The following is a 288,358-nucleotide window of genomic DNA, read 5'->3' as shown; positions in this document are numbered from 1 at the left end:
GCTGGAGTCCAAGCCCAGGTAATCTTGACATTTTGGCAGGTGTTATCAGAGTACAAAGGAAAGGACACACAAACTGTGCCTTAGGAAAAACTGCTGTATAACATGAGTTAGCTAACATGAGTTAGATTCAGCTCCTTTGATTCAGCTCCTTCTTGGTTCATTTATGTATGTTTGGGCATTATTCTGGTTGCTAAAATGAAGCAAGGAATTGTTTGGGTGATTCTAATCATGATGATCTATGATGATCTCATAGCTTTAAGGGTGATTACATTCTAGACTCAAGTATTCTGGAAAGGGCACAAGTTGTAAAACCAAAAGAATTTTCATGGCACTGATTTGAATAAAGAATGAACGGACAAGCTCTTGCGTTGAGAAATCTGGAGTTTAAAAAAACTAACAAAAATATCTCCCACGGAGTGCTGGAAACACTAACTTTGTGAACTTTGAAAGGAAAACATGCAGGGAAATAATATAGATGATGAAATACATTTGGTTTTTTTTGTTTGTTTGTTTTTTCTTCAGTGAAATAAACCTGATCTTGGGTGCTCAGTAACTAAACGGTTGTTTCTTTGCCCAAGAACAGAGTCCAGTTGTGGCAAGGTACCAACTGAGTACTTGAAGATGTGGTTGGGGGTATTTTGAGGATGGACACTGCTAGAACTGGAAGGAATTCCTATCTTTTCATCACAGAATTCATCACAGATACTGCCACACTCAGGGTTATCAATGAATGTTCTTACTGATTCGCTAGAACTGTTTGGGAAGATGATCCCACACCAGCACAGAATGGTTTGCTCTTCAGATTCCAGTTATTTAGAATGGCTGCTTGAATTCATCTGCTTTCTCAGGTAAATAATCACATATACTACTTAAATTATAGCAATGTCCAGGTTTACATTAAATAGGTACTTTCCTCTGTGTATACTAATGAGGCAACCTCAGATCCAAACGTCCAAGTTAAGCTAGACCTACAAGGAAAGTAGAGGGTAGGAAACAGTGCATGGAGTGTCTTCCTTTTCTGGCACCAATATGAAGAATCAAATATAGGAAAGTGATGTATGTTCAGCATGAAGATGTGTCTGACTGAAATTACTCCAAGAGCAGAGCACCAAAATGTGTCATCGTGCATCTTCTGCACTGCTTCAATTCAGTTGCTCTTTGAAGATAAAAGCATTTGGCAACCTGAGCTTCCTAGCTGCAGGAGAACGCAAGTCCAACAGAAGGTGGTCAGCAGTATTTAGCATAAAAGTTCTGCAGGAGCTTACTGCTGTGTTCTGATAATCGTGGCTGAAAAACACTTTGAAAGATTCCGCTACTATTCAAACCAAATGAAGACAGAACTATAAATCATAGCCATCACAACTGAACGTTTGGTTCTAAAAGAAAATGAAACTCTTAAAATGTCTATACCACAGCACAGCTGAAGAGACAAAGCAAAAACCTTTTTCTAGGATGAAAGCTGCATTTGTACCAAGGCTTTCTAATCTCATTTCAGAATGGCCAAACAACTTGGAAAACATGATCAAAGCTAAGTGGGTGGGGTTGATAAAATGCCAATTACACTTTAGAAGAGCCACATTCCTTCCCCAGAGGAAGAACAGGAATATATTATTGTAACTGAATCAGCTAGGAGATAGCAGAGGAAATTTAAGGCTTGTAGAACCAAGTACAGCTACTGCTACAGCTTCCACTAGAGTATGAAGCCTAATAATACTCCAAGAACTATGCGGAAACACTTGTGTAGTCAAATTCTGAGTAGTGAGCTCATTCCCTAATAAGTCTCTAGAAAATGGGAGAGGTAACATTTAATTAAGTTAGCCAAGCACGTTTTTTGAAACATTACAGCTCCTACTATTACACAGGACAAAGAAAACAGTTTGCAACAGACATTTTCTAACATGTAACTTTGCCTCTTGATTCCAGTAAAATGCTATCTTTCAGAGAAAGGAAATGAAACACAACCAGCTATGTTCTGCCATCACTTTGACCTTACCTGTCATCAATAGAGTCCACTTTCTCCTGGATTTTATCAGAGTTAATGTTTCCATCGCTAACTAGCCTTCTGCCCGTCTCTACAACTGCATTGATCTTTTCTTCATTTGCATCCATGGTGGTCATGAAATCCTCCTGTTTTTTAATAGCAGCTTCTGCTCCTTCCAGGGTAGTGGGCATTTCTGTGTGTGCCAAAACATACTCCTGTGTTTAAAACACAAAACAGAGAGATAAAAGTATTGCACTCAGACTATATTGTATGCTGTGTCAACAGATTCACCACATATGAAAAGGAAGGCCTCCAAAGAACAGTTAGAAGTAAATACAAAGAGCAAATTGCTGTTAGGGAAAAAAAAAAAAAAAGAAAAAAAAAGAGAAAAAAAAAAAAAGAAAAAAGAAAAAAAAGAAAGATAATGTTATCTGTTCTTAGCTCCCCTGATGGACAATCCTGTTAGCTCCTTGCAATATATGATGCTAACTTGTGGAAATGAGTTTGATGAGAATTCTATGATAAATTAAACAAAGTGCATTTCAGTCACTTACCTGGTTGTTAAGAAATGCTTCTGCTTGCTTGGTATCTCTGAGAAAGAGCTGGTAGGCATGAGACTGAGAAAGGAGATTTTGCCTGTTCTCCCACATTTTGTGAAGCTCATTCCATCCAGTGTCCAAAGCCTGTAGGCGCTGGCGTAAGAACATGTACTGAGCATCAGTCTGCCCTTGTGTCACCATCTCACCCATGTCCCTCATTTTCTGATAGTCTTCCTCATAATTGTTGATTTCGTTCTTAATGTTCTCATGTTGAGTGAGCAGCTTCTCAGCCTCTGTCAGTGTGTTTGGCATGTCTTCAGAGGCGATCGCAGTCTGCGTTCTGGATAGCCAAGATTGGAAGTCATCCAGATCTCTCAGGAATTGCTGCAGTTTGCTTGCCTCTCCAAGAGACTCCTCCCGGTTTTTCAGGGTGGTCTTCATTTCTTCCCATACATCATTGATTTCTGCAAGCCGTGAAAGGATAGCTTGTGCCTGGTCAGGATGCTCTGATTCCAACTTTTCTGCCTCCTTTTGCAGGTCACTAAGCTTAGCTTCAATGGCTACCAGGTCACGTTCCATGCCTGTCAGCTTCCGCTGCAGAGCCATCACTCCAGCCAGATCGTTACCCAAATCCTGTGTGGATTCAATCACTTTGGTTTTCTCCCTGATCCAGGACTTGGTTTCATTACATTCAAGGTGGTAATTCTGGATACTTAAGGCAGAGATCAGGGCATCCTTCTTCCTGTCTACCAGTTCTCTGAACTGGCTCCATCTAAAATTTACGAGGAGAAAAAGGCAGATAAATTGAGGCTTGTGTACACTAAGGGAAAAGTGTACTGGCAACACTACTGAGTGAGCAGTTACTCAAATCAGCTTGTGAAGCCATGAAATAACCTAACTTATTCATGCTATTTTAAGTCCTTTCCATATTATTAATAGTTGTATCAAAACAGCTATTACCAAAGCTATGGCATTTATTAGAATATGCCAAGTATCAGCAACACTGAGTCCTTCCAAGTATAATTTTTCTTTAAGTGAAAAATTGCTAGCTACCTCTAATTTTCACACTAAACACACTCTCTCAGTGGACTGTGAAGCCAGAAAATGATTTAGTTTAGATGAGATATTACATTGCTTTCTTTTTTATCATAATGGCCACTGTGCTAAGCTTCCACCTCTCAAGTTGGGGTACTGATACACTCAGGACCTGGTTAAAGTCAATTGCAGAACTCCACCTGTTAATCAAACATCGCAAAGACACAGCTCTCTTTGCTTTTGAAGCTTTATAGTTAAGGGCTTACCTTGAAGATACTTGAGGTAAGAATACCAGAATAAATTAAAAAAGACATATAAGAAATACAAGTGACCCCATTGTATTTTCTTCATTTGGTGTCTCATCTTTCCTGAGTGTTAGGCCTGCACTTACCTTGTGTTGAGTTTATCTTGCTGTGCTTTTATCTCCTTCTCACTTGGATGGCCGCTATGCATTAGCTGTCTTGCAATTTGGTTCACTACTGCAACACGGGAAGCCTGATTGTTCATTTCTGGTTCTAAGCTTTCAAATCTGAAAAAAAAAACAAATAAAAATCACAAAGGCATTAGTGAACTGAAGTCACGGGCAAGGTGACAAAGGTAGCTGGTACAAACATAATTTCCATCCAGTATTCCCCACCTGTGCTGGATCACTTCCAGGTCCTCCAGCTTCTCTGGAATCTGCATGTTATTCAGCCACTTCTCCTTCTCATCAATCCAAAGCTCACAAGCATCTGCCTCACTGAACATCTTATAAAGAGCAAGGGTATCCTGCAAAGCCTGTTTACGCAGCCGAGTCAGCTCAGCAACCTCTTTGTATCTTTCTTCTATTCCAGACAACCTGCCTTGCACATCTAGAGATCTGGCATGCTCCTGTGGTAGAGCCTTTGCCTGCTCATGAAGCGAGTCAATGGTCGGCCGGTAGCTTGCAATCTCTTCGGCAACATCTTTGTGTTTCTTGACCAAGGACTGAGTGGAATATTCATCATGGCCAACATCACTGCTGGAGACAATTTTGAGGATGTCCAACATCCATGCATCAATGTCATCAGCATCAGCCTGGAACTGGTGAAGGAGAGAGGCTTCCTCCAGACGTTTCTTCCTAATAGCAGATAACTGTTCCAAGTTAGCCCACTGCTCCCGAATATCCTTAATTCTTTCTCTGATTTTCTCAGACCCAAAATGCTCTTCCACAATCATGTCTTCACCTTCTTTTATTGCCTGCTGAAAGTGGCCACTGCGACCACTCATTTCATCTTCAAATGCCTTATGTTTACTCAAGAGACGGACGACGCTGGTAAGGTCCTTCCCATAGTCATCAGATGAAAGGATCTGCTCCTTCTCCCTGATCCAACCCTCTTCTTCAGCCATTTCCCAGAAGAATTTCCAGAGGCGCCGGGACTCCTCCAAGCGAGCCCGGCGCTCAGCTGAGAGCTGGCACAGCTCTTGGTAACAGAACTCCATGTGAGCGACACGGTCCCTAATAACCTGTGGGTCACATGGCTTGTAACCTGTTCGGATAGAGAATGTAGGTTACAACAAGGTCCCACCCATTTTCACCTCTAAACCTTGGACATACATGTGAGTTCTTAACTCCCGATATTTCCATCTGCAAAGTTTACAGTAAAGAATCCATAGTTTCCTGAAACAATGGGAACTACCCAGAATTCACTTAGAACTTTAAACATTTTAAGTTTCCAGGCAAAAGCTTAAAAAATGAAAAGGGTAAGATATTCATAAACTTATCAGTTAAAGAAAATTCACTACTCCAGATTTATATCACAAAAATAAACATTATCTACTCTAGCTAGATGTCACTAATTTAGTGGGATTGCTTTGAATTCGCATAAATTGGGGAAAATATCACACTCAGTTTAGTAATTTCTTAATGTTTGTATTAGAAACACAAAATGGCATTGATGCTTCAAAGTTACAGCAGCTGCTGGTTAGGAATGTGACACCCCCAGCAAACTGAAATCTTGAGTGAGTTACCTTGATGACTTAATCATTGACACAGGGAGAAAAGGAACAAATAATGGTGGATTCTCTTATTGCAACACTGAACTCAACTTAATGTGCCTTGCAGAACTAATGAGGCTCAAGGACAACCTCATATACAATTAAGTCTAAGAAGGGCATGTTGGCTGATAGTTACCCTCTCCATCGGTGGCAAACTTCTGAGCAGATGCATTGACCCCTCTCACTCTCTCAGCCTGAATAGCAATGTCAGCTTCCACTAGAGCATGTTTTTGCAACAGATCTTCAACTCCTAACAAGTGTTTGCCATAGTCTTGTGACAGCAGAAGCACCTGATCAAAATGAAAAGGTAAGTAAAATGAACTGAAGCCATTATAATAGTCAAATAATATAATAGCCAAATAAGCTATTTGTTTCTCAATGACTCCTTTGTGCATTATAATGCTATTTTTACAGTGACTTAAATCCAAAAATTTGACCATGCTCTTTAACACATTTCTAAGTCTGAGATGAATAACGGCTGGGTTAGCTCAGCAGGACCAATGCAATGCAATCTGTCCAGGTACTGTGAGCTGCCACTGAGCTACATACATCTTTCCTCTGACAACTTACAGGTTCTGTTGGCTGAAGGACAAGAACAAAGTTAGAATTCTTGCCTTTCTGAGGTCCCAGCAGAACACATAGGAAGATATTTCATGCTTCTTAAAGCACAGTGGTGAAGAGGTGACTAAATCCCCATGTAAGCAGTGCTGAAGATATTTCATGTAACTCCCTTTCACCAAAATCTGCATCCTCACCCAAACCTGACCTCTGGTCCTTAGGACAGAGGCATGAACATGAGAAGTGGCTTTTTATGTCTGTTCCTTTTCCTTGTTGTTTTTAATCTTTATTTTTTAAAACTCATCATCATTTATAGGCATAAGGAATTTATTCACTGCTTATGCCTAGTTTATGCCCACTAAACCAGGAAGGCAAAATGAGCCTTAGAAGTTTACTAAAGAAAAGACATGTACCCCTCTCTGGAATATTTATTCCATGTTCTCAAATAGATAACATCTACCTTCATCTCATCCATCCAGTCCATAATGTATAGCATTTCCTGGAAAATCTTTTGTAGGCCAAGATTCATTTCCAGCCGTTGTCTTCGTGCCCTGAGTAGTTCCAGGAGGTACTCCCACAGGCGTATAACATTGTCCTTTCTTGCAGTGATGCGTTTGATATCATGATAATTTTCAGTCTCAAGCTCCTTTGCAACCGCAACCACAGCCTGGACTCGCTCTTCATATGCTGCAATGTCTGTTTCAATGGCCTCATGCTTTTTCGTTGCAGCCTCTACTGCTGGAAGGTCAAAGCCAAAGTTATCCTGTAACGACAGAAACAGTTCTTCAGTAATGGCTGCTTAGGAGAAAAGCCTAATGCTCAAACTTAAAAGCAATCACTGATTGTGCAGAACACCCTTGTTAGCAACTGAAGACCTCAAAATGCTCTGAAAACTTCTGATAAAATCAGAGACATCACCTGTGGGGAGAGAATCACAGTGGACATCAGGATTAGCCTAGCGTTTTCTTGTTTTTTTTCTTGTTGTTGTTTTGAATTCATCTCTAGTAACTACTAATAATAACTGGGCAAATTCCATTGATCTGACCTGAACATTCAGGTAAAGAAAATCTCAGCTGTAGGTGTTTATTTCCATGAGTTTCTCCTGACTACAGACTGATAGATTCCAAGAATGGGTATGCCAAATGCATTAAAGATAGGACAGTAACGTTTACTCTAAAAATGCATTCACATACGCATACAATACATATAAATATACAAAGATTCAATAAAATAAGTGGCATAGGAGAAAAAAGATTCTCCTTGCAAGAACTGTGTCCTTTAAGTATTTTAGTCACACAGACAACTTCTGAAAGAGGCACCTGAGAAACGAGACGTTGATTTTCACTCAGCCAAGTTTCTCTCATAGCTGCCTTGCGATCAAATCTGCGCGCAAGTTGTTCCAGTTTCTCTTGTCTGATGAGCTCATTTCGCAGTGCCAGTTCTCTTTCATGTTCAGCTTTTTCCAGTCTTTCCCAGGCCTGAAGATGTGGAGAAAAAAAAGTAAAAACCAAACAAAAACAAAAAACATGCACCTTCTAAATACACGTTTGTACAATAAATCATCAATGTTTCACATGAAGTCACTTCATCCAAGTTTCACAGAATTGGCTGATTTACTTTTGTGCCAGTATATCTAGTTTATATTGGCTGGCCTTACACCTTGTCTGCTAACAAGGACTTAAACTTTGGTCTCCATTCATTCATTCCTCTTATGAGCAAGGGGTATAAGTCTTATTTATCTGAGATGCATTTTCTTGAGTTTGTTCATTACTTGCCTCCCACTGAACCTTAGGTAAACCACGTGGCTTGAGCATGTAAGAGAGCAATTCTTCCAAAATCTTCTGAGTGCTATTCTCAAAGAAGGAATTCAGTCTTTCTCCTTTAGGAAATGACAATTAGATATTTGTGGCCTCTCCTCTCTAAAATCAGTTTACAGCTGTTCTTATCACATCCCCATTAGAAAGGAAAACAAATACCAAGTTTCTTTTGCTGCATGGAAGTCCTTTTTTTCCCCTAAAGCAAGAAGTGTCACTCACAGACATGGCATTAGTACTATAAAAGTCTTAGAAACACATTGAAAACCAGCTAATCACCTTACAGATCTTCTTACAAACAACAAAACTACCCACAATTAAACACAAACTACTCCAAATTCTTCTAAATCCTAACAGATGTGAAATTGCCTGAAACTCAAAAGTATTTTAGGCATTTACAGGCACAGGAGCTTAGTGCCAACAGGAGAGCCATGCAGTTTACTGATCTGTAGGATGCAGATTGAGGCCACAGACACCCAGAACAGCCACTCTGGGAATGCCAAGCATGATCAAACACCAATGAGGAAAGCTCACTGTTTTAAGCTGTTTGTTATCCTTGGGAAAGTTTGTCAGCTCTGCTGCAGTTCTGTCAGCTGCACCAGCATAAAAAATAGCTACTTAAATCCCAAAAGGGATCCCACAAGATGAGTCACAGTACTTCCTTTACTCTCCCATGCTGTGGACAGAAGGGCTGAGAGGCAGATAAAGGCCAGTTCTGCTCCCTGCTTGGAGCCATGGAAGGCAGAGGCATTGCAAAACTCTGAATGACACAGCTTGCCTGCTGCTGTGCTTGGCTCTGCTGGGTCTCAACCAACCTTCTTCTTTTTGGGAGCTCTGTTTAGCTTTCAAAACTAAATGGGGAGGGATGCAATACAAATTTTGTTGCTACTTCCTGCTGACTAATAATAGCTAGGACCCCGGAGGAACACGAGCTGCTAGATCCGTAACTGACTGCTCAGAATTACTGCACATCTTTCTCCATGCAGAATAGCTAAGAAATATTGAAGCCATGCAGGGACTCAGCTCATATCAGTGAGTCTGAGATAAGGGAAAAGATCCCCCCCCCCCCACCTGCCCCATCCCTTACATTCCTTATATGAGGCCTAGACATAGCAGATATTATCTTTACACCGTCCCAGTATGCAGAGACTGCAGAGAGAGACACTGAAAAGAAAAACCAAACTCCTGAGTCGCAAAGGATGGGCTGCCTCAGTTTACCTTGTTTATGTCAGAGATGAGCTTGCCCTCCCTTGGCATGTATACTTTCTGATTGTTGGCTCTCATTTTGCTTTGGATGGTAAAAAGCAGCACTTCCAAGTTTCCTTTTTCTGTAAACCTAAACAAAATTTTCCAAAGGAACAGTGTCACAATGAAACTTTCATGGCTACCACGGTACTATAGAGCACTTCCTTAAAATATTGACATGAACAGAGTACACAGATAAACACCTGCATCTCGTGTGAAATCTGGAAGCACTAGAAATAGCCCCCCACCTCTGCAATCAGCTGGGTCAAGCAGAAACAAACTACTTCACAGAAGTCAGTGTTTGCCTGTTTAGATTTAAACCTCTTTGAGGGATAGAAGGCTGCATGTTTTCTTACTCTATTACGTGCATTGTCCTACCTTGTCAAACCAAGAAACTGACGTTTTGTTTAAAGCGCTCAATAAACTCTTCCCACTCTTTTCCCTGAGCTGTATGCCTGGGAAACAAACAAACTGCATAGGCACTGGGGAATAGGCTGCAACTTAGAGGATGTCTGGATATTCTGTAATATTTTTGATTGTAATAATTATCCATTAAAACTTATATTAGACAAAAATAACAAACAGATCTGATAACGTAATGCTAAAATAAGCTTTCCAGAAATAAACCGCATGGCTTTGATTATATCATTTTCAGCAAGCATAGCTATGTTTTACAAAGCCAGACACACTTCCTCTTGATTTTGGAAAAAAAGTAAGAGCCTTTTAAAAGCCGTGACTTGGTATTATAAGCTGCTAGCGAGCATGACAAGCGATATTACCATACCAATATGGTATACTATTACTGCTTGTATTACAAGACAGGCACCTCTGTGAAGTGATAGCTTCCAGTATCACACTTGTTTTCAATTATTATTCTTGCTGTTGTTGTTACTACATGCATAATAAATAGCAAATAGAATCCAATAGTGGTCAGAGCCCATTAGAAATGTGATATCTAGCAATGCTCAGAAAAATAAACTCTTAGGCCAAGATTAAAGCTACTCATATGCGTTTGTATTTTTCTACGATCAACAACTGACTGAACAGATCAAAAGCACTGTTTTTTTTAAGCTAAGATTAAAATTACTTGGGTGGTTTCTCTACTGTGCGGTAGGTGTTGAACGCCTGCAGCTGCTGCTGCACACCAACTAGTGAGTTGGCAAATTTGCGGTTGTTGAGGATAATAATGGTTTGCTCGATCCACTCCAGAAGGTCAGAAGCCAGTGATTCATATTTTTCAATCATTTTCTCTGTTTCAATGGCATTGTCAAGCACCTGCAACAAGCAGCACAAAATAAGATGTGTAACAACGGCAGAACACTTTGGAGTCATCTAAATGCAGCAAGCTACATAAAAGAATCTGCGCAGGTTTATGAATCAGACTGCTTGCCCCTGAGCACTACAGGGCCTGTGTTCCCTGAGGTACAAGGGCTTTGCATTTTTTAGTGCTGAATTCCCATGATCCCAAGGCAACAGAGGGGCAGAGCAGAGGCTTACAACAGGATTCACATCCAGTCCGCCAGCTGTAAGGACAGCAACAGCTTTGCCAAAGGGCAGAGAACAACAGCATGTTTTTTAAATGAGAGACTTTTCTGGGCTTCAGAAGAGACAGAAGACCCAGAGGGTGAGGAGCAGCTAATGGGAAAGGAAAAGCAGCAGTGATGCAAAATTAACAAGCAAAAATAAAACAGCAGCCAAATGTTTTCTAGTAAGAGGCAGCTGGAAATTAACTACTCCTCCTGGTCGTATGGGAATATTTAACATTCAAAATGCATTTCAAAAGTAAAACTAAAAACTACCATAACATTGGACTCTCTAAGATTTAACACTAGAAGGAAAAAAAATGAAATATCAAGAAGATTTAAATTGTTTTTCAATAACTTATAAGTTGAACTTGCAAACCTTTCCAATGCGCTTTCCTTCAACAGCTAAAGCTTTCATTTTGGAGAAGTAGTGGTAGTATGTCACCACATAGGTGATGATTGACTTTTCATCGGGGTGATCAACACTGATATCTGCAAAACAAGCAAGTGTTGTGTTAGCACAGCGGGAGTGCATGGATTAAAACAACAAAGCTAATAATTCAACAAGAATGGGTTCAAGAGTCAGAGAGATGGGTTCAGTGACAGTTCAGCTCCTATGGTTTACGTTATATTTAGCAGCTTTAGGCTGGTTCTAGATTACCCAGTATTGTACACACTGTCACTAAGAAGTATTCCTTTATCCACCTCAGTGCAGACCACGGCTAAAGCTGGGGCTGGAGATCTTTGGGCCTTAGCATCTGGCTCACAATTCTGGCACAGACTGCAGGGCTGAACAACTTCCCTAGTGTCCATGTGAGTCAACAGACCTACTGCTAATTGAAATCTTCAATGCTCTATCAGTATGTGGAGAAATGCAAAACAAATGGCATGTCTGTCCAGGCAAATCTTTTGAGATAAACAAATGGAAAACAAATTGTTTTTTTTCTATAGTAATTACGAGGCACTGGAAAACAAGCAAGAAGAAACTTGCCCAGACACATGGCCTCTATTTATTTGCCCTGTGACGGAAAAATTTTGTGCTGGAGTTGTGAGCATTCCTTCCAACACACGTGAGTGCACAACCTCATAAGTGCTCGGAATAGATCACTCCAAGAGTCTGAAAGAAATGGCTAACTACTGCGTGAAATCCACGTTAGCCATCTTCTGGTTCAGGAAGAGAAACAAAAAGTGTTTTTTTCAGGGCACACCAGAAGGATGCCTCTAATTGGAATGATTTTGTGTATACATGACCAGTCCAGCGATCTTGTCAGATGGGGGAATATAAATTCTGAATTCAGGGCTGTTTTGGTTCCACTGCTCAGTCCTCTGGAGGAGACATCTTGCACTCTCTCCTTCCCTCTCTGGCTGTATCACTGAGTGAGTCAGCAGCATCCTGCTAGCTGCTCTTCAAGGCAAAAAGCTATCACAAAACAGCATCCTCTGACCCGGTGGGATAAGAGAGCCCAAAAAGAGCTGTAAAGTGTTAAAACTGCAGGAATTCTTACCCTCAGGGTCCAGGAGCTTAGTAAGACCAAGGTGTTGCTCAGCAAGGTTAAAAGCATTCTGCAGATTGTAGTGTGCATTTGATTTCTTCAGCTTGTCAAAATCAATCAGATCAGGCCTAGACAGGATGAAAAATTCTTTAGATTTGCCAAAGCACAGCAAAGCCACCCTCAAATGAACAAATGACTTACAACATGCAATCCTCAGAAAACCTGGCCTCTCATGCTGCCAAGGTTTCACTTGCCCACTACCCCTATGCATTTCTGTGTGAGAATTAAAAGAATGAAGTAACACCTAGCCGTTAGCAGTGCAGCAGAACCTAACCCATGACAAAAAATGACAGTTTACCAGGGACAAAGGCAAGTGAACAGCTGTGGTAAGTCTATCTTTCAGGACAAGGTGAGCATGCAAGCCACTGACTTCAAACGAGCTCACCATTGAGTGGCACTGAAGCTGTGTCCAACTTTAGCACAAGACAGTATAATCCCTGCCCAGTGATTCTTTTCCCTTCAGGCTGCCCCTGCATTCCACTCTCCTGGCCCATGAATTCAGAACTCATGACAGGCCACACAGTTAGGTATAAAGACTTCTCCTCCAGTGTGGTCAGTCACAGAACCAAACTGCGTATAATGTATTCTCTTGAAACCAAACACAACTTGCCATGTGAGAAGATGGTGCCCAGATGAGCTCACAGGAAACACAAGATTGAAAAAGTGAAAGGCAGCTTGCTGTAAAACTCTCAAGTAATTCTTCAACTTCCTTCTCTCCACAGATTTTAAAATCAAGCTACACCGTAACTTCAAAATGCTGGGCACTCTTCAACAGTCCAAGCTTTCAAAATCCATCAGGACATCTCCCCACACATACCTGTGCTTGTGTATTAGTGCATTGAAAGCCATTCCGTCCCTCCAGCTTGTTGTAAAGTTGTGAATGTTGACATTGGGGTAACTGCCAGAACAAAAAGCAAAGAGAGCACAATGAATACAGCACCTCTGCTGCAGCTCTGTACAGTCTGTTGCTAAGGGCTGGTTGCAGCAGTGACAAATCTGTTGTAAAGCTAATGGTGTGACATACCTTCCCTCATTGGACAATCTACCATCACAACCTAATCAATGAGTATACACAGATACAGACTAAACACAGCAAATTATCAGCTTGCCTGCAGCCTGCTCATGCTGTAATCAAAAGGGTAGGTTTGACTAATTCCATGGATTCCTTCCATAATTCCTTCTAGATTTTTCACAGACTACATGTGAAAAGCAGGAAACCCAGGACACATCAAATTCTCTTTCACTCTGATAGTAAAAATCCAGATACAAGCAAATGGCGTATTCTTCACATGAGACTCAACTACTGAATCATCATCTAAGGGCACAGCTGATACCTCTATGTCAGCATACGCGCAAAGAAGAAATGATGGGAGCAAAACCCTTAATACCATCATTTCTTCAAAGTAGGAGTGAAAGAGGGTCAGCATTTACTGTATGCTTATTTGTGTTTATCACACAGAATTAACGTAATAAATCAGAATTTTCTGACTTGTAAACATCAATGCACTTTTCTAGTTCAAATCCACTTAAGGAGATATATGTTTTTGCCCATTTAAAATGATTTCAATGAAAACTCAAAACATTGTAGGAGCTTTAGAGATAATCACTTAATCCACACTCACCCAGCTGTCTTCATCTGGCACCACAAAAGCAGTGCATCCTTAGCAGATTTCTTCTCCTTGTTGTCTTCAGTTTCAACACTGATATCTTGGATCTGAAATTAAGAAAGAAGTTTTAAAGCTTTTCTTTAAGAAAATATATTTTTCTCTTTCTTAAAAATTATGAAGGATGTTGTATCATAACTTAAGTAGCAAAGGAAATCTATGATGACCCAAAGAGCAGGTTAGAAGACTTTGCAGGCTTTTACTTGTTTAAAAATATTCGTGCCAAGAGAAAGCTTCATATACCCTTATTTTACTGGAACACTACAGGTTTTTTTACTCTATAGTTTGAACTTCATCAAAAAATATTTCCAATTGCCAAGGCAAACCCTGTTCTATACGGCACCGTAGTTTTACCCTGCAAGGTGAAACTGGAACACTGTGATCGAGGGCTGCAAGCTGTTTAGAAGGGATAAGTAGCAGGAGGAGTATAGGAGTTGTCTTCTATGTTAAGAAGCAGATACAATGCAAAAAGTTGTCTCCAAAAAACAGCCAGGATCAGATTGAGAGCTTGTCGGTATAAATTAGAGACCAGACCAGTAAGGGGCACCTGGTGGCTCATGTCTAATACAGGCAATCTGATCAAGGGGAGCCTGTTGGCAAGCCCTTCTTGCTTCAGCTATAAGAAGCATCATGCTCACAGGCTCCCATCCTGATGAGGGATTTCAACCACCCAGATGTCTGCTGGGAAAGCAACACTGTGAACTGCAAGCTATCAAGGAGACTCCTGGAGTCTGCTGAGGATAAATTCCTGGTGCAGGTGGTAGAGAAGGTGTTCTGGACCTTGTTCTTATGAACAAGAACAGACAGGTTGGGGATACAAAAGCTGGGGCAGCCTTGGCTGCAGAAATCATGAGATAGCGAAGTTCAGTATCTTGTGTGGAAGAAACAGGACAATAAGGACCGCAAGCCTGGACCTCAGGTGAAGTCTACTTTGACCTCTCCAAGGACCTGTCTGGATGTAGCCCACAGGTTAAAGTATTGGTATTCAACTACCGCCTCCGCCAAGCTCAAGATCACTGCATCCCTAAGAGAAAGAAATCAGGCAAAGGTACCAGAAGATCAAATCATTGTCTCTAGCTGAGAGACTAAACGATATCTGCAGGCACCCTTCATATGCTTCAGTGCAAAGTCAGAGGAGTTAATGACGATCACCAAAAGAGGTGAACAACACATGAGAGCAGCATTTCCTCTGAATAATATATATGTGTGTATATCCTGGGTTGCATCAAGAGAAGTGTGACCAGCAGGGCAAGTTGGGCGATTAGAGATGCCCCTCTGCTCTTCTGAGACCCGATCTGGAGTACTGCGTCCAGTTCTGGTGTCCCCACACAAGAAGAACATGGAGTTGTTGGAGCAGAACCAGAGGAGGGTCACAAAAATTATCAGAGGACTGGAGCATCTTCCTGGGATTCTTCTATGATTCTATATATCTGTGACTGGAGCTTCATATTTGTTAGTAATTAAAAAATAAAAATGTATGACCCTCTGCACAGGAAACCTACGCTCTAGCTCCCACTAATTAACACTGAAGATCTTGAAGTTACACTCTCTTCCCTCAGCTCCAGAGCATGTCCCATCAGATGCCATGCACTTTTCTCTCCTATCACGTTGAAGGGTTTAGGAATGCTCCAATCTTAAAAAGCAAGATAATACAGATTACAAGTAAGTATGGAAAACACAAACATGTGTAGATATGCATGTAATGTGTACATCCTCACCTGGAATCTCAGGATAATAGTCCAAATAAGGCCAAGCGTCAGCCTGTGATTCCCATCTACAATATCATGAGATCCCATGTTTTCCAGGTGCACTCGCTGCTCTTTCAGGAACTGCAGGGCTTTATCAACATTCTCCAAGCAATGGATGCGCATCCTTCCCTTAGTTGGTTTGGGCTAGAAGGTACAAAGGAGGGAAAAAGCATGTATTACTGTAAATGGGGTTAAAAAAAAGGTGTGGTAACTCTTCAGTCCAATAAGCTGAGTCATCCATGAAGCCCACTACCAGCCACCAACACTGCATGTATTTGTCTTGCATATTCAACCACCTATTTGAATATTCAACTCCAGTTCAGACTGTTGCTAGTCAATAAAGCACCTTGAGAAAGAAAAATGTGGGTTTTATTGGTCAGTTCAAGTGGATAAGCAGCATGAAACTAACACACAGAGTTTATTCCAAATGACTCCTTTTTTGGGGACTGCCACAGCAAAGTAACACCATTTTATGAAGGCCTGGTGCAAATGAAAAATGCCACGAGTATGTCAGCAGCGTGTAAAAATGAGCTGTAAAACTGAAGAAAATTAAGGCAACTTTGTTCTGCAGATAGGGGTTACGGATGAATAGCTTGTTCCATGTTCATTGAGAAGTTACCAGAGATAACAAGGCAAACTACTAATTGACACAATTTCTTTGTTTTCTGCAGTGAATGTAGTTAACTGGCTGTGGAAACAGCTCAAGCAAAATCCTCCTCTCAGACTGCATTCAAGGGGAAGAGTTTCAGCCAAAGCCAAATTATGTCCCCTAGAAGCAGCAGCCTCAGTAGCAGTGCATCACAAGTGCTAGCAAGGTGCTGCTCTGGACAAGTAAACTCCAGAGCAACCATCAGCTTTCAGCTGGCACCCATCTCTTCCAGAGGCTGGAGAACAGAGCAGAGGAAGTCAGATCCCAGCTTAAGGAAGGGAGCAGTTCTATGAACACAGTACTACTTTTGGGTGCAACAGTCCCTCCCTCAGAGGAGGCTGGTATCACCAAATCAGGTTTAACTGACCTTGCAGGGGGCACTTGGAAGAGGGAGCTGAAGGAGCAGCAGGAGCTCCAGCCACAGGGAAGTGTGGTTGCCCTCAGCAGCAGCACGGCCCACACTGTACTTGCTGCCACACTGGAGTGCCCCACATCAGCCACTGTAACTCATGCTCACTTTCAACTGCATGAAGTTGAACAGAAGCAAGTGGCAGATCATATACCTGAGACAAGGCAAACCTGGCTATACACACAGACTGGGAGGACAAGGGGCTGGGGAGCAGCCCCATGGAAAGGGATCTGGGGGTTCTGGCTGGTGGTAAGTTGAACCTGAGCCAGCAGAGATTGCCCTGGAGCCAGAAGGGCCAACTGTACTCTGCGGGCACCAGGCCCTGTGCTGCACAGCCTCACTGACAGCACTTCCTCCAGTCTGGGACTGCAGTACAAAACCAACATACAGCCATCAGAGAGCATCTGGAGGAGGGCTACAGAGCAGGGGATGGGTCCAGAGAGGAAGTCGGATGAGGAGCACTGAGGGCCCTATGTTTGCTCAGCGCAGAGCAGAGGAGCTGAGGGAAGGCCTGATAGTGGCTGCAGCTCTCACAGGGAGCGGAGAGCAGAGCAGAGCTCTGCTGTCTGTGACAGCCACAGGGCCCGAGGGAACAGCATGGAGCTGTGTCAGGGGAGGGCAGGTGGGGGTGAGGGAAAGGCTGTGCCCCAGAGGGCATGGCACAGCAACTCTGCTCCACAGTCTCCAGCTCCAAAATGCTGGATTCAAATACGTGCATGAAATTCCTGTTCTAGTGCACCAGTAGACACATCATATTAAAATAATGACCTACACTAGTTACTGGGTTTGTTTACTGCTTTCTTAAAATTTGATATTTCTTGTCTTGATGTTAAGTTTTCTGCATAATATACTGCTTTTGCATTTCTGCGTGGATGGCATGGCAATGTCAGAACTTAACCAGTGACAGCCACAACGAATTCCAAGAGGCTGGAGAACAACAGCAAGTGGATGCTATGTACCAATCTGACTGGAATTTTTGTGCTGTGTGTAATGGTCTCAAAGTTTAGTGCATTGCGTTATCTGTATTCTTGTTTGCAGAGGAAGGTGTGGTGGAATGTACTGTTCAAACAGAGACTGCTGTTCCTCATCCTAAGATAACAAAGCTACAATAATTTGCAGTAGTGCAGATAGCTGTCAATGCAATACGCTGATGATGAAGTGGGTTCAGATCCAGCAGTCTCATCAGGAGACTCCTGCACCCTCCCCACCCAAACAGCTTGCGTAAGCTCTGTTTGCATTTTTGAAACCTGAAGTAAAAAATGTAAATGAATCATGCAGCATGAGTCACATGGCTGGTCTGAGATTCACTGCTGCTAACTGACACTGAAAGTCAAATCTTGGCAGGTAGATAAGAGATCTAAACAGAGGTGCCAGAATGCTGCCTGAATCCTCAAATAATGGGAGTATGTTGTACAAATAAAAGCAGTAAGCAGGACAAACCTAACACCTCACCAATGTAAATTGTTTATCACAGAGAAATTTATTTCAAGTAAAAAATAGCTGATGAGCACTGAGATTGGTCACCACAACCCACACAATGCTGGGACAGGGTACTGTCCTGCATGCCAGAGATTCCTTCTAAGCTCACAGATGCACTTGGAAATCTCCCTTTTTTGCTTCACTATATAGACAGTACATTGTAGGCCATATGTTCAATTCATTACCCAGGGTTTTAGCCCGTGGAGCTTTCATTAATAGGACTGCTTCATGACAAGCGATTACACAGCTGCAACCTCATGTAGCCTCAGGTCTTAGCTAAAGACCCGTATTTCTTTGAAAAGATTGTGTTAAATTAGATACTTAAGAGCATAGCCATCATTTTAAGGAACTGAATGAAAAAGTGATGCTCCTCAGCCTTTTCCTCACACCCGGTTTTCCTGTCATGCAGCAGCATTTTTCAATAGAGAGCTTTACTTACCACCATGAGCTGACATCAAAGGGATATTCTTTCTTTTCCAAGGAACTTATTTATTAAATATATTTTAGGTATTTCTCTAACAACAACAACAACAAAAATCCAAGCCTTATCAGTTGCAATAAACTCCAGTATATCCAGGAGCATTACTGAGTAGTGGGGATGTGATGGATGATGGCACAGTGAAAGCACTGCAATGCTCCCCATGCATGTAGCTGGTCCTCCCCAACCTGCTGTCCTTCACTCCCCTGAAGCACACTGTAGAGAGGGGAGAAGGGATATCCCAGGCTATGGACTGGAATATCATGAGGATCATTTATTGCTCTGCTTCTGTCAGACCCAGGAGCAGGCAGCATCCTGCTCAAGTGCTCAGTCTCTCACCTGTGAGAAGCACTGAAATAACTTCCTTTGGCTTTTACCTAAACCAGCTGGAAGATATTTTAATGACGTCTGGATCCAGCTGTTCCTAAAATAATAAACCTTTTTCACTCCATTGAACACACATGACACTTGCAGGGTTGAACCTTCAATATTCAGTTGGGTCAGGCATTCACCAAAACAATAAAACCACAATGAATATTAATAAGCAAACACTTACAAGTCTCTCTCCTGAAAGAACTTCCAGGAGTTTGATGAGCATCCTTCCATCGCGAAGGTCGGTGTACAGATCTGTAATTCTGCATGACACACGTGCCAAGTGGGAATTAACCCACTTGGTGAAAGTCTTCTTCTGAACTGCCTCACGTTCATCTGTTAAGAAAACAACACAGTGTTACTCAAAATAAATCACAGTTCATGTACCTAAATGAGAACACAATGCTCAGACATGTCCGGTCTATTAAGTGAAAAAACCTGGCTTCTTTTCTTTGCCAAGTCATTGCAGAAGATGTGACTCCTCATCAGAAATCCACCTTTCTCCCCGTTTTATGGCATTCCCTATCGTCATTGGGAATTTTACCGAGTTACTATCTACGGAATAAATATGGAGTATAGATTGCAGACTTGCATGCTGCTCATGTAAGCAGCTTTCTCAAGGTGTGAAGAGGTCAGCCGTAGAGCTGCAATGTAAAAGCCACTTTGGACTGATCTAATTGCCCAGTAGTTAGCTCAAGAGTTATCATCCACCTCTGGAAGAACAGGGCAACTTCCGCTCTCAAACACACCAACAAATGCAAAACAGATCCCTTGAAACAACAAAGTCTCAGGTATAAAGCACAGGTATAAAAGAGCAGAGAACAAACTTCTCATTTACTTCCCCTTTCCCCCATTACAGTATTTGGTTGCAGATTCAGCATTTGTAACTGTAATTACACAACATCATGATGAACTTTCCCATAATTGCATGTTTGAGGTAGACTTGCATTTATTTTAATCATGGAAAAATGGCCTCTTTACACTTTCTCTTCCCAGAGTCTTTCACAACTGCTCATATATGAAAACACTGCGTATGAGAGCTGTCTTAATGCACAGCCTCACTACAGTGCACATCAATTCAGAAACTCTTGAACAGCTAGCTGCCAAGCTGAGAACTCTCAGACAGAAAATTTTAGACATCTCAGTGGTTAAATTCTTTTGCCAAGGGCTTTGGATGAAGCCTCTCCTTGTATAGCAGAAAGTCATTTCACTGAGTTGGGAACTACTACAGACCAAATTTATCAAAACACAGGTGCTCAAACTTGGAATCCCAAGTCCATAATTAGACCTACAAATGAAAGCAGTTGGCATTTCCAAGTAGCTGACCATCTAAAACTCCTACAGATCTCTTTAATGGTGCTGATGCATTCAGAAACAGGACATACAGAATGGTAAATCTAGAACCAAAACGAAATGCATCCAGATCTGACAAGTCTGAGTGTGCTGCTCCAAACACAGAAAACATCAATGACAGCGTAAAGGAATGCAAAGTCTATGTCTGACTGCACAGAGTTCCAGTGCATGCCCTCTTTCATAAGGCAGCACATACCCATTTGCTGCAATGCACTTAAAAAGAGTGAGGGGCATGATAATAGAATCATAAAGGTTGGAAAAGATCAAGTCCAACCACCAACCTGCCCCTACCACATCTACCAACCATGTCCCTCAGTGCCACATCCCCACAGCACTGGGACACCTCCATGAATGGTGACCCCACCATTCCTGTGCAGCTGTGCCACTGCCTCACCGCTCTTAGGCAGAAGGAATTGTTCCTGACAGCCAACCTGAACCTCCCCTGGCACAACACGAGGCCATCCCCTCTCATCCCATGGCTGTTCCCTGGGAGCACAGGCCGACCCCACCTCACACAGCCTCCTTTCAGATCATTGCAGAGAGCCATCAGGTCTCCCCTGAGCCTCCTCTCCTGCACACTGCACAGCCCCGCTTCCCTCAGCCGCTCCCCATCACACTTGTGCTCCAGACCCCTCACAGCTCCGCTGCCCTTCTCTGGACACGCTCCAGGCCCTCAGTGCTTTTCTTGCAGTGAGGGCCCAGCACTGAGCGCAGCACTCGAGGTGCAGCCTCGCCAGTGCCAGTGCGGAGGGACGGTCACCTCCTGCACCTGCTGGCCACACTCCCGCTGACACAAGCCGGGCTGCCGTCGGCCTTCTTGGCCACTGCCGGCTCACGCCCAGCCGGCTGTCAGCTAACAGCCCCGCAGCCTTTACCTCCGCACAGCTTGCCGGCCACTGCCCCAAGGCTGCAAGCGCTGCGTGGGGCTGCTGTGGCCAAAGCGCAGGGCTTGATCCCAGCTCGTGCCTTACCAGCTACAGCATCCCACTCATGGGACTCCAGGGAAGCAACAAAAGCCTAATGACCAAGAAGCTGAGGCTGAAGAAGATAGAAAGCTTGGAAATGAACCAAAGGAAAAAGAACAGGAAGGAAAGAAGTAATATGGTAGAACAGTGGCAAGTAGGAGGGATCTGAGATCAGATCAGCGCTTCACCTGTGGTTTCTGAGTTTACTCTTGCTACTTGACCATGTGGTAGGAAGTGACCCAAAGCTAACGCGCTGAAACTGTCCCACACGTAACAGCTTTTACCCAGCTGTACATTAGGAAACTAAACTAAAAGCTGCAGCATCTTCTGACCACCTTGCAGTTCACACCAGCAGTGTAACAGCACAGCTCCTTCAATCTTGGACCAAAGAAAAAAACCAACACTTCTATCCAGGCAGTGACTTAAACACATTTGCTAACCCTAAATATATTCTTTCTGAACTGTTAATAGCACATTCCTAATAAAGTTGTATTCATGTAACTGTTTGTCCACCAATGCTTTTAGTTGCAATATTTTTTTAAATGAATGAGTCACAGAACTAAAAACTTTGTAATAGTTGGGGCTTCTGAAAGGCAATCCCAATAGAAATTACCACGTGCCTTTACCAGCTCCAGCAGATTAAGCATGCCCCAGAACAGCTCAGCAAGTTTATTTAATCTCTGCACAACCATAACATATTCAGAGTTCCCTGTGGTTACGTTCATCTTGAAGAGAAAAATGGATGGATGGGGTCCTAAAGATGAAGTTGGACACAGAAAATATTAGATAAACAAGAAAGCTATCAGATATCACAATGCAGATATCCATTAAAAAAAAAATATTTGGTCAAACTCCATGGCTACCAACAATCCCCCCACTTTAGATCACAAGAAAAGCAATGAGTGGGAAAAGAAGAACATCCATGTGTTTTTAATAAAAAGATGAAGGATCAAAGACTAGTTTCAAACAGAAAGGACACAACGTAGGAAACAGAGTGACATGCTGTGTCAGGTTGTGAAAACCTTGGTGCTGTTCCATTAATTGGCACCAACACAGGATATTCTGTTGTCAAGAGAGAGTTGAAACAAGGTACCAGAGAAACCAAGTGTGGGCAGTGCTTGCAGTGGAGAAGGACAGTCCCTCCATGAATGGCACCAGTGTGACCCAGGGGCCCCATGGCTCTCCCCAAAACCTCCCCACCCCAGCATGGCATCGGGACCCTATGAGGGGACCTGGCTATGCGATCTCCAGGCAGTGGGGACTCAGGGGTAGAAGCCTGAGAAAGTTCAGGAGAGTGACTCCTCTCCATGTGTGCTGCCTGAGCATCCTTAAGCACACCAACATCTTAGTGAGGGAGAGGGTGGGAATGCTCTTTGTCCAGCTGGGGGCCCTGAATTCCTCAGTAGCTCAGTGCTATTATGTGTGTTTCCTTTAGTGTAGTTCACATACAGCTGCTGCCTCTCCCCTTTTACCTTCCCGTTTCCTCTGCATTGCTTTCTGTGGGCCTCTAGTTCCTGTTTACAGCAGAAGTTCAAGGGTTCGGTTGGTTTTTCTGGCCCCTTCGCTCCCCACCCTCATTCTGGTCTCCTCACACCTCATCCCCACCCACTCTCTGCAAAGCAGCCTGCTCCCCACTTGCGCTGCAGACAAAAATAACCTCCAAGCTCCCTCAGAGACAGTGGCTTCAGACATTCCAGCATTGTCTCCACATGCTGAGCCTGCTGCTGCCTCCCCACGTGTGCCTGAGCAGCTCAGTTGCTGGTCACCCCAGCAGGGTCAGGTGCTAGGTCCAGGCCCTCCCCACCAATGCTTCCACAGTGTGGGAACAGGCAGCATGTTTCGAAAGCTGGCTGACTGCGGCTGGTCGTGTTTGAACCTCTCCTGATTATTTCTACACGGTGTTTCTTCTACACGGTGTTTCACAACGACTGCAAGTTTTTGCAATGCTTTCACCAGCCCTTTCAGACCCATCAGCTGTATTTTCCTGCTGTGCAATTTCAGGTCATATAACACGGAGAAGTAAAACTGGTGCAGCTTTGACACAGAACACAGCTACAGCTATTTCAATACACAGTGCTACACAAAAACCTGTACATACCCCAAGAGCCAGGTGCACCCATAAGTAACAATACCAGAGATGGGCTCTGAAGCACTATTTGTGCATCTCCTGTGACCGTTTTGACAGATGTCCTTCATTCCTTCCAAACCACATGTTTTGAAGATTAATTGAAACTAGATGATACGGGTGGGGCTCCAAGTGGCCTACAGCTTGTGAAAACATTTGTTTCCCAAGGGTAAAGAGAAACATATGACATGCAAAACATGCACAGCAGGAAAACGGAAGGGGCTCTAACATTAGTATTGATAATAGAGAATCCAACTTATCTTGAAGCAACACTAGGAAGGAAATTTCCTTTATGTGGAAACCCTCCTGACAATACCACCAGCACACGGCAGCTTGCAAGCTCAAGCTCTGTGACTGAGATAAATCAAGGACCGACTTTGTTTAGAACTTCAGTAAATAATCTGGAGTTTGTTCCCCGAAGTCCACATAAACCAGGCCAGAATGAGAAGTCAAGCAGCCATCCAAGACCCCCTTTCCACCATTTCTCCTTCCGCTAATTCAGTGAGGAAAAGACCTGACCCAAACATAGTCAGCTTTGACTGACCCATCCCAGTCACTGCAGCAAGAGCAGGCAATGGGCTCCATCTCCTCTGCGTTCCACACACTGACTGAACAAAACTTTGTGCCAGAATAATGGAGAACTTGCCCTAAGAAATGCCTCACAAAATGCTTGGCTCCAACGTGCAAGGTTTTGCACTTGGGCCAGAAGAACCCCAGGCACCTGTACAGGCTGGGAGGAGTGCTCCTAGAGAGCAGCTCGGCAGAGAAGGACCTGGGGGTCCTGATGGACAAGAGACTCAACATGAGCCAGCAGTGCGCTCTGGCAGCTCGGAAGGCAAATGGGATCCTGGGCTCCATCAGGAGAGGGGTGGTCAGCAGGGATAGGGAGGTGATTGTCCCTCTCTACTCGGCTCTTGTGAGGCCCCATCTGGAGTACTGTGTCCAGGTGTGGAGCCCTCAGTACAAGAAGGACATAGAGATTTTGGAAAGGGTCCAGAGGAGGGCCACGAAGATGATCAGGGGGCTGGAGCACCTCCCCTATGAGGACAGGCTGAAGGAGTTAGGCTTGTTCAGCCTGGAGAAGAGAAGGCTGCGGGGTGACCTCATTGCAGCCTTTCAATACCTGAAGGGAACCTACACCCAGGAGGGGAGTAAACTCTTTGAAAGGGCTGATAATAGCAGGACTAGGGGAAATGAATCCAAGTTGAAAGAGGGAAGATTTAGGTTGGATGTTAGGGGGAAGTTCTTTACTATGAGAGTGGTTAGGCTCTGGAACAGGCTGCCCAGGGAGGCTGTGGATGCCCCGTCCTTGGAGGTGTTCAAGGCCAGGTTGGATGGGGCCCTGGGCAACCTGATCTAGTAAATGTGTATGTTTGGTGGCCCTGCTAGGCAGGGGGGTTGGAACTACATGATCCTTGAGGTCCCCTCCAACCCGGGTCATTCTGTGATTCTGTGTGAACAGCTGGCTGAGAGAAGGACAAGCTGCTCCTACATGCCAGAAAACACTATCAGCCTTTCTTGACACCACCACTAACTGCTCTCTCTCGTGTCAAGGGTTACCTGTGCAGCCGCTTGTTTGCTATAAACAGCACTCTGCTCCCTTCCATACCGGTCAAACCACATTTTAAACGCTCTGACCTTGAATCCATTTTGAATTGAATAGCAAGTATGTTTGGTGCTCACTGCTGCCAGCCCAGCACAGGTAAAACAGCTTTCCAAGCGCAAAAGCTCCTGCCAGCACCTGTGCTGAAAACGCCTCTGCACCCGATCAGATAAGCAGTGGAGTGCTCTGAAGGGAGCTGAATAAACAGAGAAATAAGTGCATAAAATGGAAGCTGAAAGCAACAGTGAGTGCCTAGGACAGCTGCTGGGTGCTTATTGCCCTGGACAAGGCCAGGGTTTGGAGGCACCACAAATCCTCCCCACAGAGCCCCACATGACCTGTGTAAGACTGGCACATGTGGGTTCCTGTCACACCTCGAGCAAAGCAAAGTAAGGGATGGCTTTAATTCTTAATTGCAAATGCTCAGCCTCCTGCAGATTTAAATCTTTTTTCTATGCTGGAAGTGATTTTTCTGGCTTATTATTTTTTCACTACAGCAACAAACGCAGGCAGTGTGTACCCTACGCGAAGCACTGCTAAACATATACTGACTCAGAGATCAGATGAGAGTTGCTCCAGGCACTCCACTTCTGCTGATATTCAATATCCACAGCTTCCCTGAATTCCTCAGATCGTAACCTTGGTTAACTGTTCAGAGGGAAAAACAGAGCTTTCTTTCACAGGACAATGTTGCCATTACTGTAGGCTTTCAGGGTGCAGGATATCACTGTGTGTTTTCTCAAAGATGTGAGGATATGGAGTTCAGCAGCCACCAGTATTCCCATCTCACAAAACCCAGCCTGGAGGTTTCCACCCATGGGCAGTGCTGTGGGAACAGAACAACACTGGCAGGTCCACTCCCTCACATATCTGTGCAAGACAGAGGAAGGCTGGGGACACTCAGGCTGCCCTTTGTACGCACCCCACAGCTCAGCAAGGTGTCAGGGCCTGGCTGTGGGGCTCTGCAGGTTGCTGCAGTGCTAAATATGACACCGCGGGGGGAAAAAACACCTCTGTGTGCCTGTACTGGTGAAGCTAACGAGAGAAACATCTGCCTGGAGAAACACTCCCAGCATGATGGCCTTTCCACACAGTCACCTACATGCTGTGCCAGTGGATGTGGTGAGAAGCTTACAGAGAATACCACCTAAGAACTGCAGTCAGGTACCTGTTAGACATACAGAGTCTGCAATAAAAATAATGTGAATAGATCTGCAAGAAAAAAAATGATGGAAGGAAAAAAGATCACCTGGCCAGGAGAAGGGCTACTAATTTCTTAGAGGAATGGGAATGAAATGAGCTTTTCGCAACATCTGAGTGCCCAAGAGCTATTTCCCCTTCAGCAGTAAGGCAATAGAACTGAACAGTGGATGATTCTTCCCTCCAGCTGCAGATCATGGGTTAGGACCGAGGGCAGAGTAGGATGAAAATGGAAAGAAGGAAGATGAATATAGGATAATAGAGGTTCGTAACAACGCAAGCATGCAGAGGCAAGCAACAGTGCAGAGCGAGACTTGCAGGAAATAAGCCTGCGTCCTGTGCAGGCAGCATGGCTGTACTACATGTGGGGCCTGCGCTCAGAAACAGCTAGGTGAACATTAGAACATCTCCTTTGGTTTTCTTCAGACTGCTTAACACGAAGGAATGACTGCTGCTGATGAAAGTAGCTTGTGTTTGCTATGGTTATTTATGGTGCAATGTAGTCTTCAGTGTGACTCCCCAGTTAAAAATTGTGAGACTATGCCAGATTCTACATGCTCGAACGTGACTTAGACGAGAACTTGAATGGAAAGATGACAAAGCAAAGAGGTGATTCTGTTCGTACTGTGTTTAGCTGGCAATTTTTGTTGGGAGCATAATCCTTGCTGCCTTCCCAGCCCTTCCACATGGAGATCATTGGTCACAGGGCTGGGCTGTGCACAACACGTCATTCTTTTTCACTAGGAAGCACCAGACAGCTTTTAAATCCTATTAAATATCTACCCTTCCCTATTAAACATTAGAGCCAGCATGTTACTACTTTCACTGCTGAAAATGCTCTGAAAAAGAAAAAAGGGAAAGCAACGCAATGCAGCATGTGGGAAAAAAAAATTCTGCTGTTTTCTCTTTGATGTCACTAACCCTGCCCGGAACAATGAAGCGATGCACAGAACAATGTCTGGGAGCCAGCCAGGCGTTACAGGGCTGGAAGGGCAGCTTCCCCCATTGTCTTTATTTTTACACAGGGTTTATGGCGTTTTGATGTACAAAAATAACCCTTCCAAAAGCCAGCTTCTGATTCACAGAGAAGAGCAAACGTGCCCATCTGCAAAAAGGTGCTGTGAAGGCTCCCGGAGCCAAGTAAGCAAAATGCAGAAGTTCACTTTTTAATTATTTTTAATTCTGACAACCAAACTGATGTATTTAAGAAGATTTGGAAGGAATACGTGCTCAGCTCTCCCTACAATGGCATAAATCAGCTAATCAACTGCCCCTTTAATATTAAATAGCCCAGAGGACCAGTACCTCATCTTCACACTGCATTCAGATAAGCACATTAAAAATGCTTTTTACAGCAAAATAACAAAAGTGATGTGGGATGAAGACATTCACTTTGTGGCCTAAGGAGTGCCAAACATGTAGCTCAAATGGAGATCCTTTAGAAAACAGCATGAAAAAATATTTCAGTGTTATTTGTATGGAAAATAAAAGGACACAAATACCTTATGGCTTACTTGATGTGTTTCTCTGCCATTTTCTCCCTTTGCATAGCAGACAGGTCTCTTCCTCAGGAGTATGGAAAAAGCACTAGCCTGCTCCAAGCCACTGGAATTCCCACAGAACAACAACCAGCCTGAGGTCACGGAACTATTTCAAGCACATACAGTCTTGTGGGTTCTTCGCAGTTTCCTTTAGAAAACATTATGAGCATAATGCAGGGAAGTGCCAGCATTTTTCTGGATGGGGGCACTGCTTTTATTTTTAATTCATGCCCTGCTCACTGGCTGAATAGCACTGGGAGCAATGATGAGGGCAAGGCCTGGCACACACAGGGAAGACAATGGGCACTCAACTACATAAAGTCCGTCTCATTTCCTCCTGTGTCTACCAAGCCCGGCAAAATGAAAGTGTTTTTCCAGTGGATGCTACTTGTTCAGAGGAGGAAGAATGAAGATAGGGTGGAGGAGTGTTTTTTTTTTTTAAGATAGTTTCCTTTCTGCTGTACTTTTTTTCCTTCAGTCCTCCTCCTTACTGGGGTTAATGCAACAATTCTCAGACAAGAGTAAGAGTAACCTGCTGTTTCTGCAAAACAACTATGTGGGCAGGCTGGGATCCTCCTTATCTAGGTATTTGGAAATTTGAAATTGTAACTGTTAAGCAGAGGTGAGTCAGTAAGGGCAGGGCTCTCACCATGAAGATGAGGAACTGGATCCTGATGCCCATCCATTACCGAGCAAAGCCAGGTGCAGCAGGGACAGCGGCTCGCAGGGTGCATGACAAGCAGCAGCTGACCTGCTGCTGGTGCAAGGCTGAGTGCATGCAGGTAAGGCGAGCGCCGAGGCTTCAGCCAGGATGGTGTCCAGATAGCAGCACAGGGCCCACCAAGATTGGGGCCTCATCAGCCTTGGGATATTCACACCTTTGCTGTGCAAGGCCCTAAGCAACACTCAAATTGCCGCTGCTTTCAAGAGGTTTGTTGAACCTAATAAAACTCCTCATGTCCTTTCCAAGCCAAGGAATTCTGCGATTCTGTGAATTTTAGCAAGTTTAAACAAACACAAGCCAGAAAATGAACAGCTAGCATTCCCATGCAGTCCCACTGAGGGAATCCACAGAACTGCAGGGTCTTTTCCTTCATCTGAGGCACAGGCTGGGACATTACATAGAGTGAAATGTCAAAGCTGTGCTGTGTTTTCACTGTGCACCCCTAAAACCTCATTGCAATCAGAATCGATGAAAGAAACACCAGACCTTTGTTGGTTTCATGTTTAAATCTAATTTCACCTTAATGACAGAAAAGCATGAATAGAAAATAATTCTATGATGAATGCATTTAGTCCTTTCGAAATATTAAATCTGAGTGCTAAGAGATGTTATCATTATAATTAGTTGCTGTTAAATTATAATTTTCATTATCACAGAAATATTTTAAATGGAAGAACATGTATTTAAACAACCACTGTGTTGATCAGGGATTAATAACAGTTCCAGTTTAACAGGCTGGTTTTATAGCCCTGCTGAATGTTGTGCTTGGTTCAACCAGTTGCCATGGTCACAGAACGATTTATTATTGGTAATTGCAGTCTGTAGCACAGAGGCAGCTGCACTGCACTGCACTGCACTGACGGGCTCTGAAGGAAAGCAGCAGCACCACAGCTAAACCAGTCCATGGCTCAGCATGCTTCATGGAGAGCCATGCTAAATCTCCAGAGGCACCCCCACAAGGAAAGCAGGAGGCCTAACACCCATTACAAGGTAGATTACAACAACAATTCCTGCGTAACTGAAGGAACCCACAGTATTTATAACATGCAGTCATTCCTAAGAAGGGAGTTTTAAAAATGAATGAAATTTAATGAGATTTAGAACAAACTGCTAATAAGAAGCATTAGAGGAAAACCCCCTAATCTTCTCTTGCTCTAATCTGCAAACCCATCATGCAGAACTCCTGCTGAGTGCTGGGGTTGTTGTTTGAGAACAGCAGAACTTGTGCCTTCACCTGTAAAGCTCCAGAAGATGGAACCTCAGCTTTAACACAAACACTCATTCCAGTCAATCATTCTATATATTAAAGTTTTTCTTTGGCAAATCCACACGTTAATTAAGAAAATAAGAATCTTTCTTTTCGTGCCATACTTGCTTTCTTGTGACTTCTGAGGTACAAAGCTGCACATAAATTTGAATTCCTCACCTCAAAATTTTCCTGCCAGCTTGTTTGATTCTGATCCAAAGGTCCTTTTACTGATTTGCAACAACGGGGCATGTTTAAGCAAAATCATGTTAGTCTTTGGAGTCATGCGAGAGCAGGGGGAAGAAAAGATACATAAAGTACAGTAGAATATAAGTACAGTATAATTTGCCCATAGAATAACTTTCAAAGCAATTGCAGGAAAATGCAAAAAACACCCTGTGTTTGAAACTCTAGATGATCCCTGAGATCTAAAAGATGATGCAGATTTGAAGGAATTTGTTGAGTAAAATTATACTTTGAACATCTTCAACATGCATCTTCATTCAGAAACATCACTTGTTTTTCTAGTCTTAAAGTGGGCTCGTGAGTTGTTCTAGATTGTGCAGTGTACTGACTAGGCAAACTGAAATGCTCTGCATGGGTACAAAGGTGCAGCTTCTGTGTAAGTTACCTGTGGTAAGTTACCTGTTTATAAGTTATCTGTGAGAACACCCAACAATTTCCCTTCACTTCCTTAAGTTTTAGCACAATGCTAAGATTTAACTGCCAAACATTATCACCTCGGTGCTGTCAATGGAAGAAGCAGCCAAACACCCCAAATGACCAGAGGCCTTCAACGCACTGCATGGGCTCTGCATTCTGGCCTCTCTCTCCCCCAAAAATATACCATTGTGAATTTTACCCAAAAATAATCCTCTGCACTTTCATAGGCAAACTGCACAGAGACGCATGTACACACAGGCTGTTGTGAAATAATGTAACTAATGTAAACGCTGGAAACTCATTGAAATCCAGCAGAACAAAAGGACTACAGAACATGAAAACCCATCGACAGCATCTTATGCAGATTGCACGCACCTTATTTGTGTGTTCCCAAACCAATGCAGTGTTTTCCAGATCTCCAAATGTACAAGCACATTTCAACTTAACTCAAATGCACAAGAAAAAGTTCCATGAACACATCCAAATCTAAGGTGATCTGTAGCTGGTGCCATGGAAGTGTATTTAAACTTGACAATAGGTGCTAAACTGGAGAACTGATCTGCATGACACAAAACGCAGAAGGTGCTGTGGCATTAGGTAGCTCACACACGTACAGTTGAAAACTCTCCTAGGAAACAACTGCAATGGGCCATGCTCATGGAGAATGGAGAAGAGGTGGAGGACAGCCCGTGCCCAGCCACTGACAGGTGCTGCAGAGGTCATACAGTGACATTTCAGTCGCTCAGGCAAAACAAAGAAATATCCCTTCTTGGCTGCTGCTTTGTGCTCCTTCAAGAGGCAGGTGCTGGTCCTTGCCCCACTACAGCCAGCACAGAACACAGTATAGTTCTGTACCCTGCAGAAGCCACCCATCACATGCCCATGAGGACTTCACAGTATATCCTATCAGGCATCTTTATTTATTATATTCACTTTACTTGGAGGAGGGAAAGGAGGCGTGAAGGGAGAAGAGGATTCAATAATACATGAGTAGCAATGGATCTGTGGAACAAAATGTTCCACAGCCTCCAGGTCTCTGGCTGTGAACTGCTTGCATGAGAACTGCAGCAATGGCCACAACCAACCACTTCTTGTACAAGCATCTGTTAGAGGCTGCTGGATCACCAAGTGCACATGTGGAAGGGCCATTGGCCAGGATGTCACCTGGGGCAGTGTTGGGGAACAGCCTGGTGGTATTGCCAATTTTCTGCCATTGCTTTTGGGTGCTGGGAGCAAAATACCACTTGTCACCAGGTCAGGCCATGAGGACAAAGTACAGCTACATCTGTGACTGAAATTGCTGGGGGACACAGAGAAGGAAGGGATGCAGCTCACCTCTAAGGAAGCAAATGTGATCCCCACCATAATGGCTAGAATATTCACTGATAGCCTTCCCTCAGACTTTGGGTTCAAGACTAGAGCCTCAATCAGTTGTCTCTCATCGATGTAACTGAAGACATGCTGAGCACTCGTGATCTCCTCTGCAGCTCCAGCCCCAGCACTGGGTCTGGCCTTCTTTAATCTGCCTGTGATGCTGAGCACTCAAGGGTAGGGTTAACTCAAACCATTTTGCTCCCCAGCACACAAGAACAGAGCAGAGGTCAGAAGTTCAGGACCAAACCAACGTTTCTAGACACCTCCCCTGTGTATTCAGAGCAGTACAGAACTGTCACTCCATAACGACTATTACTCATGCAATCCAAGTACAGTCACATCCGCAATTTCAGGGCAGTCATTTTCATTATATTGCCAGGCAAAGTAGAAAAGCTAAAAGGAAGAACACACCCTGAAAAAAAAAAAAAAAAAAAAAAAAAAAAAAAGGGCAGTTGCACTACCAGAGTAAGTCAGTTTCCCTGGAGATAACCATGGAAAGATATTAAATGAGATGCAGAATTAATAATTACCCAAAGCAAACTATAGTTATCTGACTGCAGATGAGACAGCCCTATCATCACCGTCCTGTTTTTCCTGGAAACAAATCATATTCAAAAACCTGGAAACACTGCTCAGGCACAACACCGAGAACTGGACTCACGGTGTTTTTTTGGTGAGGGGAAGAGGAAGTCTGAACCCAACAGACAATGTCAACTTGGAGAAGCTGAACTCACAGAGGAGTTATCTGAGAACAAGGGAGCAACTTCATTACCCTCAGTGGGGCTCAGATCAGCAGAGAAGTGGGCTCTGCAGATTTCTGGACTGCCCGCCAAGCCCTCGAGATACAATTAGATATCTTTCTTAACATAGAGGTCTTTTACTGAGAAAAATCAGGGCAGCCAGCATTTCTTTTGTTCAGACTCTTAATCTCTTTGCAATATGGCACTGATTCTCTGCTTTGCTGAATCTTCACAGACATGAGGGCACCCCTTGTTTGTGAACAGAGAACAGAGGTAACACAGCTAATTGCTGTACCTTGGCACCACACTGCTCAGCGTCTCTTTTGCACGTAATTCTCTAGGGATTCTACCTAAAAACACAATTCTGATAGAACCAAAACAAACGTGAAAATCCCAAACAAAAAAGCCAGCCACCCAAACCCAAAGCAACCCAGAATGTTTGCCATTGTGACAATCACAGAAGCAGTGGGACTTTCTGCAAGCAACAACAAATGTGATTTCTGTGCAGTGCCATCTGGGACCATACTACTTCTGTTTGCTCACACAGGAAATACACAAAACTTCCAAATGAGAAATCATATTTATGACCTTCCTCCCCAACCTCAATACAGATTTGCTGTGTAGGACTGACTATTCTACCAGTGCACACATCAAATAGAGGACTGACCCTCTCATGAGCCAACTCGCCATGTACACATAACTTGAGCCATGCTCCCAAGACTTCCACTTTCTAATGTTTATGAACAAATCCAGCTTGACTGAACATGGCATTATGTAGATATAATCTACATTCCCAGCTATCTCATGAAAAGGCCACTTGCTAAAGTCAGACCTTTCACAAGACCTTTGAGAAGCCAGGAACATGGCCTCAGACATGCCACAATTTGTGCATGCATGTCTGTTCAGCTGCACTGCTCTCACCGAAAACTGAAGAGCCTTTTTCTTTCAGCTTCTTTCTAAGTGAAACAGTGGGGCATTCAGCCCGGTCTGGGAGAGCGGTTAATATTAGTTTGGCTACAGTCGTTCTCCTCCAACAAAGGAGGCTCTCAGCCCAGGACATCCATGTTCCAGCAGCAAGTGCACAAGGGCTTTGTGTTAATGTGAGCTCTCCCGGCCACTGTGACCTTAGATTCCACATCAAAGTCACAAGCATGAGTGGTCACCATCCAGCTTGTGTTTTCTCCTCTGAAAGAAATTCAAGGATTCTGCTCTTTGCATTTTTAAGAGCAACCAGCTCTTAACTGTCCTTACATGCCCTCCTTTACTGTACCTCAGGGTACTGCAAAGGACTGTAAGGCCAGAACTCCTTTGGGTGCTAACCCAGCTCCATTCGGTATGTGAATGGGATTCCATGTTGAAAACCACATCAGGAGAAAAGCCCTCCTGCTCCACACAGGGAAGCATAGGCACCCTGCGTGCCAGGCCAACCCTTCTGCAGCATGCCCACCAGTCACCCTTCCCACAGCAGGAGGCTGCTTCCCTTCCAACCCAAGCCATTCCAGGATTCTACAACCCTCTGCTCAGCAACAGCCAACAGATTCCACACTGGGAAGGGAGCTGCTTGCAGCTAGTAACCTAGTAGCTAACTTTCATCTCTGGAGTCTTTATGTCCCTTCATCTGGGAAGCAGACTGCTGCCTGCCCACCTCCAGTATTAACTTCCAAATGAAATCTTGTATTTGTTTTCCTCTGGGAAGAGAAAAGTAGGTTCTAAACCTTTATTTATTTTATCCTCTCTCTTTCACCACAGCTTTTAAAGTTAAGAGAGACTAGTCTCTAGTATTTGGCCTTGCAGTTTTCCCAGACCTCTCTATCTAATAAAGAAAATTCATTTTCAAATAATGAAAAACCAACATTACCATACCCCACTATTAGTAGTTAATAATTCTCCATTCCACTGAAACAGGAACAGAAGGACCTCCAAAGTTGCTGGCAATCAAATACTCTTTCAATGAATTGGCTCAGATCATCCTCATAACATTACAGCAACTCCTCCCACAAAAGTCTGAATCTGAGCCTGAGGAGTACATATACCTTCCTGAACCCCATGTCCTGCACTATGATATCACAGAAGAGTAGCTTAGTACAGTAAACAGGAAACTTGGATTTTGTCAGCCACGCTCCAAAGCTGCAATTTTATTTTCTTCGGCATTTCTCCTTGGCTTAGCTAGCATTTCATCCATTTTCCAAACCAAAGCATGCACCCAACAGAAAATGAAGATGAAAGGAGAAGGAAAAAGGAACAAATGCCAACACAGATCTGAGAAAGAGCTGAGGAATTAAAGCCTATCGGTCCGGGCTATTTATGAACACTTTCACCTCCATCCGCATTCTTCCTTACCACTTCTCTTTCCACAGAAGTTAATGGCAAGAACCGTAATCAATTTGAATGGGGCTCCTGGACAAAAGAAATATTTGGACTACGGACACTCATGCGTGGTTACTACATGCCTAAGGGATTCTCTGTGGCATTTAGCATACTGGAGGCAGTCAGTGCAGCAACATAAAAGCCAGTTCCCACATGAGAACAAGTCGCTGTATTTCCAGATTTGCAGAGCCTCGGGGCATTACATCCCACAGATCATCTTACCATTCCAGAAGGCAACCAATGGCCCCCAGGATATTCAAAGATCACCTGACTGTCACGTGTGGCAATATCTGCTTACAAGCTTTGTTTACTTCACAATTTCAGAGCCACAAAGGTACAGGGCAATTGTCTTAGAAAAAAATAATACAAAAATCCCTGCAATGTTCCAGAGATGGAGTTTTACATTTGGCTGAAAACAGTTTCTCATCCAAACAGATAAAAACGAACATTGTAAACAATCTAAACAGAAACTGAAGAAACTACCACACAAACCTGAGGCAACAACTCCGAGCTGTGAGTTTTCACAGTTATTTCAGTCAGGAGCCAAATCCAATTTAAACATTTACTTTTTCGACTCTATCATTACTGACCACATTAACAGAAATGCTCTACCACATGCTGTTTAAATTTGCTCTCTACAACTTCACAAGTATCAAAACCTACAACAAGAAGGAGAAACTTCTCCAAATTTTGAAGATGCAATAAGGAATTCAGAACTTTTAGAATGAGGACACAACTGTTCTTGTCAGAACCTAGGAGATCTATGACTTGAGAAAGAACAGGTTGAACTTATTTCCTTTGTTTCCTCTTTTTATGCTCTTTTCCTTTCCTACCAACTCCGCATGTGCTGTAATAGAAGGATGTGGAAGTATCTTGTATCTCCTACTAATTTCAGTCCTTTGGTCATCCAAAGGAATCATATATAAGACTTTTTTAAGATTGTTGATTGCATCTTTAAAAATAAATAAATCTATTTAAATATATAAATATATATATATTTAGGATTCCCCTGTTATGATCCAGTAACAACTGGATGTTGTGTTGAGGGACATGGTTTAGTGAGAACTATTGGTAATAGATGAATGGTTGGACTGGATGATCTTTTAGGTCTTTCCCAACCTTGGTGATTCTATGATCAAATCTAGGTATGTACAGTAACATTTTAGCCCTCATTTAGCTACCCCTGAGCCACAGCGGCATTTTATCTAGCAGTAAAGATGGAGTTGCCATGCTGCACTGTACACCCGGTAAAATAGAAAACAAGCAGCACAAACATCTTAGACTCTATTTCTCCACATTCATCCCGAAAGAAAACTTCAATCAACTTTCTGTAAAGTTTTCCTAAAAATCCCACATTCATTTTGGCTTTAATATCACGACTGAAAAACAAGGGAAGTGTTTAAATGTTTTTATTTTCTGGGTGTTTTTCAGTTCAGCCTTCACAGCCCCTATTTCATGTAACTTCCATGTGAGCTTGCTTTCTGTCATTGAAGCAAAAATTATAGAAGTTTGGGGTAAAATCAGATGGCTTATGTGTTACAAAATTAACCAGCAACAAACATGGCCACTAAAACATGGCTCTCACTTCTGACCACACTGATATCAGCGATCTCCTATCCAATCGAAGGGCATGAAAGTGACAAGAACAAAATACAACTCTAACAAGTGATTTGCTACAAATGCGCCTATCAGCGGAGAATGTGGAGATGCTACTTACAACACTCACCCTAAGTTACATCCCAAAATTATACACTCGATCGGATGGCAAAAACACTTTTTATATCCTTTTTCCAAACAAGCGTCCGCTTGAAACATTTCTAGACAAAGAAGACTTTCACCACTATTCAGCTACCTTCTAAGTTACTGAGATGCCCCAAACTGAGTCCAGCATTCAAATACATTTGTAGAAGGGCCCAGATAACACAGAAATGCACGCTGCATTTGAGGTCATGTAAGCCTTTGTATTTCTGACAGCCCTTAGCTTGTGCCTCTATGTTTCCTGAAAATAGAAAACTGAAGTATGATGTGACATGAAGATTGTGGAAGGGTTGCAGACAGCAGAGAATCAAGCAAAATGTGCCAAAGGAACAAGAACATACTTGCAATTCAAATGGGTCTGAGAGGGGAGAAAAAAGCATGTAAACCAGACACATTTCATCTGAAATGAAATTAAGCCTTTCCTCCTTTTCCCCTTTAGGGAAAATTACCATGACAAGAAATGCCAGTGACCAATTTGGTAGACAAAGTAGGACATCCCTCAGCTATTGCTGCCTGTAGCTATGCAGGTCACTGCTAGCAAGCTGTGAAATCCTCTAACAGTAAATCTTGCAGCAAAGAATGCAACTGTTGAAATTGTCTTTTCAAAGGGCACCCACTTAACTCCAGAGGACTCTGAGCAGAGCAGATTTCACCACCCTACCCGAGGCCTGGTCCTTCAGCTCACTGGTCAGATTTCAGCAGTAGCTCCCAATTCTCCTTGGGCATAGGCAGGGAAATGGAACAAGACTGTCTTGCAGACAAGAAATTGTATTTCCTATTTGAAATGCAACACTAAAATAACCTAACACATCAGAACACGCTGCAAAGAGCTCCACTGGAAGCCGGCCTTCCTCTGGAGGCTTATCAGGAGCACAAATGTAGCTCACTCGCCCTCCCCAGGATTTCAATCTGTAATTACCACAGAAAATCTTACACCTCTGGTGCAGTCTTAGAGCTGAGACCCAACTTCCAGTTACACCATGATGTCCCATTAGCCAAGCAGAAGTGTGAGCAGTGATGAGAGTCACTTGTCTCCGCTAGCACCAGCACTCACTGCCCTTGCTGGGGAAGGTGATGCAGCTGCGGGGATCTACTTCCAAATTCCTGACTTGCATTAACCTCTTTCTGCCAACTCTACATCCCTGCCAAGCCACAGGATCCTGCAGTATTAATGCACCACAGGTGATGTCTTGATTTACAGTTATAACTTATCTGTTATGCCTGTCCCGTAATTGCTCAGCTGAGCAGGATGAATTTCTCCACCTCCATGCCCTGCATAAGCTACATGGCAACACGTTTTCCAGTTTCAGGGTTCTGTCTTTACTTGCAGAGCTATGGCAGCCCTACTCCAGATCTCTTTTTACTGAACAACTGGCCATGAGAACGAAAACTCCACACCTAGGTTTAAATGATAGGCAACTGCTGATACCATCTCTTGCCTATCATCCCAGGACAGGGCAAAGTAACCATAATAAGAACTGACAAAGTTTACTGAAGACAACAGGACTTGTTAAAGCATTTTTCTTTCCACACCTGCACTGACATTCTCACAAGGACTTAATACTCCAAGAAGTCCTGGAGATGATCTAGTTCTCCTCCTCCAGTCGTGGCCACTTTAATAGGCACCTCCACTGTTTGCATAATCTCCACACAAGACTTCAGAGTTTTTTGATACAAAGCAGCTTTGATCCTCAGATCTATTCTTATCAGCATCTACTGCTGCATCCTTCCTCTTTCCTCCTCCCGCCCCCCCCCCCCGCCCCCCCCTTCAGAGCATATGGGAGCAGAGATCTCTGCAAGGAGACTCCAGGTGCAGGCTGGAAAATCTGCTCAGAAGGCTCTGTCACCATAGCCAAGATTCTTAAGTTTCCATAAAAATCACCACTTCAAGGCACTTAACAGAGGTGGAATGTAAGAGTGCCTAAGTGGTCATTTGAATTTGCATCTGCATTTCCTTTGTCCTGCCAGACTAACATGTTTACCGGGATCATTTGTTTAGCATTTGGGGGCAGAACTCGGTTGTCTCCTGGCCTCCCTCTCCTTCTCAGCGAAACACTCTGTGCCAAACCCACCCAACCTTCTACCTTAGGGAAGGTGTGATCAGAGATTGATTTGATCTTATTTGCTTGTATGCCTTCCAATCAATGATAAAACTGTAGTTTAAAGAGTTCTGTACGTTATTCAGCTCACCCTTGCAGGGTCTGTGTCTGGCTGCACCGAGCAGCCTGCAGTGCCACAAGCACCCTTCAGTTTCACTGGAGCTTCCAGCATAGAGATATAAGTTACCTGAAAGTACTGCAACTCCCAAATAATGGCTTTCAGCTATTTCTCAAACAAAGAACTATTAATCCAAGGGAAGGTACCTTCTTTGTCAGCAATCGGGCCACTCCCTTTGCAGCACGCAATATTCTGTATTGTTATTTAGCATTTCATGGAGTATCTAGTGCATAATTTATAACATTTCCTGTACTTAAGCTCCACCCTGTAGGAGATTATAGTCAGCACTCGTTTTCGAGCTTGTCTACCATCCGCAACATGAATAAACAGCTAGGGATGGTCTACTGCAAAGTCCCTCCTTACGCTTTCAGAACACACGCTGTGTTATCTTGTTTATTACAGGAAACTGCAGTAAATTTAAGAGGAGTACTGCAATCTTTCCCTCCTGCCCTCCCCCCAAAGTCAACACTGCATTCAACTGCAGAGTAAACTCTGTGCTTTCAACACTGCAGTTTGCTTTCTTCTTTCAACGTCATGTAAACATGCAGATAATGGATTCCTGAAGCAGTGACCCTGAAAACGATAAAATCTGCCTTCCTTCGGCTGCTACCTTCACTAGCACAGAAAGAGGCATGAGCCACTAGTTCTCCCACTGTGCTGCAAGCTTACTTCACTCATTTTCAAGCAAGTACTGCAGCCTAAGATCTGACAGATGTCCAAGATGAAGCCTCTAATGTATGTATTCCCTCGTGTGTAAGTTTGGAGCTTGGACTTTCCATGCCTTGCCTGAGGAATGTCTCAGTTATCAGTGCTTAAAACGCTGTCATTTTATCTTATTGCATCCAGAATGCAGCCATTACTGTGAGCTGGTTTACAAGATAAACAAAGTACTATGAATGAAAGATTTTCTTACTTTCCTCTTTAAGCCAACAACTGGGAACATTCTTCATGCTAACCAAGGCTCTTCCTCATTCTCTAACAGAAACCACAGGACCACACTTGTGTTACGGATTGGCATAAAATAAGAAACATGCTCAGAAGGGATGAAATTCACTGCACTTGGGCTGCTCCGGGGTTATTTACAGTCACATGGCTACAGAGGAGGAGGAGGTTTGGTTTTGGTTAAGAATTCTGATTGATTTTGAACTGCACTGCCAGAGCTCATTCATCCCCGAGACTTGCCTTGCACAGAAACAGTGACACTGATATTCCTGTGCCACAGGCAGGGAGACACTGGGCACAAACCTGCTCCACTGTAGTGCGAGCCATCTGGGTTTCCAGCCCAGCTCAGAGGCCTACCCTCTATCAAACACATCCCACTACCCAAAAGAAATGGCTGATTTCTTATCTCACACAAATAGAGAATTTAATGGGAAGGCATTGCAGAACGTTGCCTCTGTCTAAAAGTAAAGCAGTAAAAAAATGAAGGAAACTGGGAGCATTAAAGCATGCAAAAGCTTTCAGAGTAAACTATCAACATGAACAAGGCATTTTGTTTGAAAATGATGCAACTGCCCTTGGTTTGAAGAAGTCAAGCTACCTTTTCATCTTTACAGGAGGTACACAGGCAGCTAGAGCTGCCGCACTGCACACTGCATCCAAACAAAGCCAAGACTTCACAACTAATATCCACAGTTATGACTGTATCTCATTGAAGGCTAAAACAAACAGAAAGACCACTTCCTCACTCTCTCTCACTCTCTTATTGTTCCAACTGACTTGGTCTGGGCTACTTTTCTTCTGTAGTGCTGAGTGCTCACAGTTGGACCTGCACTGCACCACCGTGTAAGACTGAGGACACCTTCGAAGGGATACAAGTCACACAGGAGCTCTTAAAAGCACACAGAACTTTGTGCTGTAGCACTGTTTTCAGACTCTGTATCGTTCTTGCCTCCCTGCAAGGAGAACGAGCCCAGGCTAACATATTACTGGGATCCTATCACAGCAACACTTACAAAAGAAAACAACAACAACAACAACCACACAAAACAGCATGGACTTACCTTGCAACTGCTTGAATCTTCCTTCTAACTGATTATAGTTATAGGGCACCTGAGCTGCGTATCCTGGGGACAACGGCCCAGGCATACTGGTTGATTTTTGTAATTCCATTTACAGGTAACACAGGGATACGATGAACTGCAGCATAAAGAAACCACAGGTTTCTCTACCCCACATCCAGGTAAATCCCAGATTCCTCCGAAGTTTGGCTTCAGTCCCTGAGAAAACGCTCTCACTGAGCCCCGAGCAAATAGCAGCTCTGGTTCAAAATCCAGCAGTGCGGGTTGGCAGCACGTTTTCTGTAACAGATTCAAACTTCAAGCACCAGGAAGAGGTGGGTTTTTTTGGTGGTTTGTTGCTTTTTCTTTTTCTCTGCTCCACTACAGCGCTTCAGTCTGGTTTCTAATGCCCAGCCCTGGTGAAACTAGCCTAAAGAAAAGTAAGCTTGCGTTTCAGCCCAGAGCCAAGTGCAGCCGTCCCAGCAGCACTCCCAGGAGCTGCACACACCTCAGACCTTGTGGCTGGTTTGTAATATAATCAGCAGCCGCCCGGGCAGAGGCTGATGTCACTCGATTACCATACGGCACGGTAGAGGAAACACAGGCTGTACCAAAGGCGAAGGGGCGGTGGAGCTGGGGAAGAGCAGGGCTGGCGGTGGGACACCGGGGAGGCTCCTTCCGCTGGAAGCACCCAGCACAGTGGCAGCACCCAAACCAAGGGCCACGTGCAGGCTGCCTGTCCGCGCCCCGCTGCACCACACGAGCCGGTGGTATCTTCCTAAACAAAGCTGGTGGAATTACACGCTTCTGTGGAGAGCCTCATGTAACGGAAAAGTCTCAGATTACTATCGCTTGAAAAGGAGGGCACTTCATTTATTTTCAATACCATTCGCTTGAAAAAGCAACAAGCACACAGAAGCACTCATTCAGTATTTAGCAGCAGGCGAGGAGAGGACTCAGAAAAATGTGCTCCAGCATGCTGGGTACAAACAAAACCTTTGTGAGGGGATTCTGTAAGCAGCCAGTTCCTTTTGCTCAATTTCATGTCACTGCCGACGTGGAGGATCTTGACATGTCCTGTGCATGTGAGCACAGGTGCCCACTCTGCCAGGTAGAGTGCAGCTCCTGGAGTTGCCTTTAGGATGGGTCAGCTTTCCCTTGGGGCTGTGAGGCTCCTTCCATCACTTACACACAAGTGAAACGAAAAGGTCAGTTCTGCATTTATACTCTAAATCTGCATGGTTTGCCCCTCTGTTTTTAAAACCGCTAAAACATACACACGAATGTTTTCTTTCATTTCTGGCATTTCCAAATTCCTTCCCAACTGAATCAATGTTCTCTTCTCCTCCCACTCCATCTCCTCCTTAAATGTTTCAAAATGTTGCCTTTGTTTTGATGCTGCCCTTTCACAAGTTTTTAGGCAGATAGTAATTTCTGAGGACAATTTCTGTGGGCGAAGCACCCACGGGCAGATTGCAGCCCTGGCTCCAGAGAGGTGCAAGCTAGAAAGGTGACTGGTTGGCACTGATGGACAGGGAACAAGCAACGAGAGTTCCTTATTATATTGATGCAGAAGGGCTTCTGCCAGCATCTTCTAGCAAACGCCTCCATAACAACAGAGCCGTGTTTAGATGAGACTTTTGGTGCTACAGGAGGCCTCAAGTAGAGCCTAATGAATTTTGGTCTTTTTAAAAGCTGGCCTCCAACCTTTTCAGTACTACCCAAAGCCCAGTCAGCTGCCCAAAGAAAGCGACTGCCTATAGCTGGAACGCTGCTGTACCATGAAATGAAGTGTTGCAGGCTTTTGCCCCCCAAAAAAGCACTTGGAATGCTTGAAGGGATTTGAGGAAGCACCTGTACTTGCTGCTGCTGTAGGCAGGATGCTGCTCTGGGGACAACAATGTGCTGGTGTGGTTCTTGCTAAACCTTCCCCTGCTAATCCCTGTGCAGCCAGCTGTCCCCCAGCACGGAAAGCTGTGTGGAGAGACTTCCAGGATGGGGGAGGGGGAGAAGGGGAAACAGAGTTGGTCATATACAACTGTAGACACCTCCAAAGATGCAAGGGCACGAGGACAGGCTCATTTCGCTTGCAGACATTTTCCTGCAGCTTTCTACCAATGGCAGCTTTTGCCTGCAATGTCTGACCTATGTCATAATTAAAGGAAACCCTTCCCTTCGAGAGCAGGCAGGCAGCCAGGTCCTACCTGCAGGTGTACCGGCTCACTGCCGTCCCACCTTGAGCAAACAGGTGTTGCTATGTGAGGCAGCCCTAAGGCCCAGGAGAGTGACAGGAGAGATGGAGTATTTTTAACATCATTAAGTCCATAAATTAGGAGCCAGGAGTTCTTCCCCAGCTGAAAGCCTTCCCAGCACCTTTGGCAGGGGACACAACAAAGCACGTGGCCATTATCAGAAATATTGAAAAGTAAAATATTTCAAAAAATGAAACATTATAAACTAAAAACAATCATCTGGCTTTGACCCATATAAAACACAGACTCACAGACTGGCATTCCCCACCCTGCCGTACAACATTAACAACACATACAAGAATTCACTCCTCAGACCATCCCCTGTGGGACAACTCGATGTGGTGAGCTTATAGTTCTGAAGAAATCCTGACCAAATGTTGGATTTTGAGCATTTTCGTCCCTCCCTCCAGCTCTGACCCTGCAAAGCAGCACTCGGTGCTACATGAAAAAGTGACAGAACTGAAGTAAGGAAGAGCAGGGTACACTGCAAAGGGAAGAATCTGTGCTGGAACCGAGTTTAATTGCTTCAAGATCTGACACAGAGATGCTAGAATGCTACGGAGAACTCAGCATCAGTCACTGTGAAATTCTGACCTCATTTTATCTACCACCCAGGTTGGCATGTGAGCTGAACAACAGGTCCCCAAGCAACAGATGTGACAGACTTTGTTAATGTTGATATCAGCTCCTTGGGATGGCCCCCATCACCGGGTGCTGCCGACTCATCTGCCAGAGCATTACTTATGCTCTGCTGGGCCTCCTGTGGACATTTTGAAGGCTCCACTTAACAGGTTTGGTGGCATATCAGCAGAAGAGCAAAGCAAAATGGGGACCTGCCTGTATTTGTGAAAGTCTACACCGTATGTAGCAGCTTCTTAAAAATGGGTACCCTGCCAGTTCCCATTTTTATTTGAGTAACATCAGACCTAATACAGCCATTTGCTGTTGATTCCAAATTGGTGACCCTGCGACCAATTTACTGCTGTTTGTAGCAAAGCACTGAATCAATTACAAGGTTCTCACATGCACAAAGCCCTTTTTTATACCTAGTTTTTACTCATTTTCTTTCTTCTCTTTGACTAAGCCCTAGACAATGCTAATTAGATTATTTGTTTTGGAGTAGAATTACTACTTTAAAGGCCATATATAGAATAACTTAAGTCACACTCAGGCCAGTGCTTATCAAATCAACCCAGACTGAAATTGTCTGTGATACAATTCATTACTGATTACAGAGAAAACTAAGAGGCAAATCGTGTGTTAACTTCTAGTAATCAGGCAGGGCTTTTTTCTTTCTTAAATTCTGCTCCCACTTTCCTTTTACAGCTCTGAAATACAAGTTTCTGCTTGTATTCTTTGAATTGTACCTCTCCCATAGTGCATGACTGGTAATGATGGCCTGCATTACTTGTGTACTTGTTAGGAGTTATTAAATAAAAGCACAAGTGATTATCCACTTAGCCATAAATACATGCAGTAATGCAAAGTGTGACTTAGTTGATGTGATTAGAGCTTTGCAAAGCCTCAAGGAGAACAAGAGGTTGATTACAGTAATAACATGAATGTAAAAGCAACATCTGGAGGCAGGTGCTTTCCCCAGTACAAAAAGGATCTGACCCAGGATCCATTTTTATACAGCTTCTGAGAACTGCTGCTGAACTGCTGCTCTTATCACAAAGCAGCTCTATGGAAAATAACTGACATTAAATCCAGCAAAATTGTCACCCAAATCCATAACTACCAATGTTCCTAAGATTTAACCAAACCATCACTTTTCTCAACCAAAAGAAAACCCACAACCAAACCCTTAACATATTCTCAAAAGAAGCACAGACAAAAAATTCTAAGGATCTAAGGATCCAGTTCATAACATAAGCAGAAAATAACTGCTAGGTTGGCAGCATGTAGCCAGAAATTGCCTGATAACCTCATCCAACCATCACTCTACACTGCTTTCCACCAATAAAGTCAGCCAGTGCTGGCTGGCTTTACTGGGTTGACAGCGAAGATAATGTTTGCAGTAGACACAATACCCAAACAGGCCCACCCACAAAATACATTCATTTATTGCAGATGTGAAAAATAAAGAAGGTAATTCACAAAACGTTCCCTGGGTACAATAAAACAAATGCAGGCTTTACACTGCTGTGTTCTGAAACAAAGATGTGATTTTACAACTTCATGAAAGACAATTATCTTTCTAATGGAAAGCAGAGTGCACACCAGAGCTTACAATAATGACAAATCTGGTTAATCATCACCCTTGTCTTTCCTTCATAACCCTATTTGCTCTTCTAAATTCTCTACATGGTGACTAACTTGAAAAAATATTGCAAGATAAAAAGGATGATTTATTAATCCAAAATGCCACAAAAACTGTATAAGATTTGATTCTCTCTTGAGAGAGATGAAAGTTCTTACACAGCCTGTCTAGGGCCACAGTTAAGAGCTGAAAACTCCCATCACATTTTCCTTTCTTGGATCCTCTTGTCAGTATCTCAGTCTACACCATAAAAGGAGAATCTCTTCTTACATATGGAATAGTTTCAGTAAGGAAGGATTTTTATTTTATTTTTCTGTGGATTGTTCTGGAAATCCTTATTTTTATCACATTTGACAATTTGCATAAGATGAATCCTGAGGAGTTAGCTGCCTTCCCTGCAGTTCACACACAAGATGCTGGAACGCAGAGGAGCAGCCCACACACCGAGCACGAGTCACTGTGCCAACTTCACTGTGCCTTCCCACTGCAGGTAGAGGCAGAGCAGGTCTGCTCCTCTTACCAACTTGTTCCCTGGGACACTTGGCAACTGCCTCAGAAGGTCAACTGAACACAAACTCAGCAGAGCTTATCATCAGTAATGCTTCCATATCAGAACTGTAGTTTAATTCTTCTGTTTAAAGAGAGTTTTAAGTCAGTGGCAAATAGAAACTTCCTCAAAGTCCCTTCCTGATACATTCTCCATGACTCACGCAGGCTTGGGACAGCCAAGGGCATCACAATAGAAGGGGCAGACTGAAAAGCAGGAGACCACAAAGATCTCTGTCACTAAAGGACCTGCACACACTTCCCTCCTGCCAGGCCCAGGCAGGCCTCCAGCAGCTCAGCACTTGGTCCCTGGTACAGACCCAGGCACAGGATGAACCTGCACGTGGTGACAAAGGCAACTCAAAACCTTTGGGAAAACTTCTGACAAATCAACCCATAAGGTCAACTTACTACTGAAACTGGGTCAGTTCCACCTGGTTTCAGGTTTCAGTGTGAAGAGTTTTCACAACTCCCAGATGAACAGGAAAGTTGACATGACTTTTGCAAGAGCATGTCCTTGCTAAGCGCAGCAGTGGAACACTTGCCAGAAAAGCCTGCAGAGAAATGCTATTCGAGCATTTTGTGTCTGGAAAAGATTGTGGCTTCTCTTGGTGTGTATTCTAGTCTGAATGGCTTTTTCTGAGCTGCACTGCTTTCCCTATCAAAGCAGGGAAGAACCCCCAAAGAACCCAAAAACGACACTTGTAGGTTTTCCCTGTGGCCCACAAAATGCACTCCGTTTGCTACCTGACCTAGATGAGTAACTCTTTTAACAAGTCTATTAAAACCAAGCATGGCACACAACCACACAGTTAAGATACTCATTTTCTCTGAAATTTTAGTGTGAAAACCCTTCTTGATTTTCTTCCAGAGAAGTTTTAGCATGCTATTTTAAAAGGTGATGTGTTTATTGCCTCTCCTCAACCCCTCTCCTCCTCTGACTGAAATGCACCCACATTTATATGTAGAGAGAAAGAAGTGTTTCACCACTCCTTGACCTTTTCTTCCACTTGTCCTGTTTTCTTTCCTCCCCTCCCCCCTGAATTTGACCGCAAGCACAGGAGGAGATGTACTGTTGCTGCATCATAATCACTCAGGCATGCAAATTCAATCTTCTGTAGCTATGAGACAAATGAGAATAGGGTGAAAACAATAAGCAGCACACACTGATCTTTATAAATCTCTGTAAGCCAGATTACTTATTTCTACCATTTCCCCTGCTTCCCCTATATAATAGGGAAAGCAGGGAGGCTATATTAATGTTTACAAATACATCCTAATGGTGACCATCCGCTTCACAGGTGACAAGTTCAGGGGAAAGAATAAAGAAGACACCTTTCTGCTCTGCCTGTTCCGTAACCGGAGAAACTCAAGCCTCTAAACTAGAAACCTCTGAACTTAACAGGGCTCCATAAAGAACCTGAGCTCCTCTTATACCTAAGCAACAAAGTTCCAAAACAGCATAGTTACAGGCATGCTCCTATAGTTCACTCTAAACAAACTGGGGAGAAAACAAAAATGTGTTAGAAAAAAGGAGTGTTAGAAGTTATGTTCCTGTTGGTGTTGTTTGCTTTAATCCTAAATGCAGAACTATGAGCTGAAAGTTTTGTTTTTAGAGTCACCGTAAACGAAACGCTTCCTTCAAGGGAAAATCTCACCCACAACATTTCATCATCTGGCAACTGCCTGTCATTGCAAAAAAAAAATTTAATGATTAACTGACTAAATACTGCTTGTCTGAAACAAAGCCATTCCACAACAAGCCACATTTCATTCTTACATATGTACAAGAGCTGCCTGTGTATGACATACATCCACCAGAAAGGCTTAATAACATTGAAAGAAAGTAAAACAATATTAAAAAAAACCCAACACATTGTGCAATATGTAGATACAAAGTGATTAGGGGAAAAAAATATGTTGGCACTTCTCACTAGAACAGATCAAAGCTAATAGGAAGAACACTGCAAACTAAACAGTGGCATTCAAGCAAATTTTCATCATCCTCTGTACTAGTCCAGTCTCTGCCCCTGTTCCTATTCATTTTGCCTCTTCCCATTAAGGCAATCTGGGTTTATATCTCTCCAGGATATTACTTCAAGGTACGAATCAAAGCACTGATCCGAGGGGATGATTTCATCACTAATCTTTCTCCATTAGAAGAACTGCAAGGTTAACATAAATTAGTAAACATCTTTTAATCCTGTACTGCATTTTGCTTTGCTGTATGCTCTGCTAGACATTATTTGTACTTCGGGGAGTACTTTCATACAGTATCCAAGCAACGAATAGAAGGAAAAAATCCAAGGCACACTGCAGATTTGGATGGATAGATAAAATAAATACAGAGACATTGCTAGTTAGATGCTGAAGATGTAAGACAAGAACACTCTTTTCCACATACACATCTTGTGTGGAAATACATCTATTGCATTGTAGAATAATGACTCATTTCTGAAGTGCATCCACAACCAAGCTCATCCCTGACAAAATCACAAATTAAAAAAGGGACACTGCCATTATTGGCACACAGCTTCTTTAAGTGAGAAAGCCTTTCAAGTAAGACGATACAGCAAAATACATAGAACAATTGCATTATTTCAGTGAAGGACCATTAACAGTTATCCCATGGTTTCTCTGTATTAGAAAGCTCTAAAACATTGATTCCAACAGCAAAGGTTAAGATTAAAAGATTATAATGATCAGGTTTCCCATGGTGGCCATTATGGGTTAGATTCACAGCTAGAGGATGTCAGCATGGTCTCACAGAAGCCAGCAGGAAAATGCCAATCTCTACCAACTGAGAATCTGGTTGGTTGGTCTCCCAAACCACCAACCTCTACCCAGCTCTGCTATTGTTCCTGGCTCAGCTCTCACAATGGGGAATGCATCTCACAGTGAGGATCCTTCCTCTTTAAGCAGCTGGAGCAGGCAGCATTTGACTCCACAGAGCCTACCCTGCCTTTTCTTGCTCATTGGATGTTGATGCAGAATGCTGCACGTCCCTCATCCCATCACTGCAAGCAGCCAAAAGCAAATCCCCTGGTACTTTTACTCTTTCTCAATGCCATGGTGATGAATGGATGATGAAAACTAAAATAGACAGCAGAGAGCTGCACCATGACAGTGTGGGAGTTAAGCAACACACCTAAAAATCAGTGCATGTAAGGAAGCACACCATGAAGGCTAGCACAGGGACCACGAATGCAATACCAAGGCATGACAGAGCAGATTTATGTGCACTTTCGGGATTACCCTCACAAGTATTTCACTGGTAAGATCCTAAAAGTAGATATGCATATGAATACACACACACACATAAAGTCAGCATACATACATTAGGTTTCTACTTACTCTAAGTCCAGGTGGCTTTTTATTATTTAATCATTTCTCAACTACAGTACTTTTTCAGATGTCCTACATTTATTACAGAAACGTTCTTCTACCTTATTTTGCCAAATTACTGCATTGCTGACCATAGCATAGAGTCAGCCTTCTGTGAACTGAGGTCTGGCATATATCTGGAGATGTCCACAAGAAACTGTACTACTCATGCTCTAGTCCATAGACTTACTGGGATTCAGTCAGCACAGCCCCATTCACTGGCAAGATGCTAGGTTCTCCCAAGTGCATCTCTGACTGGATATTGTCTAGTCTTGAAAGAATGCAATCAGAGATGTAAAATGACTGCAGCTGTCAGACTTTCCACACTGCGAGGCTGTCAGCAAGTGCTCCTTTTCCACCCCCAGCCCAAAGCAGCTCAACACCCATTTTCCAGTTCCACTTGTTTTGCCTGAGCAATGTCTGCTGGATCAGTTATTCACAAGGGTGCAATCACTTTCATGCATCACTCTGTTACCATGCAATCACAAATACTATTCATCAAGTAGACAAGCATGTAAGATTTCAGATAATTCACAAATTACACTCAGCACGATTTTCTTCAGAAGCCTAGCTCCACGCTCAGGGAGCTCCACTGGCCCAGGGATCTGGTATCTGGTCAATACACAAAGATCTGGCTAACATCTCCACATTGTTTGTATACTGCTCATCTACTCAAAGAGAGAAGAAAATGTCAAACAATGCAGAACTGGTACCAAAATCATATTACCGTAGCAGTAAGATACAAATGGTCTTTGTACTTGATTACATTTTTGAAGGGATATCACTGAATCAAGTTGCTCACTTGAAAGTAGCTTTCTGTTGCGTGGACACAGTGATGTCTTTGCAGACTGAAATCGGTTTACTCATCATCTTTAAAACTAAAGTGCTAAGAACAAAATATTACTGATTATCTGTTGGGTGTTTTTTGATTTTTTTTGTAATTTGTTTCAGAAAAATCCCCCACGAGCAACTTCATGCCCCATCCCTGGAGGTGTTCAGTGCCAGGTTGGATGGGACCCTGGGCAACCTGATCTAATAAATGTGGAAGTTTGGTGGCCCTGCCAGGCAGGGGGGTTGGGGCTTCATGATCCTTGAGGTCCCTTCCAACCCGGGTTATTCTGGGATTCTGGGATTCAAGAGCAAATGCATTAATCACCGGCAACAGATGGGCTATACTTTCCTTGCTTTATGAAAAAAGCAGTGTTCACAAGCAGCACTGCAGGTGACATGCTAACTCTAGCAGTTTCAGCAGCACCACACTTTCTCCCTTGATGTCTACGTGACACATAATATGAACAACATTACTCCTGTTTTCAACATGAGCCTCCCACAGATTCTGGTAAAGTACAGCAGCTTAGGAACTCCAGCTGAGGACCTGCTCCAGACAAAATCCAGAAGGAAAGCACTGGGTGAGGTCCGCACTTGCAAAAGCTTTTGTTGAAATAATTTCATCAATTTCTGAGCAAAATCAGATTTTTAAGAGTACGCACTTTCATATCTACTTGAAAGCAAGTTTGTACTGGGCCTTTGGCTGCTAAACCTAGATTTAAAACCATGCCTAAACCAGCACTATCCAGGCCCATGCTGAGAAGATGCATCTGCGGTTTCATTGCTGTTATTCCTGTTCAGTGTCAGGTGAACCCTACACATGCCCTTCAGACTTGACTTTGCCTCCCAAGTTTCCATACTACTGACAGGAATCAGCATGATGCAGGTTTCCCTTTCCTGAAACACTCATTAGTGAAACCAGAAAACTGATTTTCAAATGCTAGATACCTCAGATACTCATGAAACATTGCAAGAGATGATTCCCAGCATGCTCCTTCCTTCAAAGGCAAAAAATTAAAAAACCCATTATCTCAAAAGCTAAAACATTGCTTTTCATCTTAAAAATAGAAAATAAAAAAACTGAGACCTAAAAATTCTGACTGCACGGAATTCCTCTCAGTTGACAAGGACAGCAGGGACAGCAGGGAGCAGCAGGCGCACAGTACCTCAGGAATGCTGCAAGCATGATCTTCCTTTTCTGGGGATTTGTTCAGCTGACTTTCTGCCCTTGTGCTGCTGGGCGATTAGCTTGAGGATAGGGCTAACGGGCCACACATGTGAGACCTAAGTGCAAGTTTTCTTCACCTTTCTTTAATTGTCAAGAAACAGGTATTCCTCCATACTAAAAAGGAAACATTTCAACAGTATAACTTCAGTAGCAATTTCAGAGGCTTTCCCTTTTTGCTTCTTGGGAATCCAAGTTGCTAGCATGAATTCCAATCCTATTTTCTCTGTGTAAAAGGGTTAACTAAGGGAAGCTCTACTCCTAGAGCAGCCTCTTTACCTGTGTTCCCCTATGAGGCTCATGAACACCATGAAGTGCAAAATTATCGTGTCCTGACCCATGCACAGTAAGCTAGGTGGAGCTGTAAAATGAGCACACAGTTTCCCCTGCTCTGCCCTAAGGAGATACACCTCTGCTATTTCATAAACTTTGAAACTATTTTTATATTCATATACCAGATAGCTGAGTCACAGACTCAGGTGAACGCAGACGACAAAAGGACAAAATACAAATGAAAAGCAGAAAAGTGACCTCCTTTAGCCAAGCCTCTTTTAATATTGAATTAGCTAACTGAGGAAAGGGAAAGTTTTGGAGGTGACAATTCTCAAACTGCCTGGAAGGGGCATGTGAGACAGTGAGCACAGCACACCTGAATGTCACAGTCACAGAAGGAGTGTGAAAAATTCTGCTGAACAACTGAACAGTTTTTATAGGCTTTCATAAGAGCTCTGTAAGCCAAGGTGCTGCACAGCACATCTTGTTAGCTAATGGTCCTCCACGGACGAAACCCAACCCCTGAGGATTTGTGAATGAAGAATTCTGCATAAACATGATATCTTTTTGGCTTCTACAGAGCAGGTAGAATTACCTGGTCTTCCAGCAAGACCTTCTGAAGAACCACGGAGAACAAGGACAGGTGAAAGATGATTTCCTACAGCTGGGTTTCTTAATTTACAAAGTAGGGATCAGTTACCCTCTTCCCATATTGGTTGCAGAGTGAGTGAGTTCAGTGTGAATGGCAATCAATCTGGTTGTATATCTTCAAATCTGAATTCTGATTGAAAGCTGAGTTCCAAGGCAGTTTTCTTGCTTAAAGCAGAACCCATCATTAGCATTATGGTATTCACAGTGTACAGACCTCTTTGATAATATCAGTTAGCTGCTGTGCTGATATTAGGTCTCTATTACTATTTACCCTGCCTGCTTTAACTAAGCTTTTCTCTAACATGTTGTTATTCATTCTGACCACCATCTCCTGCACTGCTCTTTAAATATTTCACCATGCTAGAAGATGGGGCCAAACAGAATATCAGGTTGTGGCTCAGAACACACTTCTTGCTTACCTGTTCTCCATCCTTTCCCTTTAAGGCAAAGGAAGTAAGCTTCATCTGAATTACAGTGAACTAGAATTAATACAAGATGGAAGCTTCACAGAAAAGGCATTTCACAGCTTGATGAAGAACGTGGACAGAAGATGCTTGCACCAACAGAAAAGTTTCACATTGAATACATAGCCATTAGTCAGGCAGCCTAAATGCTTGTGGCAATTACACTCTGGCATCTTATCAATGGGGGAATAAAGAGCTTTTTATTTTGAAACCTTTTATACAAGGATAAGGAGATAATGCTACATGTGTGTTTCAGAACATGCATGACAGGCATGGTTTTTTTATTTACCTCATCAGTTCAAGAAAAAGAAGACATTAAAAGAAAGAGCTGGACACCCCCAGGGAGTCACTGAATATGACTAATTAATAACCCCTGGAAAGAAAGTGCTGTTGTCAGAAAAGAGCCAGTCTAAAATGGCTGCCTTGGGACTCAGGGTGTTGGATGATGCTGGTGATATAAAAACAACCACCATCCTTCTAAGTCAGACTGGACTTGGTTGTTCTTCAGAGACTTTGGCCCCTGCAGATGGTGCATGACCACTTCTGTCTCAGAGTGGTGAAATTTGCCCGTAAAAAAAACGATGGTAGAGACAAGCCCAGGCTTTCACGCCATGATTACTATGTCTGATCCTGTGATAGGCAGCTGAATTACAAGACACCTCAAAAGAAGTCAATCTCAATTCAAAGACTACAGTGAGAAAAATAATTGGTATCCCCGCGCCAGGCTGAGAGCCAGTTCCCTAGTGCTTACAATATGGAAGTACCTGCCCTTCGGGGGAGACATAAAGGAAAGATTATCCACCAGAAAACATACGTTGAATGGTGCCAGAAGTAACACCGCTTAGACTTTAACTGTAACCTCAGATTTGCAGCACAAGCCCTTCCTCATTCCTCCCTCCCTGCGTCATCATTAGGATTTCAAGCAGTGCTTCAGCAATGCAGTGTGCTGCATGTTTTGGCAGTACACAGTATTATCAACACTAGCAGTACAGAACTGCAGGCAGGAAGCATATTAATCTGAAACAGTTGTGCATAAAGCTTATAAAAAAGCAAATGCATCACAATGTGGCCACAACAACCCCAGGCAGCACTATAGGCTTGGGACGGAGTGGCTGGAGGACTGTGTGGAGGAAATGGACCTGGGGGTACTGATTGATGCACGGCTGAACATGAGCCGACAGTGTGCCCGGGTGGCCAAGAAGGCCAACGGCATCCTGATGTGTATCAAGAATGGTGTGGTGAGCAGGACTAAGGAAGTCATCCTGCCCCTGTACTCGGCATTGGTGAGGCCTCACCTCGAGTACTGTGTCCAGTTTTGGGCACCTCAGCACAAGAAAGATATGGAAGTACTGGAGCAGGTCCAGAGAAGGGCAATGAGGCTCGTGAGGGGCTTGGAGAATCAGCCCTACGAGGAGAGGCTAAGGAAGCTGGGGCTGTTTAGTATGGGGAAAAGGAGGCTGAGGAGAGACCGTATCACGCTCTTCCAGTACCTGAAAGGTTCTTACAGTGAGAGTGGGGCAGGTCTCTTCCCACTAGTGACAAGTGACAGGACGAGGGGAAATGGCCTCAAGTTGCGCCATGGCAAGTTCAGGTTGGATATTAGGAAGAACTTCTTTACAGAAAGGGTGGTTAGGTACTGGAATAGGCTCCCCAGGGAGGTGGTTGAATCGCCATCCCTGGATGTGTTCAAGAGCCGTTTGGATGTGGTACTCAGGGATATGATTTAGCAGAGGTTTTTTTTTAGAGATGGGGTACTGGTTAGGCTGCGGTTGGACCTGATGATCTTCAAGGTCTTTTCCAACCTGGGTAATTCTATGATTCTATGATCATACTCTGGGACAGTGGTTATATATAGCTCTGAATCAAATCTTCAGCAAAATTATTTGCTTTGAAATTGGTATTTGTTCCAGGCTGACTAAATAATTCAAGTACTTTCCTTGCATTACTTCTTGGAGTAAGAGTTGCATGTTTATTATTCATTACTCAGGGGGGAAGCTTTGTTTGCTGTAAAATTAAGTGCAGCAACAAACTGCAGTAAAAGCTAGATGTGGGGACTGAATCCTGCGAGCGAGTGAGATTTCTACTAAAGCACTTGTGCACATCAAGAATGTAATACAGCTTACATCTGCTAACACTGCAGGAGTGAAACAATTTATTCTTAAACAAGGTCAAACTAAAAAACTCAGGTCAAGATTCTTCTTGTTTTAGGACAGTTTAAACCAGTCTCCCCTCATAAATATCTATCGGGATACTTCTGACCCCACTTGGCACAGCCTCATCCCAAGTCTTGCATTTTACCTGTAACTGCAAATTCACGCTGTGATGAGCTGCTGTATATTTAACAAGTCTTCTTAAGACAGTAGAACCTAATTAAGACACACCCTTTCTGCAAGCAGTCCCATTAAGCTGATACAGATACTTCCCTCAACAAGGGTTACACGATCTGCTCTTTGCCCACCTGCATGAACTATTTCATGTCCCTGCTACTCAGCTCCAAATTTGATCCTGCCCTAAGCCTGGTACACAGAGGTATTCTGCATCTAATGCATTCCTGCAGCTGGCAAGAAGACGAGAAAGCGTACACTATGCTTCAGACAGTCTCATTGGAATCACAGATTAAACACATGAGACCTTTGTCTCAGTACAGCAAACTTAATAAACCTGCTTCAACTTGTTATAAAACGCTGGGTTTCAAACATTCCCTGTAACTGAAATTTCAATAGTGGAAAGCTCAGCAGATTTTGAGTTGTTTTCCATGCTTACAAGCCTGTCCCACACCACCAAGGCATTTTGTTCAGAGGTCAGGAACGTGGGCACACTACCATAAGAGTCAGGAAATTATTTACAGAATGCATAAAAATCGCTTTGCATGGCAATGCCTCAGAGCTGAGAGGACACAACATAATCTCCTTGCTGCATAAGCAAATTTGGTTAACGTACAACTTTTAATATGCAATAGTGATACGTTTTAAGGAAAAGCAGACTCACTCCAATTTAATTTCTCTGCTCATGAGAGTAACTCAATAGATGATATTGGTTAGAACTGACATTTCAAGCAATTTATTTGGAAAGTTAATAGGAAGATGAAATAGTTACTGGTATCTTCTCCATCAGGAATTTTGATACTCAGAAACTCATATTAGGGTATGCAAGAAGAGCACTGTTGTCATTTGTTGCCACAGAAGATCAGTGTTAATTATGTCGTATCACTGCAGTAACCTGGTGTGACTTAAAGTCACCTCTGAAGAGCCCATTCAGGATAAAAACAGATGGCTGCCTATGTGAACCTCCAGAGAATACCGGAAATGTATATACAATTATATACACTGCACTTACCAGCCAGCAAAATCTAGCAGAGTTGTTTCAGGAACAGATTAAACAGTATTCTAGAATAGCTTTTGTTTGTTTGTTTTTTTAAATGAGACACCATATATGAGCACATCCTGAAAAGCAATATAAGAACATCAGGTCCCGCTGATGTCAATGGAAGGAATAAATATCAAAAATCCTTCAGTCAAACTGCACTTGTCCTCAGGAAAATTTCAGCTCTAGTTTACCAACAAAACACAGGCACTGATGTCAGACTACGCCATACTACCACTTGCATACAGTATATCAGAGTTTTGACTATGTGATGAGTACTTACCAGCTAGGGCCTTGATGCGAGATCGCTCAAACAGTCGAGCAGAACTATTTTCATTGTCCCAGTCATCCACATCCCAGCGGTTGTTGACATCACTGTACTGCTGCTGGATTTCAATGTTGTCGTAATCTGTCGCTACTGTTGTCGTCATCCTGAGTCTTCTTAATCTATTCTCAGCATCGGATTCTTCTTAAAATCCTCTGTAAAACAAAAGTACATAACAGTGTGATGGGTTTAGACAACATATGCTGGAAGTAAGTAATAATGCTCAAGCTTATCGATGAAAGCAAAACTACAAGAGACTGAAGAGAAGCTGTGCAGGCCCCATCCTTGGAGTCACACAAAATCAGGCTTGACAGGGCTCTGAGCACCTGATGGAGCAGGGGAGTTGGACCAGATGGCCTTTAAGGGTCCCTTCCAACAATTCTGTTTCTGTGCATAAACACTTGCAGTACTGTCATGTTGGATGGCACACAGTGCAAGTGGAACACGCACGAAACAGTGCAGTAAGACACCTTCATAATGGCTATTTTCAAGAGCAGCCTGTCTCTTTTATAGATCCACGACTATTGACTAAAGCATATGGTCACATGGGCAAGACTGCTAAGAAAACCCTGAAGTGCAAAGAAGACCTCAAAACTTTTACAAAGCAGTGAAAATTCTGATAAAAATAAATAAATAGATAAATAAATGTTTAAGAATCACGGGATTATAAAGGTGGAAAAAATCCACTGGGATCCCCCAGCACACCCACTGCCCATGCTCCTCAGTGCCACATCCCCACGGCTCTGGGACACCTCCATTGATGGTGACCCCACCACTCCCTGTGCAGCTGTGCCACTGCCTCACCGCTCTTTGGGAGAGGGAGTTGTTCCTAACAGCCAACCTGAACCTCCCCTAGCACAACATGAGGCCATCCCCTCTCGTCCCATGGCTGTTCCCTGGGAGCAGAGGCTGACCCCACCTCACACGGCCTCCTTTCAGGTCACTGTAGGTAAAAGCTGCACAAGCATTAAATCAGCAGAAGCTTTTTAACACAGACCTGAAGCAGCATTTCTTGCACACATGCTGCCTGTGTGTGTGCTCCTGGGAATGCCCACCACACACAAAGCATGGCTCTGACCCCCCTGACCAGCATGACTCCCGAAACTAGGCCCCTCCATGCGACAGGCTGTGCCAATACACTCACACTGCTTTCTGACTGGAATCTGCACCTACTCATCCGCAGTGCAGGTATAAGAGAGCCTAACACCTCCTCTAGGGGAAGAGGAAGAATGCTATAAATGGCTGCTAAGCCGTTTATTTCCTTCTGCTCTCACACTCGCCCTTGCGATGTTTAAAATAGCCGAGCAGATAGCGGGTCACAGCACGGAGCTCCACCAACGCCGCACCTTCCACCTCAGAGCAGGTGTCCAACCCCGCGCTTCCCGCCCAGCCCCATCTCCATGGCGGACCGCCGCGGCTCCCCGCGCCCCGCCCTCCCCGGCGCGCCCGGCGGCAGCAGGTGGCGGCGGACCGAGCTCGCTGCGGAGGCCCCGCAGAGGCGGGCGCGGAGCCAGGGGCGGCGGCCCGAGGAGGAGGCGACGTGCTGCCCCCTGCCGGCCCGAAGCCTTCCATCAGGAGCCGTGACCGCGGGCCCTTTGTGGGTTGAGCGGCCTCTATCTCGGACAAAGCCTCCCACTGATTCCCGCACGCAGGCAGAAATCAGGGTTAATTCCAATTAAACCCTCTATAAACAACGAGCAGAGTCAGGCTGTTACGTAGCGCCCAACCTTTCCAACTGCCTGCATCTATAATCACTCGACAACGTAGGCAACATGCCCTGAAAAAAGCAGCAGCTCAAACCATAATAATAAAAGCAGTGGCCCTAATATCTGGGTGCAGCTGCATGCTAGTTCAGTAGAGATGCCACAAGCCATTGGAAGGCTGAGAGAGCTGGGCTGTGCAGCCTGGAGAAGGGAAGGCTGTGGGAGACCTGAGAGCAGCCTTCAGTGTCTGAAGGGGCTGTAAGAAGGAAGGGGACGGACTTTGGAGGGATTTGTGTGACAGGACAAGGGGAAATGGTGCACCGGTGGCGCACGGTGGAAGAACTGCCACTTGCAACACCGGAGGATCCGGTTCGAATTCCCCCTGTGGCGCAAGTGGTAGAAGTGCTGCACTGCTACACAGAGGGCTCGAATCCTGGGGGTTGGACTCGATGATCTCTAAGGTCCCTTCCAACTCGCACAATACTATGATACTATGATATGATAACTAAAAGAGGAGGTTTATACCGGATATAAGGAAGAAGTTTTTGACAATAAGGCACTGGCACAAGTAAAGGCAGTAGCACAGGTTCCCCAGAGAGGTGGTGGTGCCCCATCCCTGCAGACAGCCAAGGTCAGGCTGGATGGGGCTCTGCGCACTGATGGAGCTGCGGGTATCCCTGTTCAGTGCAGGGGAGTTGGACCAGATGGCCTTTAGGGGACTCTTCCAACTGAACAAAGGTAAACTGAGCACTGAACAAGCCTGTTACCCACACCTGTAGGGTTAGAAAAGTTGCATTTTTGCACTGGTCCTGTAAAGCTGATATATTAAAAGTAATATCTGTTTCTACTAGCTGACCCAAGCTCTCTTCTCTCGGATGCCAACTGAACAAACAGCCACAGCTAGGAGGTGCAGAAGATATACCGGTGTAGAAGACATGTATTACTCATATGCATCCATGCATTTTTTAAGCCTGACATGTTACTTGCACCGAACTGCTGCAGTTTATTTGGTTGCACTTCCACTGCAGAGATCAGTCGGCACAAAGCAAGAGGGACTGCACTGTTTACCAATAGCTTCCTGCAGCACTCTCCACTCGTGTGCAAAGTGCCTACTAACTCCCTTGTAGGAAATCACTATGGAATACATAGTGCAGAGAGGAAGCACATGGACAGAAGAAAGCCTGCGTTCCAGCAGGAAAACAGCTTTTGTAATTTAAACATCCCAGCCTGGCTTTAAATTGGAATACCAACCTAATAGCAGAACAGTGTTTTCTATGGAGATCAAATGTAACAGGACTTTCATCTGTCAACATCCTGAATGGTCTCAATAGGGAAGACTCCAAACCAACCCACTCTCAGAATACAAAGACAGCAGGCATACTGGTAACAAGACATGCCAGAAATGGTTGGTCCCAACTTCATTACAATGCAGGCAGACACTCTAAGCAGCCTCTAAATAGGGCTTAAAAGCAGAAAATATGCACTGGGATTTCTCACCTAGTTCATGTCCTCCTAAACCTACGTGGCTGCACTGTATGCACCAAGGCCTTGGAAACTTTAGCAGGCAATTACAGGGATAGGTGAACTAATAAGGAGCATGCAATTGCTACAGTCCCCAAAGCATTCAGCACAGACCTGTCATGATGCAAAGAAGTATTCTGTCTTCATTGTTGAACTGTAACACATTATTGCCTTCTGCTGAGCTGACACAATACCAGAAGATCTTATGAGAGTAAAGAGATGAAACCATTTCATTTCAAAGCATTCTTTAAAATAGATTGCATAATTTGGGAGTGGAGGGGTTGGCATTATCTTCAAAAAAGAATAAATGGCTTCAAGAAAGAACCAGCTACCAGGAAAAGCTTTTTCTCAGATAGTTTTCAAAGGCAATAGCCAAGGGTCAGACCTTTTGTGTTTGCTTTCATAAATAAACCAGATTCTGCTCTGTTTGTTTCTCAGATAACAGAAAATAAATAGTTTTATTCAGACCATCTGAAGAATGAATTCATTTAAGAAAAATTCATTGGCTACTTTCAAATGCAATAATGTAATCCACTATACGGGCTAAGACTAATCACTAAGATTCTGCCGTAACCACACACCTGGAATTACTTCTTAATAGTTGCATTTATCTTCAAAGTAAACATTATTCCTTCAAGAGTTACAATTCTCCCGTTGAATGTTCTAAGCTGCCATTAGTTTCACGTTACCCTTACCACCTCACAGATTGTCAGGGAGGTTTTATGATGTTATGATTACACAAAAAGTATTTTGAACAGGAATCCCAAATGGCCTCATTACTTATATAAGTAGTGTATCCCTTGGCTAACTCACAGTTCAGCCTATTGCAGTTTCCCTGACAGTTAAGACAAATTGCATGCAACTGGTTGCATGCATGGTTGAAAGGGCTGAAAATGGAACACGGATGCTTGAATCATAGGCCATATGGGGCTATGAGAGCAACTGCTGTAAAAAATGACAATGGTTTATACCCATTTCCTGTATAACAAGTACGTAAACCAAAGACACCAAGATTACCATCTGCCTCCTTTCTGTTAGGACTTCTTGAAAACTAAGGCTGGACAAGCACAAAAATTAATTTGATTACCCCTTTTACAGGTCTTCCACCTCCAGATGCTTCCAGCCCCAGCCTGTACTGCCTTTCTCCTACTACTGGTGACTCAGAGAAGGGCAATTAATCCAGCTCTTAAGCAACAAATTCACTTGGAGTACTTACTATTATTATTATAATAAGAAGGAAGAAAATCTAGTTAAGATGCAACTAGACTTCATGTTCATTCTGAGCAATATTCAGTTTTCTCCTAACAGCAGCTCAATAGACAGCAAATATTTCTAAGATGTCATTTTGAATCTCATATTTGAGCTAGAAGATCTGGAAATCCTTCCAAGTTTCCAGAATCCAGATACATCTTGTCTTCTCATCAGGGTGAAATTCTTAACTTCCAAAAAAAGGAGAACTGGACTACTCAACTCAACAGGGACACATTAGGAGAAGCTCCTGTGTGCAACATTAGATACAAGTTCAAAACACCCCCACGACGCAAATCCTGCAAGTATTAACAAAAAATAGAAATCAGAACTCTACCAAACAATGGAACTGAAAGGGTTTTAATGTAAACTTCAGAACAACTGGAAAGCGCATGTCTCCGTTCCTCTCACTCCTTAGCCAGACATCTGAAGGAGCTGGCTCCCATCCTGTCCTCACACCCAGCCCTGAGACATTTGCTTGGTGTTAGGTGAGCTGCAGGGAGAGAGACCTCATCCTCATGGTGGGGTTTAACAACTCAACTGCTGACATTCAGGCTTCTTGTTTCAACTGCTAATCCAGCTGTAAAACAATAAAGGCACTGCTTTGGTAAGGCTTTAATTCCCCTGACCTACAACATCCTCTCTCACATGTAGGGTCTGGATCCTGAACTCATCTTTTTATTTTTTTTAACAAACAGAACCATGGTGTTTCTGCATTTTCTGGCCCAAAACCACTTTACAAATTGTCTCTGCTTTCCTGTTTGCTATGAGTCAACCCTCTCACTGGTGCAGACTTCTCTGGCCCCGCATGCTCTGAGATGCGGGGGCTGAGAGCTGAAAGTCCCTTGAAAGGTCACAGGAAAAGGGTGGACAGGCTGTGCTACTGGGGAGTCAAATGCCACAATCAATGTGTAGGGCACAGACACTTCAGGAATGCACAAACAAAGCAAGACTGGAGACTCTGCTGCCAGTGCAGGTTGGAAAAGTGGAAAAAGGTCATTAAAAACATACAGCCTGTCCTTCACATTGAGAGGCCTACTTCCCACGTCTCAAATAATCCATCATGTAAAAGCCAGCAGATGAGAGCTCGGAGTTTTGCAAGTTCTCAGTTTTCCTCTGCAATCCCCAGGATGCAGCGTTCTAGCTGGGAGACAGGGAGTTGTCACTAAAGCATCAAAACAACTTCAAGAAGTGTTCACACTGCTCCCGTAAACAAAAATACAGTCCACTGTGTACTGGAAACCCTGGTGTTTTCAGCAGCACCTGTGACCGATACGTATAGCACACACAACAAAGATGTCAAATGCTTCAGGCAATGTAGCACTCATAGCCCAGCATGCAACAAAACTGATTCGATAGATCAAAACCAAATGTGTATTTGAAGACTTTCAATTCAGGCATGAACCACTGCAATTTGCCAGTCTGATTCTCTCCACATGCTAGGCTACACAACTTCACCCAGTTCCTTATCCACTACCCAGCAAATCCGGATTTCAACAGTTTCCTAAAGACTCTAGAATATACTAATTGATACTAATTGTCCCAGACAGAAAACTGAGGCCTTTCAGGCAGAGCGATGGTTTTTTGAAAGCAGTTAGTAAAGATGAGTGCAAAATCAGGCCGTAGAGAGCATTACCACACAAAGCACTTAAGGGTGGGGTAAGCACAAACCACTTTTGGGCCTGCCCTTCCTCTTCCCCTCATCACCAGAGGAATGCAGTAGTAGGACAGCTTGTCAGGCTGCTGGGGGCAGGCAGCAGGGAGGGCTCTGATAACCAGCACACTTGTAAGCAGCCATTTTCCTCCTCTGCTGAAAGGAAACTGTACAGAGATACACGCACAGGATGGTGGTTTGCATCGAGTTACACATGGAGGTAAAAAACTTGCATCAGCATTACGTAAATAAACCTCCACATAATGTGAACACTAGTCCAAGGCTTAAAGAATACAATGGCCTTATTCTGTTTTCAAACAAAACACAGAGTGCTCCACCTCTTACTTCATGGACTTACAGTTTTCCTTGAACATTGCCACTACGAATCAAGCCATAGCCAAATGCCATTGAGTCATTCTGCATGAGGGTATGTAGTTTAGCTAGGACTAGCCTGCGGCTTCTCAGGTGATGCCCAGAGCATTACACAGAGCATCACTCCATCTGAGAAACCAACTTAACACACAACGTGGCCAAAAGAAACGCAGCTCAACACCCAAAACTCTGACTCATGAAATACCAACAGGGCACTTTCTAAAACTGCCATCCTACTGTCTGCTCATAATGAAGCTAAGAAAGAAATCCCCAGATTTCAATGTGTGCGTTCCCAAACCAACACCTGCTTCTTTAAAAAGCACTTCCAGCATCTTCTTTATAGTGTTTCTTAAGCTGGTTAAAGGCAGCCTGTTATCAACTATTTGGGAGCACCCTTCTTCTATGCAAATGACTTAGCTGGAAAAAATCCTAAGGGATCAGCTCACCAATTCTGCACCACATTTTCTCCCACTCCTCCATTCCTGCACCTATTGGTGGTCATCTTGGCTATCCCAGGAAGTAGCTTCTCACTTCTGTTTTGAGAAAATAGCGTATTGCTGTGTGAGATAAGCTGGCCAGATTCCATACACTCAGAAGGTAACTTTTTAAAAAACCTAGGCTCAATGAAAATACTCCTATGAAATAAAATCCAAGTCAAGCTTAAACATTTTAAATGAATCTTCTGAATTTGTTAGCCTAACTTTGCAGACACACTCTGGTGGCTGACAGTCCAAAAGCAGGTACAGCTGGTCCCTTTGAAACTGAGAAGCGAGCAACAAATAGCAGAAATAGGAACTATATTCTGTACGGTGACTGGAATGGTGTCCTCAGAGTTGTGAAGGCTGTATAGCACAAGCAGTGTGTGCTTGTGCACCTCTGGGTGCTGACCTGTGGGGTTACTGGCAACTCCCAGCTGGCATATGCCCATGTGATCGTCAGCAGGCCAGCAGCTGCTACTGGTACAGCTCACATATTTAGGCCTACTGATGGCAGTCAGTTAACAGCGTTAAAGGGAGCAGCCTGGATTAATGACACGTTCATTATAACATATACCATGCTCATGTTTGTAAGGATAACGCAGTCAAGTAGATGAAATCAACGGAGGTTGAAGTCAGAAAGGTTCCAGCTCAGCTCAGTCCATTCTGGAACTACAAGAAAGCCCTTTACTATGTAGACCTTGACTGTCAAGATAATGTTTATTCTGATACACACTTCAGCTTAAGCATAACTCAGTTGTTTCACAGTGACAGTGGATGGGGCAAGAAAGCAAAAATATACTCTGAAATCTGTTGTCTCCATATTTATGGATGGATCCCTACAAAGACACGGCACAGAGATGGGACCTTATTTCAAAGGAGATTTTGAACAGCCTTGTAATTTTGTTAAAAGCCTCTGCATCTGGCCCTTCTCCATCTTCATCATCACGAAGGACCCTCATCCTCATCACGAAGCAGAACAAAGGTGCATTTTTCAAACACCTCTGAAGAACTCAGTCGAAAGTATTCATGCACGACTCTGCTGGATCTTTAATCTGGTAGAGTGTGCCCAGAACATTTTGTCTCACCATTTGGCAGAAATAAAAGCTGACATGTTGCAACGCTGTTAAGAAGCTTCCAAACAAACCTTATTCTATTCACTAAGCCACAAAGTCATAGACTTTAAAGGACAATATTTAGTATGTTCTAGAGCTATCTGTGGGTTGACCTTCCTCAAAAGAATGTGAATATATAGGGTATCTGACTACGGTGATATTTACCTTTTCCTTCACTGGAATTGAACAGAGTTCTGTTTAGACTCTTTCAAATGTTTGTCCAGACTAGAGTTCCACTGAAAAAACTGCTGCCCTCAGAAAGGAGTCTCCCATTTTCTGGTCTCTACCCTCTCATGACTCAGAGCTTACAAGAACCAGAGCCCTGAACTTTGAAAGACACTTTTGTGTCAGAAAAAAATGAAATAAAATAAAAAAGCCCACACACAAAGGATGACATTCTCACTTCCTGAAGCCTGTCAGACTTGTGGTTCTTCTTTGGATGAAGGCATCACCATCTGTGAATGGAGAACAGTGGATGAACCTTCACATTTTGACCCCAGCCATGACCATAACTTGGCAGGCAGCCCCAGACAACCTGAATGCCCTCAGCCACATCCCTGTTTGTTTTGACAGCTCTCCAGACCCAGCGCTCCAGCAAAGTGGCAGTGCCAGGTGGTATCTAGCCATCCAGGCTGCTGACGGGCATCTTAGAAACAGTGCAGCTCAAGGGTCTGGCTAGCCTGCAATCTAAGGGGAGATAGTCTGAGGGAAAAACATAAAGCTTTGATCATTCAACTCATGGTGACTGAATATCTGTGCCCAGCAGTTACAACTCTGCATCTATTATATTAACCCAACTGAAGAGAGCAACAGTCAAGTTTCTGGGCAGGAGAGAAGGACTGGAGATGTTGTGCGAAGTGTCCAAAACATAAAGCCAGAACTGGAAGTTTCTTCCTCACCTCTTGCTCCTACCAAGAAGGTCCAGTGTAGAAGCAACGCCTCTACATCAGACAAGGAATTTTGTTCATTGCTAATAAGAGAAGTCTGCAAGGAGAGGACAACTGAACCTACCTTCAGAATGCACGAATGCAAGAGCTAACCAGAAGCTGGCTGCAGCAATCAGCACAATGACATCCATGAGCAAATTCCTCTTTCTGCAACCTGAGATGGCTCTGACCTCCTTACAGGAGGAGAGCTGCCAAGTAAACAGTCCTGAGGATTCAGCCTGCCAACTGCTGGCTCTATCACACTTCTATTCTTCCTCTCCAGTTCTCCACCTCACCCATTCTAACTCTGTTACTGCTGTAACTTCCAACTTCTTTGACAGTTAATAAATGTGCATAGCTGACTTGGTGACTGTAGGTCAGGAGTGCAGACCAAGAAGTGCCTGTACAGAGAAGGTAAAATGTGATATTCCTGTGCTGCTGCCCAGATACTGGAACATTCTGCAGCTAAGATGAATGGAACAAAAAAGGGGGGCAGCAAAAAATGGTTTTTTGATCAAAATAGCACTTTAAGCACTGAGACATGTCTCCGGAACAAGAATAAAATGAGAGTATGATGGAGTATTATGATTCCATCAAGCTGGAGAAAGAAGAAAAAAAAACAGCACCAAACTATGGTGGTCTAGATTCAGATGTATGTCCAGGAAACAGCAGGGCATAACACACAGCTCACCACAAGCATTTTATGTTCAGCTCATAGATGTGTAGGAATCCTGGGATCACTGCCTGGTTGTATCGCCCAGGATGTGAAACCCACCTGGGCCACAGGAGGCTGAAAACACAAAGGGAAGGACACAAAAATGGGCGGCAGCCTCAGGATATGCTGCTGTATATCTAGAGAAACCCCCCGGGTTGGAGCCATTCATTTTAGGGCAGGAAAAGGCTCCATCGCTCTCAGCCACGGAGGAGAAATCCAAGCAGCCTCCTGCTTCCCAGGAAAGAGGCTGGGCAGGGGACTGCTGCTGACAGCTTCCAGGACAGGAAGAATGAGATGGAGCTCTTCTGGCTCTGTCTCCCAACTGCAGAGCAGGGCTGGGAAACCGCACCCAGGGAGACGCCTAGGGAGAAAAGGATGTTTTGTTGTGTAGGCTTTTGTTCTGGGCTTTGTTTATTTGAGATATTTCACAGCCAGGCAGGCATGGAAGCAATTTAAAGGGCCAGCCTGGAAGAAATAACCTGCTCCACAGTGAGCAGGTTTTGAATTAGCAAAAACCAAACAAACAAATAGCAACAACAAAAAGCAGATTCTGGGACAGGAAAGATTTGCTAATGCTTTTCACAGTGCAACAACAGGCAATGCAGTTGGAACAACAGCTGGTTTCAGCAGCATGCTAAGCTCCAGAAGCAGCTCATGGAGGAACAACCCCAAACCCAATACCCTGAGTCTCTTATTAAGAGAAGACTTGGCATCACTACAGTGCAGCTGGTGCTGTCCCAGGGTGACTTCTGCCTGGCCACCTCCTGGCACTTGGTCCCACTCCCAAGACCTCCCTAGTTCTGCTGGCTCTGCTTTAACCAGAGAAAAAGCTTTGTTCATCACACCAGGGTCTGGATGAAGGACCGGTCTAGTAAAGAATCCAGTTTCAGGCGGTATGGTGGTCCCAGAGGAGGCTCAAAGGCAGCTCCAGAAGGAGCATTTCCTTCAGATGTTGAAACCCAAGTCACAGCCAAGGTCATACGAATCTTTGCCTCTCACTGGCCAGGGCCAGCACAGCACTGGAGGCCGTTACAGGGACCACGTGGGTCCCTGCTTCTCATTTTCTAGTGAAAGTAAATCCAGAATTACTGAGGAAATGGGACAGTTCTTATTTGGGTGAGATTACAACAGACGGCACTCAAGTGTTGCTTCCGGGATGCCAAACCTTCTGTAACACCAAACCAGTCAGTGTTTGGAAAAGCAGAGCTTTCTCCAGCACGGCACTGGGATGACAGGTGCCCTCGGGTTGAGCAACAGAGGAAGCAGGCCAGGCTGACCACTGTCTCCACACCAGAGGCAGCACACTGCTGTGCTCAGAGCCCAGCCCGGCGCCTGCAGCTGTTGCAGTGCTGAGCACAGGGCTCCATTTCAAAGCTCTGCTGTCATCTCTTTGAGTTGAGGTCCTCCATGCATTCTGCCTATGCAAAAGCAGAAACACCACTGAAAGCTATATTCTAAACAATCCTTCTCCAGTAAAAGGGAAAAATGTCAGTAGCCCTACAAATCAAGCACCAGGTTACATAGCAGATGGCAATGACAATATTTCTCATTGGAGTTAACCACACATGGCTCAAATGCTGGTCCCAAAAGGGGGAAACTAAAAACCTCACTCCCTCTTTCACCCCTGGGCAGTAGAATCAAAGCCACCACATGCACACAGTGCACTTCACTTCTAGACTGACCTTCAAGGAGCACATGGTCACAAAGCAGAGGAAGATGGCAGGTAAAGCCAAGCATTCTGTGTCTGTTTGCCCTCTCTGAAGTTTTAAATGGACACCAGCTGTTAATTCCTTTCTACATTCTTCACATTTTTCTGGCCAACTCCCGACAAGACTAACAGAAACCTTTCCCTTTCAACCTCCATCTGATGCATAGATAAAATTGTCAGGCATTTTCAGGCAAGGAAAATAAATATATATCCCCATTGCCTTAATTGAAATGCATGCCTGGAGGTATCCAGTGCATCCCTGCCCTTTGAAATGGGTTAAAGAGCCTTAATGCCATCTAAATTAAGTCAATTTGTTATTTGGGGCATTTGTGACCAAACAATTTGAGATGTATCCTGGGAGAAAAAAGCATGCAGGCCAGAATTTGAAACCCTGGGAAATAAGATGATGGATGTGGAGTAATGGCCCAGAAAAGTAATATCTTAAATAGCTTGGGTTGTTATTTTGGTTCTTTGATCTTTCAGCATCAAATAAGGGTTTTTGTTTTGGTTTGGGGTTTTTTTGTTTGATTGTTTGTTTGTTTTTTGCCTTTTTGAGGAGGGCAGAGCCGGCCCTATGCGGTTTTTTGTTTTGTCTTGTTTTGTTTTTTTCATGTCAGACAGAGACATTTATCATTTTCTATGACACAGCAATGACTCCTTACAGGTTGCTGGTGACAGGTGGCTGACAGAGCCCTGCCTTGCACACTTGCACACCAGATGCCCTGTGCAAAGGGCTGGCAGTCCTGTAACACCCACACTGTGTCTGCTGCTTTGATAGGACCACTACACACTTCCCCATAACCTCAAGACAATACCACTACTTACAAACAGTGTAAGGAAATTGTAATAAATAACTGTAAAAAAGCAGCAGACCAAAAGCAGGGCTCTGACAGGTGCCTGGAGCCAGAGGTACTCCTCTTGGGGCCACTGCAGAGCTTTGACCGCCCTAAGGAGAGCAAGCACACCCATCACAACATTTTGCAGTCTCAAAATGTCTAACCATTGTTACTGGGGCTTTGTTATAAAGGCTTCTGGCAGGGCAAGCACTGTGTCATGTGCACACTGAGGTTTTGCTGGCTTTGTGCACCTAGGGAATGGAAAACGCTTTGCAACAGCAACAAAAAAAATAACATAATCCTTGGGCCAGAGAGCTTTGTGGTCCCTCCCACTGACCTCACAGGGAAACAACGCTATGTTACACAGTACTCTTCACACTAACCCCCATCTTCTGAAGTACTCAGGAAATATCAAAGGCAAAAACATTGTATTTCTTCTGCAATTACTCACTTGCAAGTGGTTACCATGCTTTGCGCCATCCCTGTCACAACACAGAGCAGCCACCAATGCTGAACAAAAAGCAGCACGAAACAACGACATGCAAAATATCTGATTGTTACTTCACTCTGATTTGAGGGAGGGGGAGGTTGTGTCTGGGAAATAGATCCTCAGTTGGCACGTACCCAACCCAACAGCTGCATTGCTTCTCTACTTTCACCAACAGTCCAGAAGTTAGCCAGAGCCCTGTTTGTGCTGGCAAAAGACCAAGGTTTTCTTATTATGTACTATTAGTTCAGAGTGAGAAATGTGTGCTGCAGCAAAAAAGACAAAAAACAAAAAAAAAACAAAAAAAACAAAACAAAAAAAAAAAAACAAAAAAAAAAAACCATCCAGAGGAGCTAAATAATTGGGTACAGATGTTAAAGCCTCACAAGCTCTACCCACCGGGCAGTATCTTACATATTGCTTCCATCACCTGTTTGCATTCTGAGTTTTTAATATAATAACTATGTGTCCTACCCTTGAAGAATATTCTAGCATTCCTCATCCAAAAACCAATAACTTCTGAACTCTATTTGCCTCCTCTTGTTAACAATCTCTTCACTTTCCAGTACTCGCTTTAGAGTCATTTGGTATTTAAATAAGATTTTGCTGCTTTCACTACCTAGAAACTAGCACAATTAAACTACCCCATTTTTACCTAATTTTCCCAAAAACTCAGCCTGATGCATCACCCTAAACCTCTAGCATTTAGAATTCACAACAAAATAACGTCATCATCCCAAGCTCACTGTGCTAAATAAATTGCCTCGTTGTTATCGCCATTTTTTCCCCATTTACTGGCAACCAGCATCTGCTCCACGACCCTGGAGACTGCTGCTTCTCCAGGACATACAGATGCAAAGGCCAATGCTCAGGTTAAGTAGCAGGAGCCCAGCCCCAGCCAGATTTCTGAACCTCGCTTCATTCAATGTATTCCATAAAGTATTTGGAAGGTGCAAAGCACTGCAGCTGACAGCAAATAACACAAAAGTAAAAACACAAGAAAATCACTGGCATTTCCATAACTGACTTGTAATGATTTTGCCATTTCAATCTACATCATGAGCGCTGCCTTCCCACCATTATAAAATGGCATAATGTAGTCCATTCATTGAGCTGCTTTCCACAAATCTACACAGGAGGATAAACCACAAAAGAAGGCTGACTGCCTGCACAGCAGTGGATGCAGAGGTTGATGTTTCTGCCGCAGCACTGCCTGGTATGAAATGCCCAGCCCTGCTCCTCCATGCCCAAAGCGCACACTGGCACGAACCAATAGCAAGACGTCTCCTTTCACCTTTCCCACTGCCACTGATGAGCTCTTCCTGAAACATGAGTACACCCTTTCCGATGATGTGCGTTACACATCTCAGACTGCATGAAGGCTGTGACCTCATTATAGATTTAGTTTCTTAGTTCCCTCTGCAAAGAAAAAATGGACATCTGGCAAATTATAGAAGGGCTGGGAAAAAAGCCCATGGAGATACAGTTTTTCCTGCTTTCCCCTACAGCTCTGACTTCATCAGTTGCAACTGCACTATTGGTTAAGAAAAACTTCAAAAACTCTCTTTACACAAACAAAGAAGACTTGAGGGTTTGTTCTTGTTCACCAACTGGTTGCTGTGACATATGCCCCAGTGCCACATACTGCCACCCATCTCTACTTTACTTATGGAGAAGAGACCCTGAAGACTGGCGCTGTCTGTGCAACTTTCCAGCCCTGAGAACTTAGATGTCAAAAAGAAAGGTTCAAAAACAACAAGGAATCCAGAAAAACTCCTCCATTCCACATCAGGAATTGCTCTGCCATAAAGGGCAAGCAAACGTTTGTTGCTTCAGAAAATGACTCCCTATTCTATCTTCTTCCTTCACAAATAAAGGAAGCAAGGAAACACTTCCACTACACACTGCCTCCATTCCTCTAATACTTTTCAGTAAGCTGCTTTCTACTCCTTCCAACACATGGACCGATAGCCTCAAATCCTCAGCCAGTTCAGTTCTGCTTGGTTCTTAAGCGTGTAAGCAGTGCAATCTTCTGTTACTTTCCTAAATGGCTCTGAATTGTGGAGAAATAGTGCTGCTTCCCACAACATATGCAAAGAGCCCCCAGAACCTGCTCTGAATCCCAACGTGGAGTGCCAAAGCAGAATGACATTGAATTTATCAGTGGTGGTTGGTTGGATACTTTTATTGTCCTTGTTTCTGTGTGCATGATGTCTGTTAACATTAGATTTGAATAAGACCAGTTGCCTCCAAGGACAACCATTTTACAGCACAGTCATTGTAGCCAGTAGAACTCGGCTCTACCATAGAGCTGTTTTTTTTACTCGCTTTCCCTGCATTCAGTCTTTGCTCTGGAAACCCTCTGCCTTTTCCCTGCACTTTAGAAGAAATCAATGCATTTCGTTGTCTTTTGGATTATGAAAGCATACGACCCAGCTCCCATAGAGGTAGAAGGTAACTGAAAGAGACACACTTCACTTTCGATCACTCAGCCTGGATGCTGACAAAAGATCTAATATGATCAATGTTAGAAAAATTCACATACAACCAGCCTGTGATGTGTGCTGCTTGCTCAGCCATAATAAGCAGCTTCGGCCCTGTGCTGTCTTGAGATAGATATGAGTGGCAGAAGAAGAATCCACAGAGTAGTTCTCCTTGCTTAAGGCCTACCAAGGACCCAACAGACATAAAACCATTTTTTGGGATGAAAATGAGAAACACAAATAACATTGACATGTTAATGCTAACTCTGAGAAAGGATAGTATCCGAAGGAGATAGCCTGAAGTGCTACGCCCCAAAGGCATCAGCAGGCAGATGTAGAACCTGGCCAGCTACAAGGCAGAAGGAGGAGTCTGACAGCAAATGATTGCAGAGCACAGCTCACTGTACAATGAGCAATCACGTCCAAGTGTAAAAGAGCCAGCCAGTAACTCTTTGTTACACAAGACATTGCATAGGGGTTGACGCTACAAATACATTTGTATGAATTGTCTTGCAAAAGTGCAGCACTGAACCAGGCTCAGTAATTGTTTAGGAAATAACAGCAGCAGGTGTTTTTCATTCTGCTCTGGGCCTTTCAAGTACGACAAGGTGACATGACCAAGAAGGAAAGCTTGCAGACTGCCTGCAACCTTCTTTCCATTTTCAAAGTAAAAGCCAAGATTCTCAGATACTGAAGATTTACACCTGCAGATTTGCAGACAAAAAAATAAAACCAAGCCACCAAAAAACAACACCTGACCAATGGGAAAAAAAAAACAAAACACAAAAACCAAACAAAAAACACAGCAAGTCACGAAGTGCTCACCCTGATCATTTCCTACCTAACTGCTGTTTACTGCAGTGTCTTTTTAAAGGCCTGGCAGCTCTCCAGCCCTCCTCTCCTGCGCATCACTCCAGAAGCCATCATGCGTGGAAAAACAAGCCTTGGGAGGAGAATGCTCAGAATGCTCCCTTTGTGGTCTTCTCAGGCCCCAAAAGCATTATTTCTCTAGGGAAATCCTGATCCCCTTTCAGGGCAAAAAACACCATTTCAAAGCTTTACCAAATAAAGGGATAGGAGAAGAAAAAAAAAAAAAAAAAAAAAAAAAAAAGAATGAAATACAGGAAAGGTCATTTTTGAAGGATTTCCAAACTGCCACTGGCTGTACAGCCAAACAGGCAGCGGGACCAGTTGTGTTACTACCACTGGAAGAAATCCCAACATGGTACAGAGTTGCCCTATCACTTGTTCCAAATGACATCCATTGTCATTTGACATTTTTCGAGCGGAACAATTACTCGTGATCAAATGTTCTGGCTCTCCCTGCTCCCCAGCCAGCTGTGTTTTCCTCTTACAATTGTAGCTTGCATGCACTTGGAAGAAGCCCAGCTCTCCTCATTACAAAAAATGCAGCGTAACAGCTCATTAGGGGGGGTGCAATGCTGCTGTCAGGCTTCCAGAGGCCTGGTGGGTTGTGCCTGGGCCTGGGCTGCCCTTCTCACTTCACAATCTCAATGGGATACACTCACATGCTCCAGACACCAAAGTGGGCAAAGCCCTCCTCTCCCAGCACACACACGAAGGCTCTTTCCCTGCATCATGGAGAAGAGAGATGTGACAACTCAGATTGGAGCAGCTGTGAGAGGCACAGAATGAAAACATGACCCATCCAGTGCACTGCAATCAATGCTTGAAATGAAATCAGCTAAGTCCATATTCAAATCAGGTCACCAGTAATTAAAGCAACCTAATTCGGAATAATAAAAGCAGAAAACATCTGGATTGGCACGTATGGGAACATATGAACAGAGTGTTTTGAATTGCATGATGCACTGCTAAGAAGCTTTAATATAAACCTCAGGATTACACCATGCTAGCTTTTTTATTATTATACTCTCCATCAAAAATATGCACTGTGAAACAGTGTGAGGTGAAAGCAGACCTTTGAGCATTACTTCATCCTGTTTTTCCCTAAGGATCCTGCTGTTAGTTTCCATTTGCACAGTGCCTGGTATCACAGGCAGGACAGAATGAAGCTCTGAAGTGGAATTTTATATAAAACACTCCTATTCGTGATGGCATCGATGTCAATGCAATGTACAGAAAGAGGCTTTAGAACTTCAACAGCAACAGCCAAATTGCCCCCTCATTTCTGGAGTGATCTGCTTGCTCGACTCCATCTTAACACAGTGCCTCACCACGCAGTGATTCAGCCATTTTAATTCTGAATGACAACAGTTTGCTCTCCCTCCCAGCATAGCATCGTGCATCAGGCTCAGCCGTCTGGGGAGTGGGAATCTCTCTGCATAAAGCATGTGCAAGCAAAGGTAAAATAAAGAAATAAATAAATAGAGAAAAACCTTCCCATCAATGCCAGGTGGAGGACGTGAGAGGTAGACTGCAGTAATGGAACTGAATATATAAAAAACGTAGCATTTTCAGATTGGAAAAGGAAGCCAAGGACAAACAGGCATCTCAGGAAAAACTCTGTAATCTGGTTTTCTTGAGAGGGTAATGATGAATACAGGCTGTACCTCTGCTGCCTTTAATAGCAGCCCCAGAGAGAAAATTCAGGCTCTCAGGACACAGGAGTGAGCTGGCACACCCATGTGTGCAGAGCCTCGCAGGATGCAGTGTCTCCAACACAGCCTGCCAATGCACGAGGCATCAGCCCAACCCAAGCACAGCACCAGATGGGACCTTCTGCAGCCACACGTGAGGTCTCACTGAGCACAGAGATGGCGTTGCATGGTTTGGAGCTTCCTCTCCCCCAGCAGGAGCTGCCAGTAGAACAGCAGCCACATTCACATCCTCTGTGATCCATAAGGACTTGTGTCACTGCATCACTTTGCTCTTGGAAAGACATCAGAAGAAAAGGTTACCTGCAAAACTCAGGGTTTACTTTTGTCATGCTGCAATACTTGTACTCCTCTGGCATTTAGAAGGGACAGCTCACACAAACTGCTAAAAGGAAACAGAAATAAAACAGCTAATCCAATCAAATACTCATTTCTGACATTCCATCAACCAAAGGCAAGTTCTGGATGAACAGATCGGGGCCTTTTCAGGTTAGCAGCAGATCAACAGGAACAAGTCCCAGGGAACAGACAAACCCACACTACCAATTTGGTGCTCATTGCCCCACAAGTGCTGGCAGTACCACTCCTCCATTCAGCTACTCCACATTACTATCACCCTCAGCAACTGCCAAGAAGGCTCTGGAGCTGCACAAGTACCCTGGTCAACCATGACCACAAGAGGTTTGTACCGACTACTGCATTCTTGTTTATTAAATGCACATTACAAAACTAACAAGAAAAACATGTTCGTTATCTAAGTCACAAACATCAAGAGGAAAATACTCATTGACTAGGAATTGTAATGCAATCTCTCCAGAATGGGCTGTAGAAGAAAAGACCCAAACAAGCCATCTCTGACACGCATAGATTAGACAGATGGTGCAGTCCAGTATCAAGGAGATTTGTGCTTGCTTGACTTTGCTGTGGCTGAACTACCCATGAATCGCAGACACAAGAAAGCTGTGCTGGGTATTTACAAGGATTTCACATCCATTCAAACTCCAAACCATTCAAAATTTTCATATGTTCTATGCAAAATAAGAAGTAAATAGAACTCAAAATCACTCTCACAGTTCTGGGGGGTTCCCAACCCTGAGTTAGCACTGGGAGTGGTTACAAATGGCAGCACGGATGCTGATTTAAAGCAGGCTGTTTTCCCTGAAGCTCATTACCCCTTAGAATGAGCATTTCTGGCACTGACCATGAACATCATGGGTCACATTCACCATCAGCACAACAAGCATACACTGAGCTGCTGCATTCAGAACGTGGGGACAGAAAGCAGTAACCATATAGTTGCTGTATGTAGAGCACAAAAGCTGGAACAGCCATTTAATCAGCTGTTTCATCTGATGAGTTAAAAATCATTCCCATCATCATTCAGCAACACAAGTAGCAGAAAATATCAAAGCAACACTCATCCCCCCAAGCAACAGTTCCTGTAATTCTCCGTGTGCCTCATTAGAGGGGAAGCAGACAGTATGGAGACTCAAAACCAGAGCAACACTCTCACCTGCAGCATAACACTGGGAGCTTCATTTTCACAGGCATTAGATACCAACAGCTCCTATCAGAATGAATTGGGCCTGTGATGTTCTGAGCCCAAGGCGCAACTGTCAGCTCTTCCCTTTCATCAACCCGAGTGGTGCCACTTACAACAGCTGTGTCCCTACACAGGGTTTGCAGAGCCCCCCACCCCACCAAGGCTTTTTGAAGGCTCACCAGCTCAGGCGTGACCCACAGATATTTTAACTGAGACAAAATGACCCCCATCGGTACTTTGCTTTTAAATATCCACGGACAGAACAGGAGAAAAGAGGTTCTGCATCAGCAAAAGCCAGGGATGTTTTGGAAGCTCTGTGGGAACTACAGCCTTATCACTGGATTTTCTTTCACAAAGACAGCACAACTCTCCATCCTTCCTCCCACTTCAATCTGCTATTAATTTCATAAAGATGGATCATAAGCAAGTTTAAGACAGTTTAACTCTGCTGAGAGCAGCCATAAGCCTGAGCAACAGGGTTTCTTGCCCTTCAGAAAAAAGTAGCAGCACCCTTATCTATATATTTTTCAATTTTGCTCACTTTTACAGAGCTGGTCACGATCTTGAGCTATCCAAAACAGTTAACTCTGTTGCAGTCATAAAATATGAGTTACTCAGCGTAAAGCTTCCAGAGTTATTCAAGACCTGCCTGGGCACTTCCCTGTGTGACCTGCTGTAGGGAACCTGCTTTAGTATGGGTTGAGCTCAAGGATTCCCGTGGGTCCCTTCCAACCCCTGTGTTTCTGTCAACACACCTATTCTAAGCAGAAGAACAGCTCTGAAAGCAGAACCCATGGCATGCAGAAGCCCAGGTGGAGGCTTGGCTCAGACACAGTAGGATCCTGAGCACAAGAAACCTGCCCACAACCTTATGCAGAGCAAGGCTGAGGTTTATGGGGGTGGCCTTTGGTAACAGAGCACACACACTGCCCATTTGACCACTGGTCATTTATATAACTGCTTTTTTTCCCCTATAATTGAATCACTGCTCAGGAGACAAGAAACAGGAGCTGCTTCTAAAATAAGCCTCCCAAGATCTGATTCGCGTTGCTAAGTAGTTAATGTTCATCAGTGAGAAGCAGACACTAAAGCTAAGGTCCCTTACACTGTCTTCTACATTTCTATAAGCCATTTAAAACATTGAGGACACTGCAGCAGCAGCAGCCTGGGCACACACCGACCACTGCTTGTAGAGAACTGCCTCCACACACTCTTCCTTAGAAACAAAAGCATTCTTGAATAAAAGTGAATCAGATGAATGATGCCAAGCAAAGAACAATGTGCTGGTACCCCACAAGGTGGCATTATGATCCATCACCAACAGATCTAGGAAGGTCCAGCAAGTACTGATGGAAATGCACAATCTGCAAGTACATAGCATCTACTATCCAGCATTGCCTTGGATAGTACTTCCGCTTAGCATAAATGTAGGCAGAAGTATTAAATCCCCCAGGTCTAATAAAAATCTGATGCAAACAGACAGGCTTCATCAAAAAGTTACATCAACAGGTGACCCTAGGCAAGTTTAAGGAAGTGCTTTGGCCAAAATCGATTTTGTATTACTACGCTTTACATTAACTAATGTAAAACACCATTGGGGAAGAAGAACTAAACACCCACCTCTACCCACCTCTCATCAGTGCATTCCTACAGCACATAGGTTGCGATACAGCACTCGCTGCACGCATTTGAACTTGCCAAGCCCTTGATCATCCTACCAAGCACAAGCATTCAGATTGCACCCACCCTTGTCAGTGGCCTCCCAAAAGGCAATTAGTGGTTTGCTGCAACATTCTCCTCCTGCCATAGCACACAGGGCTGAACCCGCAGTGAGGAGAGGCAGACCTGCATGACCAGTATCATACAGCAGCCTGCTACCTTGGCACAATGAAACAGCTGGTAATTAATTGTTATTCACAGAATCACAGAATTATAAAGGTTGGAAAAGACCTAGAAGATCATCTTGTCCAACCATTACCAATACTTCCCAGCTAAATCATATCCCTCAACACAACATCCAAACGTTTCTTGAACACTCCCATGGTCGATGACTCCACCACCTCCCTGGGTAGTGCATTCCAATGCCTGACTACCCTTTCCGAGAAGTAATATTTCCTAATGTCCAGCCTGAATCTCCCCTGGTGCAGCTTGAAACCATTCCCTCTAGTTCTATCACCGATTACACGAAAGAAGAGACCAACCCCCAGCTCACTACAACCTCCCTTCAGGAAGTTACAGAGAACTATAAGGTCTCCCCTGAGCCTCCTCTTCTCCAGGCTGAACAATCCCAGCTCCCTCAGCCGCTCCTCATAAGGCCTGTGCTCCAGACCCCTCACCAGTTTAGTAGCCCTCCTCTGAACGCGTTCCAGGGCCTCAATGTCTTTCTTGCAGTGAGGGGCCCAAAACTGAACACAGTTTTATTATTGCCATCATTTTAAATCACCTTTTTGTCTTGCATCACTCCTGGTTTCCCCCACCTCTTTTGATTTTAGATACTCTTCACTGTATTTTCATCCATTTTCTGCTTCTTTCCATCTCCCACTCATCAGTACTGTCAGTGCACTGCAATCACAGCAGATGAGACTTGAAGAAATGGGGGCTTGACTCCTGAATAGTTCCAACCTTGGGAGTGAACCACTGATGCTCCAAGTACATAGTTTTCCTGGTAAAGCTAATTCAAGAACTTTTCTATTCACAGCTACTTCAAGTGTTGTAGAGAAGGATCAGTGTTAAAGTACTGGAATTGGAATAGCAGTCACAGAAGAAACTGCCTATTTTAAGCAATGCACTGACTTCAGGATGACCTAAAGTCTTGGGACTGCAATACAGTGGGAGGCAATCACAGAGAAGACTGTGACACAGTCAGGTTTACACAGCCAGCCTGCAGCCTTCCTCTGCAGCCAGTAACTCAGGTAGAAGCTGTACATCCTATCCCATTCCCCCACCAAAGTCACAGCTTTAAACGAAGCACTGCCAAACACAATGCTCATACAAATTATACTACTGAGCATCCAAATCAATGCCACTCTATTTCCTGGATCTTCCATTAAGGCTGCTCTGCTTGGCTTTCAGACTGTCAGCATCTGAACCTCTTGTTCAGGCCATAGAGTGAAATGTCTCAGTACAACAACACAAGGAGAATTCTTCGTTGCCAAAGACCCAGCTCTATGAGCAACAAGTGCTGGTCACCCAAAACAGAGACAACATAGAATCACTGAAGGTAGAAAAGACTTCTAAGGTCAGACCTGTAACATCATCTCCCCAAGCATGTCACTTCTGGAAAATGGCTCATCAGCCCTTCCATGAGAGTCACAAACTCCAGCAGAATGACCAAGTGCGCTGCATCTGATACAACAGCAGTGCTGCAGAACCAGGAACAGACTGCTAGCGCTATCATTGCAGAATGTTAGCATGAACAAGGAAAGAGGATGCAGTTTGGATGTGAGGTTTCCACCTGACCCCACATTTACATGGCTCAAAATATCAGAATAAGTCACCAAGACTCCATTTGAAGCACTAGAGCCTCCCAAACCCCATGTGTGTGTTTCAACACACACTCGGCTTCCACCCAGCACTTCCAAAGGCATTCCGGGCTGCAGTGCCCTTTATCTTGAATGCAGAAAATGACTTAAGTGCTCTAAAAAATATCAGCATTTTCCAGGCTGTAGTCAATGAATGTCAAAAACAGGATGGAAAGATTTGCAAAAGGAACAAGAATGCATTGTTTCTAATAACAAAAATGGGAAGATTTTTGTAATTGTATCAACATAATCCAGGGAGGAAACAACATGCAAAACACTCCCATATACTATTACACACTAAGGTCAATCCAGAGGAAAAAGAGAGCAGTATTATTTCACTACAGATGAGTATTTTTCCACTACACAGGTGACTTAAAGTACTTTCTGCTTTGAGGAAAGGAGAATGCAATTTAGAATACCAGATCAAAACAAACAAACCTTGCCATTTACACAAGTAAATATTAAACACTCACCAGGACTGCGCTTCCTATTAAGAAATAAAAAAAAAAAAAAAAATCCAACCCAACAGCAACAAAACCCAGAGCTTTTAGCAGAACTGGTGCACAAAGAGCTGAAAACAGCCCAGGCTCAGCCCATGGCAGTGCCCCAATAACAGTTCATTGCTTAGAGCACAGCCCACCAACAGTAAGGAAGGCAATGACCTCCTGAAACACCACAAAGCACAAATAAAACATGGCAATGTTAAATGTGCTGGTCTACCCCTGGCACGGCATTGCTCTGTGACTGTGGTCTTGCACAGGGAGGGAGCGCACCTTGGACCATGCTCCTTGCCAGGCCCTAAGCTCCTCTGCCAAACCAGATGCACAGACATAAAGCCTCAGATGGACACATCAAGAACTACAATTTGGAGTCACAGAACAGCTTTGGTTGGAAGGGACCTTAAAGACTGTTGAGCTCCAATCCCTGCCATGGGCTGGCTGCCCCCCACCATCTCAGGCTGCCCAAGACTCTATCCAACCTGGCCTTGGGTACCTCCAGGGATGGGGGCACCCACAGCTCTCTGGGCAGCAGTGCCAGGGCCTCACCACATTCACAACCAAAATACACATTCCCTCAAGAACTATCAAATTCATACTGCTAGTACATCTGACCAGAATGTAAACCACTGCGAGGCACAAGGGAAATTCAAAATAGTATTAGTTGCATAATGATTGTTTATACAAATTATGAGCATAATCACAGTTTCAGGACAGTTAGCTCAAGGTGAATCGCCCATCTATCTAATCCTTTAATAACATGCTTGGAATGCAATTTGGAAATTCCCCTCTGATAAAGCAGTCATGTTGCCTGCATAGTGACCATTTCTCAACAGTCATTACCATCAAGCATTTCAGTCTTTCATAAAGGGCAATGTTTTGATCAATACACAAAATAGAGCATTAAAAATTATGACATTATCTTTGTTCTTGTTTTACATATTTGTGTGCCCTCCTAGTTCTCTTTAGAGCAAAAAGTGATAGCCAAGCTATTAAATAGCAGAAAGGAGATGTGCTTATATCAAATATGCATAAAACCTTAAAGGGTAAGACCGCTACAGGCACTGATTAAATAGTCTCAAGAACCAATTTCAAGCCCAAAGCTCCTCCATGGCTCTTCAGCAGCTGATGACAACCAGAAGTTAAAAGCAAAAACAGCTGTTCTTCAGTTAAAAGCATGCTGCAACAACATGGACACACTGCCCTGCAAATTGCCATTAAGGTGACAGAGGTCCTGTGCCCTCTGCCAGGAATGTAAGGAACTTTGTGACTCTCTGAATCCCCCAAGCTCACTGAGCCACTGCGGTTCCAAGTGACTGACATTGCTTTCTGCTGGTGGGAAACAGCTGTAGAAACATCTCTAAAGTGGCCGGCATGGCCACACCAGCCCCGGCTCCACCTATCACTGGTATGCCCATGTGGCCCTCACCTGCCAAGCAGATCATTAGGACTCCATGGCATCCCATCCACTTGTGTAGAAGACGACCCCAGTTAAGGCAACAGAACTTCTCTGCCTCAGCCTATTCCAATGAGCACCTTGACAAGCATCCCTAGATCCCATCATACCCCTACACCCAAATAACTAATCTTATTTCCAGTGCTCCAGCTGCATAACCCCACTCCACATTTGCTACCGGATGAGGATTGCTCAAACTAGAAACACACATGAGCTGTGTGTTCCCCATTACTTGCACCTGCCCACAGGGAGGGGACCATTGTCCTCCACTCCTAGAGCTACTTACTGACATTTTGATGCCTTTTCACATTTCTGGCAATCTTTAGATTTCTAATACGGTTCAGAAATGGAAATGAGAAACATCTCATCTCAGACATGTTCCTCTACTCATTTTTATACAAAGATGATGTAAAACCTTGATCTTAAGACCATGACAACATCAATTAGCACAGCTTCACGTGCTTGGATGGGGCTCTGCAACTCAGCACAGCTGAGGATTCACATCTCTTGACCTTTGAGAAAGAAAAGGTAAAGAGACTTACCTTTTCAGAGAAAGAAAATTTGGTAGCATTATAAAAAGAAAACGAGGGTCCCTCTTTCATTGCCACGCAAAGTGAAGAACGGGTTGTGAATTCATTACCAATCTGGCAGACAGTACTGCACAACAGTTACTTCACCACTTGCCTGGGTCATATATATTTAACTCTTTGTCAGATACATTTAATCCACCTTGAAGTCATTATATTCTTGTTTGTCTTGCTTACAATGAGAACAGATCTCTAAAAATAACTTGCTTCCACCACCTCTCAGGTCCAGATTAAAGCATTATTACCCATTTTTCGCATCTCTTACTTCATTCGTGCAACTTCTGTAACTTTTTATGCTTGCAAATACATGGAAATAACACGAGAAGTTATACAAGACTAAAAAACATGAATCGCAGCGACACGCCAACTGGACTGCATATTATTACTGTTATTTAATTTTATTCACCTTTTTTACTTGTGTTTCATGAAAGCATACCCTCCTTGGAGCCAGATTCTGACCAGCAACAAAGCTACTTGACACACTCCAGCAACATAAAGCTGCAAAGCTGGCTTAGTGGGCCAGCTGGGGTCAGGGAATCCCCCCGTGGTGTATCTGCGATGCTATGTCCTCTCCCCAGACCAACCCTGGAGAACCCTGGGTGCTGTGGTTACAGCACCCTGCTTTGTCCTGAGCCAGCAGGGCAGCCCCTCCTTCCCCAGTGAGCCAGGCAGCAGTGTACTCAGTGCTAAAGGATTTCTCCCAGCACCAAAGCTCATGGCAGAACACACAGACCTGCTTTCCTCTGAGCATGAGCCACGTGGACCTAATACTTGGGGCCAGAGATTTCAGCTGTGGTCCAGACGTGATGGCAGAACTACATCTCACAGACTTTGAGAGCTGGACAGATGCCAGGCTCCTAGCACAGATCAGAAGCTGGCAGGTATTTTTCCACAAATGAGGTAATCCATTGGCCTTTTTAAAAGCACAACGCACATCACCAGGCCCGAAATCCACATGTGCTGAAAGGTCATGGGTTGAGGTAGTCTGGACTTTTCGTTCTGGACCTCGTTAGTCCATAACATTCCTGCTTTTCTCTTACCAAGCTCCTTGCCAAGTCCCTGCAGCCACAAGAGCAAGCACCCAGAGAACAGATATTTCAGGCCCTCCTTTTCTACAGCAGGTGCCCAGCAGGGCTGAGCACAGCTACCTGCTGACTCAGGGCATTACACCCCTGCTGCAAGCCTTTGACCCCTGCTCTTCCCTACGTTATCCCATCTAGAAGCTAACTAACCTTCTCCCTGTGAGAAACTAATTCAGGAATCACAGGTTGTAAGTTTAAATGGCTTACGCCAATGGCTAAAGCCACATGATCAGACTCTTATGTTGACAAAGGACTGAAAGTCAAACGTGCTTATTTTTACCCTTAAACAAAACCACATACAGCCTGCAGTGGTAAACCACCACTTTTTTTACTACCCAAATTCCAATTGCTTGTATCCATCACCATGTTCCAAAATCCTACTCCTACCAACCAGCTGAGGCATGTCTGAGGCTCTGAGCTCAGCTCACCACTGTGACATGAGGAATGGGAGGATGCTGCTCCTAACCCACACCCGGACACAAACCCACCTCATTTCTCAATCAGGTAACAGTGAATAGCGTGTAAACAGCTTGCCCCAAGCTGAGCTGCAGGGCTTATGCTTCATTTCTATGGCTTTTTCTTCCAGCTTTTTCTTCCTTTATTTTTCTTCTAGCTTTTTTTCTTCTTACCTTTGTTCCTACCCTACCCTTGCTTAAAGGCTTGAGAAGGACCACAACGTTCTCAAGATGCAAACAGAATACATAACCAAAAGGATCTCCCTGAGCCCTCAGTCTGTAATCAATTTTCAGGAAAGCATTTGTGCTAAAATGAAGTAAGTGATAACTTTCCACATCTCCTGTTATCCAGAGTACTATTTTAGGGAGACTGTGACAGCATCCGCGCTTGTCGCTTAGCCCTGCTTCCAATCTCTGGCAGATGCCCAGCACATTCCGGTGCCTAATGCACAGCACTTGTGGCGCGGTCCCACTAATCTCTCAAACACATTGACTAAGACTTTCCCACATAAACTGGCCCACCCTTTACTAGGGAGAGGTCACTCAGAACAATCAGCCTTCAAATGAGAAAAACAATCAGAAAAAGCTCCTCTGATGCCAAAAACATGGAAGAGCAAAATGTAACAGGCGCCAGCCTTTGCTCTATCAGAATTCACAGGCTGCAAGACAAGATCCTTGGCTGGTACAAACCACCACAGCTCCACCAGTATCAACCAGAAGTTTCTTTCGGATTTAGGATCCGGCCTCCTAACAGCATCTCATATTTCAATAAAAACACTGTATTCTAAAGGTAGCATTCAAAAAATTCCCATATCAAGTTGCCCACTGACTGCCATAGGCAGATCTAGGCTCAAAGAAGCTCCAAAAGACCACTCATTTGGTAGCAAGAGGCAAAATCTGCTTTTTCCATCTAGGATAACCAGCTTCATGCCACATTCCAGTGCTGCTACAAATTGATTTGCTGGTAGCACACCAGGGCTATGAGCTGCCCATCAGTGCAAAGCATTCCATCCACAGAGTCTGACTGGAAATCACCCTGAAATGTGTCGGTGATAGCCCTTGGGAAGGGAAGGAAATCTCATGGTTAGTTTAGCTACAGACAAAAGCCAATGCTTTCAAACTCAGATGCCAAAACGAAAACCTGGAGGTGTTAAACTCATCTACATCAAGTCAACGTAGATATGCAGACAGCACCCTTTTCCCTTTTGATGGCAAAAAGGAGAGGAGCCACTTGCCTTAATTAGCACTTTGTGATGTCTAGGCATTAAACCAGATCCACAGAATAAGTGGAAGAAATAAGCATTTGGTCACATTGCACAAAACAGCACAATTTGCTCTGCATTGCTTACTGCAGTAACCACAAATTATCACCACTGCAAACTGGGCTGCAGAGCTTCCCAGCCAGCACAAGCAGTGTCCTCCAAAACAAAACACCCAGACCAGCCTTCTTGCTCTTCCCAACACATGGCCCTCTTTCATCATGTCAAAGTAGGAACCAAAAGCAGACACTACGTGCCACTCTATAATAAATCAACCAACAGCAAGACAGTGGATCAGATAGCAAAACTCACAGGAACCAAATATCCAAGCAGATCTGAATGACTGCTGGGCAGTTGGGAGTCTCACAACACCTTGATGGAGCACATGGGGCCGTAATGGTGCTGGGAACTGAGTCCTGCAGGGGAGATGAGGGCCCTCCCAGAGATGCCTATTGGCTTGGCCCGGGAGATGCTGCTGCCCAAGCTCAGGTTCAGTAGTCAGTGTAACCTTACAGCCAAGTACACCCAGCTGGCTGCCTGGTCCCCAGCAAGGAAAAACCAGCTTCAAAGAAAACATTTAAGTGTCTGTAATCCATAGGTATGAAGGCTGGGAGGGACCACAACCATTCATGAACTCTGTAGCACTCCTCAAGTTGGCTACTTCACATTTAACCTCAACGCTATTTGGTCATAAAGCAGTACAAAAAAAAACAAAACAAAACAACAACAACAACAACAAAAAACATGCTTTATTTGCTCTAGGCTGCATCTCCTCACCCTGATCACACCTTCCAGCAGCTAATGGCAGCCAAATCGGCTCTTTTAAACTGTGCACACAACCACCTATCTCTGACAGATCCCTCACAGTCCCACTGGCACAGGGGATCGGTGCTGCCCATCCGTCCAAAGTATGTTTTTAACAGAGGATAAATGGTTTCTTCTTATGTACAGTACAGCTGTGGCCATGTGAACACGAGCAGGAGCCCAACAGCATCATCCTCAATGTGTTTCACAGACAACAAGCCAAGCACCCACCAGCAGGTGCAGCTTCATGATGTGGCCTCTTCTTCCAAAAAAAGAACAGCGCACGTTCTGCACTCCAGCAAACAGAAAAGCTACTTAATTTGGAACATTTACCTGTGAACAGATTCACAGCAGTGTATTTTTAGATGTCTGTGTACTACTGGCACACCTCTCCCATTCCAACGGAATGAGTGGTATGGCCACGTCGGCTATTCACAGCACGAATGTGTGTGTGTTAGCATCTGTTGGCATGAGGCTTTCATGCCGGGTGCCTCTTTTGTTCATTCCTTGCCCTCCTCTTCACAGAGGACACTGCTGAATAAGCCAAACCAACACTCTCATCTTGTGGTCCCAACACTCGGCACCTTCAAGAGATGGTGAAATGAAGATGAGCATGCAGCAGCACAGTGTGTTTCTCTGGCAGTAGCAGACACAGCAAAGACATCCATGTGGTAAAAAAAAATAAAAAAAATGCTGCACTAGAATGAACTAGTTTCATTTGTACAAAACGGAAAGAGAAGAGCAAGGGAGAACATTCTCAGGAGTTCACACTTAGCACCAAAAACTTCATTCTGAGAAGAGGCACAAAAAATACTAATGGTGCAGAGAAATTATAGCTCAAGATACTCCTCAACCTTAATGTGTCCTTGGCCATACAAAGACGTTTCCACCCCTGAGAACAATGACAGAATCACAGATGCATCAAGGTTGGAAAAGACCACTAGGATCACCCAGATATCTGTTCAGCTTCTCCTATTCACATATAGCGAATAAGTAGAAAATAAGTGAATAGCAGAAATAATGGTTTCAGACACAAGTGCACCCTCCCTTGCCACCTTTATCAGCTATAAAACCTGGTCTGAACTCAACCACTAAGCAACAACGCATAAGGAAGTTTTCCTCGTGGAAAGTCAGGCGAAATGGACAGTACCAATTGAATCTGGAATGAGCCAATAGATGAAAAAGAAATAATGCTGTACAAGTCAGGGGGAAAAAGAAAAAGAGGACTGCTTAAATACATAGAATTAATCTACATCATTCTGTTAAATAAGATGAGACCTACTGAGCATAAAAACCAAAACCCTTGCATGCAGAATCTCCATTGCTTTCTTCTCACTGGAGGAAGGCAAAGCTTTGAAGGCCCAGCTTTGGCTGCAGCAGCATTGCACCCTCGTTTATCAGAAAAATAGATTAGCTACAGGTCATTTTAGGAGTAATAACAAAGATCTGGCAATGGAAACCACATGTGGAAAAGCACAGAGCTGGGGAACAGCAGTCTCAATGCGGTCTCCTTACAGAACAGCCACTGCAGTTCGGTGCCATTTGACAGCGCATGCATTTCACTCCAGCACTTGCTTTGCCATGCAAGAGCTCCTTGGTGATAACCACCAGACACAAGATGATTTCTAAGTTGTAAACACAGCAGAAAGCCAGAGGAGACGAGTACATTCTCATACTGCAGAAATGCAGGCTAGACTCTCTCTGGATTGACTCGGGCACACCGCCATGAGCTTGTGCAGAGGGTAGGGCTGATTGCAATGGCACACTCTGCAGCTTCATCGGCTGGAAGCAAACCCCCAGCACACACCAGCTTGTGCATCAGAGCAGCCCCACACGGCCCCGTGCAGCATGGATCGCTGAGAGGCAGCCTGCTCTCAGCCCAAGTGCCCATTCATGGTGTGCATCACACAGCACAGAAAACAGCCTGCAGTGCTCTGCTTCCCAACCCCTTATTTAACTTCAAGCCAAAACAGCCCCCCAATGCTGCCAACGGTTCCTCACCCTGCTGAGCCCATCCACCTCCCACAGCCCGAGCACAGCTGACTGCAGAGGTTTTCCTAGAACCACGGAACAGCAAGCAGGTGGGAGGGAGGCCTGCAGCCAGGCAGCAGTCTGGGCTGCGTTTTGGAGCTGACTCATGGGGAAGGGCAGCACCAATCAGCTATTGGGCTGGATTTTAACTTGTGCCCAGATTGAATGACTAAGGAATTTAGGTACCTGTAGAGATCAGCAGTCTGCATACCCTTTGCAGCCCTCAGCATCTGCATAAACAGACCTCATCTGTGCTCCACAAAATACGCCCCAAATATGTCCTCCTCACAAGCAGAATACAATGCTGTAATCCAACTACGAATATTAAATCCTGTAACTGACCCACATTAAAAATAAATCCCTCCAACAAAAGGGATTTAAATGATGACATTTTGTATACGTTGAAGGGAACACAGAGCATCTTTTACACAGCAGATCAGTGTGTTGGCTGAAAGGGGCCCAGAGCTGCACCAGGGTCTCCCATCCATGCAGCATTTGCCCCCTCCATTCCACCTCTGCATGCAGGAGGCACTCAGCAGCTCACCGCCACCCCACAGCCACAGGATTCACACCACAATGGGGATGAAACAGCATTCGTTATGCTTTTCTACGTTTTGTTTTTATGTGGGTTTTTTTTTTTTGTTTTTTGTTTTTTGTTTTTTTTTTTTTTTTCTGCCATTGAAACAGCTGCAAGCTCCTATTTCATCCCCAAGCGCTGCCGTCCTCCTCTCCTCCGAGCCGACCTCCTTTTTAGCACCGAGCCGACGCTACGGGATGCGATAACGAAACGCTCCCTCCCTTCAGTCCGCTCAGCGCCGGCTCTGTCTTGTTACGCAGTCATGAGCCCACGCTCTCCCCACGGCCCCCACCTCCTCCCCCTCAGCCTCCGGGTACCGTTCAGCCGAGGCTCTCCGCAATGGCCCGGCGGCGGAGCTCACACCGCGATACCGGCATCGCTCGGGCTCGGAGCTTTGTTCCGCGGCCGTCATTGAGGACAATGCATTCCCGGCCGCTGAACGAGCGATGGGATTTGTTTTTGTTTCCCGACCCCGGCAAGCCGCGCTTTGCGGCTCATTTCCGAACGCCGCACAGTCGGGTAGGGGACGGCCGTTCCGCCTCAGGGTCGTCTCGATTCAAACGCGGAACGCGGAGGCTTTCTACCTAAGGACGGCGCTGAGCAAGCGCGACCCTACGGCGCCCGGCGCAGCCTGCCATGTTTCCTCCCCGCACCGTCCTCCCTCCGCCGCAATGCCGGGCCATCTCGCAGACGGCGACGCCAGGCCGCGCGATGCCCGCCCGGCCCGGTGCCCGCAGGTACGGCCCCGCAGCACAAAGCCGCAGCGCTCCGCCCGCCCCCCGCGCCCCGCCCGTGCCGCAGCGCCTTCCCGGGCGCGAACCGCACCGCGGTTCAGGACGGACTGAAATAACATGCGCAGCGCCGCGGCGGCGGCGGCGGTCCCTCCGCGGGGCGGCGGCTCCGGGGCGAGGCGAGGCCGCGGCGGGGCGGGGCGGCTCCGCGCTGACAGCTGCCGGGCGCGGGGGGCCCCGGGCCGCTCCGCTCTGCGGCGGATGGAGAGGCTGCGGCGGGGCCGCGGGGGCACCGCTGAGGCGGGGGGGGGACGTCCGCACGAACGCGCGAGCCCTGGTCGGCCCTACCTCCGTGCTGCCCGCGCGGCGCCTCTCCCTGCTCGGCTGCGGCGCGGAGTGACCGGCGGAATCCGCAGCCGCTGCGCTCCGCCCGCACGGCCGCGGCGGCAGCAAGGGGCGAGGGGCGGCGCCGACGGGCGGGGGGCGGTGCCGACGGGCGGCGGGGGTGGGGCCGGGGCGCCGTCCCGGCCCTGCGGAGGTTCCGAGCGGCCGCGCTGCGGCGCGGAGTGGGGCGGTGCCGGCAGGTGGCTCCGACGCGGTCCCGCTCCTCGCCGTTCTCCTTACGGTTATGTGGAGGCTCGCTCGCCTCGGGCTTCACGCTCCTCCTGCTCCCCTACCTCTCTGTCCTATCGCGGGGACAATGTTGGCTCCCCTCCAGCATCCGCTTCCTCCATCGCAGCGCTCCCGCTGCTCTGTCATTCCCCGTGGGAAGCCCATCCCGGCTCTCACTTCCTCCGCTGCAGAGCCATCCCCTGCATCTGCCCTGCCGCCTTCCCACGCGAACAGCAACGCCCAGTCTCTGGATCTCCATCCCTGTGCCGCGCTTCCCTTCTGCCCTTCGCCGTGTGGCCTCAGCCCCCCCCCGGCCACCCTTTCCTCCCTCCTTCTCACCCCCGGCTCCCTCAGTGCTGCCCGGAGCCCCCCGCCCCGAGCTTTCCCTTATCTGGCTCCGACCCCTCGGTGCTCCGACGCTTTGCCAAGGTTTGTGACATCCACTTCCTGGCCTGGTCTCTGGAATACTGCTTCGTTTCCATCACGACAGCGTTATCAGCTTGGCTCTCTGGGATGTTTTGTTCTCCCTCAGTTTCCAGGGCTGCCTCCCCCAGTTCCCTCCTTGCACCCAATTCCCCATGGGAGCCCCAGCAGGCAGTAACTATCATAATTCCCTCTGTATTCACTGCAAGGTGAACCCAGCCCATAAAACTAAAATACATAACACATGCATTTAGGAAGAACCTTTCTGTTTGGGATCTACCTCTCCATTTGGAAGTTATCTTACCCCGGCAACAATCTTTGCCTATCTATTTGGCCAGACATTCCTTCAAAGCATTCAAAAGGGAGAGCCTCCAACCTACAATCAAGCAGGCCTGCCATGTTTGTCATACAACTCACTGCCCTGAACACCCTGCTCAGCTGAGCTTTGCCCTTTTATTTGCCCTTCATGCAGTGCTCTTGCAAAGACTCCCAGCCATCTCACTTTGGTCCTACCATTGGCTCTCCAACCATATGTAACATCATGCCTTCTCTTGTTCCTAAGTCCTACATGAATTTTGACCAGAGTCACTCCCGCATCTGCCTGACTGTGGTGGTTCATAGCTAGTGCTGGGGATAGAGAAGTTCAGCATATTTGTACAAGGGTTGAGAATCAGCCACGTTTGTGTTCTTTGCTCATGCAACATCTTGTAGGATCAGAGCTCACGATCAAGGTTTCTAGACAAATCCTACAAGGCACCTGCTTCTATGCGGTGAGAATGTAGAAGGTTGGTAGTGGCAGTAAAAAAGGAAGACAAACCTTTATTCATTTAACATTAGTAATTCCAGCCACAGATATTTCTCATCCACCACTGTAACAAAGGACAAGTCAGTCACTTCAGACACTTGAGGAAGTTTGATACACAAAGAAAGAATAAATAAATGAGAACAACTTGTCCAAACCTTCCATTCAATGCCTCCACCAGAGGTACTGAGACAGGATCTGCACTGCTCCTGAGCAAAATGTTCACTGAATTCTGCCCCAAGGAGCATGAAAAATTCCACTCTGTTTCAGAATAACGTGGACTGTATCTCAAAATGCTTCACAAATCACAATTTCCATTAACCCAGGAAGGCTTCTGCTCTTGGAAAAAGCTGGATAACTTGGCTATGGACAAAAAAAACTAGCAAGTACCCACGTGTACGTGCTCTAAAATGCTTCAGGCTTGGAAGGGTAACATTCAGCTGAGTTTTGATCCAGCATGAATGTTGCTTTTACTTCAGCCACCAGTAACAGGAATTCAGAGAACCCAATGATGTACACATCATAAATACAAACACAAAATTGTTCGACCCCTCAGATGTTAAGCAACATCAGAAAATCACATCTTCTACTCAACTATTAATATCTCTCACACAAGTAGGCAGGAAAAAAAAAAAGATCATAATAGATGGGAATGAGCAAGAACATTCAGTGTATTTAAAGATTCTGTCTGTCTTAGCCCACATAGCTCAAAAATGGGAGGGCCATTGATTATCATGGAAATAACTGGGCAGGAATGAACACCTGAAGAAGCAGAAACCAGAACAGCAGAGATACTGTGGGCTCCAACCAGTCCTCCCAGTTACTTACAGTCACTTTCTTTCTTAAAAAGTACTCACATTTTGTAACGAATGTGGCAGCTCCAAATGTTTTACCAGTGATAGCTGAAATCAGCATCTCTGGGTTTGACAGAGAGAATGTTATTCTCATTAAAAAGTGCCTGCAACTATTTGTCAGTATTTTCAGCATGAATATTCTGCTTGCACGGTTAGAAAGCCAAAGCCTATGAAGCTGAGATAAAGTGGGAATACTTACAAGTGAAAATACTGGCACCTCCTTATTTCAGCAAGTGAACTCAGACAAATTGCTCACACTGGTGGCCACACTCCCCTTCCTTTAATCAAACTAAAAGGAAAGGAAAGAGTGTCAATATTAGAAACCATTATAAAATGAAGCAGAAAGTGTCAGCAAAGCAACGTTAGGTGTATTCACTACCTTTCTGCCCATTACTTTGTAGTTAGCCTTTATTTGGAAGCCTGAGGATTCTCTCCTTCTTGTGCATTTTGTCCATAGAGCTAAGAATTTCTTGCACATGAACTGTACAATCGTTAAGGCTGGAAAACATCTCTAAGATCATCCAGTCCAACCATCAGCCCACCCCACCATGCCCACTGACCACGTTCCTCAGTGCTACACCTCCATGGTTCCTGAGCACCTCCAGGGATGGTGAGCCCACCACTTCACATGAAAATGGAGAAATATTTCAGCTTCCTTTCTTTTTTTTCTTTTGAAAATCTACTGTGCTGCTGTGCTCAACAGTACTGTCAGACTCTCAGCCCTCACAAACACATCCAAGTGTGCATTAACACCACCACTGAGAGAAGGCCACACCGTGGGTGTGTCAAAGTACACACATTCCAAAATCTCTGAAAGATTACCATGAAGTCACACCTTAGATAACCCAACACACTGCTCAAAACAAACTGAAAGGGCTTTGTGTGGATTCTTACTCTTTTCAGGATCTAGAGCATTTCAGTTGTATCTTTGTGGGAACTGAGTTTGCAATCAGGTATTCCCAAATGGAAACCAAAACCAGCAGATCTAGATCACATACTGAGAGAGCTGAAACTGGGAAGGCAACACTAAAGCTAGAAAAATTCTGCTCGAGGTTGGTGGCAGCTGCCAAAAAAGACAGAAGAAATACATGCAGAGAAATGAACCCTGTGACAAAATGTTCCCAGCTCTACTATTGAGAAGCAGTGTGCTGTTAGAAAAGCGCTACCTAGATTCCAGTTCCACAAGTCTGCAGTGTGACTGAGGAGGAAGATGCTCCTCACACCAGGCACACCTTTCCTCCACCCATAGTGCCCCGTTTTATACCCATCCTGAAGCTCAAAGTTGCAGATCTAGACTTGTGCTCTTGTCTGACTTTGATAGACTTGGCCAAGACTGTGAAAGGAAAATCAAAGATGGGCAATAATTTGCATAAAAGAATAAAATCTTCACTTCCTCACTATGTGCACAGCCTGTTCAGCAGCACAATGGCTTCTCCACTGCACACATTCCTTCACAAAACTGTATCTTCTCACCACCCTACAACACAGCTCTGTGCTAGAATCATAGAATCATAGAATTACCCAGGTTGGAAAAGACCTTGAAGATCATCAAGTCCAACCGCAGCCTAACCAGTACCCCATCTCTAAAAAAAACCTCTGCTAAATCATATCCCTGAGTACCACATCCAAACGGCTCTTAAACACATCCAGGGATGGCGATTCAACCACCTCCCTGGGGAGCCTATTCCAGTACCTAACCACCCTTTCTGTAAAGAAGTTCTTTCTAATATCCAACCTAAACTTGCCCTGGTGCAACTTAAGGCCATTTCCCCTCATCCTGTCACTTGTCACTAGTGAGAAGAGACCTGCCCCACTCTCACTGTAAGAACCTTTCAGGTACTGGAAGAGCATGATACGGTCTCTCCTCAGCCTCCTTTTCCCCAGACTAAACAGCCCCAGCTTCCTTAGCCTCTCCTCGTAGGGCTGATTCTCCAAGCCCTTAACGAGCCTCGTTGCCCTTCTCTGGACCTGCTCCAGTACCTCCATGTCCTTCCTGTGCTGAGGTGCCCAAAACTGGACACAGTACTCGAGGTGAGGCCTCACCAATGCCGAGTACAGGGGCAGGATGACTTCCTTAGTCCTGCTCACCACACCATTCTTGATACACGTCAGGATGCCGTTGGCCTTCTTGGCCACCTGGGCACACTGTCGGCTCATGTTCAGCCATGCATCAATCAGTACCCCCAGGTCCATTTCCTCCACACAGTCCTCCAGCCACTCCGTCCCAAGCCTATAGCGCTGCCTGGGGTTGTTGTGGCTGAAGTGCAGGACTCGGCATTTGGTCTTGTTGAACCTCATCCCACTGGCTTCAGCCCAGCTCTCCAGCCTGTCTAGATCCCTCTGTAGGGCCTCGCTATCCCCAGGCAGATCCACACTCCCAGCCAATTTAGTGTCATCTGCGAACTTACTGAGTGTGCACTCAATGCCCTCATCGAAGTCATCAATAAAGATACTGAAGAGGACAGGCCCCAGCACCGACCCCTGGGGAACACCTCTCGTGGCCAGTCGCCAGCTGGATTTAACTCCATTTACCACCACTCACCTACAATGAGTGCTGCTACACCCTCACCTTCAATCAGCTTTGACTGAAGGTGAACTTCAGTTGAATCTTTCCCATGGTCTGCTCACAGGTGTATTTCTGTTTCCAACTAATGCAGTAGCTGTGTCATATCCAGGCCAAAATCTTGATTTTCAAACTGAAAAAGAAAAGACTTAGACTGGATACAAGGAAGAAGTTTTTGACAGGAATGGCACTGGCACAGGCTGCCCAGAGAGGTGGTGGTGCCCCATCCCTGCAGACAGCCAAGACCAGGCTGGATGTGGCTCTGAGCACTGATGGAGCTGTGGTTATCCCTGGGCACCGCAGGGGGGTTGGACCAGATGGCCTTTAGAGGTCCCTTCCAGTTCAGACCATTCTGTGATTCTGTGATCCTGGACTATGTGCTGGGCCTGAACAACACATCGGTGTGAACATCAGCTACTCCCCTCACCCAGATGCCACCGTCACCATTTTCCCCACCTCAAGCCTCCAGCATGCTTATAGGGCCCACTTTGCCACATGCCCAATACGTCAACCCCTGTAAAATTACTCAAACATATGAAGTATGCACTTACAGAAGCCTTTGCCTTGGCCTTCACCAGTTGCTCTCTGCTTCCCACGCCACCCAAGTCAGCAGTGGAAATGCTGACGGTGTGAAGAGAAGATGGCCTTTCTGCACTCTGTGCCAGCATCACAGCAATCTTCAGCGTCCGGGAGGAGTCCTGGCAGGAGTCCTGATGCTGGGCCTGCAGCGTTGGGGAGGAACAGGAAGCATTAGCAAGAACTGGTAGAGGAACAGGGCCAGCGTACCACAACATCCCTCACAGATATTTCCATTGTGTTTGAGTCAGTATATTAACAAATAAAATAAGTATCTTGGGACCTACTTGCATGACCTGCAGGCTCCACGCAGCAGAAACCCTATCACAGAGAATGTCTACAACTGCAGACAAAGGTATGCCTGAAGCTGTACAGACAGACAGACACAAAGTAGGTTTACACCAGCCAGCTCAGGCACCAATAATAGCTTGGCTGCAGCAATGGGGGCCCAAGGGCAGCTGCACAAAACCTCCCTGCAAAGCAGAGTAACACTCTCAGCACACCAAGCTGTGCACTACCAGGGCTACACTGCTGTTAGGGCTTAACTAGCAAAATGAGAGCTGCTGCAGGGTTGCACATATGACCTGGACACACACATTTGACTACAGACTAAATGTGTTCCCCAAAAGTCTGAAATTTGATGAGGAGCAAGTAATAGAGAACACTTCTGTGACATATCAGTTCACTTCCCTTTCAGAACAACCTCTGTGGAGCAGTTTGAGTTCTATGTACTAAATGGTGTCAAAGAAGCAAGGTTTGCACTCATGCATCAGAAGAGGAAAGGGGATCAAAAGCTTGAATGTCATTTAGAAGAGATCTCTTACCTACTTCCAAGAAAAACTGCTTTTTTGAAAATGTACTTGCCTACAACACATGCCTTCTTAGTTTTGAACTCTCAGCAATGAAGACCAAGAAAACTGAATCATCAAATCATTGAATCATGGAATCATTCAGGTTGAAAAAGACCTCTGAGATCATCCAGTCCAACCATCAACTCACCCCACCATGCCCACTGCCCACGTCCCTCAGTGCCACATCCCCACGGCTCTGGGACACCTCCATGGATGGTGACCCCACCACTCCTGGGCAGCTGTGCCACTGCCTCACCGCTCTTTGGGAGAAGGAATTGTTCCTAACAGCCAACCTGAACCTCCCCTGCTGCAGCTTGAGGCCTTTCACTCTCGTCGTATTGAAGGAGTTCAAGCACAATTCAGTCTTTGTCTGGTATGGGACTGCTCTGATCACAAAGAACTTCTAGTGATGTGAGACTCTGGAATCTGAAGGAATCTGGAAAAAAAAGCAAAGACAGCCAAAACCAGATTTTAGTGGCTTACAAGCATTGTCTGTGGTTTCTTCTAAACTCCACTCTCAGCCATCCTCTCATAACATTTGACTTTCAAACTGCACACAAAACAAGTTTAAGTATCAGAGAAGTATCAGAGAAGCACTAAGTCTCATTGTCAGCGGTATCATCAGCATTTTGTGTGCAGGCAGACAGGATCCACAATTCCTCCATCACTTTCAAAATGGGAATTAATAAGCTATATTTGCTCACTGGGAAGGTGAATCTATTGCTAAATGTAGTTTCATTAGTCCTCTATTGATGCTCTTCCACAATTCACTAGCAATGTTCCATCAGAACACGGCAAGCATGAAACTTCAGCTTGGAAAATTCTGGCATAGAAGGAAAATGTATGCTCATCTATTTATAAATGAAGTCTTCACTGATCATCCTATAAATAGTGACTTGCCAAAATCCAAAGTAATGAATCTGCTAATTCACCCAAAGAAGTGAACCTGACACCTCACGCATTCTTGCTCCTCATCCAAAGCAGCACTTTCCTACAAAATATGGCTTCTACCTTATCTATGCAGTATTTTTTAAAATGATCTTGAAATTTACATGCTTAGATGCAAGGCCCAAACACTGGTTTTAGATGAGGGGAAAAAAAAATAATAAAAAAATCTAATGTTTGTAGTAAGGATATGAAGCCAAGTCTTCTTCCTCCAAGGCTGCACCTGGCAACACTAACTTAACCGTGTTCACTGTTTCCTTGAACAGCCACAGCTGATGCAAAGTGCCCCACCAGCCATAACCAAAGTTATCACAGAGTCATTAAGGCTGGGAAAGACTTCATTGAGCCCAACCCGAGCCCAACCCCAGCCCACCCCACCATGCCCACTGCCCACATCCCCCAGTGCCACATCCCCACAGCTCTGGGACACCTCCAGGGATGGTGACCCCACCACTCTCTGGGCAGCTGTGCTACTGTATCCAAAGAAGCTGTTCCTAATATCTAACTTGAAGGATGCCCCTAAAGGATGCCAGTTGTGCACCACTTCTCTGCCTCTGGTCAGTAGCTCTACAAGGATGCTCTCAGCACAACTGTTTGTAACCATCTAGAAAACACTGTGTTGTGCCCTAGTCCCCAGTAAGAATCAGTTCCAAACCTGTATGGGATCCTTTGCAGTAGAAGTGAAATTTGGATTTCATGAAAAAAATCTGATTTTGCTGTCAATCCAGTTTATTACAAAAGGATTTTGATCTTACAAAAAGGCTGTTAGGAAAGCCTGCAAAGCTGATGGGAAGGAGGCAATCCATAAACCCAAGACTGGCTTTAATGTTTTTGCCAATTCCCAAGCACTGTTAGAGTGTTTGTAATACCACTGGAAGATGTCAGGTCAAAAACAGGTGACATCATCGTAATTTTCTCAGTGCAGAGATGACTTCTTTTTTTTTTTTAATGGTGCTGACAGATCAGAACTGATTTTATCTGCTTTTACACTCAAGATATTGCAAGGCACTTTACAAATCAATGTGTTGCAGCGGTTCGATTATTTCTAGCAAATGGAAGCCTAGAATAGAAAAATGGTATTTATATATGACAAGAACCTGATGCCAGAATTTCAAGATGGAACCTACAGGGTGATAAAGATAAATGATCTCCCTTTTCCCCTGAAATGACTGGAACTGACTGGAACATTTATCTGCTTATTCAAAAGACACAGTGCCATGACAATCACCTGAATTCCTGATGTTTGGATTCAGCTCAGAAGATTTTGAGCTTGCAGCAATGGTTAGATCCAGGGTTAGGTATAATGCTGAACAAAACCCAAAGGTGGGGTTATATAAAACATATTTTGGTGATGCAAGGTACTGTTGCCTACACAATCCAAATAGACAGAATGTCCAAAAATGTATTTAGATGGGTAGAAGTCATTTTAAACATGTTCACCCCTATGCAGCATACAGCCTTCTAAGCAGAGTCTGTCTCAGGTTGCACATTAGGAAATGTTTCTTCTCCCAAAGAGCGGTGAGGCAGTGGCACAGCTGCTCAGGCAGTGGTGGGGTCACCATCCATGGAGGTGTCCCAGAGCTATGGGGATGTGGCACTGAGGGACATGGGCAGTGGGCACGGTGGGGTGGGCTGGGGTTGGACTCAGTGATCACACAGTATCACAGTATCATGCGAGTTGGAAGGGACCTAGGTCTTTCCAACCTGAATGATTTGATGATTCTGCCATCTCTCCAGCCTCGCTCCTATTATAGGGACTGCTGGCAGCTGCTTTAAACTCCGGTCCACTGGTGGCTATGAGGCAGCTCTGCTGATTTAGTGGTGTAACTGAGATCAGAATCTGAGCAAACATTTTCAGAAAAAAAAATAAATGGGGGGTATTTTTTGAATAGCATCCACTGCGCTGTGTTATGGCTCTTCCCCAGCCTCATAAACATTGCAGAACACTATAGAAACAAGCAGTAACTATGTTTAAACTGGAGGATACAACTGGAGGAAGTTGTATCTTATCAGGATACAGTTGTATAAATAATTTAAAAAATAGGAATCGGTTCACACTCCACGTCCTTTTACAAAGAAAAATAACAGAATGGAAAATCCACTGTTCCCACTGTGTGCAGAAAGTCAGCCCTGTGTCTGTCACACACAGACCAGAGCTGATGACTGCTGGAATGTTCTTCCTCCAGCTTTGGATCAGGCCCATGGTGGAAACAGAGAAAGTGATCGATACCTTTCCAATTAAGGTAAAGAATCCAGTGCACACATTTCACTTGGAATATAAATCCACATACAGCAGTTACATCTTTATAAATGCACAAAATGAAAGAAAATGACAAAAGACTATGATATAAGAACACAGCCATTTGGGGCAGTCTGGATATTTTCTCTTTCATTTTAGAATGAGTGACTCACAGGGACCTAAAAAACAACAACAAAAAGCAATAAACCAGAACTGTTAGTAGTAGTGCACACTTTGGGATTCTGCTTCTGTTAGAGCAGAAGCCTGGGGTACTTTTTTCCTCCTGTGAATACAGTGCGAGTCAACAACACAGATAAACATTGTAGAACTATTTTGTACCCATGTTTTGTTTCTAAAGTCACCTCACAAGGAGTCACAGTTGGGTCCCAGCAACTAATAGGCCTGAGGATGGGAAATAGATTTCACAGCTTTTCACCCGTCAGATTCCAATCTATTAAAATCAAAAGGAGCAGTCACGGCTTCCAGCCAGCACTACTTAGGTCCACAGGCCACTTCCCACCATCCATATGCTCATAATGTACCACAACCACTGGCAGTAACTAACACATACGAGTGGCCCCAGCAAGGGGACAGTGGAAAGAATGAGCTTCTTGTTCCAGCAGCAGTACCCTGAGAGTCAGAGTAAGGCATACTAATAAAAGCATATAGGAAAATAAAAAATGGAAAACCCCACCCTTCCCATGCTCCCCGGAGCCTCACAGCACCAGACAGGCCCTGCTAGTCAAGATGTTACCTTGGTCCTTCTGCTAATGAAACAATACAACCCAACATGCCATGCCTGTCCTGCAAGGCCAGGGTTTGTTTTCATGGAAGCTAAAGCAGAATTTGTTGAACCTCCCATAAAGATTCTCTTGCACTGCTCATGGTTCAGTTGTGCTTTTGCATCAGACATAAGCAAGACAAAGCACCATGCTTTACTGCTGCCTACCAGGTTCTCCAGCTGTCTCAGAAGGGGACACAGACCTCAGAAGGGTTGTGTGATCGGTGCTCTGCACCCACCAAGGCAAAACATGGGTACTGTAGGAAGCACTCAGTGGTAAGCAGCTCCCTCCCAGACTCACTTTGCCCTGATTGTTTCCTACCTTGCACTAGAGTGTCCTCAAAAATCAACTTTCCTATTTTGGCATGCTCCATGCAATCCAGAAATGGAATGCAAATGAACAAATCCTTGCCTTAATTTGGCCCTTAGCTCTCAGAGAAAAATCAGTCCTACAGTAAGGGACAGTTCAAGCTGAGATAATGCAGATTCATTGCTTAATGAATGGAGACTGTCTTTTGCCATCTTCTGTAGCTTGCAGCTCTGACCTCTGCTAGCCCAAGCAGTCAGGAGGGTTTGGCAACAATGCAGTAATTCATTTATTCCTCATCTACTACTTAAGGCTGCCTGGTCTATTAATTCTTAGCTCTGTTCTCATTTTACCCATTTTTCTTATATGCTTTACTGCTTCTACAGTAGCTGCAGTTTGTTGACTTATAACCTTGAACTGCTTAACACCGGAAAGCAGTCTAGATAGTTCCCTACTTGGAACAGTTGTTCCCTACAAGCCTAGATGGGAGCAAGTTCCAGAATCAGAAACATTCTTAAAAGGATGATGAATATTTCTAAATATTCTTGGTCCATGTGAGTCCTTGTGGGTAAATTATCAGTGTGTATTCCTGACCAGAAGAGGGGTAGCTGAAGGAAGCATGGGGCACAATGGATGTAGCTGGGAGCAAGATGAGAGAGGTGCAGTATCACTGCACTCTGCAGTGTTCCCACGGAGCAGTGAGCACCCAGGGACACCCACACCAAGCATGGTGCCACAGCTGTGCAAGGGAAGGGTCACTTCAGCAGGCAGCAACAAGGGCTGGAGCCTCACAGAGCTGCAGAACCATGGCTGTGCTGCAGGCCGCCAGAAAGCACCACTGGCCCTGCCAGCAGAATCAGTGCTGAATGTATTGCAAAGGCTTTGCAGAAGTGTTTCAAAGAGTCTAGCCTAACATTCAGATGTCTCTGTGCTGCCTCAGGAGAAAGTAGCCATCAACAGGAACACACTGAGGGCACAGCATATTGCCTGGAACAGAGCAAACACCACTAGGCGGATGAATCTGTCCTTAAAACGCCATTTGATTGCAACAGCCACAAAGAGATGCATCACAGCAGCACAATTAAAACTTGAATTTGACACCAACTCAGGCCTGGTAAAGGATTTCAGCTAGAATTACACTCGGGATTAATTGTGCCCAACATGTAAAGTACACTTCCATCTCATGTTAGCTCTGCTAACAGCCCTTCCCTGGCTGCATCAATCACTGCATGAATCTGCACAGACAGTGACTCATGCTCTCAGCGAATGGCTCTCAGTGGAAGCTTTAAACTGGCTTCAATAGCTTGTAATGAAGTGCTGATTTTGACAAAAAGTTTGGATTCTTCCACAGCCAAAGATGAAAAACAGAATCACTTCTTTTGTTCATATTTCTCTGTTGCTCTTCTGACATGTAATCACTGTGGCAAAAACATTTCCTGCACACACATTCGCTTTACTTGAAAGATAATTATGCCTCTGGTCTCCATTCCCTGGAAGAAGTTTGTTGGTACAGACTCTTTTATTTCACAACATTGTTTTGTTTGTTTATTTGTTTGTTTTTTGATTTATTGATCTGGGGCAGAGGAGGATGCCTAAGCTTTTCATCTTTCAAGAAGCACAGTATGCTGAAAAGTGTGGAAATGTCCTAACCAGCTTTCTATGTACTGAGTACAGGATATACAGGTTTAGGTTAGAGATTAGAAGGAAGTTTTTCACCCAGAGAGTGGTGATGCACTGGAACAGGTTGCCTGAGGAGGCTGTGGATGCCCCATTCCTGGATGCATTCAAGGCCAGGCTGGATGTGGCTCTGGGCAGCCTGGGTGCTGGTGGTTGGCGACCCTGCACATAGCAGGCTGTTTGAAAGTACATGATCATTGGGATCCTTTCCAACCCAGGCCATTCTACAATACAGTTCTATATTACGATATACTTCAGATCTCAGTCAGTCAGGAAAGTATGAGATCCATCATCTGAAGTTGAGAGCAGATAAATTCACCACAAATGAAGTGCACATTTTCACCTCTGGGAGTAATTAATTACTAGAATCAGCCACTTTGGGATGTCCTCAGATATCACGAAATCTCTAGCAGATTTTAGAATACAATCCATTACTAAAAGTGATCCTTTGGTTTAGACAGCATGAATTTCTGTCTAGATGAAGAAATTTTTCAGGGAGCTTTGAGGACATACATGTTGGAAACCAGATAATCATGGTGGTTCCTTCTAGCCTTAGAGACAAAAAGTCTGCACACACTTCATTCACTTCCAACACATATGACAGGTGAATACAAATAAAACCTTACTTTTATCTTCAAGTCAAACAGTTGAATTCTGATATTTATTCTTTCTAAAGCCATACTAAAATCCTCAGAGAACCTAAGGAGAAAGAATGAATGAAAGAGTAAAAAAATTACAGGCAAAAGTGTAAATGTTCAAACCCACCCAGCCCTCTCCCTGACATCCTCCTTTTAGGAAACTGCTAAGAGCTTAATTACCACTGAAAATCTTTCCTTCCAGTCACATACTGTTAACTTCAGCCAGTTGTGTCAAAAGAAGTCAGGGAAGAGAAGGACACAGATGTGCAATTCCATGGGAAAGCAGGCTGAACATCCGTCAAAAAAGTCTGGGTTTGTCGCAGCTCTGATTCCCCCAGCTTCAATGGAGTTGAACTAACAACTGAGTTATGTAAGGAAATCTGTTACTCCATACAACCCCGGAGAGCTGTTCAGCTCCTTCAGAGTACTGTGGAAAGACCTCCTCACATCCCTTGAAGACAGCAACATTATAGCCTGCCTCTTTATTTTAATTCACAGCTGAATGTCTCTGATGAGAGAAAACAGGAAGCAATCCTACAAGTAAACAAAGACATGTTCAGGGTGGATCCACATTCACCTAGAAATTGAGACTTTTCATTATGGAACATGCCTAGTAATAACCCATATCTACTTTCCACAGTGAAGGTATATCCATCCAACGTATCTTTACACTCAAAAATTCATAAAAGCCTCGAATTGAAACTTCTCTGCAGCTCAGAAGAGATGGTGGCAAGAATGATAAGAAGAGCTTCCAATTCCCAAACAACTGCTGGGGAAAATCTCACTTTCTAGTAACTAACATAAAGCTACAATAAATATTCTTCCATTGTGCACATAATAACAATTGATAAAGACACTGTACTTAAGCACAGGTCAGAAAAGACCACTGGGATAATCCAGTCCAACCCCAGCACACCCACTGCCCATGTCCCTCAGTGCCACATCCCCACACCTCCATGGACGGTGACCCCACCACTCCCTGTGCAGCTGTGCCACTGCATCACCACTCTCTGGGAGATGGAATTGCTCCTAACAGCCAACCTGAACCTCCCCTGGCACAACTTAAAATAGATCCAAGGGTGAGGTAATGTCACCATCTGAACACAGCCTTTCATGAGCCTTAAAGTCCACACAGAAAATCACAAATATACAAAGCTCCAGGAATATAAGAGGAGATACAAAGGCTCAGAAAGTGATCATTGTCCCAGATAAGTTGTTACCAGAAATAACAGCATTTTTTGTGAGAGATTCACATCTTGCCACCCCCAGACCGTATTATCACAACTCAGTTTTCCAGTTGTCTCATTTTAAAGACTTACACCTCTTTAGGGGTAAAGCTGAGGGACCAGGGGAGATGCTACTTTAATTAAGAAGATGATGAGCAATGGCAGCTTCTCTGGTAGGGACTCCGATCCAGGAAGAAAACTCCTGCCAATAGAGATAATAAGCATTTCATCCCACAGCCATCTTTTTCTGACAGAGCCAATAGAGTTGCTGTGTTGCAGCTCTTACACTTTTAATAGAAACTGTCAGATCCTTGACATTCCTTCTGAATACCCAGCTACTGGCACCAAGTGATTGTATAAGAGTAGCAGCTGTCTTTACAGGTCATGCTGCTCTAACCATCAAAGAAAAAAAATAATACACTTATTTTCTTTCTTAGTGGTAGAAAAAATGTTTGAAAATGCATCTGAGAATCATAGAATCATAGAATTACTCAGGTTGGAAAAGACCTTGAAGATCATCAAGTCCAACCGCAGCCTAACCAGTAGCCTATCTCTTAAAAAACAACCACAAAACAATACCACAACAACAAACCTCTGCTAAATCATATCCCTGAGTACCACATCCAAGCGGCTCTTAAACACATCCAGGGATGGCGATTCAACCACCTCCTTGGGGAGCCCATTCCAGTACCTAACCACCCTTTCTGTAAAGAAGTTCTTTCTAATGTCCAACCTAAACTTGCCCTGGCGCAACTTGAGGCCATTTCCCCTCGTCCTGTCACAAGTCAGTAGTGAGAAGAGACCTGCCCCACTCTCACTGTAAGAACCTTTCAGGTACTGGAAGACAGCAATAAGGTCTCCCCTCAGCCTCCTCTTCCTCAGACTAAACAGCCCCAGCTTCCTTAGTCTCTCCTCATAGGGCTGATTCTCCAAGCCCTTAACGAGCCTCGTTGCCCTTCTCTGGACCTGCTCCAGTACCTGAGATGTCTGAAAGTTCAAAATCTAAGGGACAAATGGAAAAAGTTGTCCCACGTTCTTTTTTATGCGATCTTGGTAGTCAATTCAACCTTCTTTTCCGGAGGGATTTGGAAGTTCAAAGCTAGCAACAGTGGCAGTGAAATGAGTGGGTAGACCAAGTGAAGTGCAGGAAATCTTACTCAAATAAAGCTCTCTTCTGCTCACTAACCCACAAACCAATGGAACTTCAGGGGGTCTGGGGAGAAAGCCATTAGTCCAAGCTTCAAAATGCCTAGAGTTATTTGGTTAGTTAGGCTTTTGGAAATGAGATCCTCAGATAGACATCCTAAGTAGAAAACGAAATAGGATCTGCCACAGATAACATTTTCTTTAGAAGAATGGAGATGGAAATTCAGTCACCTGTTTACCTCTTGGATGAACTTGAAACACAGTGGCACACAAGGGCAGAGAAGCCTGCAAAGCCAATCCTAGGGCTGCATATGCTCTGTGCATAAACAGATCTCCAGTTCCTGGTTCTTTACTCAGGATTTTCCATGAGGCACCGATTTCATTTTAAAATTGAACTTTTATGTAACTAGTACATTTTGTGCAAAACTGGTCAACTCTATGCCCTCAGAATATCATGTGCTTCCCAGCATATAAATCCCAGAGCTTAATCTAAAGAATGTTTGACAGACCCAACAAGAAACACAGCCAAACTCAATGTCAGAGGTATTTGTAAGGTTTCCAGCCAGCCAAGAATATTAACACCTTTCCCATATTTAAAAGGAATGAAATTTTTGTGGCACTGGAGACAGTGCATGAAGAAATGATTAGGACAGTTCTTAAGCATTATGCAGAAAGTTCACGTGCATGGTTGGCTTTGAATGCATGCATCACAGAGAGCCCTCCAAGACCTGCAGTCAGAGTGCTGGCTGGATTTGGTAGCCTCGCTCAGCTCCTCAGGCCAGAACCTTTTTCACGTGTGCATATGGATGAAAGCATCTGGAAATTTGCCATTAATAAAAAGCAAAGGATAGAGTCTGACTTCACAGTGCCTTGAACTCAGAGAAAAAAAAAAGAAGTGGGAAGGATCCCAGAGCTCAGCCCATCTGCCAGTGCAGCACCCAGACCTGCCTGAAGTTCCTATTTTGACAGTCAAAGCCTTCACGATGTCCCTGTCTTTTGCTATGCACCTCATCAACTATGATAAAAGTTTGCCTTAAATCCAGCCCAAATGGTGGCATGTCCTAAAGCAGGGATTTTCTTACTTTATTGACACTCCTCAGGTTTTGGTGGGCAGGACTTTATTACTTGCAGCAGAGCAGCTTTACTCCAGATGAGAATCTCACTTATACCTGATAATAATGGTGGGAAATCAGGTCTGAGAAGAACATCCAGCCAACCTGTGCAGAAATCAGGAAACCTTTTCATGGACAGTTAGTGGAGAACTCTTAAAGCCTGTGCTAGGTTTTGCAGATATTCCAGAAAAACACTGCTGTTTACTGCAGGCACAGCAAGGGAGCAGTGCCTGTTGGCTGCCATGGCTGAGAGGAGCTGAGCCCTGCATGCCTGAGTGCTACAGAGGCCGTGGGACCTGGTCCAGCGATGGCCTGCTTCCCACCACCTCTCAGGGCTTTGGGTCTCCACCCAAGAAGCAGCCTGAGCTGCAGACATCCTAACTCTTTCCAAACAAGTTTTTGTATAAGTTTAATTCAGACTATTTTTTCATATTATCTGCTATTATTCACTATTTTCCCATTGGACCCCAGTGTTCTTTGTGTTTCCAGAGAACATAGTCCCCAAAAAGCAACTAGCTGATACACTTTTCTCCTCATTTTAATATATGTTTTCCTTTTGGCTCTTAATACACCATTTGTCATTTGCTTGCTTTTTTTGCCTTTTGGTGCTAACTATGAAGATACCCCACTGCTTCCTACCCCTCACACATATCCCAGGATTTGGCTTCCAATCTCTCTTTACAAGCCAGACTCAGGATTTGCATTTTCCTCTGCCCTCAGTTCTTCTCTTTGCTCACCCTTGGCTCCAGATTTTACTCTTCCCAGAAAATCAGTGCTGGTCTATAAATCCCAGCTCTGTATCCATCAGTACCACACCTTACTTCCTTATCTATTTTTCTCATTACATCCACTTCTTATTTCTATCCCCTTCCTCAGATGAGATTGCCTTCTCTCTTTATTTGCTGCAGCTGGCACAGGAGCCAAGGAATCAGTAAGAGGATAGGAAAGCCTGTTTTCCTGTATTTTGTTATTCACAGCTTTTGCCCATCAATTGGAAGAGGAATCACCACCAAGGCTTGCCCACAGGTGTGCCTGTGTTTGAACATGTTCAGACTCTGAGCAGACTCTCCTCTGAGCTTGCCTGGCAATCTCTAACAGGTCTCTCTTCAGTAGGTGACATTGCAGGTGTTTTGAGGTTCAATAATGACTAAATTTGGGCTTGTTCCACAGAAGTAATAAAGCAACAGATCTGTAGTGACAGCCTTCCTAAACAAAAGCATGGCAGTACATCTTAACAAATTATTACAACAAACAAACAACACATAAGATGCGATACACTCATAAGAAACAGCTGAAATACAAACAGCTGAAATAACTTCAGTTGAAAGTTTGGAAACAAAAATGTTTAACTTGAAACAGATACATAGGGCAAGAGTTAAAATTTGAGGTAAGGGGGGGGGGGGAAACTGGAGGTGCCAGGCAGCCTATCTGTGTGTCATGGTTTTGCAGTTTTGTAATTTTGCTATCAGTATTCCACATCATAACATCATGTTAAGCATAGATAATTTTGACGAATCTGCTGCTCACAAAAGAAGACTGAATGCCCCAGGGAACATCACGGTCAGTCATATGACACAGACTCTATATAATCTCACTTCAGTGCTGTACTCGCTGTCTTGGATCCTGCCAGCCATGGGGGAGTGTGTGGGAGCGTTCCAGCCGTTTTGCCTAGAGTTACAGTAGGCCTCTCGGTTTCGGGACTCACTCTCTCTTATTTTACTTGATTCGTTAGCCTTAATTCCAATTATATTGTGTTATTCTGTATTCCGATATAGCATTTAGTAAATAACTGTGCCTCCTTAGATCGTTGCCGCTGTATTTATTTTCCTTTTCCCTTTTTCCCTTTTCCTTTTGGGATAGCGGCCCTGCAGGCCGTCTATACTCAATGTCATGGGTGCAGGTAGATTTTAGGTTAACCCATGACATTTATTTATTGGCAAAGCCCATCTGAGTTTCCCATAAAATTCTTTTCTCATCAGCTGAAACTTTGGGGAGATAGCAATGTCTTCAGATAGACTCCATGTGTGACTTTTCCTTTTCCTCTTTACATTTTTTTTTTGGGGGGGGTGAAAAAAGGAAACCTGTTCTCACCCTTCTGATTTCTGCTCTGCTGCAGCAGTTCTCACTCAGCAGTCACCTCCAGAAAAATTACAGGCCATTAATTCCACCAGATGCTCACCTCTTTTGCAGCTCTGTTCAGGAAATGCTTAGCCATGTCAAGTCACTTCAACTGCTTAAAGCCAGGCCCTATGGCTCTCACATCAACGAACTGTTGTGAACCAGCTTAGAAACCTGAAATTAATATCCAAGAATTGTCTAATGGAGAAGGCTGAGTTGTTCTTGCAGTCAGAAGAGAAAGAAATGCATGTAAAGGATACCTAACCCACCAGCAGGTAGCTAGCTATGTGCTGACTTCCAGGGGGAATGCTGCAGTAGAGCACATCTGCTCGCAGCTTCTACAGTATCTGTCATGATGAAGTGACTCTTTCCTCGTTAGAATTAACAACACTGATCCATGGGCTTCAAAGATTATGGCTGCTGGTGGGAACATAAAGCTCTTATGGGACAAGAACAAGGCTAGCCAAATGTTGAAAATTAATTAGCAGTAAACCTTAACGATCAACTCATCATCTTAATTTCATAAAGTTTTGCCAAGCTTAACATTTTCCACTCCCTGGGAACATGGGAATCCCTGCTCATTACTAGTAAAGACTGATCTTCGTATTCAGCACAGACCCATAACTTCAGCACTCAGGCTGCTCAAACTGTGGTTAGGACAAAGGTTGCTTCTATGTGGCCCCAGGAGCTGCAGCACCAGCACTGCTGCACACACACCTTTTACTACATGTGCCTTAAGCAAAGGAATAGAGTGCATATGGAGACGTGCTCGTCCTGCAGACATATCTGGATGGCATGGTAACTTTTGTTGTAGGGAGGATATAAGGAAAATGTACAAAGTCAAGTATGCATTCTTCCTCTAAAATCTGCTTACTGGCCTCAGTTCCGGATCTCCTTGACACTCATGGATGGTGCCCTGCAGATCCTGAAGTGCCTTCAACTCAGCTGGCGGTGTGGAAAATCCCAACAATCGAAACAAAAGGTTTCTTGCAAGGAAAACCACTCCCTGGGCAGGTAGAGATGCTCTCATGAGTGCCACTGAAAGTAATTCAAGTTAAACTGGCCCAATCTCTATACAAGTCTGAACAGCTTCAGCTGCCACTTAAGTCCATGTGAGTCACCCTTACCTACTTCAGGTCTGAGTTTGTCTTGGTGTCTTTGCTATAACTCTCACGGCAATGTGCTTTCATTCTCTGCACGTTTCACTCCCTCTACTTGCTTTGATTTCAACACTGCCAAAAGTGTCTGGTTCATAGAATCACAGAATCACAGAACCATAAAGGCTGGAAGAGACCACTAAGTCCCACCGTCGACCCACCCTACTGCACTTTATTCCAGGGATGAGACACATGAGAACACAGTCTCGAGTGTCTTGTGGCCTTCCTGTTTAGCTAAAAATGGTGGCACATTTTGGACATACACACCCCAATCCAGCATTATCTGATTGTAGCAGAAAGATTCTGAATGACTTTGACAGTTATTTTCTTTAAGCTGGAAAGACAGCATTTCACTGATCTAAGGCTGTAATCACAGAGTGATTGAACTCACTATTGAATGCAAACCAGAACTGTGCTCTGGCCAATGGTTCATAGCTAGCCATATTTATCTTTTCTTTGACGGCTAAGGCTTCACATCATTTTAATTCCTATGAATCTGCTCAAGAGATGGATGCATTCCATGTGGGCTTATCTTTTAATTTACCCAGGTCCCCTTTCATCTTGCAAGCCCCTGTATTTAATTACATGATTTAAATGAGCTTCATATCATACCTCCTACCTACTGAGTTTGCTCAGGTCTTTCTTTTCTTTTTGGTCTATGGAAGGAGAATGCAGCTCTCAGAAGAACAGCTCTTTAATTTCAGTGTGTTACTGGTGCTACTGTAAGATCACCTCCCATTGTTTCTCATCTTTAATGCATGAATAATCAACTAGAAAGGGACAGGGAGCATTAACAAGGGTGCTTCTAGATTAATAAATATGCTCACCAGCCATAAAAGGCTCCAGTTTCTGCTCCTGGGACAGAAAGGCCTTGGTGTTGCTCTGCCACTTGCAATCAGTGTAGATGTATGTAATTTAAACTTATCCTTCACTGCTAGAAATTTTAAAGAATATCAACAACAAAGACAGAACTAGGAGAAACAAAGAGAAATCTACACTATACTCCCAAGTAACTGCACAGAACATGGAATGAGAACCGAGGAACTATCACATCATAATGAGCCTAACAGGTAAAGAAGTTTAATACAACAGAAAACAGAGCTGGGAGAATCTTCTCTTATTGCACGTCCCTCTCTTTGTCTAGCATCTCGTTGCCTGGCTTGATTGAGAGCTGCACCACTTACATTTGCACCCTATGACATTTTGAGATGCACTGACAATAGCAGCTGTGATGAAGCAGATCAGGACTCAAATCACTAGAATCCTTTAAAATGGAGATACTCCTTGGGACCCCTCATCCAGCATTATCAAAACGTTTTACCACCAGATCAGGTTTTGTGATTTTACAACTTGAGGTTTTGACCGAATAGGTTGAATTCTCAGCTAGAGAGGCACTTTCCTTTATCATGATAACTGTACTGCTCAATTTACCACTGGTTGGGGTCTTAATATCCTATGTAAGTTGCTCCAAAAGTAATGCCTCCTATTTATTTCCATGGAAACTACTACAGCTACAAAGCGCAAAATAGCACTGTTTGAAAGAGTACACTTTCAGCTGCAGAACACTATTTTTCAACTTAAGCACCACAATTATCTATTCATGTTTGCAATGATGAACAAGATGCATGTTTGCAATGATGAACAAGAACCTGCTTGCCACACTCACAAAAATCTGCATCAGTGGAGATGACACACTGTCACCACTGCTAAAATGCATCATCTACCCCTCACTGTGTTCACATCTACTGGTTGGTCTCAATCAACATTCAGCAAGCATCAAAGAATGTCAGTGGTGCCCTATTTTCCTCATGGAGAAATTCAGCTTCACACCTTTTTCTTCATCTGCACTTCCACACCGGGCATCATTCTGTCCATCTGCCCCTCTGCTGCCATCTGTCACACAGCAACAAAATGGAACAGAATGATGGGAAGGTTCAACCTCTACTGCCATAGATCCAGCCTCTTAATTCATGGGCCAACATCATAAAACAGGAGGTACTATAGTCAGAGCTGCACTTGTAAATACTTAGTAGGCAGTGCTGGGCAACCAGTTCAGCTAGAACAAGCTATCTAGCTACCAGATAACAGGATATCAATGAGCACAATGGCACTCCAGCCACACTGGAGTACTCTGCTTCTTTGTTTGTTAGTTGAGCTAGTTCCACTCCAGATGATTTATTTTTAATTTCAGCCTGCAGAGATGTGAGCCCTTAAGAAGCTCTGAAATGAGCCAATGGAACAGACCATTACATTATATATGTGGCAGTTCATAAGTGATAGCAGCTACCAGCTGAGATTCAGGCACCAGGAGAATTACCTTTACCTGCACCCTGGAACCACCACTAAACAATCGACTCCTTGTTTCAACCCAACTCATGGCAGCAAGAAACATGGTTTCCTACTGGATAAAACTAAAATCTGTATCAAAAATTAAGCTTCTACATTAGCTATGCATGGCTATAGCTCATTAAAAATGAATAATAATTTCAAGCTCTGACATGTAAGTAGGGAAATATATTGCTCAATACACGCAAAGTACTGACATAAAATATCCATTATCTGCATGCCCCTCTTTCAGCAGAGGACTGTGGAATGCAGTGGTGATTAAAACAGCAAGATCTTGCTGGCCAGCCATGGGCTGTCCCTTCTGTTGGGTTCTGCTTACAGAGCTATCACGAAGGTGATGGAAGGGAGGTCAGAAAAGTGGCTGATCATCCTGTGCTGTGCATGGCCTCACACCACAGGGACAGGGCTTTGTACAATGGAACAATCTTGCTTTGACTGTTCCTCCTTTGAAACAGGAGTGTAGAAGCACTGGAGAGCAGTCAGTGTCAGAGCTCAAACACCAGGTACAAAACAGTCATGGGTACTAAGGAGAGTTTTACTGTGGGCTTCCTGGAATAACAAACCCACCACTGTGAGTCTCAGCAGGCATCAAGCAGCACCCTAAGGCCACAGCAGAGACCTACACCAGAACCCTACAGGCACAGAGCTTCTCTCACTGGGAAGTCTCCCCAAACCCGAACTAAGGTCAAGCCAACTTTACTGTTGAGGCCTTGCTATCTGAATTCAGTCCTTAGAAGTTTCTTGTCAAACAAAGGAAGCGGGTTGCTATTCTCTCTCTGAACACACTGTCTCCCAGAAATGGATATGTTGTGCTGGTACATGTCCCTAGTGTGGATCTTTGCTACAGGTTAGCTGCATAAGGAAAATCATTTCAGCAAATTCTATCTCTTTCTGAAGGTTTGCAAAGATGGTAATAAAACAAGACAGAGACGAAGCAAATTGGAAATCACAGGGATGGAGGCTGCATAACAATGCTCATCTGCTGTGGGTCCATGCATTTCTAGATCAGACAGACAGCTTACAAACGTGTCTTTTAACATCTGTGATTAGTACATGAAGCAGCATTATTGACAGCAATAAATAAATAAATAAATAAAATGCCCTATGCTCTGTAATAGGATTAAACTGTTTTCCAAGCCTCATTAGTTGACTCACTACTTTAACTTGTTCCGAAGAAAGCAACAAAGTGATTCATGGTATATGTGGCAAACACCTCCTCTACTCAAAGAACAAATCCTGCATCATGTGAAAGTGCAAACACACACACGTGAGGTGTGCACCTAGCAATCAAAACTGGCTTCTCCAGAAGATTTGGGCTGTGTAGATGATTCTGTCACCTGATAGACCAAATGTAGTTCCTACAGTAATCCTGCAGCCTCAGCCTCCTCCTCACTATGCAGCAGATCTATGTGAACAAACACAAGGATCTTCATTAGGCCTTCCTTAAATCCTCCGAATACACGCCCAACTGTCTGTTCTCACTGAATTCATTACACAATCTCAGAGGCTGTAATTGCTATTTTCTAGCCGCATCCATGTCACCCTTGGTGCTGTAGACTCGTTGACCAATTAATGATGTAAGCTCCTGTAGCCAAGGAGACTGGGAGGCAGCAGTTTAGATGAACATTCGAATATTCAGAGACACTTCCTGAGATTTAGGTTTTGGTTCTGTTTAACATTTTACCACATCAGCAGATTTGCAGTACAGCTAATTACAGCTAGGCATGGCTGGTACAGTCAGTGTAGTCATATTGCCATGACTGCCACTGGGAAGACTAGAGAGAGCCCCTTCAGTACCTGAAAGGACTGTAAGAAGGAAGGGGACAGAATATTTAGCAGGGACTGTGTGACAGGATAAGGGGAAATGGTTTCAAACTAAAAGAGGGGAGATTTAGACTGGATATAAAGAAAAGGTTTTTACCATGAAGAGGGGTGAGGCAGTGGCACATGTTCCCCGGAGAGGTGGTGGTGCCCCATCCCTGCAGACAGTCAAGGTCAGGCTGAACAGGGCTCTGAGCACTGATGGAGCTGTGGGTGTCCCTGTGCACTCCAGGGGGGTTGGACCAAATGGTCTTTAAGGGCTCCTCCAGCTCAAATGGATCCGTGATTCTATGATAATCATAGTACCTTGGTAGCTTAAATCAGTGACAAGCTCTCAAGATTCCTACAATGCAGAAGAGTAGAGTCCCTACAGAGAAAGTGATGCTCAGAAGAACAAATAGGTTCACATTCACTATGTGGATGGAGAAGCTCAGAGCTACCAACCAAACCCAGATTTTCAGAGTCCAAGCTGAGCGCTCCAATACAGATTCCAACCATTCTGTTCTAGAAAATTCCTTCCTCTATTTCTGCTAGGGAGAACCCAAACTTCTAAAATCATTTCCTTGCAGTGTTCTAAGAAATCACTCAGCCTAGAAATAAAGGTCACTTAAAACATACTCATGTTTTAATTGACTTTTTCAGTGAATGTCTTACTATTTTCTCCATATTACTATCCACACTACAGCACAAAGCAATAGACCAGTGCTCCTTGTATAAGATGGTGCACATACTGCCTTCAGAGACAGTCCACAGACAGTAGAGTAAAGGGAAGAAGGAACAGGGAAAGATTAAAGAGAACATAAGTGAGGAGATCAGTGCCAAACCTGTGTGTGATGCTCACTTTAAGCCACAGGCAGCATGAGAACTGCCTCTTGGCTTCTGTAAACTGCACATTCTTCTGTCATTAAAAACTGAAGAAATATTAGTCTTATTTAATAATCACATTGCTCTTACAACTCCTCTCAAGTTCTGACAAATATTGTTCCCAGTGAAGACCGCTGCTCTCGCAGGACAAATGGAGAGGGATTGGAGGCAGAGTAAAGAGCTGAGGCACAATTGCACTGAGCTATACAAGGAAGGAATTCTAAAATGCCCACAGAATACCCCATAAATGTTACTTTTTAGTACTGTAGAATTTAAATAAAATCTTGGTTAAGACAGTGAGCAGGTCACCAGCACTCGCTCTACAGGATAGTCTCCTAGAGCAAACTTTACACATTTTGACCCTAACAGGCTCATTAGTCATTACCCTGGGTGTTTACTCACTCTGTACCAGACATTCCCCACTTTCACCCGTGGTTAGAACTGCAGTGCTTTATAGATACTCTGTGGTTGCACAAACCACTTCCTCTCTCATGTGCAGTGACAGCAATTGCATTCATAGAAGAGTTCTAGTAGGAACTTCCATGGGTCACAGCTTAATCCCCATTGATATGTGCCAAAGAAATGCAATGGCAGGACTGTGTTCTTTTTCAAAGGCTACAGTTTTGTCCTGCTCCCACTACTTACTACAGATGAGAGATGTGTATCAAACTGAGGCTCTACTCCTTTTGTTAGCCTGGAATCATCGACACTGCAATTTCATTAACTTGCAACTAGATGAAAGCCACAGCCCTCAGAGACAATGAGAACATAAAGTGTCATTACAGGGACTGATCCAACTCTGATTTATGCATTTCTATTGACTTTTACCCCAGCCTAAAAAGACTGGCTGGGAAAGACTTGATGGTACATTACAAGTGATTTTGATTCTGAGCAGTACTGCTTATTAAACATGTTGACCACCCACTGCCACAATGCACACAGGTAATGCCACACATCACAGAAACATGACAGTCTTGCTGCTTAAGCTGGTAGCTAAAACAACAGCACAACATAATGCCTGAATACTAACATCTCAGGCTGCTTCACCACTCTTCACAAGTGAAGTTCCCATTATGACTGCTACTTGCATCTAGTGGGAGAACTTCACCTCTCTTCTGCACTGTTAGATACAAACAGCAACCTGCCTTCCTTGGAAACATACTCTCAGCACTGTGGTTTTGTGAATCACAGCCTAAAGCAGGATACTATTCCCAGCATTTGACTGGACATAAAGTCTGATAACAAGCCATTAGGGTATGGATTTCAGCTGTTTTGGCATTCATATTACAGACAGACAGAATTGACAAGCATGCCAATGGGCTGGAAGCAAAACCAACCTCATGAGGCACCTGTCAGCTGAGCACAGCACAACACATTTTAGACTGAGTAGTGACAGACTGACCTATTGCAAATACACAACCGCTGTTAAGAGGTTTCATAAATTCACAAGCACAACCATATAGATCAAATCTTTCAAGTTCTGTTAAATCAGTGATACAGCAATAATATGGCTAATCATTTACTGTTTTCCTTCCATGGTGTAAATGCAAAAAAGCTCAAATGCCCCACGGTATCTTTCTTTTCAAGACCTTCCAACTCTACAGACCACGGCTTGTCCAGGTGTGCAGACAGCTTGGTAACTCACATCACAAAGGTGCATGCATCTACCTACCTAATTCCTACCCACTGAGTCGAACCAAGGACAAAAAAAAAAAAAAAAAAAAGTATTTTTTCTAAAACCCCTTTTATATTTAAATATTCAGAAAGACATTGACACCTCATTGTCAAGAGATTCTCACTGACTGGGAAGGAAGCATGTGTGATGAAGCAAACAAGACAGCTTGAAAACACAAGAAACCAGCTTTGCTATTATGTGCTGGACCATGCCTATGGTAGGCTGAGTTCACTGTGAGATGCTGCTGCTTTCCATCACCTACACCTGAACAGAGGCTTGTTGTCTGCATGAGTGCAAGGACACTCCTAAACAGGACTGCAATCCCTAATGCATCCCTAGTCATTAAAATTTCTTGTAGGGCCTGTACGTGTTTGTACAGTTACTCTGCTAGTGAGAGTCTTGCCACCGGCAAAAGACAGCACAGCCTGTCTGATCCCCAAAGGGTGAATAGTCCTAGAGCTGGACCAGCTGGATTTTCTGCTCCTCTCCACACTGAATTTTACTTCAGATGATAAGCAGGGAATGAATTTGGTGGAAGCAACAAGTGCAGCCACCAATTCTCCTTCACCTCCCTCCCTCCCTCTCCTCTCCTCTCCTCTCCTCTCCTCTCCTCTCCTCTCCTCTCCTCTCCTCTCCTCTCCTCTCCTCTCCTCTCCTCTCCTCTCCTCTCCTCTCCTCTCCTCTCCTCTCCTCTCCTCTCCTCTCCTCTCCTCTCCTCTCCTCTCCTCTCCTCTCCTCTCCTTTCCTCTCCTTTCCTCTTCTTTTTCTGGAAGTAGATAATCTGCATCTTCTCACCATGAGAGCATGGTTGACTGTAGGCTGGGCCAGTGATCTGTGAGAACAAATTAACTGCTTTTATCTCTCACTGTTGCCTTGAAGGGTTCTTCAGCTCCCAGAGAAATGACCCAGACACACTGGGCAGCACAGCTTCTAAAGGCATTCCTTATGACCAAGCTCCTAACAATACATCCAAATGTCACAGAAAGTCAGTGAACACGTTGGAGACTTGAGTGCACATTCTAGATAGCAACACCAAGAGCCTATTTCTAGTATCCACTGCAAAACAAAATAAAATAAATCCTAAATTGCAAGCACATTTCAAAGATTTTACTGTATTTTTCAGTCTCTGGCTCACAAGACAGTTAATTAAAATAAATAAATAAATAAATAAATAAAATAATAAGGACAGATGTAAGACAAGACCAATCCTTTTTCTACATTGCATTCATTTCCTAGTAACCGCCCATGCTCATCCCTAAATCTATGCGGGAAGGCTTAGGAACCTTCTGCTAGAGCTGGCTCATCAAATTCCTTTCTTGCAGCTTCCTTCTTGTTTGAAACTTGCCACCCAAGAACAGCCCCTGGGGGCTCCAGGGCGTGAGGAGCAGAGCAGCTTGCTGGAGATGCACATGGGGCAGTTCTGGATGGGTTTGCCATGGACATACATTGGCTTAGGCTTCCAAGCTGCAGAGACTGATTTTTCATCCCACTGATGTCCAGGTTACTGTAACTGCAGCTCCTGCAGGTCTCAGTCATGAAAGTGTTTGGACTGATGTGACCAGTAGCTATCTCCTGATTCATTTCAAAGATCAGATTATTTTCATGTTTGGTTACTTTTATTGTAAGCTGACTCTTTGAGACATCCTTGGAGACAGTAATATTTTCTCATAGTTTATTTGCATGTAAGTATTGTATATTTATGATGTCACTTAAAGCTACTTTCAGAATGTAAATATTTTCAGAATGCATGCATTTTGGAGATAGTATGAATGAAATGGAACTGTGATTTCCCCATATATACAATGAGTAGGGAAATGCTTTCACTAACACTTAATTAAAATAAAAAAGCATCAACGGAGCAACAAAGCTCTATCAAGCTTACAAAGCAGAGGAGGTAAATATACTTGGGTAGTAGCTCTCCCACTTGCACAGCAGAGGACACAATGAGGGATCTGGTATGGTTACTCTGAATTCACTAGAGAAGCTCAGAACAAATGAAGTATCTCCAAAATGTGGGTCTGATACAGAGGAGAAGCCATCAATAAGACTGAAGTACAGGTACTCTGGGTGGTACTGGAGCGTGTATTTATAGTTTGATTACGGTGTATGAATTAAACCACACAATGTGTACTCCTTTTAGGAAATATGAATCAGAGCCTGGAAACATTTACTCACATAAGCTATGAGTAGCAGTGTTACTCATGAGCAGGATCCAGTTATACTGGGAAGGATTTAGGCAGCCTGGCCATTTCTGTTGCTATTCAGACAGTAACAACTGGTGACCATTTAAAAATCATACTCTTTGTAATGAGAGGAATCTACCGCTGATTCCATCTCATTTTTAAATGTAAGACTGAGAGTTCCTTCAGACTCCTTTGATGACACATATTCATTCTCCAACACTTTTTCAAGTGATATTGACTTTCCTTTAAGTTTAATGAGAGATATCATGGTTTCAGCACAACACATCTAATGCTTTCCCCATGGCAATAAGTTTTCTAATTTAATTTGTCACTATCGTGCCCTCTTATCTCATAATAGACACTTCTTCATTATTTGAAGTAATAATGAAGAACTTGTGCTTCTAATGACGTTTGCTCTTGCAGAATGCAGGATTCAGTCAGAAAGGTGTGATGGCATTGACAGAAGCTCTAAGAAGTTCCAGATGAGAGAGAAATACATTCATGCAGTTTTATTTTAGCAAACACATCCGGCATTGTGCAGGGCTACAGGTAAGGATTGGGGTTCAGGTGTTTCTGAGGTGATAAAATCAAAGTCGTTCAGTGAAGATGCTCTGGGTATTGGTGAGACTAGAAAGGCTTTATTTAGATGCTCTTCCACTGGTTTTAATTCTGGCATTTATCTTTTAAGAGATCTTGTATAAATTGTCCTTTGTAAAACTTAATGGCAAATGAACACAGTTTTAGGATCTGTGAGTATGTTATACAAATACCCAATTAAATACAGTTCTGAGCTCATTTTACTTATAGGATCACAGAATGGCCTGGGTTGAAAAGGACCACGATGCTCATTGAGTTTCAAGCCCCCTGCTATGTGCAGGGTCACCACATCCAGCCTGGCCTTGAATGCATCCAGGGATAATAATTTAATAAAAATAATAATTCAAAGATTATTTCTCATTTTCCTATCTGACTTGGAGAGGAAAAGCCTGTAAAAGACGTGAGTGTAGAAGGATTACCACAGCTGGGAGAACTATGCCTGTCTTAGAATAGAAAGCTGACTGATAGCTGATTTTTCACTACCCTTACTGCAGCAAAGAGCATCCATGAACTCCTCTGGTGTGTAAGAGGAACCAGTCTGAGTGCTACAGGCAAAAACTTCCTCTTGGACTGCTTGTAAAAAGCTGCAAGTTAAGATGTTAACTTACGATTTTGAGTATCCCTGACACATGAATGCAGGGGAAAACCTGCTGAGAACATCAGTGAAAAGTGCAGGGAAAAATGCTGGATAAATATTAATAAAATATGTCTTTCAGACTTTTGAATAACTGTTTACTTTTGGTATGGAGGGAAAACCTACAGTAAATTAGCTGTTTTCTTGTTTAATGTGCTCTAAGACAAAATGTTTCAGAAAAGCATCCTTTCTTCCTCAAAAGGGCTTGTTCAAATGGTTCCTCCTCATTAGCTGCAGAGAGCAGTGACATATTATTCTTGCATTCCTGTGGACTGCAGCAAATTGTCCCTCTTGGCTGTCATTGTTTCCTATGGAAGCAACAATAGGTTCCATTTATCCCAAGCTGACACAACATGGCATGTGAAACCCAAAAATGCAAAGAGATTGGCTACTCCAAAGTCATGTATTTTGACCTAGCAAGTAGCAAAGAAAAGGAGTTGTAAATGGTCTGAAAAAATGAAGTACCTCTTCAAGAATCACAGTGACTCCCATTTCTAACCAGCAGCTCTGAAAGTGCTAATTAACTTAAAAATCACCGGGTCAAATGCTAAGAAGGACTCGAGATGGGGACGCTTCAGAGAGGGCAGCAAAATTCCACTACTAAAAAACAAGTTCTGATGAACTTTTAGAGAGTTTGCTAGAAACATCAAAGCATGATGCAGCTGTTAGCATGTCAAAGGAGTATTGTGTTCCCTCCAACAACACGCTGGTGTCAGCGTGTGTTTGGCATTATTGATATTAGAATAAGCAAAGGCACTGGCCTGACTAGGCTGTTTTTGTTTCAGTTGTTGACGGCGCTATCAGGGTCTGCATGTTTTTATGGACAGTAGGAAACCCATCAACTGAAGGGCGTTGCACTGCAAAGGGCTCCTCCCCAGCAGGACAGACATCCACTTCAGTTGTCTGAGAAATGCCTGAACTTTCATGTCCTCACACAGGAATTGTGGGCTATGCCTTTGCTGTTTCTCTGACGTCTGGTTTTGATAAGTGTTTTTCAGAGCCTACCGTCTCCTAGGAATTCTGCAGGAAGAGGCTGGGTGAGGTCACTCAGCTTTTCACTGAGTTTCCTTTCTCTGTTTTTGGCCACTCTGTGGAACATGACCCACTAGCACTCAGGAATATTTCTGTTCCCTTAGGAACTATCGACAACTTGCTGGTTTTATCTCTGCACGCACAAAAGCTCCGTGTCACTGGAAGGGGAAACAAGGTTGACATTAACCAGGGGAACATAAGCAGCTCGTAGATGCAGCTGTGAGCTGAGTTCATTTATTAGCTCAAGTGCTGGCAAAGCTTGCGCTTGTTTCTCGGCGTCTCTATCAGCCATTGGACCAGGTCCGAATAGCTGAAGGCAATGGAATAATAGCTGGTTTGTCAGCCCATTTTATTCATGAAATGGGGCATGGAGGGAATACTTGGAGAGAAGCAACAAGTAAAAGAAAATGCATCTTATTTTCTCTGGTTCAACCGTTCTACATCACAGAGTGTGTGACTTGCATACAGCTCCTCTGTATGAGTCTATTCATATCAGATTTCATTTCTTGCTACACAGGTTGCCATGGATACGATTCTGAACTGCTGCTTTTGTAGGCCAGAAGATGTATGACTGCATCCTGAATGATTTTGCTCATCAGCGACACATGAGATTTTCTCTTTCAAAACGAACAGAAGTGAAAAGCAAACAGAGCCCGCGTCTCTCAAAATATTTGTGACAACTAAATTTTGTGCTTCTGGATCTCCTTTGAAGATCATCCCACCCTATGGATCGGTGTCCCATTTACAGAGCTGTTCATTCTTAACAAACACATAACCATACCTACAAATTCCCAAAGACTGGTAAAAGTTCATAGAATCACAGAATGGCTTCGGTTGGAGCCGACCTTGAGAATCACCTGCTGTGGGCTGGCTGCCCCCTACTATCACACACAATCAAAACAGGCCTTTACACATTCGCCCTTGTTCTCATCATACTCATTCCAGCTTTTCTTCATGCAAAGACAGTCGGGTTCAGCGAAGCCAAAACATAAACAGAGCCTTTAGAAATCCAAACTGTGTGATTTATCATGAGGTTGTTGTTTACCAAGACTACAGGAAGCCTCGGGTGCTACAGTAGACACAAACACAAAGATGGAACAGGACAAAAGAGCGTGCCATTAATATTAACTGCCAGCAATTCTAAATCATCTGACAACAGATCTCAGTATTAAACAGACAGTCGGAAATTGTGGGATAAATGCGCTCCTTCACCTCCATGGATGTTATTAATCATACAGGATGCACATTGTCTCAGCTTTCCTCAGATGGGCTCACCGGTGGGTTTCTTGGCATTGTATCGATAGCTAAAGGAGGTCTGCCACAGTAAAATCTCTGGAAGACCATTGGGTGCTCCAGGAGCTGCAAATGGAACTAAAAAACGAAGGAGGGAGGATTCACACTACATGTTCCAGGGCAACTCACGAAGACACGCTGTGCTTTGCACCAAAGAGGTGTCAGCTGCTGTCTTTGGGCTGCTGAAGACACAGGGACAGACAGCAAGACCACATTTACCACAAAGGGAAGTGGCCACAGCCTGCTGGATCCTCAGCCACACCTGTATGTGTTGCGGGAGCTCACAGCTTTGCTGGGGGGCAGCACCACTGACTTGGCTCCAGAGCAGAAGTATTGCTGCGGTGAGGACGAGGCCAGACGTGAAGGTTTAGGAAGCACATTACAGCGTGGTCACCTTCAAAGCACAAGACAGGAAAGGGCCGTCAGACCCTTTGGCAGGTGCACGCATCCTACTCAGGGCACCTTTTCGTTTCCCCACGGGCTTTTTACCTCCTTCTGTTCCCCACCCCCTCTGCAGGACAAATTAGAAACTGCACCATCGTTGGCTCGGTTCCACTTCCTGTCACATCTTTATGAGCAATACCTCAGGCAGTTTTTCATCCATCAACACAACGGTGTTGCCCTCTAAGTGAACACGAAAACTTTTCCGCTGTTAATATTTAATGAAATGCTGATTGACCTATTACACTGAACTAGGGCATATCCAGGGGAGGGGAAGACAGGAACAAATGTCAGGCTCAATTCAAATACCCCATACCAAATTCTCCAAAATGACCAGCAGTTTTGAACTGTCAGCCTGAGACATGGCATAGGGCCAGATCCAGTGGGGGGCAACTGCTCAGGGGGTTCCAAAAAGTAGGGCTGCTTCAAGTGTCTCAAGTGGGTCAGGCTGTCTCACGAGTCATTGCTGAAATGTAGGCCACTGCTCTTCCATCTGCACAGCAATAGCAGAGCTAAGTCGTTAGAGTCACTAGCACACCAAACTCTCAAACAAGCCCCAAATGTAGGAGAACTGCTGGAATCACATGAGTTTACAAGCTGACACCCCTAGGATAGCACTGGCAGTGCATGGAAAGATGCTGACTTGCTGCTGTTCTGAGGCTGGACCAAGATCCGTATCTCTCAAAAAGTTCTACTCTTACTGAAAAGTACATATGACAATAATGAATATTTGATAATAACAGTTCATGTGTACAATGAGCAGCATCTACTATTAACTATGTAAAAGCTTCAAGAGGCCATACAATTTCCTCAGGGAAAAATCATAGTATCATAGTATCATAGTATCATAGTATTGTGCAAGTTGGAAGGGACCTTAGAGATCATCGAGTCCAACTCCCGGGATTCGAGCCCTTTGTGTAGCAGAGCGGCACTTCTACCCCCTGCTCCACAGGGGGGATTCGAACCCGGGCCCCCTGGTGTTGCCGGGCCCCCTGGTGTTGCAAACGGGAATTCTACCGCTGCGCCACCGGGGCAACAACCAACAGCAAAGAAAACCATCAAAGAAACTCAACTGGCCTACTGCAAACTCTCCACTGCTACAGCTGAACTACTTCCAGTAACCAAACCAGCTAATTTAAGGACATTAATTTTAGCCATTATACAGAAATAGCAGCCCATATATCTCATGGAGCAGCAAAGGCCAGATCAGGTATGCAAATCTCTAAGTCTGATAACCCGAAATCCTTAGTTACAGTAATACTAGAGGAAATAAGACGTGCCACTGAGAAGACAGGGAAACGGAGGTGCACAGTGTGAGCTCCTCAAGGTCAGCACAACTGGCAGCCTGTGCCTAAATGCCTGGGATAGCAGGCCAAGGGAGGGAGGAGCTGGCACAGCTCCCCATGAAACAGAGCTTCCAGTCTTTTTGCAAACCGGTTGTCCCAGTGGGGTTGTAATTAACATGGTGCAGCTTGCTAGACTGTCATATACACTTAGCATTGAGAAATGTGCTGTTTGAAGATAGTTAATATGCTGAAAGTAGTTAATTAGTACTAATATGATTCTGAAGCTAGAGCAGATCTAAACATTCAAGTAGAGTACTGACAGTTTCGAGCCATTCATTCAGCAATTCTAGAGCTGTAGGGTACCTCTGTTAGCAGGGGTTGAACTGGGGGATCTCCAGAGGTCCCTTACAAACACAGTGATTCTGTGATTCTGTGCTGTGTGCCAGTCAGCACACACACACACACAAAGACTTGTGCTGCCCAAGAAGCCTTACAAGCTTGAAGCATGCCTGCTTCCTGTGCAGGAATGATGCACATTTGGAACTAACTCTCCTTATGGATATAGAAGGAAGCATTTACTTCAATAAACTATCTAATTCCTGATGGCAGTGTATAGTAATTGAATCTAGAAATGCAATTGAGGAAGATTTTATAAGCCTGAAAAACGAAATCAGATGGAAATCCTAGCTCCCAATTTTCTTCCTCCTCAGTATCTGAACAACTGCATGGAAGACCAAAACTATCTGTGAAATAGTCACAAAATCAGTTTTGTTAGCTACCAAATGCAATATTTAGTCTAATATATTTCATTACGTTAATTTTTCAAATTGATCTTCTATGAAGAGACATTCGTTCACATCTCCCAGTAGAATTTTAGGTATCAGAAATGAATTCAGAATACATAAATATTCCAGTAGAAAGTCTTAATAACAGCTCGAATAAATAACCAAAAGCCTGTAAATTCAACTGAAAAGAAGAAAAACAAATTAGTCTTTCTTATTTCCTTTTACAGCAGCACTGAGACATCTCAGGAAGAGAAATACAGCCTTGTCTGGATGCTGTCATTTCAGTCCACATGCACACAAGCTGTGAAGGATGAGGATCACAAGGATGGTCAGCACCCCCCTTAAGGTGCTCCAACAACATCACCGCAAACATGTCCAAAGTGAGTTACAGTGCTTAGCTGTTTATTTCCTTATCTTTTATGTGCTGGGAAGTGATTCGATTTGTTCATTATTCACATGTGGAGGAATTAGCTTTGCTGCAGTAATTTGAACAATTCTGCCCACCATGTCTCACAGTTGCGAAGGCTTTTTTTTGGTTGCAGAACCAGAAGCTTGACAACTGCTCACAGCTTAGGGAGTAGAAGATCACGTTCTTTTAAGCTCCGTACTGAGATCATTGAAAAGGACACAGAAAGAAATCCATGCCTCTCTCAAAACCTGCCAGTGTGTTTTTTAAATGGGGCCACACAGTACACATGCAACATTCACTGCATGTTTTGCACTGCTGGTGTGGACGTTCCAGGAAGGATGCACTGATCTTTGCTTTAGTGGCTGGATCAGAATCAGGCAGCTTTGCTCCAGTGGATGTGGTTTAGGGAGCTCTAGATAGCTGGGTATGTTCTTTATACGTTAAAGATATCCTGTCCAGCAGCCTTCTACATAGCACAGCACGTCCCTAGGGTACAGACCTGTGCTTGATGCAGCAGGAGGTAGGAAGGCCTTAGCATGGCAGTATTTCATGATCGTCAGTCATTTCATGATCAGTGCTCAGAGGGCTGCAGCACCCCTCCCATGAAGACAGTCTGAGAGAGGTGGGCTTGTTCAGCCTGTACTCTGAAGAATCTGGGGAGACCTCATGGCAGTCTTCCTGTACTCAAGGGGAGCTTATAAGCAGGAGAGTCTTTACATAGTTTGATATAGATAGGACAAGGGGAAATGGCTTTAAACTAAAAGAGGGCAGATTTAGGTTAAATGTTAGGACTAAATTCTTTACTCAGAGGGGATGAGGCCCTGGCAGTGCTGCCCAGAGAGCTGTGGGTACACAATCCATGGAAGTGCCCAAGGCCAGGTTGGATGGGCCCTGGGCAGCTTGAGCTGGTGGGGGGCAGCCAGCCCATGGCACTGGTTGGGGCTGGGGTGGGTTTTAAGGTCCTTGGCAACTCAAACCATTCTATGATCCTGTGATTCTATGATTCATCTCTAAGGTTTGAAAATTGTATTAGTCTATTTGTGGAATCATGTGCAACTAGATTGACACTTCACAAAATATAAAACAAAACTCACACAGATGGGTATGGTAGGTGCAGGACATCTCCTCAAATCTGTTCAAAGAATCTGAATTTCAGCTGAGCAACCTAACAAAGCTAGATCTCAGAAAAATCAAATTACATCTAAAATATGAATTACCCACAGAGAGTCTGTCAAATGGCTGTTAAAATACCTAGAAGAAGCTGGTTTTAAAAGGGGTGAATTCTTTTCAGTCTCGGCAGGCAATAGACCATGCAGCTAAGTTTGCACACAAAGCAGCATCAGCTATTGTTCTACTGGATTCCTTTTTGGGGAGGGGAGTAGAGAAGGAAGGAATTTTTATGCATATACACATACACAAAAGGACTATTTTTTCATCTATGTAAAGTCAAAACATACTGGGGCCATAAATTACATCCTGGGTAAGTGTTCAGTATTTATATCCTTTTAAGGAATACGGCCAGTTAGCACCCCACTTCTAAGGTATAATCTTCCATCACTGCAAGATGCTGCTGCCTGATCACAGCCAGACAACTGGCTCAACACCAACATTACGAGTGTGCCAACATATGGAAACAATTGCTTTCCTTTCTCTTGGAAATGACATATTCTGGGTGTGTGCACAACACCGCCCATCCATCATCCAAAATCATTCATTATTTGGACTTACAGTTATTAATGAAGAGATCTCTAGAGCCCTCTGTGAAGGGGAGGGAAGACATTTACATGCCCCAGCAAGCACAAGAACCTCTGCACAGCGACAGCTGTTTTGGACACCCTGCACCTGACCAAGCTTGACTTCTGTGTAAAAGATCTTTCCACGCACCAACACAGATATCACTCAGCTTAAAGCAACAGCAGGAGAAACTCAAAACTGTACTTGCATAGTAAGGCTGTGCCAGTTGCTAATCACCCCCGGGAGTTCAAAAAATCTCCACACACTGGCAGCCTCAGCAAGAGAAGCGAGGGGAAAGGTTAAGAGTGAATATTTAACTGCAGATGCAACAGCCCATCTATCTCAATGAAACTGCAATGGAAGAAGGCCTGTATCACGAAGAACAAAATCAAAAGGATTTTTATTAAACTCATGTGGCTGATTTGGAGACTGAAAGATCAGGAAGGCGAATTCTTAAGGGGAATGCAAGTCTGGTTTGGTTTGCTGGGCTAAAGCAGCAAAGAACAGCAAAGGGGACCAAAAGCAATCAAATTCCAGAAGAATTTCCTGAAGAGAGAGGAGAGGCCTGCTCTGAACTCAGTGCTAGTATTAGTGGTATATTAACATATTTTGGAGTTATTTCAGACAGAGGACTCGTGCATCTCAAGCTCAGGTCCACAACCTGAAAATGAAATTGTAGCTCAGTGGAGGTAAACGTGCACTTTTCCATAGCTTTCAGTAAAGCCATGGGTTCACAAGCATGTTGCTTAGTAGCAATAGGACTGTTACTATTGATAATGTGAATTCTAACAAGTTCTGCTGTGGTTTATAGCAAGAGAGGGGCTTTCGTGTGCAGGACAAGTAAGTAGAAGCAGATTCCACCTATAAATGTATAGCAGACAGAAACCATGAACAGGACCACTTGGCAGGAGAAAGTCTCTGTCTACAATTCAGGTTCTACATGGATAACCAAGAGAAATAGGTTCAACTCTCACCCTTGTATAGACAAGTTTTCAAATGTATCTTGACACTTTAAGATGCAATAAGCACCACATCTGATTTATGAATACATCCATGCAGGTTAGACATTTATCAGCACCTGTTTGTGTCCTTTGAGCTCCCTATCTCCAAGATTACATTTGTCATCCATTCAGATCACAGCCAAATTCTACCTTTAGACATTTGCCCAACATTTCCATGTAAGTGAAAGAGGAGTGAGCTCATATCTAAGGATGGGACTTAACCACAAGTAGAATAGGAAAAAGGATTTGCTGCATGACAAAAATAGGCTGAGTGCCTTGTCACATCTGACAAATGCCTCAGATGGCATAGCACAGATCTGTGATGCTGCTATTAAAATAGACCATATTTCCACGGAATTAACAGATTTCTTGTCAAGCAACAGGTTGGTAGCCCCTTTCTCACCGGCAGTGAAAACACATCTCAGTATCAGTGGGTATCAGGGAACTAATAATGGTTTGCTAATTTGTTCCTAATGCATCCCCTCACCATCTCTTCCAGGTTTTCCAGGCTGGATTCTACAGGCCATGGGGCCTTCCAACCACACTTACTCACAAGAGCTATTCAATTGAAAAGAAAGAAAATTCCACCCATTTAGAACACAAATTGCCAAACCAGGCTTTTTTTTTTTTTTTTTTTTTTTTTTTTTTCTTTCATTAAAGCAGGGCAGGATGATCAGCCTGGTCTGGATGTTTTCAACCACAGAAAAATCAAATGAGTTCAGACCTTTGTCTCATATGCACTCACAAGTCAATGGCACCTGCTGCAGACAAGGGTCTCGGCAGTGGCTCCGACTCACACCACTGCCTGCTAACTACTGCTTAACATGAGCTTCTTCACAGCCTTCCTGCACTGATCTTTCATCAACAGAAAGGCTATGCTACCAAACAACATTCAAGAGCTGCGACTTATTTGTGAATACGAATCGTCACGAGTCACACAAAACCAAGCAGAGACCTGATGAGAAACCCGCCTGCTGTTCATACAGCAGAGGCTGATCACCCAGATGAAAAAACCAAAGGCCTTTAACTCATTTTGGTTTGAAAAACCAGAAGCGGGTGATTATGTTTTCTAGCAATACTGTTCTGGTGTGGGAGAAATATTTGTTGATCTGAGTCCAGCTGACAGTTGTTGGGTGTGTACAGCACGAGGAATACTTTCACTTTTTGGCACAGCACAGCATTGCTGAAATACCAAAGACCATGGCTAATGAAGTGGAGTGATGGAACAGAATGATTTGATGATAAGATTTAATTGGTATGAACATTCCCACAGACCAGTTATTGTATCAGTCTGGGAGAGTGAGACGTCCAGCTGCATTGAGCGTTGCTCAACACTAGCCAAGGGGTAAAGGGCACCAGGATGCCCTTTACGCATCTTCAGTCCTGAGTCTACTCCATAGTCAAATCTCAGGGTACAGCTTAGAGCCAATTGTACCACTCCTCTGTGGCCACACTCTGCTGTCAGAGCAGCTGAATATCACCAGGAACAGTTATAACCCTTTGCCCCTGCCATGCTCTCATGCTGACTGCTGGGTTACATAGAAACTACTACAGCAAATCTGCACTGCCCAGAGACTGCGCCATGAAAAGCAGGACTGTCCAAGCTGCATCACACCAATAGATGGAGCATCAACCAACATCCAACCATTAACTACATAAATGCTTTAATTCAGCTAATTATTGTGATTATTTTTTTCATAATAAAACTGAATACCTTCATTTTCCTAGCAGGAGTCAGTGCCAGGAGAACCGACCTGGAACTTAATAGAAATGCTCTGCAGTGTAGCTGACATTACAAAACAAGTTATTTCCACCAGTATTCTTTATCTACACTGCTGGAGAAGCATTCCACAAGTCTCCCATTTAGGGCTCCAGTACTACACATTCAACACAGTCTGCACAGGGGATGCAATTTAAGGGCTCCCACAAAGCTAAAATCAAGGATGAAAGACACCCAGGGTCATATTAGGACCGATGACTTGGTATTGCCAAGGGGAAGGGCTTGCATTTCAGAGCAGACTCCTTCCTTGGACACAGATGGATGATCACAGCATTCTGTGACAGGCCATTTCCATCTGCCTTGACACATGGCCAAGATCAGACAGAAAAGAGAGCCAAGATCCTTCCTAGAAGAGCCTGAAAGACTTCTGTCACAAGGGCACACATTATCTGTGATCAGGACATGTTTAGGTACAGGTAGACATAGCCATGGCACCTCAAAGTCACTCTAAGTTTCATCAGTCACCTCCAAAATATCTCTATATCTTGATACAGGTTGAATGAGAAAACTGAGAGCAGTTCCCTAATTGTCTCTTTTGCCTTTCTCCAAAATCTTTAGCAAAAGCTGTCACAGTTGCATATTTGGCTTTTCATTTTCCACCACACAAACTTAGCAGTACAGAATAAATCCAAATATTCTAGAACCATCCCCCCAAAAAATCAAGTCTCCTATTCGTGGTTCCAACGATTTGCTGAAGGATTATTGCCTGTGATGAAGTTCTTTCTCTATGTTCTTCTCCCCATCCAGCAGAGAAGAAGAGCCAGCAACTGCCACTCTCATTCTCCCCACAACTTGGAGAAAAGAGCCTGCAGGTGGCTAGCTCTTGCTGCAATGAAAAAAAAAATACACCACTGTACTTCAAATGCCATTCTCTTTCCTTTGCTGCCAGAGAACTTTGGAGCCCCCAAATCTGCCTAGGCAGACAGCATCACCTTTACTTTCGGCTTTGTTGTCTCTTGCAGAATGAATCTTCTTCAATTTCTGAGGAGAAAAAGACCCCTAAGCAAGCAGTGTGTCCTCCATAAAGCAGGGCAGACACAAAATTGGCCCTCTGCTAAGGCAAATGTCTCCCTTTCTTTCTTCTAATTATTATAATTGTCAGTTTTTCTAGGCTTGTTTGTTTGTTTGTTTAAACTCTGAGCACTGTATAATCTCTGTCCTATTCCCTTCATTTCTCAGATTGCTCTGAAATTACCATCTTGGAAGCCACTCTCTCTGGACTTGAAAGATTTAAGCTTCCTGCTAGCCCACATGATGCCTTAGAGTGTCAGAGCAGCATTATTCTATTTCAAGCGTATCAGGCTCTGCTAGTTAAGAAAATACATCAGATTGTTTAATGCTTTCTGGCATTAACATTTATAAAAATTTCTTGGCTTCATCAAGGGTAGATCCTGCCTAGCCAGTCTGGTGTCCTTCTATGATGAAGAGACAGTACTGATGGACAAAGGAAGGGCAACTGAAGTCATCTGCCTGGACTCGTAAAAAACCTTTGACGTGGACCCACACCACATCCTTATCACTAAGTTGGAGAGATATGGTTTTGAAGTCATAGAAACATAGAACGGTTTGGGTCAGAAGGGACTTTTAAGATCATCTAGTTCCAACTCCAATGCTATAGGCAGGGACACCTCCCTCCAGACCAGGCTTCTCACAGCCCCATCCAGCCTGTTCTGGACATGGATAAAGAATTGGTTGGATGTTCACAGCCAGAAGGTTGGGATCTTGGGACCAGTACTCTTCAACATTCTTTATCAATGACACACATAAGACACTGATCATCAGGAGTTCTATTGCATGCATGCCACGCTGCTCTCTTGCAATGCCATTTGGTGACAGCAGCAGTCTCTTTTGATTCTGGCATATTCAGAGAGGGTGTTGGCTCATCAACCCCTTGCCTCCTATGGATATGAATAAATATGGATGGAGTCAAGAAACACAGAACTGCAGCTGCTCTCCAGCAAATTCTTTCTACAAAAATGAGAGATGGAAACGATAGTAGCAGAAATCTGAATTGACTTGTTGCTAACACAGTGCTACCAGGCACATAAAAGATGAGTGTTTACCATTCCTGTTTTTCAAGCCAGGTGTGCTTTTGTATGACTGTTTCCTTCTCATATGTGACTGATTTTATGGAAGACAAATTAACAAATACCCTACGTGCAGAGAATAAAACCCTAGACACGATGCTAACAAAACACAAGCAAGAGAGAGAGCCCGTCTGAGCAGTCTTAAAAAAAACCATCAGTCTAGACTTGCTTTAATTAATTTACTTTAGAGGTGGTTGGGAAAAAGGAGAAAAGAATTAGTGAGACAGCCCTTCATTAGCACTGCATTAGTGCTGCAAAAAGCATGGTGGGGCACTTAGCTGCACACCCCGGGGTAGTAGGGCACTCAGTCAGCTAAAGAGGCCTGGGAGCAGCTGTCCTGACAGCACAGTTCAGTCAAGCTCTCTCAAAAGCAGTTTCTGATATCCATACATTCAGAGTGGCCAAATGATGGTTCTTATATCCCACAACTACCAGATGCATGTTTTTAAAACAGAAGTATTTCCTCATTTCTATACTAAAACATGAGTGTTTTATAGCCAGAATTAGGGAATGGCTGAACTCTGCTAGCAGAAGCGTTCAGCTCTCATACCTGTTTACTCAATATGGTGGGCAGACAGAAAGAAACACCTGTCAGGGGGACAATTCCTACCGCATAGTATTAAAAGAAGATAAACATCATTCCTGCAGACAGGAATAGACTTTATGGAGAGCATAATAAAAAACAAAAACCCAACAGCTTATAACTCTGTTAACAGAGAGTAAGTATATATATGACGGTGTACAAGGTGCAATCCAGTCAGATAGCAGTACCTAATACTGAAGAACTTTGTGAAGGTTCTCACTTCTTACAGACCATTGCTGATTTCTGCACTTGGTTGGTAGAACCATTTCACAGAAGGTTCACCTGGTAAGCCCACTATACATCTGATACCAGTTTTATAAGTAAATAAATTCTGTGCCTCCATCAGATTCCAAACTCTTTCATTTCCTTTCATTTCCTATTCTTCCTGCTCTGATTCTCTGTCTCTTCACTCATTCATGGTGCCAGGCCCTGTTGGCCCTGGGATCCCGGGACACAGCTGAGGCTCCCCAAAGAGCATGTCGCCCCTGGTCGCCTTGCAAACAGGTGATGGAAAGGAGTACGCAGACAGACTGTGCTCCTGCCACAATGAGCCCTCAGTCTTCCCCTACACCTGGCAATTCAAATGAAGAGCTAGGGGGTGTGGGATTGTCGGCGGAGCCTCTGTCCTGCAGTAGCCGATCAGACCAAAGTAGTCTGAGAGTAAAGGATGGGTGGAAACAAATACCAGCTAGGCGTGGTGGGTATCCCCGCCCACGACCATGCTCAGTTCCCCAGGTGCCTCTGCAAAATAGGTTTGAGGCCTTGGAACCCAAGGGAGAGGTGAGTGTAGATGTAGAGCCAGGCCCACCTATGAGGGAGCCTCGGGGTAAGCGGTCACACCCAGGCCTCAAGACTTCCTCCACAAGGAAGGATAGAAGGGTAGTTGTCATAGGTGACTCCCTTCTGCGAGGAACAGAAGGCCCTATATGCCGGCCCGACCCTACACACAGAGAAGTGTGCTGCCTCCCTGGGGCGCGAGTCAGGGACATTGCTGGGAGACTTCCCAGTCTGATCCGTCCTTCTGACTACTATCCCCTGCTGATAGTTCAGGCTGGCAGTGAGGAAGTCAGTAGGAAAAGCCTGAAGGTCATTAAAGATGATTTCAGGAGACTGGGGAGGGTAGTTGAAGGTACAGGTATGCAAGTGGTTATTGCATCTGTACCTTCAGTGACAGGGAGGGATACTGAGTTGGGCCTAAAAACCCACCTCTTAATCAAATGGCTAAGGAGTTGGTGCAGACATAGGAGTTTCGGTTTTTTTGATCATGGGAGAATTTACTTGGCTCCTGGCATGACGGCTGCAGACGGAAGCGGCCTATCTCCAAGGGGTAGGAGGGTTCTAGCTGAGGAACTGTCAGGACTTATTGACAGGTGTTTAAACTAGGTAGGAAGGGGGAAGGGGACAAAATGAGGGCTTCTGGGTCTGAGGCAGCAGTTCAAGGCTTAAAGCAGAGCTTGCTGGGTGCTGACAAAGGGGTTCAAAGGCATGGAGAGGGGTGGGGAGATGCTCCTTCTCTCAAATGCCTGTATACTAATGCGCGAAGCATGGGAAATAAACAGGAAGAATTGGAGTTTTGTGCGCGGTCGCGTGGCTATGATCTCATTGCGATCACGGAGACGTGGTGGGACAGCTCACATGACTGGAATGTTGTCATGGAGGGCTATGTCCTTTTTAGGAAAGATCGGCTAGCAAGGCAGGGTGGTGGAGTTGCTCTTCATGTGAGAGAGCAGCTAGAATGTATTGAACTCCACCTGGGGGAGAGTGATGTAGCAGTCGAGAGCTTGTGGGTGAGAATCAAGGGCCAGGCTGGTAAGGGGGACACTGTAGTGGGTGTGTACTACAGGCCTCCTGATCAGGAGGAGGAGGTTGATGAGGCCTTCCGTAGCCAACTGGAAGTAGCATCACGCTCCCGGGCGCTGGTACTTTTGGGGGATTTCAATTATCCAGATATTTGCTGGATGACCAACATGGCCAAGCATGCGCGGTCCAGACAATTCTTGCAGTTTATTGAAGACAACTTTCTGATGCAGATGGTCGAGGTACCGACGCGGGGTGGGGTACTGCTGGATCTTATTCTCACCAACGAGGAAGGACTCATTAAGGAAGTAAAAGTCAGGGGTAGCTTGGGTTGTAGCGACCATGAGATGGTGGAGTTCAAGATCCTGAGTGGAGGAAGCAAAACAAAAAGTAGGATTGCTACCCTGGACTTCAGGAGAGCCAACTTTGATCTCCTCCGGGACCTACTTGGGGCTATCCCGTGGGCCAGGGTGCTAGAAGGCAAGGGGGCCTGTGAGAGCTGGCTAGCATTCAAACGGCTCCTCTTCCAGGCTCAGGATCGGTGCATCCCTGTAACTAAGAAGTCGGGAAAAGGTGCCAGGAGACCTGCGTGGATGAGTAAGGAACTCATGTGCAAGCTCCGCAGAAAGAAGAAAGTACACGATATGTGGAAAAAGGGTCTGGCCACTTGGGAACAATATAAGAATGTAGTCAGGGACTGCAGGGATGCGACCAGGAAGGCTAAAGCCCACCTGGAGCTGAATCTAGCTAAGGAGATAAAGGATAATAAAAAAGGGTTTTTTAAGTACATTAACAGCAAAAGGAAGGCTAGGGAGAATGTGGGCCCCATACTAAGTGAGGAGGGTGTTCTGGTAATGGCGGATGCTGAGAAGGCAGAAATACTGAATGCCTTCTTTGCCTCTGTCTTTAGTGAAAGGGCTCTCCCCCAGGAATCCCAGACCCTGGTGGTTGATGAGAGAATCTGGGGAATGGGAGATTTCCCTTTAGTCAGGGAGGAGGTGGTCCGTGAGTGCTTAGGAAACATTAAGGTCCATAAATCCATGGGACCTGATGGGGTGCACCCGCGGGTGCTGAGAGAGCTGGCGGAGGTTATTGCTAAGCCGCTCTCTGTAATTTTTCAGAGGTCTTGGAGAACTGGGGAGGTGCCTGAAGACTGGAGGATGGCCAATGTCACCCCAGTCTTCAAAAAGGGCAAGAAGGATGACCCGGGTAATTATAGGCCAGTCAACCTCACCTCTGTCCCAGGGAAGGTGATGGAACAGCTTGTGCTGGATGCCATCTCCAGGCAACTGGGAGTAAAGGAGGTTATCAGGAGTACTCAGCATGGGTTCACCAAGGGGAGGTTGTGCTCAACCAACCTGGTGGCCTTTTATGAAGATGTCACTAGCTGGGTGGACGGGGGGAGAGCAGTAAATGTAGTCTACCTTGATTTCAGTAACATCCTTGATATCCTTATAACAAAGCTGAGGAAGTATGGGATAGATGAGTGGACGGTGAAGTCGATCGAGAATTGGCTGACTGGCAGAGTGCAGAGGGTTGTCGTTGGCGGTGCGGTGTCTGGCTGGAGGCCTGTGACTAGTGGTGTCCCCCAGGGGTCTGTATTGGGTCCAGTCTTGTTCAACATCTTCATCAACGACCTTGATGAGGGGACAGTGACCACCCTCAGCAAGTTTGCTGATGACACGAAGTTGGGAGGATTGGCTGACACGCCTGAAGGCTGTGCTGCCATTCAGCGAGACCTGGACAGGCTGGAGAGCTGGGCAGCAAGAAACCGGATGAGGTTTAACAAAAGCAAATGCAGAGTCTTGCACCTAGGTAGAAATAATTGCATGCACCAGTACAGGCTGGGGGAAGACCTGCTGGAGAGGAGCTCTGCTGAGAGGGACCTGGGCGTCCTGGTGGATGACAGGTTGGCCATGAGCCAGCAGTGTGCCCTTGTAACCAAAAAGGCCAATGGCATTCTGGGGCGCATTAAAAAGAGCGTGGCCAGCAGGTCGAGGGAGGTGATCCTCCCCCTCTACTCTGCCCTGGTGAGGCCTCATCTGAATACTGTGTCCAGTTCTGGACTCCCCAGTACAAAAAAGACAGGGATCTCTTGGAAAGAGTCCAGCGAAGGGCCACAAAGATGGTGAAGGGCCTGGAGCATCTCCCCTATGAGGAGAGACTTAGGGAACTGGGTCTGTTTAGTCTTGAGAAAAGAAGGCTGAGAGGGGACTTGATCCAGGTTTATAAATACCTGAAGAGTGGGAGCCATAGTGGAGAGGCTGGTCTGTTTTCAGTAGTGCGTGGGGACAGGACTAGGGGAAATGGGCTGAAACTTCAGCATAGGAAGTTCCACACGAATGTGCGCAAAAACTTCTTTACAGTGAGGGTGACGGAGCACTGGAACAGGCTGCCCAGGGAGGTGGTGGAGTCTCCTTCTCTGGAGATATTCAAGACCTGCCTGGACGCCTACCTGTGTGACGTGGTGTAGGGAGCCTGCTTTGGCAGGGGGGTTGGACTCGATGATCTCTAGAGGTCCCTTCCAACCCCTACAATTCTGTGATTCTGATTCTGTGATTCTGTGATTCCACATGAGTAAGTAACAAATCTTCCACACAACTGTTATTTGCATATACGTAATCTATTTTCAACCACTTTTCTAAGCTCTTCCTGCAGCCATACCATTGAAGAACTAAACAGTTATGTAGACTAATACTCATAGAGTAGAAAAACTGTAATCATTTCATTTAGGGCCAAGGGAAAAGCTATGCAAAATGCCACAACAAAAGCTCATACTCAGACCTACGAGAGATGTCCTTTTTGAAGAGAAACTAAGTAGACCAAAATTAAGTCAAAGTGACAATCAACCCAGAAATACAACTGCTAGGCTGGCATTCTTTTTGTATTCCTGAAATTTCCAAAACATTTCATCAAAATGTATGTCCAGAAAAGAGGCCCTAAACAGAATGGTCATCATAAGGTGGTTGCTCTCACTCAGACATGCCTGTTGTATTTATTGGAAGCCCTCTGTATTTAAATCCCAGGGAAGGAAGACAATAGCTCAGCTCTATCAAGATCTGTAAATACAAAGCAGCCATGTAGAAAACAGGAGTGACAGACTGAAACCTCCTAGCTAGAAACCAGCGACTGATTCTCCTGCTCTTTCTCTTAGATTTTGTTATGTTCTCACGCACCAAGGATCAGAACTTAGCCCTTCAGCTCAGTGTCCGAATTGCTTACCCTTTCCTCAGAACCTGGTTCATCTAAATGTCACATTCTTACCCATTTAGTGATGCTCTGAACATCTTGTTTCACGGTTATTTTCTGATAGACTACAGCATTAGTAGCATCAGTTGGGAAATGAGAATTTGCCAAGCAAAATGTAACATTTTTCTATTCAATAGCTGGAAAAATTATTTCTGAACAGAAACTTATGAGTCAGTATGACTGAAGTCACATTTTAAAGACATGAGGGTAGTAATCTTTAAAGTCAGTTTTATACAGATACCCACTGAAGAATTATTTACCTTTTTTAATATGAAAACATTAAAAAAGAACAGTAAATTTCAAGCAATTTTGACATAAGTCAAAACTCCATGAACCCACACTGGCAGCCTTCATTAATATCTCTTCATGACTGACCACGGACTACAAGATGACAGGTACAAATCAAAGAGAGTAGACATGTGTAGATCACTCTAAAACTTAACTTCCAGTTGCTGTACAGCTGACAGTTTCATTTGGATGTTTAGTGTTTTTTACTACAGTTATTTCATACAACATACATGTCTACTACAGAGCTCAAAAAGGAAAAGTAAATTGTTCATACCTGTTTAGTCTCAGTGTCTTTTGCTTCTTTACAGCATATTTGCTCATTCAGCAATTTTATGTTAGAGCTAATAAATACTGCACAATGTGGTTGGGGATTACTGCACCACTTATAAACCCAAGCTGTATTTATTTTGGGGGAAATACAAAGTCTCAGTTGACAGCTCGTGCACATAGCTCTGGTATGTCCATAACAAACACAAATCACAGAATAGCTTGGGTTGGAAGGGAAGATAAAGATCATCCAGCTCCAACCCCAGCCATGGGCTGGCTGCCCCCACTAGCTCAAGCTGCCCAGGGCTCCATCCAACCTGGCCTTGGGCACCTTCAGGGATGGGCACTCAGCTCTCTAGACAACAGTGCCAGGGCCTCACTGCCCTATGAGTGAAGAATTTCTGCCTAACATCTAACCTAAATCTACCTTCTGTCAGTTCAAAGCCATCCCTCCTTGTCCTATCACTATCAGACCACATAAAAAGTCACTTCCACTCCTGCTCAGACACTTCCTTTCAGGTACAGGAAGGCTACAATGAGGTCTCTACAGATTCTTCTTTTCTCCACACTGAATAAGTTCAGCTCCCTCAACTTTTTTCATGGGAGAGGTGCTCCAGCCTTCTGAGCATCTCTGTGCCCTCCTCTGGCCCTGCTCCAGCAGATCCATGTCCTTTCTATGCTGGGTGCCCCATGACCCACAGAACCACAGATGGGGCTTAAAACATTCTGTAAGCACTTGGGCTGAAAGATAAAGTAGACCACAAAGAATATTTTACACTAGTAAGTGTAGTCTACCAATAATAGTTAAATCTATTTACACCAAGCAAAAGAAAAATTACGCTGGCAAAGAAGTCAGAAGGCCATATATAACATTATTCACTACTCTGAATCCAGAATACAGTTCCAGTGTAGGAACTGGGTTTAAGTCTCAGAAAACACCAGAGTAGATTCTGTTCTGTCACACTAAATTCACTCCACTTGTCGTGAGTCATTCTACAGACATCAAGTTCAGACTGTACAAATAGTTGCAATGAAAGTGACAATGTCTTGGTTCTTTTAAATCAAGAATATAACTCATTTGCTTTACTGTTCAATACCAAAGGCACAACATTTATCCAAATTTCTAGGCTGGACTTCTTATTTTTGAGATTCTAAAACAATGATAAGAGTTTTATTCCCAATTTAGTTCTGAGCAATTTATTTTATTATTATCATTATTATTATTTTTAATATAATTTGGCCATTTTGACATCTCTCTTTGGAGCGATAATGACTTGTTAACAGCTAATTCCAAAAGTGTCAGTGATTCCCATCAGCTGCTTCAGACACTGATTAGCTGAGGTCTTTACTGCCGTATCATATACTGTTTTTCTTCTTCCACTTGCCAGGAGTTTCTTTCAAAATACCTAAGTAATATTTCCCAGCATCCATCCACCACCTCTCTATAATTCATCTCCAATATTCTCAGTCTCCTACTCTATTTTCTTTTTACAACCCATATAATGACACCTCCAAGCCTATTATTTACACACCAATAATGTGCAGTCACCACTCTTCTTCAGTTCTGCAATCTATCATTTTCATCTCCTCTTCAAAACCAATCGCCAGCAATTAAAGACTTATGTCACAAAAGGAAACTTTAGTGTCTCAGAGTATTAAACTGATAAAGAGACAATAAGCATATTGATAAATTCCTGATAGCATGATTTTGTATTCAAATACCAAAGTAATTGTTAGCCTTACTGCTAACAATTCCTACAGCTGGAATATTGCCATATAAACTGGGCCCTTTGGCACTGAATATAAAAATAAACAGTAGAAAGCTGATCTTTCATCTAAAAAGCTCTTCCATCTCTCAGTTTCTTCCACTGTCTTTGATGGAAGAGGAGAATCAGCTCTCTTGAAAGTTTCCAGTCTAATGTTATTCTACATACCAATCCTACTTACAAATAAATGTCTTTTATACACGCCTTTCATTGGACTCAGCAAAGATCCCAGCTTTTCCTTCAGCAACTTCCTGACAAGTAGCTACAGCAGTGTCTGTCAATTCCAGGGTGCTTATCAGACACTTATGTTTGTAAATCAGCCATGTTCCTACCTATTTATACTTACATTTGCAACATACATGCATTCTTTTTAGGGCCTCGGGCAGTGCCTTTTTAGGGCTCTGTTGATAGAACACCCTGATTATCCACTGCAGGCAATTCTGCCACACAGTCATTTATGTATTCACAAACTCTACCTAATGTGAGTTCAGGTTTCACCCATTACTCCCACTCCCAATGTACCAGATCATCACCACTTGGAGTCAAAGCTGCATCACCTTCCAAGTGACTGATGTCTTGTGCCAATAAAATTCCTGTTCCTATCTAAGCATTATTCTTCAGCTAAAATTGGTTATTCTTCCTGCTGTGAGCCCAAGTGCTTACCCCTAGAGCAAACAGATGACATTTCCAAATACCTTCATTTCTTTTCAAATGGACTTAAAGCGGACAGGTTCTGTCTGCCTCCTCTCCTAGATTAAGCACTCCCATCCCGATTGTTGTACTCACTCCATCTGAAGCTGCTCCAGTTACATTTCTCGAACACCTTGTACATTTCCCTCTGTCAGAACTGCACACAGCACAATGGCATTAGCACCTCCCTATCTCTTCTGCAAAGACCTCGCTATAGGACTCTGCTCCTGTCAGTGTAGTCTTTCAAGTCATTCAGTTCTTTCTGTTCATCAGCCTGACACAGTCCCCGGCTCACATCTCTTACGTAAACACAGTCTTGTTTTTTCCCCACGTTCATTAACACAGAACATACACACAGAAAAAGACATGATATCATTAGCATACCAGTTACGTTCCACTACAACCCACTGTCTTCATCAGCTGTTCACCCACTTTCCCAACACCAGACTTTTAAGTTTTATTTAGATGATTCTCATGGTATCCAGGAATACTGAATCTGCTGCTATTCAACCAGTGTTGATTTACTGTTGGTTATCTTTGTCTAGAAAACCAGGCATACTAATAAAAATGTAAATTAGTCTATTTTTAGAAAGCCCAGGTTCACTCTTATTTTGCTTTCAACTCGTTCTAGAATTCAAAATGAAGGAATACTGAAATCTGGTGCCGTTATCTCATTACATGAGGAAATTGTAAGAGCATTAAAGAGCATTCTTTGCTTCTTTTCTTTTTTTTTTCTTTCACTCATTTACTCATTTAAGTGGGGACTGGAAAAGGGGAAGTAGGAAGTTTAGCATAGTGTTATGTTAATTATTATTACATATCAACTTGCCTGTAATATAGACACTGTCTGTATTACCTCTACAGAGAAAGGAAAGGACCTAGAAGAGGCTGACCTTTGAGCTTACAGCTCTTTGCCCACTGTTCTGCCTTTCCACCTCATCATGATGTGCACAAAAGTCCCTGCAGAGGTCTGTGGTAGGGGAAAAACATGACCATAACTGCGGCCATGCATGTTCAGAGATCACTGAATAAAAAGCTTTTCCCTGCATGCAGTTGCTAGAGGTGTGACTGGACCCTGAGATCCAGCTTTCAGCATAGATCATTTAATCCTACTTTTGTCTCCCTTCTGCTCCACAGTAAATCACTAGGATTGTAGTGATATCTTCAATGGAAAGTAGAGATAATGAAGTAGAAAAAGCGTTGCCATTAATCTTCTCATAAATCTTCCAGCAGATGTTTCTGCATTATGACATGATACTTATCTGCCCGCTTCTGTGCTAAAGAGTGTACTATGAGGCAATCTCATTCTACAGCCAGATCTGAACACAAAAGGAATGAGTACGCCAACCTCGAGCTCTCATACTCAGTGGAAATCTGCAATGTCCTCTCTCCCCACAGCCCCATATCAGAAAGCTCCATTATAAAAAGAACATCTCCAGAGTATATGGTATTCATTTTTGGCTACTTCTTAGCAGAACTGGTGATTTAACATGCCTGAGGTTCTATTAGAAAGATAAGTCCCTTCTCAGAATACTGGTACAAGAATTTATAAGCAAGACCTCTGGGGACCAGGGGAGGATTTTTTTTCTGCAAATCTAGGCTCACCTGGACTTAAAGAAAAAGAGAAAAGAAAAAATATTAAAAAAAAAAAAAAAAAAAAAAAAAAAAAAAGGAAAAGAAGTGGAAAAGGAACTTTCCTAGCAGAGACTTTCTTATCATAGTATCATGCGAGTTGGAAGGGACCTTAGAGATCATCTAGTCCAACTCCCGGGATTCGAGCCCTCTAGTGTAGCAGAGCAGCAGTTCTACCACTTGTGCCACAGGGGGGATTCGAATCCGGGCCTCCGGTGTTGCAAGCGGCGGTTCTAACACCGTGCGCCACCAGGGGCACACTCCAGATAACCACTCCAGATAACCACATTCTTATCCACATGTAGTTGATTGTTCCTCCACCTGGACTGCCACAAGTCCATGGGACCAGATGGGCTCCATCCTGGAGTGCTGAGGGAGATGGTGGGGGTGATTGCCGAGCTGCTCTCTGCTATCTATCAGCATTCCGGGTTATCTGGAGAGGTCCCAGAGGATTACAGGTTTGCTGATGTGACTCCCATCTACAAGGAAGGCCATAAGGAGGATCCAGGGAACTACAGGCCTGTCAGCCTGACCTCAGTACCAGGAGCCAATCATCTTGGGTGAGATCATACGGCCCGTGTGTGGTGCCCAGGGGATCAGGCCCAGCCAGCACGGGTTCATGAAAGGCAGGTCATGCTTGACCAACCCCATCTCCTTCTACAATTGCGTGACCAGACTGGTAGATGAGGGAAAGGCAGTTGATGTAGTTTACCTAGACTTTAGCAAAGCCTTTGACACGGTCTCTCACAGTATTCTCCTGGGGAAACTGGCTGCCCATGGCCTGGACAGGTACACCCTCTTTTGGGTAACGAACTGGCTAGAGGGCCGTGTCCAGCAGGCAGTGGTTAATGGAGTTAAGTCCAGCTGGCAACCTGTTACAAATGGTGTCCCCCAGGGGTCAGTACTGGGGCCCATCTTGTTTAATATCTTTATTGATGACCTTGATGAGGGGATTAACGTACCCTCAGTAAGTTTGCAGATGACACCAAGTCGGGAGGTGGTGTTGATCTGCCTGAGGGCAGGGAGGCCCTTTGAAGGGATGTAGATAATCTGGATCACTGGGCTGAGGTGAATGGGATGAGGTTCAACAAGGCCAAATGCCGGGTCCTGCATTTTGGCCACAATAACCCCATGCAGTGCTTGGGGTTGAGTGGCTGGATGACTGTGAAGAAGAAAGGGACCTAGAGGTGTTGGTTGATGCTCAGCTGAACATGAGCCAACAGTGTGCCCAGGTGATCAAGAAGGCCAATGGCATCCTGGTCTGTATTAGAAATAGTGTGGCCAGCAGGAGCAGAGAGGTGATCATCCCTCTGTACTCAGCTCTGGCCTCTTCCCCCAGGCAACAAACAGGACCCGAGGAAATGGCCGTAAGTTGTACCAGAGAAGGTTTAGATTAGACATAAGGAAAAACTTTTTATCTCAGAGTGGTCAGGCACTGGAATGTTTGCCCAGGGAGGTGGTGGTTTTCTGTAGCTACAGTAATGGGAGGATGGTTGGACTGGATGGCCTTGTAGGTCCTTTCCAACCTTGTGATTCTATGATTCTATGATTGGTTTGAAGTAATCAGTGTTACTAACATCTAGGTTTCTGCCAGCAGAGGTGAGACCCATGACACTTGGAAAAACACACAAAAGGTCTTATGAAAACCTAATTTGGGGAAGCAAGGAGGGAGAAAGGAGCTTAGCTTTTAATCCTGTAATGAGGGACCTGCTAATGAAAAAGAAATTCCTTTAGAAGGAAAGTACTTCACAAGATCCCTTTATATAACATCTACATCTTTCAGACTTTGAAAGCACTTTGAAACAGTTTATCCAGTGTGTGAGCAAATAAATAGCAAGAGAAAAAGAAGAAAAATGCACAAAACCACTGGTTTGATGGAGGAAGTCCCTTTGAGAAAGATTCTCATTGAAAAAAGGTATCCCAGCTACAGGACTCCAAACAGTGCTTTTGAATTTAGACCTCAGATTCTGTCTGAATAAGTTTTGTGGAACAAACATGTTCTCTTCTGCTTCTATTTATGTTTCTGTTCAGTTCTTCTGTTTACCAGTTGTCTAACATGATAGAGCCCAGACCTGAGCCTGCAACCCAAAATTCTTCCAGAGTTCACAAAAGAAAAACTATTGTAAATACCAGATATGTGTTCCCATATCCTAACATTTGTCCAAGATAGTTACAACTTCTCACCATCCTCTTGTAACACCCACAGCTCAAAGAGCAGAGCAAGCAGATGAAGATGGGTTATTGTGGTATGTTCCGGTCTGTAGCACCATGAAGTCAGCCCACCCTGAGTTCCAGAGGCACTGAAGTTTCAACAGCCTGGACAATCTTCTACATTTCTCAAGATAACCAATTAGGCAAAATACCTCCTTCCAGAACTGCTTTGTGCATGTACACACACATACACACCATTTACCCTGAGGAATCAAGCACAACCTTGTACACCACCACACATCTTCCATCATAAGCTCCTGATTCTACTGGCCCTCAGCTATATATCTGAATTGCTCTCTGCATTCATGTCACCCCAACTGTGAACAAAAGACATCTCAAGTAATGATGGGGAACTCTGGCAGACCTCCGCCCCATACTGGCATTGCACTGCTTCACTTTGAACCTGAAGACAGTGGGGAGTCCCACTGGGACCTTACGGTCTGATGAATCACATCACTCCACTTTGGTCCTGAGGGCTTTAAGCTGGGCATCTGCTGCAGCAGCAGGAGCACTTAGAGCAGGAGGGGAGGTGCTTTCCTCTTGCTGAGCGTGCAGATCTCCAGGATTTGGCACCTAGTGTCTGGAGAGGTCCTGAGAGGGGTTTTCAATGAAAGGAGACATGGATGAGTGCTGTGAAGACAGAAAGCACTCTGTGCCACCTGGCAGTTGGTGCACAGTTGCTAGGAGACCCCAGCTGGGATGTGAGAGGCAGTGAGACAGGAATGGGTCTGAGCCATGAGGAGAGCATGGCAGTGCCTGCAGTTACAGCCGCCAAAGGTTTCACCCCAGCCTGCTCCCCAGTGAGAGCTCCTCAGCTGATCTAGGGTGCCCTCAAGGCTACCTAGGACCCCCACCAGTGTACTCAAGGGCACGCTAGAGTAGAGTGCTCCAAGAACTCCTCAGTGTGCTCCAACCCACAAGCTGGCACAGCTCACAGAACAGCCACCCTCTGCCTCACACTATATTCATGTATATATACATACGTATATATACATATATATATACACATTACCTGCAAATTTTCAAATGGAATGTACAGAGTTGCCATCAGATATTCAACTCAAGAACCCAATCATGCCTCTTTGGGGCTTTCATAAGGCCTCTCCAACCGCAGAGAGATATCCTTTGCTTCACTATCATGCCTTATTCATGTCACCACCTTTTGGCAGTATGTGCTTTTGTGAATAATCGTCAAGATGATAGCTCTTTAATCAGTGTGGCTCAGGCAAGATTAATGATTAGACAACTATGCCCTATTGGCTTCCCAGTGTGCCCTAGAGTATCCCTAGGACCTCCCAGTGTACTCTAGGGCACCACAGAGGACACATGAGAGCTCTGGGAGTACTCCAGTGTGCCCCGGAGGCATTCCAATGTGCCCTGGTGTACTTCCAGGACCCCTCACTGTACTCTAGGGCATGCTGGAGTGCACCCAGAGCATCTCAGTTTGCTATAGCGTACCCTAAAGGTATTCCATTGTGTCCTAGAATATTCTCAGGACCTCCCGCTGTACCATAGGGCACACTAGAGTACTTTCAGAACTTATAGGCAGCCTCTAGGCTCTCCTAGAATCTACCCAGTGTACCCTAGTGGACTCCCAGAACCCACCAGTGTACTCTAGAGCACTCCGGAGCACACCCAGAGGTGCTCAGTGTGGTGTATGGTTCCCTACAAGACTCCCAGAGCTCTCATGCGTCTTCTGTGGTGCCCCTAGAGGCTTCCCAGTGTGCTCTAGAGTCTCCCCAGGACCCCCCAGGGTACCTGCTACTTTCCTCATGAATGTATGCATGCAGCTGGTTCTCATCCCCATTCTTACCCTAGCCTGAAACATGCAAGCAATTAGCAAGGAATGGAGACCAACTCAATACTGAGCATTAAGCTGAGGCTTCCTATTTGGCTACAAGGAAATACTTACTGGATGGGAACTGTTCATGCAGAATGCTGCAGCTGTGGAGAGTGAAGGAACATGTATTGATTGAGATAAATGGCTCTGATAGATTAGGTCTCTTTCCCCTCAGCTGTTAGAGATGGAATAGAGGAAAGCAATTGTTCTGGATGTACCACCTTGTTTAAACTCACAATTTCAGTTTCTCATGCTGGTTAGCTACAGCACTGCTTTGTTAGGAACAAAACCTCACAGAATTTCAGGGGCTGGGAGGTAGCCCTGGAGATCATCAAGCCCAGTCTCCTGTTAAGGCAGTTTTTCTATAGAAGGTCACACAGGACAATCTTCCTTCAGCCCTGAGAAGAAACAGTCTGAGAAGGAATAGCCAAAAAGTTTAAGTTGAAGATAAAAAGGAAATCCATTTCATTAGCTGCTCACCTGCAGAAAAAGGACTTCTTCGCTAAATTTTCTCAGGGTGCTCAAGACCACGAGTTGGAGTGATCTTGTCAATTTATTCTCACAAATTCATTTTAAATAGATTATAAGCATGCCCTAGGGGGTACTGGGAGAGTTTGACTTTCGTTTTCATTATTATTTATTATTATCCTCTGAAGGAAATAGCCCTTAATGTTTCACTGGAGTCACTTATCTGATCATCAGAAGATTTAAGTTCTCCTGAGGACAGTTATCTCCACCTTGCAGAATCAGTAGTGTACTGTTTATGTAAATACAAGTGCATGCACCACAGAAATCAGCACTGTGTAAGAACACATCATGGAGAAAAGCATGATATTTATCTACACTAGGAGTTAAAAATAAAATAACTATCCAAGATTAGTGTCTCATGGAAGGATTTAGTCATCCTGGTTCCCTGAAAACATAACGATAACGAGGCGGCACGCTGAGCTTCCTATTGTTTGCTGGTAAGCCAGTTGCCTCTGTCAGGATTGGAGGATGTGCTCAGAGGGGGATTTAGGTGGGTCTCCAGGGAAGGAGTTGGAAGTTCTTAGAGAGGGATAACTAAGTTCCAGAACCCTGATGACACTGTGTCTGTTTACAGTAGAGTGGGTTGAAGAATAAATTAGATTGGTTTGTGTAATTTTATTCTCTTGGATTAAATTCACCTGACGTTGACCTTAAACTGACTCGTCAGCTCCTAAACTGAATTTCCCAAGCCCTGTGCATCCATGATTTTTTTTCTTTTTCTTTATAATGTAAGAGAAGAACAATTTGCGTAGATGAAAGCTTCTTTAATAGCTATGGAAGAGTCCCAAGCTCTATGGAAGAGCTTTCAGACAGAAACTAGTTGTAATCAATAAGTGACAGCTTCAGAACTCTTGCCTGGCTGTAAATCCTGCCTCTCATCTGTTGCAATGCAAAATATGCTTGAGTCATTCCTCACAGAATAGACCAGTCCAGGCCTACCTTTCATCTTTCCATAGTTACAGTTGGGACCATGGTCCTGTTTAGAACGTGTTCTCCAAAGCCTCCACCTGCAGAACATATCATACCCTGATTGAGGACAATCAGATACGCTGATTCAAACAAAACTCTCCTACCCTCAGATTTTCTTACTTCTTATTCTTAAAAGTGAAACACGAAAACATGGAACATGAAGACAGATTATATTACCAATAACCATGTAGGGAAAGATTCTGAAGAGAAGAGTGTATTGGGATTGATGAGCTGAGCCCTATTTCTATCTCCAAGTTGTATTTTTATTAGGCCAGACAAGCACTTTCACTTTTCTGCATGCCTGGCTAATCCAATCCCCAGTGGGGTTATGCTGTCAGTGAGTATCACCTCCAGTTATCCAATGGAGTGTGGTTGTCGAGGCAGGACTTCTGATGGAGTTTAACTGCAGCACAAGCAATAGACTAAGCCATTAGTGATCACTATCAGCTCAAATGGAATAGCTAGAGGAAAAGGAGGGGGCAAAATATAAGGCAGTTTCTGGATTAGCATTATACAGGGAGCTGTATCACTGGTGAAAGCCTGAAATCAAATATAAAGCCAAATCCCAGAGGGAAAGGAGAAAGATACAAAGGTTTCTGGGAGTTTGCAGCCTATACAACTCTGGCTGACCTCAGACTCCAGGGAATTTTAAAAAGGCTTTTGGAAAGAGAATGTCTTGGAATCAGCCATAAGGATATGACAACTATAATCTGAAGCAACAGAGGACTGAAAAAACTGGAAGCAGCTCAGCATAGAAGAATGTATATAGTCCTTACACTGTACGAAGCAGTTGCTTCAGATTTTGAAAGTAATAAGCCAGTAAGTCTGAAATTCACTGGTCTCTCTAACCTCCCGTGTTAGCATTATCAGTATGACTTCGAAAGATTGATTTTTTATTACATGAATCCACTCAGCATACATTAGACATTCCCCCCATTCCTTCTCTTTCATTCTACCTTGCAACTGTGCAGTCTCTTTGTATAGGCTGCACTGGTGCTCACAAACACCACTGTCCATGTGACAGACTGTAATCAGCCTGAGCATCAACTTTGATAGCCTTAAGATACCATTTTACTAGAGCAAGTGAGATCATCAGCCTTCCATACATTGCACATCTACAATGAATCAGGTGTACTTGGTGGTGTGTGGAGTGTATAGGTGATAGATTAAGGATGACCTATTGCAGGAGCATATCCACTGAAAGAAGAGTCAGTAAGCTGTGACACACAGTTGAGCCGCATTCAGAGGCACTTTTCAAAGGACTCAAAAAACTGTTCCTTCATTTTTTTCCTTCCAAGTTGCTCTACTTAAAACTGCAGGTTGTCTTAGTATTGTATGTCCAAATATACAGATCTTGGAGGATGGAAAATGGTAACCAAGAAACAGAAATTTGAAATTCCATCTTGGGCTAAGAATAAACATCTCTATAACAGATGGATCACAGCTCAGATGTTCAAAACATGAACAAAGATAGAAAAATAATGTAGCAGGGAAGTATGAAGCAGTAAATTGGTAGCACTTCTCTCACTGAGACCAGCATTATCAATAACACCATTGGGACACACAGAAACAAACAGATAACCCATGACCATTGAGCACATGTACTAATCAAGAAAAAATGATACACCAACATCAGGGGCGGCAGCATCAGTAAAGAAATTTGCTTCAAAGTACCTCTTTTCCTGTTTTTCTGATAGTGAGATGTTTTTATTTAAGTTTTTTTTTGATTTGTTTTGTTTTGTTTTTTATCTATTTTTTTCATCATTTTAGTGGTTGCCTCAGGTTACTTATAAGAAGGTTGTTATCTCAAGTGTTCTCTCTTCAGCAGTGTGTCTTTGATCTGAAGTTGTTTTGTTTACAGCCAGAATTAAAGCATATTTATTCTGGGAGTATTTTCTCTCCTTTCTCATTAGAAGCATCAGAGATTTTCAATGCTAAATAATGTACAGCTGATATCTTGCTGTTTTCTTACTTCAGTGAATAGGAGCATTTAAGGTTAAATTTGCCTTTTGCTTTCCAGAAGTTAATGCCTCCTATACTGCCGCGACAACAGAAAAACCAATTCATTTTTTCTCCTTCCCTTTGTAGTGACGACAGCAAGAGGGAACAAATTATGGCTACAGTTCTTTAAAACTGACAATTCTGGAGCATTTTCAGCAGTACAGCCTTAGTTCTGCAATCTGTCTCCTCTGACCTCTGGAAAATGTTATTCTACAGGCTTGCTACAAAGCAAAACAAGATTCCAGGTCTTTCCTTTAGTACTGAACACAAGCTGAATTTCTATGGTGATTTACTCCAAGGCAAGTCTGTATCAAGCATATCAGATCATCCTCATTATCAGAGCCATTTCATATCCACTACAGCTTTTTGTGTCTCTGTCTCCTCACAGACAGTTTTTAAGTGGCACAAATAAGTCATGGCTTTTATAAGAAAGAGGACTTAAAAAAATTAACTGCTTTCTCATGTAATTCTATTCCTTACGTACGTTGTACGTAACAACAAAAACAACAAATACCATCTAAAAGGTTTTTTAAAACAAAGAGTGCTACTTGTACATAACCAGCTGCTGGTGAGTACAGCTGCCAGATAGGAAGCTGATTTACTGCTACACTTTAGGCTTTCCCGTTCTAATTTCTTGCTAAGAGTGTGAAGAGGAATGTGCCTGACTCAGAGGGAACTGGCTGAGGCAGATGCAAGGGAAAGTACACCACCTAGGAACAGAAGGTGAAATTCCGTACTACTGACATGGAAAGGTTTCAACAGGTGTGCAATGGCCACATTACTCTGGTTCTTTCACCCAACATTACTTATGAAGATTTATTATTGCCTATCCTTTGCACCTGACACTTATAGTTCCTAGAATCTAGATCTATCAAAAAACTGCTTGAAAGGCTAAAAGCAGTCACTGTAACCCATCTGCATGTATATATAAAATGCCAATCGACTTCAGCACGCAGTAATGCATGAAGCTAAATGAGCATTGTAGACCTTATTCATTAGGGTCTGCTCTTCTTGCCTGGCTGAAAACCCACAAGCATTTCTCATAAGTATTTTCAGTATTTTCAGACAATTAAGAACACGTGTTCTAAAGCATCTTGACTAAGCAAAAAAAATTCACAAGTTGAGGGTAAAGAAATCTTTTACTTACTGTGCCTTAGCTTCCATGTCTGGCAAATAATACTCCCTACCTTTGCTAAAGTAGTTGTTCCATGGTTGGCAGCTGAAAGGCACTAAATACTTTTATTCATCTGATGGTCGTAGGCTGGAAAACCTAGGGAGAATATTCACCATGGAACGCACTGCATGACCATCTGGATCCAGCAAACCAGAAAGCTCTTGAAGAGCTAAGAATATAGAGGAATAATATAAGCAATAATAAGAATAATAATAAATGTTTAAGAAATGTTAATTCCAGACTAGATGAACTGCCACAATATTACTGAAAAACCAGAGGAAGAAATTGGTGATGGTGAATTTCACAGTTCTTCCAAGTATTTTAGACAGTACAGGGCTAGAATTCAGTGGGCTTAACAGGTTTGGCTTCAGACAAAAGACTTATTATACATGTATTTATCTGTAAAATAAGAGAAAGGATAATTTCATCAATCACCGTGACTACGGTTCAGTTTAAAATGACAGAAATAGTTTCTTCCTTCTCGCAGGCACATTGCTAACTGCTAGATTATACTGTCTGCACAATGAATTTAAGTAATCAGCATTACGGCATTCAGGCTATGGATTAACTGTGATAAACAGCGACTAAATCCTATTCATCTTGGTGTATCACTCATTCTTTGCATTATGCATTACCATTTAGTCATCATTTTGTTTTGAAAGTGTCAGCAAACTTAGATAACTGAACCATTTTTCCCCCCTGAGTTGTATAGCAGGTCATTAATTGGTTTTAACTCCATCTGCAAATATTTTGTCTATTTCCTGACTGCAGACATGGACATTTCTGGTAAGAGATGTTATTGTGAGCCCTTCCCTTATCTACAGATACAGAACAAACCACATATTTTCCTACCTGGTAATAAGATTTCTCCCACCAATTGAACTAAGCTCCTCAGCAGCACAGAAGTTGCACAGTTCATTAGTATTAGTTGTGACCGAAGAGGAGAATAAAATAGAAACCATCAGTGCCAGATATTGTACAAGTCACAGTAAGGCTCAAATGTCCCCAGCTGCAACTTACCCAAACCACAGAGATGCTGTTATCTGATTCTCCATCAGGTGAAAAGCCCTTTCAACCTCTCCTATAATGATCTAGGCATCTCTTAATTCTTCTTCTGCACGCTTTTCCAGTCTCAAGATCTCCTCTGAGACAGATGTTTATCTGCTCAAACCCTCTTCCCCAGCTAGCACACTTCTGCTTATGTTCACTAAGAACTCCTTTCCAGAGACACCATTGCCTGAAGCTTCAAACAACATTGTGTGCATTTCTCTGTTATCTTTTTCCTAAAGTCCAGCTCCCACAAACTTCCTGTTCTATTAGAGCATCTCACCTGGAGATGGCATGGCTTTTTATTATTATTAAAGCTTTTCAGTACTGTACGTGTGTGTTTCACTCCACTCCCACTCCTTGCAGAACAACTCTGTAACCACAAATTAGTAACTGCATGTTTGGTTGGGACAGCAGAGTATCTGGCATGTTTTCAAATGCTGAACTTCATATAGGAATGTTCAGGCTTGCAGAAAATTTCTGAAGCCACAGCAATACTTCTTTAAGCAGGAAAAGACAAAGCCCACACCAAGAAAGTGACTTAGTGTCTTTATCTTATCTAACACTTCTCAAACTCTGTCTCATTAATAATGCATTTCCTTGCTCGGTAGTGTTCCCCAGTCACATGACCAATTACTGTTCCCAATGAAGCCATGGCAGCATTCCAGCAGAACATAAGTCAGTGCCTGCAAAGGCAGAACTTATGTCTCTCCATTGTTTATTTTGTTAGCTCCCTGTCAGATACAAGTGAATGCCAAGTTACCTCTCAGCTAATAAAGAAACCCGAGGGATTCCAGGCATACCTCTAATTCAGCCCAGTTTTAGTGTACTGTGCATATCAGAGCTAGAAAAGAACTGGTCTCAAAAAGACAAAAGGGCAGAGTCCCCCCCCTTTTTTTGTTTCTGGAGTATCAGTCAGTGCAGTGGCACCAGTGCGTGGTCACAACAGACAAAATTCAATTCCTCACACCATCCACATGTATGTGGATCAAAAACCTGTCAGTAAGCACTCAAAACTGCAGAACAAAGTTGTCATTCTCTGTCTGATTGTACACATCAGTTCCTACTGTAAGACTTCAGGAAGTTCACTGTTGCCCTACTGCCCACATTCAGGAACAATTCTTCTCATCGAGTTCAATAGAAAATGTTACACCACTTTCCTGCTCCTGAAACAGAGGAATCAAGAGGTTTAGTTGAAAACAAGAAGCTATTTCTTCTGCGTATAAAAGAGCCCACGGTGCCTTTTCAAACAGCAGATCTCTGATGATATTGACCAAACTTCTCATACTCTCCCATTAATGCTACCTAGAGCTTAATCCTTTGTGCTGCTACCTCCTGCTGCAAAGGTGGTAACGTTTCACAGCCCATTTACAAAGTGTATCATCAGACAAGATTTTTGCACATTTCTACTTTATGCATATTCACTATTACAGTAATATTACCTAATTGCAGAAGCTAATATGTTCATAATTTTGTAAAGGATTCCTGAATTTTGCCTTTTTGAATCTATTTCTTCAGCCCTTTTAGCTAGAATCTTCCATTTCAGTATCTCTTATTCAGTTACATCAGCATTAATATCAAACGAACTGGCACAAGCACAATTATGTCTGTGCCAATGTGTTTCGATTCGCAAGTAACTTTGGACTCTAATGCTAGAATGAACAACGCTTTGAAATTGAAATTTACAGTATTGCCACTGAATAGATAGACTTTAAAAACCATAGGACACATCAGTTCTTCCCTTCATCTTTCCTTACACCACGTTCTCTTCAAATCTGAGTACTTTTGTGTGAGTAGTAGTAGGCAGCTATGCATTAATCAGCAAGCTATCTTGACTAATCCATTTCATTCAGTCTAGTAAGAGGATCCCAGCAGCAAGCATGCATACAGTTTTCTAAGAATAAAGAAAGCCAAGAAAGGCCCCTCCAGAGGCTATCAGGAAAATAAAAAGTGACAGATTGGGGTCACGTAGGAGAAAGTATGGCAGTAAAAGCCATTAGGCCTCCCTGTGCACTAGGGCTCAGGAACAAGTAGGTATAGCAGAATATCAACATTCTGCACTAAAACATTGTAAGCAGTGAGGGTAAATAGTATGACATAAGATTACATCACTCCTGAGGAGGCAAAAATCTCATTTCCTGTTCATTGGTGAAGACTTAAATACTTATTCTTTAATTCAATATAAACATTACTTTCAAACTGTAAACACAGCTGCTACTGTTGTACAGTATATTAACATGACTGGAAAGTATTTTCACTCTTTCCTGATAACACATGCAGTTCTTTCCCACAACAAGCACCTTTTACATCTCAAACACACCTACGTTGCCTGGCCATTTAGGAGTCAAACTCCAGTTTTAAGTAACATGCCCAGTCTTAGGGTTTAATGATGCAAACCTTCTTAAATTATGGAAGAAACTAAGCAGAGTGACACCATAAAATATTCTTTCAAGAAAGTAAATGTTCAGAATTCACAAATAACTTGAAAATAACAGGAACAGACTCTCAGAAGTTTCAGCTCTTCCAAGTCAGAAGGTTCTATACACTCCTTAAATACTAACTACCTCAACCTCTTCCTAAGTTGCCATACGTGCTGAGAATCCCCTGAACACGTGGACAACGACTGGGCCTTTGGTTACTCCCAATACTTCCTAAGCTTCAGATCTTGTTTCAGTAACAATGAATACAAGGTAAACTGGTACATGCCTTCGCTCTCTCATTTACTTTATGAAGAGTTTCCCATAGAAGTTAATCTCACGGTAAAGTGGCAGTTATAAAATCTACAAAGTCTGTCTTCCAGTGCTCACAAGGAGTAAAGTTTTCAACAGGTATGGCTCTCTGAAGCACTACGTCTCCACTACTCATACTCATTTCTACTCATACAAGGTTAACAGTCAAAGAGCTCTTCAAAAATTCTGCCCCTAACAGAACTATACCTGTTTATAATTCCTTGGTGCCATTACATCCACATAGTTCACAAATTCTATAAAGAAACATACATAGGACTGTCTCTTCTGGCCCTGAAGTGTACTTAGATGCATATATTTACTGAAAAGTTCTCTATGTGCACATACATATCACTACAACCTTTGTAGTCTGGAACCTGACTGCACTCTAAAACATCCTCTCCATAGTATACAAAGGACAATACAGCAATATATGTCAATTTAAGAGAAAATTCAAAGAACTAATGCATAACTTTCTCTCAGAGACCACTGTGAAATTTGTTCAGATTTTTTTCAGGCATAACCAAGCTTTATGAAAACTGTTTACACTTAGAGCAAGAATGGACATGGACCATAAACCACTTGTTCAAGCCGCACTGCATTAAAAATAATCAACATAAAGAGTAAAGGATATCTACAGACTCTAGCAATTCCTTAGACAAGCTGCTTTTCTAACTTCAGTAGCTCTGAATTCACTGGTAACCATGCCAGCCTCGCTAGCCTCCCCAGGAAGCTGACAGGTAGAAATCACCCCTAACTCCTGTTATGTCACAGGCTCACCATTAAGCCTTCTTGACCTGCTCAAATTGCAGGACTGCATTCTTTCTCAATCTGAAAGAACTTTCAGACAGAGAACAGCAGTTACTCTGAACAGTCTTCAAATATCCGCCTTCGAAAAATTCACCCAAGACATAACAAACAAACTGGTATCTGTTCTTTTATAATAGCCTTTTCAGGCCATCAATAACGACACACTCAGTCCTGCACACTACTTCTTTTCAACATGCCTCTACAACCCCATCTCATGTCAACTACTTACAAGTTTCAATTTGTTCTCCCTTGCAGACAGCACAAGCCTCCATCTTGTGTGCAGCCCATTCCCACAGAAAGGCAGGATTATTTTCATGTTGCTGATAGCCACCTGGGCAGAAGTTCTACGGTCTAAATGGCTGCATTTACCCAGAAGTAAGGCAGGTGCCACTTTGTGCAAATCAAACACTTCCCTATACACAGAACAAGTTAGTTCAAGCTGACTATATCTCCAGACAAATATAGGATTCCAACTGTAATGAATAAAGCACGGCTATGTGACAACAATTAACAACAGAGACAAAGCATTAAAGTTTGATATCAGTGCAACTTCAAGAGCCTAAGAGCTCACAAATCACCAGGGTAATGGCACTCCCCTGTGGGCACATGTAAGGATGTCAGCAGTATGTTAATTCAAATATTTAGTGTCTCAGCTTGATAACAGATGGGCTTTTGTCAAGTTCATAAAATCATGCCATTTTTCCTCCTCCCACGTTAGATATGATTGTTGTAACCTTTGTCATCATTTCAGTCCTCCACATTCAGCCAGAATCAAAGTGCAAGGGAAGAAATCCTTTTGCCCATTGGAGGAAATCAACTCACTTCAGGAGACTCTACATGTGCATGCTACAGAAGTACAACTTCTTGTACAACAATTCAAGGCAAGAGACTTGTTCAATATTCCCTTTGCCTTTCTCCTGCAAAGCCTGGGCTTTGGGAAACACTGACACACTACTTACTCAGTAAAATCTTAACTTCTCCAAGAACGAAAAGCACTGTGTGCAATGGATTTAGCACTGTTAGAAAACTCCAATATGCTATAATGCAATACATGGAATATATAAGAATTTTAGTTTAGAATATGACATTAGAATAATGTCAAAGAATACTCAGGGCTAAGCTGACTAAAGAATTTGTATGTGTTTTTTGCCTCTTGTCATATCATCAAAGAATGAAAGGAGATTGAATGTGGAAAATATAAAACATTGTTACTGACAACTCAAAGAGAAAGGTTATAGACGCGTTCCATCATCAATCCTCCTTTCATCTGATAGACTCAAATACAGCCTGTAAGTAGAGGCTGAGCTGATATCACACAGATGCAGAAAAACCTGTTGTTGCACAAAGAGTCACCAAAAGATCTGGTCTACAGTACATAGGCCACAGATCATAAGAGTAGTATTTGCTTACCACTATAAGATTATAAATAACTTCTCACTTCTCTTTGTTGGAAAAGACACTAAAACTCCTGTGTAGTGCTGGGATCACTTCAAGTATTATTTTTTTGTTTTCTACGTGACAAATAGTTAGATACAGATTTCTTCTTCATCTTTCAGTTTTCTGAAGGTTTTCTGAATGCCCACACATTTTCTCCCCACAGAAGTCGATCTTTTTCTGATGGCTCAATTCTCATTTCCAAGATTCACATTTCTAGTGGAGCCGGGGTGAAGTTATCGAGCCCTTGTAATCACCCAGCTCCACCCATGAGAACACAACAAAACAGCTTCATCTTTGGCTCTTCTCCCTGTGTATCAAGTATCCCATTAATTTTCGGCCTTCCTCTGTCATTGTTTCCCACAACATGAGCAAAGCTACTTGGCAGGAAATGCCTTTGAGGGGGTATTTTATGCCAGGTAGCTTCAAGGAAAATGTAAACTACTTATGTTTGACAGGATATGGTTTTCAGAGGGGATGTAACTGCTACTGAGCTACTGCTACACTTGAACTATGCCATTTACCATCTGAGTTGAACGAGGGTTATTGACAATGACTTCAACAAAGGATCCTTGTGTGTAATCACAGAAGCCAAGCACAGTTTGAACTGTAACAGCTTATAAATAACTCCTGCAAATTCTAGGAAGGAATTTTTACTGCTTTATACACAAAAGCCCAGTCAAAATAAATCTTGTACTCAGTAAAAACACGCTTTCCTAAGCACACCTTGCTCTGAACATATGATCATGAATATTTAAATTATGAAATGGCCTTTTCTGAAACAAAAAAAATGAACTGCATGTTTAGTGTTTTCTGAATTGAGGCTTCAATTTGTTACCCTTAGAAGAGGGTATTAAATAAAATAAAAAATATTTTAAAAAAATATTTTTAAAAAATAAAACAAATATTACTTATAAGTACTTTCACAAAGGACACTTAAAAGGAAACAGCCCCAGCACACCACAGAAGGGTCCAGCCCATGCTCAGAGCCATGCAACCATGTAACAAGTGTTGCTAAGGTGCCATATGAGGGACTTACAGCTTGAGGCTCCATCACAGCATGTTTGCACATTTCTTGGTTAACAGCGTACTGCCAGAGCACACAGGTGCCTGCCTGGACATACTGGCAATTCTAACAAAACCTTCCTCTAAGGACTGATACTGACACAGAAGCACTTTAAAATTGAAGACATAAGTCAGTTCCAGCCCTGATAGACTCCTCAATGCCTGTGAAAAGAAATCATTATATATGAGATACGCACTACTGCAAAGATCCAGTGTTTACTGCATACACACAACTCAAGTTTCTCAAGACCATTTAAGAATTTGATACGCTAAATGTGGGTGCATCCTGTTGAACCTGATTCATATAACTGAACAAGTAAACACTTGTGCCATAAGGACATAAACCGAAAGTATCAGTTAATTTCAGAAAAGTCATACAGGAAAGATTGAAATATCCTTCACAGTTGGCATGGATTTAAACCATAAGCAGACAAGGAAAAAACAGTTGAGACACAGTGCATTTCAGCATCTTGTTCCATGAAGTATCTGCATCACCATCATTTATAAGCAGAGGTAGCTGAACCACATTAGTTTGAAGCACTATACATTTATTTTTAATTGCTGTTCTAACGATCACAAATAAGATGATCTACAATACAGAGGTATTAGATCTAAGAATTCCAGTTCTGTAAGCTGTTTTTCTGGTGAGACTACAAGTAGTGGAACATGAATTGATTGCTTAGTAATCATTTACAGTGTAAAGATTAGATTTCGCGTGATTGTATATAGCAAATCTCCATGTAAACAAATAATCACTGATACATTTAACCATTTGTCTAACTTTCAATATACAATAAATTAGATATTGGCATTTCAGATATTAAGTAACGACAGTCATGTTGTGAAATATCTAATACGGCAACTAAGAATTCTTCATGTGAACAGGAACAATTTATCTCCAGTACAGAAAGCATCCAAATGTTCTGGCGAATTTTTAAGGAGACACAGAAGATATCATGCAGTAGAAACATCACTGTTTTGCACTTAGTGATGTTTTATCTATTAATATCTTGTACTAAATCCTGAGAAATCAAGCTTGGAAATCTCCTTTTCATTTGAAAAATTTGTTCTGTCTATGCGAGAACTTGGGCTTCCAACTTTACTCAGCCAGGATTTCCTGCAAGAGAAATAAGAGGGTTAGCATGCAACAAACCGTATATGTGCGGTGTTCATACTCTTACTTTCCCTTTTTAAAAGCCATAAGAAATAGTCTTTTAATGAGGAAGCTACCCTAAATATGTTAATTTTCTCCTTTAAAAGCAGAACAAACTATTTAAAAGAATAACTACCAACATTTCAAAACGTGCTATGGAGCATTACATAAAAATACACCTGGCAGAAAAGGTGTAGAAAAGAAAGCACAATTACTTTAATGACCACATTCAAGTACATGTAATGGCTTTAAAGTAGGTATACTAGTTTTGTAAATTAATACTATCCTTTTAGCAAGAAAATAAAAGTCATTCATAATCGATTAAAAATTAAGAAGAAAATCTAGCAGCCAGTTTGCCCTTTTCTGGCAACTAAAAGAAACAAACTGAAATCAAAATGAGACACATTTAAAGCCAGCAGAAAGATAAAGCAAACAAAACAAAATTACAGCACATGAAGTGACATTAAATTATTACAACTGACACTGAAAAATTAAAATATGTGAGAAAAAAAAAGAATGTTTGTGTAAAATTCAGTGACTTTTGCATGCATTTGCATTACAATTCAATCTAATTAAGCTAGTGCTTGCTTTTTTTTCTTCCACAGCACACCAGAAGATTTGTATTTAGCACAAATGATGATGAGGCAACTGAGTGTGAAAGCAGACAGTACGATGGCTGCTCCTACCTGCACACCATCTACCTTCCCATCCGGCAGTAAGTGGGACTAATGTATATTAGTGATAAGCTACTGGTGATAAAAGCAGGTGCACAGACACCTGAAGTGCAACAGATAACACCTGCCTTTTTGTAACTGTATTTAAGAAAACACACTCTCTTCTGCTGCACTGAGAAACAGCTAAGTATTCTGGTGTACAAAACTTGAAAAATGTATTCCCATACAAGTGATACTTTGTATAGCTATAAATTGCCATAGGCACATACCTGCAATTAGCATTAAAATACAAACATATATTTAAATTCTCGCTTAAGAGCATAAAAACTGTTTTAAAGTTGATTCATCCCCTGCAAAATTATATACTGAAGATCATAAAATGCAGTCTTCTTGCAACAAGAATTAAATTGGATGTCTTTACCATGAGAACTGTGCGTTCCAGTTGCTAAGTCAATACATATAAATACCCAGTATCAAAATGTATCTAAGTACAGACCCTAGTATCACCCTGAGTGATTTTGTACTTTTCCTGACACAATGTTATGCCACTTAACTTGTGTAAAGCATATGACACTGTCTTGCATGACATCCCAGTCACCAAATTGGAGAAAAATGGAATTGATAGATGAACAACATGCTGGATAAGGAATTGGTTGGATGGTTGCACTCAGCTGTAGTTAATGGTTCAGTGATGAGTGGCATTTCTCAGAGATCAGTGCTGGGACTGGTATCATAGTATCATAGTATTGTGCGAGTTGGAAGGGACCTTAGAGATCATCGAGTCCAACTCCCGGGATTCGAGCCCTCTGTGTAGCAGAGCGGCACTTCTACCCCCTGCTCCACAGGGGGGGATTCGAACCCGGGCCCCCTGGTGTTGCAAACGGGAATTCTACCGCTGCGCCACCGGAGGCACAGGTGTTTAACATCTTTAGTATCTCATGCAACATGGACAGTGGAATCGAGTGCGTCCTCAGCAAGTTTGCAGATGACACTAAGCTGAATGGCGCAATCAACACACTAGAGGGAAGGGATGCTATCCAGAGGGATCTAGAGAGGAGGGTCCAAGCCAACCTCATGAAGTTCAACAAGGCCAAGTGCAAGGTCCTGCATCCAGATCAGAGTAATTCCAAGTATGGATACAGTTCCAGCAGTGGCAAAAATGACATGGAAGACGCACTACATTCCAGACAGCCACACAGATTTTTACAAGCATGGTATGCAGGCTCTTGTCTGTCACAAGCAAAAAGACATAGCTAACAGTGCCGACTATGCTGGAAAATAGCACTGTGCAGCTGAGAACTTGCTCTGTCAAATAGTGTGCTCTTTGTATCAGTAGTTGTTTCAAGCAAATAAATTGCAGGCATTACTTTCAGAGCGACCTACGTATATGCAGCCCAAGACAATTCTTCCCTCAGTGCCACCCAGGTAAGTTAAGAAGTTTGACACCCATGTTTTGAATGAAACATGTTCTAGTAAAAAGTGTAACAAGGCAAATACATGAGTGAAACAGGAGACTACAACTTCATGTTTGAGTCCTAGGGGGGCCAGATGTCTCAACATAATGAAAGGAACCAAGGGAAAGGCTAGCTAAAACACTGTATCAGGAAAAGCTTGAAAAGGCCTCCACATAGCAGAAAAGTCTCTAAGATAGCTGGATATCCTTCAGTGCAAATAAAAAAAAGTATGTATCAGAAATAGTGAATCACTTAAAACAGAAGTTTCTGTACACTGTGTTTAGATTAGTCTGATACCCACCAGTGAACAGACTTTTTCCCCTCTTCATATGTTAAATCTGAGCTTGTCTTGGACAGTAAGAAATACTACCCCTCTTTGCTTGGCCTTCATAACTGTATGTAATTGAGAGCAGGGCTTCTCCCAATTCACAAATTTCAATGCGTGAAGAAAATAACCCTCCAAGCTGCACAGAGCACAGTCAGCTCCATTATCTCAAATGGAGAAGGACTGGGTGAGAATGATGAAAGCTCAGTTACAACAATCTAGCTCCACTGATACATTACAGATGCGTGTATTGCATTCCCTACCTTATGCAGAAAGTAGGAAAGAGCAAGCTACAGAGCTGCTCTGCTCCCTAGTAGAATTCATATGTCTGTGTGGGATTGGTTCCTTGCTGAGATGCTGATATTTTGCAATGGCACCTACTTCACAGATCTTTCCTTATGTCTGCATAAGACATAACATTTCAGGAGCGATAAAGACACAAACCACCTCACTTGCCACATGGGATCAGCCTGAATTGAATGAGGATGTTCCTTCAAACTTCTCTGTAAGAGCACGGTATATAGCTAACTCTCCAATATATATCCCAATGGATATATTTCTGAAGTAATGCTGTTTCAGGCTGGAAGAAGAGCTCATCTCTAAAATAACTTTTTGCTATTGTATTTTAGTTCTTGAATTCAAAACCACATTGGCTGTACAAGATGGACAGAAGCCTTTAGTCAATTTTACAAACCATACAACTTCCCTGTCCCAAGGAGAAGTTCAGCAGCCAGCTCAGCAGGCCCGCCTGCCTGCAGGCCCTGAGTTCTCCACACTGTAGCTGCTGCCTTTCTTCATGTTCATGGTGGTTTATTCCTAGGAGCTGAAGGAACAGTAGGATCCGTCTCTTTTATCCTCTTATTAACAAAAATGAATCTGGCTCGGCAACTTGTTACCCAGGCAACCAAGATCTTTCCACATGCTTGGAAAACAACATGTGCGGGGCTGGTTCTGCATCACCCTCACAGTGCTTTCTACAGACACCACTGGCTGTATGCACTACTTGGAAGCATGCATGACTTTCTGCAACCTGAAGCACACCTGCAGACCTGGTAACTTGGTGCTGGGGCTTCACTCGCTCACACACTCCAACAGACACCCCATCCGGAAATATTTTTTCCTGAGTTCTCTTCCCTCTGTTACATAACATAATAGCAGCACAGCCATAAAAAACTACTGGGCTTTGAATATCACAGCCAGCAGATCAACTGATTTCCCTGAACAAGATTTCATTTTTTTAAATCCAAATGCTGTACTACACAACAGATTTTTTTCAAGTAAACGCTTTTTCTATGCAACTCCCTCTGAAGAAATTTCTTTTCTACTTTAATATGGAAAAATAAACCCTGCCATAGGAAGGAAGAGGCCTCCTGTGATTTCAGGAGTATAGGTGTGAGAGCACTGGGAGGAAGAGCACCTAATGCTTGCCACTTTGAGGAGATGGGGCACGGTAGTTGAAAGAACCCCACCATCCTTTGTGTGGGTGCGACTAGGAAGGAAAAAGAGGATTTGATGGAAGCGATGGGTGCTCTCAGTGGCACCTTATAAAGCCTCACACTTGAATTCTGACTCAAAAGGAAACACTGTAAGAGTTTAGCAATAGAATATGTGGCTTTTTGCCTCCTGTCTTCTACTTAAAGTCCATATTTGATAATATAGGGTGCTTATGGGTGACAGAAAACAACAGCACTACACAAGTTCTTAGTCTCCACACCTGAAAAGGCCACTGCGGTCAGTATTAAGAATACTGCTGTGAGCCGCCTTGGAGGTTAAGGTGAGAAGCTTTTGCCAAAATGAATTTTGAGGAGGATTTATTTCTTTTTATAAACTACAAAGTCACTGTATTCATATAAAAACAAAATCCATTATCTCTCCAGATCTAATATTACAGCATCTTTCACGAGCACCACGTCATTCATGAGGAAAAAGAATGCACTGACGGTTGGTGCATGCCAGACAAGTATATAAATGAACATTTTTCCTTTGCCAAGCTCTGTATGGAATCAGGATGCTCCTATGGTAACTCATTTAGAGTAGACTAGTTTGACTTTTTGAATACAATGGAGATTGCAGCACTTTACAGCCTGTAGCACTAGAAATGGACCTAGAAAGTGACCCACAGACACAGTTTAGATATACGTTTGTTTCTCTTCATCTTAACTACAGCATTACTGAGAGTGGAACGAGAGAAATGCGTACTTTAATTAGAGAGGGTGAATAAAAGCATCAAAGTGTTTATGCCTTATTTCCCTTTGTTTAGGATAAAACATCTGAGAGAATGCTGTTTGTGAAGACAGTATTTACATCTGTGACAATGTATAAACTAGGATTGCAAATATTTATGAAATAGCTCCAAAATGTTGTTGTATACTGTCAAGTTTTCATAAGCCCTGACATTTAAAAGTCTGCAGAATACGGATTTCTTTTTCATTGCTGTCTGCCTTTGACCTTTAGGAAGAAACTCAGAAGTGGAAATCACTCCAATCTTAAGGGCTAGGGACACTAAGCACAAAGCCTTTTTGTTTATTAAGAGTGAAACTGACATACAGGTAAAGTTCCTTGAAGCTGGTACAGTAGAGGAGCCTTGCAGCTTATACATCAGTGCAGAGCCATTCCATTTCCCCCACACCTCTGTCCCTGCTACTGGAACCTAACAGTACAAGAGCAATCTGGAAAGAAAATGTATAGGGTTTGGTGTTAACGTGGTAAAAAATAGTAGGAAGGTAATAAAAACCTTAAGTGTTTGAAAAATATTGTTCTGTTTGACATGACGTGAATCCTTATGTGACCTAAAAAAAGCCCCACAAAAACAAAGCAAAATAAAGTACACTTAGCATTTTTAATTTAGCAAAAGCAGTTGAGGTAGAGAAAACAATCTGAAGCAAGAAAATAGGAAGATTCTCAGAAGACTTGCAACCATTTTGGTACAGGATAAAATGAAAAGGATAGCCTGGGGTAAAACCTGAAGCTGCCTGACCTGAAATAGAGCTGCCACTGGAGCTCTGCTACAGGTGCCTCTGCTGCCATGGAAACTGCTGCACTCTCCCTAGAGAAACTGCATCAAGACATGTGCTTCCTGCTCGATGAAACACCAAAAATAACGCTGGCAGCAGTCTGTACACTAGATCAGGATCAAAAGGTCTACAATTAATTGTATGTCCACACCTTTTGCATATACATACCTGAAAGAGAAGGAGTGAACAGAGGGAGAACAAGCGGAAGGGACTTTCAACAAATGTACTTGGATGACCCCATCACAGTCTACCAACAAATCAAACAGTCAGGATACTTCAGAGCACTAAAGCCCAAAAAAGGAAGAAAAAAACGCACCCATAGTCTAAGGATATGGGCCAAGAAGTGGGTGGGCTAGAAATGAAGCAACCTGCTGAGGCGTAGGTGTGGTGCCCCAGAATAGAACGGAAGCCTGTGGGCATGAGGAAGGCTGCACTGCTGCTGCCTGCTTACTAGCTGCTCTGCACATCACAACAGCCATTTCTTGCCCCTTTGGATATTTAGCAGAAGTCCTCCAACTGCTTTAGAAAGGGGAGAAAAAGATATTTAATCAAGTGTTTGACTTCATATTTATAAACACAGCTGACAGATGAAAGTTATTAATGTGTTTATGTTTCTTCCTTTCTGTCAAACCCTGCTCCACGCAAGGCCAGCATCTTTTCTAGACAATGCATGGTGAGAGTTTCTTCGAGATACCACTTGAAAGTCATGTTGGCAGAAAGGATAAATCCTCAGAATCTGGCAGGTTACTGATATGAGAGCTGTGGTGACAACAAAAAAGCTTCAAAAACATATTTTGTTGTCACATTTTTATTTATAAACCTGAGAGAAGGGACTTGAATGCTAACGTTCATCACATACTGTGTGCTATCAGGAATTATTTGCTTCTTGTGCCACTACTAGCTTTCCCTTTCAACTCTTTGCATCTCAAATTTGGACTTGAAGACCTTTCCCATCGTAAGTAAGTCTTTGAATTGTACTTTGTTATCTGATCTATGTAAAATGTCTTTGCCTCTGACAGAGATGGAAAGATTCCCAAATGGATGGAACCAAGCCTGGAGTTTGTTATTTTTTCTAATGTGCAACAGAAACAGAACTTTTCCACCCATTAATTCAATTAACTTGAAATAGAATGTGAAGATTTACTTCCAGACATACAGTAAGTCCATTTTTATAAAAATTAGGAGAATCTCTTCATTTCAAACGAGCTGCTGAGTTGTATTTGGCTACTTTTCAAAAAAAATCTCAGAAAACTATTCAGCAGTGTAGAAATTTGTTTGAACAACAAGGAATAAAGAAAGAAATTACAAAACAAACCAAATCAGCCATTTCAGTAATTCAAAATAGCTTTTATGTCCTACTGTTCTACACAAAGTGCAAGACAAAAGCTAGTTTCCTGTTAGGCTCGTGTCCTATCTTCCCAAAGCAATTAAAAGAACCAGAAATGTAGAAGCAAAAAGGCCTATTATTTTTCTCTTGTAATATGTCTGCCTCCTACAGAGAGAGATTTGGCTCACAAGGCAGTCCGAGTAAAAATGTTGACTAATCCCCCTCTACTGCACAGAATGCAATCAAAAATGATGTCTAATGAACAATTTACTAAATGAAAGACAACAAGGAGTTGAAATGACGAACTGTTGCTGTCAGCACACCAATTCGTGCCCCTTAAGACAAGCTAGATCTCTAAAGCTTGGCAATTGGTTAGTATTCATAACCCATATAAGTTGTACTTCAAGCAAATGGCTGTACTGGAGTTGAGCAAGGAGTGAAGTACCACTGACTGTGAACATTAGATTTATACCTCCAATTGATAAACCCTAACCTTAGGCATTTCAAGGAACTCCACTGGAGGATCACAGAGTCATCACACAGACCAACTCAACAGTTTCATTTGCCTGGTAAATAAAGTAAAACAGCCACTACAGTAAAAAGCTCAGTTACAGATACGTGGTCAAAATTCATACCAAACCAAGATGTACTCAGAGTCCAGAACCTTGACTATATGTTCTACCATGTTCCTTACTCCACAGGAACAACTTGTGGCTTCCAGCACAACAGAACATGCCCTCGAGGTGAACTCAGCATGGTATGTTTACAAGGAAGGTAACCTTTAGTACACTACAACACATAGATATAATACCCCCTGTAAATAAAGTTCTCTTTGTAATTGATTACATTTGTTACCATAAATTAGATTTGTTGATGTATAATTTGTTGTTTCTACAAAGAACTGAAATAGAAGTTACTCTTAAAACCAGCCATATACTTCCCGCAGACAAGCCTGCCTCCCTTTTGTGCCTTGAGCTAAGTTTGCAGAAGTCATAAACTCCCTCAGACAGCAAAGAAGGGCTGAGCCCCTACCAGGCATGTGAACCCTCACCAAAGGGAGAAATGTTTTCATTTTCAAACATAGCTCTCTACGGCCATTTTCTTATGACTTCATATACATTAAAAATATGATTCTCAAAAGACCTAACATTATGTTTTTCTTTACTGGCCTCACAAGCTCCATAAATTCACCATTCCACTTAAGGTCACTTTGGCTTTAAGTCCTTAAGATGACATAGGCTGTTCTCACAGGCAAGAGCCAAACACACCAACTAAAGAAGCCTTTCAAGTCATCATCCCAGTCAACTCTAGGAGAAGATATGTTGGCTGTACCAGCTGAGAACTTCAATTCAAGATAAAGTATAGCTCTCAAATACACTTTGTTTCCCACAAATGTACATTATGGGAAACTGATCTGTAACATCAGTTGTTTGGTTTCTACTTTTCAATAATACCATCAGAACATCCATAGGGAAAAAAAAAAAAAAAAAAAAGAGATCTATTCATGTGAGATGCAACAGTGCTTCAGGCACTCCTACAGCAAAAGTCCATTCCTGTGGTCTATAAACTATCATCATGAACATACTCACTTAGTAGAAATAAACACACATTTAACATCAAAGCTTGAAGCTATTTGAGAAGACTATCAGAGCATGAATGCATTTGTGGTTCAGTGTTTAACTAAATTAAACAAGGCTTTGCTTTTCACATTATTGAAATATAATCTGATTCACATTCTTCGCTATTAACATCTTCTGTGCTGCAGGACTTGGTATTTTTATTAAATCAGGTTCTTGAAATACTGCTTTGAAAATGTTTTCCTGTTGATTTGCAACAGGGTTGAAATAAATCAAGAAGCAAATTTCTTTTTTCAGAAAGATTCCTGACAAAAAAAATAAACCCAGATAACTCAGGATTTTCTATCAGCTCCTCAAAGCACCAATGGCACTTAATGTCACCGTTTATAAAAAGCAAGCCAGCAGACTCACCACTTTTTCATTATGATAACAGGCTTGATCTTTCTTTCTAATCTTGCCACTAGTTTTGGATACCTTTGGGGAATGGAAATACAAGGTCCTTTCCAACCCAATCCATTCTATGAACTTTCCTGTTGCCTCATTACAGTCTGTCTATCCCTTCGCATTACGACTACTTGTTTTTTGTTGGTTTTTGTTTGTTTGTTTGTTTGTTTTAAGTATTGAAACCTTCAGATTTCCAGAACAACAAGAAAAGCAGAATTCTACTTTAGTGTCTCATTTCTACTAAAGGCAATGGTAACACTTCTAGTGAAGGCAGTGAAACAGATGTTGACTAGTTTCAAAAACTATGACAAGAAATAATAGTTTTATATATAGGGCCTAAGTTGAGATTTTTAGAAGTTGATGGGCACGTATTTTGAAGTGTTCCCTTCCAAAAGGTACTGTTAACTACTAAGGAGCACCTTGTCCTATGCCACTAAGTTTTATGTTTCCGTTTGCTTCATGCAATGTAGGCTGACAAAAGAAATCACAGAAGCACAGAATTATCAAGGTTGGAAAAGACCTAGAAGATCATCTAGTCCAACCATTACCAATACTTCTCAGATGTTTTGAATCACCAGATTAACAGGCCCAGAAAACACCATGACATTTAAATCAGCAGTAAAAGCTATGTAAAGTCAGTCCTTTATTTCATATTTATATAATAAAGTCTATCAGTTCTTAAGATTTCCTTCAAGAGCACAGTGCAGGCAATGCTACCTTGCTGCTGTGTTGTGAAAGACAGCAGGGTAAGAGTAACACAGAAGTTTATTAATATTCTGAAATACTGGTTCTATTCTGAAATGCCTGGTAAGAGCAGAACTACTAGCAAAGGATACCCTCCAAAACTCACACCTTCCCAGTTTTTCATCTTCCCTTCAAGTTTCAGAAGCTGATAAAAAGTATCGAGCATCTTATTCACTTTCCATAATTTATGTCATATTTTTCCCATTTCCCCTCTTGATTTTATTTTGTCTGAAACAGTTAAAGCAGGTGAGTCAGTTTCTGATCATTTTCAGACTGTAGCCTGCTGCAGGGACTATAAAGGTCTTGTAATCTGATTTAAGAACTTAAAAAAGCCAAAAAAAGTGTGATTCTTTAAGAGGATACTTTATAAAAATTCAAGTACACATTTCATTAACATGCTTGACAAAGCTTATCTTTTGGAACTAACTCTCAGTGCCTCATTAGTGCAGGAAAGGGTGAGTACTGAAATCTACCAAGCTACTCATGATTTACCATCCTGAAATAAGTTTTCTCCTTTGCAGAGCTTGTGTGCACTCTACAAGGCTTTCTAACAAAATTAACAGACCTGAGATATTTTGCTGGTATAATCAGGGATGCCAAGATGCATTTTGTGTCTTCCTTGACATCGAGCATTTTCTGTAGTGGTCATGGTATGACAGTGATTTGCCTGTGCAAAAATATGCACATCTAATGCCTGTGCAAATTTCAGCTCTTTCCTTGTAATCTGTACAATGCCTGACATTCAACTGTGATAACTTGCAAATCGGAAATGCATTCAAGACTGGAGTTACTAGGCCCTTATATTAAAGAAATAAATTATACATAGAACACCTGATTTCAAGGACTCATTTCAAAATAATCTTGGAAGTATTTGGTGCTTCCAGTGACACAGATTTTTAAAGGCTGAGAGTTGAAAAGCCGACATTCAAGACTCCCATAACATTCTCAAGCACTTTGGAATTAAAAATACGATCACCCATATCTGTTTGGCCATTTATATATGCACAGAGAATAAACGTTTCTCCTGTTATACAACACTAAGACCTCATAACCAAAATAGCAAAAGCAATAGTTTAGGATGAAGCACTACAAAATCTTACAAATATGACTGGTGCATGACTGGGGGGGGGGGGGGGGGGGGGAAGTCCTCTAAAGTAATCATTTCAAGAAAATTCATGTCAGAGCAGCTCAGGCCATCATGCATTTCATAAAATCAAGGGTATATAAATCCAGCTTCCTTGTTATACAAAGGAACAGTACAAGCACTTTGTATATGTTTATTAGTTAAATATGAACTTCAAATTACAGCAGTTGCAACAAAACTTGGGATATAATATACACCAAATAAAAACAGTGGCCAGATCAGATATCATTCCAGATGGATGCTATAAGCCTTCAGCAGTTTGAATATCCCTGTTGAGAAACTGGAGCATCCACTGTGAGACAAGAAGAGTATTTTAAGAATAATGATGATAGTATGACAAAATCCACTGTACGTAAGAGATCATGAAGGAGCTGTGTGCACATCACTACTGTGAGTCACATGCCAGGGTCTCAAACTGGGCATCAGCTAAAAAAAAAAGATGACTGAAAAGCCTGGTCTAAATGACTTCACAGGAGGCAAGTTTTAGCAGAGGTTGAAAAAGCCACATTTCAAAGCAGTGTTTAAAGGGTCTCAGCTGGTTACTCTTCTTTGCTTCCCACCTTATCCACTGATAAGACTAGTGAAAACAAAAGGCATGAACAGAAAACACAAACCCCATTTGTGATACTGTGGCTGAAACTGCATACAAACATTAAGTTACAAATTCATAAGTAAGTTCTAGACAAATACTCAACTTCACAGCTTGCTTCTGACCCTACAAGCTGCATTGGTGGTAGGCATGCATCTCATTTAGGAGTAACTGCAACTCTGCCTAAGTGTCCTTTCTTACTACATTTATGATGGATCCTACACTTTCTCCTTCTACTATCAAGTCTTCTTGGGAATAATGCTGCATTCAGTGAAGATAGTCTGCCATTCCAAAGCACTCTCCATAGGAGGGCAGCCCAACTGTGTAACTCTTACCTTGCAAAAAATCAGTACAATTTTTTCCCATAGCAGAAATAGAATTTCACCCTTTATAAGCCCAACAAGTAGGTTCCACCATTGTTTTTCACAGAACCATAGAATGGTTGGAGTTGGAAGGAACCTGAAAGATCACGAAGTTCCACCCCCCTGCCACAGGCAGGGCTGCCAGGTGCCAGGTCACGCAGTAGACCAGGCTGCCCAGGGCCCCAACCCAACTCCAGGGACAGGGAACCCACAACCTCTCTGAGCAGCTTGTGCCAGCGCCTCAACACTCAGTAAAAAGGTTCCTCTTGACATTTTCCCTAAATCTCCCTTCCTTTAGTTTAAAACAATTCCCTCTTGTCCTATCATGGTCATTTGTGGATTTCCAATTCAAAATACCTGCCTTTTTTTGAGGATCAGCATTAGATAAAATATACCTTGAATTCTTGAACATCAGTGCTATCTGAAACACCAGATCACACTTCCTCTTGGATGCACATACCAACCACATGCTAAATTATGCAGGAACCCCAAACTAACCCAGGACACTGGAAATCCTGGTACTTGGAAGTAAAGATGTAAAAGTCAAGTCACCAAGGACTTCTGCTAACAGTTCATTAGACAGTGAGTACTTGTAATCCTACTTTTAACAAAGCGTAATAAACAATAATAGCAATAAATAAACCCATACACACACACAAAAAAAGTGGCCTCAGTTTTCACTGTAATGCATGGAATTTCACCACAGATCTTTCATTAAAGTAAAACACATGTGTAAGCCTCCTGCATCACTGTAAAACTCTCAGTGTGTATATACATTGTAGCAACAATAAAACCACTGAATTGAGAGTTAAAAGCTCTCACAAGGAACTTGGCTGGCTTGCTCCTTTGTTGCAAGATAAATATGCCATCTCAAGTGTAAGAACTACAAGAACTACTGCCAACAAAGTGCCTGCAAGTCAAAACTGCCCCCGCCTTGATGTTAAGAGAGCAACTTTTTCCTCTATAATACAAAAGCAGCAGAAAGGATTTGTATTTAATTAAAACAGTACATCCGTTTTGGCTTTAAGCTCAATACAGGATGTTGCAGTCTCGCCTACATATTTTTTTGGTTTACTTACAAACAATGGAAAACAAGACTTCACAATACAAGGACTGACAGACCCTTTGCTACTACATCACAAGTCATTCTGTTCTTTCCTTTTCCTTTGCTCTAATGATAGGAGAAACAACCCTTCATTCCTTTAAGTAATTATTCATTCATAGATTCTGATGCAATAAACATGGAAATTTATTTTTTCCCCAAAAATAAATAAAAATCCAGCTTTAAAGTAATTACATTCACCCATTTTTTGTTTCAGTTGTTGGACACTTCTCATACCTCAGCTTTACAAAACTGGAATACAAAAACATCAAACTCATAAGTAGCAAAGAGTCCATTTGCTATTCCACTTGCTAACAGCACTTCACCTGCAAGGTACCTTAGTGATCACAGGTATGTGAAAGATAATCACACAATTAAGCATTTTCCTATTCAGGATCGCTTATCAAACTGATTAACCCAAGAGTTTGCTCGTTTACAAATACACAACAAAAAACTGGCCAGCATATCTGAATACAGTTGAGTATCTTGACAACTGGATTTAGCTTCTATGCATAAACAGTTCAGGCCTTGATCTCTACATATAGTTCTCTTCAATCCTACCTCCCATTTTCCCATGGGAAAAGGATGTGAGCTGCCACTTCCCTAACCCTACAGGCAAAAAGACAGAACACAGATTGAGAAGTAAGAGAAATACAACAATCTACGCTTGCAAATAAGAACAAATTCGAACAGTCACTCACATACCTCACCTATATAATGTTCCAGAATACTGTGCTGTTAAACTGAAGGATGAAGAACATCTAAACCTCTGTTACTCGCTGAGATCCAAATGATACTCTTTCCCAATCTATTTAAAGAAATTTATGTTTTTAAGAAAATTCTGAATCCCAAGCAGTTTACTCTCTTAGGTCACCTCAGTGATTCCTGGAAGACAGTACATCTATTAAGGAATGCAAAACACTCCCCTTACGGCAAAATTCTTTCAGATAATGAAATTGTTGCATGAGATGTGCTGGCTGGAGGATACAGAACATTCCACTCAATAAAAAGAATTACATTAAAAAAAAAAAAAAATCTCATTTATTTCACATACATTGGCCATTTACTGTGTGTTAATATATTAAAGTGTTCAATGGGTTTTCATTTGTTTGAAGTATCAATAACGTTCAGACAACAGGTTCAAGCAACTTCCCATTCAGCCCACAGGCTGGAAGGCAGAGCAATGTTTGGCACAAGTATCTAACCGCATTATAAACCTGTAGAAATGGTCCTGTTGGGTTCATCCCCCAGGGGTGGTGACTTATCCAGTATGTAAAGCTGACACTTAACTGATATAAAGCCTGCTGGAACAACACAGAACTTTATTTTAACCATTCTACCAAACACCTCCCTAGACATAGAAATAAGATTTAAGTAAAGCACCAAAGAAAAAAAATAATAACAATAAAATTCCAAGCCAAACAACTTTAAAAGTTTCAATTATTTGGAGCTTCCATGACAAATTTGGCATCAAAAACAACATTTAAAATATACTGAAACACTTCTTCTTTAAGAAAATACTTTCACCACAGTGAAACCAACCACAGAGTTTCAGTAATAATGGCAAATTCCGGTTACTACTAGAAATACCTCCTTTGGCTTAAAATTGCCATGATAAAGACCGCACCTAGCTTCTTTTCATATCTGCTGCCACTTAGATCCTGGTAACACTGGCTCAGGGTGCCTGTAATCCTCAGGGGTATTCCATGCTATATAATTTAGAATTAAAAGGTCAAATGTTGTCAGAAATATATCAGCTGGACAACATTATAGAATGTTGTAGAATTTGTTTATAGAATTTAGAAGCCACAAAGTCATTAAAGGAAACGAGCAGATAAGTATAACATTGGTACGTGTCTCCAACTTCCCGCCATGCAGAAAAAAAAATGGTACCACTGACCTTCATGAATGTTTGCTGTACATCAGTGAGGACAAAAAGGATGAAGTGAGAACAGTGTCTCCTGCATCTATGCGTTATACAAAAATAATACATCCTCCCGTGCTCAAAACACAGCATTCACTGTATTTCTCTATCAGTGACATTCTGTGGTCTGCAGGGATATTGCTCAAACGATTTAAAAAATACAATCCGTACACAAATAAGATTATTTTAAAATTCAACTGCATTATGGCTCAGAAGACCCATTCTGATAAATAAATATTAATAGAGAAACAAAGTAGGTTGTATGTGGCTTGCAGAGCAGTGTGCATATCTAACGTCACATCTAGGAGCGTGATTTTTATATGAACTATGACAGAAGGACATTTAACCTACAAAGGATACAAATGTACTCAGAAGCATCTTTGGAGGTACCACAGCACACATTACTCACCAGCTACAGCAGGTAGCAGAACAAGCTGGCTCTGACCTGAGATCTGATGTATCACCAGCAATCAATCCCCATCTGCAGAGCTACCAGCTACCAATCGCACCCATCCCAATTGGCTGACTGCTGCCCAGCCCCTCACACCTCTTTGCAACTGCTTCTGCCCCAATGACAGCAGCAGCTCCACATCCAGGCGGAGCCCTTCTCTGTCCTTCTCCTTCAATAACAGCACAACTCTCAGGCTGTAGGCACCAACTCCCAACTCCACCATGTTTTGGTCACCACGGGACATTGTTACCATGGCAACACCACGGCCTACTGACGTCACAAGTCAGATTTCGGTTCCAAGCCCTATAAATAAGAGGGCCCATGCCCAGAACTCCAGTCACTGAACAACCGATGCCAGTGGCTACTCTGTGCTCAAGAGTGGAGTGCTTTCTTTGCCCCGGAGGCAGGATGGAATGCTCACCAGCCAAGAGGCAGAGGCTCATGTCCCCATCTCTCTACACCATTGAGCTGATGGAGATGGACCTGCCTGAGAGCAGAGAGGAGGCCATGGAGGTGGATTCAGGGCCTGAGGAGGAGCCAGTGAAGGTCGATCCCCCTCCATCCAGGACAAACCACCAGCAGGCCACTGCTCTCAGGCTGCGTGGGAGGACATCCAGACCCCATCCCTACCATCACAGTGGGGTTGGGTCCTGTCCACCTCCCCCCACACGGCCACCTCGATGCCAGCGCTGATCATCCTGTCCTGTAAGTGCACCATTAGACAGGAGAGCCCCAAATTTCAGATCACCCTGTTGGCTACCATGGGACATTCATTTCCTGGGAATTCTTCCTTTGACAGCTGAGGATCCCATGAACCTGTCCTTCTCTTCCCCAACCCCTCCCTCACCAAGACCTCTCATCTCTTCTTCACTAAGAGGAAAAGCAAGGGCAGGGACCGGAATCCTCTGAGCTGCTGTGCTGGGACTACAGCAGGAGTCTGGAGGAGGGACCCGAGCTGCCTGGGGCTGTGAGGAAGGCTCCGAGCTGGTACAGAGGCAGCTGCTGCCCTGGAGAAGCAGAAGACTTTGGTGCTTGTGGGAAGAAGGCTGAGGCTCAGCATAAAGATGTCTGTTCAACACCAGACAATAAATGATTCAAAACAATGAGAAAAGATTAGAAAAGAAAAAGCACACAAGCAATACTAAAAAGTACCCCAACCCACAACATTACCAATGCCAATAAATGTCCCTGTGTTTTTTGGACCTTGAGAGTGTGTGTGTGGATTCCTATGCCTGCTTCTGGTCTTCCCAGCATGGGAAGGACATGGCCATATGGGGTGAGGGCCCAGCCCAGGGCCTCAGGGCTGTGGATGGACAGCACAACCAGCATCCCAGGCCAGGCTGAGGGAGCTGCCTTTTGCACAAAGAATAGATGTCTGAGGCAGGACTGAGTGCTACCTACAGCTGCTGCTGTATGTATATATCTTTATGCAGCCTAATACCATTTCTCTTCCTTCAGGGCAGCCCAAATAAGCCAGAAGGTTGGACATCCATGTGTTACTGTTTGTTCTTTCGTATGTGCCCCAGTGTTTTCATTTAGTGATACACTTAGAGAAATTGATTACTGTACTGTACAATTACCAAAGCAGCTGTTGTTACTCAACTGTGATTGCATCACACTTCAAAATTAAAATTCACTGTTTCTTCTTATTCTGTGTGCATCCTCCCTAACCTTACTGCACCTCCACTGTGGGGAGGTAAAAAGAAAACAACACTAATTAATAAGTTAAAATGAATTCTTTAAGAAATTCAGGTTCATGTCACTTTTACAGATGAAATCAAACTCATGAAGCAGCAGAAATTCATGACCCTGCATACTCAGAATTTTTAAATAATTTGTGAATACGCTACCTGAAATTACATTACAAATCTCAATCAAGGTTTATTATCATGCATGCATGTATAGCAGTGGGCCACATCTTGCCCTGCACACGCTTTGCCTACATTGCCTCTAATGAATTAATGCCACAGAAAGAAGGACTGGAAGCTCCGGTGTGTCAGCACATGGTCACACACAAAGAACCAGCCAGTATCTTCACTGTTCATGACAGCAGAAATCCACTTTCCAGACTGAGAAGGTAGAATCACACTGATTTAAGGTTGTTCACTGCATCAACACAACAGCTGAAGGATGCTGTGATCACTTCAGACCCCGAAACTAGTCTCCATGTCCTAACCACTTTTTTCCTCCTCCAAACAACCCCAAAAATAAAAAAACTGGGATTGGGCAGAACTGACAAAACTTTACTGGAATCAGGATCATGCCTTGCTGCATTTCCAAGAATCCCTTGGCTCTACTTTGAGCATTAGAGCATGAAGCTCTCTGCTTTGAGATCATTTTGCCAAGGAACAGTGATGTGAAAATCAGAGGAAGCCCCATGGGTATTGCTACATATGCTTGGGCAGCAGTGACCACCTAGACACAACTCAGTGCCATGATGAAGACATTGCAAATCCAGATAGAACTACACATTTCTGTTACACCAGAGACAAAGCAACATAAACAAGAAGCCCATTGTAATGATACTCTGCCTGTGTTCTGTTTTACTGTCATATTGAATCTATTAAGTTTTTTAGAGTAATGTCTAAACAATAATACACCAGATATCTAAAGCATTAGAGACTCTGATTAGCTCTGATACTGTTTAGAATTCTTAATATTCTACTGATTTACTTCCACAAGTAAGGAAGATGTCAAAAAATTACAGTAAAAATAAGGTACTGATAATTACAAAAAACATCACAAGTGACTTTATTTTGCTTCAGAGAAAGCATTGAAAACTTGAGGAACTAGGCAACTAATGTTGCTGCCTAACACACAATCAGAAATAATATTAAACAAAGTACACAAGTAAAATTGTATTCATTCAGACATGGAAATGTTAACTCTGCTCTAAATAGGAAGGGAAATGTAGAAAAGAGCATCATGTTTCTTTAAGAAGACTCTTACCTACATCAGGAAGCTATTGCTGATGTGCCCAAACCATAAAGAGACTCCTGCAGGATACTAAGGACAGAATTACTGTCATTGGAATACTTTAGTCTGACAAAATATAATGTGAGACGTTTTTATGGTGGAAACAAATTGTTTGAATACTTCCAGCTAGGCCATAGTTCATCTTGACTCAGATGCTGATGAAAATGTGTTTAAAACACTGCCAGAGTATAAAGTATTTTTCAGGCACTGGGGTTTAGGTTGGGACGTGCCTCAGCCAGTTCAGTCAGAAAGCCACAGCACACAATGCTTCTGTGATGCAAGCTGGTGCTCTAGGCCACGGAACAGACCTTCCAGTTCCTTCCTTCACAGCTATTTACTAAAGAGGTAGATCTAGTTTTGTAAGCTAGCCAAGATCAAGATGGCAGAAATGACAACAGCATTACACTGAATCATACTCATCTCTGTCCAAAAAAATTTCTGAAAGTTATTGGATCAATATCCTAGCAGTATCTAAAAATGTAACATTTACGTTCTTAAAGAAAAGAGATCTGCCACAAATCTGGAGATAGCACAATGAAAGAGGCTAACAAAGAAGAGAAACAAAACTGCAACAACCACTATTACTTGCCCTGAGCCCAGACACACCAGTTTAACTCCCTGAATTCTGCCAGTAGCATTTACAGCAATTACTGCTTCCATTTATTTTCCATTGTTACGCTTAAGACAAAACTTTTGCATCTTGTGGTTGTTGTTTTCCCTAGATATCTGTGCTACTGCCGCCAGTCTTAGAAGTTTCCCAATTCTCTGTTTCTGTAAGTCAAGAGGAAAAATACTTTTTAGAAAAGGACTTAAGCAACTGATTAACTAGACACAATATTGTTACATTCACATTAGCCAGGAGCACAGACCAGCAAGTGCAGGCTTATAGAGTATAACGGTTGGTGCAGAAGACACGACTTCTACATAGCATTACACATTTAAGACAGCTCTTCTTACTCTGATATCTAGATAGCACACTGCTCCTCCTCTTAATTTAAATGCTGCTTTCCTGCAGAAAGAATCCTCTGGAACTTAAGAGTTCCAAACAAGCTACCCAGAGCTTAAGATAACTTTACAGAATTTGTCTATCCCAAATTCTGCGGGAGTTCATACTAAGTTTACCAAGGAAGAGATGCAAGTCCGGCCCCACTACAACAGTGCTCACAGGCATCATGAATTCAGGTAGTATGCATGAATAACACAAGGATCAAAGTTCTGTCCCTGAAGCAATCTCCTTTATTTTACACTTCCTATCTTCAGGAATGCATGCGGTTGTTTGTGTTTTGAACTGAACTTTTTGAGCTTTCAATCTTTTAAACAGCGAAGAGCACAACTCCACACTACTTTAGATGTACTGTCCACCACATCTCACGTTTCCCTGCCCGAGTTGAGTTGTTTTTTTCTCTAACTCTGTAGGCATTACAGAGTCCAAACCTTTGGTTGCTGGGCTGATGCTCTGCAGCAGCAAGATAAGATGGAGAAAGAGCTCTTCCCATGCTTCTACTGACTCAGAAATACACCGAACTTCGAAAAAGGGCAATGAAGTTCAGGATGCTGAATGCACGTGTAGTTCGTACACCTCAAAGGATTCCTTCAGCTCCAAGTAACTTTTGTTTTGACAGACTACAAATGCACACCCACGTGAGGAATTCTGGAGTTCAACCCCACTTATATGAAACTAAGATTTCTGAATCCTTGGGAAATACCAGCTGTAACTCCTGATCTAGAAACTAAGAACTACTAAAGGTCAGGTGCACATGTGAAAAGTACCTTAAGTACTTTCTTAGGCTGTAGATGAACAGAGAAGCTTAGGCATCAATTCCCAAGTACTGGATGACACAAGTCTAACATGAGGAACCTACTTCAGTTTATCCCACTATACTCAGAGACCTGCTCAGTGTTCCTGTGGAAGTTCCAGATCTTTCTTCCTTTCTGCTCTGAGTATGAAAGAGGGTAACAAACTAGTCCTGAAGTCAGGAAACTGATATGCTTTCATCCTAGCCACACAAACCTGCAGACAGCTCAGCAGGTTTCTGCCTACAGAGAGCTCAGTGAGTGTAATGAGCAGACAGTCCTATCAAAGTACCTGCCTGCCTTACAGGGAGAAAGCATTCCAAAACTAGTGTCCTTCCCCAGCATTCAGGTAGAACATCCATGTAGCATGAGAATCAAAACATCTTAATTCAGAAAGACCTTGCAAGAATGATGTTTGGGAAAGGACTGGGAATAGCAACTAAGAAATAAGCTCTGAAACAAGTTCGGTATGTTTATATAATATACATTCCTATATAAGACAGTAGGTAAGATTAAACGCATGCACATTTAGAATTGATGTTTTCAGACTTAAATCTTTCACATTTGATATTTCCTTTCATACTCAGTGTTACAGTGAGTGTTCTTACTAAGTTCAGTCTTGCTGCTGTTACATCCCTCAACACACTGCCCTGCCTGCTAGAAGATCAGAACAAGCAGAACAGAGGAGTGGTGACATAAACACACAGCTTCGTTCCCATCCAGTCTGCACTTGTACTTATGCAGCCTCACACAAACATTCAGCCATGTTGTTCTCTGTTAGATGTTAGTTCTCTGCAAAGTAGGTGGAAAACAGGATTCTGCTAGTCCAGTTCAAAGAACTATCTAGAAGGAAAAATGCATAACAACCTCTACATAAGCAAGATTGACATCTAGTGTGAAAACACTGAACTACAAATCCTACACTGGATATAAACAGGGATGAATTTAAAATAAGCAAAAACAAACAAACAAACAAAAAACACACCCTTTTAAACCACAGGAGAATCAAATCCTCCAAACACACATTAATTCCACATCCCAACAGTTACACAGCTGAAAATACTGTGACCACATCAATAGAAATTTAAAAGCCTCTCAAAACAGAAGGTCCAAAGAATGGCAAACAAGGGTTGGAGAACATGCCCTATGAGGAGCGACTGAAGGAACTGAGGCTGTTTAGTCTGGGAAAATGGAGCTCAGGGGAGACCTTATTGGTCTCTTCCAACATCCGAAAGGTGAGTGCAGCAAAGCAGGGTTGGACTCTTCTCACTGGTGACAGGACAAAGGGAAATGGCCTTAAGATGTGCCACTGTATGCTTATTAGGGTGGACACTGGAATAGGTTCCCCAGGGAGGTGGCTGAGTCATCATCCCTGGATGTGTTTAAAAAGTGTTTGGATGTGGTGCTCAAGAACATGATTTAGCAGAGGGTTGTTAGTTAGGGTAGTAAGGTTAGATCGTGGTTGGACTCTATCTTTAAGGTCTTTTCCAACCTGAGCAATTCTACAACTCCATGATATGTAGCTTTATGCATCATCACTTCAGTTCAGCTATGAAGATAACTCCTGAGACACAGAAGGCTATAGGTGACTTTTGAAGTACAGAAGATCTAGCCAGGGAGTATCCAGGTTTCTTCATGTCTGTAGTGATGGCAGAAATGTTTTTGCCCCAAAGTACAGATACAGAATACAGATGAACCCAGCACTTCTCATACTAGTTAACTAGTCACCAGAACATGAAAAACAAGACAGTGAAAGGAATTCTGCCATATTCACTACATTAAAATGGAAAAATCTCAGGCTGCATCCAGTTTGATTCCCTCACTGATGTGAGGTCCACAAGCAAAGGTTCATTTTTCATTATTTTAATTGCATCAGAAATTCTATCTAGCAAAGCTTTGTTAATGACTTGTGTTCAGTAACATGAAGAGATATCATTTCCTTATCGATACTAGCACTGGAAAGCCCAATGTCATCCTCCAGCTGAATTAGGTTTTCAGTTTCTGGATGTAAAACTCAACCTGTGAGCTTTACAATTGCTCACATCAATCTATTTACCTGAAAATAATAATATTTATATACTTCCCCCAGTATTACTGACTTAAAATACAAAATATCTTTATTTGAACTTTAATATATAATACGAGCTACAGTCTACTTATAGTAAAAAAAATAGCACAGACATTATCAACAAAATTATCCTATAATTTACGTAACTAGACAAAGATGCTTTTGTTCCTCAGGAATGTTTCAGTCACCTTCTTATTCATCCCAGACTTGCATCTCAGTTCACTGCAGCACCAGCAGAGTTTGAAGCCAAACATTTTCCTATGAGTTTCATCAGTTGAGGCCTGTTTACACTCTATATACACATATATACACACTCACTAGAACTCTCATCCCACTTACAATTCATTTACTATAGCAACACTAGAATCTCTCTTCTGATCCCGACACAATATCCTCATTTGCTATCAACAGGTCTGGATATTAGATGCTTTCCACAAACCAGTATTATCAGCCTATTGCTAATATTCACATGGTGACCCTTGTCTGTGTAGCCATCCATTTGCATCAGTGTTGAAATCTGCTCTTGGCGTGCATTTCAGCCTAAATCAGTCCACAAGCCTCCTACTCAAGTATGGAATTACACAGCAGCAGCTGGAGTCATCTGAGGTGTCATATGTATGTGTGTTCTCACCGCAGGTATTCTTAGAGACAGTGCTCACAGCCTGTCCACCCCCACTCTTCTTCTCAGCATACAAATATACTAGATGGATCACAAACACTGCTGTCTCATTCCATCCCCACCCCACCCCTGTCACAGAATTCTGGAATTACAAGGACTTTAAAAGTGCACTGAGGAAAGACAGCAGAAGCATGGAAACAGTTTTGCATAAAGACAATGTAACCTAAATATTGATAAGTAATTTTGTTTTACACATTTGAGTAACTGCCCACATTAAATTCCATTCAAGTCCTTTGGGCACATCACATTTTTTTCTTATTTTGTATTTAACATCTCCTAATATTACCAAATACTGAGGAACGAGCAGACATCTACACAATAAGTACAAGTGCCTAAAGTTAAAATCATCTCCCATTAGTTTCCACATGCCCATCTATTAGGTCAACTTAATTTTTCTTTCCTCTTAATATTCTCAAGTCCAAAAGCACCACCATACATTGGGTTCTAACATTTAATTAGTAAAATCCACTATTTTTTTAATAAGTAAATCTGAGTCTTCAATCTGGCATTGATGCCACATGTTAATCATTAAACAAATGACAGTCTCTAATGTCACAAGTATGACCACAGACCTCAAGGAAACTGATGACTCTAGGGAAGCTCTGAATGATGAGTTCAAAATGAGTGATAATGTCAGTATTAGGCTCTGGAAACTGTAAATACATTTGGAGAAATGAAGCAAAGAGCAGCTCACAGTGCCATTCCTGCAGGGATACAGCAGAAAACTAAGCCCATGTACTGAAAACTTTCCTGACAGTAACTATACTGTACACGTCAAGTCAACTGGAAAATAGTTTCTTGGCACCATTTAAATCCTACAGAGCTCTGAAGGAAAAGCTAAAAAGAATTTGCTCAGTATCAAAGGCCTTGCCAATCTCAAATACATCCAGTTTAGCTTCCTGAAAACCATTTGTCCAAAAGTCATACAAGCAAGCAGACCCAGAGGGAAAAATCCATTACTTGTCTATTTTTGTTATTCCTGCTAGCAACCCCACAATATGAGACTAACAGGACAAATGCTTATTAAAAAAAAAATCATGACTGGGAACTGTTTTTTGAACAAAGATGCCTTTAGCATCTGACAGGTGTAAGGAACAAGTTTTAGGTTTACTTGACTCAATTTACCAAATCTTATACATCAGACACCATTTGTAATTACTCATGCTACTTTTAATATGTCTTCCTAGCCAAAGCAGTTTGTCTCATCGCTACACATTAAATCTAATGCTCCAAATCCTTCTCTGGCAACCCTACGTACTATTTCATTGGACACAGTTTAAATACCGTAATTGCAATTAGATAATTCAGGAGAGATTTGTAAGCAAGTACAGGAAGAGAAACACCACACAAATCACAGATTAAATATACTTCCAGACATTTCCCAACACAAAAATTCTACAGTTCAAATAAAGAACTGCAGGAAATAAATAAAAAGGAATACTAAACAGATGAAGAAAGCGAAGCAACACAAGATCTGTCCCACTTTGGAGAATCTGCAATTATGAAGCAGCTGATATTTCCCACCATACTTCACAGGTTCATGAGCTACACACACCACACTACATTTTAACTTTTTTATAAGGTTAAATCATCCGGGGGCCTTCTTTATGTTTAGGCATAGCTTTGGCCCAACATATCACAAAGGATCTGCTTGTTCTTATTTGGAATTAGTACTGTTATAATCAGACCCAGCATAATAAGATTTGAACATATCTTGGCATTATCTGCACAATTATTTTCCTAATTAGAACCAGTTATCAGATAAAGTTTGGAACAGATCATGCAGTGAACCTTAAGAAACAGAGCACAGACCAAGAAACAGCTGGAAACTATTCATAATACTCTTACTATCCTCTTTTCACTATGTATTAGCAATAATCCTACACAGTCAGATTTATTAATCAAGTGCCAGAAAAATCAGGAGAGCAGGCAAAAATCATATGAAAGCTTTAAAGTGAAATTCAGAGGTTTTGCTTTCTCCTTCAGGTTTTGGCATTAGTTTAACAGCGCTAATTCTCTCTGCAATACACAAAGCCAGAAACATTTTTAGTTTTAAACACAGGTTCCATTTCTCCACAATAGGTTTGTACCAAGGGCTGGGTCCCTCGGTCATGTGCTGTCACAACAATTTTTAGGTAGCTGTACAATCAAATAAGATGCAACCACTGGATTGTTACTGAACTACATAGTACCAGTGTGCCTGAAGACAACCCTCATAAAGCAGACTGTTGCTCTTCTCTACGAAGAGAGTTACTTTATTCACCTAAATAACTAACTTCAAACACAAAACAGACTAAAAACTTGTTTGCTAGAGCAATTGCCCTCTTCATATAACTTAAATTGCAGCTTTCTCCCAAATAAGTTTGGTGTGGTCATCATAGTATCATAGTATCGTGCGAGTTGGAAGGGACCTTAGAGATCATCGAGTCCAACTTCCGGGATTCGAGCCCTTCTGTGTAGCAGAGCAGCATTTCTGCCACTTGCGCCACGGGGGTCCTTTTTACTTTTCTTAAAAAAAACTGAAAAACTTAAAGCTTCTGCTTGGATTGCCAGAAGAGAAACTTCTTGTTGGCTGTCAAACTGTGGAGGAGGCAGAGCAATTGGGAAGATAAAGAATTGCAGTGCCTACTGGGCTAAACACCCCTCTTCTTCTGTTGGAGAGTGAGAGAATCAAAGAATTTAAAAAAACACTTGGTACTTTACTCCCCTGCCTTACTCTTTTTGGCCCTAGTTAAAGAACCAGAACTAGCATTTGCTTTTGCATCAGCATTTATCAGAATTCTTCATCTTCTGCCTTCCTCTGAGCGAACTCTGTCTAATTGAACTCCAAAGCTAACAGGTCACTTTGCTTATTCTGTCAACAATCCTGTTCCCTTAGCAGGGATCACACTCACAAGGCCCAGTCTGAAATACTGCCTACAACAGCAGTAATGGACAAATTAATTTAGGTGTAGCAAATTTTTCCTCAAATGCTTGATTTAAGAAAAAATAACAGGCTTACGTGACTACCATCTTGCTTTCTCTAAATATATAGCCATTTATTTTAGTCATTTATTTTTATTTTTTAAGGTGCAGTTTGCTACAGACAGGGATGACAGCATTGCAGCGATACAAGACACACATTATGTTGCCTGCTGAGGAGAAACACACTGCACAGCTCTTCCAGTTAAGACTCCTGTATTTAGATAAGGCCTGGAGTTTAGTTCCAAAAGCCACTGGCATGTTACACTGTGATCCACTTTCACAGCAGGGAAGGAGAGAGAAAAGGGTTACCAACCACTATGCTCTAAACAAGTGTCATCAACATGAACTTGAAATGGACTGCATGTTCTACCCTCAGGCAAGCCTGTGTCACTTCTGCTCGTGTCCACTTCACTGCTGCTAACTCTCACTTGCAGATTTGCCTAATCTTGTGACCAGCTTAACATGACAATTCTGGATTATATTTTAGGAGGTATAGATCAGAGAACTTATTTCTACCTACTGGCAGCTGTTAAAAACTAATACTCCCTACATATCAGATATACTTTGACATCAATGCATTATTCAAACGACTATAAATTCTCTGTCCTTTCCTACTCTGTCCTTTGAGGATTCTTCTAAGGCCAGCAACAAGCAATCGCCTACCAGGGAAACCACAGCTGCAAACAAACAATTTGCTATCCCGGAATAGGTTGCCACTAACCAGAGGCACTACGCATTGACTGCTTCCTGTGCTCTGCCATTTATGCTACTTTCCTTCTAAAAAAAATAAAAATAAAATAAATAAAATAAAATACTGGCTTGGACAACATATATTGAGCTAAGACTGAGAAAATGCACCTTTTTTTCTAGTACCCCACATCTCAACAGCCCATGCCAGTACCTTGAGCAGACACTGAAGAAGAGTAAGGGAAATGTGCTTCCCATAGCAAGCACCATGATGCAGTCAGAGTCTTGCACCAACAGTCCTGATAAAGACACCCGGGCCCCATGCTCACATAGAAGCTATCTATTTCATGATTGCATCATGGTCTCGGTAGCCACATCAGCTGGCAAAATTGTTAGAGAATTTTACTAAGATCTATTTTCAAATCACATGGCAACAGACCCTTTACATCTTTCTACTGGGAAAAATCTCCCCAGCGACACAATCCCATTGGAAGCTGAAATTAACATGCAAGACTCCAAATAAAGCCATTAAATTAATCTGTTTCTCCATTTGGAAGGAGACAGGGACAGGTGAGCCTAGAGCACATTCTCCTTGGGGACACTGTTGCCAGGGTACAGGCTGGTCTCCAGCAGGAAAGATTCCTCAGTGATCCCTGAACAGGTCACTGCCCTGCCCTGCAAGCTCCAGGGCTCCCTTTCACATCCATCCAAGGGAGCAAGGCATTTCAATCCCCTGGGCAAAGCAAACACTGGCATCTATCCCATCGGCATGCTGGGTACCAAGTGCTCTGTGCTTTGCACTTTCATTTGTTTCCAACAAGCATGCCTTAAAAGCCCGACAACTAGAAAGCAGGTAACTGAAGTCTTTTGTCCACACACAAAATGAAGTAAAATATTCAAAGTTTCTCAAGATGCGTGGGGCTCAATATACAGGTTTGGGGCCTTCTGTATGTTTCTGGTTGTGTACAATAGAAAAAATTACTTTAATATTAGCTTAAAAACAATGAATCAGGCACTAAATTAAAAATAAACCTGATAGTCCAAACTCAGTGAATGACTGTGACTAAACTCAGGCAAAGGAAAAGCTCTCAGATTAAAATAACATACAGTTAAGAAAGAGAAGCCTGCTGAAGTCTCCTGTTATTTTTGTTTATTTGTTTCCTATGAAATGTGTCTTAATCCTTGGGTCTTGCAAGTCCTGAGATACACTGTAATACTTTAACAGCATGGCAGAGAAATCCCACCTACCACTTTGCTCCCACAGCAAAACCCTTCAAAAGGGTAATGAAGACAGCATCACATTACACAAGAGACTTCATGAATGCCTGCTGAGCTGACCTTGTTTACAAGAGCTAAGTGAAACGATTAATTGCTTGTATGTCCCACTCCACAATGCTATGGCTGAGAACCTTCTGCCTGGGCTACCTATTATAAGCATTAGCCAAAAAGAAAATTCCTATGCAATTATTCAATTATTAGTAATACTAGCATCTAACAAGAAAAAGAAATTGACAGCTGGTATACATAACCACTTCATTTCTATTATGCAAGAACTACAAAAGGCATTTGTTTTCTTATTAATATCTATAAAATAAGAAGCTGCATGATTGATTTTGAGCCAGAGAAGATGAAAAGGGCAAAGAGAATAAGCAATGAAGGACTGGAACAAGAGTCAGGAAACAACTTGAACCTGCAAGATGCTTCCTGCGAGACTGAGCCCATCAGTTTACATGCTGTTTTTCATTTGTACATTAATACTTTCCCTCTCTGGCTTTATCGCTTAACTTTACTATGCACTATTTGGTAGTAGTCTACAGAACTTTTCCACTTTGTGCTACTTAACATTAGGGAGATTCTGAGAGTAGAAAAGATTTCTGAATCTAGCTGAAACTGGCTTCTCCAGCTGATCCTCAAGAAATCAGCTGATAAATAATGCAACAGTACAGTTTGAAGCAGTGCAAATGGAATCACTGGTAACTAGATAAAAGCACATCGTAACCTGTAGTTTAGAGCAAAGTGGTACTCCTCAGTGCCTTACTGACATCATTCACACAGAATCCCAAGAACTCATTGCAATGATTAGACTGCAGAATTGGATATCAGCCCCAAACCTCCTCAACTGCACTGCAGATTCACTGCATGAGACTGCACTGACATTGCTTCATAGAATCATAGAATCATAGAATTACCCAGGTTGGAAAAGACCTTGAAGATCATCAAGTCCAACCGCAGCCTAACCAGTACCCCATCTCTAAAAAAAAAAAAAAAAAAAAAAAAAAAAAAAAAAAAAAAAAAAAAAAAAAACCACTCTGCTAAATCATATCCCTGAGTACCACATCCAAACGGCTCTTGAACACATCCAGGGATGGCGATTCAACCACCTCCCTGGGGAGCCTATTCCAGTACCTAACCACCCTTTCTGTAAAGAAGTTCTTCCTAATATCCAACCTGAACTTGCCCTGGCGCAACTTGAGGCCATTTCCCCTCGTCCTGAGGCCATTTCCCCTCGTCCTGTCAGTTGTCACTAGTGAGAAGAGACCTGCCCCACTCTCACTGTAAGAACCTTTCAGGTACTGGAAGACGACAATAAGGTCTCCCCTCAGCCTCCTCTTCCTCAGACTAAACAGCCCCAGCTTCCTTAGCCTCTCCTCGTAGGGCTGATTCTCCAAGCCCTTCACAAGCCTCGTTGCCCTTCTCTGGACCTGCTCCAGTACTTCCATATCTTTCTTGTGCTGAGGTGCCCAAAACTGGACACAGTACTCGAGGTGAGGCCTCACCAATGCCGAGTACAGGGGCAGGATGACTTCCTTAGTCCTGCTCACCACACCATTCTTGATACACATCAGGATGCCGTTGGCCTTCTTGGCCACCCGGGCACACTGTCGGCTCATGTTCAGCCGTGCATCAATCAGTACCCCCAGGTCCATTTCCTCAACACAGTCCTCCAGCCACTCCGCCCCAAGCCTATAGCGCTGCCTGGGGTTGTTGTGGCCGAAGTGCAGGACTCGGCATTTGGTCTTGTTGAACCTCATCCCACTGGCTTCAGCCCAGCTCTCCAGCCTGTCCAGATCCCTCTGTAGGGCCTCGCTACCCCCAGGCAGATCCACACTCCCAGCCAATTTAGTGTCATCTGCGAACTTACTGAGGGTGCACTCAATGCCCTCATCGAGGTCATCAATAAAGATGTTGAAGAGGACAGGCCCCAGCACCGACCCCTGGGGAACACCACTCGTGACCAGTCGCCAGCTGGATTTAACTCCATTTACCACCACTCTCTGAGCCCGGCCCTCCAGCCAGCTTCTTACCCAGCCGAGAGTGTACCCATCCAAGCCACGGGCTGCCAGCTTCTGCAGGAGAATACCATGGGAGACAGTGTCAAAGGCTTTGCTGAAGTCCAGGTAGATCACATCAACAGCCTTTCCCTCATCCAGCAGATGGGTTACTAGATCATAGAAGGAGATCAGGTTGGTCAAACAGGACCTGCCCTTCATGAACCCATGCTGGCTAGGCCTGATCTCCCGGCCATCCCGCACATGCTGCGTGATCTCCCTCCAGACTATCTGTTTCATAACCTTCCCTGGAACCGAGGTCAGGCTAACAGGCCTGTAGTTCCCCGGATCCTCCTTACAACCCTTCTTGTAAATGGGAGTCACGTCAGCAAGCCTCCAGTCTTCTGGGACCTCACCAGTCAACAAGGAGAGCTGGTAGATGATGGAAAGTGGCTCGGCTACCACCTCTGCCAGTTCCCTCAGCACTGTCGGGAGTGTTCAAACCTCAGCTCCTCCACATACAAAATGGGAGTGATGCAATATACTCAGTAGGACTGTTCTCAACTTTTAATTCATATTTGTGCTCAGAATTCAGAAGACAAGTATTTGCTAAAGCTTGCCTTAGTACTTCCTGGCAGCAACCAGTTTCTCTTTGCCACCATTTCTAGTGCACAGACAGGAGCATCTCATCTTCCTCAAGCCTTCATAACTATGTACAACACTGAGCCATTTACATTTTTAATATCTTAGCCCACACTGACTGAAGGAGTAGTGGGGCTACACTGTCCATAAGAAGTTACCCAGTATTGACCTAGACATGTAATTTCAAAGAACTACATGAAATATGTAACAAGCAAGAATAGAGGCTCAGGATTTAGTGTTTGTACAGCAGAAAAGGAACACAGGTTAGCCCTGATGTGACAGGCCAAACCTGCTCAGACAAAAAAAAAAAAAAAAAAAAATCACAACTGAAATCTCACCACATGACTGCTGGGTGATATCCAAGCTGGAAGAAATTGGTTTTGTTGTTTCAGATGGTTTCTAGAGTTTGAATAATGCTTAGAAATTCCGTCTCAGAATTTTCTATATTTCTGTTTTTTCTCCCCATTTTTCTATACAGGAAACCACAAGAAGCATCTTGTTTTACTTCCTATTACACACACTTATTTCTTCCCTCAAAATGATCACTGAGAATTCAAAGAATCTTTTTGCAAAGATGTAATACCCCATTTCAATGCCTGCTTTACTCTGCTTACAGAACAATACAATTCAACCTTACAATCCCACTTCACTTCCAACCACACAGCAGGTTTAAGCTGAATGAATACCATGGCCATCATCTAAACAAATGAAGGCGAGAATACTCCAGTTAAGAGCATCTCATGTATTAACACTACTAAATAACTTTGAAGCATTAAAGCAACATCCTCATGGAATGATTTCCAAAGAGGTGTGCCAAATAAGGGGGAAAAAAGTTAAATAGCTCACTCAAAATCACAGTAATCCTAGAAAACATCTTTAATACTTCTCATTCTGTGAACTAGAAAACAGCTTCTGAGGCCCACTTCTGGAAACTCAGCCTTGTTTAAATGCAGGAATATGACCTGGTAGATTCTCTATAAACAGAAGAGGTAAGCAGTATCATCTTCTCTGTATCTAACTTTTGAACAGAGGTTGATGTGCCCACTAGTATTAAGAACTGAAAGTGTACAAGAGGCCTGCAGTATCTTCCTACTGAGACCTACAAGCATGCAATATCTTAATTTTAAGAAAGAAAACAAGTTACACCCCTCTCAGCAAAGCAAACAGACATTCCTGGCAGCTTCAGAGAGATTAGGTACAGGCACTCCTCCCTGAATCAAATATCATAAACTGTTGAAAGGTGGTCCCCTTCCCCCAGTAAAAGAACACATCAACAGACTTGTGTTTATAATGAGACTAAGTTACAGCATGTATTCAGAAAAACAGCTATGAGAAGTAAGGACTACCCTAAATTAATAACTTTAAACATTAATAAAAACATGTAAGATTTAACAAGAACTTTCGTCCTCAAGAGACTGAACTGCTTAGGCTGAACTCCTCCAAATCAAAGTGATATACAAAAGATGAAGTAAACATGAGGATTCAGACCTAAAAAAGACAGTATTCAGTTCATCCTAATTAACTGTTTGTATTAGAAGCTTGCATTTAACCTCATTTGTTAAATTAGTATGAGCTACACTTTAATCAAAATATATGAATAACATCAGTGATCAGAAATGAAAGCAGATGCTTTGAAGCAATTCTCATTCCACTGACCTACTGCAAATTCAGAGATGAAAGTAGATGAAAATTCTACAAGGTCATACAAGACAGCAACCTTTATAACCTAATAAAAGAAACAAGATAGTGGGAAAACATACTCCATATAAAGAATGACATAAGCACAGTTAAAAACTTAATGATTTATGGCACTCCAAACTAAGGAACAGCTGCAATACAGCAGACTACAGACAGAAGCCATGCAAGGGGTTCACTTCTGTTTCCAGCTCTGTGACCCTTCAACAAAGAGCTACATCTCTTCCTTCAACCACATGTTTGAAGCACGTTTTTATACATGTGACCATCAGAAGGGCAGAAAGCCCCACTGTGGCATATTGAACATAAGGGTACAACAAAAGTAAGCCAGTAAATAGATGCTGGGCTTGCTGTTGGAAGTGTGCACCTTCCTCCTTCAGCTATCATTAATAGCTTATTGGTTTTAGTCTTGAAAGCCACTAAGAAACCTTGTCTTCTGATTGACCTAATCCCTTCCTTGTCCTTTATGTTGAGTACAGCTGCTACACACTAATCCATTCTTCCTTTTTTCAGTTGAACTGCTAAAACCAAGAGAAATAAGTTTTACTTCATTTTTTCCCCCCATCATCAGTAACATCCGGTGAATTTAATTTGCAGCAATGCAGACTCAGAGGTTACAAATAAGTGAAACTTTACAGACTAGCCTATGAACTTTGAGCAATATTCAATCACAGTTAAGAAATCAATGCCTCAAATGTTCACTACAGAAAGTCAGTCTGGTTTGAGACAATTTAAAGCAAATTAACCAGTATAGGTTAATTATTTCACTTTTAAATAAAGCAAAAAAAAAAAAAAAAAAATTAAGCTTGTTTTGACTGGACCCATAAAGAACTGCAAAAACCCCGCCATTTTTCTTTTCTTCTTTTCAACTGACTGGTAAAGTCACTGAAACACCAAAGGCAAATGACCTTCACTGATTAATGTAAAAACTGTACTGCTTACATTACACACATCTCATGAGACAACACATCCAATACTATCTCACTATTCTGCCTTTTAGTGAAGGAAAAAAAGAAAAAAAAAGCTTCAGGAATTATTTTATGCCACACTCTATGCCCTCCTTCAATATGCATCACTGTCAGCTTCCCAAGAACTTCACATCAGGAAAATACTTCAGCCATATGATTACACCACAGAGCTGCCTCACTGAGGAGACATCAAGTAAACATTAAGTGACTGGCATTAGAGATGTATTTTCATAGAAAAGCAATGAAAATAAGCATGATGAAAAGCATTCATCCATGCTTTCTGTAACACAAGCACATCAGGATCAGTGTTTCTTTCGCATAATCAGCCTCAAGTCTCCTAGCTGCATTTTTGTGTCTACATGCTTCTCCAGATAGCTGGAATGCTGACACTCACCTTGGCCTACCCCTGTCTTAGATCCAAGCTTGATACAGCAACATTTCATCCAGTGCTCATTAAAAATGGCTGGTAGTTAAATCATTCCTGTCATAAGTTACTAGAACCTTTCAAGAGAAAGAGCACTGAAAAGGTACACTTTATGTTTGGAAGCTGTTTTAAGAACTGCAAGATAATTTCTTATAGAATACCTAACAACTTGTTTTAGATGTACTTAGTACAGCCTGGCGACCCTTTCTTGCTAAACCATCTCTGTAAGGGCTGATCAAAGCTTGTTTTTCCTCTTGGAATTTCACTGCCACTACAACTTGCTCTTGGGTCTGATGTTCTCCTCTACCACACATAGGTTTTTCCTTCTATCTCTAGGGCCAATCTCAATGATTTTTTTTTCTTATCACAGCACACCTTTGATTTGCAAGCCACGCTCCCTCTTGGCCAAACAAGTGCATCTGCTTCAGTTCTATACTTCTTCTAATAGTCTGACATTATTCACCGCTTTTGTAGTCTACTGGTTCCCATTTCAAAGTCCCATCATTTTAACAGATCCACTGCTGCCAAGACCACACTGGCTTCCACATTGTCTCCCTAATCCATATTTCACCCTCTGAACTTTCCACTCAGCTGTCCTTGAGTTCTTCTCAATAGCACGCTGCTGGACATATCACAGACGTCTCCAACATGTCTTTAAAAACTTAAACCCCTCTCTATAAAAATGTGCTCTGCCCATTATGTCAAGGGGTGCATGCAGCTTTTTCCAAACATTTAGATTAAGCTGAAGAAATTTCACATAAGCATTTCTAAAACAGAAAAGTCACAGAATAGACTAAAATCTTAGCTCATTTTAAATATCCAATTTATATTTAGATAAAGTTCTAGTAACTTGCTCAAGGAAACCACTCAGGTTAAATATGGACACCTGAGGACTAGAAGCAGTAGTGTTTTAGTCTCATTTCAGCCCATCATGGCTATTCTCTGAAAACAATTCAATTTATATAAAGGGAAAACATTTGATTCAAAGCCAGTTGGTACAGGAAAGAGTTCTGCATGTACCTGATGACAATGCAGATACAGAACGGCAGCTGCAACATTGAATAAAAGAGTTTCTCCCTCCCCCTTCCCAGTCTTTAGGTGGTATTAAGCTAGATTTTTCTATGCACAGACTGGAGTCTCTCAGGTCACACAGCTTGTGTATTTAACACAAATTCTTCTCAATTTATATAGAAATTAAAAGCTAAATTTAAATTAGCATTAGTTTACTAATTTAAAACAACTTCCAAGACAATAATTTAATGCCTTCTTACAAAAACAATTATCTTGTGCTGTTATGAATTATTTGGTCCAAATATGAAAATAATGTCTTAAAATATTACATTTTAAAGTGTTGTCTCAATGTCAAACCTGTTGTTTTTTTTTTGTAGAAATTTAGATGCAGGAGTGTTTTTTTTTGTTGTTTTTTTTTTTTTTTTTTTTTTAAAGGATAACTAATATGTCAGAGTTCAAAAAACTCTCAGAGGAAAATTACTTCTAGCCTGTCAATGCAAGCTGCTATGGCAACAACCACACTGACAGCCAATGCTTTACCCTTCACAATGAATAAAGTGGAAGAAAAATCAGACATTACAGATATTACAAAGAAGGCCCTTTGTACTTCAAGACTTCCTGTAAAAGGAAACCAAAGTACTGTCCACCCCATTAAGTGGGAACATAAGACCTGAAGCTAAAACCTTATGTCATGATGTTTTAGAAATGCACTGACTTGGCTTCACAACTTGAATATTCTCTGCTTTATAGACAGGTAAGAGACGGGTCTTTTAGTACCCAAGGATAATGAGTGCTACCCATGTGGAGCTACAGCTAAAAACAGGACTAAAAGAGAGCAGGGGAAAAGGTCACCGTGAAGAAAAGATGGATTCTACCATTAAGAGTAAAAATAGATTCACTTCAAATTAAGCACAAGTGGTTGAACATAACTAGAGAACAGCTCCATCTAGAGTTCAAAAAGCAAAGTGTATGAAATTTTACACATAGGAAGTTCAAGACTGATTAAAAATACCTTTTAAGATGATCAGCGCGATATCTCAGTTAACACAAAAGTGGCTGTTGAATGTTTCTTCTTAATTTAGAAGTCATCCTTAAGAAACTAAGACATATTGTATTGGTTTTAAATGTACAGATGGAAACAAAATGTACAGAAGGTATACAAGTGAATGAGTAAAGGGAAAACTCACCAACGGTGGTGCCTTGACTGAAGCAGCTGAGGCAGTCCTCCCTGGTGAGCGATCTCCAAGAGATACTGCTCCAGTGGGAGTCAGCCCTTAAATGAGGTCTCAGAGGGGATGGAGTCAAGCTCCACCCCTTCCGGGAGCACAGCTACATCACTCTCACCTGTGCTCCCACAGCTGACCCCATACTTGCCTCAGCTGATTAATCAGAGGTTCAGGCTGTGATTACCAATCTCCCATACACTCCACCCCTTCACAGCGTGAACCGATGATTAGGTGAGTTTTCCCTTATCACAGAGACCCAACGCGACGCTGATACAATTTCCCGTCGCACCGAATGCTGATGTTATTCAAATGATGATTGGATGGGTATTCACGATCTTCCGTGGGCCAGTGCTTGATAGATGTTACTGGAGACAAGCCATCTCGAGGTGCAGGTCCATTTGCGTTTCATCAGTCCACACAAATTGTTCTCTGATGGTCCTAGAGGCTTAGAATCTTAGGGAGAGTAATACAGATGTTTCAAGGGTACCAGGAGAGGAAGGTCTGCCCTCCAGGGCAAGATACAGGCCGTATTCTTGTCTTGGGTCAATACTTCTGCTCGCACCGGATTATGTCCCGGCCTCCGATACCATACCCTCTGGCCAGATATCTGTGGCTGTATAACTATATCTGGCACCAGAGGAGGAGTCCTGATCTGCCATAGGGACATGATGGGTGTCCCTTTAGCAATAAAGACCGGAGTATTGACCACGATGTCAGTAGGCCATGTACCTATCACCGAGGGGGTAACTGAACCTCCCACCTCCAATAGTCTCCCCCAAGGTGCAAGTAGGCCACACCACTTGGGTCCTACTTGCACCTTCCAGGGCCAATTTATCTTATGGATTCCTGGTTTTAGATTCTCAGGGGCAGGGAGCAGAAGATTATTGTCATTACCAACCTGCGGTTTTACCTCATTATCAGCACCTGTAATTTGAATCCTAAGAGGGGAGGCCCATATAGTGTGTAACATTTTCAGAGCACTGGGTCTGCCATCCCGAGGTCTTTCGTTCAAGTCCCGCAGGGTTTCGTATAATCTTTTTGTCCACCCCTGCAGGGACTGGGAGTCTGTCTTCAGGGCAGCCTTAAGAATACCATTGTAGCGTTCAATAAGGCCTGCCCCTGTTGGATTATATGGCAGATGGAATCGCCATTCAATGTTGTTCTCTTCTGCCCAGCGCTGTATCATCGCTCCAGTAAAGTGAGTCCCTTGGTCGCTCTCGATGACTTGAGGTGTCCCATATGCAGACATCAGTTTAGTGAGTGCCTTAATTGTATATGCTTGATTTGCCTTTGGTACGGGATAGGCTTGCAGCAGTCCACTTACAGTATCAACGCAGGTCAGGGCATATCTCGCCCCCTCAGACCGAGGGAGGGGCCCAATGTAATCAACCTGCCATCTCTGAAGAGGACTATATCCTCTAGCAATGTGGGATGTTGTTTCAGGCAACGGTCTTGGTCTCATCTTCGAGCAAGCGTCACAGTCCTGACATGCTTGGACGACATCAGATAACTGTACAGGCAGCCCCCATGCTTTAGCAGCTGCCCACATTATCTTTTGTCCAGCATGCCGTAGCTTCTGATGTAACCATCGGGCAATATTTTCGGATTGTGAATTCCCAATCCATCGAACTCGGGCCAGTGTGTCCGCTTCATCGTTTCCTGGTGACTGCAGGGGTTGATGACCAGAGACATGGTAGACACATACCGTCCTGTGTTTGACTGTATTCCAAATGTCTACCCACATGTCTTTCCCCCAGATCGGTCGGGCGTGGATAGTCCATTCCTGGGTAGCCCACTGCGTAATCCACAGAGTAAGCCCCCGGTACACGGCCCAACTATCCGTACAGATGTTCAGGATGCCATCACCAGGTTCTTTAGTTATAACCATCCACACGGCTCGTAATTCTGCCCATTGGCTGCTCTGACCATCCCCCTCATCAAACCAGATTGTCTCAGTAGAGGGATGGTATGCTATAGCTCGCCACTTGCTCGGGTTGCCTCTGCTGGACCCATCCGTATACCAGGCATCTTCAGGAATAGGATATCTTCCTTCCTGAACAGGGCTCTTCTCTGGTGGAGCGACCATTGGTTCTTTCGGCGTATCACTGCGATATGTCACTGGGCCTAAGATCTTCTGTAATTCCTCCTTGAGTGGAGACGAAGACAGGCTGCTTCTTTGACTTAGATAGGCGACCCATCGTGCTACCGTCTGTGCTTGGGCCACCCCTGTCTTAGGAAGGTGAGTTAGATCTCTTACCCACCCCTGGATCGGTAATGTAGTTTTAACTATAACCTCTGCTGTTTGCGTTATTGGCTCTACCGCTTGTAACGCTGAATAGGCAGCCAATAACTGTTTTTCAATCATGCTGTATCTTTCTTCTGCTCCGTGCCAAACCTGAGACCAGAATCCAATGGGGGTTCGAACAGAACTCTGGCGTTGCCACAGGCCCCAGCCAAAACCATCCTGGGTAACATGAACGTCTAGTTCAGCTGGGAGGGTCGGATCAAATATACCCAATGCCTGGGCTTGTTTAACTGCCAGCTTTGCCTGTTGGAAAGCATCTTGTTCTACCTTCCCCCAGTTCCACGATTGACCCTTCTTGGTAAGCTTATACAATGGCCTCAACAACTGAGCTAAGTGAGGTATAAAGGAGCGCCAATACCCTAATATACCTAAGAACTCTTGTAGCTGTTTTGATGTTGTAGGGACTGGGAACGCTTGGACTTTATCCACTACTGCACTGGGTAGTACTTTGGTTTTTCCGGACCAAATTACTCCCAGGAATTTTACAGATAGCCCCGGACCTTGCACCTTCTGTGGGTTTATAGCCCACCCTCTCTTTTGCAGATAAGCTATCAATAAATCTGCTGCTTGTCTCACCGCCTCTAATGAATCGGACGTTAACAGGAGGTCATCAATATAATGATATAAATTTACATTATGTGGCTTCTGCCACTTAGCCAGATCACGCGCCACCAAATTATGACAAAAAGTAGGTGAATGCACGTACCCTTGCGGCAGAACCTGAAAAGTCCACTGCCTGCCTTCCCATGTGAATGCAAACTGGTCTTGTGATTCTTCACTAATCGGAATACTGAAGAATGCATTCGCTAAGTCTAGGACACAGTGATACGTTTTAATTTCTCTACTTAGTGTGTCCATTAGGGAGGCAATATTGGGTACGGCTGCATGAACGGGCGGCGTGACCTTGTTTAATTCCCTGTAATCCACTGTCATCCTCCATGTTCCATCCGATTTTCGCACTGGCCATATTGGGGAGTTGTACGGGCTATGTGCAGGCCTTATAATACCCACTCTTTCTAATTCCTGCACTGTTTTTGTTATTTCATCCTGCCCACCTGGGAGTCTGTACTGTTTTACATTAGTAATCCGACGTGGCTTGGGCAGACAAATAGGCTCATGTTTTGCATGGCCTCTCAATATTGTCTGAATTGCCCGGATACTAATGCATCTCTGCCGCAACCGGAACTCCCCCACTGTTGTGTGGAGAGCCAGACCCCACAAGATATCAATTCCCAATATGTACTCCGGAATTGGAGCAATAGATACCTTGTACTCCCGTGGTGGGAGGCGCCCGACCCCCAATTTTACCCAAGTTTGGGTGACTGGAACGGTCTGTCCCCCAAAGCCTCCAATCATTACTTTGTTCCCTCTGAATTTTGTTGGGTCTCCATAAATTATAGATGTTTCCGCCCCCGTATCAACGAGGGCCATAACCTTCTGCACATTTTCTCGGGACCAATATATTGTCAATTCCACATAGGGCCTCCGGTCCCGTCTAGAGGCCCTAGGGTGACTGACGTCCCTCATCACGCCATAAACTGGGCCAGATTCAAGTCTTTTACCTCTGATGCCTCTGGTACTGTGACCCGAGGCACCTGAGGTGGCCTCTTTTTCCTATTTGGCACGATAAAGTCTTCTAGATTCCAAACTGTTGTTGGTCGTCGTTCTATAAGCCTTATCCCCGGTCTTTTGGGGCGGTTTTGAAATTTTTGTTCATCCTTCAGCTGTTTCCACAACTGAAGCAGAACGTGATTGGGCTGCCCATCAATTTTGGCAAATTGAACACCTGCTCGGAGTAGATCATTAAACATTTGTTTTCGGGACACCCTAATGGGTCCCGCCCGAGGGGTTCGTGGAGCCGATCTCCTGGCTCGGGCTATTGGAAAAACTTCAGGATCTTCAATTACTCTAATATTGCGCTTGGTTCTTAGGCGCTCCGTTTCCCCCAGGTCCGCTACCAATTGGGCAGCATGCTGGACTGCTGCCTCTGCGGCCACTAGAGGATTCAATATAGAAACCAATGTTCCATACATATGTGAGGGAGCCTGTTGTAAGATTAGGTCCCTCATTCCCGCGGAAAACTTCACCATGTCCGGACTAACAGATACATCTTCATAGACAGCCTCTCGCATGCCTAGTTCCCGGATATAATTTTGTAGGTCTTCCATAGAAGACCACATTCCTGTATGTATTGGCATGTCTGTTTTATTTGACCATACCATACGGCAGGCAGCCATTATCCAATCTACGATCGAATGATTCTCTTCAGGGAACTGGGACCCTGAGTACAATCTCTGCCTCAGGGCAGGATGGACTGTTATAGTTGCTAGTTTAGATACCTCGGAGCCGCTAACTATTACACTTTCTGCTCCCGAGTCCCATAATCGTAACAGCCAGGCTGGGACACTTTCCCTTGGTCTTTGCCTGAAGCGCTGTACTAGATCCATAAGTTCAGTGGGTGTATATGGACGTGCTGTTACGTGTAAATAGGAGTCAGCAGGGGTCCATTGATCAGGAGGCACCCCTGCTGGTCGCTCCTGGACTTTTTTTGTTTTTTGGGTTACCATAGGACGGACTTCTAATAAGTCCGTCTTAAGTGGCTCTTCTAGGTCAGATTTAGTGACCTTAGTTTGATCCGATGTTTCAGGATCCTTACTATCATCCATTGTAATATATCTAATTTGGGGGGTGTTTGAAAAAAATGATGAATTTTTCCCCGTTAATAGATTAATTTCGCCCTCCAATTTTTCAATGCGGGCTTTTAATAATTGATTTTCATGTTCAATCTTATCTGATTTAACCTCTGCCTGATTTAAAGCATTCAATAAAGGCCAAGCAGCCATGGATGCAGCCATTTGCCTTTCTTTGGTTGTCAAAATATCTTTTTGCAACCCCTGAAAGTATTCAGTTAGATGGTAAGGGGACATATTGCCCGTTACCCGTAAGGGCCCCCATTGTTCGATAATCGTCGCTAATTGAAAATATGGGGACGCCTCAAACCCTGGTATTTGTCCCGGGAGGATTTTCCCTAAGGGGGTGATCTTCTCCCCCTTGAACCAGCTAAACACATTCCACAGGAAAGACATTTTTTTTTTTCCGATATTTGCAGGCTCCTGCCTGGCTCGCCAAATGTATTGGTTTTAAATGTACAGATGGAAACAAAATGTACAGAAGGTATACAAGTGAATGAGTAAAGGGAAAACTCACCAACGGTGGTGCCTTGACTGAAGCAGCTGAGGCAGTCCTCCCTGGTGAGCGATCTCCAAGAGATACTGCTCCAGTGGGAGTCAGCCCTTAAATGAGGTCTCAGAGGGGATGGAGTCAAGCTCCACCCCTTCCGGGAGCACAGCTACATCACTCTCACCTGTGCTCCCACAGCTGACCCCATACTTGCCTCAGCTGATTAATCAGAGGTTCAGGCTGTGATTACCAATCTCCCATACACATATTCATTAAAAACACACTGAAAAAATATTGTAAAACAAATACCGAATAAATCAAGAACTGCACACTCATACCTTATTCTTTACTTCAATCAAATTAAGACTGTGAAACCCCAGCCTCAGGCAATTCAGAGTAAATTCCAGTTTCCAGTGTGATCTCACCATAAAACATGCAAAGAAATTAGCCTACCTGCACTGAATACAACAGAAATATTTATACCCACACTCAACACTGAGTGAACAGTCCAATATGGAATTAAACTTCTTGTGTGTGTAACACTTTTCACACCCCAACCCACCATATCTATGCCATTTTCCACTTATTTTCGCAGTCAAAACATCCCTACTAAGATGTTACACGTTCCAGGGCAAACTCTGGTTTGCACATCACTTTTACAGTTTATCATAATGGTATATTCTGTCTGCAGTGAAACTGTTGCTTTTAATTCCAGACAAAATCCAGGCTGCAGCACATTGCCTAAGAAGCAACTGCACGATCAGATAAAGGTCGGTTAGCTTCTCCAGCAGGATGAAAAGAAACCAAACCTTGCATTAACAAACCCTACTCTGCATGCAGGAGCACTGCCATCACCAGGCACCTGCAGCAGCAGATACATACTCCAGCTGCTTTCCCACATCTCAGTTCTAACGCACAACATTGTATTTAGCTTTAAAGAAGACAGGATCTTTCCCTTATGATTAATAAAGATCTGCCACAATTCTACTCAGCTGACAATAAACTGAGAACCCACCAACCAGAGAATCGAGTCAGCCCTTGTAGTCAAGTTAACCGTTTAAACAAAGTGCTTTTGGTAGGCTTCCCCAGCACAAAACTAACGTACCAGTGTCACTGCTTCCAGGGGACTCTTGCCTTCCCTGTGCTCTCTGTAAGCCCCTTTCTTAAAGATTATTTGGTCTATAAAACCACACGTGTAACCTCTTTCATGAGCACATTTTACAAAACATTGGACAGATTTTTATAGAGAGAACTGACTACACAAAACAGTATCAAAACAGCAAAGCTGAACTTTGAATCTTCAGCAGTGGGTTCCCAATACCTGCAGGTGTTGTGCACCTCCTACCACTTACCTGTCCAAATGGTCTTCAAAACACATCTTCCCTGACGGGATCTTTTTGCTATCTACTTCATGTTTATTCTACTTCACACCCTCCATCTAAGCCTGACATTCACATTGCACTAAGGCTTTAAATAGATCCCCAAGACTGTTCCCAATTCCTCCCAGACTATATTTTACTTTATGGCCTGCATTAAAAAAAACCATGCAGAGGCATTGGTGCGAGCCTGTGCTGAATGTTGCCTAGCTGTGCCTCAGAATTCAAGGAGCAGTACAAAACTGAATAAGAAGGATCAGAAAATCAGGAACAAAGGACAGCTGCTGGAAAACAGTTGGGTTTGAGGCCTGCTGCATTTTTGCCCCAGAACAAAGGCACACTCTGGTATCCAAGTGCCTCGTTCTGTTTTTCCCCATGTATTTGAGCCTTTCCTTTATCTTCCTCTTGAGTTCTTGAAACACCTTCCAAAACTGACTGAGGTACTTTATTCCCTTGAAAAATGTTCTTTTAGCATTAAGGTTTCCCAGTTTATAAGAATGACCATACACACACAAACACACACAATCTCTTTAAGTTCCAAAGAGCCAAAAAACACTACAAAAGAGACCATGCATAGGAAGTTGGTATCAGAACTTCCTCCTGGTTACTGATCTCAGTGCTAACAGAAACATATGTTTAGGACTAATGGTCTGAAACCCAGAGTGATAGCTAGCCTCATCTTATTTTCTTTAAGACTCCATTTAAATAGCCCTAGTATCTAGAGAACTAAGTATTACCAATTCCTTGAAAGCATACTATGAACTTTGAAATACATTCTTCAAGAACTCAAAGCATCAATCTTACTTTGATTTCCTATTGACATGTACTACAAGAGAAATAAAAGCCCCATAAAACAGCTATTGATATGCACACACAAAGGAAGGAGTTGTAAGTCAACTAATTTATTACCGAAAATGAAATAATCATCTTTCCTTTTCCACGTATCAGAGCCCACACAGGGACCAAGCAAATTTCTCTCCTTCAGCATTTCACTCTATATGAAAGTAGTCTGCATTTCAATGTGTACTTTGAATTTGCACTTTAATTTCAGTATTGAAACATTTACTCCCATGTCAAAGCAATACAGATTTCCAACTTAAAGAAGCAGTATTTGAAAGTAACCTTTTATTTGCTCTGAATATCACAAACAATGTACATCAAAAGCTTCAACATCAATGTCACAGCTTTCTGTCCCAGTCAAGCTTGCTGACCCTATTTGAATTGGTTTAACAAAGAAAAATGAAAGCTTCTCTTCCCATCAGAATAGCCTTTATGTTGTCTCATCTTTGAGAACAAGCCTGGGCTCATTAGTCTAATTTTGCAGCTCTGCAAAAAGATCTCGTGTTACATATACAAACTTTTAGTGTAGAAGTAAGCAAGGTTTCCTTTAAACTCCATCAGCACAAATAACAATGGAAGAAAACTGCAGCGATCCTGGTGTCATGAAAATAAAGCCGCATATCAGCAGTTATGCTGTGCTCCCACACTAAACTGCTGCATTAGAGTACGTCAATCAACTTCAGAAATATTCTTAAACAAAATGTACTCTTCACAGAAATCAATTCATGGTATTTCACATTCTCCTTCAGTGTGACAAATGTGTTACTACAGATGGCAACTATAAACTAGATTAAATACAATATATTAACTGCAGTGTCCCACAAAATAAGAATTAACTTAAGTCACAACTAATGTTTCTCTGGCTTCGTTTTGCAGTCCAACATAAACTATCTGGTACTAAGCTCAAGATCCAAGAAAATAACTACTCCAACTATTTCAGTTATATCAGATAATCATATATAAGGTTCTTTACCACAAGGAGCAACACCATTTTCCTTTTACAAAGCCAACAGCTTCCTTTTATTTTGAGTTTTGAAGCAAGTTGTGTATTGGAAAGCAGAGGCAGTACCTGCAATAAAGCCTGCAAAGCCAAGTTTTACTTACCAGCACTTGCCCTTTTGTCAACAGAAAAAACCATTGACTTAATTTAGGAAGAAAAAAAAGATCCAAACAATCTCTCTACACATGCAAAAGAAAAACATAATTGGAAGGAATGGAATTGGGTTTTGTGTTTACAGGCAGCACTCCAAAGGGATACCTTTAAGCTTTTGGAAACTGGCAATTTAATTTAAAAAAAACACATTCTCTCATTTTAAAGGCACCAAAACATTTCAAAACATGCTTCTGGAGAGCAGACAGTGCAAACCTTAGCTCTGATGTGTATTTATGTTACTGTTAAAGCAAAAAGACTTTATTTTTGCAGCTTAAAGAATGTGTCTCCTGAACTCCTCAAATCAAACCAACAATAGTTATTGGTAAGCACTGTTAAGTTCCTGATAAAAGAATTTACTTGCTACTTTGGATTAAGAACACTTCTATAAATCACACTAGTAAGAACAAAAGAAAAAGATACTTACATTGTGTTTACCTTATCTTCTGGGCCCTGAACTTGGCCTGTCACTGTTCCTTGGCTGGTGTTTTTAACCCAGCCAACCACTCCTAATTTCTTAGCTTCTGCTTCTGTGTACTGATATGAAAAGTAATGAGAAAGGACAGTCAGTGTCAGCACATACACCACAAACATACCAATTAAACTCCACTTAAGACTGACATTAAAAACAAAGAACACCTGATTACAGCCATACTCAGACATTAAGACTGTCCTGTCAGTCCTAAAACTGCATCACAAGCAGCATATTCTTCAGCAAGTATGACATTTCATATTTCATAATGAATGCACATCTGAACTCCCACATTCATTTATACACTTCCTAATGCTTTTCTTTAAAAACAAACATGCTACATACGATGATTTCTTACCTTGCTCATAGCGCTCATCCTGCTGCTTGATCAAGCGCAAGCTTTTTCACTCACAGAACAGTCAGAGACTTGTTCTTTTCGTTTATGAACTCTTTAACAGTTTTAAACACAGAACTCTACTAAACTCAGACCACCCCTTCTACCTACTACCCCCTCTAAGTTATCTGCTCCTTCCTATAGCTCCTATCACTGCTCATTTGTCTCTTCAACAACCAGTCTCTAAATTCTTTACATGTGTTGCCTGAAATGGCAGGGAACAGAATGGCTGTTCTACAGAAATCCATTTGTCTCACACTCTGTAGGGCTATAAAAAGAACAGGTAATATCTAGTACTGTTTCATTAATATCCAAATTAAGGTGCTTCCTCCATTTTGCTTTTTATATGTTCAGCGGCAATATACGTAGCACATGTACTCTCATTTATTCCAAATGCCAACAGCCAAACTTCAGGCCATACAACTACATTACAAAATAGAAGAATCTGGAGGTAATTTAGGCCACAGAATGGTGCTGATCCTTATGAAACCTATTTTTAAAGCTGATTATGAGCAACCTCTCCTGACCAAGTTGTCCAAAAGCATAGGAATGCAGCTGACAAGGTGTTTCTCAATCGTGATGATTAGCTCAGGACTGACACTCTGCATGTGTTCACATGACTCCAGGTCAGCTCAAAACAAGTCAGAACAAGATTGCACCTGCCTACCAGATGATGTATAGGGATACTTTCCACTTCGTACAGCATAATTAAAGACGCATTGTGCTGTAATCCTTCACCATTTGCAATTCTGAGCTATTTCACAATACATAAGCTATGCTGAAAAAGCTTGTAGATCTAATATTGAACACAGCCTACTGTGCTCCAACAAAACTTTGGAAAAATGCATTTCTTGTTTCTTGAGTTACTACCCAAGCAAGCAGCTTAGATGAGGAATACTTCAGCTGGGACACCAGCCACAGAAACTGCATCTCTCTGCTACAAGAACTCAAAAGCTTCCTTAAGTAGCATATTGCAATTGATAACTACAAGTGGATCACGTAGCTTCAGAAGGCAGCATCCAGCACTTCCAAACTAGCTTTTTTAAAGACTGGCCTGCACGTCTATCTTATGGCTGTTACAACACAAACTGGGCAGTCTTTAGAAACCACACAAACAACTCATCAATAAGCTTCTAAAAATATTTTTTAATATTACATTTATTTTTTAAAAAGTCCTATTTTAAACACGGTACTTAACTTAGCCCTCAAGCCACCAGGTGGTTGTGTTTACAGTCAGGAGGATCTGCTGACCTATTTTTAGCACTGGAAATGCAATACCGTAAGGTACAACTGGTAAATCAGACATTTCCTTACCATCCTGAAACAAACACCTAAAAAACAAGAAGAACAGAATGAAATTATCTCAAATAACACCATTTTCTAAAGAAAAAAAGATCCAGCTGTATAAGTTTACTATGAAGTGGGCAACAGCAGACTTTCTTTAGGAAAATGAAATGTTTACTGATCTAGAGTGAAGGCTGACCAACTATTTCCAATAACGGAGCTAGAGTTTGCGGTGGTTTCTCTAATGACAACGTACGAGGCTGGTAACCGCCTCTCACTTCACATTCAGCGTTCTGCCGCCACTGACAGAAAACCCGGGTCTGAGCGCGGGTAATGGAAAGTGCTTTCTGCACAACACCTTGTGGAGCCGGGCCCGCCTTCCAGCGGGGAACACCGCCCGCCCGCCCGCCCTTTTCCCCCCACGAAGGGCCACGAGCCCACCTGGCTCCGCGCCACCATCTCAGCGCGCGCCCGCCCGCCGCGCATGCTCAGTCAGGCGACCGCAGCTTGAGCCGCGCGCCCTTGACACCGCCTCAGCACCCGCGTCCCAGTAAGCGCGCAGCCTGCTTTTACCTTGCACTCGTCCGAACACTTCGTAATCCACCGACTTGAGCGCTCCGGAGGCCTTCGGCAGTGCAGACATGGCGGCCGTACCGGCGCAGGCCTGCTGCCGTGCACCAAGTGCTCTGCGGGCCGAAACCGAGATGGGCCGCCGCGTCCCCTCAGCGAGCGGTGCGCGGACGGCAGAGCGCGAGGCTCAAGCTTCCGGAGCGCGGCCGCCTCGCTGACGCCGAGGAGCTGCGCGGGCCGTGCCCTCTGTGTGCCTTCCACACGGGTCTGCACTGAGCGCTGAAGGGCAGCACGCATCTCTGCCGTGTGAGAGCCGAGGCAAACCAGGCGACCTCTTGCCAAGAGGTGGTTGAGCGACTGCGATAGGAATCTGATCGTTCTTCTGCCGGCTCTCCCCCTTTAGACGGCCCCCTCCCCCCCCCCAGAGTAACGCATCACAGCCTGGGCTGTTTACGCGTTTTGATGTAAAGACTACAGGGGAATTGCAAGTAGATCAACGCTCAAATAGAATAGAAGACATCCCAAGATGTCTCAGGTAGCTGCAGAAACAAGCATTGAGTTCGGCACAGAACATCGCTGTAAATAGGAACGCAACCGACAGTTTCATCATTAACACACGTTAAACCAGGCCTTATGTCCCGTACTGCAGCCGTACATTCTGCTACCGTGGAATCGACACCATTTTGGTTTTAAAGAGGAAAACTGCACAGAAAGCCATCAAGGAGGAGCAGGCTACAGGGAGAACGGAAAACCTGCGGTCATTTGCTGCCATCTATCGGCAATGGTGAGTTCAAAAGTAAAATGGCATACTATCGAAAGCAAAGCACCGCAGCTCAGACCTTGGAGACTAGGGTTAATGATGGTACTGAGGACTAGATCTGCAAATGCAAAATGCAATGGTAAGCTATGTTTTATCACGGGATTAAATTTAAAAAAAAAAAAAAAAAAAAAAAAAAAAAGCGATCATGTTGTATCGTGTGCCCTTACCTGTTCTGACACATCTTCAAAATGGAAATATATATTGAGAACTAGCTGGTTTGGAGATGCTCGCATCTGCTGTCCTCCTCCTCCTCCTGTTTTCTTTGCCACAAGAAGCTAGTTCAACGTTTTTCTCTCCAATCTTCCATAATACCTTTCCATTCATTCCCTAGATGACATCGAGCTTCTCATTATAATGACAAAAAGAGAAGACACCACACACAGCCTGAAGAACACCAGAAGACAACACCACGAAACCCCAAATAGTTTAGGATCTAAGTTGTCAGTATTAGTAATCAAACAATATTCAAATACTCTAATTAGCAAAAGAGCGTTAACATATATAATCTAGCAATTTAGATTATATGAAGTCAATAAAGTTCTGCCATTTTTCCCCCCTCTCTGTCAGCTGCTTACTCCAGAGTAGCTGTGTTGGCTTAATAACTAGCTATCTGCACTTAAAGCTACAGCCAGTTACAATAAATGCTAAACACTGTCTTATAGTACAGCATAAGATAAACCTTTGGTTATACTGCAGAACACACACAACCTGTGTGACCTTTCAAAATTCCTCCTAGTTCTTGCTTCAAGCAAAATAAGCTTCTTTCACTGTCCAGTTCTTAGTCACAGCACATAAGAAAGGATAGAAGAAAGAAACATCATTGGAAAACACCAGAATTTGTAATGGTGCTATCAGAACCACATATCAAAAAACAGTACAAATAGGGCAGAGCAAAGATCTGAAACAGATGCCAGTACTTACAGGTACACCCCCACGGCACTTACACAGAGCAAGCAGGAACACCAAAATCCATCAGTACCCCCGTACACTGTAAGAGGAAAATCTTAAAAAGCAACTACCAAAAATCAAAAGACAACAAAAATAAGATTATGATATAAAGCCACCTTAAAGTTAAACAACAAGGCCAGAGGCCTAGCCCTGCAACTCAAAGCAAGTAAAAGCACTCAGTTCTGAGCTTAAATAGAGCTTTGTGACTGAGGAGCAGAGGGGCTGTGGGTCCCAGATGAGGCTTATCAGGACAATTAGACTTAGTGTTGTCCACCATCAGTTGCAATCTTCGTGATAGAAGGATTTTATACTTAGATAGGTTTCAGGTTAGTTAATGAAATTATTCTGGCAGTTGTAGCTTTGTTAGTTAGGTTCTTTGTCCATTTCCTGCTCAGAATAGGTGGAAAACCATTAAAACTTTCTTAAACAGTGTCTCCTGCTTTCTTTCTACATGGCTCTCTGTGATACGACACCATCACACCCACTGGATGTTTCCTACTCCCAAAGTTACTGTCTTTGGTGTCTGTGTTGATGTTCTGTGAGGTGCATAACCATGTTGCTGTCTTAATTTATCCTTCAGCCTCTAGTTATGTTCTTATTTTCCTGTATTATTTTTTTTGTATTTTGGCTCCTTTTCAAATCTGCCTGTGATTGAAGTTCTGCTCTATGTTTTGTAGAGCTTTTTGCACAAACCATTAATTTTCCTGACTTTTCATCAGAGTTCATCCCTCTCTCTGCCACTGGCTACGTGAAGTTTTTATCTATTGTTTTCTCTAGATTTAATCATTTATGCCATTTTGTTTCATCACTGTTTACCTGAGGCAAAGTCCAAACCTGACTTGCTTACAAATGGCCCCCAGCTGATTCTGATGAGTGGTTTCCCAAAGGATACTGAAAGCTCTTCGTGAAAGAAGCTCCCACTCCCTAACCATTGCTGGTGTTTAGAGAATAACGAGTGCTTAGAAAAAGGGCTACAAGCTGTGCAAGTTCAGTGAATGCTTTCAGGTTCTTATGTGATTTATGTCAAATTTATGCAGTCCATCTTATAAAACATTATTCTGTCTTTCACTTTTTTTGAGTAAAAACCTGAGCTAGTTTCCCCTTTCAGTAGCTTTTTCTCTCCCTTACCACTTTACTTTCTTTTTCCCCTCTTAGTTATATTCACTCTTGAAACTTAATTCCTTAATAAAGTTAATAGGAGTTTTACTTTTGCAGACATTGTGTTGTGTGAGACTCTTTGCGGGTTCTTTATTTTCTTTACAACACATAAATACAACAAAACATTTGAAGGCCTATTCTTGAATGCTTATAAAAGGAAGAGACAACCTTACTTCTCCTGCTTTCTTTTCTTTTTCTTAAAGACTTCTGACTATTAGCACTTTCCTTCCAGTGGAACAGGTAATTTCTTAAACACCTCAGATGAGACTTCAAAGCCTGAATGACAAGTCATGCCTATGGGGGTTCTTAAAGATCCTTTGTTTGTATTATTCTGTATTAATGTATAGACAACATTTAGCTGTAGAACTAGTAATGAAAAGTGTTACAACATTCATATATAACTACAGAATATCTTTTAGTGTTTAAGCATTAGCTCAAGATAAGACAGGGATCCAGAGCAACAAGGTCTTCAGTAATACAGTTCCTACTAACCACCAGTCAGCTCATTTAGAAGAAACTGAAAGGAAGTGTAATGCATATGGAAGTTCCAACTGAAGTAAAGATCTAGGCATTGTGTACTCTTCCTTGTTTTCTTCTTCTGCAGCATGGATCTTAGGTAGTAGCGTTGTCACCAGAGGGAAAAACTATACTTGATCAAGCTTAAGCTCTGATGCAGAGTTAATAACACTTGCTGAAGTATTTCTACATTCAGGTAAACACTCCTGATGCAACTTCCCATCTGCTGTTTTCTTCTAGCCAAGCTTCAGCACCCCGTACAAAGCCACAGAAGATGGTGCTTCTGTTGAGAGACGGCATCTGGATGTGGAATTAGCAAACCAAAAATGCACGAAGTCCTTGAGGCTGAATCTGCGATGTACCCATAGCACAGTCAGGTGGGCTGGTTACAGCCACCTGTTTTCTGTTCCATTTGTAATTAGAGACCCAAACCCAGCAATCTGACCTGTGTGGGAGGACCTCCACCCCTGTGTTATGCAGGGGAAGACCCATATCTGCACAGATCTAATTATAGGAGTGCAGCCAAGTTTTGTGTTTACAGGACCTAAATTTGTCCCCTTTTTGCTCTGAAATCATAACGTATTTACATACACTAATACAAGTTCTGTGGCGACAGAACTGTAAACCCATTATCTGAGTATGGCAAGACAGTGCTGTGTAAACTTTGTGATACTGTGCTTTTGCCAAACAGTTACTTGGAGATTCTACAGGTAGAACGATGATAAGTATTAAATACCACGGGAGGCTGATGCTGTAATAAAGCCCTTACTCGCTGTGTGTACATTCTTTCTAGGGCACGGATGTCCAAGCTTTTGGCTTGCCTGGACCACACTGAGAGAAGAGGAATTGTCTTGGGCTGCATGTACATACATCGCTCCAAAGGTAATGCCTCCTATTTATTTCCATTGCAAATACAACTGATACAAAGAACACAATAATAATATTTGGTAGAACAAATTCTCAGCTATAAAACGCTATTTTCCAACATAGTCTGCACAATTAGCTATGCATTTTTTGCCAGCAATTAACAAAAGACTCCATATCATGTTCATAATAATCTGCACCAGCAAAGGTGACTCACTGTTGCCACTACTGAAATGCACCAGCCTCTGCCTCACCATACTGACCAAAGGCAGCTCCCACAACCTGGGATGCTGGTTGTGCTGTCCATCCACAGCCCTGAGGCCCTGGGCTGGGCCCTCACCCCATATGGCCATGTCCTTCCCATGCTGGGAAGACCAGAAGCAGGCATAGGAATCCACACACACACTCTCAAGGTCCAAAAAACACAGGGACATTTATTGGCATTGGTAATGTTGTGGGTTGGGGTACTTTTTAGTATTGCTTGTGTGCTTTTTCTTTTCTAATCTTTTCTCATTGTTTTGAATTATTTATTGTCTGGTGTTGAACAGACATCTTTATGCTGAGCCTCAGCCTTCTTCCCATAAGCACCAAAGTCTTCTGCTTCTCCAGGGCAGCAGCTGCCTCTGTACCAGCTCGGAGCCTTCCTCACAGCCCCAGGCAGCTCGGGTCCCTCCTCCAGACTCCTGCTGTAGTCCCAGCACAGCAGCTCAGAGGATTCCGGTCCCTGCCCTTGCTTTTCCTCTTAGTGAAGAAGAGATGAGAGGTCTTGGTGAGGGAGGGGTTGGGGAAGAGAAGGACAGGTTCATGGGATCCTCAGCTGTCAAAGGAAGGATTCCCAGGAAATGAATGTCCCATGGTAGCCGACAGGGTGATCTGAAATTTGGGGCTCTCCTGTCTAATGGTGCACTTACAGGACAGGATGATCAGCGCTGGCATCGAGGTGGCCGTGTGGGGGGAGGTGGACAGGACCCAACCCCACTGTGATGGTAGGGATGGGGTCTGGATGTCCTCCCACGCAGCCTGAGAGCAGTGGCCTGCTGGTGGTTTGTCCTGGATGGAGGGGGATCGACCTTCACTGGCTCCTCCTCAGGCCCTGAATCCACCTCCATGGCCTCCTCTCTGCTCTCAGGCAGGTCCATCTCCATCAGCTCAATGGTGTAGAGAGATGGGGACATGAGCCTCTGCCTCTTGGCTGGTGAGCATTCCATCCTGCCTCCGGGGCAAAGAAAGCACTCCACTCTTGAGCACAGAGTAGCCACTGGCATCGGTTGTTCAGTGACTGGAGTTCTGGGCATGGGCCCTCTTATTTATAGGGCTTGGAACCGAAATCTGACTTGTGACGTCAGTAGGCCGTGGTGTTGCCATGGTAACAATGTCCCGTGGTGACCAAAACATGGTGGAGTTGGGAGTTGGTGCCTACAGCCTGAGAGTTGTGCTGGTATTGAAGGAGAAGGAAGGATAGAGGTGCTGAGTGCTGCTCCCCTAGTGAAGGCTCCCCCATGCTATTTTGCTTGCTAGGCAATGGTTTCCCCTTGGGCAAAGTCAGCCACAGGAGTTCCAGCCTCCTTCTCATTCCAAGTGTGGGATCCTTTTGATGAGAAGGTGGCAAATGTGTCCCAAGAGGGCCAGGGAGGGTCTCCACTATTCTGACCCAGCTGCCTGCAATTGGAGCCTCCTGATGTGGAGCTGCTGCTGTCATTGGGGCAGAAGCAGTTGCAAAGAGGTGTGAGGGACTGGGCAGCAGTCAGCCAGCTGGGCTGGGTGCAGTTGGCTGGCAGCTCTGCGGATGCCATAAGTGAAGAGATGGGGATTGATCCTTAGTAAAACATCAGATCTCAGAGAGATCAGAGCCAGCTTGTTCTGCTACTTGAAATAAATTGCTGTAGCTGGTGAGTAATGTGTGCTGTGGTACCTGCAGAGATGCTTCTAAGTACATCTATATCTCGTGTGGCTCCAAAATCCTTTTGTCATAGTTCATATAAAAATCACACTCCTAGATGAGAAGATGCACACTGCTCTGCAAGCCACATACAACCTACTTTGTTTATCTATCAATATCTGTTGATTTATCAGAATGAGTTTTTTAATGTCTTCTAAGCCATAGTGCAGTTGAATTTTAAAAAAATCTTATTTGTATGCAGATTTTATTTTTTAAATCATTTGGGCAATATCCCTGAAGACCGCAGAATGTCTCTGATAGAGAAATACAGTGAATGCTGTGTTGTGAGCACAGGAGCATGTCTCTTTTTTATAACAAGCAGAAATGCAAGGGACAGAGATATACACCGATTGCTCTGAAAGTAGTGCCTCCTGTTTATTTTCATGTGTGCTGTAGAACATACAAAGTGCACACTAACACTGTTTGATAGAGCAAATTCTCATCTTCCCATTACTGTTTTTCAGCACAGTCACCACTGTTTGCTAATCTGTGCATGGGCTGATTGAAACCCTCTTCGCTTTGTCATGTGACAGCTGTGCACGGGCAATCCAGAGCGTGGTTTGTGTTTTGTGTCACTTTTGCCACGGCTGAAATGCTCCACCCACCACCTTGCTGTGCTCTGATCTGCTGTTTCGTCCTCATCAACATTCAGCAAGTGCTGATGAATGTCTTTGTTGCCATTCTTCTGTATGGAAGGATGTGGTGATGCACCCGCAACACAAACTAATGGGATATTTGACTGTGAAGCTAACACTGCTGGTTCAATGGCAGTGGCTGCAGTTCTCATTGAGCTCCCAGGGAGCTCATATTAAAAGCTGTTCTCAAACATCAAAACAGAAAGCACAGCTGCTTATTTTTCACTGCTCACAAGTCTGTGTTTATCAAATACTCATCGGCTCCATGGTCAAATGTAAGCGCTCACTTACCTACTGTAATGCCTACCAACCTTTAAAGTCACTGGATATCATTTCATTTCAGAAGCTAAGTATAACTTGAATTTAGAAGCAATGTATGAACCAAGGAACAACTTAACCATAGTATTTTAATTTCATGAATTTGAGACCTAGGAGCTTTATGCAAATTAGATAGGATCCTAAACGAACAAACACACAAAAGTAACATTATTCTGGAAAATCATCGTGCATGAGCTGATCGGTACAGTTCTCCAACTTTGCAGGCTGTTCTGTGTGATCTCTGCACTTCTTGAGTTATTTAATTTAAAATTTCATGCTTCTTGAAGTTTTACTGGACATCAGGGGACTCGGAAAGGTAGAGGGAATTGACTGGGAGTAGGAGAAGGGTGAGCCCAGACCTTCCTCTTACTGTTTAAAAAGAGCACATTAGAAGTCTTAGCCTGGCAGATCAATAGCAAAGCAGGAGATCGGCCTCACATTCCATTTGAGAACTATCTACCCATAAGGAAGCACATCACAATTTGTGTGAAACGGTGACATATACGCTGACAAAGGTTATAACATTTTTTCTTTGCACAGCACACGGAGGGGGAGATGTGGTCGTTTAAAGCAGTTAGGTATTTATTCCCACTGAACAAAGCGGTTTAAACATTACCCTTCCCAGAGCCATTAGAACAATGATGTCAGACATTGTGGAGGATTTGGGGCTCTGGAAAAGATCAAAGAAAGCACGAAAGTGTGGGTTGGTAAAGGAACAGCGTATAATGGAGGTGGGTTGACAGCTATTACATTTTGCAGCACTGTGAAACTATTTGATTAATTCTCATTAACTGCGTTAGCCCACTGTTTCTTCTCAAAAGTAGCAAAAAGAAGGCCTAATCAGTATTTCAGAAACTTGAAATGTGTTAGTGAAGCATTTGTCATCAGATCTTTCAATCAAGCCTTGCTGTATTGATGATAATGTTGTTTTTTGGATTTGAAGCACTTCATCTGCTGGCCGATTCCAACCAAACGAGGAGAGAGTGTTTCAAAAAAAGCTTGGAGTAAATTTGGCAAAAATCTGCATCTGTTAGGAGGGAGACCTTTTTGCTTCTAGAAGGTGTGCTGAAGCTCCAGAGGCATCTCTCCTGCAGTCTAGATGCCACAGGCAAGACCTTGTGCTTGCCAAAGGTAATGAAACAGACATCATAGTTTGGGGGGTTTTGTCCTCTTTCCTTTGTTGTAACTAAATGGTTTTGCTTTGTCTCTTTTCCTTGTAAGTAAATGGCTTTACTGCATTGCTAGAAAGGTCACTGTTGCCAAACCTTTGATTTTTGCACTGTCTAGATGCTGCCTTCCCCATCCAAACTAGTAGAAGCACTTGTTTTTGTTTTGATGAAATCAGAGAAATTCATATGTGTATATTTTTAGCTGGAATTCATGTTTCATGCAGGAGCAAACATAAGGGGAAGAGAAACTTGTCAAAAAAGTTGCCAAGGAAATTCAAAGCAGATTTGTGATGGGACTTGTACAAACTATTCTCCAATAGTCAGGGAAAAAAAGGAAATCACTTGTTAGCTTGCTAATGGTTTTAGATAGCTCTGGGGAGTAAAAGTAAGTGCAACAGCAAAGAGCTACAGAAACATCTCAAAGTCAGTGACTCAAGGTTTAAGACAGCTTAAGTTGTGTTATTAAACAAAGTATTTTGCAGAACAAAAGCACACCAAATAATGAAAGTCAGTGGTGGCTTCTGAATGAACCATTTATGATTCCAGACCAATTCTGGAGTTCCTGCAGACAGTTTTGAGATCAGTGTGATGCTCCGGTCTGTCCAGAAAAACACTGAAGAGAGGCATATTAAGAGAAGTGTCAATAGACCAAAACAGTGCAGGCAGCTGCACAACTCCAGCTGTACCAAATATCTTATTCTAGCTATTCCTCATCCTAAAACAAACAACCACAACAAATGAGCTTAAAAAGCAGATGAATAAGGAGATTAAAAACCCATCTAGTGCTATTATACACAGTTATACAGCCTGTGTGACTCAGAAGGTCTGCCTTCCATGAGCTGAAGAAAATGGAGAGTGCACAGAGCAGAGTAAAATGTTGTGCACACGCAGATCTGTCTTCAGTTTTAAGTTTTGGTCTTGGTACAAGAAGCTGTTCTTGCTGATTTCTGAAGCTCTTCTTACAGATTTCCACAGCAAGCACTGACTGAAATTAATCTTAATGAAACTAAAAACTTTCCTGGAAAAAGATTTATTTGTGTGGGCTGGAGAGAGAAAATGGCATGGAGCCCGGGAATCCAGTGAAGAAAACAATGAGAGATTAGCATGAAAGGCTTTGGCTTAAGAAAGATATTGAGCAGAGCAACTTTGACAGCACCAGCCACTCCCTGAAATGCTCTTGGAGACCTGGGTGCTGCCATACAAAGTTTTGTGCAGCAGTGTGATAATGGTCAATACACAGGGATGGTGGTCTCATCTCTACGGCCATTCTCATGGCTGCACTCTATATGCTGGAGCTGAAGTAGCAGAAGTATCTTGCTTGGCACCTGAAGCACAATGAGATGTTGTAAGCTCTGCTGAGATCTGAAAGTGATTTTGACTTGATAACAGCCCTGGCACCCTTGACACCATCTGAAGTTGCCTTTCCTTCCAACTTCCCATCTCAAAATGCTTGCTTTTCAGAAATGGTCCCTTTCTGGGGACAACCAGAGAGATTCTGAGCCAGTTTAATTTTGGAGCCTTATGGTACTGTTCCAAGTACTGATGACCAACCTCTTGCTCAGTCCTTTCCACTCAAGCAGGTCTCAAATCTCTAAGGACAACCATTTTTCCAACTGTGTCTCATCAGATTTTGGGGTCATCAGATTAATTCATGGCATGGTTACAGGATTTTTAGCATGCATTAACCAAAGCCAAGGAAGTATAAATCAGATTCTGTGTTCATCTGCAGTGTTACTGAAAAGGAAAACACATGGGTGTTGTAGATAGCAGTATCACTGCATGCCTGAGGAAATAACAGCTAACGCCTACAACATGGTCCCACAGAGCTCTCTGTCGAGATTTCAAGGTGTATTCTCTGCTCTTTTTGTTCAAGACAGATTGTTTTCTTTCTCATTTGAGTCTTTTAAGCCCCCTTATTTTTTCACCCAGTTCTCGGTACTTTGTCCAGCAGAGGGGCAACTTCTGGTTTCACACTAAATATGGCTCAGTTTTCCACCAGGTTTAGCCTTTAAGTTACAAGAAATGCAGCAAAAGCACTTTTCCCTCTCCCTGGAGCTTCTCTGAATTTACAGCCCTATTGTGTTCCTTAATTATAGCACATTCTTTCTATTCCAAATGGCCTTTTTTTGAGAGAGAGAGTTATAAGTATTAACTTGCAGTCAGTTTCACCTTGATCACTTCTTAGTGGGGCACTGCATACAACAAACCCCACCAGTTTAGTTTCCTGAATTCCAACTTTAGTCAATGGGACCTGCATTGCCATAGTCACGCCTCAGCACTATTATTTTACCAGGATATAAGCATAAGCAATTTGCCACGTTGAGCCAAATGAATGCTAAATAGCTCTTCACTTGTTTCATGCCATCCCCTCCAAGGTTTGTTAATCTGCTGGATGGTTTGATGATGCCCTGACAGAATCACAGAATCACAGAATCACAGAATTATAGGGGTTGGAAGGGACCTCTAGAGATCATCGAGTCCAACCCCCCTGCCAAAGCAGGCTCCCTACACCACGTCGCACAGGTAGGCGTCCAGGCGAGTCTTGAATATCTCCAGAGAAGGAGACTCCACCACCTCCCTGGGCAGCCTGTTCCAGTGCTCCGTCACCCTCACTGTAAAGAAGTTCTTGCGCACATTCGTGCGGAACTTCCTATGCTGGAGTTTCAGCCCATTGCCCCTAGTCCTGTCCCCACGCACTACTGAAAAGAGACCAGCCTCGCCACTATAGCTCCCACACCTCAGGTATTTATAAACCTGGATCAAGTCCCCTCTCAGCCTTCTTTTCTCAAGGCTAAACAGACCCAGTTCCCTAAGTCTCTCCTCGTAGGGGAGATGGTCCAGGCCCTTCACCATCTTTGTGGCCCTCCGCTGGACTCTTTCCAAGAGATCCCTGTCTTTTTTGTACTGGGGAGCCCAGAACTGGACACAGTATTCCAGATGAGGCCTCACCAGGGCAGAGTAGAGGGGGAGGATCACCTCCCTTGACCTGCTGGCTACGCTCTTTTTAATGCACCCCAGAATGCCATTGGCCTTTTTGGCTACAAGGGCACACTGCTGGCTCATGGCCAACCTGTCGTCCACCAGGACGCCCAGGTCCCTCTCAGCAGAGCTCCTCTCCAGCAGGTCATCCCCCAACCTGTACTGGTGTATGCAATTATTTCTACCGAGATGCAAGACTCTACACTTGCTTATGTTAAACCTCATCCGGTTTCTTACTGCCCAGCTCTCCAGTCTGTCCAGGTCTCTCTGAATGGCCGCACAGCCTTCAGGCGTGTCAGCCAATCCTCCCAGCTTCGTGAAAGAAGCTGCTGCTAAGCACATTTAGAAATGTGCCAAAGTCTACTGTGCAATTCAGTGCATAAAACCATGCAGCCAGAAGCAAACTACAGACTCCTTTAGCAGGAGGGAAAGGATTGGCTGCTTAAGGGAATGTTTGAATGTGCTTGCCTCTCTTCCATAATTCATGAATATCTAAATATTGCTACTCCACACTGAAACGGTGAGCAAGCAGTCCACTGGAAGAGTTAAAGCCCCAACAACCACATAAGATACAGCCATGAAAAACAACTTTCTTTTTATTTTATTTTATTTTATTATTTAACTTTCTTTTTATTTTTGGCCTCAACTTTTTCAACAAGTTTGAAAATCCAAACAAGGACTTTGGCTGTTGTTTGACTTATCCTGGGCTGGGAAAATAGGCCTTAGACTTTTTTGTTTTAACAGATACTTCTGGATATCTTCTCTTAATCAGAATAACATACAAGACCTTCACATTTTAATGACTAATTAGATGTCATAGGATGAGAAATAGTTGTTTACAGGTTTGATCCGTCAGTTGTATCAAAAAGGGCTTTGAAGGCTTTTCTAAATATATATTTGCATGTAATTTTCTAATGCTGTATGTGGCGTCCCACTGAGGTCAATGGGACTATTCCTGAAGTTAGGATAATACCAAGCAAGTTAAAATGTAATGATTTGTTCCCATTTTGAAAGATAAATCCTGCCCAGAAAGTTTCTATGTAGTTGTCATTGTATTACTAAGAGCTGGAAGGAGACCAGGAGGGGAGAATTGAATAGACAAGGCAGAGAAATGAGAACTGCAGATGAAGATGTAGCACAGGCGTTTAGCACTGGGGAAAAAAGAAAGGAAAAATAAAAAGGAGTGAGGTCTGCTGCAGTTCTGGAGTAGCTGTTTGAGAGGTCTGCTTCAGATCCAAACATGAAGTAGCTGTTTGAAACTGCCAAGTCCTTAATGAGCAGTTTCTATGCAAGAGACTGATGGCTACTGAGGGACTGTTTCCCTCATTTCCTGCAATGGCAGAATCTGTAGAACAGACCTTTGCAAGTTTGCTGTCATTAGATGCTCTTCTGCCTCTGGCTTCAGTTTGGCAAAATGGTGAGGCTGAAAAATCCATGTTTCAGCCCCTCAAGAGGGGGAAGAATGAAAACGGTCATGCCTTTTATTCCAGAGTTGGCTTCATTTATTTCATATCAAAGGAATTATTATTCATCTCAAATAACTACAAATAATTTGGAAAGAAATCAGCAGGAGGTTCCTATAATGAGGCTCAAGTCTGTTATTTTGTCTCCCTACAGCTACAACAGTTTCCAGGGATATCTTCAGGAGCTTCAGATATGTAGATGGAACAAACTGTCTCATGTGTGAATTTAAGATAATTTTGCATTCCAAATCTTAGGCAATAAGGCAACAAAAAGGAACAGGAAGTGGAGAGGGAACATCAGTTCTGCTATAAACGATTTTGCCAGGGATAATTTGGTCCTGTGTTTGTACAGACTGCACTTCTTGTAAGAACAGTAACCCACTAACTTTAGCTGTTAAAGAGAGGTCAGATAACATCTTATGAATCAACACCGAGGATGAATTTTACTGCCAAGACTCTCATAAGCACAACCTCCAAGAATGGAAGGTGAAAGATAGAAATGTTGCCTGTACTGAGTCAGCCCTGACTGCGTAATAAAACTTTACAAATTATACAAGTGACCGCATTAACACTTCAAACACTTCACAATTGGCCTTGAGTTACAGCCTCAGGTTGCTCCAAGGGAGATTCAGTTTGGATACTAGGAACAGTTTCTTCTCCAAAAGAGTGGTCAGGCACTGGAAAGGGCTGCCCAGGGAGGTGATGGGGTCACCGTCCTGGAGGTGTTCCAGAGCTGTGTAGATGTTGAACCGAGGGATGTGGCTTTGTGGGACAGTATTAGTGGTAGGTGGACGGTTGGACTGGATGGTCTCGGAGTTTTTTCCAGCTTTGGTGATTCTATGACTCAATTCCCTTTTCTGTTCAAATTCTTTTCCAAACAGCATAGGCTCACCTGAGAGAATTATCATGTGGGATTATTGAAACAGAATTTTATCAGTGTGCAGGATGTGTACTTTAGATCACACTGAGCCACCCATCCAACTTCAAACACGTAATAGAGCATTCAGACAGCCTTACTTATGGACCTAAAATTAGTTACTTTGAGTCACGCTTCAGAAGAACCTATTTTTGGCCTGTACTATACAGGAAGCTTAAGTTCCTTGGCACCTTATTCAGATGCTGTCATTGCTTTTGCCTCCATCCTCCAAATAGATACCTTCCCTGATTAAAAGAAGTTTATGCAATAAGAGTATTCCTAAGTTGTAGCCTTCAAGCTCACCAAAATGTTTCCTGTATTTAAGCAAAGCAGCATTTCCCAGATTTCTTAAAAATAATGCAAAAGTGGTAAGCGATGTCTCCAGACAAGATTCCCAGCTACAATCCAGCACCGTGTATTGTTTTTAAAATCAGCGCCTCCGTTCATTTGATTAAAACTAGTGATTTGGATTGCATTCACACACTTCAGAACAGTGTTTAGAGTGACTAACCCTACTGCCATCTTGCTCATTGTTCCCCAAGACAGTAATAGCTGCAGCTGAAAGGGCAGGAGGGAAGATGAGCAGCAATAATTACTGCCCTTCACTGTTTATTCCACACAAGGAATTTCAGCAACCCAAAAATCCTTACAGTAACTTAATTTCCCAGGGGGCAGAGCAGTAAACACTCTGAAACAGAAAGCTGTAATTATAGTCCTTTCTCAGGTCCCTGTTTGAAGGGATGGAGCAGCTTCTAGCAATGGAAATAGCCTTGTTAGTCTAAAGACTTGCAGCAAGTAACTACGGATGTTTCCTTCTGGGAGGAAGTATGTTAATGTCATCTTCTCTGCAAGTGGGAGAGCAGCATGGAAGCAGCTTCCTGGTTGTCTCTGCCATCTCTCAGCACCTGCTTTGGGTGACTGACCGATTTAGAAACATGGAGATGAGAAAGTCTGAGGATCCTCATCACCACCACCAAAAAAAAACACCAAGCTATTCCGCTTTATTTTTGCAGGGGTGTCTTTTGAGGTACAGGGGTATCACTGAGCAGGGTAAATATCATACAGATAATATGAAGCTCATGTTGGATTGAGTTTTCTTTTCCAAAGCCTAATATACGTAGAAGTCTGTCACTCAAAAAAATTCAACTTTCAACTTCAGTCAGAAAGTACAGATGGGTCATCGAGGAAAACATCCACATAGGAAAAGTACCTGACTGACAGCTGAGAGAGCAGAAACCGCCGTCAGGGTCGAGTGACAAGTTTCCTAACTGCTGATGACTACTGCTGTTAGTTGACGTAAGGCAGCATGCCATCCAACAGGGGAATGTGTTAACAATGTTAGTCAATCCACTGTTAACACTGGAAATTTCACATGAATGGGAAAGCTGGATTTAATGCCAAAACAAAACAAGCGGCAACCATATTTAGGTTGCTCTTGATTCATATTCCTCCTACTTAATAGGAGAGGGAAAAAGCTGTTGATGCAAGTAGCACAGACGGGCTCCTTGTTTTGAAAGCTAGTCCTTCATCATATGACTTGGGAACCAAATGTGCTTTTACACACTGCTACAGCCAAAACAGATTGCAAACTTGAAGAACAAATGTATTTTTGACTCACTTGGCAACACGTGTCATATTTTTTTTCCTTTTAAATAGCAGAATGGCAGTACACTGGGGAGAAAGGATTTGTTTTTTAATAATTATCCAATGTAAACCATTTAACTGGCAGAAAATATTTTGAAAACACAGGTTCTATATGTATGATTACTGTTGTAATTGCAGATGGATTCAGTTCTCCTTTCTTCTTGTTTCATTCTGAAAATAGGAATCATTTCTGACAACAGTGAGGTCAAATTAGTTAGCAGTGTGACCGAGCTACTGATAGCACAATTTGCACGTTTTTTGCCAGGAAGGTAAGTGTATAATTCTTGTGGAAGGCAGTTGTGTGCCTGAGGTACTGCAGTCACACATGAGGACATTGGATGGTCCAGCTAAACAAGCATCCCAAGGCTGTCAGTGCTCATGTTTTTGTGTTTATATATATGTATAAAATAATGTAACTATGAAGCAACAGAGAGCAGCTCTGACATTCCTTACATATCTGCCAAGTTCAGCTTCTGAAAACTGGACTAGAAAGAAGTAAGTTTAGATTTTTCAGTTTCAAGGCACATCTAGAATATCCAAAAAGTATTTTTACTTATCCTTATACATCATCACCTTTCTTCTATTAAAAACATAGGTGTAGGCAAATGAGAAAAAGCAAAATTCTCTTGTTTTCGGCAATACCAGCTTGAAAATGTTTGGTTGTTTGTAGTAGGGGAAATAGCAAAGTGTCATCCCAGTCTCATCCCATAACTCTGAACAATTACTTACACTGAAGCTTTGAAATGATGTTATTTGACTTCCACTTTCTCAAGATGTTACAAGAAAGTCTTGATGTACCAAGTAGCATAGAGCCTCCTTTATGCATCTGGGTAAAATTTATTCACACAGTGTTGCTTTACTGGTACTTTTCTGCAGAAGAAAGTGACAGCACTTGTGCTGACTATTTGGTGATGTCTGTAGGTGGAGGTAGTGTTCAAACTGGTGCATGGATCACACACTGGATCATTTCCTGCTGCACTGGAGTGGCAATAAATCTAGCAGGTGGTACAAAATGCGTGTAGGATCAGAGAAACACAGAACATCTTGAGTAGGAAGGGAGTCATGAGGATCATCAAGTCCAGCTCCTGGCCCACATGGTGACAATATGGTACAAATGCACTCTCCAGGAAAACACTGTGAGAACACCTGAGCATCATGGCTTAATGCACACAGATGTTTGGTTGCATTTCTTCTCTTTGTGGTATTTTTCAGCGTTTAGTTAACCATTTTTTCTTTTGTTAACAGGGCTAGTTTGAATGGAAAGACCAGAAAATAGGATTTGCCCTTGACAGTTGCTTTATATCTAATGAGCTTGCAGCTGTTCAATGGTCACGATGTAATTCTTGAGGGGAAATTCAATTAACAATTATATTTAGGAGACAGCTGGAGATAACAGCTATCAGCACTGCTTGTTATCACACATTCATTGCAGCTTTATCCAACACCCACAGAGGCCAACGGCAGGACCAGGCACCGCCAAGCTCTGTCTCACTGACAAGCGTTATTATTTGCTATAAGCTTCTTAGGCAGCCGCACAATCTGCTATCAGACCCCATGACTAATTAGTCCCATCACAAACTCTATCCCCGTTTCACATCAGCTCCTTTGGGCAAGGAAAAGAGGGGATGACCTCATGTTGTGCCAGGGGAGGTTCAGGTTGGCTGTTAGGAACAATTCCTTCTCCCAAAGAGCGGTGAGGCAGTGGCACAGCTGCCCAGGAGTGGTGGGGTCACCGTCCATGGAGGTGTCCCAGAGCCGTGGGGATGTGGCACTGAGGGACGTGGGCAGTGGGCACGGTGGGGTGGGCTGGGGTCGGACTGGATGATCTTAAGAGGTCTTTCCAACATCCTCGATTCTGCGTTTCTGTGACTGACGTTCAGGTCAGTAGTTGCGGGCGGTGGAAGAACGGCTTTATGCCTCGTACTTGGGGATCCCTGCTGCTTTTTAGAAGGGCTTTGTAACGAACCGCAAAACCACAGAGAGTGAATTCTGAACTCGAGTGGGAGCGAGGGCCTTTCCCCAGCGCGGCTCCACAGCCGCACGCTACTCCCGGAGCGCCCAGGTTGCCGGCGCTGCCCGAAGCCCGGCACGGGGCAGCTCTCACGAAATGGCGTCAACCCCACAGAGCAGCCGCGGGGCGCTAACGGGCCCCCGTCCCTCGACCGGAGGAAGCGCTCCGCCGAGCGGGAACCGCCCTCAGCCCCCGCCTTCCGCCGGAAGCGAGCGGGGCGGGGCGGGCGGTCGTTGGCCGTTTGCTCGCTCGCAGTGGAGTCGACACGGCGCGTTGCTGCCGGAGCGCTGGAGGGCGGCGGCGGCGGCGACGGGCCGGGGGGCAGAGCGGGGCCGGCCATGGCACTACCGCCGCCGCAGAAGGAAATCGTCTACAACAAACTACTGCCCTACGGCGAGCGCCTGGAGGCTGAGGCGGCCCGCTTCCTCGCGCAGATCAAAGGCAACCTGGCGCGGGCCGTGCAGCTGCAGGAGCTGTGGCCCGGGGGTCTCTTCTGGACCAGGAAGCTCTCCACGTGAGTGCTCGGGGCGGAGCCTCGGCGCGGGGCCGCGGGGGGCTCGGGTGGCCTGGGGCGGCGGGACAAAGCTGGCCCGTCGTCTGCGAAACGTTGCGAGCGCTGCGGATCGGAACTGGCTTTTTCTCAGCTGGTCATTTTATCCGAAACCGTCTTTGGTTGTTTGCTCCCTGCTTGGCCACCTGCCTGACCTCTCGCCTTTCTGAGCGGGTCGTGCGAGGCGTTATCTCTGCGTGAGTCGTGCCGTGGTTTAGCGCTGTGCGAGCAGCAGGCGGAGAGCCGCGCTGCCCGTGTCCTGACTTCATTGGTAAACGTATTTCCGTAATTTGTCGTGTCTGTGCCAGGAATGACGAGCTGTGTCCTTACGGACTCTTAAAGCCTCTCGTGGAATTCTCATTTCTTCCCTTTTTCTTTTAATGGTCTTGTTGATAAATAGGGCATTCAGATCTGTTCGGTGTGTACATACTGAACTGCCTCTGTTTGCCAGGAGGCATTCTTAGATAGAGCTACGTCGGTGGTTTCAAAATGACTCACGTGCTTTCGCTGTGTGACAGTTTAACCTGCTTGGAAGCAGCGCAGCCCTGGTTTGTGACCCCCCCCCCCGCCCCCTCGGCCAACCATCGGGAAGCTCCTCCTGCTTTCGGTTGCCTCGTTGAAGTTGTGGTAGAGCTCCACATACTAACACAGCTGAAGTAAGCTGCTGTTATGAAGATAAAGGTCTACATGAGGCACCTGAGCTAAAAGTGGCACGTAAATCCTTACAAACTGTATGGCGTTGTGTTAGAATTACCCCATGTCCTGTCATTGCCATGACCATTAGCAGTTTAAGCTTTAGGGCACTGATTTTAACCTGCTGAGAGCTGCTGCTGTGCCACTGTGTGAATCACAAGGAACGTCGGGAGGCTGTAATTTGTGGTTTCCCACCTGCTCTTTGAAGTTTGAATTCATTGTGTGTTGTGCAACTTGTCTGATGCCTCTTAGTCCAAAGATTTCTTTCTGGCCGTAAGCAAGCATTGAAGCACATGTGGTCACAGGCAGAGAAGGAAACAGTGGCACTGGTTTAAAAATAAGCCTGTACCGAACATGAGAGGTGTTTTTGCTCCTCAGCTGAACTTGACAGAGTTGTTCTGCAGGCTTAAGCTATAAGCTTAGGCCTAGATAAACGTCTCCCAACTATATCATGTTCTGAGCTTTGTGCACTAGTGTTGCTGTGCCTTCTCAGGTGCTCTGTAACTTCCTGCAGCTGGGAATTAACTCTGGAGAGTACAAAGAATGAAAGTGAACCTCAAATCTTTTATGGATTAAGAATTTGAGATCAGTTTCTGTTTTCTTACTTTGGGATGACAGCTGACCCGAGGTCTTGTAGTTCTTATACTCTCAGCAATTGAGAGCATGACTTGCACATTGTTATCTTAAAAGGAGCTTTCTTGTCTTGCTGATGTCATGAACTGAGATGGGAGGGGGGGAGGGGAAGAGCAAAAATGGCCCTTATCAGATAAAATGACTGTAATCTAATTTGCATAATTTGCATTTTATGTGTAACATTGAGCCATGTAAATGAATCCTTTGGTGGGATGTGTATGCAGAGTGTGTAGCAAGACAGCTTTGCCTTGTGAAGACAGCTATTTAAGTAACTTATGACTCAATGAGGCTCCTTGTGCAAGGGAAAGTGCTTGCCTCAAAGACTGGCACTCAAATGTAATAATTACCCCGAGACTCCCCAAACTTTGGCTGGCAAAATCTGTATCTTATAAGACGCTAATCCTGTTGTGAAAGCAGAAAACCAAATGTCGGCTGTTGTATAACTTGCTACAGTGTCCCAAAAAAAAGCCCAACAGAGCACGTTGCATCAAAATCATTTGTTTAAATGGACTTGCATCATATTTTTGTTGTTTCATAGGTCAAAAGTAGATCGCTATTTCAATTGTATTCGCTTCTTTATGTGTCGTGTTGAAACTTTATAGGTTTTCTTTTAGGGCATAGCCTGTAGATGCTCATATGAGTGCAGTATGAACAAATAAGCACATTCAGTTGACTTTGTAGCCTGAAAAACACACAAGTGTCTTCCTTTGCTTTCTGCTCAAGTAGGTGAGGGTGGATTTCTTTAGAGCTGAGGGTCAGGGCTTCTGTTCCTGGCAGTGGCATTCTGTGTGTTTGTCTGTTACAAGATGACTTTGAGGTGCGAGGTATGAAAAAATGTATCTCAGCTGTTTTGGGGATGGTGGCCTCTCAGTGGGACCTGCTGAAGTATTTTAATTGCTGTCACAATGTATTTTTTTTTTCTTCCCCTAGCTGTTTCCCTTTCATCATTAACAGAAAAATATAAGCCTTCCTTTTGGGTATGTGGTGGTTATGTGCACGTACAGTGTACACATACACCTGATTTGAGGGGTTTTAGTGGGCATGAGTTATTGTTTTCAATGCAGTTTGTCAAATTCTGAGTTTTAGGCCAATCATAACACTGTCCTATGTGTTAGAAAGTGAGAGCAGATAGCTAGGAATTCAAGAGAGCTCTATTCAGCTTCATAAGTGAAGGTAATTTTAACTCCAGTAGGGCAGCCAACTTCTAGGATAATTTAGGATGTCCACTTGATACGAGAGTTCATATCCTAAAAATAGGCCTATTGTAGTTGTGGAGTGAGAGGTTGGGCACTTAATATCTACAGAGGGGGATGGAATGGAATCTTGGGTTGGTTGGTTTGTTTCCTTACAGAGACCCCGTGCTCAGTGCAGGAAAGATGGAACTGCAAAGAGAATTTTCAGTTCTTAATCACTTTTTTTTTTTTTACAGGTAACTGTGGGAGCAGTTTGGCACCAAGTTACTCAGCAAAGTGACATCTTTCTGTTCTGTACATTTCTTTGCACTTTTTTTGTCCTCAGCTTCTTAATTAAACAGCATTTGGTGTAGTAGAACTCTGTTACCAAATGTCTGGAGATGTGTGTGTCATGATCAAAAGGCAACAACGTGGAAGTTGTTAGAGGCTAAGCTTGATTTCAGAAGCCTCTGTTCCATGGTGAAATGAGCCTTTTAGGGGTTATTTATCAGACATACTCTAGAAGTACATTCCTGTAGGAGAATTGCTTGGAGATTTGGTCATGACGTTGAATTATGACCTTCTCCTTTTGATGAAGGGAAGTAAGGGATGGCTAAGGAGGGGAAAACAAGTTGTCACCCATTGTTTTCTGTGGATTCTCTGTGTTTGCAGTTCCACATGAGTGAAAAGTGTGTTCAGCTGCTGGTAGTTGCTGTGTAGGTGGGTGGTGTTTCTCATCCACGTGATTGAAGGGCCTGTGTTGGTGGACACAGTTTGCTTCTCTTTCACTTCTGTGTTGAACATGAATGAAAATACTGTTCATTTAAGGCAAATCCCCTGATGAAATCAACAGGGAAGAAGAAGAGAAGCGAGAAGTAGTTCTGTATAGGCTTTTTTTCCATCTTTGAAAACCAGTGGTTGTTGGTTTGCTCAAGCCTTGCTGCTGTCCAACTGTGTGTTCCAAGGAAAGTGGAGCTGGATGAATGGGGAGTGGGAAACGAAAAAGGCAAAAGCAAGGGGATTTTTTTTTTTCCATGAACGTATCTATTCAAGGAAACAGCCTTTGAGTAAGATTATTAGCTGAGGGTGACTCCGGAAGGTGAGAGAGTTTTAAATTTAGGAATGAGGAAGTGGTGGAGTAGAAAAAAGTCGTCAAGCTGTTGAATCCAAACCTCATGTGCTCCTGTGGCACCTTGTGACCTGTGTGCTGGGTGTGTTTTATTCAAGGAGATGAACTTTACATCTAGGCAGCTGGGTGAGGCCTTGGTGTTTGCAGAGGAGTGTGATGCATTTAAAAGTAAAACAGATCTGGTAATCGACTACATTTTACAGTGTTGGAAGAGTCAATTTTGGAAAACAAATTCAGTATCTGAGGCAGTTAACTTTGTTTTTGTTCTTTAATCAGTGTCTGCTTATGGTTGTCCCTCTGAAGATTATTGAGCGTATACTACCCGAGTAGTATCTTCGGCAGGTCCCTTTCAGCGTTGTTTCCTCCCTAACCTTTTCCTGCAGCAGTTCCAGCACTGTGTTGTGTGATGTGCTGTCCCACATACCAAATAAGTACTGCGAGGGCTGGCATTCTTTGCATTACCAGAGCAGAGCCTTAAAGCTTTGCCACTGTGCACTCAGAGCTTGGGTTGATTTGCTTCTACTGAATCTTAAACCAAAACAACCAATAAGCTTCTCCTCTGGTTGTTGTTTGACAGTTCATATCTTGTGCATTTTGTCTACTAGCTGCTCAGAGGACAGTACATGACTGCTCCAGAGTAGCTGGAGCAGTCATAGGAAGGGAGTGCGCTTCTGAGGTGGGTGGCAGTTCATAGTTGTGTGAAGTGTAGAATGCTCTGCTAGGGCCTTATAAAGGACATCAGAAAGCTTCTAGCATAACTTTAAGAATTTAACTGTCATGAATTTCAGCGCATTCCTTTCTTCTGTCTCAGTTTGGAAATAGCAAGCACCTTTCCCAAAGCTGGCTTTTAAAAATAGTGATTATAAGGGAGACAGAAGTGAAGCACAGCACCAGCAAACATCTGAAAACATTGGTTAGCCATACGGGCATGTTCAGATTTGGTCTTCACTTGAAACTCTGTTTTGAAGTAGTTTCTGTGTTGTGTTCTGTCCCCCTCCTTAAAGTTCTCCAGCTGAAAATGAGTACAATAAAGCTGCTTGTGACAGTTATTGTAGGGTTTTCTGTTTGTTTGTTGTTGGTTGGTTGTTGTTGTTGTTTTTAAGAAATTAAATACATGGGGATATGGAGGGACTAAATTAGGTGGCAAATATATTTTGAGCTGTGGTGAAAGAATATAACCCTTGTGTTTGTGGTGTCTGGTGTGAACATTGTTATGTTGTTTCTGAAATCTTGGAAGGCAATAAACTGTCTTTGTTCTTCCTGGTTATTTAAGTAATGTTTCTTCTACCTCATTAGTCTGAAAACAAATCATGCTTTTGATCTGTAACTGCTTTTTAGCACACTTCTGTTTTTATATAACTCTTTCATGTTGTAAAATTGGCTTTAGGCGCACTAAACCAAGATTGGTTAAATTCCAATTTTGCCCATAGGAGAAGCAACACAAATTATGAGTACGGAGGATCCTGTAGTAATTAGAAATGCCACTTACTAGTATTTCCTAATTCTTCCAGGTTTGTGCCTTACAGGAATGTGATTGCCTTGGCTTCCTGACCAGCAAAAAGAAATCTGAAATGGACTGTTAGGGTTGCCACTGATTATAAAACAGGTGTTCTTGATAGGCTTATTCTAATTTCTGAGCACTATACGTATAGAAGAGCAGTCAGACTATGCCAGAGATATAGTATATAGGATATCAATCTGAGGTACAAGGCAGTACTTTATTTGGTCACTGTGGTTGTTTTTTTTCCATAGTTGATTTCAGTTGTCAAAATATTCCCACGATTCTCTTTGATTATGCACTTGTTGGTTAGATGTGCAAGGTGGGTTTTATTTTGTTTTGTTGAATAACAGGAGCTGGCTCAGGTCTTAGATGAAATGGACATGCTTGAGACTATTGCTTACTCTTATTGTGGTTTATTTTTAGGTATATCCGGCTGTATGGGAGAAAATTTAGCAAAGAAGATCATGTGCTTTTTATCAAATTGTTGTATGAGTTGGTAACAATCCCGAAGCTGGAGATCAGCATGATGCAAGGTTTTGCACGCCTGTTGATAAACCTGTTAAAGTAAGTACAGAATCGTGCTGACTACTAAAATTTTCTTCTCTAAGTAGTTGATCCAATTCACTTGCTTCATGTTATGTACTTCAGTGTATGTCACTACTGGAGGTTGCTGCACTTTACCTTCTGTGCACAGATCATCTTGATTTAAAAGAGTTTGCATTACGTGTGCACTGTCCCCCTTTCAAAGTCATACTGGTGGTCGTGTGGGTAAAGGGGGGACAGTGTTGCATATTATGAAAAAGCAAACATCAGAGAGCTAAGTGCTAATATTGAATCCCAGACAGGGAGAAGGTGAAGGCTGTCTCACAACTCAGTAATGTTTATTTCACTTAGTCAGTCTCTTGCTGAAGATCTTGACAGCTTGAGTTCATGCAGAAATGATGTGTGGCTTGTTTTGGTTTTGGTTTTTTTTTTTTGTTGCCTGACCTTCCCACAGCATGTGCCAAATGCTGAAGATAAGCATGATTCAGAGCAGTTCCTGTTCTGCGGTGTTCTGGTGTGCGCTCGGTGTAGATGTTCAATCCTAAAGTGCTTTATTTCTTTTATTAGGAAAAAAGAACTGTTGTCCAGGGATGATTTAGAGTTACCGTGGAGACCGCTTTGCGAAATGTTGGAAAGGATATTATACTCCAAAACAGAACATCTTGGATTAAATTGGTTTCCTAAGTAAGTCTGCATTTTTAAATGTTTGACCAGCAATAAGTACATGTAATGCTTGAAAGTACAGTTAAAAATTTCTTTGCTATCAATAATTTGATGTACTGCATCTATTTTGTTGATATTTCAATGACCTGTATTTTGGTAGCTGTGTGTAAGACTATGCTAAATTGTGTGCATCCTTCTGCCAATAACCTGTGTTTGTTATGCTCTATCTTCTGAAGGTAATTGGGTTCACCACTAAGTATTCTGAAGCAGGGGGTCTCCAACTTGCTTTGGGATGACAACCTACAGCTTAACGGATTTAACGTTGACATTTTAAATAGTATGTAGGTTATGTATGTAGGACTACTGTTCCATGTGTTAACACAGTAAGGGTGTGGGAGAATAAAAAGTGGTACTTTTCTTCAATATACGCACTGTAAGCGTTCCCTGTGTCTGTGCTCTAGGTGTAAATCAGAATGTGCATGAAAAGAGTGAGATGCCTTCTGTAGGGAGTAAACACACACATTCAGAGTGGTGATAAGATATAGATAAATCAGTTTTCAGTGCAGTTAAGAAATGGTTTACAGATTATAATAATACAAACTTTATTTTTGCTTTGCTTGAGCTACCAGCCCCTCCCCGTCTGTCAGGTTGCCAGCATTAGGTTTTGTCATAATATCAATTAGAGGAGGTCCTGCTCTGTAAATTACAAAAGATATTACATAGATAATTCAGCTTATTTGAACTGAAACTTCACGTAAAAGAGAACAGAAGTCCTTAATTACTTTAAAAATGACTTTCTTCCTGTGAATATTGAAGTCTTATCACGGATTCCTTTTGCTGAATGCAAGATCCTATTGCTGATATGTGACACTAGCAGAAAGTTCATGTAGCTTTGTAATTTGTTACAGAGCTTCAGCGCTGAATTTGTCTACTGGCTATGTGGCTGGAAAAATAGATTTGCTAAGTGAACTATCGTACAAAGTTGCATTATTTTGCTAATTGTAGATACTACTTGCAAGTGAAAAAGGAGCAGAGCCTTTTCCAGTTGGATCATTTCATGCATATGCCAGCACCTGCATTAACTGTCCCTGGGGGTGTTGACTGGTCGCCGCTCATTTTCTGTGTGAGAGGCTGGTATGGTGGTAGGGAGGCTTCTGTGTAGAGGGGAAGGAAGGTGAAGCTGGGCCATAGATAGCTGTTTGGATGGTCTGTCTGAAACACCTAGCTTTTATTAATAGCAGTACCTATCAGACTTCATATGCAGTGCGATTTGTTCTCATACGGTGCTTTTTCATTTTGTTTAAGCCAACTTTGAAGGGTATTTTTTTTGGTGGATGTCAAGAGATATTTTTAAAAGCTGAGTTAATTTGATACATAGCTGATAATTTAACTACTGTCTTAATTTTATTTATTCTTTTTTTACATTCAGTTCATATCGACCAGGCATGTCTTCACCTAAAACATTTGTGCTTAATGTATTACATAGGTGGTAAGAATGACTTTTTTTGTTCAGCTCTGGCCGATGTGTAATCTTCTGCATGTTCTGTTAGACTGTAACACTTGTCACACAGGTGTAATTTCTGTGTAAATAATGTATTGGAAAACTGAATGTTAACATTACACCACTGTTTATGAGAATGTCGCACTGTATGTAAACGTTTCTAATTGGGAAGTAAGATAGTGTGTGTGAAGTGGCTGATCAAGTGGCTATATGCTAACTACTTTAACCAGCATATATATTTTAAGGGTCAAACAAAAGATGAATTTTACATTTGAATCATTTCAGTGTCTGAAAACGGGTAAATGAGCATTTGTGCAGGAGCGCATGTCACCATGCGGGTCTACTTTGCTATTAAAAACCATGAAATCATGGAAAGTGCTTGGGCAGTGAGCTAATAGATTCTGGAAAACATACTCAGCAATGACCTTGTCATTGTAAAGTGCGAGACAAAGCTCCTGTGTTGGTAGGGTCTGCTAGGAATTTTTGCAATAAAAACATAGCAAGCAGATGTAGCATATACGTAAATTCAGAAATAGTTTTTAAGGGGATCTAAGTGGAAGCAAAGTAGTCGTCAGGGAGAGACTTTAGCATTGCAGTTGTTTAAATTTGTGTATGTATTTATTTATTTATTGTTTGATTTTCTTTAGAAGTTTTTAGTTGTGCTAATTGAATTACATACTGATTTGGGGCCAACGTAGCTGGAAACTCACTGGAGTAATGCCACTTGGGAAACTCTAGCTGGCTGCTCTTTTCATTGTCTTAAACTCTCATACTGGAGTGTCCACTGCAGGGTTAGAATGCCCCTTAAGGCCTGAATCTGTCTTGAGAAATTGAAAATGGTGCTTTTATGGCTTTTTGATCGCGTAGAGGTCAGCGTGTCAGTTTGAATGTTGTATGAAGTGAAACATGTTTCTCTTTGAAAAGGCAGGAAATTTAGGTTTACAAATTAAAACAATTATGTCCTTGCTAAATGAGGGAGATAATCACGTAGAGCCAAAATGATTAGTGATAAATGCATGTGGTGCGGTATAATAAAATTTTTTTATCTCACTAAATGAACAGTAGTGGTGATTAATAACAGATACCTTTGGTGTGCTGTTGATCCAGTCCAGTGTGGTTTATGTATGCAGTTGTTTGCTGCTGTGCTCACTTAATCCCTAGCTAAGGTTAGTGGTGCAGCAGCACGCAGCAATTTGCTAGCGCAATAATTGTGGGTATTTTAGCAGTTCTATAGTAACAGTTACGTAAAAAGTCTAACAAGAGTGGAACAGAAGCCACTGCTAATAGATTAGAGAAAGCAGGTTCAAAGTGATAATGGAAACAGTAACTAGCAATGTCTTGTTCTCCCCAGTTAGAGCTTTTGGTCTTTTCTAACTAGTAGTCAACCAGCTGGACTTTTGCAAGATGTCTTCCGTAGTTGGCTAGTGGTTTCACTGTATCTCAGATGGAAGCTTCCACCTCTAAAGAAATATCTTGCTAGGGTTTTATTATTGGTTTGTTTTTCTGTCTTCTCTCTGAATTTGATATCAGAAGACAGGAAAAGGGAAGCCTTTCCAGTCCTTTCTCCTTTGCTTTCTTTCACTTGCATGCTCAAATTGGACTTAAAACTTGTGAACTTGAAATATTTGTCGATCTCCATCCATCAGAATTTGTGTCTTAAAATTCTTTTGTCCTCTGATTCATCACAATAATAGTTTACTTCAGTAGAATGTAATAGTGTAGGAATACTTGTTTTGCCACACAACCAATTATAGTATTGCTCTTTAATGCTCTTAAGGAATGTTCCTGGTTCATGCTCTATCTGCTGTTGGAACAACCATTGCCCATTTCCTTACTCTTTCAAGAATAGTATTTACTTTGAACTAAAATCTTTATGAGTTTCTTATGGAGTTTTGTCTTATTTTTGTTTAATCAATGATTAGACATTTTCCTTTGTATTTTAGAAGCTGTTAGTAAACTCAGTTTTTGTTCTGTCAGATACCATTTACTTCATCACTGGTGGATAAAATGCACAGTATTTTGCAACTTCTGGAGTGCATCTTGAACTGAAGCAATGTTCTTAGGGCCGGGTGGGCTTTTGGTGGCTTGCACTTGATGTTGAAGTGTAAGAGCAAGTTGTGGAAGTTGTGTGCAACCTTCCTAGTGTTCACACAAGTTGCTCTAGGAGTGGTTCATTCTTTGATGTTTCACCTAGCTTGTTCAGGATCAGTTTAACGTGTGTAGGACTAGAGAGAGCGTGTGCATGCTCTGTATTGATGTGTCCTGAAATGACTCATCTAAACTGATCTCTGGTCAGATTCTAAAGATGATAAACTTGTATCATCTTTATTCTGATCAAAATAGTATTTCTGTAGCACTTTTTTTTTTCTTTGGTGGTAATCTAAAGAAAGCAGGTTTTTTCTATTAAGAATACACAAATGGATCTGAAATATGTAAGAATCTCTGCCTGAACTTGAGCTTGGGGAATGATCTTTGGTAAAAGTGCAGTTTAGTCTTGAGTTAGTCTTTTAGTAAGTGGCGGAGCTGGCAAATGTGGAAATGAACAACCTTATGGTTTCTGTGGTCTCCTCTCTCTGCCTCCCTTGTTGGTTTTTTTGTTTTTTGTTTTTTGGGTTTTTTTGTTTTTTGTTTTTTTTTTTTTTTTTGTTTTTTGTTGTTGTTGTTTTTGAGTTTATTCTAAAGTTTATTTCCTTAATCCTTTATTTTTAATAGCTTGGCATCCTGTGACAATCTATGTTAAAATGCTGTAGTAGTTCTAGAATGTGTTCTCCTACTGTGAGTAAAACACTTTAAAATCAGCTGTTAAAGCATGAGGGGAAGGTAATGAAATAACTATTGATTTACAGATGCTTTGCTTCTCTTTATCAGAACCACCAAATAAATAAAAATGTAAACATTAAAAATAAAGAAACAAGTTGAAACAGTCAGATATGGTGTTTAGATTTCAATAACTTCATTAATTCTGTTGCCTTTATTTATGTGAAAAATTCTCAAATTTATTTCTGGACCTATTTGCAACTTCCCTGAGGGGTTACTTTGCTTTGCTGGTTATTCATGGATTTAAATGCAGGGCATTATTTCTTAGAAAGGGTAATAATTCTTCACTTGTTAGTCAGAACTCGGTGAATACCATAATGATATTTGAAAAGTAGAACCAGGTATCTAGGAAAGCAATTTTAATCTGTATTATTTGGACTGTGTGAAAGGTGATTAGCTACTGCATGTTCACTGAAGACATCTAATTGCATCAACATTATCTTAAACTCTTGAGGCTGAATCATCAAATAGTTCGTTATGCTGTCCTGGAAGTTTGGTAATACAGTATCCCTGATGTTTTCTTTCTTGTTTCAGTTCTGTAGAAAGTGTTCTAAAAACGCTTGTGAAGAGCTGCAGACCGTAAGTGAACTAACTCTTCTAAAACTGATATTGTTAATATTACTTTGAAAAGAGGAAAGAAAAGTCTTCAAAGCAAACACAAAGCAACCCACCAAACCCTGTTAGCCATTTTTTGTCTCTTGTTCTTTTAGCTCACCTTAAGATGTTTGGGTTGGAGAGCAGAGGCTTTTCTGTTTTACTGAGGTTGTGTGTGATCAATACTTCAGGGTCGTGGGCTTCTTAAGGTGGAAAACTAAGCGACAGACATGTTTTGTGTTGTAATGTTTAAACAAAGTGCTGCTATCTTAGACTGTAACTGCTATTTATTTTTTTTTTAATAGTGTTGGCTGAAAATCCCTTAATAGCTAATTAAGCTAGCATATCACTTGATAAGGCCACATTGTTATTCAGCTTTTTAGCTGTTACATTTGCTAAGAATGTGTATGCCAGAACCAGTTTAATTAATTTAGCTAGCAGCTTAAGAGAGCTGTAGAGACTTAAAATGATTTGTTTTGATGTTCCTTGATCTTACACTGTATTTTGTGAAGGTTAAGTGGAGTTGAAGAGTACCTATTTATTGCCACTGTCTCAGTGTAAAACTAAGACAAATAGCTAAATGAATTTAAATGTTTTAAACAAAAAGCAAGCTGTGCCCCCAAGCACCCTTCCTTTTTAAAGCCAGTTCCTTATATGTCGGGTGGTTTCTTCAGGTATTTTCCAGAAGATGCCACTGCTGAGATGCTAGATGAATGGCGGTCTTTAATGTGCCCTTTTGATGTTACCATGCAAAAGGCTATTACCTACTTTGAACTGTTTCTGCCTACTACCCTTCCTCCTGAACTTCACCATAAGGGTTTCAAGTAAGTGTAACTGAATGTCTGTTGGTGTAATGTTCTGTTACATGTAATTGTCTTTTACAGGATGACATTTCAAGTCACTCAGGTAAACCATTTTTGCAGTGGTGCAGCATTTGTTTACAGTGCTTTCAGGATTGTTTTTCAAGGTAGAGATTAAACTTACCAGGATCTTCTCATTCAGTTTTTCACGTTTCTGTCTGAGCCCCCCCCCCACCCCCCCCCACCCTAAATCTGGGGGCATTTTAGTGCCTGTTCTGAGTTTATCCTTTCAAGAGTAAAGTGGACAATCTACAGCAAAGCAAAGTAAATTGAATGAAATGCATTTTGCCTGTGAAAGAATAGTAACACGGTAGAAATTATTAACCATAACACAATTTTAAGCACCAATATGCCTCTGGTGCAGCTTCTGTTGTGGCTTTCACATAGACTGAAGTTACAGCTGTTATGAATTTGAGAATGAGGGGGAGGTTTTTCATCCACTGTCAAGATGTAGAAATGTGAGACAGTCAGAAGTTTGCTGTAGGAAATTAGTTCAAGAATGAAAAAGCATCTTGTCCTTCAAATGTCTCTCTATCTGGATTGTGTTTAAGGTTGACTCTGAAGCAGAAGCCAACAATATTAGGTGTGTGTAGGGACTTCATTGACTGGTTAGGGCAGATCTTACATTTTTGATACAGGATTGGGGAAGACTTCCACGAAAGGAAGTGAATATGTGTGTGTCACTCCAAAAGTAATGCCTCCTATTTATTTGTATGGAAACTACAACAGACACAAGGGGCATGATAACACTACATACATTAGCTATGCTTTTTTTGCCAGCAGTGAACAATGGCCTGCATCCATGCTCATAAAGTTCTGCATGGCCATCCAGAACATGGCCTGTCTTTCATGTCACTGTCACCATTGCTGAAACACATGACCCACCCCTCACAGTGCTGACATCCACGTTTTTGGTCTCGATAAGTGTTCAGCATCAGTGAATGTCAGTTGGTGCCTTTTTTTCCCACATGGAAGAATTAAGTTCTATATCTTTGCTTCACACATACTTCTGTGTCTGATGGCATTCTGTCAGGCTGCTCTTCTGCTGCCACCTGTCACATAAACAAAATGTAAAACAAAATGTAACAGAAGCTTCATCCTCTACTTCTGTCCTGCCAACATCTGCCTCTGGGCCAGTGTAATAAAATGTGAAGTGTTACTTTCGGAGCAGCCCTTATTGTTTGTGAATTGATTTAAGCAAGGGACCGGCATGGAGGATTTGCATCCTTGGCTTCAGATGAATTCAGAATAGAAGATGATGACAATTGTAACCATTGGTCAATAGGGAAAAAATGTTATATTCTAAACTAGAAGGAAATGAATGGAATTTGTTTTCATTCAGTTTGTCTGTGCCAGAATGATAATATATGTTGATGAAGCTGAAGTAGGTGATAAGGATCAGAGTTGGAGGTAGGGAGGATACAATAGGAGATGCAGTGACACAAGCATGTCTGTGTTGATCGCTTTTTTTTTTTTTTTTGAATGAGTTAGAAGGGCAGGTGAGTTTCTGAAACCACCTGGCAAAATGAGAAATAAATGTCAAGTAGTGGAGGAGTTGCTTTCACAACATAAAAGTTACTTTGATTATGTTCTCTTGCAGACTTTGGTTTTCTGAATTTATAGGCCTTTGGGTTTCTGTTCAAAATCTTCCCCAGTGGGAAGGGGTAAGTATTGATTATTTATTTTTTTATTTCTTGTGACGTTCTTCATATTTCTAATTTTGAATAGTAATGGGGTATCTTTCAGTTATAGCTCATGTACAGTCACTCTGTGTTTTACTTAATTTTTTTCACTATCTTTTAACAGTATACTTGTACTGCTGTCCTCGGTGTAAGCGGGTGTATGCCTAACACAGAATGTTTTCCATGCCTTTTAAGTTCAACTTTACTACCTCTAAAATTGGTACCCTTATTTTGAAGTGCAAAAGAACTTAAATATAACTTTTGATTTGCAGCCCTGTCTTGAATTTGTGTTGATGACCAAAATACTTCAGTTTTTAGCGTGCTTCCCTGCTTGTTCTTGTCTCTGTTACCACTGATGACAGTGTTCCATTTCTGTGCTACACTGATTGAATTCTTTCATGTAGTCCACACACTACCTGTATGGCAAAGATGCTCTCAAAAGAGGTGCCCTAAATACTGCTGCAAGTCTTGGTTTCAAGGTGAGGGTGCAAAAATGTTTTTGTTTCGAAAATGGAAAGTCAGGCTTCATATCCAGGATGACAGACTCTAAAATTGCACTGATTGCTGTACCGTTATTACATGCGTCCATGTTTAGAGTCTGTATTGATCTTCAGTTATCTGTCTTCAAAGAAATCTCCCAGGGGTTAGTTTCTTCTTCTACTTTTCAGTGAATGCCATCAGTTATCTTTATTTTAGACTCAATAAAGAACTCTTCTCTCCTTGGCCAAGAATACCATCAGGTTATATCTTTCAAGTAAAATGTTCTTTACTAGGAGAGTGGTTAGGTCCTAGAACAGGCTGCCCAGGGAGGTTGTGGATGCCCCGTCCTTGGAGGTGTTCAAGACCAGGTTGGACAGGGCTCTGGGCAACCTGATCTAGTAAAGGCGTATGTTTGGTGGCCCTGCTAGGCAGGAGGGTTGGAACTACATGATCCTTGAGGTCCCTTCCAACCCGGGTCATTCTGTGATTCTGTGTGATCTGTGTCTGCCTTTTTATATGTGTTTCATGATCAGATATTAACTTTTGAAGTAAGAAGTAAAACATTCTCTAGACAACACCACCAGCAGCCTAGGTGCTGACCTGTGCCTTGGCTTTACTGCAGTGAAACTTGGCAAATAACCAATGTGCCAAGTTCTGTGTGAACATAAGCTCATTGACCATCTGGCTTCTTTCACTAATCTCCTGTGTATGTATTCAGGGAAGACTTCTCAGTGTCTTTGCAGAAAGCTAATTTCCAGAATACCATGGAATGCAACCTTTGTAGCCCATTCCATCTCTGGTAATTTTTGTGTCAGAAGGATCCTGTATAGGTCATCTTAATTTGAGTTTCTTTTCATCACAGTCGGAGGAAGGCAGTCTTTGCTCAAACAAATGGCAATTTTCCAGACTTGAACAAGTTTCATTTATCATTGTCTATAGGCACTTCTGCATCTTCCTGATGGTTATCTAGGAAAGTACAATTGTCTCGTCTTTCTGCCAGAAAGATGACAGCCTGTACTTTTAGAACCGTTATTTGGTCTGTTTCTGTCAACTAGTTTAAGAAAAGAATCATCAACACACTTTCATAAGTAAGCAGCTGTCTGTGGCATTTTTCTCTCTTCAGCTGACTTCTGACAGTTTGCTCAGAAAGCACAACATTTTACTTTGTTTTTTTCCCCCAAAGCTTTTACTTTGTGTTTCCTTTTCTGTCTCATCCATCTTTTAAGGACAGGGTCAGTCTTTTCATCTGGCTTGGTTGTAGGTCGTTAGATACGTGTGTTTTAACTGTACAGTCCAATTTAAGCCTCTGTCTGCTGCTAGCTTTTTCTCAGCTTGCTTTGGCAGGAGTTGGATGTGCTGTTTGAAGGGGAGCTTCAGAAAGAGTTGCCTTTGAGGTGCATGGGAAGGGTGGTTTCTTTTTTCAGTGAGTATTTTCTTGTGTCAAACAAATGTAATCCATTTAAGAAATTGTAAGGTTTGTCTTTCTGTTGTGGCAGTTACAACTGTCCTGGACTGAATTTGTTGTTTTCAAAAGTTATGTCATCTTTCAGGCTTGAGAGGTGAGCTGTGTACTTCTGTGAATCTCTCTGAATTGGCAGGATTATTCAAGGCCTTTGCTTTTGAATGCACTGTAGCTTCAAAATACTGGTAGGAAGCATCAAGGTCTTGGATACCTGACAAGTATTTCCCTTTTTGGACAAGCTCATAAAGCATGGGATGGTTGATTGTTCTTTCTCATGATCAGGATGTAGGAGTTGGACATGCACTCTCCCTCTCTTTGTGTAGTCCTTGTAAGTCCCTGTTCTGAGGGCACTTTTCAGTTCTGTTTTGGACTCGAGACTGTCATGGCACATACAGTAAGACTGTCTTCAAAGATTGTCACATACTGCTATCTAGCCTGCCAGCTGATGCTTTTACAAGCCACATACATGTATAAACCAAAGCTTAATACACGCTGGCCATCAGCCATAGGCACGTGCATTTTAAGAAGGATAGATCCTGTAGAAGCTGAATAGTCCTTCGAGGCATGCTAGGTGAGTTTTCTTTCTTTCGTGTCTGTATATAGGCTAGCATCCCCTTTGAACTCACCAAATAATTTCATTGGTAAAGAAGCTGTCATGGGTTAACCTAAAATTTACCTGCACCCATGACAGGGGTATAGACGGCCTGCAGGGCCGCTATCCCAAAAGGAAAAGGGAAAAAGGGAAAAGGAAAATAAATACAGCGGCAACAATCTAAGGAGGCACAGTTATTTACTAAATACTATATCGGAATACAGAATAACACAATATAATACAATATAATTGGAATTAAGGCTAACGAATCAAGTAAAATAAGAGAGAGTGAGTCCCGAAACCGAGAGGCCTACTGTAACTCTAGGTGAAACGGCTGGAACGCTCCCACACGGCTCCCCCCTGGCTGGCAAGGTCCAAGAGAGCGAGTCCAGCACTGAAGTGACATTATATAGAGTCTGTGTCATATGACTGACCATGGTGTTCTCTGGGACATTCAGTCTTTTGTGAGCAGCACATTTGTCAAAATTATCCATGCTTTATCATGATGTTATAATGTGGAATACTGATAGCAAAATTACAGAATTGCAAAACCATGACTGAAGCACCATTAGATGAACGGACAATTGCTTGTTATGGTGCTCCAGCTCCAAGTACTAATGAATGGCATAGTGTATCACTTACAGTCAGTACTATAAAGAACCTGGGTACTGCACTGGCAACCGAAGTTCAGGGCCCTTTTCCTTGTTGCAAAGTAGTAGGCTTTTGGATACCGGCGGTTTTCTTTCCAAACCTACAATGTTCTTACGAGCCTGTCTTTCTCATTCTTGCATCTGGGAGAACTAATTTGTATGTTGTCTTCAGAATGTTCGTCAGGACACTTTCCATTAACTAATACAACTGATCATCTGGGCAAAGGCTGTGAAAGTAGAGAACAAGTTTCTGTTAGAGAAGCTGATGAAAACACCAAGCTAGAGCCTGTTCTGTTTAATAATAATAATAAAAATCCTTTTTTCTTTTTCCTTTGTGGGTTTGCTGTGAAATGTCTTATAGAAATCACCTGCAATTTGTTTCAAACAAATTGCAAACAAATTTTCAAACCTTGCCTGCAAAGATGTCTCCTACACCCAACTGATTTTTTCATTGTTGTTTTTATAAGTGCCATTGCTTGAAAGACCCTGAGCTTTAGTAAAGGTGTGGTTCACAAGTCTGCTCTGTGGGAGCTGCTCTAGAGGGGAATAAGAAAAGTCTAAGTAAAAGATAAGGTCTGTACGAAGCATATGACATACAATTTAATTTTATTGGTCTGTTGTTCATCCACTGTCATTTGGAGTTGCTGTAGAACAGTAAATAGTTAAGGAAGATTTAAAAGGCTGGCAAATGCATTCTGCCTCTCTTAAGACAGAGAGCAGAGCATAGGAAGAGAGGTGTGAGTATACCTTACAGAAGTACTGTGAGTATATCTCAACTAAATAGTAATAATTTAGTGTGCCCCCGGTGGCGCACGGTGTCAGAACCGCCGCTTGCAACACCGGAGGGCCTGGGTTCGAATCCCCCCTGTGGCGCAAGTGGTAGAACTGCTGCTCTGCTACACTAGAGGGCTTGAATCCCGGGAGTTGGACTCGGTCCCTTCCAACTCGCACAATACTATGATACTATGATGATAATATTAGAGAAATTTCATGACACAGAAATGTATATTTTGATAGTCTCTGTCACCCAGAACTTAGATCACAGTTAATACTTCTTCCCTGCTTTGTAAGTGTCCAAAAGAATGAGTTGGCCTCCTGCAGGTTGAATTCCTACAGGTGCGTTATGCAGTACAGTTTTGGTGTGTTCTAGCAGACTAAAATCTCCCTTTGTAGATGTTACAGTGCTATGGGTAGCTTTTATCTTGCATCTGTAAAGTAGATGGAGGGTTTTGTTCATTCTTTTATAATTAATTCTAATGAATGTTTCCATTTTCTGCTGTTGTTTCAGCATCTGGTAAATCTTTTTGCTCGCTTGGCCACTGACAACATAGGGTACATTGACTGGGATCCTTATGTACCAAAGGTAATACTTTTCATTTTATGAAATTACGTTCTTTACTTTCCATGTTAATGTGCAAAGGGTGATGCATGTTTCCTTTATGGGTCTTATACTGCAGAGCCCCAGCTTTTCAAATTAGATACATTCGTTTGAAGACATAATTTGAGCTATCCTTTTATAAGAAAAACCTCTGGAAGTTGGTACTGCTGTCATCTGACTTAAAGCCAAACAAAAGCAACAAAATACCTTTCCATATATAAATGCTGTCTGAATATGAAAAAAATATATATAACAATATAATTATACAACAATTATATAATTATACAATATAATATATATATAGTTATATATATGTATAATTAATTCCCTTTGAAATCAATGTTAATGTCATTCATTTGATAAATATTATGACTTTCAAGTCTTTCATCTTATGGATTTTTAAAGGTGTTCATAGCAGCTATATTTTTTTAAGTGTTATTAAACATTGCTTGCTGAAGAGAAAATTATACAGTTTTAATGTGTTTGTGCTATAAACACTTCTGAAATTGAGGACTGTTTCATAGAATCATAGAATCACAGGGTTGGAAAGTTCCTGCAAGATCATCTAGTCCAACCATCATGCTTGCTACCACAAGCCACTAAGCCATGTCTCGTAGCTGAGGTGCAAGGTGTCCCTAATACAGATTAAAAGCAGTAATTTATATTTTATCTCAAAGCATGAAAGCAGAAAATGAGACATAAGTGCAACCGAATCATTATTCTTCTCTTGGTAGCAGTGGTATTAGTGTTTTCACTAACTTATGTTAAGCCAAAAATGTCAAAGGTTTTTCACTATTCTGTGATACTTGTAACGTACCTTGTGATAATGGGAGTTAAGAAGTACAAAATAGTGGCATGTCTCACGGTGTTAGTGTGTTATATACTTTGCAGATGAGAAATTTAGGTGGAAAATTTAAAAATAATAATAAAGATCTCCAGAACAGTACTGGTACTTACATGATGTCATTTTAGATCTTAACTGCTTTGGAAGAGTAAGATTTAGCTTTTTCTCCCAAATAATATGGGTGGCTTTAGATTGGTAGCTAAAATCCTTCCTGGCAGAGTTGTGGTTTAGCTGTTCTTTTGAGTTAACTTCAACTGGAAATAAAATAAAATAATAATAACTGGAAATAAAATAAACTGATAACACTGACATTTTTCAAGTGTATATTTTTGTGTTTGCACCACAGCACTAAGAAGTACTAAAAGTACTAAAAAGAGTTGCTTGCTTTCCTTCTCACTGCTGGTCTTTAGCATCTGCATTGCTATTGTGGTCCCATTTGTAACAAAACCTCTTGGAAATTGGTTTTGTTCCCTATTATTTGTTACATTTAAGTATTTAACTGTTTATTATTTTCTGTGTATCTGTTGCAAATGAGGGAAGGTCCATGACATTCTACGTTTGCGTTCTGTAGAAAGTGTTACAAATCAAGGTTAATTGCTTCAGTTCCTTTTTGGTGGGAGTAGTTGTGGGGAAATGAGAGTTATGAAACAAAATGAAGATAGATGCATGTGTTTTACTTGGTTTGTATGAAATGTAATGGAAATGGTTGGAAAGCTATTCATTCTCTCCTACGAGTGCCACCTCTTCAGCAGTGTGTGAGGAGAATACTGTCTGAAGTGAATTCAGGCTATGCATATTTCATTTCATTTTTCTCATGCTCAACTGGAAAGCTAGACTTGTGAATTTTTCAAGGACTTAAAGTATTATGGCTTTCTTGTGAAAACGTTTTTTCTGTCCTCACCTTACACTTGCCATTTGAAACTATCTGATCCTAATAGTGTAGTTACTCTGCCCAGAAATTATTTGTTCACAGAATCACAGAATTGTAGGGGTTGGAAGGGACCTCTAGAGATCATCAAGTCCAACCCCCTGCCAAAGCAGGCTCCCTACACCACGTCACACAGGTAGGCGTCCAGGTGGGTCTTGAATGTCTCCAGAGAAGGAGACTCCACCACCTCCCTGGGCAGCCTGTTCCAGTGCTCCGTCACCCTCACTGTAAAGAAGTTCTTGCGCACATTCATGTGGAACTTCCTATGCTGAAGTTTCAGCCCATTTCCCCTAGTCCTGTCCCCACGCACTACTGAAAACAGACCAGCCTCGCCACTATAGCTCCCACACCTCAGGTATTTATAAACCTGGATCAAGTCCCCTCTCAGCCTTCTTTTCTCAAGGCTAAACAGACCCAGTTCCCTAAGTCTCTCCTCATAGGGGAGATGCTCCAGGCCCTTCACCATCTTTGTGGCCCTCTGCTGGACTCTTTCTAAGAGATCCCTGTCTTTTTTGTACTGGGGAGCCCAGAACTGGACACAGTATTCAGATGAGGCCTCACCAGGGCAGAGTAGAGGGGGAGGATCACCTCCCTCGACCTGCTGGTCACGCTCTTTTTAATGCACCCCAGTATGCCATTGGCCTTTTTGGCTACAAGGGCACACTGCTGGCTCATGGCCAACCTGTCATCCACCAGGACGCCCAGGTCCCTCTCCGCAGAGCTCCTCTCCAGCAGGTCTTCCCCCAGCCTGTACTGGTGCATGCAATTATTTCTACCTAGGTGCAAGCATACAAAACTCCACTGGAGTGTTTTGCTTTGGTAGCTTTCTGCACTGTTCCTATTTCATGGCTGACTTACAGTATGCAACCTTTTTTTTTCTTCTTTTTTTGCAATACAGATTTTTACCAGAATTTTGAGGAGTTTAAATCTTCCGGTGGGAAGTAATCAAGTTGTGGTTCCAAGATTCTTAACAAACGCTTATGACGTAGGACATGCAGTAATGTGGATCACAGCCATGATGGTTAGTAACTTTTCCATCAAGTATAACAAAAACTATTAACACATAGCTTTAAACAAGCAAGCATATGAAGTGAATGTTCTGTTCAGCTCACAGCAGAAGCATGTTTTAGGCTAACTTGTGCTCAAGGATTGTTTAAAGGTACATTGTTTCACTGTCTGTTTGGAGTGCAGTTCCAGGGTTTATTTCATAGCCACTGTCTGTGGCATTCTGGAAATGAAGAGTTAGCTACAAAGGCCACTGTGAATGCATGCCTAAGACCTGCCTACCAATTAAATCATTTTTAGTGTGAACATCAGATGAATCTTGGTTGTTAATGCTGAGTTGCGGGGCTGCATATTTCATCCTGATGCTTTAAGATGTGGCTGTGGTAAATGAGAGTAGTCTCTTTTTCTTGCACTATTGTGTGTTATCTTTTCACTTAGCGTTAAAATTCTGTGCTTTGTTTTTCACAGGGTGGACCAAGTAAGCTAGTGCAGAAGCACTTGTCTGGGTTGTTCAACAGCATTGCTTCTTTTTACCATCCTTCAAATAATGGACGTTGGCTGGTGAGTTTTTGCATGTCAGAACAATAACTTTTTTATAATATCAGCAGAATCATTGAATAAAAGGTGTAGATAGATGCAGTATGTGCTCTTGTAGCCATCTTGTCTGTTGGTTGTATAGTATTTTGAGGATTTAATTTTCAGTTTGTCAGTATTGTGATTCAAATTACACTTTTATACTCAAGCCAGGAGCACAGAATACCCTTGCATCTTGCTGACCTACCATAGCTACCTTTGCTAGCTTAGAAGCTAGCAAACTTTAGTTTTGTTTAACTAAAATGAGAGCAGATTTTTAATGCATAGTCTCTCAAATCCTGATGTTTTCATGGAGTAGCTGGATTAGTCTTCTACTAGAATACTTAATACCCTTGTGATAGCTGGTAGAAAGTATGGATTAAAGTGACAGAATTGGTCTAAGTAGTGTCAGAAGAGCTGTCTTGTTCTAGCATAAGATGTTACCTGAGTGTGATTCTACAGAGAATGCTCTCACGTGTCCTAATTAGTGGTAAGTAATCTTGGTTATTGACTGCATGCCTTGTATGAGTTTCTCAGAAATTGAAGGAAATCATAGGACGTTGTTTGCAGAATAGTTTTAAGTATTTTGGGAACTGAAGTTTAATGATAGGAGCCTTGTGTTTTAGGGCTCTATAGAATTTTCATCTATTGTAGCTGTATCACTTCAAAATACTGTGTGCTGGTCAGTTAGCACCTGAGGGTTTTACTACTGCTGAGTAACTGACTAGCCTTTCTCACATATTTAACAGAACAAACTGATGAAACTACTTCAAAGGTTACCCAGCAGTGTTGTCAGAAGGCTGCATCGTGAGCGCTACAAGAAGCCAACTTGGTTAACTCCTGTGCCTGATAGTCACAAACTTACAGATCAGGATGTTACAGACTTTGTAGAATGCATTATTCAGCCTGTTCTTCTGGCTATGTTTAGTAAAACTGGAAGTCTGGAGGCTGCCCAAGCCCTGCAGAACCTTGCACTGATGCGTCCTGAGTTAGTAATTCCACCTGTGCTTGAGAAGTAAGTGTGAACTGTGTAAGCCTTCCTGTTCTCTTTCCAGCAGATAAATACTCAAAAGCATTTATTAGATGACATGCAGTCTCCTTGCTGCAATGAACTCTACTGAGCAATCAGCTGAGGGGGAGGACATGATTTTTTCTGGGTTTACTTTTTTTAAACATCTGGTTAAAGGAATAACTGTCCATAGTTTGTGTAATATAGGGTAGCCCCTCAGATTGTCTGTATTTGTTATTTTCTGAGCAATGGGGGTGGGTCAGCTTAAAAAGCAACGTTATAGGTATATTTATCAGCCATATTGTGCTGCCTTGTCAGCTGTCTTAGAGCCAAATACGAGTGGTGATACTGCATGTTTGTGTGATGCCTCTGTTTTGTGTCAGGATGTGTGTGTTACAGATTGTTTAAAATTAGTGTCATTGCTTTTGACTTGAAGCAAATCACTGAAGTATGTGTCCGTATAAAGTAGTTGGTTTATATGTCTGCTAATGCCTTAATGCCTGAAATTCCAAAGAACTAACTCCTTCCTGTCTTCAGTGGAAGCTTGCTTTTTAGTCTCTGCCCTTGTTTCCCCATGCGGTCCTTCATGCTTTACCAGCTTGTGTTGTAAAACCAGTGGAGAAATGAATTTGTCTTGAAAAGACCATTCCTGAATTCCATACCATACTGACTCAACTGTTTATAAAGTCTTGATTGGTCAACTCTTAAAAGAAAATGTTTCAAGCGTAACATTTCTAACAGGGACAGCAGTGAACATCAGTATTGGGTATGACTGCTGCTTCTATTTCAAGAACAGACTGAATGCCTGCTCTGCAGATAAAACTATCACTGATAAGTTTGCCTTGGCTGCAATTATGAATTCATGTTGTTGAGAAGATGTAGGTCGTTTACTCTTTGAGTGATGAAGAGCAGGGGTAGCACTATGACTCCTGTTTGAACTGGAGGTTATTGACAACTGTATGAAGTGTTACACAGTTTGCTGAGGAGTACCTTCTGTATTAAAATAATAATAATAATAAAAAAATAAAAATGGTAATTTAACCAATTTTAAATTGAAAAAAATAGAAATGGATTTCAGTTTCTCTATTCATAGGCAGCTGAGGCAAATTTTCATGTATGCCACACAAACCTTACACTTTCACATACAAAACTTATCATTAGTTTATGTAAATGCTGCCGGCAGTAGAATGGTGAGAGTTTTGTAGTTAAGGATGGCTTTCTCATTACTAAACCACTTGCAGGGATTGGTCCTTAAAAGCTGAAACAAGAAGAATGTAATAGCATTGAATCTAGGAGTCCATAAATTTACAAATTCCCATGCTGCAACTGCTAACAAAATGCTTGATCCTGAAGTTTTGAAAGAAACAGTTTTTAATATAGAAAAGTTAAGTCTATTGGAAAAAGATTACCAAAAGTACATTCTGGACTATTGATTACCTTAGTCTTTTCTCTCAGAAGCTGTGTGCCCTTTTTGTAAGCAAAGAAGACATAAATGATTCACTTTTATTTTCTTTGATAGCATTGAAAATAATGATTTTCCTAATATGATTGCTCTTACACTCCATAGAACATATCCTGCACTTGAGACATTGACAGAACCTCATCAGCTCACGGCTACTTTAAGCTGTGTAATTGGAGTAGCTCGTAGTCTGGTATCTGGTGGGAAGTGGTTTCCTGAAGGTCCAACACACATGCTACCTCTACTGATGAGAGCTTTGCCTGGAGTGGATCCAAATGACTTCAGCAAGTGCATGGTGAGTGTCTCAGTCTTAGCTCTTCTTAGAATGTATTTAGCTAATTGGCTAAAGAGGAAAGGTTCTGTTATATTTATATGAATGCAAGTAAAACTTGTATTTCCAGAAATTCTTAGCATGATTTTCTTTTTTTTTCCTGGCACAATTCTGCATGTAAAGACGTGATAGTAAAAGCTTCTAACTTAAGATAGTGCCTTTGGCTTGTTGGACACTGCCAAGTGAATCTTTAACACCAGATTGTGATAAGCATTGTTTCGTTTTTTTGGGGCAGCTCTAAAAGTAGGTATTCCAAGATTGATGGCAAATACAGAAAGCCTTTTATTTATTGCTAGGTTTCATTAAGTTAGGTCCCAGAAACCCATGTCGCAAGGGTTTCATTTTCCTTTACTATTCAAACAGTTTAAATATCGGCTTTTTTAACTTCAAAATCCAACAGAAAAGCATTATTTTACCAGAAAATAGTTTTCTTTGTGTAGATACAACTTCAATTAGTTTTTAACCCAAAGTTAGAAATAATCAGTTGTGTTTTTTTTTACTGTAACGATTTGTTGTAGCTGCCATACTTTAATTGGGAATGCTTTTTAATGTGTAGAATACAGCATTTATTAAAGAGCTGTTTGCAACTCTCAACAGATTACATTCCAGTTTATTGCAACGTTTTCTACTTTGGTGCCTTTAGTAGATTGTTCGTCCGTGTTGCAAGAAAGGGATGATCTTTCAGAGGTAAGAGCACTGTGCAGTTGTAAAAATGAAACCGTAACTTACAGACTTCAGCATAATTTCTAGTGATCAAATCGTCTTCAGAAGTGTAATGTGTTTGCTGCGATCTCTTTTTATGGGTATGAGCTGCATTAAACACTAAATGTTATGCACAAACTTTAATTTTTGTTGCATTTGCTTCTAGTCAGTGTGGTGGAGCAGATATCGGTGTTGTTTTAAGATATACTCTTATCTAGTTCAAAAATAGTCCAGCATAGTGCAGCTTGAAGGGTAACTAGTTGGTTGTCTGGGGGAATCTGGGAGGAATTGATCAGGAAGGAATTTGTTACTGAAAATTTAAAAGAAATAATGGGATGTTTCTTCTGTTTGTATTTATTTTTCAGTAAACTAATATTCCCTTGTGTCTTTAAGGGCTGTTTCCATACTATGGGAAACTATTTCAAAATATTTGTACCTCCTGGAAATGTTCCTGTAGTTGGCAATAGCATCAGAAAAGAGAAATCTCTTCAGATCCTTCTTAATCTCTTCTGTTTAAGAGATTAGACAGTGAGCACCATCTCCCTTTTCTGTTTTAACTTTGCTGCCTCTTCTTTAATAGACTTTATCTCCCTGCCTGTCTTCTGGGAGTGTTTTTAGTACTTCATCCTTTTTCTTCTGCACATAACAAAAAAATACAGGAGGGGAATGGGAAATTCTGGCATATTCTGAATGTAGCAGCATCAGTATCCACTATCATAGTTGGAACTACCATGTGGAATGTTTTGCCTGCTGTTTAGGGGACTTTTCATGTAGCTCTGAAAGCAACTAATAGCTACAGATTTTTGAATGGTCAGAGTGCTACTGGAAAGTTAATTTCCTTGCCCTGAGGCTGCAGTACTGCAGAGCTGACTGTTTGTATGGTGAATGTGTAGTGCAAATATGTCAGCAAAGTCAAGACTGCTGCCACAGTTGGCACTCGCTGACATGCTGCTAGAAAGAAGGATCAGTAGTAAGGCTAAAGGTTGTATCCATAGAGATGAACCCCATTTCACCTTGAGAGGCTGTTTGGCTATATATCAAGGCCAGAATGTTTGAGCAGTGCAACGTGTATGTAGTAATTGTTTTCAGGCGATATACTCAAAACTATCCCAACTCTGTTTGGTGGGACATGTATTGTAGTCTGTATCACTTAAAATTTGAATGTGCTTTTGTGAAGCACTTGATAGAGGATATCTTTATATTATGCTTTCCTAAGTAAAGCCAACCTTCCGTGTTCCTTTTGCATTGGAAAATTGTAGGTGGAAAGAGAATTGTGCTCTGCAACAGCAGAATTTGAAGATTTTGTGCTACAGTTTATGGATAGGTAAGTAAGCTAATGGTAGGTGAAAGCTTGACATGAAGAGCTTAATACAAATCCTAGTTCCAGTTAACTAAAATTGTACTTGTTGCACTTACTGCACTTCTGTAGATGTTTTGGACTTATAGAGAGCAGCACGCTGGAACAGACGCGAGAAGAGACAGAAACAGAGAAAATGACTCATCTGGAAAGTCTAGTTGAATTAGGCCTGTCTTCTACCTTCAGTACAATCCTGACTCAGTGTTCGAAAGATATATTTAAGGTATGTAAAACATAGCACATTCTGTATGACTTTGAGTCTTAATTTTCTGTTGTGAACTGCTAGTGAATTCAGGTTCTTCCTGCATTATCTTGGTGTGATCTTATGCATTTTAACCAAGGGAGGGGCTAAGAGAGTTTAGGACTCTGTGTGAATTTGCTTTGTGATTTTATATGCATCAGTACCGAGTTCTGAGCATCAGGAAGTGCTAATTTTGTAGCCGCTGATAATTGCTAGAGTAAATTATTCCTACAGCTTTATCTCTTTGTCATTTTAGACAGGGTCTTCCAAGTCTTTGGATGTTAATGCTGACTTACCCAGTTGCCTGCTTTCCTCTTTTTTCCTATCTCCCTTAATCTTCCACTGAGCAAAAGAAGTAGTTCATGGAGCCATGTGGCTAATAAGATCAGAAAGACTATCTGTATTAAAATCCCTCAGGGCTGGTGTGGGGAATCCATGTTGTTACACAGGTGGATTCTTTTCTTGTTGTTTGGGGGTAATGCATTTTTTCCTGCTTATATTCTGTAAATGTTTTGAGATGCTGATTGTTCATTTTCAGTCATTGCTTTGGACACTTAGGTATCATAGAATTACTCAGGTTGGAAAAGACCTCAAATCCAACCTCAGCCTAACCGTAGTATCTTACCTCTAACAAACCTCTGCTAAATGGTATCTCTCAGCACCATATCCAAATGGCTCTTAAAGTCATCCAGGGTGACTCAACCACCTCCCTTGGGAACCTATTTCAGTGTTTCTGTAGAGAAATGTTGCCTAACGTCCAACCCAAACTTACCTTGGCACAACTTGAGGCCATTTCATTTTGGTTGGAATGTTCTTGTGAATGCAGATTTTTTTTTTTTTTTCCTTATTACATGTGATTATTTTAGCAATGAACAACGTACATACATGCTAACCACTTAAATAGCTAATTCCATATTTTTTTGTTAAATAAGGGATGTCTTGGCTTTCTTTCACATGTGAAATAACAGTTTTTGTGTAAGCAGATAGTGTCTTATCCAGGGAAAACTGCTTTTCTGTGTAGTTTCTCAGAAGCATCCCTGAGCTTTGATCAGTCAGCTCAGTGTATCTCACCTCCTTTTTTCTCAAGGTGAACATTTTAGATGCCTTTCCATCTGGAAGCTGGATGTCCCTTCGTGTCATCAGTTACAGCACTCTGTGTGTTAATGCACGCATGGCTTTCTATCATTTCTGTTCTCTAGTGTAATTAAATTGAGTGGTTATGTTTTACTCAGCTTCAGGCATTGTATAGAACTGATTTGCCTTCTCTGTTCTGATTTCTAATGTGAATCGCATCTGCTGTCATATATTTTAAAAAAACCTAGAGATGCTGCTTTCTGTGTCAGGCCAAATATTTTATTGTTTTTTTGTTTGTTTGTTTGTTGCTTTTTTAATTTAAAAAAAAAAAAAAAAAGCCCATGAAAAAATAACCGCTGTCCTTTTCTGTTAATTTTAGGTTGCCTTGGAGAAGGTTTTCAACTTTGCCATTTCAAATATATTTGAGACAAGGGTCGCTGGTCGAATGGTTGCAGATATGTGTCGAGCTGCAGTAAAAGTGAGACGGGATGCTCTTATTTCATTCTAATTTTAGTTTAAATAATAAAAAAAAAATGGAAAACCAGGAAGTCCATACTACTTACTTACATAGAATCTTTTATACCTTAAAAATACGGGAGGCTCTTAATATCCTAAAATTAAAAGGTTGTGTTCAGCAGAATTTCCTTAATTGCTTTTATGTTAAATTTAATGGTGGTTTTAATGAATGTTTTAAAATCATAGAATTACTTGGGTTGAAAGGGACCTCAAGGATCATCAAATTGCAACCTCCCTGCCACAGCAGGGCCAGCACCCTTCAGATCTTGTACTAGACCAGGCTGCTTGTGAAGTCATACGAACTCTAGATTTGAACTATCGTTGTTAATTTGAGAGTAGTCTGTGTTTCTTACTCAGTAATATTATTAGAAGATTTGCGTCAGTGTCAGCACTGAGCTTGTGTTGCATGTTTTTTAAGAACTATTTATAATGCTGTTTCCAGTGCCGTCCAGAGGAATCCTTGAAACTGTTTGTACCACATTGCTGCAATGTTATAACTCACCTCACAGTCAGTAAGTTGTTCATGTTTTTAATATTACACTTGCTTTGTTTTGGACTGACTTTTCTTAAACAGGAAAATAATATTTAAATTTTCCGTGTCTATTCTCCATTTCATTTCAGTAATGGAAAATTATTGTACAACAAGCACTTGTTCAATCTCTTGGCAGAAATGTCTGAATTTAAAAGAGCTCATTTAGTTATTTAACAATTAAAAATGTCTCGAAACATTAAGTGATTTCCTCAAAGTATTAAAGATGTTAAATGAAGTAAATTTCAGTTGGATGGGGGTGAAATATGAGTTGGAAGTTGGCCATAGAAGGCTTGGGAGTAAATTTTTGGAGTGCAGGCATCTGTTCTACGATTTCACTCACTTGCAAAACCTGTCTGCAGTGTAGTTACAGCAGTGCTGTTCGTTTGTTCCTCTAGATGATGATGTGTTACGTGATGAAGAACTAGATAAGGAGCTACTTTGGAATCTTCAGCTTTTGTCAGAGGTACTGCAAAGAATAATCTCACTGTCCATGTGTGCCACTGAATCTTATTTCATGCCTCTGAAGGAAAGACAAAATTGAATACTGCTGTTAAGCTAAATGTTTTATGAATGACACTGCATAACTTTCTCTTCTAACTTTAATTTGGTCTTAGATAGAGGGAACTAACCATGGGGGTTGTACATGGAATTACATTAAAGCAGTTATTACAAATGGTTACTGAGGAGTAGAGAAAGAAGAGGGCTCAATTTAGGGAAAAATACGTTATGGTACAGGTAAATGTAAAGGGCATCCCAATATGTATAAACAATGCTAGAAAACTTTGAACAAGATTAAGAGGGAAGTATTTCACACTTCTTGTATGTCACTTTTTCAACAGTAGAGGTGATAGTTTGTGTGCTAGTTGTGTATTAAATCCTAATGTCATGTGTTTTGCTGAATGAAATGTGGTACAGGATCAGCTGAGTGATGTAATCATCTCTTTAGTCCTCCAGAATCAGATCTGCTATATTTACTTTTCAAATGTTTGTCTTTCCTGTTAGATCACTCGAGTGGATGGAAAGAAGTTGCTACCATACAGGGAGCAGCTTGGGAAGATTCTGCAGCGAACCCTACATTTAACCTGTAAGCAGGGTTACATTCTGTCTTGTAACCTACTGCATCATCTTCTTCGTTCTGCTACACTTATCTACCCCACAGAGTACTGCAGTGTGCCAGGTGGCTTTGACAAGCCTCTTTCTGAATACTTTCCTATCAAGGCAAGGATTTTCATTTATTTAGGATTAGAGGATTTGACTTTCTTTTTTAAAAAGCAATCATACACAATATTATTTGTTTTAATTTGGAGATTGTAGCAGCAATGGAAAGTGTAATTGAAAGATGCTTTAAGCTTTTAAATGTATAGAACAAATATCAAGTTACTTAGTTATATTGGTAGCAAAAAATGAATACTGACCTGTTTTGAGTAATTATATAGCATGACGTGTTTTCTGGTGCGTGTGTTTTACAATGATTGCATGACTACAGCAAGGTAAAGCAAGAGTTATCTACCCATGTTTCTTAATACAATGATTATATGGTGCGTTTTGTTGTGACCTAGCTATCTTGAAATGCAATGTTAAGATTGCAAAAGAATTTTGCTGTTCACTTAAGTACTCAGTCCTTAGTCACAGAAAGCATTACTGCACTGCAACAAACTTAATCTTTTACCTGCTATATAGCCTTTTCTTATTCCTTTTCACATAAATACGATCATCAGATACTACAAGTAATGTTGGGGACATGCGAAAAAGAGTGTAAGTACATCACAGCAAAACAGTTGCCAAAAATGGAGATACGGTATTTTTTAGGAATTTTCATGAATGTTTTTGAATTTGAATCTGGTCAAAGAAACAACGAAGTTAAGTTGGGCTTTTACAGTCCTTTGCCTTTTAGTCTTTCTGGATATGTTATGTTCCAGGTACATGCAGGCAGTATACAAGGTTTGGGATTACTATGTTTTTCTTCCTGACGTTCTCTGAACATCTTCTTTATAAGGATAGCCAGTTTTTGTGTTTTGCAGTAAGGTTAAGTGGTTTTTAAAAGTTGTTTTTGTTTTATTTTATTTTTATTTAAGATTTATATAATGGTTTGGTTAATGTGAGATATCTTTGTTTAATATAGGACTGGGGTAAACCAGGTGACCTGTGGAACTTGGACATCCAGTGGCATGTTCCTTCATCTGAGGAAATAAACTTTGCTTTTTATTTGTTGGACACTTTTCTTCAGCCTGAGCTCACCAAACTAGAGCGCTATGCAACTGGAGAACTAGAAATGTCCAGGTCAGTGGTAATACTTAATACAGAGGAAATGCATTTATCCACTCGTGTCTTCAATTGGTCATTGCCAGTTGTACTAGCACTATAGACATTAAGGAGCAAAATGCTGTAGCGTTACATCGTCTTAGGATATTCCAAGTATCATTCCAAGATTTTCAAAGTGCATGTAGGTTGGAAGCGCATTTTGTGAAATTGATAGCAGATGATACATTATGGCTCTTTTAATTATAGTCAGCAGAAAAGCTTTTCCTCTGCACTCTCTATTTTTACTTTGGTATAACCATTTGACTTTCCTGAGGTATGAAATGGGGTGCAGATCCAATTTGGCTTGTGAGTCTTTTCAGTGCTTCCTTTACTACAATTGAAAGGATTTGCTGCATAGTGTGGTCCTGAAAAAAGTGTCAGTGTGGTAAATGAGGAGGTAATGGAGTGTCTGTGGCATGAACAAAGGCAAGTAGAAGCAACATTACCATTAGCCAATCTTGTTAAACTTTGTTAGCACAAAACCATGACTTTGAAGGACTGTTTCCTAATCACAGCACAGTCATGAGTTTATTATGTGCTAAAGCACTTGCAGTTATCAACTAGCTGAAGCTTTTTACAGTCCTCTCAAGAAATCTTTTTCTTGTGTTAAATTCTCCTAGCCTTGATACAACTCTATGTAGTTATTTATACCTCATCAGATGTTCATGGTACAACATTGTATCTCATGCAGTTCAGCGCTGCCTTTCATGTAGCAGGGTGTATCAGACTCCTAAACATATTTCTGTCCTACCAAGGTCCCACACTGCTTTATTCCTGAAAAAGGCAATGTATATTTGACAAATAGTGCCACCAGACTGTAATCATAATTTGTACTTAGGCTAAAGGAAGAAAGTATATGTTTCCCATTTAGGTCTTTAGCTTATTTGCATTTGTTGTTGTTGTTGTTTTGTTTGTTTTGGTTTCTTCTGTTTGTTTAGTACCATGTATGTAAACCAGTTAATTTATCACAGAATCACAGAATTTTCAGGTTGGAAAAGACCTAGAAGATCATCTAGTCCAACCATTACCAATACTTCCCAGCTAAACCATATTCCTCAACGCAACATCCAAACGTTTCTTGAACACTCCCATGGTCGGTGACTCTACCACCTCCCTGGGCAGTGCATTCCAATGCCTGACTACCCTTTCTGAGAAGAAATACTTCCTAATGTCCAGCCTGAATCTCCCCTTATAACAGAATTGGGCTTTGATTTGGTCAGGGCTCCATTATGCTACTTAACAGAAGTAAATGATGATGATAGGGCTACTTATGAGCTCTTGAACTGCAAATGAAATTGGTATACAAGATAGCATAGCTGCAGGAATAGAGAATGCTTTAAGTAGCTGAGGGTGTAATGTGTGTGAATAAACAAGGGTGCCAGATGAAGCTGCTTTAAATGGCAGCGCTTCAATAAATAGCATTTTTGTTGATTCTTATGTAAATCTTATATCTCACAAAATTCTTCCAAACAATATTTTGAGGTAGAGCTGTCTGTTTTGAAGCCAGTGGGTCTCATTATCCTTAAGTTTCTTCTTGCAGACTTCAAAAACTCCACGAGTGTTGATGGTAAATAATGGAATCTGATTGCAGAAAACAAGCAGTGCTTTTTGCACTTGTATTTAAAACAGGTGGAGCTTGGGGGGGGGGGGGGGGGGGAGGGGACTTTTATAAAGCTCCACAAAACATATGACTTATCTTCTGTTTCTTTTGAAGTATTTAATAAAACAGTTAAAGTAATAGGTATTTCTTCTTTTTTTAAGAGATGACGTGCAGCAGTGTCTTGCCATCGTGCATAACTGCTTGATTGGTTCTGGGAATATTCTGCCTCCTCTGAAAGGAGAAAGGGTAGCTCACCTGTAAGTAGAATTTCTTGATCTATCACAAATATCTGTAGCATAATATCATAATATGTCATACTTTTTCAGTATTTTCTTATTGCTGTTGACACCCAGCTGCTTCTAGTGACTGTTTTAAAGGAATTTCCATACCAGTATAAACTTAAAATATGAGTTACAGAAGCAATGGAGTGCTTAAAACAGGAAATAACGTTGTCTTCTCCCATGCAAGGCTGTGCAAATGTTTTTAAAAGGTAGGTGACAGCATTGCATTGCTGATGTGATTTTATATGAAGGAAACAGAAGCTGGACATATGTTTTTCTTCTCCTCTAAAGAAGCCTTTCTCTCTAATAATGTTTTGTATCTCCCTGAAGAAATACGAAGACATTCTGAACTTAGCTTCTTTTTGCTGTGTTCTTATCTTAAAGTAGGAAGTAAATCCTGTTCAAATCCTCCTACCCTTGTGTAATGTAATAAGATGCCTGAGTGAATTTTCATTTTGGAAGAACTAGGAACAATGCGTGTTGTGTTTTATTAGTTTGGGCTTTAAACAGACTTGTTTAACAGATTGCTGCTTAAGTTTGCAAGGTACTTGGACTGATTTAGGAATATCTTCTAGAATAAGACCGCCTCAAAGGCACTGCAGTCATGTTCCTGTACCAGTAATATGATGTGGGACCTGAGTTAGCATCACTGCTTGGTTCAGTCTGAATCCTTAACTTGGGATTGTCTATGGTTTTGTTCTTGGTTTGGATTGTTTAGCATCATTCTTTTGTATTTTTGGGTGGGACCTGTGAACTCCTAATGTCCAGGTTAGGACGAGCATATAATCTACTTCTAAATGTTTTGAGTGGAAGATTTGAAGATGTACTTCATTCTGTACTACCTTATTGAATACATACAGTTTATACGACAGCATGCTGGAATCAATGTGACTAAAGAAATGGAAATCTTACATACATGTCAAAAGTAAGATTATTTAAGAAAAATTATTTGTTCTACTTAATGACTGTAGAGCTTGAGAATTGTTCATTATACTCTGAACAGGCTTTCAACTTTATCAGTAGGTCTTGCAGCCACTTGCTACATTTACACAGAGGCTTTTGAAAACCATAATTAAAGTTAATATATATATGCATATATATATTTAATATAGGAAATCTGAGGGAAGTAGAGTGGATATGTGCACAGGCTATTGTTTTTTGACCTCTTAAGGTGGACTGAATACTTCAGGAGTTCCATCACACTGTTTTACAGACTTTGTTTCAAATATGTATCAGCTCCCTGTAAGTTTGTTCTATTTATTTGTCAAGAGCAGTTACAAAGATCAGCGTCAATTAAACATCTTGAGAGGCTGAGTGATGCATCTGGGGCAAATGGTGTTCATTTTGAAGGTTCTTCTTAAGAAATGTGTATGTCTTAATGGTTTACTGTAAGGAAGCGGGCATCCTGTGATGTGGTGTCAAGTGGAAATGCATGTTCTTCAGGGCCTTAGTCCCTCCTCTTCCTTCCTCATGAAATCCCTGGAATATTTGTAGGGAGGAAGACCTCTTCTTATTAAAAAGCAATATTAAACAGGTTGCTTTCTATCTCATGTGTCCACATTCTGCATTGAGATTATAAGCCATTTGTATATGGGAGGTGCTTTTGCTGAACTTGCTATTAGAGAGGGTTTCATTTTAATTATAATTGTTTTGTGTTCTTGGGATTTTTTTTTTTATTAAGATAGCAGTTGCATACAATAGGAGCAGGCTTGAGAACATATGTGAAACACTGATTTGAAATGGAAAGGTGTTTGTTGTCAGTGACTAATTTGGTTACGCAGAATGCCCCTGTTTTAAGTACTGTGTAGGCACAGTTGGTAGCTAACATTGGTCATGGTGATATTCGCTGTCCTCATGTGGCAGCGTAGGTATATTTTAAATGCAAGTGTTGCTTAATAACAAAAAACAGAACAGCAAAAATACCACCCTTATTAAAAATGATCTATTGTAGGAGATTGGGTCAGAACACCTCTGTCAGTGAACTCTAATGAACTGCAGCTGATAATGTGCTGTGTAGCACAGCATTGTTGTTTGGGCTGGCTTTAACATAAAGCTGAAGAGGTGTAACTGGTGGACTTTGCTTATCCTGGTTATCTTATGGTTAAAGATACATAAAGATTCTTGCTAAGCAGGACAGATGATGAGCATCTGTTTCTTTTAACTCTCACCTACCTAGTGAAGGAAAGCCATTTAGGTGGGAGAACTTGGAGCTAAGTAATTTGGACCTCAGTGGGAGAACGGTGCTAGAGTAAATGTTTCTGCTTTGTGCAGTGAGATGGTGAACTAGCCATAAAGGCTCGGTAGTATTGTAACCTCCATTGGTGTGCAGACTGCTCCCTGTGCCCAGATGCTCTTTCCCTTTAGTGTCTGTTTTGTCTTGTGGTTTAACTCTAGTGCCTGTCGCCCAAGTACTTGCAAACCCTGTTCTGGGGGTCTCGTTGCAATATTGTGCAGGGGACACTGCAGACACTGGCAGGAGTGAGGAAGAAAGGAGAAGAGATATTGTTTCAATATGTATATATTATTTTGTAAATTTAAAATACACTGATACCTTTTGACTTTTGTACGTAGGTATGCTTTGTTAAAGGACACCCAGTTAGTAAGAGGCAAATAAATAGATGCTGTATCACAGCTATCTCAGCCTTACTATTGCTGGTGTTTAGAAGCAGCTTCATACATTTTAGTTGATTTAATTTGCTAATTAATTTAACTGGCTTAGTCATAACAGTATGTGTGGTATGAAGCAAGATGACTTAAATGAGTGAGGAATTAATTAGTTGGTTTTGTTGTTTTTTTTTTAAACCTGAAGTAATACAAGAAGATAATTACAGAAATTTTATATTGACTGTCACAGATGCCACAACTTGACTGAATGCTCCTTTCATTACTGGTTGGTATAATCAACCTGTGCTGTTGCATAAAATTCTCATGAAGGGTTTGATGTTGTTTTTTTTTTTTTTAAGGGTAAGTTTCAATTTGTAGTGTTACATAAATGAGACAGTCCCCAGGAAGGCTGAGAGGCACTGCTTCACCACTGTTGTGGTAGGAGTGAGTCTGCTTTCCTGTCCTAAACCTTGCTGCTGATGAAAAAGAAACAAATTACAGCCACAAATACAGCAGACTGCTTTCTACTGCACTGAAACCTTTTCCTGCTGGGTGGTTGTTGTTGCTGTCTTTCTTTTGTTTTCCAATAGGAAAACATTTATTGCAAACATAAGGACCTTTCTAGTAATGCGTGGAAAGAAGTCTAACGCATTTTCCTGCCATCATGCAGTTAACCTGGGATTTTTTTGTTTGATTACGTAGGTTATATGATGATTATTTTCATAGAAGGATGTTGATTAATGTTCATCTGTTACACTGTTCTCTTCTCATTACTTTTCATCCTGAAAAGTTTTCTGTGAATCATTTGATCCATTTCTAGAGACTTTCCAATAGCTTTTGTTGTTCCCTAATACTGAGCAACTGAGAGTACTCCATTTCGGAATGTTATTGTTCTTTAATATTTCCCCTTGTTAAGAAGAGCCTTTATGTTGTATCCCTACCAGTTTGTGTTGGTTGAAAATGGATTTGCTTCTTGAATAGTTAACATACAAAACTTTCTGCTTCTTTCTTTCTGCTTCTTTTTTACATGTGTCTCTGTGTTTAAAAAGCTTTGTTCTCTTTATTTATGTTGCTTGATAAATTCTAGCTAAATACTTCAAACCCGTTTTTTGTCTCCAAGTATGTACATCGGCTTGAGCTGCCTTGAGTCTCCTGCTTTTTTCTATAATCTATGGAAATAATTTACATCTTTCTGAAAATGCCATCAGAGCTTAACTAAAAAGCACCTCCCGTCATTTTAAAAAGCAAAGGGAGGAAAAGAATTGAGGAAGTTGCAAGAGCAATCCTTTCTGATAGCAGGGGGTTTTGTTGTAGCTGCTCAGAGTTGCAGTGATTTAACCTGTCGCAGGTGTGAAAAAATGAAATGCATTTCTTTCCATGCTGGCAGGAACACAGTGTGGTGGTTGCCCTGCTGTACAGTGCGTGTACGCACACACAGTGCTCCTGTGCAAGAAGTCTACCCTTTTCCCCAAGGGTCTGCTGTAACTGATGATAATATCGATGTTTTTGTTGTTGCAATTACTGTAATGGTGTGCAAGTAGAGATTTTCCAAATGCAAAGATTATATAGCTTTTATAGGCTAAAAAAATCTTTCACTGATGTTTGGTTGAGTTCCTGTTTGCACTATAAACATAGTGCATCAGTTGTTCTCAGATGAAGATGCTTTTGGATTTGCACTGTAGCAACTAAGAGGATGAATTTCTCAAAGTTCTGCTTAGTTGGAACTTCCCTTCTAGCTATACTTGTGGATACTCTTTGCCCCTACATTTTCTTGGCAATTTGTGTTGATACAGAATAAACAGTGGTGTTATTTGTACATTGCATGAAGTATTGCAATGAGAATCTTGCTATCAGTATTGACTGTGCCATTATGGAAAACACGTTGTTTCCTTTCGTGTGGCCTAGGCAAAGCACTTAAACTTTCTCTGACCAGTGCTTGAAATGCAGAGTATGGGAAACATGGATCTTTTTAGTAGGCCAACTAGAAAACTTTGTTCCAATTTGCATGAAGAATTTTCACCCTACTAGCAACCATGCTGAAATGCATGGTTCTGCATGTGGAGCGATGTCATGGTGTGAGAGAGCAGTCCCAGGCTAGGTTACGACTGCACAGTGCTCTGTGTTTGTTGCTCCTGGTCTGCTGCTCTTGGTTTCTGCCTAGAGGGCAGAGAGATCCTGGAGCATTGTTTTTGCTTGGTTTTAAATGCTGGATATTTGGCTAGCTGGAAAGAACAGCTGAAGGAAAGCTTAAAAATCTGCAGTCTCTGTAGACCACAGAGGGAAACCTGTTAGATCACACTTGAATTTTCCTTGCTGTCTCATGGATAGAAAAGCTGTACATGAACTTGATTCTTATTAGGGAAAATTGTTTAAAGCTAAAAATATATTAAAATGCTTGAGGAAAAACATGCTGCTCTGAGCTCATTTACTTATCAGCACACTGTACAAATAATTACTTAATGTCTCTCTGCCCAAGATTTATCTGTTTGAGACCACAGAATCTTTATTTGTTTACGGCCTAAAGTACTGGATTTAGATTGGATATTTTGGAAATTGATTTAGTGGTCAATTTATTTCTTGAGCACCTAGGATCATGCGGATTTTGGGGGGAAAAAGCTTCCAGTATGGTTTGTTTTCAAGTTACCTTAGTGGTAACTTGCAGGTTGGAATAGTTTGCCATTAAAAGCCTAAGTTTGTTCATAATAATGCAGTAGAGGAGAAAAAAGGTAGTTAACATACCCTGCCCTTTTTTTCTTATTTCTTTTACATTCATTAACATAATATGATGTCTGAATTTGTGTTTTATGGTGGTTGTAGATAGAGTAAATAAGATTCAAAAATATACTAAAAAAAAAAAAAAAAAAAAAAAAAGACCCAAATCCTGGAAAAAGTATGTTCTTGGTTTTGTTTTTTGTTTGGGTTTTTTTGTGTGTTTTTGTTTGTTTTTGTTTTTTGTTGTTTTTTTTTGTTGTTGTTGTTGTTTGTTTGTTTTTTGCATGGTTATTGATTATGAACTTAAAGTAACAATAATTCCTGTAGATTATGGGGACCAGAGTCAGAAAACCTTCATCAACTTAACCTGTCAGGAAAGGATCTTGCTTCAGTCCTTTGCCATTCAGCAGTCAAACTCTTCTGGCCTTCCTAGCCTAAGATGGCTAGCAGCTGTGCTTGTTATCATGAGTGTGTTTGTAGGTTTGACAGATACTGAGTTTCTGTTAAATGAGAAATCAAGATTGTGGGTTCCCAGTATCCTTACAGTGTTCTTGTCTGATACAGTCTGACACATTAGTAGCGTTTCCTAATAACTGTTAAAGAACTGAGGCGTGTGCTTAGTTAACCCAAACCTTTCTGGCACTACCAACATGAACTTTAGATTGTTAAAATTAATAAAATGTCACTAAAGTTCTTGTGATCAGTGATTTCTGTGTAGTAATATTTGGTTTGTTTTCATGCAGGGTACCAAGTCTGGTATCTTTGGAAGAGACAAAACTGTACACGGGTGTTGACTATGGTAAGTAGAAACTAATTCTGCTCGAACAGGTTCAAAGTGATGTTTTATCTTCCCGTATCTACCCACCTGTGAAAGCTGTAGGTTCTTCTTGAAAGAACAGTTTTGATTATTCTCTATATTAAAGAGCTTTCTTGGGCCGAAACAGAATATTTGTGGACACTCCATTTTATATTCAGCTATGGTAAAGACATAGGTATGAAATAAACACTGGAGTACTGGAGGCTTCTGTGGTTCATTCACAAAAGGAACGTTGTTATTAAAATAGTTACTAGTCATTGCCATAGTAGAAGGAAGCATCACACACACTTCCCTTCAACCTTTGTAGTATGTTTGAAGATTGAGTTAAACTGCTCAAAGATCAAAGGGTCAGTCACACAGTATGGGCATTTAATAGTCATAACGATAAAGGATTATTCGAGTCCAGTTCTTTAGAGTCTGAAACATCAAAGTTGGCAGACTAGCTTTGTCCTCAGGCTTTATTGTGTTCTTCACTGTCTTCCAAGTTGGAAAGTTTAAATAAGAGTTGGAGGCACAGTAACTGCTTTTCAGGTGATTGATTGTAGTCACTTTGACACTTATCTGGTCAGTTAATTTACAAGCAGGGAGTTTTTAGCCTTGTAAGATACATATATGAGAATGGGCAAAATTAAAAGTTAGTCATTTTTTAGAGCAACTCAAGATTGTTCTGGTTTAAAACTTTCCAAGAAACTTGCTCATGTTATTGAGCCCATTTTTTGATTCTGTGTTTTTGTTCTTATTCAGGTTGGAGATGTTTATTAGCTTTATCACCTGAAATGTATCATCTATGTTCTTTGGGTTTCTCTTTTACCCTGCTTAGTTTCATATGTTAAACAGTCTGCCTTATTCTGTGGTTAAAAATTAAACCATCTATCAAGGCAGAGGAGGAAGGTCCAATAATCCGTACTGTGTTTTCTGAGTAGTCCGCTCTGGGTTTTTTACTTTTATAATAAAGAATATGTTTAATTTTTGTACAGATTTATCAAGAGAGAATTATCGTGAAACTATTGCAAGGGTTACAAGGAAATTGTTGCGTAAGTATAAGAATTCAACCTTTATATAAGAAGTACGGTGTTTTTTGTGGTAAGTTTAATATAAGAAACCTGTTTCCTTTACTGTGCCTGTAATACTTAAGCTTTATAGAAATTGTTTATGTTAAAGCTCTTTTCCTACATAATAATACATCATTATTCTTAAATTGCAGGTTACATACTTGATAATTCAGAAGATGATACCAAGTCTTTATTTCTAATAATAAAGGTATGTTTATTATTTGTAGTACTTCACATGACATACTACTTATTTTGCACACAAAATGACTTCACTTTGGAAAATGATTATTAATTGTCATCTTTTTTTCTTGCAGATAATTAGCGATGTTTTGCAGTTCCAAGGGTCTCACAAACATGAATTTGATTCCCGATGGAAAAGCTTTAATCTAGTAAAAAAATCAATGGAGAACAGGGTCAGTAATTCTTTGTAAAGCTTAAAGTGTGTGGGGAGAATAGTTCCTAATGCTCAGGAAGGCTTTTTCCACATTGTCTTTACAGTCCTAATGAAAATTTTCATGATTCTGAAATCTAATTTCTGTGTATTCTGATTACTGAACGTTGTTTTGCAGTACGTTTGTACCTTTACTTGGAAATCTTACACTTAGCATTTTGGAATTGTAACCCACCAGTTAGCATCCTTAGGCCAGAATCTGAGTCTTGGCATGATGCTCTGCTCTGATCAATGTTAATAGAGTAATTTGTGTAACCAGAGCTTCTTTCTGCTTGCAAAGGGAACTTATTCCCAGAGTAAACGAAAATACGTAAATGAAAGCCTTTACTTGGGGGGGGGAGGGGGAAGACAACTAGTATATTCTCACAATATCTATGTTAAATTCGCCTGTTTGTAGAAGAGGAAAAGTGCCAGCGGGAAATTCAGTCAGTACAGGCTGCTGATGTTAATATTGAAATCTGAACTCAGTTACGTATTTCCTTCCAGCTTCAAGGAAAGAAACAGCATATCCGAGCTTTGCTGATAGACAGAGTTATGTTGCAGCATGAGGTAATTCCTTCACTTAATAGTATTACTAACATGTTTACTAGAGAAGCTGATTTGTTATGTTGTCATTTAGTTAAAGTTGCAGCGATCCTGCACTGTTGTTTTACTTACATTATTAATGTCTAAAAATAATACTTTATTTGTGTTCTTGATGCAATTTAGTTGAGAACACTAACAATGGAAGGCTGTGAATATAAAACCTCCCACCAGGACATGATCAGAGATCTTCTTTGTTTGTCCACAAGTTCATATGGTCAGGTAAATAACCATCTTTTGTAGTTCTGGAATATTGTATTGTTTTTTTCCTATTACTTTCTTCACTTTTCAATTTATTTTCATGGTAATATGAAGCTTTTAATTACCTCATTTATGTTAGTTACCAATTTTGACATATTCCCCTCTTCATCAAGTTAAGGATGGGTGGAGATTCAGCCTAAGGGCTACAGCTTTTTGTGCTTGTTTTCTAAATTTCAAGAACAATAAATAATATCAGTTAAAATGATACTAGCTTGAGGCTTTTAGATGTGACATTTCCAATATGATTAATAACACTGCATTCCTAAATCTGTTTTTATGAAGTAGGCAAACTAGATTTTTAAATAATAATAATAATAAAATTCAAAAAGTATATACCAAACAGACATGCAAATGGTTGTACTATTAATTCTTAGCCCTGTGGGAATTCAGTGCATTTATAAATTCAGATCCATCCACAGTGTCTACAGGCTCTTTAGAGTTCTGCATGTAGCATCCGTTATGCTGCCTGTTTGCTTTTATAGTGATATTAAAAACATAATGACTGTTTTTGGCAGCACAAAGAACTTTTTAGCTCTTCTCAAATAAATGCTTGAAACAAGTTCGTTTAGATAGAGTTGTGAGTAAGGGTGAGGGGAAGCATGTTGTTTAACATCTGCAGCAGGTGACATGCTTCAGTGCACAAATCAAACCTGTTAATTTTGCATAGGTAAAACAGTAGCCCCCTTACAAAAGAAATTGATACAGTGTATATTTTTTGGTTCAGAAGATTTTCTAGTAATTTCTGTCTTCCCACAGGTCAGAAGTAAAGCTCAGCAAGCATTCTTCACAGCTCTGGGAACATACAATTTTTGTTGCAGAGATATCATTCCCTTGGTTTTGGAGTTCTTGCGTCCAGATCGGCAAGATGTCACTCAACAGCAATTCAAAGTACTTTCTCATTAACTTTGTTTTGTTTATATCTTTGAAAGTGTATTTACAGGAGGATTATTAATGATTTTTACAAGCATGACTCTTAGGCTTCTGTGGCACATAGCCTAAGTGCAACTAATACTAAATATTTTGGTTAAATGTGTTGTCAGAAGAAACTTAGTTCCTTGTTTCATTGTGTGTTGAGATATTACAAAAGCAAATGTTAGCTGCTATATTTTTTTAATGGAAGTTGAGGAAGCTATAGTCCAAAGCAATAAAACTCATTGAGCAGTTCAGTCAGCTGAAACAGTAGAACTCAAACTGGACAAAAACATTTTAGTCAAAGCAGGTAACTTCTGAGGTTGTCTGGTAATGGTGCTGATGCAGTGATACTGGGGGCACTGTCTGTCCAGGTGTTCCCTTCCTGGCCAAGGAAATATCATGCTCCTTCCCTTCCCCTGCACCTCCTTAGTCTTCCTGACCACAGAGACACATTTGGGTTCTTGTTGTATGATCAGAGCAACAGGTCTAGCTTCTTATCCTACTCCACCTGCCTGATATTTAATGTCAGCATGTGATTATATTGCTTATGTAGCTTATTCTTCCAGATTCTTGTTTTATCCTTGCACCTCTTTCTACTTTGTCTCTGTAATGATGAAGCCCAACTTACTTTCTTATCCCAGTTGATCCCGATCTTCCTACGTTACAGCATTTGCTACAATACTGCAATTTGCATTTCTGATACTGCTAGCTACCCAGTCTTAGACTGCTCAATATTACTGGCACGGTGAGCTAGGTGCTGTTCCTTATAAGACTACACTCAACACTAATGTTCCCCAAGACTTCCTTCCAGTTACCTGTGAAATTAGGCAGTTTCTCATAAAGCTCCAACTTAATCACCTGTAAAATCCAGGCACTCTTGTTTTCACAGCTCTTGTCAATTTTTCATATAATTACCTGTTGCGTTCACCAGTTGTTTGTCATTTCTGGCGGTCAAACACATCATGCTCAGTGAGCAGTTTCAGGTCTGGGCCTATTCAGCAGCCTCGTGGTCAGCCTGCAGCCCCGACTTTTTTAGTGCAGCCACACATGAATATGTTTACAGAAAAAACAGATGTGCTACTGTATAGATCTATAACATAATTCAAAAGTCAGATTTCCCTTTTGTGAAGCAGTTAATTGTCAGGATGTGTAATTTGGTTAGAACGTTTCTTTAGCACAAAAACGATTTCAGAAAATATTCAGTGTTTTGTCAGTGAGGCTGTGCGATGGCATAATAATGTTTTGGTAATGTGAAGATTACTTTTTGTTCTGTGCGGGTGAACACGTAGATATCTTACATGAACAGTGCTTTACTACTTAAAAATTGCATCTTTAACTTTTATAGGGTGCCTTATATTGTCTTCTTGGAAATCACAGTGGAGTGTGTTTGGCAAATCTTCACGATTGGGACTGCATTGCTCAGACATGGCCAGCAATTGTTTCTTCTGGGCTTAGCCAAGCGATGTCCTTGGAAAAACCATCCATAGTTAGACTTTTTGATGACCTAGCAGAAAAAATCCACAGACAGTATGAAACCATCGGATTGGATTTTGCAGTAAGTGACGGATAGCTTAGAGTTAATGGCTTGGCTTCTCTGTGCATCTGATTACACGAGAGTTTGAGACTCATTTTTATTATCTAAATTAGTGTTCTGATGTTGATTCTGTTCTGATTTCTGTTACAGAGGAATGTAGACCTGTTCTTTTAAATTGAAACATTGTTACTGCACAGTGTAACATTTTGTTAAGCTTCCTTTTCATAAGGAAGTTTATGTAGTTTTCCCCTGTTAATCAGTGTGCTTCTTGTTGATCAGGTATAAAGATGTGCATTGGTACAACAGAGTGGTCAAACTAATGTTGTCTGTGTGGGTAGCTATGGCCACACTGTGCAGATTTGCATAACTGCCTTTTTCCTAATCAGTGTGATAAATGGCATGATTTGTTTTTAACATTGTGTGACAATTAATAAAAGTTTTTATCAATCTATTTTAATAAATGCTGCAATGGAGTATTAAAGTTTGTCTTTAATTTGCTTGCAAGAAAAAATTCAGCTGTGTGAACAGTTCACTACTTCAAGGACTCATCTCTGCAGTGAGGAAATGCTGCACTCTTCCTATGATTCTCAAACCTCCTTATTTCAAAGCAGAAACACAGAAAATTTGTGATTGCTCCTCGGTTTGAAATGTCTGCATTTTTCTATTGATAGGTTCCAGAGAAATGTATTCAGATCGCTGTCATGCTGCAGAGATCGAACCATCCCAGTTTAGATTTCACACCACTTTGTTCAGAAGAAATACAGTTAGGGATTCAGCGACAGAAAGAAAAGAATGCTGAAGCTCTGCGGTAAGTTAAACCTCCCTTATTGCTGATTTGTTCTAACACTAACTGTACATTAAGTGTAATAATCCAAAATTGCTGAACTAGTCTCAAATAGACAAACCGGGTTTGTCTTGATGTTTTTTTTTCTCTCTTGGAGTGGCAGCCTCTCTCCTCTACACTTGAATTTCCTTCCTTCCTCCTTCTCTTCCCTGTCCTGCCAGTTGGTGCTGTGTTTGCTGCATTGTTTTCACTCACCTTTTTGGTGAGGGACTTTGAAGCTACTTTTATGTAATTCTTTTAACAGCATCTGGTTGATGAGTGATTTTTTTTTTTGTTTTTTCTTCCTCCATGCCTAGAAACTATGAAAACTTGGTCAACATGTTGTTGGACTGTGTGGAACAAAGAAATCTGTAAGTCTCCCTTCATGTGTATGAAATGTTTTATTTCTTTATGGTGGGTTGGAGTTGAATACAAGAATAAATATACCATTCACCAAGAGGTTCAGTTAAAATGACCAGAATATAACAGCCTGTGTAGCGGAATGGCATTACTGTCTCCCAGATAAATGAGTGGATGAGTCTTGAATTTATTCTCATTGAGATTTAGACTTGTTAATATAAGGCATCGTTACATCCTGGAGTTCAGCTTTGTCATTGATTAAGATATATATTTGTGTTGCTGCTTATTGTTACGGGGAAAAAATTGTTTGCATGATGCTGATGTCCAAATAGATTTTAATTGATGACATCATATTAAAAAATAAAAACTTGAGAAGAATGATGTTTTAGGTCAGTGTTATACATTGGTGGTGCCATTTTAATCCTGGCATTTCGGCTGGGTGTAATTTCAGTTGCACTTTTCCTAGAGCTGTTGAAGATTTCCCTCAGTGTCAGTGAAGCTCACTGACTATAGCAGTGACATATATTCAGGCTGATGTTAAGTCATGTTCTATACGTACGCAACCTGTGTGATCATTTCGGTGTAAGAGCAGTGCATGCAAACTCTACTATACTGCTACGTACTGTCTGCTTTGATTTTTCAGTCCCTGGAAGTTTGAGCACATCAGTATTGGCTTTCTGTCCCTGCTCCTGAGGGATGATAGGATACTGCCTGTCCGTGCCATAAGATTTTTTGTGCAGTGTCTTAACCATGATGCAATTGTAGTTCGTAAGGTAAGACCAATGTAACTACCTCTTTGTTTTGCAGCTTAATGGGTTTTAGCAGAGATGTTTGTTTTTCTGCTGCAATGCAGTACAAAAACTGGGGCATGCATCCCTACCCACTTTACACACATTTATGTACTTAAAAGCTTCTAATCCAAGAGTCTTGGTGATGCTAGAGCCACTATGAATGATGGAAAGTCTGTAAACTGTGAAAACATGGAACGTGCCTACTTGTACTTATTCAGTTTAGAATCCTTTAAGTACGTGGGTTTGGGGTTTTTTTTTCTTCTATCTGTAGCTTAATATTTGAAGCAATTTCATCTGTTCTGTGCTTTCACCTTTCATTTTGCTTGTCTCCTCAGTGAGACTTGAAGGTAAAGGCCACCTCCTTGTGAGTGGGGAGATGTTGGTGCTCTGCAAATGCTGCACATGATTCCTGTCTGTTAAACAACTAAAACTGCAACCACTAGTGTGGTGAAGTTAGCTGCAGTGTTCGTTGGCTTTTTAGGACAGAGAAGCTGGCTTAAACTATGCCTAATGAGATGATGAGACATCATTGTGGTGGTAAATGTATGAAATGGATGCAATCTGTCTTTTAGGTGGCCATCTCAGCTGTGGCTGGAGTTCTTAAACAGCTCAAGAGAACACACAAGAAAGTGCCCATATGCCCATATGAAATAAGTAAGTTTTAATTAAAATAAAAAATGAGATTTTTAACAGTTTAGATTTTTTTTCTGCTTTAATCATGGAATCTCAAGCTTTTCATTTCTCTCTGGTTAATGTCCCATTCAAACAACATAGGTAATACAAAACAATGAATTTGTTGTTTGTCTTCTTTAGAAGCATTAAGTATGCATTGTATTAATATGTATTAATATACTTCATGTATTGTAAATATTATGTGTGTTTTGGCACACTTGTATGTATTAAACTATTCACTTTTAATGAGTTAAAACTTCAGAGATGTGGTTATGGTCATTCTCCTTTCAGAAAGCTTTGTACATTGTAAGAATGACCTATATACCTGCTCTTATTATTCCCTTTGTCTCAGCATTTCAAATGGCATGTTTATTTCAATTCATAAAGGAATTTCTACTATTTCTATTGATGCTGCTTTTAATCTCACAGAGCAAATCTCGGTATAGATTTGATGGGGAAAAAGCTCTGACCAAAGACACAAACTTCGATTAAATAAGTTGCAACATTTACTGGAACTGCTGATGAACAATTTTGATAGAACCTAAATTATTCTTGAACCAGGTGGAAACCCTAAGCCTTCAAGTATTCAGGCTGGTGACAGGCTGGATAACCAGTGGCTGCACTACGACAGTCAGAACTTACCAAAGACTAAGGAGGCGTGGGAGTCATGCTGTTTTGTGGAGAAGACACACTGGGGGTATTACACCTGGCCTCAGTGAGTACTGTTAACCAATGTGTACTAACTCCAGTTAGGAAATTCAGCAGGAAAAACAAAACTTAAGTTTTCTGAAGTTACTTAAGCAGAGAACTTAAGTAATGTGTGCTAGATTTCCTTTTTTGATTGAACGAAAGTAACAACAAATTATTTATCCCTTACTTAGTTTTTCTTGCTTGTTTTACCACCTTTGCATTTCTCAGTTCCTACTTAGTGTTCTTAGCTTTTGTGGGTACTATAAGTGCTTATTACTTGTTACTATAAAACTTCTTCCATCAGAATTATACACTGGCTCTTAACTAAATATGGATATTTGAAAATAGTGTGATTTCAAAATCTGTTTAGCAGTCTATCACTGATAGTTCTGGATTGCTTGCTATATAGCAGTACCATTGTAATTATAGGCTTAATTTTTTGCTGTAAGTTTTCTTGCAAGCTTTGCTTTCTGAAGTCAATATATCCTGTTTTTAATATAGAGAACACAGGAAATGATGATAACTTGTACTTTAAAACATTACTGTTCTTTTTATGTCCAGGACTATGACAGTTTATGCTCCAATTGAGCAGCAACCAAAGCTTGGACGAAGAAGAGATGAATTGACAGAGGTAGAGATTTGAGTGAATTTCATTTGTGTGGATTTTCTTAATACTGTTCCTTTGTGCTCTTTCTTCCTTTCTTTCTACTCTTTTAAAATGCTGTCCACGGATTTATGTAGTTGCAGAGATGAAATTCTCTGTTTCAGCCTAAGTATTTTATTTGGAAAATACTTACATAAAACATCTAGAAACACTTGATTAAAAAGATAGAGATTCAATTCAAAGACCGTGTCATGGTTATAATCGTGTTGTTAACTAACAATAAGTGATACTTGTTCTGAAGCCTAGATCATTAAAAGGCATTTTTAAAAGCATTTTTCTACTTAATTTTCATGCCAACTGTGTTGGTGTATAAGAAATTATTTTCTATACGTTGCATTTTCTCTATCAGAGATCACAGCATAACTATTAATGAGAAATGTCATTAACTTTCACATCTTTATCAGATTTTGATACAAGGTAATTAATGACAGTAGTAATTACTTCTTTGTAAGGGTTGTGCAAATGAAAGGAAAGATGACTGGAAGTCATTAATATGATTAAAAATTAGGTGTCACCGAAAACATGACATAATATTCTCTTTAAAACTGAAGAGAGAAATAGTTAATCCAGGCATGCTTTCTGCCAGAAGTAAAAATAAAATGGAAATTGGCTCTTGAAAAGATTGTGATGTCACCGTGGTGATGCAACACCGCAAAACTAATTCTATTTTCTTCTTTTTCAGGCAGAACAAATTATATATGATCATTTTTCTGATCCCAAGTTTGTTGAACAGTTAATAAAATTTCTGTCTTTAGAGGACAGAAAAGGCAAAGACAAATTTAATCCTCGCAGATTTTGCCTCTTCAAGGTAACTGGAGTTCCATAACTAAGTTGAGTTCCTTTTTGCAGAGAATTATCCTAGTGTGGAAAAGCCACATACATCTTGTGTCTTACTGTTGGGGAATGTGTATGTTGTTATGCTTAATCCCACTAACCCTTTCTTTTGATGAACTACTTCAGGGAAGAATAATTTGGAAGTCTGTTGGATGCAATATGTAATAATGTTATAAAAGTAATTTTACTTTTCTGCATATTCAAATCTGAAGTTCTTCATTATCATGTGTTGCTTACAAAGACAGCAGTTTATTCTGATAATTAGTGAAAGCACTTTCACGTTGTCTTTTACAGGGCCTTTTTAGAAACTTTGATGATGCCTTTTTGCCAGTTCTGCAGCCCCATTTGGAACGCCTCGTGTCAGACTCCCATGAAAGCACCCAGAGATGTGTTGCTGAAATTATAGCTGGCTTGATAAGAGGTTCTAAACACTGGACATTTGAGAAGGTGCTGAAGTAGTGTTTTTGAGTGGCTCTTGAAAGTTAAGGGATAAGCTTGAAGTATTAAATGTATTCAACCAATGAAATTGAGGGGATGTTGATGTGTTATCAAAGTCATACAAGGAAGGGCTGAAAGAAGTTACAGTATGTAATGCTCCGTTGCAGTTCCTAGCTTGGTTAGGAGCCTATATAATGGTAGGTGATAACAAAATGCTACAGCGTAAAACAAAAAACATTTAGCTTTTAATGTCTTGGCAAAGCTGACATCTGTAATTTTCCAGTTGGGATAAGTGCTGCTTATGTTCAGTTCAGACCTGTACATTTTTATATAGCTGTACCCTGATGTCTGGTATTTCTATGCTAAGAAGTAGTTCTGAGAGAATTAGTGTTTTCATTTGAAAATGAATAAAGCGAGGAGGGAGTGCTTTAGGTGTATAAAATTGCTCTCCTACCAAAAGCAAAGTGTGCATAGCCTGATCTTTAAATTGCGTGTGCATTCTGATTGTATTTAAGTCATTGTGAATATGGTGCTTACACTACCTGCGGTATCTCAAAACACTTAATATTCTTGAAATCTTAGTTCTGATGCTTATTCCCTCATATTAGTATTGTAGAATAGCAACACCTAGAAATAATCTTTTCTCATGTTTTGAGAAGATTGAAGGAATTGGGTTCACACAGGTTAAGTAGCCATTAACTAGACAAATCTTGTGGTTTGCTTTCTTGCTGAGCAGGTGGAAAAACTTTGGAAGCTTCTCTGTCCATTGCTTCGAACAGCTTTATCCAACATTACAGTGGAAACATACAATGATTGGGGCACGTGCATAGCAACCTCATGTGTAAGTAGTCCATCTTCGGTTTTGTAAAGTTACATCAGGATGATCAGGTTTAACAGATATGTAAATAAGAGTTTCATAATAGTAGCGTGTGGGTATATTTTATCAGCTGCAAATAAGAGAGCTGTAAATATAATATGAAAGTATCATCCATTGAAGATCTTAGGTAATTTTCTTGTATTCATCGCAGTCAGCTAAATGTAACATTTCAGGAAGGAAATAAAGCCTTCATTTTCGACCTCTTCAGAAGAGCTGTCTCGGTTTAATGGGTGACATAGAATTGTGCTCTTATTGTATTTATCACTGAGCAGTGTTTTTTTCACATTACACATTCTTGCTTCAGAGGTGTACAGATGTGAAAACTTACTCACCAGTTATCTTCTAATAGTAGCAAGGGTAAGGATTGTGCGAGGAGAGTGAATGGTAGGTCGCAAGTATCAGAAACCCTTTGAAATAGCTTGTCACCTAAAATGCTGGCAGAATTCCTGTGTCAAATGTGATTATTCATGTATGTGGGAAAAAAACAACTGATGTTCTTCTGTTCTATATCAGTTGTTTTACCAAGCAGTTAAAAACTTATTTTTGTGCATAGTTTTTGCTGTACTTTCTTCATATTGGGTTTTGTTGTTGAAAAAGTACTTTAACTTTACACTTTCTTAAAAAATAAGCCCAAGCTGTGTGTGTAAAATCTTTGTCAAAACTTAACTTGCTTATGCAGTATTTACATAAAAACCCCTAATGTGCTTTATATTTCTGATACCTGCTTAACTTAAAGGAGAGCAGAGATCCTAGGAAACTGCACTGGTTATTTGAACTGCTGTTGGAATCTCCATTGAGCGGTGAAGGAGGATCATTTGTCGATGCATGGTAAAATTAATTGTAACTATTTTGTGGCTGAATAAGGGGAATAAAAGCATGGATGAAATACACTGAGACTGTATTGTGGCAGCTGGCTTGTAAAGCATGAAGCAAAACTGCTCCTTTTCAGTTAGCTTTCCCAACACAATGGCAGTTTATTCATCAATTTTCATGCCCTTAAATCTAGTTAATAGAATGTGAAGTTTTGGAACTGGCATAACAGCACTACTATTCTTCCATTCTGTGATGTTAACCCAACTATGCACGCAGCCCACACAAAGACACTTCTGTGCTTTGACACACTCAACACTGAGAACAAGATTTTGGGATGGTTAAAGGAGGGAGGAACAGTTTGGTATGACTGTGAATGTCTTGTTCTGATTTCTAGCCGACTTTATGTGCTACAAGGTGGCCTTGCACAGCAGGAATGGCGAGTACCAGAGCTGCTGCACAGACTGTTAAAGTATTTGGAACCTAAACTCACCCAGGTTTACAAAAATGTCCGAGAGAGAATAGGAAGGTCAGTGTTAGTTTCTTCAGTTCAGTTTATCTTTTTCATTTCATAATATTTTGGTAACTGAGCATTTTAATAGCGACACTGAAGTGGTGACTGTTATCTTTGTGTGCGTGAATTCTGCTAAATAGAAACGATGTTATTCTTAGCAAACTTGCTTTAGAAACTTAAGATGAATTCTCTATTTTTACTTCATGTGTGTTATTATGGCCTGTTAATTTTATGTATGAGATTTCTAAAGCTCTTAGGAACAGGTTAACTTTAACCAACTCCTCGTAAGACATAATTATACAGGGAATTCTTTAAAGAGTACATTAGTGGCTTAAGAGGTTCTTGCAGATGTTTTTAGGGGAAGGGAGGGTTGTAGTTCAGTGACTATTTAGACCTGTTTGTTTCAAGTATCTGCAAAGAGGGTATTTGAAGAACGTTTGTTTTTTAAATGTACTTTTGATGTTCAGTACTTATTAGTTCAGCAAATTTATATAAGATCACTTCTAGTTATACTCTTTGAACCACAGTCATGCCAACTATATGTTGTTTCTTTGCCTTTCTCAGTGTTCTGACCTACATATTCATGATAGATGTTTCCTTGCCAAATACTGCTGCAACTAAGTCTCCTCGTGTCCATGAATTTACTACTCGAATACTTGAAAATCTTAAACCCCTAATGGAAGCAGATGAAGAAATTCAGAATCACATTATGGAGGAGAATGGAGTCGGAGAGCAAGACGAGCGAACTCAGGGCATTAAACTCTTGAAAACAAGTGAGTTACTTAATGAGGTTAACAAATGGAGGTATATTAGGACATGATGATTGAGAATTGCAGGTCATATAGCTGCAGAACAGAATTTCAGTTCACAGATCTGTACTGTAACAAGGCAATAACTATTTCAGGTCTGAGGTTTAAAAGTCAATTTTAGAGGTTCAAACCTAACTGCTGGCACAGATTCAGTGTAATATACAACAATCTCCTGTGCTACTGTAGCAAAGAACTTTGTGTTTTATTTATTGTCAGATTATTGTTGTCATTTGCCTTGTTCAGTGATGATTTCTCTTTTCAAAAACAGTTCTGAAGTGGTTGATGGCAAGTGCAGGACGGTCCTTCTCTACAGCTGTCACAGAGCAACTGCAGCTTTTACCATTATTTTTCAAGGTATCTGCTTTAATTGCTACTGTATATTAGTCATGTTTGATGGAAGAAGTGATGCTATATGTAAACCGAAGTTATAAGCATTCTTATTTAAGAAGAAAACTAATAATGACAACAGGAAACATGCATACTGATGAGGCCCAAACGTTTTCTTATGCTAATATACACTTAAAGTTGGTAATCTAGTCTACTAAATGGCTTCCTCAAGGTAATGACTTAAAGATGAATGGTCCCCTGTGTTTATTACTTGCGGGTGAAAAAGTGTGTTAAATCCATGAATGAGTGCATGTTATTTCTGTCCTAATCTTTATCTCTGAAGTTTCTTCTCTTGTTCCATGATTGAACAAATCTGTCTAGGTGGTAGCACCTCTAATCCTTGTAAGTTGTGGAATTTGGTGCCACATCTATGAAATAATGCGTATTTGCATGCTGAAGAGCATTTTTTGCCTTAAATAAGCATCAACTAAGTATCAAGCAGTGATATAAATTGCTACAAAAAGACATTTATTCATGCAAAGGTGAACTTGAAATAACTTTCAATTTTTGACCTACATCTAAAACAATACATGAATTGTATTTCACACTGGAAGAATTGCTGCAGTTAACTAAAGCTTTCAAAAAAACACCCACTTAATCATCAAGAACTTCAGAGCAGCCTGAGAGTTTAGATCAATAATATGTGGTGCAACAGAGAAATGCTTAACTCTACCAAGTGTGCTTTTTTTGAGATGAACAAAGATGTCAGTTTGACTTCCAAGAGATTACTGTTGAGAATATAGATCAGATTTTTTCCTTGTTTACTGTTCTCTTGTGAGATTAAACTTTTCTTGCTTTTTTTCAGGATTTTGCTCTTAGCAGTGCTTAATTACCAATGTTAGTTTTTCCCTCTCTCCCCTTTGATCTTGTTCTACAGATTGCACCAGTTGAAAATGACAATAGCTACGATGAACTCAAAAGAGATGCAAAGATGTGTTTATCATTAATGTCTCAGGGTTTGCTGTATCCTCAGCAAGTGCCTTTGGTACTTCAGGTGCTAAAACAAGTGAGTCTGATAAAAACAATTCAAAGCTTCATGTCATCTGATGCATTTCAAGGTGGCTTTTTTGTTGTTGTTTTCTTTGTTTATTTTTATAAATTGTTGTTTAAACAATTGCATGATTTGGGAAGTAAGTGTGAAAAGAGGTTATCGGAGAAAGAAACGTTACTTTATTTGCAACTTTCCCCAGAAGGGTTTTAAGTATTTTTAGCTTTTCATGTTATTTACTTCTCTTCACATTCTTATTTTGTAATATTAATTATTTGTCCTTGTAGACAGCAAGAAGCAATTCTTGGCATGCTAGGTATACCATATTAACCTACCTCCAGACCATGGTGTTCTACAATCTCTTCATCTTTCTCAACAACGAAGAAGCAGTCAATGACATTAGATGGCTGGTTATAAAACTCCTGGAAGATGAGCAACTTGAAGTAAGTCGCATCTCTACTCAGCTGTTTAGCTTCACATGACTGGTTTCTTCACTTGGTCATGTTTTATGAACCAAAACTACCAGGTGTAAGTTAATACAGAAGGTATTTCTAGCTTAGCGATCTTTCCGTTTTGAAAATATATATAGCTTTATAGAATTTCTGTCATGCTCTGTTTTTCTTTAAATTTTCCATTTCAGAAAAACAGCTGTTTAAAGTGATGAAAATTTCAGTTGTTCATACTTTTGAAAAGGAATTGAATATTACTTTCAGTTTGGATACAGCTGAAACAGTGATGCTCTTGTCCTACTTTAAATACTAGCGTGAGTGTTGGTAGGAACTTCAGTTTCAACAAGATGAAATACCTTCCTGTTTGAAAACTCTATAATACCACTATTTATTACTCTGTAGGTCTTTAGTTGTATTAGCTAATTAATGGCAAAGATTCATTTTACATCCCACTCACTAAACAATTATTTCTTTACTTGCAATTATTGGGTTTTCCTTAGTTTTGGAAAAGTTGCATGCGTAACAAAGCAATCTAATGTATGCTGTTACATCTCTTATTATTCAAAAATGTAATCGTTTGCAAGCGTACTTGTCACTCCGAGGAATTTTTTCTTTGTTTCTTAATTTAGTCATACTTCATGGTGTACAGACAGGAGGAGATAAAACCCGAAGTCTTGGCTGTGGTGTGTGCATGCTATTGAAGGTCCTGGAGTGTTCAGGAGTACTGCATGCTCTGAGAAGTTCTATCGGGATCAGAAGATAAAAGATAGAAATGGGGGTTGGGAGGAAAAGGCCACCTTGGTGTGATTCATCATCTTGTTTGTCAGACTTCCAAAAGCTGGAGAGGAATCATGGAAATATCTTATTCTGTACAACAAATGTACAGGAGTGAAGGCTTGTATTTAAATGAAATTAGCTTAAGAATGTTTGATTATGTTCAAGCTCAGTGAAGAGTATTGTTAACCTCCCATCTGTTTGACTTGCCCTGCAGTATCGTTTTCACTGTCATTTTGTTTAGTTTGTGTTGTTAGCAAACATCAGGGAAATTCTTCTTTGGATTGCTTGGTTCTTTTCTTCTTTCTAGAAAAGTGAAGTATGATACCTTTCTGCCTGAAAGTCCTGCTGTAGTTCATCCTGAAGTTACATTAAAAGCAGCAGTTGTACCTGAGATGTGAAGCTTGCTTTTGTGAACATGGAATTCAATGTAACTTGAAATATATGAACTAATACTTATGGCTGAAAATTATTGGCATAAGACGAACGGGTCTTACATTATTCACTCAGTCATGCCAATATTGATCTTGAGATGATCTCTCATGTCGTTCATGTCACTGTTCATTCTGCTGGAAGCAAAACCTGGCAGTCCTAGCCGTGTTGTTGGATGTGAGTCAGAACACTTCGTAATCTCATAATTTTGAAAAATACCTTTTACTCACCTTAATGCACCGCACTTCAGCTTTTAAATGTACAAAACTATTTCTCTGTGCTACAGAGGTGCAAATCAAAGGCTTCACCTATGTTCATAAGAGCTTGTAATCGCATTGCTACTGTGGAAGTTTGAATGTTTCTCTGAAGAAAACAATCTTGTTCATTTCTGAAAAAAATTGACAAGATGAAATATTTTGCGAAGTAATTCCTGTGTTTATTGAGAATTCTCTGATGCTGGGTTTTGAATATGAGTATCATTTCAGTAGAGCCCCTGACTTTAGCTGGTGTTGGGTATCTTTACCCTATTTTTTGTCAGTAAAAATGATTGCAGAAGACTTTGGAGAGTGGCAGGGACCACATGGATTACATTCCATGCAGACTGTACAATGTGACTCTTTGAATGCAGGTTCCATGCATACAGCTGCAAACGTAGGTCTCCAGAATGCTGTACTGTGGGAAAGTTATTGTCTTATAAGTAACTTAGAGTTATACTTCTGTGGAAGTATTACCACTGCTAAATATTGTGTCTAATTTTCATATCACCATAACATAATCACCATGTCAGAGCAGGAGGGATGATTTTCAGTTGTATTTACTCAGAAGTAAAGGAAAAGTGAAAGTGGCTGTATTCAACTGGAAGTTATGTTTCAGGGGGCAACCAAGTGCATATGGAAGCATCTTTTCTATAGTTTTGAATTTGCTCTAGGAATCTATGTGGATAGGTATTTAAGTTGTTTCTGCTTTTATAAATCAATGTATGGAATACATAGAATGCATATGGCTTGATAAGCACTTTTCTTTTGACACTGCAGTATTACAGTAACTGGAATATTTCCACGTGTAAGTTGCCTTCTGCACGTACTGCACTTAAGTTTTGGTTGTGCTGCTGAGTGATGTTTCTCATGCTTCTGTTACCTCTTGTTCTGATGTTGCCATGAGTTTGTTGACCCTGGTCAGTCAGTTCTGAGTAACTACCGAAACAATACTCTTCTGCTACTCCTTTGTAGCTTTTACATTCAGTGAACCGTCACACGTGTATGATGGTCTATAAATTATTTGGATGATGTGAAGCATGATTAGCTTTTTAATACCATTTTTAAAGCTTTGCTTCTAGGTGCTTCTCACAACAAAGCATTCATTTTATTTGGATTATTAGTTTAGAAATGAAAATGGTTCTAATACGGCAAATAATGATGTAAATGAATACAGTTCACTTGGGAGCTTGTTCACTTTACAGCCTGGCTTCTGCCTATTTTGGGTCTTGCATTAGCACTTCATGTTTCATTTAATAGCCTAGTTCTTAAGAGACTCACAGATTGCTGCTAAACAATACTGGCAGACTTTCCGTTCATATTTCTGTTTGCTGTTAACAAAGGAAATCATGGTTGAATAATATGTCGTAGAAATTTAAATGGAATGAAGTCTCAAGAGCTTATTGTTAACTTACTGTGTTTAATTACTGTAGCACTTGCAGCTATACTTACTGCTTTGTGGAGGTTCAGAACACTATGTTCAAGGATGTAATTTGTTATAATCTGCTGCACTGGATTCAGAGCACTGGTAGATGTTTGTACTTCAGACAGACAAATGTTCTGTTTACAGTTACTTGTAACAGTATGTACTTAGCAGTACATCAGGCAATAGCTATCAGTATTTCAGCAAGTCAACTTTCAAGTTGCTAAATGTTAGAAGGATTTTGTCAGCCTGCAGTCATTTGAAGTGGAAGCGAGTTTGAAGAAATGCAATGGTCTTGTAGCTGAAAAAATGTTATGCTTTGGTCAGATTGGAGTAAATGAGGTGAATCGGTAATACTGATGGCTTGGAAGTGGGTAATTGAGTTGTCTGTGCTTGTAATCCAATAGCAGTGTTAGAGGGAGTTAAAAAGCAGATCTGTATTTTGAATGGATTGGCCAACAGATGGAAATTATGTTAGGTTTGGTTCCTTTGGGTTTCAGTGTTAGAGGAATATTTGTCCAAGCAATTTTTCTGTCTTTATTCCAGTAACAAAAGCCAAAAGAACTGGTACCCAGTAAGCAGTGCTGGAGCATTGAAGAACTGAATTGTCAACTATGTACCACTGCAGTTTTGTAGTTGTTGATTCTTAACCTAGTGCCTGTAAATGCTCAAAGAGTTCTTACGTTATTCAGGCTGATTCTGTTCTACTCAGGGCATTCTGTAAACACACACGTTGTGCCTTCTGTTGGAAACATCATCTGCTTTTGTCAGTCCTAATGTTTTCACATATGCTTGAAGGGTGGGAGGAAGAATGCTTTTGAATAAAATAGACCTTCTTGTGTTTGTTTTTTTTTCACTTGGTAAAACTAACATTAATACAGAGACTACTAAAAAATTAGTGTAGCAGGTTACATGGGATGGTTTGTCTTGTTTTCAAAGTATTTTCAGACTACCTAAGGTTAACCTGTCTGTAACAGGCATTTCTTGACAATTAAGTTGAATTACATTGTTTGCTCAGGTAGTAGGTCACGTTCTGACAGATGTAAGAGGTAGTTCTGTATTGCAATAGAGTTACATTCATTAATTTTCTAAAGAGCTTTATAGCTAAATAGTAGTATATGATCTTTGAGACAACAGGATAAAAACGCAAAGAAATTCCCTGGTGGAAGACTGGTAACTTGGCCTACCTAGCTGTGCTTGAAACTGTGGTAGTAGTAAACCATGTGTCTTGCTGCGCATGATTGCTTAGTAATTGTGGTATGTACTGTCTCTGGTTGTAGGTGAGAGAAATGGCTGCTACCACTCTAAGTGGTCTTTTACAGTGCAATTTTCTCACTATGGATGGTCCCATGCAGACCCACTTTGAACAGCTGTGCAAGATGAGGTTACCAAAAAAACGGAAGCGAAACCTGGGTTCAGTTGTGGATACAATTCCTTCTGGAGGTAAGAAGATGGCTACGGAGACTAAAGCCGTGCATTTTGAGCGCAGGTTAAGAGTAAGTAAATAACTCGTGCTACCCTTAAGGGTTTATTCTGCAAGTGCTCCAGATAGAATTGGATTTATCCTATGGTGTTAAGTATTTAGAAATTAAACATAGACCTAGAGAAACATAAGGTGGTTGTCTGTGCTAATGTTTGTCATTTCTAAGGATCTGTAACACATAATAAGCAATGACTTGCATAATTTCACACCTCACCCAACTGAAGTTCTTTCTTACTGTGTCCTTTATTAGGGACTTTGCTTTCTGGCCAAGTGTTTAGTGTCTCTGGTCACATTCTGTTAACTCAGAAGGACTGTGTTTCCAGGTCATTGAGTAGTTCTGTTGCTGGAGAGAATGTTCTTTAAACATAGGAACAGGGAAGAGTGGAGATACAGTATGTTACTTGTGATCTTTATAGATACTTACATTTTTTTATGCAAATAACCTAAGATAGCTTAGATTCTTGAGAGGAAAAGTTCATTTGAAATGTCTATAAAACATGTTATAATACAATTAGAATTGTATAAAAAAAATTCTTCAGTTGTTATTCCATTAACAATTAAAGATGTGGGAAAGTAGAAGCCCATGCGAAGACCCATAGACTTGTGTGGATTTGAGTATATGACTTGTAAAATGATTTTGTTTTCTGCAGAGGTCTTTATACTGTTGCAGTGCTGGTGGTATCTTTCTGTTTTGGTTTGTCCGTGTCTCTGAGCAATGTCTTGGATAACATTAAACATAAATGTTCTGTGGTTCCAGACTTGGTGAAGCGCCATGCTGGTGTGCTGGGACTAAGTGCATGCATTTTGTCAAGTCCATATGATGTACCCACCTGGATGCCACAGCTCTTAATGGACCTCAGCGCCCATCTTAACGATCCTCAGCCTATTGAGGTAAAAATCCTTGGTAGCGTCGCACTTCTGAAATATGTTTGACATATTGACCCCGGGCCTCTGGTGTTGCAAGCAGCAGTGGTAGAATTGCTGCTTGCAACACCAGAGGCCCGGGGTTCGAATCCCCCCTGTGGCGCAAGTGGCAGAAATGCTGCTCTGCTACATAGAAGGGCTCGAATCCTGGGAGTTGGACTCGATGATCTCTAAGGTCCCTTCCAACTCGCACGATACTATGATACTATGATGATACTATGATGATATATGACGATACGTTTTTTTAGTTCTCCTTTCCCTTACAAAAAAAAAAAACACTTTGTTACAACAAGACTTCATAAGCAGCTCTAGAAATGAGTTTTTAATTAATTAGTTACTGTTTTTTTTTACTCTGTATATTTGATTTTCTTGACTTTTTGTATGTTAATCATGAGCCTACTGCTGAAGAATTCCTTAACTTTAACCAAACTTGCTATGATGTGTTTTCTTGAGTCAGGAAACTGAACTAATTGAACTTAAAGTAATTTAATAGTAATCTTAATTATTAGTGGAAGATATTCCTTTTCTGATCTTTTCTCTATGCACACTATGTATTAGGCTCATCTATTCTTTCTCGTGTTTTGAAATGAGCCATTGCTCTGAGAGAACAGGGAAAGAAAGAAGCATTTCACTTCAAATGCATCTCTTATCTCACATTCAAAACCGAGTGTCAAAGAATCCATTTTATTAGAATGTTAAGAATTGTGATGCTGGTCATAGACTATAACTGGAGCTTGGAAAAAATGAACTACTGAGTTGCTGAGGGCCATTCCAGGAGCTGCAGAAACAAGAACATTTCTCTGTTCAGCAGATAATTTTTTGTTGTTTTTAAAACTAGTTTTGCTTAAATCTGTCACTGGTACAAATGGGTACTGATTGATTGTTATGCAGATGACTGTGAAAAAAACACTCTCGAATTTCCGGAGGACCCACCACGACAACTGGCAGGAGCATAAACAGCAGTTCACAGATGACCAGCTACTAGTGCTTACTGACCTCTTGGTTTCACCGTGCTATTATGCATAGGTAGGTAAGATTGCTTCTGTCAACCTATACAAAATCTACTCTAGCTTGCCAGTCTAGCGTAGTGTGGGAAGTAAACCTTAAACCGTGGGGAAAATTCTCTTGCCAGATAAAAGCCCCTTTTCCCCTCCAGTGTTCTGTTCAGCATTGGATTTTTGAGGGATAATTCCTGTTGTCCATTTTCTTCTTGTGTCCCTGTACTAGCCTAGTGTTCTGATAGGACATGTGTACTTGTCTTGAGTATGGATGTTCCCTCTCACTATTTTTTGCCAGTTGCTTTGCCTTTTAAATGCCTGGTAATTTAACACTAGAGCAAAGTGCTTGCTGCTTTGTTCTGATGGCTCTGAGGACCTGAGCATGTCACCCAGCAGTTTGTCATCTGGGTCTTGTATTGGGGAACAGCTGCTACCAAACTGTTCCCTTTTCCAGAGAGGGAGCTTTGCTACTGGGTCTCTTCACATAGACGTGTCCAGGAAGAGTGAATCTATTTCTAGGCTTCCTCTATAAGCTGTAGGGTTCTGAGCTCTCATGTATTGTGATGTCTTGTGATAGCATTTAGAGATAAATGAAGATTTTGGTTTCGTTTTATTCTGTGGTGATAGCATGAAGCAGTAATTGTTTTGAATTATTTTTATTTCAGATTTCTCCTGGGGAAAAAAAAAATGGAAAAAATAGGAGCCTTTCTGCAAAATAAAGGATACTCAAAGAAATTGGAAAAAAAGTTGTTGAAAGCTTTGTGTTTAAAATCCTGATGCCTAATCAAAACCACTTTTAAATACAAATCTAAGGGCCTGGTTGTATTCAAGAGAATTTCACCTCCCGAAGGAGTAGCTGTGGGAGTCCCTGAGTCTCCCTGTAACTGTGCTCACAGATCCTGATTATGAGTTTATTGCCATTGGCTGCATTACATATCACTCTTGTTTTTGCTTTATTGCACACAGTGACTTCCACGGCACATTTCTTGCCCCCTCTTTCTGACCCTTCTTCCCAGCTGTTTCCTGACATCAGAGATAAGCAGAACCAGAGAGTGCTGCAAATCAGAATATTCTCAGTGAAGCTCTCCAGTTCTATTGCGATGCGTCTTGTAATCTTGTCAGCATAAAAGACCAGGACCCTTTTCTTTCTCAGAGTATATTTTTCACTACTCGGATTTGTGTGCCCACCAGGTGAAGGGCTCTGCATCATTCAGTCCACCTCAGGACAGGATTGCCTTTTTCTATCTTGTTGACATGTAAATAGCTGGTCTTGTGTGTGCAGTATAGATGATGGCAAGACAAACGGGGAAGTGAAAGCTCTTACTGCCTGGCCAGGTCTTTGTGGATAGCTTGTCCACGTGTGGAATAAAAATCCATGATTATCTGCGTATTTTTAAGGATTGAAAGACTCTGGGTGTTTCTGCATAACTATGGTATGAAGTTGAGGATTGTGAAGCAATGGTGGAATTTACAGAATGAGTTGTATGCACAGTGTGAAAAGGCACTGAATGGCTGACTGTGTTTAACAGCGTGTGCTCATAAAGGTTGTCACTGTTTGAGCAAGCATACCTCGCTCAAAGATTGTGAAAGCTCCGTTTTGGGTTTTTTTTTGCCTGCAGCTTTGTTCAAAGACTATCTATTGGCTATTAACAACATGTTTAATATGTGTTACATAGTTGTAAAAGACTGTATAAATTGTAGAGGCATTGCATTGACAGAACATTGTACAGTTTGCAACCTTTTACATAATACCATTGTGAGATTAATTTGTAAAGATTCATACTTAGATGTTAATAATGTAGTAGTTCTGGCTTTTGTATCAAATCAAATGCCATTATTAGTTTTCTAAATTATTTTCTTTAACAGATTATCTCTTCTTGTCTAAGAGGCAGAAGTTTTGTTTTCTTGTATCTCACTATTACCGTCTCATTCAGATTTTAATGACCGTTTGTGGCCATCTCTAAATGCTGACATCACATGTTCTGATGTGATAAGCTCATAGAATGTGAGGTACATTGAAATAACAGGTAAGCTGGTGTGTTTCAATTTCATGCAACCCTACAGGAGCACTGATACATTAGGGTGATGTACCTGCTGAGTGTGACTCAATGCAAACTTCAAAGCACAGCAGTGTTCCTGGTGTAGTATTTAAATGAGTGTCAGCACACAGATGTAACCACTGTATAGTGTAGTGCCAAAACTATTATTTCAATTGTGTATGTAGTTTATGACCCAATAAATGGATTGTTTGTAACATCTGCGCGCGCTTGTGTGTGTGTGTGTGTTCCTAAAGTGGAAATCTCTTATTCTGAGAACGTAACTTCAGGTTGTTTGTTGTGCTTTCTGAGCTTTGTGCACGAGACGTTATGTTTATTGTGGAACTTAGCAGTGAGTTATGGCAGCATTAAGGATTAAAGATCTAATTACTGGGAAAATAGCTTTTGTATTTTTACATAAAGACACCCCGTACCTGGTGAGACTTCAGAAACAAAACAGCTTGAGATGTGCACTTAAAATTGGAGAAGTGACTTTGATGTGGAAGAAGTAATGGAACTCTTTTGCTGCTAAGGATGATGTTTAAAGTGTGTGTTGGCTGATGAACTAATGAGCTAAACTGTATTGAACATTATATCTGATATGGCACACCGTGACTTGGAATCCTTTTGTGTTGAGATATGCACCCTATTATCCTTTTTACTTCTTTACCAGGCTGCTGGGAGTTCAATCCCTGCTACACAGGGATGAGTTCTCCCATCTGTTTTTCTGTTAGGTATTCCCAGCATCCCATCCGTACTCTCCACTCAGTCTTGCACTTTCTTTCAAAGCTTCAGCATTCCTGGAATCCCACGGCAGAGACTCAGATTTCTTTTACTACCATGCTGAGGAAAACCCAATAGCCTGGAAGGTGGGGGTGGTGGAAGAAGTTGATACATACAATGGTTTGCTGACCACTGTCCTTGCAAGATATTAGCATAAATGAGTCTATAATCCACAATAGGGTTAGTTTTGCATTCTCACTGGCGCTGTGCCTGTCTATTCCCCATCTCAAAATAGAACCACTAAGTTTGAAGAAGACCTCTAAAGTAATTTTACCAACCATCAAATAGTTTCTATTTAGTCTTGTTGCAGAGGCTTCATGAATTCTGTCCCTAGTAATGAAGGGGAAGATAACCTAACCTAACCTGAGACCTCTACATTCTCCACAGGGTGGAGATAACTGTGTTCCAGGGAAGAGGTTTAGTGGGGGTTACCCCAGCATGGCACTTTGGGCACTAGGGCAGTGGTAATTTCAGTCTGCTGCAAAGAAGTGGTGGTTTGATTGCAGGAGAAAATTGAACTGTATGGGAGATGGAGATTACTGTTGTTTATGGCAGTGTGCATAAATAACATGCAAGCTGCAGTTGGTTTGCACTGTTGTTTGCTTCTCTCTCCCAGTCAACAGATGTGTCTGAGCTATTAAAAGGTATTTAGGATGAAAATCTCATGAGTTGATGTGAAGAAAGGTTGTTACCCTCTCCCTAGAAAGGAGAATATCTTACTAAAGCAGTCTCGAGTCCGGAGATCTCTCAGCACAGAATAAGGCTCAGGTGGTTGCCTGCATAGATTGCTAGCAAAATCGTCTGATTTCTGTGATTAGAGCACAGTGCTAAAGGGAGCCTGTTGGAAAGGGCCAGGCCAGCAAGACAAAGGGGCTGCGCAGTGTTGTGTGTTCCCGTGGGATCTTTCTGCCTCAGTTCATCCCATTGCTGAGTGAAAGTCTGTGTTCCAATGACCTCTTGTGGTTGCTGCCTCCTGCAGCCTTTGTGGGCACTCAGCTGAACTCAGACCATGGACCACAGCATTTCACTCCTTTAAATTACATGGACTTGCAAAAAACCGAAACCAACTCATTAGGCATTTGCAGCCTTATTTCTGTGTGTATTCCTATATGTGTGCTTCCACCTGCTAATCTAGTTACTAAAGGAAATCAAGCAGTTTATCCAAGTTAAAGCATTTACCACCTAATGTACCACTGGGAGTTATTCAGCCTTTCCTATCTCTTCAAAGGGCTTTTGTTTTGCAAATTGGTGTTGCCCTTTTTAGGGGCAATAAAAAATAACACCACGGCAGCAGTGAAGCCTAATGTAGGCATTATGCATTATGTGAAGCTGAGGTAGAAGTTCTTACACCATGTCTTGCTTCCACCTGCACACATTATCTGCTCTGAAAGGATGTGGATTTCGTGCGCGCATTAGTTTCGCTTACACAGAACAATTATCCCAGTTTCCCCAGTGTTAATCACTTTGGAGTAACTGAAGCTTGCATGCCTTGTTTAATCACACAGTTCAGCACTCTCTGGTGTTTGTGAATTAAGAACCTCAAGGAGGGGCGTTCTGGCTTGTCTGTGGAAGACCCCATGCTGGTTGTGGGTTCACCCACCCAAAATACAAGCAAGAGTAAAAATAGAAGTGGTGGTTAAACTGGAAGGCTTGACACCATGCCCATGATGTTCTGCATCTGAGACCTTGTCCAATCTTATATGCAGCCCTTTTAAGACCAGAACTGCACGATGCCCTGAGCAAGGTGCTTGGGTTGCAGCCCGCACCCATGGCTGCTGCTGTTCTCATGGCAGACTGCAGTAGCAATCGGACTGATTGCCAGCTGGGCGTTATTCTTAGCATGCAAGGCTCGTCAGCCTGGCTGCTGCTGTGAGTCATGGGTTTACTGAAAGAAATTGCTTTTAGTTTCAGAAGGAAACATGTTGAAAAAATACACTACTGACAAGCTTTCAGATGTCAATGGAATGCTCTTGTCGCT

The 288,358-nt window shown here is 42.1% G+C and overlaps 4 protein-coding genes and 1 long non-coding RNA gene across 11 annotated transcripts in view; 2 read left to right on the top strand and 3 right to left on the bottom strand.

The window, feature by feature from the left end:
- Positions 1–89,713, bottom strand: part of SPTBN1 (spectrin beta, non-erythrocytic 1) — a 118,038-nt gene extending 28,325 nt beyond the window's left edge. Inside the window, exons 1-17 of one of the 5 annotated variants that reach the window (XM_072333883.1) lie at positions 89,557–89,713; positions 56,472–56,668; positions 19,248–19,399; positions 15,647–15,820; positions 13,887–13,978; positions 13,082–13,162; positions 12,217–12,332; positions 11,091–11,203; positions 10,276–10,463; positions 9,162–9,279; positions 7,449–7,607; positions 6,590–6,892; positions 5,708–5,861; positions 4,193–5,063; positions 3,947–4,084; positions 2,536–3,292; positions 1,994–2,196 (exon numbers count right to left, since the gene is read on the bottom strand). In XM_072333883.1, coding sequence (XP_072189984.1) covers positions 1,994–2,196; positions 2,536–3,292; positions 3,947–4,084; positions 4,193–5,063; positions 5,708–5,861; positions 6,590–6,892; positions 7,449–7,607; positions 9,162–9,279; positions 10,276–10,463; positions 11,091–11,203; positions 12,217–12,332; positions 13,082–13,162; positions 13,887–13,978; positions 15,647–15,820; positions 19,248–19,399; positions 56,472–56,619 — 3,767 coding nt within the window. In that variant the 5' untranslated portion in view covers positions 56,620–56,668; positions 89,557–89,713. Of the gene's footprint in view, positions 1–1,993; positions 2,197–2,535; positions 3,293–3,946; positions 4,085–4,192; positions 5,064–5,707; positions 5,862–6,589; positions 6,893–7,448; positions 7,608–9,161; positions 9,280–10,275; positions 10,464–11,090; positions 11,204–12,216; positions 12,333–13,081; positions 13,163–13,886; positions 13,979–15,646; positions 15,821–19,247; positions 19,400–40,942; positions 41,067–56,471; positions 56,669–88,465; positions 88,705–88,732; positions 88,882–89,227; positions 89,361–89,556 lie in introns of those variants that run through there. The other 4 variants (XM_072333882.1, XM_072333884.1, XM_072333885.1 and 1 more) reach the window with 4 other exon arrangements.
- Positions 89,714–119,791: 30,078 nt separating this feature from the next.
- Positions 119,792–122,156, bottom strand: CIMIP6 (ciliary microtubule inner protein 6). Its single transcript, XM_072332225.1, is given in 4 exon segments — positions 119,792–120,174; positions 120,177–120,215; positions 121,313–121,429; positions 122,102–122,156. Coding segments are annotated over 4 exon segments (594 nt in total).
- A 35,321-nt stretch (positions 122,157–157,477) lies between these two features.
- On the bottom strand, positions 157,478–205,613 carry ACYP2 (acylphosphatase 2). 2 transcript variants are annotated; one of them, XM_072333607.1, is made up of 4 exons: positions 205,213–205,613; positions 204,670–204,686; positions 202,917–203,026; positions 157,478–158,068 (listed from the first exon to the last, which is right to left on the bottom strand). In XM_072333607.1, exons 1-4 carry the CDS (start codon positions 205,280–205,282, stop codon positions 157,954–157,956), a joined length of 312 nt encoding a protein of 103 aa, XP_072189708.1. In that variant the 5' UTR covers positions 205,283–205,613; the 3' UTR covers positions 157,478–157,953. The 2 variants fall into 2 exon arrangements, with proteins under 2 accessions (XP_072189708.1, XP_072189709.1); XM_072333608.1 differs by lacking the exon at positions 157,478–158,068 and adding an exon at positions 193,424–193,511 and having other exon boundaries at positions 205,213–205,344.
- A 244-nt stretch (positions 205,614–205,857) lies between these two features.
- LOC140250707 (uncharacterized) lies at positions 205,858–213,486 on the top strand. The gene is made up of 3 exons (XR_011903242.1): positions 205,858–205,993; positions 209,445–209,533; positions 213,351–213,486. It is a non-coding gene; the product is annotated as an uncharacterized lncRNA (long non-coding RNA).
- A 9,311-nt stretch (positions 213,487–222,797) lies between these two features.
- Positions 222,798–286,211, top strand: PSME4 (proteasome activator subunit 4). Of its 2 annotated transcripts, XM_072332261.1 has the most exons (47): positions 222,798–223,103; positions 228,691–228,831; positions 229,378–229,494; positions 234,326–234,370; positions 235,060–235,209; positions 236,846–236,909; positions 241,400–241,474; positions 244,160–244,282; positions 244,735–244,827; positions 245,589–245,854; positions 247,416–247,602; positions 248,236–248,325; positions 249,600–249,664; positions 249,770–249,920; positions 251,392–251,490; positions 251,971–252,040; positions 252,456–252,523; positions 253,063–253,278; positions 254,183–254,340; positions 256,123–256,218; positions 262,302–262,357; positions 263,353–263,409; positions 263,580–263,635; positions 263,742–263,840; positions 264,365–264,427; positions 264,587–264,682; positions 265,478–265,609; positions 266,979–267,188; positions 267,839–267,975; positions 268,308–268,361; positions 268,994–269,123; positions 269,714–269,795; positions 270,375–270,528; positions 271,065–271,134; positions 271,850–271,975; positions 272,296–272,448; positions 273,176–273,280; positions 274,053–274,144; positions 274,524–274,655; positions 275,205–275,413; positions 275,718–275,803; positions 276,714–276,842; positions 277,112–277,267; positions 281,437–281,599; positions 282,397–282,530; positions 283,455–283,589; positions 284,227–286,211. In XM_072332261.1, the coding sequence occupies exons 1-46, from the start codon at positions 222,928–222,930 to the stop codon at positions 283,587–283,589; spliced, it is 5,466 nt and encodes a 1,821-aa protein (XP_072188362.1). In that variant the 5' UTR covers positions 222,798–222,927; the 3' UTR covers positions 284,227–286,211. The 2 variants fall into 2 exon arrangements, with proteins under 2 accessions (XP_072188362.1, XP_072188363.1); XM_072332262.1 differs by lacking the exons at positions 222,798–223,103; positions 228,691–228,831; positions 229,378–229,494; ... (1 more) ...; positions 235,060–235,209; positions 236,846–236,909 and adding an exon at positions 238,784–238,830.
- The last annotated feature ends 2,147 nt before the right edge of the window (positions 286,212–288,358 follow it).

The sequence above is a fragment of the Excalfactoria chinensis genome, chromosome 3 (genome assembly GCF_039878825.1).
Source record: "Excalfactoria chinensis isolate bCotChi1 chromosome 3, bCotChi1.hap2, whole genome shotgun sequence".
In the NCBI taxonomy this organism is placed as follows: domain Eukaryota; kingdom Metazoa; phylum Chordata; class Aves; order Galliformes; family Phasianidae; genus Excalfactoria; species Excalfactoria chinensis.
The sequence above is the reverse complement of the archived record's forward strand: the minus strand, read 5'-3'. Positions and strand labels throughout refer to the sequence as shown.

Excerpts from the sequence above, each read along its gene's own strand:
- ACYP2 (XM_072333607.1), bottom strand. The coding sequence starts at position 205,282 with ATGTCTGCACTGCCGAAGGCCTCCGGAGCGCTCAAGTCGGTGGATTAC. Across the intron at positions 158,069-202,916 it reads GAAGATAAGGTAAACACAAT|GAAATCCTGGCTGAGTAAAG; the intron begins GTAAGTATCTTT and ends TTTCTCTTGCAG.
- PSME4 (XM_072332261.1), top strand. The coding sequence starts at position 222,928 with ATGGCACTACCGCCGCCGCAGAAGGAAATCGTCTACAACAAACTACTG. Across the intron at positions 235,210-236,845 it reads CTTCACCATAAGGGTTTCAA|ACTTTGGTTTTCTGAATTTA; the intron begins GTAAGTGTAACT and ends GTTCTCTTGCAG. Across the intron at positions 249,921-251,391 it reads GTTCGAAAGATATATTTAAG|GTTGCCTTGGAGAAGGTTTT; the intron begins GTATGTAAAACA and ends TGTTAATTTTAG.